At 46.4% G+C, this 268,500-nt stretch overlaps 3 protein-coding genes and 3 non-coding genes across 8 annotated transcripts; 4 read left to right on the forward strand and 2 right to left on the reverse strand.

Moving 5' to 3' along the window:
* Positions 1 to 19,104: 19,104 nt before the first annotated feature.
* On the forward strand, positions 19,105 to 104,423 carry TOP1 (DNA topoisomerase I). Its single transcript, XM_068987842.1, has 21 exons — positions 19,105 to 19,337; positions 19,651 to 19,675; positions 49,537 to 49,639; positions 62,825 to 62,948; positions 64,089 to 64,144; positions 66,517 to 66,612; positions 67,556 to 67,631; positions 70,891 to 70,997; positions 77,572 to 77,687; positions 80,972 to 81,093; positions 82,002 to 82,124; positions 83,765 to 83,952; positions 84,212 to 84,356; positions 94,428 to 94,571; positions 95,644 to 95,829; positions 96,831 to 96,899; positions 97,417 to 97,531; positions 98,489 to 98,616; positions 101,743 to 101,837; positions 102,058 to 102,207; positions 103,161 to 104,423. The coding sequence occupies exons 1-21, from the start codon at positions 19,305 to 19,307 to the stop codon at positions 103,261 to 103,263; spliced, it is 2,304 nt and encodes a 767-aa protein (XP_068843943.1). The 5' UTR covers positions 19,105 to 19,304; the 3' UTR covers positions 103,264 to 104,423.
* Positions 50,423 to 50,529, forward strand: LOC138091956 (U6 spliceosomal RNA). Its single transcript, XR_011145981.1, has one exon. It is a non-coding gene; the product is annotated as a U6 spliceosomal RNA (small nuclear RNA).
* LOC138091955 (U6 spliceosomal RNA) lies at positions 95,043 to 95,149 on the forward strand. Its single transcript, XR_011145980.1, has one exon. It is a non-coding gene; the product is annotated as a U6 spliceosomal RNA (small nuclear RNA).
* Positions 104,424 to 107,843: 3,420 nt separating the features above from the next.
* On the reverse strand, positions 107,844 to 107,947 carry LOC138091967 (U6 spliceosomal RNA). The gene has a single exon (XR_011145991.1). It is a non-coding gene; the product is annotated as a U6 spliceosomal RNA (small nuclear RNA).
* Positions 107,948 to 115,808: 7,861 nt separating this feature from the next.
* PLCG1 (phospholipase C gamma 1) lies at positions 115,809 to 148,691 on the forward strand. 2 transcript variants are annotated; one of them, XM_068987580.1, is made up of 32 exons: positions 115,809 to 116,040; positions 133,710 to 133,862; positions 133,945 to 134,038; positions 134,181 to 134,228; positions 136,330 to 136,414; positions 136,507 to 136,590; positions 136,888 to 136,922; positions 137,112 to 137,184; positions 137,275 to 137,376; positions 137,481 to 137,599; positions 137,680 to 137,765; positions 137,862 to 137,982; positions 138,650 to 138,818; positions 138,924 to 139,046; positions 139,127 to 139,228; positions 139,308 to 139,495; positions 139,713 to 139,913; positions 140,267 to 140,386; positions 140,478 to 140,658; positions 141,438 to 141,515; positions 142,219 to 142,322; positions 142,494 to 142,590; positions 142,849 to 142,918; positions 143,330 to 143,487; positions 144,687 to 144,783; positions 144,871 to 145,095; positions 145,167 to 145,315; positions 146,000 to 146,114; positions 146,217 to 146,378; positions 146,481 to 146,569; positions 146,645 to 146,826; positions 146,963 to 148,691. In XM_068987580.1, the coding sequence occupies exons 1-32, from the start codon at positions 115,824 to 115,826 to the stop codon at positions 147,003 to 147,005; spliced, it is 3,870 nt and encodes a 1,289-aa protein (XP_068843681.1). In that variant the 5' UTR covers positions 115,809 to 115,823; the 3' UTR covers positions 147,006 to 148,691. The 2 variants fall into 2 exon arrangements, with proteins under 2 accessions (XP_068843681.1, XP_068843680.1); XM_068987579.1 differs by having other exon boundaries at positions 115,824 to 116,040; positions 146,642 to 146,826.
* Positions 148,692 to 154,419: 5,728 nt separating this feature from the next.
* ZHX3 (zinc fingers and homeoboxes 3) lies at positions 154,420 to 218,339 on the reverse strand. 2 transcript variants are annotated; one of them, XM_068987054.1, is made up of 3 exons: positions 218,241 to 218,339; positions 159,553 to 162,525; positions 154,420 to 157,359 (listed from the first exon to the last, which is right to left on the reverse strand). In XM_068987054.1, exons 2-3 carry the CDS (start codon positions 162,374 to 162,376, stop codon positions 157,349 to 157,351), a joined length of 2,835 nt encoding a protein of 944 aa, XP_068843155.1. In that variant the 5' UTR covers positions 162,377 to 162,525; positions 218,241 to 218,339; the 3' UTR covers positions 154,420 to 157,348. The 2 variants fall into 2 exon arrangements, with proteins under 2 accessions (XP_068843155.1, XP_068843154.1); XM_068987053.1 differs by lacking the exon at positions 218,241 to 218,339 and adding an exon at positions 194,897 to 194,963.
* Between the last annotated feature and the right edge of the window lie 50,161 nt (positions 218,340 to 268,500).

The following is a 268,500-nucleotide window of genomic DNA, read 5'->3' on the forward strand; positions in this document are numbered from 1 at the left end:
TTCTCCAGGGAATCTTCCTGACCCAGGGCTTACCAGGCCCCCAAAAATCTTGACCCTGGCTGCCCTCTCTGGTCTCATGTTGGGTCACTACCTACCCTCTCTTCCCCACCTCCCACATCAGACATTCTGGAATACTCACAGTTTGTCTTTGTCTTCCAGGGCTGGGCTTACGCTATTTTCTCTGCCTTCCCCTGTCTAACTCCTGTTCATCTTTCACGTCTCAGTTTAGTCACCACTTCCTGACCAGCCTGTCTTGAAGCTTTGTGAGCTGCCCCTTCAGTGAATTCCCAGGGTCCCCCTGTACTTCGTCCACTGGGCTGCAAACCCTCTCCCTGTCCCATGCCCCTCTTTCAGCCCACAGAGCCTGCACAGCATGGCAGGATGTTGAAGTAGCACCTGCAATGGAAACATAATGCATGCCACATGCATAACTCGGTATTTTCTAATAGTCACGTTTTAAAAAGTGAAATAGAAAAAGATGAAATTAATTTTTTAAAGAGTTTTTTTCTTGATGAGGACCATTTTTTAAATCTTTCTTGAATTTGTTACCAAACTATTTCTGTTTTATGTTTTGTTTCTCTGGCCACGAGGCATGTGGGAATCTTAGCTCCCTGACCGGGAATCAAACTGGCATTGCCTGAATTGGAAGGTGAAGCTTTTACCACTGGACCACCAGGGAAGTCCCTGATGAAGTTAATTTTAACGGTACGTTTTAACCCAATATTTCAAAAATTGTCTTATTTCAACATATAAGCCAGATACAAACTTTTAACCTTTGATTTTCTTCTAGGATTTTGAAATCTGGTGTGTGTTTTACACTCACAGTGCAGCGTCTCTGTGCTCAGTCGTGTCCGACTCTTTGCCACCCTGTGCACTGTAGTCCGCCAGTCTCCTCTGATCATGGCCCATGGGATTTCTCAGGCAAGAATACTGGAATGCGTTGTCATTTCCTTCACTAGGGGATCTTCCCGACTCAGGGTTTGAACCCGCGTCTCTTGCATCTCCTGCTTTGGCAGGCAGGTTCTTTACCAACTGCGACACCTCGGAAATGCCTTTACACACAGCACATCTCAGTTTGGAGCGGCCACATTTCAAGGGCTCAGTTTCACCATGGGCTAGTGCAGTTTGGGAGGATGCTTAAAGTTACTTGGTCTGTATCCTGCCCTGAGGACACTAATTCTGAGAAGTACTCACAGGCCTTCTATAGGAAAAGGAATTCTAAGTCATGTAAGTCTTCAAAACACTGGCAAAGTGAATCAGTTTTTATGCTTCCAGATCTCCCAGAGTCTTATCTGTGCTAGTATAAGACATGATATGAGAAAGAGACCAGAGAGCAGGGAGCATTTGCTCAACTCCTTTGAGCTCCAAGCTCTATTTTCACAAAGCATTTCTGGGGATTAGTGTTCAGTGGAATGTTCTGTAGTAAGTGTTGGTTTAGCCACATCCCTGAATCAGTCAATCCCAGGATCTCCATAAGAAGAATTCAGAGTTCAGAAAGCCCCACCTCATGTGCCTCTGAGCCTGGCACTCAGGAAAACACCCAAAACTTGAATATTGAATTGACAGTTAATTCAGGGAGATTGCAGAGGGCAGGGCTAGAATCAGTAAGCAAAAGCTGCAGCATATCTGAGCACAAACAGGACAGCTTTGGGGGGTTTGAGTTGTGTGTTTAACAGTTTAAAGCTAACTTGCCACATCTTCTTGGAAAATGCAGTAGGTAGCCTTATGAGATGATTTCTCCATCTAGGAGTGATCAAAGCTAGAATTGTGGGGAGGTGGGGGAGGCGGAATTCCCCCTAGCATCTCTAATTTCCCTCCTTCAGAACTAAACGAATAAAATAAAATCAAGAGGAAAGAAAGCAAAAAAAAAAAAAAAAAAACAACCCAGTGAGATAAGCACTTGAACTTTAGAGGAAGTGATCAGATGGGCTTGCGTGTTCTGGGCCCTTTATGAAGGATACACTTTGGGATTCTGCAGGCTCAGTGAAGGGTCAGTTTACAGCCAAAGACCCTTTGAGGCCACAGGTTCTTGGTTTTTGCTTTTTGGGGGTTTCGGCCATCCCCCACAGCATATGGGATCTTAGTTTCCTGACCAGGGATGGAACCTGCAACCTTTGCCTTGGAAGTGTGGAGTCTTAACCATTGGACTGCCAAGGAAGTCCCAGAATTTTTTGTTTTAATTCAGATTTTTGATCCACTTTATACACAGTCAACATCTGGTCAATGATGAATTGAATCAATCAATCAATTAAAATATGTGTCTAGGGGTGTGGATAAGAGAATGATCTTGTTCTCTTAAAATTGTTTTTGTGGGACAAAACCAAGCAGGACCAATCTGCGCTGTTAAAGGTCATCAGGATAGTGGTTACGCTGAGGGCAAGGAGAGGAAGAAAGCACACAGGCCAGTGGTGTTGCAGGGTGCTGACCAATTCTGTTTCTTGACTGGGTGCAGGTTATACAGATGGGTTAAGGTTCATCAAGTTGCCAACTTTTGATATGTGTGCTTTTCTATGTCTATGTTACACTTTGGTAAGCAGTTTTATAAACTGCTTTTGTAATGACCGACTATTTTATCACACTAGGAGCAAAAGTGTGATTGTGATTAACCTGACTAAAATGAGCAGGCCGGTCTGAGATTTGAGCTGAAGAGGAAGAGGTTAACCAACAGCCAGGTGTTTCTCATGGAGGCGCTGAGCAGTAGTTTTGCTGGCTCAGGGGGCAGTTAAAGTTTAGCCAAGCTGCAGAGGGGCCCTTAGCCATTGGCAGACAGGCAGCAGATGGATTCAGACCAATCATCTTAGAGCCTCCAGGTGCCTGTCAGTAGAATGGAAGAATCTGGAAGTTGGAGGCTTTAAAGGTTGGAGTCTGGGCCCCCAGGTCATGCATGAAGCCTGACCCAAAGTGCCCGTCAGTAGTGGAAGAATCTGGAAGTTGGAGGCTTTAAAGGTTGGAGTCTGAGCCCCCAGGCCATGCATGAAGCCTGACCCAAAGTAGGTCCTCAACAGTGTGTCCCGTTCCTTCCTCTTACCTGGATTTCTGGTATGGCAATCCTAGAAGTGCCAAAGCCTTCGGCCAGAAGGGGTTGGAGTGCCAGCAAGGATCCCAGAGGCGGGCACAGCTGGGCTGAGTGGAAGGGGAAATGAAACCAACCCTTGCATGGCTCACATGTGCTCAAGCAACTGCAAAGAAGCCACCTGTGGTCAGTTGAAGGCATGGATGGGGGAGAAGGAGGGAGCTTCAGAGAAGTGGGGGAGGTGATGTGCCTTTCAGGTGACAGGGAGAGAGGAGGTTAAAAAAAAGAAAAGCAGCAGTTGAGAATAACAGGCACCACACCATGGGGTGTGGGTAGGGGGCAGAGGTAGGTTTCACGCGGTGGAGATAAAAGGGTCAAAGGAAACAGCAGTTTATAATGGGCAACACAATGCGGTGCAGAGGAAAGACAGCCTGGACTTAGAGTGGTGTTGGCAAAACACATAACCATGGAGTTCGCTCAGCTGTGAAAATGGGACAATAATAGTTCCTTCCTCTTGGGGTCGTTAAGAGCACAAAATCAGCTGATGCGTGAAAAGGGGTTGTGCAAATCTTGTGGCTGCTGTTCACAACAATAAGGGTATTGGTGATAATATGGTAGGGAGACACTTCTGATTCTAAAGACACTTCTGATTGACTGGAGAGCCAACAACAATGGAAACCTCGAGGGGAGGGGAGAAGCAGAGAGACCCTCTTGCAGAGCGGCTCTTAACTGGGGCGAATTTGAACTTCTATGCAAAATCCTGTATTCAAGAGCATCTGTGAATCCTTCATATGTTATTTGATGCTTATAAATGGAGCATAGCCTTTAAAAATTGTGAATCACTATACGGTAAACTTGTAACTTAATATTGTATAGCAATTATACATTTTGAAGAAATTTTAGATAAAAAATGAAACACTGAAAAAAAAAGAGAGCATATGTGAACTATTATATTTAGAATGGATAAACAACCAGGTCCTAAGGGATAGCATGGGGAATTATAACCAATCTCCTGGGATAAACCATAATAGAAAAGAATATTTAAAAAGAATGTATGCATGTGTATAACTGAGTTATTCTCTATACAGCAGAAATTAGAACATTATAAATCAACTATACTTCCATTTAAAAAATATAAAAAGTTTCTTTAAAAAAGAGTATATGTGGGTTTTTTTGGAGGGAGAGGGCCCATAGACCACATTCTCAAAGGGGTGTAGGACCCCTCCCTGTAGTTTAAGGATTACTGATCTAGAGAACTGAAGGCTCAGGAGAGAGAAGCACATGATAAGTGGGCCACCATCATCCATGGATGGAGTGAGCCATCTCCATGACCTAAGACAGGGATTTAGGGGAAACCATACTCACAGAAAACTAGTCAATCTAATCACACTAGGACCACAGCCTTGTCTAACTCAAAGAAACCAAGCCATGCCCGCGGGGCAACCCAAGACGGGCGGGTCGTGGTGGAGAGGTCTGACAGAATGTGGTCCACCGGAGAAGGGAATGGCAAGCCACTTCAGTATTCTTTCCTTGAGAATCTCATGAACAATATGAAAAGGCAAAATTATAGGATACCAAAAGAGGAACTCCCCAGGTCATTAGGTGCCCAATATGCTACTGGAGATCAGTGGAGAAATAACTCCAGAAAGAATCAAGGGATGGAGCCTAAGCAAAAACAATACCCAGTTGTGGATGTGACTGGTGATAGAAGCACGGACTCGATGGACGTTGAGTCTGAGTGAACTCCCGGAGATGGTGATGGACAGGGAGGCCTGGCATGCTGCGATTCATGGGGTCGCAAAGAGTCGGACACGACTGAGAGACTTAACTGAACTGAACTGAACTGGACTGGAGATCTAAAAAGAGACAGAATTTCCCAGATGGTTCTTTGGTGGTTAAGACTCAAGCTTCCACTGCTGGAGGGCATGGGTTTGATCCCTGGTTGGGGAAGTTCTGCATGCCAGAAGACACAGCTAAAAAGAAGTAATGATTATACAAGCCACCTTTCCTGATCATGGCACGTTAAAATTAAAGACTAACAATAATTTTAAAATAAATAAATGAAATAAAAAGAAGAGGCAAAGGAGAGTGAGTTTGTTGGAATGAAGACTCAGGAAAAAGCCAACTCACAGTGGGGATGGAAAGGCGGGGAGGGGAAACTCAGTTTTCAGTGTGGCCCAGGGAAGGCAGCAGAGACTGCTGGCTGAAGGCTGAGTGAGTGGGTGATGGGCAAGCCGTCCAACCCAGCAGCTGAAGATTGGGAAAATTAGTGGGGCAGAATGCAGATGAGGGCAAGATCCTGATCACAGATATGAACTTAGATCTTCTCAGTATGTAATTGGTGTTTAAACCTGCAAGAGTAGATGAGACAGTGAGTCAGGAGAACACAGAGGAGAGGTCTGAAGATTAACCTTGACTGTGTGTCTGGGAACTGTGAAAGGACTGAGTGGAGAAATTCTTTCCGTTTGCCTGGTGTGTGATGGGAAAGAACTGTCAGCCAGTGGACACTGTTCTCCATCGGAAATACTTCTGGCTCTCAAGAAGGGTACTCTGCCGAGGGGAGGGACTCTTAACTATTGGCTCCATGGCTGTTTTAGGGACCCCCCCTCACGGTGGGGTATTCTTCTATTTTTCTGAAAACAGCCTAAAGCTATGGCTGTAACGGAGAAGGCAATGGCAACCCACTCCAGTACTCTTGCCTGGAAAATCGCATGGACAGAGGAGCCTGGTAGGCTGCAGTCCATGGGGTCGCTAAGAGCTGGACACTGAGCGACTTCACTTTTATTTTTCACTTTCATGCATTGGAGACGGCAATGGCAACCCACTCCAGCTCTGTTGCCTGGAGAATCCCAGAGACAGCAGAGCCTGGTGGGCTGCCATCTATGGGTTCGCACAGAGTCGGACACGACTGAAGCGACTTAGCAGCAGCTTAGCAGCCACCCCTGTAGAGTGGGGTGAGTTGAGACTTTGCTATCTGACAGCTGGGGGTTTATATCCTGATTTGGCCATTTCATTCATTCATTCACACAAAAAATATCTCTTAGCATTCTCTACATGCCCAACTTTCTACCAGGTACTTTTAAGCAACAGAGTAAGAGATGACCCTTGGGCTCAAAATTCTTATGTCTAGTTAGGCAAATGGACAATGACAGAAGCAAATGATAGGTGCTGGGGACACGTTGCTATGAGAACAGACAGGAAAGGTGCTCATACTTCTCCAAGCTTTAGTCTCCTTATCTGCAAAATGGGAATTGTGTTACTACTCTAGGGAGTTTTCTGGCACATCCCAGGCCCCCACTTGATACATGTAGGAGCTCACTGCAGCCCATGACTAATTAATTTATTCAACAAATATTAATTGAGCATTCATAGGTGCCAGGCACTGCTGTAGATGCTAAAAATTTGGCATTAAACTAAACAGATAAATAGAGTAGTCAAGAAATCTCACTGAAAAGGAGATATTTTAGTAAGGATCTGAAAGAAGTGAGTAAGTAGGCCATGGAGATATTTGGGGGAAGGATGTCCCAGGCAGAAAGATCTACAAGTGTAAGAGTGCTAAGGCTGGAGGGTGAGTGATAGGGAGACCAGTGAGGCTGGGGTGGGATGATGAAGTCAAGGGACCAGGCAGGGGGAGACCTTGGGGGCCATGGTAAGGACTTTGACTCTTATCCTGAGTGAGATGGGAGCCACTGGAGGCGTTTGAGCAGAGAAGTGACAGAATTTCACATTTTTCAAAGGATCACAATTTTAAAAGACTCCTTGTTCTGAGGATGTCCTACAGGAAGACAAACACAGAAGCAGGGAGATGATGGAGGCTAAGCCAGACGGAGACGATGGAGTCTTGGGCTAAAATGGGAGCCAAGGGAATGGGGAGAGAAGTTTAGCCTCTGGATATTTAACGTCGTGTCCATGGGATTTGCTGACAGGTTGGATATGGGTGGTGTGGGGGAGGCAGGTGAACAAGAGAAAGAGCCAAGGACATGGACTTCCCTAGTGGAACAGTGATTAAGAATTTGTCTTTCAATACAAGGTACTTGGGTTTGATCCCTGATCAGGAAAATAACATACTGCATGCTGCGGGGCAGCTAAACCCAAGGGGCCACGGCTACAAAAACCAGCAGGCTTTTTGGACCCAGAGCAGCCAAAAGGGAAAAAAAGAAAAGGTAGAAAGCCAAGAGCTAAGATTGACTCAGAAGTTTGACCTGAGCCATTGACTGTGATGAGGAAGACCAAGGGAGCGGCGGGTTCAAGGTTGAGGGAGAAAGAAATTTGGTTAGAGGTGTGTTTAAGAAGCCCATTGGAAGGAATTCCCTAGTAGTCCAGTGGTTAGCACTCTGCGCTCTCACTGACAAGGGTATGGATTCGATCTCTGATCAGGGATAGTGGATAGGCAGCTGGATATATAAATGTGAGGCCAGGGCAGTGGTGTGGGTTGGCCAAGGCCCTGACTACCGATATGAACTCAATATGAACAGGACTTGTCAGTATGTAACTAGTATTTAGCCACAAGTTGGATGAGATAGGAAGAAAGGAGGTCTGAGGACAGAGTCCAGGAATTCTCTAACATCCAGCAATGACAGCTTCACCTGCTTTTCATTTGGGGTTTCCAAGGCTCAACTTGGATATTCTGTAAGGTTTTGTGCAAATATTTTCTGTCTCCCAGTTCTCAATACTCACACACAATAGGAGGGGAGACATTCCCCCAGAGGAACAAAAAGTCAGTTTGAAATAGGTTGTGGTGCCATTTCCCCCAAAATAACAGAAGAGCCAAGCTCTGGGTCTGATGGGAAATTTGGAGTCTTTGTTGTTGCTCATTGCTAAGTTATGTCTGGCTCTTTGCCACCCCATGGACATCAGCATGCCAAACTTTCCTGTCCTTCACCATCTCCCCAAGTTTTTGCTCAAACTCATGTCCATTGAGTCAGTGATGCTATCCCTCATCATTGGAGTCTTTAGCTTTCTGCCATCAAACCCTCTGGGCTTCCAAAGAAGAGCCTGCCTGGCTTCCTAGCCCTGCGGCCTCTCTCACGAGGTTCCTAGACCACTGTCTTGTAACTGATGGTTTACTTGTCTAGCTCCCCTTCTGGACTGTGGGGTCCTCCAGGTGAAGGCCCTGTCTCATTCATCCCAAGACTACTACCAGAACCTGGCACTAAGCATGCATCAGGAAATGTTAGCAGACCCTAACCATATTGCAGAAAGCAAGGAGGATAATCCAGCTCCCAGGCTCTGGGTGTCTTTCACCCCAGTCGGAGTCTGTTCTGTCAAACCCCTGCTCTGACACCTGCAGCTGAGTCCTGGAAAGGCAGCGATAGATCCTGCAGGGCTGGACTTGACCTTTTGGGAAGAGACTATTCCCTGGGGGCCTGGATAAGCCATCCTGAAAAACAAGTTCTCTGAGTCAATCCTTCTGCGAGTTGTGGTGGGAAAGTCCCCAGAGCCCTGGAGGGGAGGTCGAAGCAGCCCGTGTTATTTGAGAAGCAAAGAGGGGTCTCTGCTCCAAAGGGACCTGCTTCTTTACCTGATCCAGAATTCCTGGTGAAAGTGTTCAGCCACTCAGTCGTGTCTGGCTCTTTGTCACCGCACGGACTGTAACCCGTCAGGTTCTTCTGTCCTTGGAATTCTCTAGGCAAGGATGCTGGAGTGAGTTGCCATTCCTTTCTCCACGGGATCTTCCCAACCCAGGGATCAAACCCAGATCTCCTGCATTACAGGCAGATTCCTTACCATTTGAGCCACAATTCCTGGTATATCAACTCAATTATGCCATCACTTTGTCCAAGGAATGGAATGATCCAAAGGCCCTCTTCTAGACTAGATATAAGTGTGTCTTCTCCATCATAAAACAGACACACACACACAAACCCTCTTAACCCCAGGTTACTCTGGTTCCTGCACTGCATTCCTCCTCTTGTATATAACTAAACCTCTTCAACAACTTGCCTAAACTTGTTATCCTTTACTTCCTCTCTCAGGCCCATCCCTAAAATAAGACGTTCCTTCCAGACCCTCCCAAATGACCTCATCTAGTCTAGTCACTTCAGGTACCACTTCCAGTCCCTCTTCTGAGCTCCAAACCCAGGTATCCAACTGTCTACCAGATATCTTGACCAGGCTACCCCACAGGCACTTCAAATTTGAATGTACAGGACGGGAATTCATCATCTTTCCCTCAAACTAGGTTATTCCCCAGTGTTCCCCAGCCTTTGTGAATGGCACGCATTCCTCCCCTCTCCCTTTCTCTGACACCTGATACATCAACCCTCTGTCATGAATATCTTCAAATGCATATCCACTCCTTTCCACCCTCATGGCTCGCCTGCTGATTAAGGCCAGCATCGCTGTCATTTTTTTCCTAGATGATGGCATCAGCCTTCTTAACTGTGGCCTAACAAGCCTCTCCTCTTGACACTTTCAAATCCATTTTCTATATTGTAGGTAGCCTTTACTAAAATAGATATGACTAGACCCCTGGCGGTCCACTAGGTAAGATTCCGTGCGTCCACTGTAGGGGGCTCGGGTTGAGTCCCTGGTCAGGGAACTACAATCCAAGAGGCCACATGGCACGGGCTCAAAAAAATTAAAAAAAAATTTTTTTAATGTATATGATTATGTTCTCCCACTGCTTACAACTCATCAGTGGCTCCCCATTGCTCTCAGGATAAATTGTAAACTTCTTAACCAACAAAAAACATCCTGCATGAGGTAGGCCTTGCTTACCCCTTCAGTCTCACCTCTCACTACCCTTTCTCTCAGTCTACCCCTCAGCCACACTAGTGTAAATCAGGGGTCTTACCAACCCCACTCTGGAATTCCCAAGTCTTTATTTCATCTGTTCTCTGGGCCTCTAGTGGTCATCTCCCTCACTTGTGTTCCCTGTCTTCCCTAACTTTCCCTGGCTAGCTTCTGCTCCCACTTGTAAGGCAGGCCTCATGTTTGAATGTCATTTATTTACAGAAGCCTTTGTCTGACTCCTCAATTCCAGCATGCCAGCGTCCCTAAAGGGGTCCTGTAGCAAACATGCTGTGTATTATCCCCAGAGCATTGAACAGAGTAAGTGGCAACGACTTGTTCTCTTGTCTGTCCCACCTAACAGGCCTGAGCTCCTTGAGGGAAGGGACCTTGTCGGTCTAATTTGTGGCTGAATCCTTGGCACCAGGCACCTGGTTCATAGGTGCTGTGACATTTATGTGTATGTGTGTGTTATGCAGAAAAGCCAGGGAAGGGGCAGATGCCACACGTACCTGGGGGAAGAAGGACAGATAATCACAGAAGCAGGTCTTGGCAGACTCCAGAGAGATAGCCACTAATGGGATGGGGAGGAAGGGATCAATTCAAGAGGCTCCAGGGATTTGAGCTGCTTGACTAGGAAGCAGGTGGATAGACCTATTTACCAAGCAGAGACCACATAAAGGAAGGGTAGATCCAGGGGAAAATTTGAACCCAGGAGCCTAGAGGACTGAGGGGACCATCAAGGGGACACAAGCAGTAGTTTGTGTGTGTTAGTCACTTGGTTGTGTCTAACTCTTTGCAACCCCCATGGATTGTCACCTGCCAGGCTCCTCTGTCCATGGGATTCTCCACGCAAGAATACTAAAGTGGGTTGCCATTCCCTTCACCAGGGGATCTTCCCAACCTGGGTCTCCTGCTTTGTGGGCAGATTCTTTACTCTCTGAGCCACCAGGGAAGGGCAGATGGGTAAATGTTTCTGTATCTCCAAAAAGAAATCAAGCCTCGAGATATCCATTGGAGAGGCTCTCTGTAAGAGTCAGCATAGAGTCCGTAAGGCTTCCAGGAGGAGGGTGGGTACAGAGAAAAGAAGATTGAGGACAGAAGTTTTGGGCATGCTGACATTGTGCTGGGAGAAGAGGAGGAGGCAGAAATAATGGCATTTGCAGAGGTAGGAGGAAAACCAAGAGAATTCATGGTCACTGGAGCCAAATGGAAAGGACCCAAAGAATATGCCCAGCATCACTGAGTATTGCGGGAAGGTGGAGGAGAATAAGGCTAATCTATTTGCAAACTAGGAAGTCTCTGATTAGAATGGAAGTCACATCAACACCATTTAAGGGGTTGGATTATAAGGCAGAAAAGGCAGCAAGCAAGGACTATCCTTTCCAAATATTTCAAGCATGCCAAGAGAAACAGTGACCTAAGGACCTTCAGAGGCAGCACAGGAATTAAGAGACTGTGGGCTCTATAGTAACATCGCTTGGGTTCAAATCATTGCCCCATGACTTAATAACTGTGTGACTAAGTTAACTTAATCTTCCTAAGCCTCAGTTTCCTGGTTTGCAAAATGATTAAACTAGTAGTACCCATTTGATAAAGGTTATTGTGAGGATTAAGTAAGATAATGTATAGGAAGCAGTTAGTCCAGGCGAGAGCAAGTGGGAAGTAATTGATTAATGTGAGAGATTATTTTCAACAAGGTCAAGAGAGAAAGCTGAAAGGGGGGAATAAGTGGAGAAGTTGCCAGGCAGGACGGAGAGAAGATGCTGGAGGTGGAAGAGATGGGATGTAGGAGTCAAAAACTTTGTTGGGGGCACGGGCAGGTATATCTCTTTTGAACTTGATCTTGGCAAAGCTGTTCCCTGCTGGTTATTTTACTATTATTATTTTAAATATTTTGTCCACACCGTGTAGCCTGTGGGATCTTACTTCTCCCATCAGGGATCGAACCCAAGTCCCCTGCACTGGGAGCTCAGAGTCTTAACCACTGGACCACCAAGGAAGTCCCGTTTCTGTTTCTTTGTGTCAATAAACCCCTGCTGGTTATTGAGCGGGGCTGTCATCTCTGTTCCATTTTCTTGGGAGAGTCATGCTGAGTCAGCTTGGGGTTGTACTCACTCCCAGAATTATCCAAGATTTCCTGGAGCCCCAGTTTCTGCCTCTTTGCTGCCCCCAGCCTGCTGGTGCTCCATGTGGAGGTGACTGGACCCGAGGGGCAGCAGGATGTCCCAGCAGCATATCTGGTGAGAAGAAGATTCAGGGAAAGCTGCTGTCCTAAGTTCTCCTGGGGCAGTACCCTGGTCCCAGGTCAGTATCCTGATGTCCCCTTCAAGGGCTGCCTCTTCACAGTTATTCCAAACGACCTCCCAACCCTGCGCTTATTGATGCTTCTGAGACACTTGCAGTGGTCTCCATGGGCCTCCTGGATAATTTGCCCATCTCCAGCATCAGCTCTGCCAAACTCTCCCCTCTGTGCTGCCCATGGTTTGTCTCACACCTCCTCAAAACCCCATTACGGCTTGTCCTGTGGGAGCTCCACTATCACCAAGGGAGGCGTCCCCACCTGCCTAGCCTTCTTCTCTGGTTTATCTTCACAGGTATTCTCTGCTCCATCCTGACCAAAGCTGTCCCTGCCCAGGATGCTCTGTCTTGGCCCAGGTGGCTCTTCTTCCTGCAATACCTTCCTTTCTCTTCCACAGGCCACCTCCACATCTTTAGAGAACGGCATCTGACCAGAAGTCTCTCATATTGCCCCCTCTGCCACCACTGGTGAGTTGAACACCTCCTTCCCAGTGTTCCCATAGCAACTGGTAGCTGGCCACCTCTGCCATGTTATTCTTCATACCTTATGGTAGCAGTTGGGGAATATGTTTATCTTGTTATCAGACTAGGAACTTCTCCAACAAAAGGATTTGGTCTTATTAATATCTGTGTCCCCAGGGCGTAGCATAGTACCTATCTATCATATAGCCCGTGTGTGTGTGTGTGTGTGTGTGTGTGTGTGTGTCCTTAGTCAGTCAGCTGTGTCTGACTCTGTGCAACCCCATGGACTATATAGACTGTTAGGCTCCTCTATTCACGGGATTCTCCAGGCAAGAGTATTGGAGTGGGTTGCCATTTCCTCCTCCAGGAGATCTTCCCAACCCAGAGACTGAATCTGCGTCTCCTGCATCTCCCGTATTGGCAGGCGGATTCTTTACCACTGAGCCACCTGGGAAGCCCCCACATATAACCAATATACTCCCTCATTTCTTGGGAAATAGTGGTGGAATCAATACATGTCCTCATCACAGAAAAGATTTCTTCTGGCAGGAAGACAAGGTAAGAATGTGAAAATAGACTCCCCACGTGACCAGGCTCCTAAATCTTTATCATCTGTCCTCTCGTGGCTCATCTGGTAAAGAATCCGTCTGCAGTGTTGGAGACCTGGGTTCAATCCCTGGGTTGGACAGTGCGGGAGACCTGGGTTTGATCCCTGGGTTGGGAAGATCCCCTGTAGAAGGGAAAGGCTGCCCACTCCAGTATTCTGGCCTGAAGAAGTCCATGGGGTCACAAACAGCTGGACACAACGAAGTGCCTTTCACTTCTCATTCCATGACTCCAGGGCTGCCAGCTTTTCTGTTGTTCCGCTCCTTTTTTATTCCACAAAATTGAACCTTTGCTGGGCCATTACCAACAGGCAAAGGGTGTGTCTAGTTGTTACTTCGATGGCCAGCCTGGATCTCCTTTCTGAGGTATCAAGCAGGTTCTATTCTGAGCATCATCTAACTCTCGAAAGGGCAGCAGGTTCTCAGGCAAGGCACACATAGGAAAGGAGAATTAGAAGATGCTGCTGCCCAAGAATTGCCAGTCGAGGCTGTGCCAACATCCAAGATCAAAACTCTAGGGGGCATTCAGGTGCCATAACAAGAGGGGCCCAGGCCCAGGACCAAAAGAAAACAGAGGCCTTGAGAGTGCGTAGGAGTCGAGTGTAGACTAGGACTTGGTATAACGTAGAGTTCTTGGTCTTTAGTGACCCATCAGACCTCCATGAAGCAAAAAGGAGAATTTATTTAAAGGCACAGGATCCAGGGAAATAAAGCCTCAAAAGATACTAGGAACTGAGGACCCTGAACTCCATCAGGGCCTTCTCTTCTCTTCCTTCTTTCCTTCTTGCTCCCAGCTCTCTCGGGCCCTTTTGGCAGAAAGTACCAGCAGGGCAGCTTCCTGATTTACATACTACAGATCCATCTGCAGGAAGAGAGACCAAACCACCTTCTCTTTCCTGGTTCCAAAGTCTCAAGGAAGTTGATCTGAGTGGCTCAGCTTGGGTCACACAACTGTAGCCAGAGGGACAACATCATATTTGTACATTTGTGTACACTGTGCAGAAGCACAGGTTCCCTGAAAAGCAAAAGTTGTTCAGTCAACCCTAGACATGTTCAGTTCTGGGAGCCAAGACTTGGGTTAAGGCAATAAGAACACTCTCATGCAAGTCAGAAGCAAATGACTATGGGCTGTATCTTGGGTGACCATCTAGAACAAGAAGCCTGAGGGCTGGTCATTCCAAAGAGCCCAGTCTTAAGAAGAACTCTGGGGATAAAAAAAAAAGATTTCTGGGCTTACAAACATTTTGGAGATGCTTCCTGCCATGTGTATCAGCATATGGACAACTCTAGGAAGTCTCGTTGGAAAAGACCTGTTTAATTTTAAATCATAACGATGTATGTATTTGTATATGGAGCCCTTCTTTTAGTGGAATATTGATAAATCATCCACCTTTCACATTGGAAACAAGCCTACAACATCAGCTGTCATCTGCTAGTTATTTTTACAGGGGCTGGGATGGCCCATGAGTGAGCAGTCTTGATTTAAAAAGTAATGTTTCCCAAGCCTCATTTATTTCCCTCTAACCTTTTTGGAGTTTGTCTTATATGTTCTCTCTGTGCCATTCCTTCACATTTTTATTTAAATCAATCAACTTTTTAAAAAGCCTCATTCCAAACAGCTGCTGCTGCTGCTAAGTCACTTCAGTCGTGTCCGACTCTGTGCGACCCCAGAGACGGCAGCCCACCAGGCTCCCCCGTCCCTGGGATTCTCCAGGCAAGAACACTGGAGTGAGCTGCCATTTCCTTCTCCAATGCATGAAAGTGAAAAGTGAAAGTGAAGTCACTCAGTCGTGTCTGACTCCTACAACAGAGATATCCTTAAAACCAGGATTTGATGTGATGGTTAAAATTTTTTTCTCATACACATGGAAATATATACATAATCATTAAAATTAAGATGTCTATACAGGCATTATCTATAGTCTTCTCAAGTACTAGGGGTGGGTGGACCATATCGTGGGGACACCAGATTGAAGTATCAGGAATCAGAGAGGGGCCAGGTGGCCTTGAGTAAGACAGCCAGCCTCAAAGCACTGTCATCATGCATTCTGGCAGGGAAGTTCAGTCTATAACAAGGTGCCCAGATACCTGCGTGTTTGTGCATGGGAACTGTGCTTTGTGTGCCCTTTTGGAATGTGTGTTGTGTTTTCATGGCTACGCCAATCTTCCTTGGAGTTACCTGGGAAATAAATGCAGATTCTCCCTGGCTTTGGAGAGTGGTGGTGGAGAAGTGTTAGAAGGCACTGTCTGCCTTAAAGCACTCCTCAAATTTACTTTGGCCTTACTGCAGCAAACAAGTAGGAGTCACATACCTCACCTGGTTGCCTGCGATTGATCCCAAGATGGAAAGACTACGATGAAAGAATCCAAAAGCAAAGTGAAACTGGTTCTGGCAACTTGCTTGAAAGAAAGAACATAGCTTTGGAGGTAAGAGGACCTGAGTGTCAATGCAAAACTCACCACTTACTAGTTATGTTCTCCAACAGCTTAAAAAAAAAAATCTCTTAAAATTCTACACTTACGGTTCTTCCCTAGTGGTACAGTGGATAAGAATCCACCTGCCAATGCAGGGAACATGGGTGTCATCCTTGCTCCAGGAAGATTCCACATGCCATGAAGCAACTAAGCCGTGTGATCTAGGGCCTGAAAACCACAACCACTGAGCCCACGCACCACAACCAATGAAGCTCGTGAGCCCTAGAGCTTCTACTCCTCAAAAAGAGAAGCCACCACAATGAGAAGCCCTTGCACCACAATGAAGAGTAGCCCCTGCTTGCCACAACTAGAGAAAGCCCACGCGCAGCAACGAAGACCCAGCACAACCAGAAGTAAATAATTTTAAAAATTCCATCCTTATTATCATTGTCCAGATGAGGAAACTGGGACTCAAAGGAGTTAAGCAACTTGCCTGATGTCAAAGAGCTAATAAACAGGGAGTATATATAGATGACTATATGTGTGTGTGTGTGTGTGTGTGTGTGTGTGTGTGTGTATAATGAGATCTCTGCTAATTTCTCTCAAGAGATTCCTCCTTCCGAAGCTATATATAAACATATAATAATATATAACTATATGTTTATAAACATCAATATTATCGAGCAGAACTCAAAACTAGATTGGTTTGACTTTCGTGTGTGGTCCTAACCACTGTACTACCCTGCTTTCATTCCCTCATTGATCACATGCCTCTTCTGTAGGATCTCTGGCTGGGTGCTGGGGATCAAGTGCTAAGCAAGACAGAAAGGTCCCAGCCCTCACAGACCTGGCATTCTGTAGGGCAGCGAGACATAAAATCGCCAGTTACCACCATTACTAACTTAACGAAAGTTATAAGTGTCACAAAGGAGGGGGGCACTTGATCTTGGTCAGGAAGGAGGAGTCAGAGAGTGTGGAAGGGAGAAAATAGTATTAAGATTGAGCTTTGAAGCATTCACAAGCATTAATTTTTTTCAATGAATTAGAATTAAAGTGTTTGCCACTAGATATGATTTCAATGGTCCACGAATGAACACTTTTTGTAGTTTATTTGTAAATGATTTCATAAACATTATTATTTCATAGATATTATTACTTAGGATGAAACTGAAGAAAGAAGAGGAATGAATTAAAACATTAAGTACAGTTATTCCCCTATATTTGCATGACTTCTGTTCTGAGAGCACATTCGTGAGTCCAACAAAGTTAGCCTAGGTATCCAACTAACATCATTGGCTATATAGCACTGTCCTATTACAGGTTTATAATACTTTTCACACAGTAATACATAACAAACCAACACAAAAAATAAAACATTAAAACAAATTATTTATTTTGTTATTTTTGATTGCACTGGGTCTCTGTTGCTGCCTGCAGGCTTTCTCTAGATGCAGAGAGTGGAGGCTACTCTCCAGAAGTGGTACTCTCATTGTGGTGGCTTCTCTTATTGCACAGCACAGGCTCCAGGCATTCGGGCTTCAGTAGTTGTGGCACAAAGGCCCAGTGGCTCCACAGTATGTGGGAATGAACCTGTGCCCCCTGCACTGGCAGGTGGATTCCCATCCACTGCACCACCAGGGTACAGAAACATCCAAGAAAATGTTTCTTTTTTTAATCTTACAGTATAGCACCTTGAAAGGTACAGTAATACAGTACAATCGCTGGCATACAGGGGCACCTTTGCGTCTTTGAAAGTTCACAACTTGAAGGTTCATAAGTAGCAATAATAATAAAGGAAGTGGTAATAGATTTAGGAAAATTCACAAGGGTCACGCTTGAATTAAGCCAGTTATTCAGGATCTTGGCAGCTACTTTAAGAACTTTGAACTTTGTCCTAAGATGAGAGAAGTTGTGGGAACGGATAGTGGTTAGACCTGGTGTTGAAAGAGCACTTTGTCTACTGCTGCAGAGTAGCTGTGAGAGGGCCAGAAGGGAAGTAGGGATTCCTGTTAGAAATGTAAGAATTCAAGCAGGAGATAATGCACACTTCACAGGTGTGTGGGTGAGGGAGAGAGGCTTGAAGCAATGCAATCAGCTGGACTTCTGAGAAATGGAGAGGAAGGTGTGCAACGTGGAGCTTTTCTAGCTGGGGGGCTTACCAGGTGGCTCAGGAGTAAAGGATCCACCTGCCAAAAGCAGGAGATACAGGTTAGCTCCCTGGGTGGGGAAGATCCCTTGGGGGAGGAAATGGCAATTCACTCGAATATTCTTGCTTGAACACCTGGCAGGCTACAGTCCACGGGGTCACAGAGTGGGACAGGACTTAGCGATTCAGCTCGCAGGCATGGTGGAGGAAGAAGGCAAGATAAGCCTTGGAGAAACCAGTGAGGTATCCAAATGTAGATGTCAGGAAGGTTAGTAGGTTCTTATCTCTGACACTTGGACTTCCCTGGTGGCTCCGATGGTAAAGAATCTGCCTGCAATACAGGAGACCCAAGCTAGATCTCTGGGTCAGGAAGATACCCTGGAGAAGAGAAAGGCTATCCACTCCAGTACTCTTGCCTGGAGAATTTCATGGAAAGAGGAACCTGGTGGGCTACAGTCCATGCGGTTGTAGAGAGTCTGACAGGACGGACCGACTAACACATACTCTCTGACACAGTTTAACTTTAGCAAAATAGACGACCTCACGGAGCTATTGTGAGAAATGAGAGCGGAGAGCACAGTAGATACGCCATAAGCCGCGGTTCTTTCTCCAATTTCTCCCCGCTATGCTTCGCAGCGCGCTAAGGACACAGCGGGGTACACAGTCAGGTAGTGTTTACCCCGTGATTCGGTTCCATTCGGCTCCTACCCCACTTCTTTTCTTAGCACAATTCCTGGCTCAGGGATATTTGAAGTACGCACAAACGAAATCAGGCCTCCTGTTACTCGGGACTACACGTACGGGCAGAAAACTGGGGCTAAACCAGACCTTTGGCGGGTTGAACAATTTAAATACATTTTAAGAAGTGGGCGTGCTATCATCCAGAAGTTGGAAGGCCTGGACAAAGGCTCCCTCCAAGCAGCCTCGGGTTCTGGTTAGCGAGCGAAGAATAGCTGGTGAGAACTTGGGGACCCCGGCTGCCAAGGTATTTGCAGCTCCCGGAAGATGCAGAAGCGTCTGGGATGTCAGCTCGGCTGGGGTCTGACGCTGTCCCGCGGCGGCCTTTAAAGGCCCACCACGTGGCCGAGCTGCCTGCCCAGGCCGGGAGGCGGTGTCCCGGCTGCGCCTGCGCACTGCCCAGGGGAGGGATCTGGGTTCCGAGAAAAGGCGAGGGGAGTAGAAGAGAAGGTTGCTCTGGGTGGGCGGCCGTGGGAGGAGTCAGTTCCTTATGCAAATCACAGAGGCGCGCGAGGGCTAAAGGGGCGGGGCTTGCGATGCAAAGCCGGGTCCCCCCTGAGGAAGCGCGAGGGGGCGGGCCCCGCCACCGTCGGCCTCCTTCCGCGAGTCTCTGACGTCAGCGACGTCGCTTTTAAAAGCGGCCGCGCAGGCGCCGTGAGCCGAAATGCGAACTTAGGCTGTTACACAACTGCTGGGGTCTGCTCTCGCCGCCCGCCCGGCAGTCAGTCAGCCTCGCCGCCGCTGTCGCCGCCTCAGCGGTTCCGGTAGTCTTAAGCCCGCCCCACCACCTTTTCCCCGCGCCTCCCGGAGCCTCCGGGTGTCTCCTGTCCGCCCGCACAGGCCGGCCGCGACCGTCTGCGTCTTCTCGGCGCCCCTCGCCTCTCCGGCCGACATGAGTGGGGACCATCTCCACAACGATTCCCAGGTACGGCCCTGCCAGGCCCGCCCGGGCCCCCGGCCGTGCCTCGGCCCTCCACGACCCTCGACTCAGAGGCCCCGGCCTCGGCCCGGCTGCTTTGACAGGCCAGAGCCCCTGGCCAGGGGCGGCCAGCCGGCGGACGTCGGCTCCCCAGGACCTGGGCGGAAGCCGCCAACTTACAGTTTGGGGGTGCTGGCTGGCCCTTCAGGCCGTTCCCGGGGGGCGCAGGGTGGGCCCGGCTCCCGGCCGCGCGCGCTTGCCCGCCGCCCGCGGGGTGAATGTGCCTGTTGTTTCATGGTCCCTCCTTTTCTCTCCCCAGATCGAGGCGGATTTCCGACTGAATGGTGAGTGCGCCCCCCTTTCCGACCCCAGACTCCGCGGCCGCCGGCCCCGCGCCTGGCCCGAGCCGGGTAGAGGACAGACATGGCGTCCCAGAGACTAAGTCCCGGCTCCTCGCTCACCGGCCCCATTGTTCCCCTCGGGCCGCCTCTGGACCCCTTTTCCGGGGACCCCAGACCCCCCAGATCGCGGCCATCCCAAGAGGGGGCTACGGACACCCCGCGTCGCCCGCCGCCGGGCTTCGGGCAGCCTTTCCGGGCCCGGATTCCTCCCGGGAAAGTCGCCTTGTCGACAGTCGGGACTTAGTCTCTGCGCCATTTTCTTTTTCTCTCTCCTCTCCTTTCTGTGCCTGTGTGTCTTTCTCTCCCTCCCTCGGCTCCTTCCTTGAGCTGCCCAGAAAGAGCTTTCTGCGGAGCAAAGCCGTATAAATCACAGACTTCACCAGAGGGAAGGGTGCGAGCCTGAATTGTTACTATTTTTGCCCAAAGAGAACTTTATTTGGGGGGTTGTCCTGCTTACTGCTTCTCTTGTTTCCTTTTCTGCTTCCAGAATGAAAGCTGCCCTTCGGCAACTGTTGGTTTTTTTGTTGTTTTTTTTTTCTTTCCCCCTTCCAGAGTAAGATGTTTATGGTAGGAAATGGGGCTCTAAAACTAAAGCCCTCCTTGTGGAGTGCTTCGTATTTTGAGGTTGCTTTCCCCAAGTTGTGTTCTTTGCAAAGGTAGTGGTACCTCCCTTCAGAAAGTTTGCAAGTCCTCTATGGGCCATCCATTGTCAATGTTGGGCTCAGGCATATTGATTTCCTTTTTTTTTTTTTAAATTAAAGTATTACTGACCAGAACTTTTCAGTGGGGCTGAGGTTCCTAAGACAGTGTTTTTTTAGAAATGTAATTTAGTGTAGTTGTCAAGAGGAGAGGTTGTTGAACATCTCATCTGGCCTGATGTGTTAGCCATTTCTTGTGGGCTGTGGGGCAGGAAAAAAAAAGATTTTATTTATTGAAACAAAGAGTGGCCAGTACCCACCCCTGCTTCCTGTTCATTCTTTTTCAGAAGTGGCTGTTTTTCAGGAATTGAGAGCTAACTGACTTTTGCCAGATCTTTATGTTTTTGAACCCTTTTCAGCCAAATCAAGGCATTTATTCTTTGAGTATTTCTACTTCAGTTACCCTGTGAAGATTCCCCCACTAAAAAGCTCACCCTGTGAGCTTTTCAGCAGTCTTACTGAAGGAAAAGGTAACTTCTATGCTGGGAATTCCCACTGATTCTGATGGTACATAATCCTGCTCAGTTGAATGTGGGTTCCGGGAACCTCTCCAATGGGAGAAGCTGACTAGCTTTTCTGATGTTGTAATCAGCAGTCCATGGTGTTAGCCTACTCTACAGAGAGCAACCTTATGTTCAGATTTCCAAGTGGGGCATCCAGCAAGAGATGTAATCTGCAAGGAGAGAATCTGGGTAAAGTGTAGCATTTCTTGAGCACCTAGTATGTGCTAAAGCACTATGTTTAGTGCTGGAGCTGAACCCCTCGGCACCCACAGTGCTGCTCCTGCCTTCAGTCTGTTTGGGGAGACAGAATTAGTTAATTATAAGGTAGGTGCTGGGGCAAACCTGTACCCCAAATGCTGCGGGAGTGACGAGGGAATTTAACTTTGTCTGGGGGTGGGGAGATTTCTCAGAGGAGGGAGCTTCTGAGCTTGGTGTTGTGCAAGACTAGGTGCTGAGTGTCAGGGCTTGGGGTATTTCTTAACTATGTTTAGCCAACCTTATTTGAGTTTTAAAATAGGGAGGTGAGGCTCCTGCAGTTCAGCAAGCCACAGTGTGAGACAGGTTTCTTTGGGATGTAGGAGCAGAGAAAGGATGTGGCAGGTGAGGATAGAAGAAGTTCTTTTGACCTCTCTTGGAGGAAAGTAGGATCTTAATACATGAGAAGTGTTCTTTTTGACTCAGACTGGGCTGAGTAATCTATCCAGTAGTAAAACGAAGTGTAGTGTATAACCTCACCGCTATTGAATTTGTGAATGATTGTAGGCTGGGTAGATTTTTGCCATTTTTGTAGAGACCAAACTTTTAGAATGTGTTTTTTCACTTGTAACAGCAATAATTGCTAAATATTTATTGAATGTTTACTGTCTGCCAGGCAGGCATGAGTCTCATCAGTTCTTCCCATTGGATCATCTAGTTTAATTTCTTCCTTGGAATAACCCTTACGAATTAGGTACTGTTATCTCTATTTCCAGAGAAGAGGAAACTGAGACTTAGATCTATTTATTGACTTTCCCAAGGGAAGTGAGTTGGGCACTACAGAGCTCACAAGTTTAGCTGTCTGTATATGATTCTAGCATGAAAAAATTAAAAGCTGCACATCTCTACTTTCGTACAGAGCTGAAAAATGCGAGAGGGAAAGAGTTGATAGTTTGCTTACTTTTTATCTCAGCCTGCTCCTTCATGAGAAGAAGCACTGTAACTGCTTCCCCACCGCACTGAGAGTCTGACAGAGTATTATCTTTGTAAATATTGTCTAGAAGATGTGGTATTAGTAGCTGTGTGCTTGTTAAGTAATACACTGGTAACTAGTGATTGATTTATGTAAATATGGAAGACAGTTTTTAAAAATCAATGTTTAATTATGCTCAGAGAAGTTGTTACTGATTTTTGTATTAAGAGTTTGCTTAAGCATGATTTTAAGTGGACCTAACCCATCTTACAGATTGACTGTGCCAATTTCATACGTTGAAACAAAAATCCCTCATTTGCCTGCCCTCATCCTCTAAGATTTAAAGGATTTTTTGCCTTTGGAGTTCATTCTTTACAATAGTTGAAACTGTTGCTATTGTGTAGAATTTAGAACATTCTGGCCTATACTCAACTGCTGGGAATAAATCTGTTACTGAAACATACTTACATTTATGTTTAAAGTATTGCTGTGAGTTTGGGGAGCAGAAACCATGAAAGAAAAGACTACTTTTTGTCTAAGAGAAAAGACTTCCTTTCTAAGTGTTGGTAGCACTAGTTGAAGTGGGGCTGAGTCATTACTACAGTACTAAGCAGACTGCTAAACTGTCTTTAGAGTTGATAATGGTAACATCAGGTTGGGGGTCAGTGGTCCTTTTGCCATTTCAAGGGCTTGAAGTTTTTGCCCATGTACTCTGGAGTTGTAGGGTTCTTCCCTCTTTGGCATGAGTAGAGTATAATGCTTGGTTTCATCAGACATCAGTGATTATTCTCAGAAATGTCATATGGGATCATTGTTTGACATTATCTTGTGTTGATTCTAGTTAGTTTAGTGGATTCAAACTGGATGGTGGAATTAAATATAAATTGTTTTTGATGCTAATAGTTACACTTCTGTGCTGTTGGGCACTGGTTGGGGTAGCAGGTGGAAAGGCTAATGATGGGGCTATCTGAAAATTCCCATCACATTTTAAAAAAGCAAACTGATGGCACCATCAACTGAAATCTGGCACATCTTCTTACTCTGTCCGGAAACACTTAAGCAAAACGTTGTCTTTCCTGCCACTGCAGCCAGATTCCTTGGGGGCACCTTTTCAGAATTAGTGAGCTGCTGTAGAATCTTTATAGATGAAACAGAATTGCTTGTCAACACTGTGCTTCTTAGATTACCAACATGTCAGAACTCAGAAACATTTTAAATTCCAAAGTTACCGGTAAAATGATAATATCCAGGAGTTACTAAATCGGAAATAGCTCATGGTTTGAAAATTAAAAACTAGGTGATATTGCTTACTGTAATCAACCCATACTTGTTTTTGGTAAGTGTGTGTGTGTTAGTTGCTCATTCGTGTCCGACTCTTGGCGACCCCTTGGGCTGTAGCTCACCAGACTCCTCTGTCCATCTAATTCTCCAGGCAAGAATACTGGAGTGGGTTGCCATTCCCTTTCCAGGGGCTCTTCTAGACCTGGAGATCGAATCCGGTTCTCCTGCGTTGCAGGCAGATTCTTTACCAACTGAGCCACCACTGGATAAGTAAAATGGAAGATAGGAATTCAGGATCTGTTCCAGAATCTCATTTTAACCAATAGTAGCAAAACAAGAATCGAATCTGGGTCTTTTAACATCAGCGTAAAAATGGGAAATTGTGAGAATTTGAAGAGAAATCCATTAGTTTATTCTGGATCTCAGTGAGTTAGTAATCATTTATACAAATGCCAGAGATCCTTAACATGTCTTAAAGCTTATTTAAAATTAGGCCTTTGGGGTTTTTTGTTTATTTTCCACGTGTGTGAAGGAGTGGTGCAAAAAAAGTCTGACTTTTAAGTCTAAATATGTTTGTGTTGCATGTTAATGATAGTAGCAGTTATCTGTTGTTGCTAATCGTATGGCAAATGATTCTGTTGTGCTTTCTGGATGTATTTCTTTCAGGCATACTGTAGTTGGCTGTGAGTGCATATGTTCTGTTACGGATCTTTAGCAACTTTTGCCATCCTCAGCGCCGAATACTGATTTTCTTCAAATCCTAAGTTATTTCTTCGGAGGTGTTTTGTGAGGGATTGCATCTTTTCCGTATGAAACTATGTTGAACTCCAATAAAGTTTTTGGTTCACTTGGAGAAGTAGATTCGACTGTAATTATTTACTTTCGAATGAGGCAGTGGAAATGCTTGAAATGAGTATTTGATGTGGGATCCTGAAGTAAAAAACTGTCTTTGAAAGAAAGGTAGAATATGGTCCGTTCATTGTGTTTGGATAGGGAAGAGAGTCAGTTCACTTAACATTTTTGTATCTCATAGTTAAGATGATCTGACTGCCCCTTAATTATTTCTGAAATCATTACCTTTGCAAAATGAGGGCATTTGGGCAAGAAGTGGAGAATTTGGCTTCTTAAGGTAAAAAGTTTGGGATGGTCCTAATCTGGTCCTTTAGAAGTGAATGAGATATTGTGTTTAAAAGAAGCTTTTAGATTGTGTTTAAGCTTTGAGTAGTAATAGTTGAAAGAAGTCTTTAATATTTCCATGCCTTGTAAATTGAAGTTTGTGTAGCAGCTTTCCATCCCCATGGCTTCAGGCCAGTAGCTAAAGTAGGAAATCTAAAATAGAGGCCATCGGTATGGAAGAATAACATTTTGCCAACCTTTGCCCTCCCCCTACAACCTGCCTATCTAGGTGGGGGCAGTGTGCTCTGTGTTGATAGCGTAGGGCCTGGGTACCATGCAGGGGGATAAAGATGAGGGAGTGGTATGGTGACAGTGGGTGTAGCCTTGGTTTTATTAGGTGGGAAGAAGCTTATAGTGGAGTATCTGTTAGATATTAATGGTGTTTTGGTAGTGTTGTGGGAAATGACTAGTAGTTTGCTGTAATGATTTAGTAGCATGTAGATATTATTTAAAATGATACTTATTTTGTATGTTCAAAAAAAATTCAAAATATTTTTCACACTGGGAGAGAAGTGACTCAAGTGTATGTCTAGGGTACATAGATTGTAGTATCATCAAGCAAGACCACCTTTTATCAACTTTTGGATTGTGTCTTTATCTGTCATTTATGTTCTAAGTTTTAGTTAAAGATATTGGTAATGTAAGTTTTAAATTTCTTTTTGGTAGATACTAGTTTTGAATTTGTTGTCATATTTTTAGATCCACTCAGTTATCTCCCTGCCAACTTTACCTTTCTGGATGTTCTTGAGAGTTTTTCTGAAACGTATGGTAAATATTTTTATTTACAACTCCCTTTTGCCTTCTCCAATAGATTTGGGTAGAGGTGCATCTCTACCAGTCTGTTAAAATTCCTCTCTGAGCCTTTGAAATTAACGTTTCTGTGGATTTAAGGAACCAAAGAACTCAGTTCATTAGCATTCCTGAGACACTAGATAAGCTTCAACGAAAGGTGTTTAAGCAATCAGCATAATTGAGGATTTGTCTTTGCTGTTGAGAACAAGTTTAATAGATCCCTGGGCATGATGACATTTTCTTGTATTTTTCTCAGCACAGCCTAGGAAAGATAGAGGCCAGGAACCTTCCTTGGAGGAGATATTCTTGGCTATTTGGAGTTTACCAAAACAAACAAGCAAAAAAACAGTTTTTAAGGTTATTTCTACATTAGAATACACTGAAATATACCCTTTTGCCAGTTAGTAAAAGTCAGATTTTAAGCTTGCTACCAGATGTGACTGCTCAGATTTATAAAGCTTTGTAGGCGAAATGCTGGTCGGGCAGAAAACTGATCTAGCAGATTTCAAGATCAGTGGATTAGGAAATCTCATTGACTAGCTTTACCCAGCTCCTGTAAGGTAGCCCCGTTATTTCTTTGCAGTCAGCTGAGGGCAGCAGAAGGTAAGTGGTAGGAAGGGAACTAATTTTGAGAGTCTGGTAGACACTTTTTTGTATTCATTAAGTCTGAATTTAGTGAAAATAGTACTTGTTTGTGGGAGAACCAGAGGCCAAAAAAGGAAATTTTCTTTTCTTTTTACACCTTCTTATCTCCCCTTTTTGTTAGCATACTGTGTTGGCCCAGATTCCAGAAATCTCAGTCAGGTGGTAGTTGGTAAGCTTCTAATGAGGTATCATAGCCTGACCTTAATTATATGCTGGTAGAGATAGCTTAGACCTCTTACATCTTCAAGAGATGCTATGGTATTAAGACTGGAATCAGATTGCTACTGAAGTAGGGGTATAGGTGATGAAGAGGGAGCCTGTGGGGAAATACTATGCCCTTGAACAGCTGTGGTAAAATAGAAAGTTGGAATAGAAATCAGAGAAGTCTAGATAAGTCCCTGTTCTTACTATGAAACTTGCCCCACTGTCCCCTGTTTTCTCATCTATAAACAAGGATGGTATTTCTATGCTTCACAGACTTCTGAGATTTATATGAGTATATGATGGTGTCTCTGTGCCCACATTTTAAAGTTTAAACTTTGATCAAACATCATCTGCTCTGAGATGGAGCTTTATTTTGAATGTTAGGTTTGAAGTAGTGAGTTGGTGGCTCTTTCCTTCCTTCACTGATATTCTCTGTTAACATTTTAAATCTTCTGACATTTGCACAGTGAACAGTAAGTAGCATATGACTAGAGTTGGTAGAGTCTTTACCTAACCAAACTGCGTGGTGTATGCGACTCTCTTCTGACTATTAACCAATCCCGGTAAAATAAAAGTTGGTGTATCCATATCTAGGTTTAGACTAAGAGATCTTATACCATGGATCAGAAAGATTGTCAGGGAACTGTCACAACAGGAGCAGACTTCAAAATTAATGTTCAGTTAAAGATAGGCCAGAGAAAATAAATTTGTAGGGTCAAAATTATAGCATAGTGTCTAGTTTTAAAGAGTCTCAGAGATAAAGTCTTGTAAAGATAAACGTCTCAGCAATGTGTGGTTCTTAAAGTACATAGGAAAAAAGAAAAAAAAACCAGTGAGAAAGTGAATATAATACTGCATGGCTCTGTTGCCCTCAGTATGTCAACACGTCAAAGATAGGATTGGGTTTAAAAGTCTTCAGAGCTTTCACCTCTTTCTTTTATATAATTTTTCTCTGATTCAGAATTTGAATAGTCTTGGGTCAGGAGGGTCCCCCCCCACCCCTGGCCAAATCAGGTAGCCGTTAATATAGTGGAAAGGACATTTCAGTTTGAGCTCTTGCACTTCTGCTCAATAGTGTGGTCTTTGAACAAGTTAAATCTCTGAGTCTTAGTCCTTTTCCTGTAAACTGGGTCTATTAAATAGCATGTGAAGTTCACTTTAGGAAACGTAAAAACTTAAAACAGAATTTTGAGTTCCTTGACAGTCCTTAAAAACAAAAAACACCGAAGCACCTTTTCAAAGATTGCTTGAGTAGTCTTCCGAACAAAGGGAACGTCTTCACTTTCTTTAAATTTGGGTATTGTGAGGTTTTACCCAAGAGAAGAGTCACTTGGGCACCTTGAATATGATCATGTTGCTGTGAATCTGAGATGGGTAGGACTCAGGAGAGTACTGACTTCCCTTGGCTTTATGACTGTGCAGACCACTTTGTTTCTCATAAGATAAATTACAGTTTAAGAATCTTCACCAGCGAATAACTTTCACCTCTTTCCCGTTGGGATGGGGCAGTATTTAGAGATCTGAAACTAAAAGTTTTGTATTTAATTACAAATAGAAATTTTAATTTTCCGTATTCATTTATTCAAACATTTAGAAAGTAAATACCTGTAGTGACTAAATACAGATGAACTAGACAAACCCATAGAGTTCTCAGAAGAAATACTTTGAAGTTAGTAAATTGTACGCCTGTATACTTACTTCCTCTGTTGGGGTTCCATATTTTTCATTGGGCCTCTGTACAAAGGCTCCTGTTGTACCAGGGTAAGTGGGCATGGAAGGTGCTTTCTGGCAACTAATGCTTCATTGTCAGTGAAAAAGAGTGATGTCTCCATTTATTTCCAATCCTAGGAGATTTTTTTTTTCCCTCTCCCTAACAAAAAAAATGGGAAATTAGGACCTTAGATTTCCAAACGTGTCCAAACTTGTAACTGTTCCAGAAAAAAAAATTTTAGGATACCTATAAACTCATTATACCTTTCTCACCTGGAATAGAAAAATAAACTAGTTTTAAGTTTTGTGACTTTTCCGTTATATTTTTTTATCAGACACCTGTTTTGCATAAATTTTAGAAGATTAGTTTTCGGATTTCCCTGAACAGGTGGATTTGCCACAGTGACTGGAAACAGTCACATTCCGTGCTGGAGATTCATATGACAATGGCTAATCATATATTTGCCTGAAATAGTTTAAATCCTTGAGCTGCATTGCCTGAAATAAAGGCTGTGAAATCACCATCTTCTTAAATTTGGAGAACTGAAATCTTAGAGGTTAGACTCGGTACTTAAAGTCCTGGGAAACTGGGATGAGTTGCCATTTCTTCTTCCAGGGGCTCTTCCTGACCCAAGGATCAAATCCACTTCCCTGGCGTCTACCTGCATTGGCAGGCGGATTCTTTACCTCTGCGACATTATTATTGTTACTCCTTGTTAGTCCATGAAATGTCATGGGCAACACACGAAAGCTATTAAACTCCTTAGAGAAGGTTCAAAGTACGTAGTAGTGTTATGTATGGTGATTTGAACACTAGAAAAATGATTGAGACTAAAGGTTAGATTTACTCTGCCTTAGTCTTACAATCAGTGTGCTTTTGCAGGAATAGATGCAGCAACAGTAGTTCTTGCCATTTAACATCAAAATTTTCAGTTTTAGTTAACCAGGAAAGAAAACAAAAAAAGGGAGGAGAAGCCCAAGTTGTCTAGTCTTTATCTGCCGGCTTGTTACACTTCACTTTGAAACTGAAAGCTCTCTAAGGCCACACACCCCAGCTCTGAAAGGAAAGGTCTCCCAGTTAACTCCCTTAGCGTACAGAAGTCCAGGACAGATAGGGTGGCCTCATCAGAGATTCAGCTGGTGATGGTTTCAGTTCAGTTGGTCAGTCATGTATGACTCTCTGCTACCCCATGGACCGAAGCATGCCAGGCTTCCCTGTCCATCATCAACTCCCAGAGCTTGCTCAAACGCATGTCCATCGAGTCGCTGATGCCATCCCATCTCATCCTCTGTTGTCCCCTTCTCCTCCTGCCTTCAATCTTTCCCAGCATCAGGGAGTCAGTTCTTTGCATCAGGTGGCCATTGGAGCTTCAGCATCAGTCCTTCCAATGAATATTTAGGAGTGATTTCCTTTAGGATTGACTGGTTTGATCTCCTTGCAGGTGATGGTTTGACTGTAATTAATTAACTCTTTCCACCTAAAAATCAAATCACCTTCTTCCCTTAAGTACAGTGTGATATAAAAATCAGCACTTCCACAGAACTTTATAATCTTTTACAGATGTTAGCATCCTCCTAATCTCAGAATGTCAGGGAAGTTGTCTATTAGCAGAAATGTGCTTGTTTTCTCTATGGGGAAAGAGATTTTGGTTGGGTGAACAAGAGGCTAAAAATTTTCCTTGGATAGTCTGGAAAATGTTAAAGAGCTTATTTAGGACTGGAGCTAACTCCTGGTATTGAGATGTCAGGTAGTTTGTGTTGAGCTCAAGTTCTTAGGGGAATAGTTTAAAGTACAGTATGATGAAATATGTTTCTAAGTGATTGAAAACAGTGAGTGTTTGCATAAAAAAGACTAGAGGACTATCAAACAGAATCCATACTGATTGCACATGTGTAACTATGCACGCCTTTAGGTGTTGTTGTACAAAAACAAAGATAATTTTGCTCATGGACTTCCCTGGTGGTCCAGTGGGTTAAGACTCTGAACTTCTAATGCAGGGGCCTCTGGTTCAATCCCTGGTTGGGAATGCAGGCTGCACACTGCCTGACCTAAGACACGAAATAAATAGTAAAGTTTAAAAAAATTTTTGCTCAGTGTATTTATTGAAAACTTTATTTCTTTTCTTAAAGGCCTTCTGCAGCAACCTTATTTCCCAGAAAAAAGTTCAGTGTGTGTGTGTTCTTCTCCCACAAGTCTGTAATCATGTTTTGTTCTGTTAAAATGTTCCTTTTTACCCAGGAATACCTCTTTAGTCTTTAGAATTTGGTGTCTGTGCACGCTCAGTCACTACCCCATGGGCTGTGGCCCACCAGGCTCCTCTGTTCTTGGAATTTCCAGGCAGGAATATTGGAGTGGGTTGTCATTTCTTTCTCCAGGGCATCCATTTCCTGCATTGGCAGGTGGATTCTTTACTACTGTGCCACCTGGGAAAGCTAGAATTTGGTATTCCATCTCCATTTTCCTACCTGTTTTTAGGAAAGCATTAAGTATTGTAAACTCCTTGGGGGTTAGAAACATCTCAGAGCCTGTTTCAGTGTTGAAGACATAGCCTTAATACTCAGTTTCCTTTCCAGTGAAATCTGCCTGCAGTCAACACTTAAACCCAAGCCACAAGTAACCACTTTTCTGTGGCTTTCACTGAGCCCTTTATTGTTCTCTTCCAGTTTTTCATTCTGGAGGAATAGACATAGGCTGGAGAAATTTACATGGTTTGCCCATTACTTACAAGGAAGTGGGCAAGAGCACTGTCTCATTTTATATGGTCAATACAGATGGTTCTGACAGATGTTTAGTTGTGAAATGGGATCCTCCCTCTCTCCTCGTTCACCAACTAGTTGATGATCACCTGAGGAACACTGAGAGCTTTACACTTTTTTCATTGTTCTCAAGCTGATTTGCATAAGAATCACCTGGAGTGCTTAGTGAAACTACAGAATCCTGGTCCTTTGCCTTGAAATTGATTCTGTTGTGGTGCTACTGAGAAACCTGCATTTTTAATATACCTTTTAACAGTTCGAAATGATTTTAATACAGGTAACCCATAAATCACCTTTGGAGAAACTGATCTGTTTTATTTAGCTAAGGTCTCCTTTGTTTCATTTGATTAAGGTACTACTCCATTGGTCCAGCTGTTAAATTTATAGAATATTTAAAAAGGGACCAGAACAGTGTGTTCAAATCTGTTTATAAAAGCTTGTTACTTATCCCCATTCTAAATATCTTCTACCTTTCAACAAGCATTTAAATAAATAGCAGAGATAGTTAACTGACTTTGCAGCTGTTTAACTATGTGTCTCATCAAACTTCTGATCCTCCTGCTTCCATAGTTAACTAGCCTCTATTTGATCCTGATGTCATCTTTTAAGATTGGGTGACTAAGGGGGCGCTCAAAGAGGGAGGGGTGGTTTTCAGACTAACATTCCTAGGATGGTTAAGGCAGGCTTTAGAAGGTTAAGTGGAGAATAGTTCAGTGGAATGCTGGGGATCTAACCTGTGGAGTTCACTGTCTTCAGATTAAACTAGGGGTCTAGTTACTGATGGCACTGATTGAAGTAGCAGGATTTGAATAGAGCACTCGTTCTTAAAGTGCAGTTTCTTGATCAGCAGCAGCAGCATTGTCTGAGAATTTGCTGGAAATGTAAATTCTTGGCCTCATCCAGACTTACTGTCTCAAACTCCGGGAGCCAGGGCTCAACCATCTAGGTTTTACAAGTTAGCCAGGTGATTGATACACACTGAGGTTTTAGAATTGATGGAATAGAGTAAGATTTTAAGTTCACCTTCTCCCATTGTGCCTCACATTTTAAGAAGGAATGAAAGACAGTTGACGAAGTCCACATCCTTACCAGTGAAATACAGACTTTGGAGTTAGATAAACTTGGTTTCAACTGTCAGTAGTTGGGTGACCTTGAGCAGATGACGACTCTGATTCATATGAAGCCTATAATTAGTTTTGTAGTAATTCAGCCTCTTAAACAGTGTTCATTGTTTTTTCACAACGCCCATAGCTGAACCTTAATACTTACTCAATTTTTGTACTTTCATATACCTAGGAATTTGGAGTAATTCATAATGGGACCAAAAAAGGAGTCAATTACTTAGCACCAGGAAGGCTTCTAAAGAGCATATACATATTCAGGCTTACACTTTGACAATGCATTTCAAGCACAGTCAGTAGTGATATTCTAGACAAAAAGGCCCCTCGTTTGAATTAGTAATAGGATGTGTGACTACTGGATACCTTTGTGGTCAGGCAAGGTGTGGACTTGGGGCTCTTAGAGGCCCACACCCTTTGGAAACAAGGCAGCTTAGGCTGAGCTGGTGGGCCATTGTAGCATAGGAGGTTTAGAGTCACTTTCACTACTTCCCAGGTGTTCAGGGCCTACTTACTAGAAGCAAAGGAGGACAAGCTGCAGGAATGGGCCTGTCCTAATTGAGCTGGCCCAAGAAGGTACATTTTCAGGTTAGACAAGTCCTTTTTTCTTTTTAAGCTCTGCCCCCTGGGAAAGAAGCATTTTCACTACAGAGATGCCCTTGTGGAAATGTTACTCACTATTGAAGAGTATGTGAAATGGGAATCACCATCCTGAGGATCTTGTACTGGTTAATTACCTCTAGCTGCTGCTGCTGCTAAGTCACTTCAGTCGTGTCCAGCTCTGTGCGACCCCATCCCTGGGTTTCTCCAGGCAAGAACACTGGAGTGGGTTGCTATTTCCTTCTCCAATGCGTGAAAGTGAAGTTACTCAGTCGTGTCCAACTCTTAGTGACCCCATGGACTGCAGCCTACCAGGCTGCTCTGTCCATGGGATTTTCCAGGCAAGAGTACTGGAGTGGGGTGCCATTGCCTTCTCCGAATTACTTTTAGAGGCAAAGGTAAAAACTACCACTTTGTCTTGTATTTAGAGAACAAAGACAAGTTAGTAAAATGGGACTTCCTTGCCATTCTCCTGAAACTTAAAATCACTGATTTGACTGATGCGTTAGTGGACAAATACCTCAATTGAAATGCCCTCTGGGTGACCCTCACTGAGATTCTGATTCTCCAGGAGCTCTACAGAAGTGCCCTGCTTTTGAGGTGGCAGTTTAGCCAGGTAAACTTCTGCTGACCTTAAGGAACTACATAGCATAGTGTCTTGCTATGTAGGGCCAAGGCCCCCCACAGGGCTCCAGCAGAGGAGTCTCTGGTGGAGAGGAGAGTGCTAGGTAAGGAGTCAGGACAAAGGAAGTCTCAGTCCTGGTTTTGTCAGCTGTGATGAGCAAATCACACAGCGTGGTACCTCATGTTCTTTACTAGTGAAAGGAAGGTGTTGACCTGGATTCAGGATTTTCAGTTAGCACTGTCTAGTAGAATTTCTCTCATGATGGAAATTGTTCTCAATCTGTGCTCTTCCACATGGTAGCTGCTGGCCATATGAAGCTGTTGAGCCACATGTGGCTCATGTGGCCGAAGAACTTAATTTTCAAATTTTATTTAAATGTAGCTACGTGTGACTAGTGGCTTCATGCAGGACAGCACAACTCTAGATAAAATTTAGGTAAGAGTAAAGAGATTTGAATTTAGATTTTGCTTGGAATATGGGAGGCTGGGGCTCTTGGAACTTTAAAATCCAAAACAGGTATGAATTTGTGTTATGAGTTTGAATAATGAACTTCCTTCTGTATGTCTGCATTGCCTTATCCTGGGTGACATGCTAAGGGTATTTATGACTGGTAAGTAGAGTTTACCAGAGCAGTTGTAAAGGTCAGACAGCTTTCCATTTTACTTGACCCTTTTAGTGCTACACAGAGATGAACATTTAAGGTGCTTTGGACTGAATAAATTTTCATTTTATCTCAGCAACCCTGTGAGATAAGTCATGTCTGTTTTGTAGCTGACAAAACAGATTAACTTCATTTGCATGTGTGCACAGTCATATTTGACTCTTTGCAGCCCCATGGACTGTGGCCCGCCAGGCTCTGCTGTCCATGGGATTTTTCCAGGCAAGAATACTGGAGTGGATTGCCATTTCCTTCCCTAAGAGATCTTCTCAATCCAGTTATTGAATGCAAGTCTCCTGCATGTCCTGAATTTCAGGTGGGTCTTTACCTGCTGAGCCATCAGGGAAGCCCAACTTCAGTTCAGTTGCTCAGTCGTGTCCAATTCTGCGACCCCATGGACTGCAGCACGCCAGGCTTCCCCGTCCATCAACTCGCGGAGCTTGTTCAAACTCATGTCCATCGAGTCAGTGATGCCATCCAACCATCTCATCCTCTGTTGTGCCCTTCTCCTCCTGCCTTCAGTGTTTCCCAGCATCAGGGTCTTTTCCAAATGAGTCAGTTCTTCACATCAGGTGGCCAAAGTGTTGCCCAAAGTATAAGCCCAACTTATGTTTACATATATCTTTATGGATCACTGTACTTTAAAATGGTTAGTTTCAGCCTACAACGTCATTTGAAATTGCAAGTTTTTAGCGTGTTGCAATACCAAGATGTTGAAGCTGAAACTCCAAGATGTTGAAGCTGAAACTCCAGTACTTTGGCCACCTGATGTGAAGAGCTGACTCATTGGGAAAGACCCTGATGCTGGGAAAGATTGAGGGCAGAAGGAGAAGGGGACGCCAGAGGATGAGATGGTTGGATGGAATCATCGACTCAATGGACATGGGTTTGGGTGGACTCTGGAAGTTGATGATGGACAGGGAGGCCTCGCATGCTGTGGTTCATGGGGTCACAAAGAGTCGGAAACGACTGAGCAACTGAACTGAATTGAATACTAGGAAGTTAATTCATATTTGTTCAGTTGTAGTCAGTAATAAGTAAATATCTGACTGTAAGTGGTAGAGAATCTAAGATTGTCCAGGCAAGCAAATAGCACCCAAGATGTTAACTCACCCCACGTGTTGCTTATAGTAAAAGCAGATCAGAACAACTTCTACGCCCCACTTAGGGTCTTCCTGTTATTTGCGTGCTCACAGTGAACATGGCGAGTGAGTGTTGACTTACTTATAAGTAGGCCCATCGTTAGCCAGACAGCCTTAGCCTGATGGAACAAAGTGGGATTTTGTAGGCTTGACCACTGCCATATAGTAAACATGTGAGGTCTTAGGAAATAACTTGAGTAAACTGCTTAAAGACCAGGGACAGATCCAATTTCCTTCACCTTTAGCTTCAATTATGATGTTATTTTTGGTGTAGGATGATGAAATGGAATTGGTATGAAATAAATAGTTGAGTTTTGAACACTTTACTTTTGAAGAAACTGAGGCTCAAGGCTGTATAGTTATTAAGCGACACAACTGGGAGGCTCATCAAAACCTGTCTGATGCTACTGCTTGAGTTCTTAAATGTAACACAAAACAAGGTAAGGGGGAGCCTGGGTGACTCAGTTGCCTCCTAGGAATTCTGGGTTGTAATGGTACATGTGGTACCAGGCCAAGGAAATGCATTTTTTAGAGCACTTACCTTCATTTACAGTGGAGCCTTACCAGGCTAGTTTCATTGACTAGAAGGCTCTGTTGCACTTTAATGTATAATCCTTTTCCTATTAAAGAAAGCTTGCCTACTTGTGCAGCAAAGACCCCTGGATAATTTATTTTTTAGCAGTTCAGCTTGTGCTTGGAACCAGTTACTCCCAGAAATCAGTAAAACCTCTGTTTATCCGAGTACTCAAGGAAAAGGATCTTTTTTGTTAACCAGGGATTTACCACCCCCTTATTTTAAGAAGGCTCTCTGAAGTCTGCCTATTTACTAAGGAATCTTACTGGAGGTGGTTAGGAGTATGTAAACAAGTGTGATGTTGTTCTCACTTCAAGAGGAATAAATAACAAATTTAACTAGCTTGCTGCTTAAGAAGCAGAATTAGCAGTGGGCTAAGTCTTGGCCTCCTCTTCAAGAGTTTTCCTTTTTGTGACTAACTTTGTCTAGGTTTGCAAGAGCAAGTCGATTTTAACCACTTTTAAATCAAGTTGAATAATAGGCATTCATGGGCTGTTTGAAAGGAGGGAAGAAGTGGGAGCCAGGTTGAGCATGGATATCATTTAGGAAAAAGCCTTAGGTAAAGCTTGGAGGATTCTGTTCACTTACACACAGAACTTCAGAACAACAGCACTGTCTCTACCTGGGCATTGGGGATAGTTACTAGTCCCTGTTAAGTAGCTGCAGAGTTCTGCAAACTGTGCCTTCTGTTGTATGACCCATGAACTATGAATGGCTTTTATATTTGCCTTAACTAGTTGGGGAAAATTTATTACATACACCTAAAGCTAATATAATATTACATCAGTTACACTTCAATTTAGAAAAAGAATATTATTTACTATTTCATGACACAGAACAATTATATGAAATGCAAATTCCAGTGTCCATAAATAACGTTTTATTGGAATGTAGTCATGCTCACTCATTTACATATAATCTGTGGCTGCTTTAAGTCATTTTTTTGTAGTCATTCATCTTCACAACTGAGTCCCAGTGGCAGGACTTGAGTTACCTATCTGTAAGCATGACTCTGCCCTGATGTCCAAACAACAAAATTTCTAAAGAGTCTTGCTACCCTACTCCTTGTCTAAGTTACAGTAGCTGTGTCATCCCTTATGTAGCTCTTCCTTCTTCCTCTCAGGGTAGGGGCTAGGAAAGTAGCAGGTGAAAATCTCTCTCTTCCTCAATTGTAGAGACTCAATAGTCTCAGCTGTAAATTAAAAAAAAAATCCCCAGCAACTGACTCAGCACCTTGTGCCTGCCCTTTAAAGGAACAGAGAGATCTAATTAAAATAGAAACTGAAAATCAGTAGCCTGTCCATTATTGTAGGTGGCTGGTGTTTGGTATGAATCATTGTTCAAAGGACCAAGAAACGACAGTGCAGGGTTTTTCAAAATATGTTTCTAGATTATAGTTACCTAGAGACCTTGTGTTAAAATAGACGTATCTGAGGATGATCTTATTCCCAGGTCTCATAAACAGGAAAGTTTGAGAACTACTGCTCTCAAGCATTTATATATATATATATTTTAATATCCTAATCTCTTTAAACCAAAACAAATTTTAAAGGTCATAAAATTATTAAGACTGGAAGTGTAAGAGATCAGTAGAAGTTATTTTACAGATTAGAAACTTTGAGACCAGAGCAGAGAAATAAGTGTTACCTAGGACCCTGTCATGACATTGCAGGTTTTTTTTATTTTTATTGGAAGATAATTCCTTTACAGTAGTGTGTTGGTTTCTGCCATATATCAACATGAATCAGCCTCAGGTATACACATGTGTCCCCTCCCTCCTGAACCCTCCTTCCAGCTCCCTCCCTACTCCCACCCTTCTAGGTTGTCACAGAGCACTGGGTCGAGCTCCCCGCGTCACACAGCAAATTCCCACTTCCTGTCTCTCATATGGTAGTGTTATGTTTCCACGCTGTTCTCTCTGTTCGTCCCACCCGCTCCTTCCCCCGCCGTGTCCGCAAGTCTGTTCTCTGTCTGCATCTCCGTTGCTGCCCTGCCGCAATGGAGAGCAGTGTGGAGATTGCTTAAAAAGCTAGAATGACTGTGTGACCCAACAGTCCCAGTGCTGGGCATACACCATGAGAAAACCATAATCGAGAGACGCATGTACCCCAGTGTTCACCTTGCAGCACTTTTTCACAATAGCTGGGACATGGAGGAACCATGTTCATCAATAGATGAACAGCTACAGAAATTGTGGTACATATATACAATGGCGTATTACTCAGCTATTAAAAAAAAACACATTTGAGTCAGTCTTAATGAGGTGGATGAACCTGGAGCCTGATATACAGAGTGAAGTAAGTCAGAAAGAAAAAGATAGGTATTGTATATTAATGCGTGCATATGGAAGCTAGAAAGACGGTACTCATGTTTTATTTTTAATGTAATCAATTAATTGGTCCCTGGGAGTGGGAGCCAGAGGAAGAGAGGAGGATGAACTTGAAGGAGCATAATAGGAGTAGGATGGGAGAGGAGGTTATAAAACAAGTTAAAATAGGGTACAGAGACAGGAAGGGGCTGAAGAGACAGATTAAGGTAATTGTAGTGTTGTAAAAGCATAAAAGGAGTCCACTTTAAATGCGGAAGTGGACTGGAAGGAAAAACATCCTGTGACCTTAACCCTTTTTTTTGTATGAGATTGAAGCCTAAAGCAAACCTGTTGGCTGCTTCATGTTGTGTCTTCCGTGGCAAGGACATGAAAGAACAGCTGAACACTAATCTTAAGGGTTGCTGATGTTCCAGAACCAAGATAGGTTCACCTAAGTGTTTTTAAGTTAGTTTCTGGCATTTCTTCTAGATTATGTAGACATTTGAGAAAATGATCCATTTTTAAAATTTGAAATTGTGTTGCAGAACTGATAAAAACAAATGGGAAATGCTGTAGTTAAAAGACTCAGTCTTTTAATGCAGTGGACTACCAAGTTTCTGGTGATGGACTTTTGTGAAGTATTGAATATTGAGGACAAAAACTTAAGCACTTTGCAAAATACTTGGCAACTTCATCTGATTGTCTGACCCTTTCTTTGACTTGGCGTCCATAACATTTTTGTTTTTTATAATTTGTTGGATGGGTGGCATCACCAACTCAATGGACATAAGTTTGAGCTAACTCCGGGAGATAAGTGAAGAACAGGGAAGCCTGGTGTGGTGCAGTCTGTGGGTTCGCAGAGTTGGATGACAACAGCAGTTTGCCTCAGGTCTTAGTTGTGGCATGCAGAACCTTTTTAGTTGCAGCATGTGACATCTAGTTCCTAACCAGGAATCAAACTTAGGCCCTCTGAATTGGGAGCCTGGACCACTGGGGCAGGTCCCTTCATAACTTCTTACGAAGGTCTTTTCCAGTTGCAGAATTAAAGTCTGATGGTGGAACATCATGGGGGTGTATCCAAGGAAAACTTGGGCAGCTGTGGAGACCTCCCCCCTCCAACTTCCCGTTTTCAGAGTTACTTAACAGCTGCTGCTGCTGTTGGGAAGGGTTGGGGTGGTTATGATGCTTTTTATGGAGCTTCAGGGGAGACCAGAGACTTGGCACTGTTTCCTGCTGTACTGCCACACCTAAAACAATGCCTGACACAGAGTTGGTACTCAGTAAATATTTGAATGGATGAATATTGTAAACTCCAGTTTCGTAAAGGAGAGAAGAAGAAAAACTTTTTCCATCTGCTGTCTTCTCAGCTGGTGTTTTTTTAATTTGTGTTATTAGCTTAAGAGTACGAGGTCCCTAATGAAACCCCATTAGTTTCAGTAATGAACAAGTCTGTTCATGACAGAAGGTCTTGTTATATACAGTATACATCTGGGGAGAACAACTGATAATTTAGACTTTAAAAGTTGAAAATGTTACTAGTCCCTTCTCTCATTCTTGAGTTTTGAAGGATTTTCTTTAGAGCTGAATCCTCCTGACATTTTTCTCTTAAATCTGGAGCTCTTTGAATTTTTAGCCAGATCAGCCTCCGTCCTACATACTTTGAAAGGCTATTAACTCTGCACTGGAATTTTGGAAATGTTCTCAGTGAGAGTCAGTATAAAATATTGATAAGGTACATGTATTTGTATGGCTGAGTCCCTTTGCTGTCCACTTGAAATTATCACAACATTGTTAATCAGCTACATCCAATATAAAATTAAAAGTTTTCAAAAAACAGTAATAAAGACTCCTCCATGGACTACAAATTGAAATCAGCCACCCATTAAGGTGGATCACAGACTAGGTTTCCTGGACTGAAGCTGCATCAACATTGGTCAAGTCTGAATTTAGACAGCTGTGTTGGGGAGAGGGAAGGGTAGAATTCTTTTACCCCTCAACCCATACGCTCTTCAGTGACAGACTTTCAGCCTTCCTGACTCCTTTTAGTTCTGCATTAAGTTGCTGAGGAGATTCTCACACACCCCTGATACTGACCACACTCCGGATGTCAGTCTTTATCATTGAAACCAGCTTGTTATCTGTCCTAAGCAAAAACAGTCTTAAAATGTTAGAATGTACTAGATGTAGAGTGTGTGTAGAATAGAGATTTTGTTTGAACTCCAGCTTCTGAGAAAGTGGTATCCATGGATTTGAAGGTCAAGGAGGAAGAAGGTGCAAAGACTTATCCCAATAGAAGTGGCTTAATAAATGAGCATATGATAAATATCTCCTTTAGAAAATTAATTTTTTCACCAAGTATTTTCACCCAAATCGTTCCACTGTCTATTTTCTTAATGCACTGACTGTATTTTTGTGTTAGAGTTGAGCAAAGGTTGACTGTTGTTTCAGGGCTTCTTTGGGGAAGACATCTTTTGGTTGAATAAGCATTCCCACCTCCCGTCCTCTCCACATGACTATATTTGAAGGAAGAACCCATCATATTATACAGTTACTTCTTTAAGTCTCAAACCCTTTGTCAAAAGTCCATGTAAAGAGGTCTGCCTCAAAACATGGCAGTGAATCCTTCTCTGTACCAGAGAAACCTCTGCTTTTGTTTATAAGGAAGCAAAGGAGTCTCTCTCCTGCCCTGATCTGATTACCCTAATCATTTAGAAGAATGGTGAAGTGAAATCCTTAAAATCACTGTGTTAGTCTGACTGTTTGCAACTCCATGGACTGTAGCCCGCCAGGCTCCTCTGTCCGTGGAATTCCCCAGGCAAGAATACTGGAGTGGGTAGCTATTCCCTTCTCCAAGGAATCTTCCCAGCCCAGGGATTGAACCCTGGTGTCCTGTATTGCAGGCAGATTGTTGTCCTGTATTGCAGGCAGATTGTTTACCGTCTAAGCCACCAGGGAAGCCCATGATCATGGAATAGTTGCTAAAAGGGTCAGAAATGTTGCCAATTTCTTAGCATTTTTTCTCTCTTAACAAAGTGCTTGGGTTGGATTGTAGTTGCATTAGAGAACCTGGGTGGAAAAACTTGGCAACACTTTCAGCTGCCTGCTGATTGCTGCTAAACTCATGCAGATATTTCTACCTGGGGGTGTTAACTGGTGTTTCTTAAGTCCTTCTCTTTCCTGGATGCAGATAGCCTTTTAGTCATCATTGGCTGGTCAGACAAAGTGAATGGGCCTGGATTGCTGCCTTAAATGCGTGTATAAAACCTGAACCTTAAGTTATTTGGACTGATTGGGTAGGCTTATTTCAGTTTTATATAAATTAATCATGCAGAAGATTCAGTAATAATTGTACCTTGTTGACAGTTGTCAGTGTGCTTGGAATTTTGTAGAAATTAGCCAAGAATTCTGTTACAACCACACACAAAGAATTTTTTAAATTAATTAATTAATTTATATGCAGCATGTGAAATCTTAGTTCCCTGACCAGGGATTGAACCTGCACCCCTGCAGTGAAAGCACAGGTTCTTAACCATTGGACATCCAGGGAAGTCACAACCATATATAAAGAATTTGATTTAATTTGAAATAAAATTATTTAAGGTCACTTAAATTTTCTACATCTCAGTTTCTTCATCTATAAAAGAGGTAAATTTACCAAGATCACAGGTCTCAAGTCAATGAACATATTTGAAGCTCTTACTCATAGACTTATGCTGCATTCTTACAGACCCCGTAGTTAAGTGACTTTCCCCCAAGGTTATACAGTCACCAGTAGAACAAGGATTTGAATCAGATCTTCTCCACTCTGTTGAAACAGTCTGCTTCCTTCAGGGATTGCTTCCAACATGCTGTGCTTGTCTGTGATGTCTCTGATTGTCATTAGGGTTTAACCGTGATCTTTTGTTCTAACAGCATCGTTCTTGAACTTTTTTTTTTGGCCGTGCTGAGTGACTTGTGAGATCTTAGTTTCCTGACCAGGGATCAAACTCAGGTCCTTGGCAGGGGAAGTGTGAAGTCCTAACCACTGGACTGCTGCGGAATTCCCATTCTTGAACATATTTAACAAGGTGTTTTATTGGCTTGGCTTCCTTTTTCATGTAATTTGTATATGTGTCTGGTTTCCCTGTGAGGAGTGAACTCTTCATCTTACACCTCATTGGATGCTGTTCTAGCTACTTGGGTCTGGTTCTGTACCTGGTTTCCAAACCTGCAGTTTCACTGTTACCCGAGGATTAGGCCACCTTTCAAGTACTTTAAAACAGTTGTATCAAATTTTGCTGGATTTGTTTGATACTGAAGTTTCTTATTCCTAGGTATTTTGTAAGCAGAGGATTAGGACTGTAAAGCTACAAGCAGTAGGAGTGTTTCTGTATCTTTTTTAAGAAACTGCTTTTGGGACACATGGCTTTAGACAAATTAAATATAACTCTGGGATTTTAATTCTTATATATACGAATAAGAATCAACTCTAGCGTTTCCTAGCTGGCAGGAAGTATATCTCACTTGGTTTTGCTCAAACATGAGATCAGTTTTTCAACAACAACAACAATAATAATGACAATAATAGGTTGTCTGCTTTCACGGCTCATCTGCCAAGAATGCCCTTTGTCTGTCCTCAACCATGCTAACTCCCTCTTAGCCTTTAGTAAGACTTAGCTCAAACACTGCCTCCTCTGTGTGTGCTTAGTTGCTTAGTTGTGTTCAACTCATTGCCACCCCATGGACTGTACCCACCAGGCTCCTTTGTCTGTGGAATTTTCTAGGCAAGAATGCTGGAGTGGGTTGCCATTTCCTTCCCCAGGGGATCTTCCCGACCCAGGGGTTGAACCCACACCTCCTGCTTCAGCAGGCAGGTCTTTAACACTGAGCAACCTGGGAAGTCCTTCCTCCTCCAGAAAGTCTATGTTAAATACTTCTCTGCCCTCTTGGATCCTAAGCTTTTTATTTCTGTTCTCTAGTGGAATTGTTTCTCCTCAGTATATAACTTTTCACTTGGAAACAAAGGAGGCAGGTAACCCAGATTCATTATTTTTACTCTTAATACTATTTTTCAAAATACCCATAATCGTACTGCCACTACTCTTTCTGAGAAATAACAGCAGGGCAGAAAACTTGAAAATTCTGCCATCGTGTAAGAGCCAGAGGTAATGGCACATGTCTCATGTACAGACATTTAGGAAAATGTCTATTACCTTTTTAAATGTAGGAACATCATGATGCAGTATAAACACTGTTGCTTTAAGGTCGTTTGACATTTGAGATTTGGGGAGGAAGGAAAGGAATTTTAATCCATTCCAGCAAGTCTAAAATTAAAAATTTCTTCTCTACTGACCTAATTTGCTCTGCCTTCATATATACATAGACCAGCATAAATTTTCTACCTTCAAATTGTATCTTCAGGCTACATTCCTAGATATGGCTGGCTGGGTCAAAAGATGTATGTGTGCATGCTAAGTCACTTCAGGCATGTCTGACTCTTTGTGATCCTATACAGGACTGTAGCCCGCCAGGCTTCTCTGTCCATGGCGTTCTCCAGGCAAGAATACTGGATGGAGTGGGTTGCCATCCTCCTCCAGAGGATCTTTCTCACCCAGGGATTGAACCCACACCTTTTATGTCTCCTGCGCTGGGAGGCAGGTTCTTTACCACTTTACCACCTGGGAAGCCCAGGGTCAAAAGTTAGTATGTATTAATAGTTTAGTTCTGCTGAATATTACCAGATTCCCCCTCTATGGGGGTTATATGAACTATATGCACTTTCCAGAGATGTTAAGCAAAAATGTATATTAGATTTGGTAAAATCAGTACTGCTCAGAGTTGTGAAAACTGGAGATAATACATAAACATACTACCTTGTGCAGAATGTACCCTTAGAAAGAGATACTATTGGTCTTGTGTGAAATGGGAATTGTACTCCTTTCCTGATTTGGAAGCAGTCTGTTGTTCCATGTCCAGTTCTATCTGTTGCTTCCTGACCTGCATACAGATTTCTCAGGAGGCAGGTCAGGGGGTCTGGTATCCCCATCTCTTTAAGAATTTTCCACAGTTCATTGTGATCGGCACAGTCAAAGGCTTTGGCATAGTCAATAAAGTGGAAGTAGATGTTTTTCTGGAACATTCTTGCTTTTTCAATGATCCAGCGGATGTTGGGAATTTGATCTCTGGTTCCTCTGCCTTTTCTGAGTCCATCTTACACATCTGGAAGTTTGTAGTGATATCTAACAACTATTCTTGCAAGTGGGAAAGACACAGATACTTAACCTCTTTTGTCATTTGGAAGTCTCTTTAGATCCCCTGGAGAAGGAAATGGCAACCCACTCCAGTCCTTTTCCTGGAGAATCCCATGGAGGGAGGAGCCTGATAGGCTACCGTCCATGGGGTCGCAAAGAGTCGGACACGACTGAGCCACTTCACTTCACTTACCACAGAACATTGTTGACCTTAGGAACACCTTAGATAACTGTAACAAAAGATGTTGATTCCTGTTCTCTAGCTTTATTCATTTACATATCTATCCTTAAGTTAGAGTGAAAGGAATTAGTTGTTAATGTCTTCTGTCTTCTCAAGGATTTCAGTGGTCTTCCTCCTGTGTCTTCATCTTATTTATATATTTGAATTCTAGGATTTGAAACATTTGTTATCAGGAGGGTGAATGAGGTTTTCTAATGATTTAATATGCAATGATGAGATGGCTGGATGGCATCACGGACTCGATGGATGTGAGCCTGAGTGAACTCCGGGAGATGGTGATGAACAGGGATGCCTGGCTTGCTGCGATTCATGGGGTTGCAAAGAGTCAGACACGACTGAGTGACTGAACTGAACTGAACTGAATATGCAATGGCTTGTGCCTTTCATTTCTAATCTGTTAGTCAAAATCAACACAATTCTTGTTGCATTTAACAGGTGCATTAAGTGGCAAGATCCTTTCTACAAAACATTTTTAATAATATCTATTCTTAGATGAACTCCAGTTAAGGGAAAGAGTATGTACTAAAAGTAATCTTCAAATCCGTTAGTATGCTGTCTGCAAACATTTTCGCCATGGGGTACATACATCATTGTGCTCTTATTGGCTTCAGTTTCTACTTACTGACTTCTCTTCTGTCCACCATTTTTAAACGTCCCACTGTTACCTTAAATACAACAGGACTTGAGTTAGTTTCATCATTTCTTCAGTCTTTTTGTTTTCCTCATTTTTGTCCTGCACAGATTTCCTGTGTCTTCTTCTAAGGCACCTTGTTCTAGCCGCCTTGACCTAGAGTCTTTGAATCTTCTTTGACACTTCTGCGTTTATTGATCACACATCCCATGAGTTCCTAGAACTGGATTCTACTTCCATTTTTTTCAACATGTTTTTACATTTTTTTCTTAGTCTCTTTGCTATCACTTTTTTCTAGATTGATTCAAAAACACTAGCTAGTTATTTTGCTCCTACTTTTACCTTCTACCCACACTGCCCTTCAATTAATCTTCCTTAAGTATGGCTTTCATTTTGTTCCTTTTCTCCTTGAAGTGGCTCCTTGTCATCCTGAGAATAGGACACCCTGACTCTTAGGTTAATTTTATCAAGCTTTATCTCTTACTGCTCCTTAACACAAATCCTCTCTTGGACTAGGCTAGTCTTCTCCTTGCCGTACCCTTATATAATAAGAAAAAAATAGGGGATTGGAAGGGACAAAGCTTAAAAATAGGTGTTTAACTTTTTATTCTGAAGTTTCAAGCCTATTTAAATAGAGTAATAACAACGAACTCCCATGTGTCTTATCTGCCTCTTCAATAACTATTAATATCAACCTCATGCCAGTCTTGTTTTATCTATCCCCATATCCCCCCATTTTGCGGGGAGGGGGCGCTGACAATATTTTAAAGCTAATTGCAGACATCATTCACCTGGAAGTATGTCCGTATGCATCTATAAAAGCTATCCATCTGTTTACCTAGTGCAGATCTACTCTGATGGTTTCCCTTTCTGTTGGTTATTTAGCTTGTTTACACATTTTTGTTGTTCAGGAGATCAGCTAATTCCATTCTGCCCCCCTGTCATTTCTCCTCAGAAGGTCCAGCCTCCCCTGTAGAACTATACTACAGCTATTAGGATATTTAAAGTCATTGACATATGTTGGTTTTCTACCCATCTCAGCACACATAGCACAATTTGAACATGTAGTAGACATGTGGTAACTTTTAATAGGGACACTTGGGGTTCATATCTTTGACCTAGGTCTTATTTGCACTGGTGGAATTTTCAGCTACAGCTTTTAAGTTTCTTACCAGACATTTTGGTTTTATGTTTTTAGATTAGCAATAGCTTTGAAAGAATTGGGGATTTGGCTTTAAAAATCAACTTCGAGGTTTTGCACACTTAAAACAATAATGTTTTTGGCAGACTGGTTATCTAAAACCTACCTGGAATTATTTTCAATATATCTTTTACTTAGTTTTCTTTTTCTTTAAAGCTTTTTAGTGAGTTAATAATACTACTTTTTCCTAGTGTACACCAGTATTTGTTTTTGTCAACATAAAGTTTTATAGCCTGGTAATTTTTTTAACTTATGTTTTTTATTATGAAAGTGACTCATCTTGGGGAAAAAATTGGGGGAAAAAAAGGCAAAGTATACACACAAAAACTCAAGTTACTCATAAATTTACCACCCAGACTACTTTTAACATTTGGTGTCTGTCTTCTAGTCTTTTTCAGACATGTTTATGTGTTTGTATACACAGAATATTTTTTTTTAATTACATTACTGCCATAGCCTTGGGCCATAATAGCAGATGCTCCTGCTCTGTTGTTTGTTTGTTAAATCTGGCCTGTAAACAAAGTCAAACAACACAGGCTTCATTCTGGTTGTAGTGCTAGTGGCATGGTTTGCCATTTATTATGATTTTAACTGTAAGTACTTGGTGGGGGCAGAAGAAATCAGGGTATTAATTATTATCAGGTAAACAGGGGCTAACAGCTTTGTATCAGATTGACAGCATTTTAAAATTTTGGACTTGAGATTTTCAGAAGTTGATGGGTTCTCTATGCTATGTGAAAGATTGGGTTCTGATACCACATGCTTTTATTTTCCCATCTCAGTGAGATGAGTTTCTTATAGCTAGGGAAATGGTCATGCAAATTCTGTTTCTCTAGGGCCTGGCACAGAATAGATACTTAATGGATTATGCCAAATGTGATTTATTTTTGCGGTGAGCAAGAAGTAGTGTGGAACACACACGTTGTCTGTATATTATTGTTGTCTGTTGTTATTAAACATGTTATCTCAAAATTTGGCACCTTAAATAACAAACATTTGTTTTCTCATACAGTTCATGTGAACCAGGAATCCAGGAAGAGCTTAGCTGGGTGGTTGTGGCTCAGAGTCTGAGTTGGCAGTCATCTGAAGGCTTAACTAAGACTAGAGGACCCACTTCCAAGGTGGTTCATTCACACACATAACTATTAGCAGGAAGTTTCACTTCCTCACTAGATAGGCCTCTCCATAGGGCTGCTTGAGTGTCGTAACAGTGTGGCAACTGTCTTCGCCCAGGGCAAGGAGAAGATCTAATCCCTTTGATGGCCTGCCCACTGACATTTCCACTTTGTCCTGTTTTTAGGGGTGAGTCACTACGTCTAGCCCATACTTAAGGAGAAGGAAATTAGGCCATAACTTGAAAGGAAGAGTATCAAAGAATCTGTTGGACATATTTTAAAACCACCACATGCATTGAATACATGAACTTCCAGTTGATTCACAGTCAACGTTAAGGTGGCCTGACTCCAGTGAGCTGCATTTTTAATATGCCTTTGGGTTAATTCTGATACGCTAAAATTTGAGAGTCACTAACCTAAAAAAGTAGAAAGAGATACCATGTTCATGGATCAAAGGACACAATATTTTGATGTCACATCTCTGCAAATTGTCCTGTGAACACAAACTCCTAGCTGGCTTTTTTTTTCTTTAGGAAATCAACCAACTAAATCTAAAATTTATATGGAAATACAGAAGATAGAATAGCCAAAACAATTTTGTAAAGGTACAAAGTTAAAGTACCTATATTATCTGATCTCAAAATTACTATTGGAAAAAAGCTCTCCTCTGAAGCTTTAGGAGTTAATACACTCTGTGTTGGGGTCTAGTAACAGATCTACAATTTTATGGTCACTTCATTTCCAGTTAAGAGGCCCAAGGCAGTTCAGTGGGGAAAAGGCAGTCTTTTAAAACAACAACAAAAAATGGTGCTGTACATCATTATAGATTTTAAAAATGTTCCCTGCCTCTTACCTCTGTATAAAACTCCTAGAAGAAAGAATATTCACAATACTCATGTCTAACCAAAAAATTGTAATGCATGATATATAAAGAACTTGTGGTGGTGATGGTGTAGTTGATAAGTTGTGTCCAACTCTTTTGCAACCCCACGGACTGTAGCCCACCAGGCTCTTCTGTCCATGATACTTCCCAGGCAAGAATATTGGAGTGGATTGCCATTTCCTTCTCCAGGGGATTTTCCTGACCCAGGGATTGAGCCCTCATCTTCTGTATTGCAGGGGGATTCTTTACCGCTAAGCCACCAGGGATTCAAATAAAGAATGCAGTAATAAGGTAAACAAGTTTTTTTAAGTGGAGGAAAGACTTAAAGAGATACTTTACCACAGAAGATATGAGTGGCCAATCTGCATATGAAAAGACGCCCATCATTTTAATCAGTAAACTGGATTAAAACCACAGTGAGATACCACTACATACCTGCTAGAATAGCTAAAATTAGACTGATTTTATTAGATATTGGTGAGAATTTGTAGCAGTTGGAACTCTAATCCATTGTTGATGGGACTGTATAATGGTATAATCACTTTGCAGTACAGTTTGGCAGTTTCCTGTAAAGTAAAACATACATTTACAGGTGACCCTGTAACTTCATCATTAAGTATATACCCAAGAGAAATTAAAACATGTCTACACAAAGACTTGTATATGAAAGCTCATAGCAGATTTATTCATAAAAAAGCCAGTGCCTGAAAATAGCTCAAATGTCCATCAGCAGATGAATGGATAAATAAATTGCAGTGTATCCCAACAATGGATTACCATTCCAGTAAAATCTAATCAACTACTGATATATCCAACAACATGGTTGAATGACAAAAATATGTGGAGTGAAAGAAATCAGACTCAAAAGAGAATATCCTGTAGTTCCATTTATGTGAAACTAGAAATTTAGACAAGTCTAATCCATTGCGCTAGCGGATCAGTGGTTGCTTCAGGCTGGAGGTAAAAATGGGGATTGACTAGGAAATGGGCACAAGGGAGACTTCCAGGGATGATGGAAAAATTCTAAATTTTGATTGTGGTAGGGGTTATGTCTGGGCATATGTCTGCTGGACTTACTACTCTGTATCTTTGAAATGTATCTTACTGTGTAGAAATTAAACTTCATTAAAGTTGATTTAAAAACTCATGTCTCTTAAGGTTTGGATTTCCACAAGTTACATAGATAACCATCTGATCTTGAGATGTGGTGTTCAAGATTTATCCTTTGAATCGTTTATGGCCTAGTCTTCCTGGTACCAGGTCTAGGGAGAAGAACGCCAAACTGTTATCTTCTTTTACAGTAGAATTGGCTTCCCCTTCGCTTCTTGCTTATTTGTAACATACCTTGGTTTTAGACGTAGGGTGATGGGATACGTTGTCTGGGCTGGTTTGTGAAGTCTTTTTCTCCAGTGGAATAAGCTATTATAGATAGCTACCATGCCGTTTAAGTCCTGTCATTGTGCTTCTTGACCAGCTCATCAAGGTAGATGGGCTGGAGATAGCTCACGACTCCTCTATAACTGACCCGTCTCTTACGGTTGCAGATTCTCATAAACACAAGGATAAGCATAAAGATCGAGAACACCGGCACAGAGAGCACAAGAAGGACAAGGAGAAGGACCGAGAGAAGTCCAAGCACAGCAACAGGTAAGGGCTGGACCATCAGGCCCCTCCTCGTTCAGGTCCCTCATCATGCAAGTGGGCTTGGCTTACTTGGAGTGGACCTTAATTTGATTGATATTTTTCTTCTTTCTGTACTTTAAAGGGTTTAAGTTTAAAAATTATTAACTTAGCCTTCCATGGTCTATTAGTCCCTGAAATCATATACAAAAGGTTGGGTATATGAGATATTCCTGAAGTGAGCATTCCTAGCTTTCATCAGTTTACCAGAGGGGTTCAGTTCTCACAAAAGCCAGTGACCACCAGTGTAAATGAAACTCAGAGGTGTTGCTCTCAGGGATCCAAGAGGGATCAGAAAGGTGTTTTCTTGTTCATTTTTCCTCATTTTTTTGGTGTAGGTGGCAGGTGATTAAGCCCAAAGACATGGTATCTTTGGGTATAGGACTACTTATTGAAAATGAGGACTTAAACTTTCATTTTGAGTTAAAAGCAGTTGTTGGGGGAAAGCTGTATGATAGTCCCATAATGACCTAAATTTTGTGGGAGGGAACTTAAAGCGCAAGTGCCTTCAACCTAGAGTCTCTTAGAACTACTTCATTAGGGTGGCTTATTGTCTATAGACAAGATATTTTTAACATAAATATATGGTCAAAAGTTTTTATCCAGTGTATACAAAAATCTACAAGTAAATAAAAATGAGATAGATAATCCAGCAGAAAAATTCATGAGAGGATGGAGCAAGCTCTTCATAAAAGAAGATATCCAAATAACCAGTGAAAACACTAGGTGCTCAACAATGTTCATCAGGGAGTGCTCGCTTTGGCAGCACATACACTAAAACTGGAACGATGCAGAGGCAATTAGCATGGCCCCTGTACAAGGGTGACACACACATTTGTGAAGCATTCCATATTTTTATGCTGTATCAACCCAAATATTAACTGATAGCATTTCTAGTAAAATTTCAAAATATAAATAGGTTCACAAGAGTATGTGCTGTTGTACAAACACAAGACCAGTTTAAGAATTTAAGATAGAATAAAATATACCAACATATCAAAATTTAAAAAAAATTAGGAAAATACAATTTAATATTCTACACATTGTAATAATAACTAATTATTAAAATAATGCTAATACCAAGACCTTCAAATGATGTGGAGTAATCCTGTTTCTAGTGGGACTATAAATGGTTGAATCATTTTGGGGAAACTACTTAGCTGTGTCTTCTAAAATTACCATATGTATACCCTGTAACCTAAGAATTCCATTCCCGAGTATATTTGCAACAGAAATGTGTGTATATGGGTACCAAAGGGCAGATAAAAAGTTATTTAGAGCTGCATTATTTTTAATAACCCCAAAGTGAAAATCTCCCAAATGCCTGTTAGTAGTGAAATGGATAAAGTGTGGTATATTAGGATACTATATATAAATAAATATGAAAGTAATAAACATAGGTGACTTCCACAAACCTGTGTTGATTGAAGGAAACTAGTCAAAAAAATACATAATGTATGCTTCAATGTGTTTGAAATTCAGAAACAAAAATTAACCAAGACCTTTAGAATCCAGGGTCATGGTCATCTTTGGTGAGGAAGGAAAGGCAGCAGTTGTAGAATGGTGTGAGGGAACTTCTGGTGTGGCGTCAGTGGTATTTTTCTTGACTTTCGTAGTAATCACATTGTAGCTTTATTTTGTGATAACTCTTTGAACTCTGCATTTTATATATATGCTACTTTTATTTTTAAAAATTATTAAAAATGAGGCTTATGGAAGAGGCACAATAAAGTGAATTCTTTGTCTTTATAATCATTAAAATTTTTTAAATGAAAATTTTAAGGGAAGAAGTCTTTATGAATCATTAAAATAACCAGATTCATTTTCTGCAGTGAGGCTGTTTCTTCAGGAATCATCTACCACTCCTGTGGTCTTTCCCCACAACTTGCTCATTCCTTGTCACTTGATCATCTAGTTTGCGTTAGCCAGTAAATTGAGTCTTAGGTACTAATAGTTGAATCCAGTTCACATGCATCTTTTTTCCAGTTTGTAGTCATCTTCCTAATATTAATATCTGTAGATTTGAGAGCAGCGATTATTACCAAGAATAAAGAAGTTCATTTCATAATGATAAAAAAGGGGACTCATTAATCAAGAGGACATAACAGTTATGAAGCTTCCCTGGTGGCTCAGTGGTAAAGAATCAGCCTGCCAATGCAAGAGAGGCAGGTTCAATCCTTCGGTCAGGAAGATCCTTTGGAGTAGGAAATGGCAACCCACTCCAGTATTATTGTCTGGAAAATTCCATTAATAGAGGAGCCTGGCGGACTAAAGTCCATGGGTTCGCAAAGAGTTGGTCATGAGTGAACAGTAGCAAAGAGTATGAACAGTTATAAATGTTAATATAATCAGTTAGAGTCTCAAAATAGATGAAGTGAAAACTGTTAGAATTGCAAAGAGAAATAATATTTATAGTTAGATTTTACTACCTCTTTCTCAGTTGATGGGAGAATCATTACGGATATGGGAGACTTTAAATATTATCGACGAACCTGATCTAGTTGATATTTATAGACTGTTACACTCAGCAGTAAAATACACGTGGAACATTCGCCAAGATACACCATATTCTGGGCTGAGGCCTTCTTGAAACCAGCTTCCCCTGGCTTCCCACTTGCTGGCTACCTTTTTCATCTTCTCATTCCAGTTCGCAGAGTGATTCTCAGTCTGGTTGCCTTTCTCTGCTGCATCTCTTGTGATTCACCCTTCTCTCACCTTCCATTTCCAGTCTCCCTTAACTGCTTTTCTGTTCCTCAAACAGAGTGTCTTCTGAATATGTCTAGGTTTTCAAATATGCTGTTACTGGTTCTTAAAGACTGTTGCTCTCCTAATAACATTCTTTTAGTTGCAGCTTAGAGTTCTTCTTTCAGGTATCTTTTTCTGCCTGTCCCCCCCGCCCCCAACCCCCATATTAAAGTACCATTTTTATGTCTTCTCTGGCACCTTGAGTATATCCCTCTCACAGCCATTACCAAGTTGTCGTGGTGGTGTAATTGTCTCTCTACTTTTCTGTGTGACCTATTTATTGGACTCTTGATGGTCCCTGGGAAGAACATTGGCTTCTGTTGTATTCATGTATGTCCTCAGACTTAGTATAGTACCTGACAGACAGGTGATTCTTAGTAATATATATGTATTGAGTCAGTGAGTGGTTGACCTATGGTTACACCAGTTACCATCATCTCTCTCCTTTTCACATATTCTCATTATTCTGTAGCAGAGTTCCCTTTGGCCATCCCACATTTCAAACACCATTTTTTGTGTGTGTTTCTGTCTGAAATATGTATAACATAAAGTTTGTCATTTGGGGGAAGTGACATTCACTAGATTGTGCAACCATCCCTAGTATCCATCTTTAGAACTTCATCATTCCAGATAATCTCTGACTTCTTAAATAATCCCTCCTTATTGCCCCTTCTCCTACCCTTTAGCAGCATCTATTTTCGGTCTCTGAATTTTCCCATTCTAGCTACCTCAGGTAAGTGGAGTCATAAAGTACTTGTCCTTTTTATGTCTGGCTTATTTTCCTTGACATAATGTTTTCAAGGTTCATCCATTTTATTGAATATCAGAATTCCATTCTTATTTGTAGTTGAATAATATTTCATTGCATGCCTACCACATTTAAAAAAATTCTTTGATCTGTTGATGGATGCTTGGATTGTTTCCACCTTTTGGCTATTGTGTATAATGCTACTATGCACCTGGGTGTACAAGTGTCTGCTTGAGTCCCTGCTTTCAATTCTTTTGGGTATATACTTAGGAGTAGAATTGCTGATCACGTCAAACAAGAATTTTTATCTTTCTTCCCATATTTTTGATGTGCTAGTTAATGTGAAGGGCCAAAAATATATGAGATAGTCTTGACTATGAAGAACTTCATCATCTGAGGAAAATGGCTTACACATGGATCAGATGAAGAAAAACTAATTTTCATGTTACCTGAAATCTGTCCCAAAAAAGACTTTAAAAAGATAGAAGTTAATATTTAAACCATAAGCTTTTAAAAATGGATGTCTTATTCTCTGACACATCTTACTTCACCAACCATAATTTGCCATTTGTGATGGAAGAAAATAATTAGGTAGAAGTGGCCCTGTTTTACCAAAATCTTTTTTAAAATTTTAGGATGTAATTTTTTTTTTAAAGCTTTATTCATCTTATTTTTAAAAGTTTTTAATTATGGTGGTGCTGGGACTTGCATGGGCTTTTCTCTGTTTGTGGTACGCAGGCTCCTCATTGCAGTGGCTTCTCTTGTTGTGGAGCACAGGCTTTAGGGTGAGCGGGCTTCTGTAGTTGAGGGACGCACAGGCTTAGTTGCTCCGTGGCATGTGGGATCTTCCCGGATCAGGGATTGAACCCATGTCTCCTGCTTTGGCAGGCAGATTCTGTGCCACTGAGACACCAGGGAAACCCAAGGATGTAATTCTGACATCATTTTTTCTTGAAGTCCACAGTGGCTTTCTTATGTCTATCTAGAAGAAAGTCTCCTGGTTCTGGTCTCTCCACCTAAGTGCCTTGTGATGTTGACTAGTTTACTTAACCTTCCTCAACTGACTTTCTTGTCTTCCTTAAAAGCATACTTTTCCAAGATTATAGGATAGGCAAATTCACGAGTTTATTCTGTGCAGTTTTGTGCTTTTTAATATTTTCTTTATTTTCTAATCAGAATACTTGAAAAATAATAGCTTGTTTGCCAAAGGGCATTGAAAGAACCTGCCCCTAGGTTTTGTTTACACATGACTAAATCTAGCCCTGGATTTCTAATTCACATGTGAGTAAATTTAAGACAGTTTAACCAGATGATGTGTTGTAAGCAGACTTTTAAGTACTTCCTGTTTTGACCTCTGTTGACACACTGCCGCTTTGCAACAAAGCAAGTGTATTGGTTATGGTCCAGTAAAATCCTGTACACCGTGTTCCTTTTTAAATGATTTCTGATCTTTCTGGTAGGTTTGGGTTTCTTTTTCTTCTTCAGCACATTAAGGGATCCTTGAGGATTGTTCAATCACCTCTGAAGCCCAGAATAATTAAGATTTAGCATGTTCTGTTGCAAAATGCTCTATTTTAAAACTTTGCTCATCGACCCTGCCTACTTTTGTGGCCATCTATTATGAAGAAACAAGTTCTACAGTAATGTGTTTCTGTATTCCTTCCTTCTCTGCTAGATCCTAGCATCAGTGATTTTTCATTAGGTTACACTTAGGACCCAAGTCCAGGAGGCCTCTTTTTCCTGCATAGTTATATTGTACTGCATTCTTAGAGTGTCAGAGAATTGGAAACAAGCCTTTCTGAGACAGATGGGATTTAGACCTACCTCTCAGGAGATCCCATCTTATTCATGTACTTCCTTCTTTTATTATTCTCATCCAAGGTGCTCCATAGGGGAAGTGGGGTATTAAAGGTCATTCTGTCTCATGTCTTCTGTATGTGGACATGAGTCTGAGGTGATGGACCTCAGGTCACACAGTAGTGTGGTCACAGTGAGGCTGAGAAACCAGGGCTTCTGAGTCCTAGTGTGACTTTAAAGGATCTGATGTAAGTAAAGCAAATCTCTCTCCTTAAGGAACGTTAGTTGTGTAGCTAAACTGTCTGTGTTTAAATACCAGCACCTCTTTCTCATGCATATGGTAGGCAACTTAGGTTTTACAATGCCAGATCATTTCAGATGCTGCTTTTTTCTTTTTGGTCCCAGATCCCTAAACGTTTTGGCACTAGAAGTATTAACATTATTAAATTCTGATGCTGTGAAGACCCCATCTCTGACTATCTGGCCTATAGGAAATTTATACCAACATCAAATAAAAATAATTTCTTCTATTATTTGTCTCTGATACTGCTTTTTTCTGTTAGCATTGATATTTAGCACTTCCAGTCCTTTAAAGTGAAGTGAAGTCAAGTCGCTCAGTCGTGTCCGACTCTTCGCGACCCCATGGACTGCAGCCTACCAGGCTCCTCTGTCCATGGGATTTTCCAGGCAAGAGTACTGGAGTGGGGTGCCATTGCCTTAAAGCAATATATAAATCCTCTCTAAAGAAACAAAAGGAATGCTCTGACTAGATCCTAAAGAATCACTGAGCTTGTAGGATTTCACCCAGATACTTCTCTTGAAAGGTTGCATTCTTAGCATAAATTATCTTTAATACTAGACCTGTCATATATACAACATCATTAAAAGCAGTTGTGGGGGGGGGCTTATTTTAGAAAATAAAGGACTATCACATGTGAAACATAAAATTTCTTCTGCCAACTTTTGACTGTATGCATCTCTTGTCATTTTTAAACCTGACCCTCAGAGTGGAGTGAAAAATTTGTGGAAATCCAGGGAAGATAGAAAAGCAATGCTGTGAAATATAGTAAGGGAAGTGCTTTTTCAGCCCTGTTGGTAGTACTAATGTATACAGTCAGTGTGAGAATAAGGATGCTTTTGGTTTCTGCCTTCCCTTCAGTTCCAGATCCTACCTGAATTAAAGTTGAAAGAACATAGATTTTTAGGAAAATGCACGAATTAAGCAACTGGTTCTCAGATTAGGGAAATTTTTCTGAAAGTAATCGCATTTAAAAAGATGTGTTTACTGCTTTTCTTGGTGGGGGTTGGGGGGAGCTCTTGCTGAAGCCCTCTGTTTATCTACACGTTCTCATAGCAGCCTGTCTCGGGGAAATGGACAAGTTAACATAGGGAAGTGGAAGAGGTTGGGTAGTTAAGAAATGAGACTAGAGTATCACCGCCATTCACATGGGAGTCCATGTGATGTAGTGAAAAGCACACTGAAGTAGAAGTGCAGGGGCCTGGTCCTGTCGCTTACTAGCTGTGTGTCCTTATCCAAGGCGCTTAACTTCTGAGTCTTTTTCCACTTTAGTTGAATGTTAATAGCAACACTAGCCTGGTCAAGCTTTCAAGTGTGTAGGGGAGAATTCAATGTAAGTATGCATATAAAAGCTGTTTGGAAACTAACATACTCAGTAATTGAGATTATGATGAGTACCACAAAGCCTGATAGAATTGCCATTCTAATAAATTGAAGCTGTTGATTCTGGTAGTTGAATCTAATTTAATAGTTACTTATTGATAATAGCAAATTCGGTGCTCTAGTTTTCAATGATGCCTAGCCCTATTATAATGACCTGTAGTCTTTTTTTTTTTTTTTTTAGCCATTTCATGGTGGAAAGGGTATTTGAACTAGCCATGGAAAGATGGTTAAGATCTTGACAAGGGAAGGTGATGGCTAGAAAGAGTGACTTTCCAGTCAGTGAGAAAAGATAAACAAAATATGGAAGGGCTATCATGTACTTTGCTCTGGGGAAAATCCAGTTAGGTGGTTGCCTGGGTTAATAGGATGGATTAGAAAATGGGGCCTCCAAAAAGTTGCTTGATGCAGAACTATTAGATACTATTTCAAGAAGCTGAGATTTGATTCTGAAGGGAGCAAGAAAGAAGCCACTGAAAATAGTTGAGAACGAGAAATAGGACTTAGCCACAAGTGGCATGAGGGAGGGTGTCTAAGAAAAAAGGATTCCTAGCTTGAGTAACTGGGTGACTATTTACCTTGTTAATAGAGAGAAAAAACTTAGAGGAGAAATGGGAGTTCTGTAAGATTCCACTCAACTCCCAAGTTTTAATAATTACTGGGATTTTGTTTAGTAACCTATAATGGTGGATGAGCATTAAGAAATCTGGGAATTTCCTTGGTGGTCCAGTTACAAGTCTGTGCTTCCAATGCAGGGGACCTGGGTTTGATCCCTGGTAGGGGACTAAGATCCCATAGACCCCAAAAAAAGTAAATAAAGAAATCTTCACTTCTTAAAGCCTTTCAGAAACTAGTTTCTGTGTTTTTTTTCAGAGGCAACTTTAGAATTCACCTTAAGTAAAATTTTTGATTTAACAAACATTACTTAAGCTTTAATTACCTGCTTTCCTTTGAAGGGCCATAGATCTCTTCCTTTCACAGCTTAGAATTTTTCTAGGCTCTCCCAGAGGAATCCCCTATGACCCCATTGACTGCAGCCTGTGGGGGGCTGTTGCCTTGAGGAAGTGGGCAGGTTGCTGGAATGAGTTTGTTCTCTTAGCCTTTAGTGGCTAGGTCCTATTCTTAGAAGATAAAGAGGCTCCCCCTACTCTTCCCAGCAGTGTTTCCTTTTTGCCTTATTTGGGGAGTAAGGCACCAGAGTGGTCAAAGACATAACTTCCTGAGTTTAAATCCTAGTTACTGCTCATTAGATGGGTTTTCTTGGGTGAGTTACTTAACCTTCCCGTGTCTCAGTTTCCATATGTGTAAGATGAAGATACTTATCTCAGAGTTTTGTTATGGGGATTAAATTGCTTAGAAGAGTGCCTGGGCCTTTGTACTGTTTTAAATGTCTGCTAAATATTTTTATTAGTGATCGAGGACAGACCACTGTTTTAGTTTTCTTTAGCAGATTTAAATGGTTTCCCATAGCCAACATCCTAGCTTCCCAGAGGATCAGACCAGGGTTTTTTCCTAAAGAGGCAGCAAATGCCTTCTCGAGGCAGAAGAAGAATATTTTTCTGTCTTGGGCTTCCTGCTGCCACCCCTCTACTTCAACCGTCTCTCTCATCCTTCTTCGTAAATGCCTAGGGAAGCCTGAGTCAACTCTGTTTTGTCTGCACAGGTCCACCAAGAGTCGCACAAGAGGTGTGATGGATACAGTGAAATACAGCTGGATCTCTTTTGGAAGCAGCCAGAAGGGCAGTATAGTGGAGTGGTTAGATGCATGGGCTTCAGATGGCCTGGGTTCAAACTCTGGCCCCACTAGTTGCCAGTTGGACAAATAATTTAACTTGTGTCTCTTCCTGAATTTTTTGCTTTTGCTGTGCTGAATCTTCCCATTTATTCTCTTTGGCATTAACTTTTGCTTGTCCAGACTCTGATGTTTGGTAGATTTTATCTCCAAAAAGATATGAGCCCTGAGCCAAGGAGTCAGCTTCAGTGTATACCCAATAATTGGATGAGTTCCTGATGATGAAGTTTATATTTTATCTGAAAGTGTGACCATTTCAGATATTCTAGGAATGGCAGCTACTGTCTTTATTTTAGTGTTCACCGTACCCCAGACCAAACTCAAAGTGTATTTGTTCTTCACATCTCTGGGTTTCCTTATTATGATCATTATTAAGCTTTTCTAGTTTATTTTTCTTATTTAGCCACACTGAAATTTCTTCAGTATTGGAGTCACCTGTACTGCTGCCCCAAACTGGCCAGTATTCTAGTCCTCAGTTATATTTACAACCCATTTTGTGACTTTTACATACTGTGTGTATTGTGTCTGGAAAAGTAGCGGGATCAGTACATAGACATGGGTTAATATCTCTTAAAACAGATAGTCAATGTATGAACTTCTCTTCTGCAGTGGTCAAAATTTCCATCATCTCACTATCAACAGTGGAAAGGTAATGCCCTTTAAGCTGCTGTGAAAGTCAAGCCAGTTTTAAGTCTTTTGGAAAAAGAGGTACATGTTAGGAAATCCTGAATGATGATGAGTCAGCCTCACTGATCCCAGATCGGCTGCATTTCTACCACTGGCCAAATCCTGCTTCTGACTTGCATGGCATGGCCTTCAGCATGCTTCTGTGTCACAAGACTTTGATCTCCAAAAGCATCTGCTACTCACTTCCGGTAGATGCCTAGGAAAGACTGACACTGGGGTTTGGTCTTTGGCAGCCCTCTGGTCTGTGTCAGGTTATGGACGAGAGGGTAGGACTCCCAGTACTCTGTTCTGTTTCTGGAGGCAGGGACAGGAACAGCACACGACAAGTAGACAAGATGTTAGCATTGTGTTCAGAGACTTAATACAGCTTCATAAACCACATTTCTAACAGTCCCCAATGGAATGCCTTGTTACCACAAGATGTTCCTTAACTCTGAATCTTCTGAACTCAGTATAAAAATACAAACTTTTCTTCTATCTAAACAATTGGGAATAGAGGAGAGTGAGATGCCTTTGAAAAGTCAAGTTGGTAGTTTCATCTCTTTGTGGCTTTGTGATTAATTGTACCTACAAAGGGATTACTACACTAGCAGAAACTTTGAATTTCCTGGATAGATTTCCCTCTGGTTAGCAGGCAGAGGAAGTACTGACTTCTTTCACTTTCCTGGGGTTGGCCTGAGTGTCCGTGCCACTGCCATGTCATCTTTTGGCTTCTTTTCCGTGATCTCTGTGTGGCGTGATAATGAATAGCAAAGCTGAAAACTGGAGGCCTGTGCGTATACTCATGGTGCCCATGCTGTGATTGCCAGGAGACCAGAAAGCCAGTTTTCTAGTATAATAGAATCATGTTCTAAGAATTGCTTTCATTGAGAAAGAGAGCAAAGCAAGTAGGGGCAGTGGAGGCAAGGAGGTGGAACATAAAGGAATAAGGACTGTGGAGCATTTCTAAACTCAGATTCCTGAATCAGCCCTTTAGTTTCATGGGAAGACAATCAGAGGTAGCTATCCCAGAGTTTTATCATTTCCGGTGTCCTAGGTCTTATCTAGAAAGTTTTCACTTGATAGTAGAGAAAAATCTTTTAACTTTATACATTAAGTCTTAGAATGCCCATGCGTTTGTCTCTTAACACTAGGCTTCCCTTAAGTGGTGGCTGTCAGCTTCATGGAAATGTAATGATACTGATCTAGCGGAAAGTGCTCTGAACTTAGAGATGGAAATGCTGAGTTTAAATCCCAGCTGCCCTTCTTTCTGAATACTGTAACTTGGAATAAGACTTTGAACCACTGGCTCCTCTGTTTCTGAATCAGTAAGGGAATAATAAAGACTCCTTCACAGGGGTGTTGTGAGAACTGAGTGAAATAATGTACGTGAAAGCACTGAACATATTGCTTGCTTAAATTTGTCCTTTTTTCTTATTCTGGGGGGAAAGTATATCTTAACCATTAATACTATGGATGTCATTGTTTCAGATTTTTTGCTTTTAGGCAGGAACTTCTTTAGATGACCATTAATTCCTCTTAGAGTTAATGTTCAAAACAAACAAAAGCTGAAACTTCAGTACTTGTATATGAGTAAGCTCATATATTTTGCTGGTAGTATCAAAACCATGGGCCTGTGATTTCAGATATGTAAACTCCTGAAGAATCAGTTGCAATCTTGACAGCTACTTTTTCACCATTCTAAAGCTGAAAGAATTCAGGAGAACTAAAAGTAAGAGCATTATTGTAATTGGGAGCATTTTGTACAAAATAAAGAATAAGTTATTTCTAAAACACTGTGCTGTGGTGAAAACAGATTATGAGAGTACATTGAGTAGAGAGTGACTTCGTAATAATGCTAAGAATAACAAGCATGGTGGGAAAAATTGATCATCATGTGCTAGCACACTAGGATTTTTTTTTTTAAACTGTACTTACATAGAAATCTGTTATTTTCCAGTGTGTGGCACATCTAAATAACAACCTAATGAGAACAACACAGAGGGAGGAATATATAAACCAAGGAAAGTGGACATTGCTGTATTTTTCCTCTATTGATAGTTCTGGGTCTTCCCTAAACCTGTAGTCCTGTTTATACTCATTCCCCTGCCCTCCTGGCTGGATTTTATAGTTTTTGCTGATTAATTATCCAAACCCCCATCATTAGTTGGGGCTCCTTTTGTCTCCAGAGATGTGGTTGATACTACTTGCTGTCCTGCTCCAGGTTCTGGGGCTCTCACCTGACTGGTACCGTCATCTGTTTCTCCCTTTCTGGCCTTGGGTGTAGCTGAAAATGCTAGCCAGATCTCTTTAGGACAAACTTCATGGAAAGGTTGTAACCTAATGACCTCATTGCTGGTAAAATCTGTTTGTTTGTTTTTTTCCTGGGCTGAATGTGGTAAATGTGAGAGATGGGAAATACAGTCTATGGTAGGAAAGGCAAGAGCCTATGCTGCCTGTGGGATTGGCTGTCTGTCAGCTGGGGTGGTTGTCAGCTGTCCTGTTTCTAGGGATGACCCCCGATTCATAGCCCTTGAATTCACATTCTCTGTTGGTAACTTGTGGAATATGTTGGCTGCTGCAGTGAGCAGGGACCTACGCTGCCTGCCCAGTGCACGGAAGAAAATAGTCATCCACTGTCCTGCTACTTTAAAATACAGCTCCTGAATTTTGCTCTTTAGTTATTGTTCACTTGCATGTTTCTATGTAACTGCAGTTATTTTATATATTCCTTTTTTTTTTTTTTGCTTAAAGTTATCATGTATATTTACAGGACTCACAAATTATAGCACAACGGCTAAATAATGATAACTGTCATGTATAGCTTTGGTATATCACAGTTTCCCCCTCTGATTATTTACCAGGGCTCTATCTGGTTTCTTGGTGGTCTTTTATTTGTTTGTTCTTGTTTGTTTTTTCATTGTGGGAAGCATCAAAGTGAACGTCTTTCTGTAATGCTTTTCCCAGAGAGACACCTCCAGGAGCTAGACCCCAGGGTATGAATATTTGAATGGTTCTTGTTTTATAATGTCAAATTTTGTTTTCCTGAGGAGTGGCACTTTTTAAATTTTTTAAAATAGTATTACCAGTGTGATAAACGCCTTTAAAAGCAAGGCTTTGAAAAACAGGCCCTCAAAGCACCCCCTTGCTTTGAGATAGGCCTTTTCTCATTGTGAGGAAAGGACCAAGCAGGATTTGTAAGCCCCTTGTAGAAGTGACTAGCTTTAGCTTTTCCTCGGCTGGCAGGGAAGTGTTGACTGTGTTGGGCTGCTCACTGCACAAAGCCCAGGCATGGCTACATCTGTGGTATGTCTCCAGTCTGGCACTGAGCCACTGAATGATTTTTGGCGAGTTGCTCTTAACCTCCTCATATCAGATGTGAGTGCTCAAGTTGGAGCTGTCATTATAGTTTTTTGCTGGTAGAATATTGTAGAAATACTATGGATTTGCTGTATCATAGACACTTTAAAAAAAATGTTCTGGTATGTTTAGAATAACTGTTTTTCCCTTTTGATTCCTTTGCTCTTTGAAAAGCTTAAGACATTAGGCAAGATAAAGTCTGATGTAGTGAAGAGCTTCTACTTGAACTTTCTGTCAGGACTGGTTATTTGAAGCATTGTAAGTTTCCATGGTTCATGTTATCTCAGGGTATCTTGTGAGTTAATCTTGTGAAATGAATCCTGTGGTCCCTACTCTGGGCTTACTGTTTGTGTCTTATTTTCACAGTGAACATAAAGATTCTGAAAAGAAACACAAAGAGAAGGAGAAAACCAAACACAAAGATGGAAGTTCAGAGAAGCATAAAGACAAGCACAAAGACAGAGACAAGGAAAAACGAAAGGAAGAAAAGGTACGGAACATCCTAGTGGAGAAGGAAGAGGCGTGGGGTGTATTTTTCATTTTGTTTACCTTTGAAAGCAAGTGATGAAAGTACCTTCATTGAGTAGTAAGATCCTCTGGCCTTTTTTTTTTGAAGGAAAATTGCTTTACAGAATGTTGTCATCCCCTGACCTTTGAGTGAAAAAGTCTGTGTCAAGAGATGTCAGAACCTACCAGAGTCTTAAAGGATAAAAACCAAACTTTACCACTGTTTTTCATGTACCAAATCTACCCATGTCATTATCTTACTTTGTATGGTAAATTAAGGGATATAGGATTTCTGGAAAAGTCAGTTTTCTTTCATGGGGAAAATTAGTTTTGTTTTTGAGAGAAGGCCTAATACCACACTGGTCCTCTGTTGAATGAAACTCCTTCCTGAGTGAAAATTTAGTGACACTGGTGCTCTTTGTGGCTTTTGGTTCCAGTATAACCAGCACAAGCCTTCTCAAAATAGGCTCATCTGGCTGTGAATGAGTAGTACTGTGCCTAGGCTTTTTAAAAAAGTTTTTTCGTTTCTCAGAAAGTAATGCTGGATGGACTTGGTAAATTCAGACAATATAGAATAGGGGACAGTAGTGAAAAATAATCTCCCTTTAACCCTCAACTCACTGTCCTCCATCTTTCCCTTTGTGGAGGCAGCCACTGTACTTTTTTTTTTTTTTTTGTATTCTTCCATTGGTACCCTGTGCGTGTGTCTTAGGTGTATATTTTTGTCTGAAAAATTGAAAGAGGGTGAACATTCACCTAAGTCAGTGAAGGTGGGAAATAAAGTATTCCTTTTCATTTGGGTTTGTTTTTTTATTTTCTGTCTGCACTGCCACGGGCAGATCTTTGAGAAGTGGAATGTATTTATTGAGGGAGGGGACCTACCCTCATTTAAAGGTAAAAAGCCACCATTTTGAAGGGAAACACTTCCCAGTAAAGAACTGTAAAAAAGGAGTCTTAGAAAAGTGTCAAGACCTTTGGTTCACCTGTTCGGTTTTGCTGATAAGAGTCAGTCTGGGATCAAGATTTCCCAGGAGTAGAGGCCAGATCGTCTCAAGTACGGTAGAGACTTCTTCAGCTTTAGTCCTTTAAGGCACTAATCAGTTACTGCTGTTTTACCTTTCAGATTAAAGCTTCTGGGGATGCAAAAGTTAAAAAAGAGAAGGAAAATGGCTTTTCGAGGTAAGACTGTGCTGCCTTGGCTTCTCTTTCTCTCTGTGTGTCCAGCAGGCCAGCTGCCCATGTTGCAGTGTTGTTGGAGTTCACCTAAAATGCACTGACCTGGCCATCTCCAGGTTTTCAAGGAAGTTGGCAGTGAAAGGACTTGGTCTTAGCCAGTGAGAGCATTTGTAGAGTGCCATTTAGCAAGACCGACCAGCACATTTTATAGAAGGCTATTTTGAGTGGAGAAGGTTGGCAGGAAGAAGTTTTTTTTTTTTTAATCGAGATATAATTTACACTTCCATAAGATACACCCCTTTAAAGTGTACAGATTATTGGTTTTTAGTTTTTCACAAGGTTATATAACCTCCCCCAATACCCTCTATCTAATTTCAAAACATGTTCATCACCCCTAAAAGAAAGTCTGTTCTTAGTCAATAGTAATTTTGGAGTTTCCTAAAAAAACCCTACTCTGAATTCCTTGGTATTATTCCTTGGTAGCTCATATATAGAAACTGATTTGACCTGCATTTTAGGGACAGGTGTAGATTTTACAGGGGCAGAAGTATTTCATCTCTTTTCCAGAGGAAAGGTCACTTTTCCTTTCCTTTGTGGGGCTGTTTAGATTCTGTTTTCCTCATCAACTGCAGCGCCCTAAAATAAATCCAAATGTTTCAAAAAAATAAATAAATAACATATTCTAATCTCCACTGAATGGCAGAATGGATTTACCAGGAGTTGTTGGGAGTGTTTGCCTTTTTATTCAGGGGAAAATGTTTTGAGAGTTTTGCTTTCTTGAAATTTTGAACTTTCAGTTTCATTTGAGAACAATTTTGAAATTTGTGCCATGTACTCTGGGTTTCTTACCCCAGGAGAAGCAAGTGCCCTCTTCAGGCATGTTCTGTAACCGTTCCAGGAATGCAGAATAATAAAATTCAAGAAGCGTTAGAACTGTAAGCTAGGCATTCTGATTCCTTCGATAACAGTGACTGAACACAGGGCAACTATTTTCTGCCAGGAGATGGCCTTGGACTTCTATTAAACTAAGATATGATTATAGACTCTCTGGACTTGGTATGGAGTCCTGGATTTGATTTCAGACTTTCTGGGTTAGATGATCAGAAGCACACCCTTTGAGGCCATGGTTGCTGTGTTTGCTTTGCTGGTCTGCTCGCCACCTTGCATCTTTGTCTTGGTAGAAAATCCACATGCCTCACTGAATTGGAACAGTTTTCTAGGGTTTTAAAATTTTTTTCTTCAGGCCTAGTAAGCCTTCCCGTGTGCCTTTAAAACCTCACTTATGATAGTACTAGGATCTAGCATTTACTTAACTAGTTGGGTAAATGACAGCGTTGCTTTCTTTCTGGTGCAAAGCTTTTGGAGATTTTGAACCCTTGGGTCAGTATCAGTGGTTTCTGTGGAGGGGAGAAGCAGCTATAGAGGTTGGCCTTTGGGGAGTGTGCATAAATAAGGAGAGAAAGTTAATCTCTTTAAATGCTCAAGTTCATTTGCAAGCAAGGGCATCCAGTATGCTTGTGGGGAAGGGAGAGGCAGGGGCAGCATTGAAACCCTGTGAATATGCTGACTTTATTTGACAACTAAATCTGGATGCTTATCCTTTGGCCCCCTTAGAGATGAGGTGACTTTCTTTGTGTCTGGAGGCCATTTCTTGTGCTGAGTGAGTTAGCCTTGTGGATGCTTCTGGCTGTGAGCAGTGAGGTTCTGACAATATGTGCCAGGCCTGGAAACACCTCAGGCTGTGGTGGTGGCTGGCCCCTTTGGTGTTTTAACTTGTCCTCTCCTCTTTTTTAGTTCAACATAGTCATCTAACAGAATCATCTTTTTATATTGAGAAGGCAAAATGCTAACAAAAATAGGACAAGGTACTCTTCTGTGTATAAAGTAAACCGAAGGAGGAAGTTGAACAGTGAATAGATTTGGCTTAGAATAACTTCAGTTTTTTTGTTCTGAGCCTCAAGTTTGGGGATTATATTTTTATTCCTTTTTTGGTGAAAGCTGTATTTTAGCTTTGGAGCACTAGAATAATCCACTCAGATCACTTGTAGGGTCAGATACACAGTAGATCCCTCAGATAAGGGGAAGAAACAGCTTAGGTTTGTTCCTACTGTAATGTGGGTTGTGTTGGCAAAGACAACCAAGAGGCCATGGATACTGACTGAGAATGAGGGGCTCTGATCCCTGACCTTGATCTCACCTCTTCATCTGTTGCGGTGAGAATTAAATGAGAAAAAAAGTGCTCATGGAGAACCTTTTAATATGTACACATGTATGTCATTTATCCTTCTGTTAAGCTTCTTCTCCCAATTCTGCATTACTTTTGTAATGTAGATTTTCCAACACTCACTGGCTAACAAATTTTTTTTTCTCTTCAGTCCACCACGGATTAAAGACGAACCTGAAGATGATGGCTATTTTGCTTCTCCTAAAGAGGATATAAAGCCATTAAAGAGACCTCGGGATGAGGATGAGTGAGTATTTCTTACTACTTTTGAGTTTTGAAAACAAAAAGGAGTTATTAGGAAAATAGTACACAGAACCTTCTGCATTAGTTGAGTTTTACTCTTTAGGAATTTGTGATTAATAGACTGGGTGACTGATTTCTCTTTGAATGTGTATTTATACTTTTCTCACATTTTTTCTTATTAATAAGGTAATGTATGTTTATTGTTGGAATTTCAAATAATCCAGAATTCATGAAAAATATTTAAATTATTAAGTTACTTTAAGTGTGTCATCACCTCCCACAGAAAAGTTTTCATTGTTAAAGCAGTTTTTCCTAGAATCTGTGCCCGTTAATACCTTCTTAGTGAAGTTTCCATGCATAGAAGTAATAAAATTGCTCTTACTTAAAACACGTATTTTGAGGCTTATATGTGCCTCTTAGGTTCAGTCAGTGAGGTTAAATCCTTTTCATTATTTTCAGCCTTGTGAAATTTATTATGTTTTGGGAATCTACAAAGGATTTATGGTAGAAAGTAGTTGGAAGGGGAGGAGGGAAATACTTAGCTCATTTGTGTGCGTTTAGAATTCATAAAGAATTTCTCTCTTCCCCTTCCCCGTCCAGTTATTACTTTGTGGTAGCCATTGTTGCACTGTGTGTTGGCCTCCCAGATTTCCACCTTCTAGTACTTTCTGTTTCTGTGCTTATACCCCTGCTCCACCTCCCTTCCAGGCCTGCATGCAGTATGAAGCTGTTTGTTTTGTTCTGCATAGGGTTATAACTATTGGTCCTTGGTCTGGCGTTCTTTACTTTCTCCATTCCTGTTCTTGACTGTAGAATGCCCAGCCAAGAATAATAGCAACCACGCCTGCCTTGGAGGCCGCCAAGAAGAGTTTGGAAGTCCTAATCCTACTGGTGAGAAGTACTGAGTCACAGTTGTGTTAACTGCATATTCATGTTCCCCTTTCTAGTGCTGATTTTAAACCTAAGAAAATTAAAACAGAAGATACCAAGAAAGAGAAGAAACGAAAACTAGAGGAAGAAGAGGTTAGTAAAGAGACTTAGGCCCTTTGGGACTTGAATTTGGAATAGGGAATTTTTTGATAAAATAACTTTCAAAGGCAAATGGCTTTTAGGAGTTTATTGCTCTGTTGTAGAGGAAACACTGGGAAAACTTACGTGTGCCACAGTGGCTATGGCACTGTTAGTTTTAAGGTATTAGCTTCCTGGGTGTCCACTCATAGCTGTGCTGCCACCTGACATGTTCTTAGAGAAACTACACCATCTTCATACATACAGAAAGAAATACTAGCAAGAAATCATATTTTGGCTTAAAACCAGGAAGAGTTTTCCCTAGGAATGTTTTTCAGCATTTTTTTTTTTTTTAATCTAGCAGAGCTTGCCTGTCACTCATTTTGGGTAACTCTCCCTATTTAAAGTCCTTTAATGGGTGTTGCTTGCACATAGCTTGAAATCCCAGTTCCTGACCACAGCTGCTCCCTGGGTCTTGTGCCTCTTTAATTTACCTAGTTCCAGCCTCACAGACCTTTGTTTCTTTCTCACACTAGATTCTTGTGTGTTTCAGGGCTTTTTGTAACACGTGCTGTGTTCCTCTTTTCTTCATCTCCTACCTTATAGCTTTCCTTAAAATCTCAGTTTCAATTCAAGTACTTTTCTAAGCATTTTATTTGATGCTTGTGGTAGATTTAACATATAGTAATATGGTTACTTCTTTTGACACTTTCGATAACTTGTACTAAAGAGTGTGGGCAATTAATTCAGAAAAAGATGTCAGAAATTCACAGGGGAATTCGTCTTGCACTCCTAAGGGAAGAAGTGGTTGAGTGAGTTCTTAGCTTTCATCCTTTATTTGAGGTTAGCCATTGTCTTGGGCAAAATGGATTCACAAATGTAAAGTCCACATGGAAGTATCGTCAGTAAAGATAGTGATCGTAAGGGGCAGTGAGTCTTTAAGAGTGTAAGCTATATCATAGTAGTAGCAGGATTGATAATTCAGATTTGGGGAGTTCCCTGGTAGCCTAGTGATTAAGATTCTTAACTTTCACTGCCATGACCTGGGTTCAATCCCTGGTCAGGAAACTGAGATTCCATGAGCAGTGCACACACCCCACCCCTTGCCAATCAAATAAAATGTGCCTACTGTGTGCCAGGCACTCTTCTTCATGCTTTATAGCTGTCATTTAATTTAATCCTTACAACAGCCCTTAGAGGAAGTATTGTTGTTATTATCTCCATTTTACACATGCAGAAACTGAGGTATGGCGAGGCGAAATCTTTTGCCTGAGGCCACACAGGTACTAAGTGGTAAAACTGGAATTTGATCCCACGTGGGTTGATTCTAAAGCCCACACACTAGATGCCATGTCCTCTTTCATGTGGGACTTTGCTGATCCTTTAATTTCACAAGGAGGGAGGAGGAGTGTCGAATGAAATCATATGAAACATGAATGAGTAGGTGAGAGATCAGGGCCTGGATTTAGGGAATTGTAGTTTTTCTGACAACTAACCTGCTCTAGACACAAGTTCAGGTTTATGAGAGATACCTCAAGGAACCGAGCATGAAATGTTGAGTAGTGATTATGGTAGTCACTCCACTCTCATGTAGACTGTTAGTACAGACTAGTCAATAAGAAATTCACTAAAACTTCAGCTTTCTATGTGTTCTCTATTGCCTTTATGCTTAGGTTGCATTTATATAATAATACCTTTCTCTGCATTTCGAAGAGATTAGTAATAACTGTTAAAGCCATTTGGGAAAAGAATGCTTAACTTCGTTTATTTATCTTAGCAAAACATCTCCCTAGAGGGGCAGGAAAAAAAGCAGGCTGAAAGACTGAATCAAGACTCAGTCTTACTGTGGTAGGGACCACAGATGGCAAGAGAAATCATTAAACCTCTCTGCTGGCCATGGAATTTTTCATTTCTGGGAATTGTTCTGTAGTCCCTTAGTGACTGATAATCTCATTTTGAGGCTTGAGGACATATGATGGAGCCAGTAGTTTCCTGATGGAACCATCTGAATGCCTGTCAGAAGCTGTTCAGAGAATGTCTTAACTGAAAAGCATTACCCTTTCCTGTGGGGTGTTTCAGCCTAAACAGCAAACATTATCTGAATTCATGCGATCCTCTAGTATTTTCTCCTCCCAGACATACTTACACATTTATATTCTCTAATTCTGTTTTAAAATATGTGTAGTACTGTAGTCTTTCCCCTTCTTTCTACACCAAAGGTCATTTTCTTTCCCTGAGTTTATCTTGATTGCCATCCTACCACGTATTCCTAGAATGTTTATATATTTCAGTCATTCCCATGAGTCACATTGTTATTTTTCTGGTAAACTTGGGCTCTCATCATGGTCAGTAGCAGCTTTTTGACCTTGACCAAGTGACAAAACATCTGTCTCAGAGTTTCCTTGTCTGTAACTGGAAGAGGTCAAACCAAACTGTCTACAAAGTTCTTTCAAGTTCTGTCATTCTGTAACTGATTTTAAGATGACTCAAGCCACCTTTCAAAACTATACAAATCTTGCTGAATAAAAGCTTAAATTATATTGAATAGTTAGGACAAAGGAAAATATTCTTCAGCAGAGTTCAGATTCTATAAGCAGGACTCCCTCACCTGGTAAATACCTCATTTTTATCTGTGTGTGTGTGTGTGTGTTGACATTTTTATATTGGTATATGTTCTTTTCCTGTGCCACTGTGACAGCTCATCTCAGGTTACAGTTCAAAGAAGTACTGTGGTAGGAATCGGTCATTGTTGTAGTACTTCCCAAGTACTTGCTTACTACTTCCTGAATTTGTGTATGCAAGCGGCATTAATAAAGTATTCCCCCCCAGACTTGGTCAGAAATTCCTTCCAAATTGTGTATTTAATACATAAAAAGTCTCCGTGCCGATGATTTGATGGTATTACAAGAGGTTTAAAGATGCGGAGATTTTAAAATAAGTGAGGATAGTACACTGGGCTTATTCTCCCTCTAGCAGTGCTGTTCCAAACTCCAGTGAGGCTAAAACAAAAACAATTTCCTAGGCTCTTCCCTTGCAGAATGAGTGTTTTTAACTGCTTCCTCAGATAATCACATGTCTGGGAGTTTTAGGAAATATTGCCTTAGAAAAAAGTACCAGTAAATTTTTATTCATTTACCTCATTGAATATTAGACTTACCCTCTCCAGTTTTAATATTCCATGATTCCAGTTTTTCTCCCTAATGGGCCCCCAGAACTACTTTGAGAAGTGTGATTGGTCCTTAGTTAAGTGCTCTCTCACCATGTTTCTTTGTAGGATGGTAAATTGAAAAAAACCAAGAATAAAGATAAAGATAAGAAAGTTCCTGAGCCAGATAGCAAGAAAAAGAAGCCGAAGAAGGAAGAGGAGCAGAAATGGAAATGGTAATATCTCAGCCCTGGGTTAAAATGGTAGCTCTTTGATTCTACAACCTAATGAAACAAGAATGTTGAGTTAGTAAAGTTAATAGCCTGATATTTTGGGGAGGAGGGAAGTACTTGAATGAATCTCTGTGGGCTAACATTCTGAAATAAGTCTTGCAAGTCCCAGTAAGACCATTAACTAGCTCTTTCCCTATTGGATCTAAAAACTGGATCCCACTCTGTTGAACAGAGTGAGCTGTAGAGGAGCTATTTTTTTCGTGTTAGGAACCCTAGCCCATTGTATTGCAAACATTTTCCCTTAGGGTTGTTTTCTTTTCTTTCTTCTTTTTTTTTTTTTAATGACATGAGTGTATTTGCCATATAGAAGGTTTGAATTTTGATTTATCAGATTTACAAATATTTTCCTTATGTTTTGTTTCAAAAGGTCTTTATTATCCTACAGTTATAAAAATATCCACCCAGGTTTTCTTGTGGAGGTTTTTTTTTTTAACAAATTAGGCAATTTCCCCCATGTGATTTATAGAATAATCCATCTTTTTCCTCTCATTTTAAATGCAGCTTTATTCATATGCATGTTTCCATACACACATAGGATTTCTGTAGTTTACTCTTGTCTTTTAAAACAAGTAGTGAAAGGAACAGTCTGATAGAAAAATGAGGAAAAGACAGTTCATTAAAGAAAATACATAGCAAGCATCTTAAAATATGATCAACCTCACAAGGAGCAAAGAAATGCAAAGAAAAATAATAAATAATACATCCTTTTGTTTAACATCTCTCAGATTAGGAACAATTAATAAGTATCAAAATACGTGAAAACAGCCATTCTTCAGTATGGGAAATGAAGATTCAGACAGTGAAGACTATCTTCAATCGAGGACAGTTTAGCGGTAACAGATTACTTCTAGGTGTTTAGAGTTTTGAAATACATCTGTATCTTTAATACTGGCTTTTCTTAAAATTTTAGCTACTACATCTATATTATACATGATTTGTATTTATGCTGAAAAAATTCCAATGATTCAGAGGTATATGAGTTAAGAAAAAAAGACAGTTCCCTTTCCTTCTTTCTCCCATTCCCATTTTTCTTTTCTAGCTTTGAGGGAACCACTGTTTGTAGTTTGGTATGTAGAGTTCCAGACCCACTGGTATGCATTTACTCTGTGGCTTTTGTAATAGAGAGCAGTGATCTTGCCAGTCCCTCTGAGGAATGAGGAAACATCCATGACCAGGGAGGTGGCTGAGAGGAGCAGAGCTGCAATGACGGAAAAGCTCAGCACAGCTGTATGATCAGCATTGTTGGTGTGACCTACATGGTGAAATGAAGTGCAGAAAAGGAAAAATACAGAGCAAAGGCAATCTGGGCTTCCCTGGGGTCAGAAAACTAAAGAACGTGTGTTTTCATTTTGTCATTTTTATTTCTTTTTCCTTTGAAACTAATCGAAGTTTTTACTGATAGGATATTGAAAGGTTTTTATGACCTCTAATAAAAGAATTCTTTTTAAGATGAGATGAAATTATTATATAAGTCAGGGGCTGTTATTGGGAGTGGTGAGTTAGTGATTCATCATCTGTTATATCTCTTTGGGTTCTGTGGTTGGGTGCTCAGTAAGTTTGTTGAGTGAACAAGTTCATTTCTTTGTCATCACGTGCTGTCTCCCCCTTCCTTTGGAGCCCTGGCTCTTTTTGGGCCTGGAGGCAGATATACTTTTGTTCTGGTCCAGCCTTGTGTGTGTGAAAATAAGTATCCTTGAGGGGTCTAATAGCCTAATTTTGGCTCTGTGGTTGAAATTCTTATCACTGTTAACACATGTTAATTCTGAGAGACTGTGACCTATGGTTTTCATTCTTGTTTTGGTTCAAGTGGAATCACTGAAGATGGTAGGTTTGGGGCTGAGCAGTCTTTGCTGCAATCTCCAGTGCATGTGTTTCTCAAGTCTAGTTGTTAAATTGTGCACATTCTCAAGCACAATGCTTGAACGTACCACTGTAAGTTTTTAAAGGTGGATAACAGGAATGATTGGCCTCTTACTGATTGCTTGTGTTTTCTTGCTGCCACTGTAGGCTTGCTTCTTAGACTCTGAAGTCGGTGGTCCAGTCCTCAGTGACTGTCCCTGACAGCCTAGTCAGGGAACTTAAATGGCAGGTGCTCTCATTTTTAGTACTCCTTTTGCTGTCTCACTACAAGAGTTACACCGTTTACCAGTTTGGCAAACGTACAGGTCTTTTGCTTCAGGGCAAAAGAAGACTTGTTCATCCCACCACACATACAGCCAACTGTGAGCCTTTACCCCCTCTCCTTGGTGATTGTGGGGATGGGAAAATGGTCAGGATCCCTGTGGGTTTCTTCACTGTTGGCAAAATAATATCTCTGCTTTTGAATATGCTATCTAGTTTGGTCATAACTTTCCTTCCAAGGAGTAAGCGTCTTTTAATTTCATGGCTGCAATCACCATCTGCAGTGATTTTGGAGCCCAAAACAATGAAGTCTGACACTGCTTCCACCGTTTCCCCATCTGTTTCCCATGAAGTGATGGGACCAGATGCCATTATCTTCGTTTTCTGAATGTTGAGCTTTAAGCCAACTTTTTCACTCTCCACTTTCACTTTTATCAAGAGGCCTTTTAGTTCCTCTTCATTTTCTGCCATAAGGGTGGTGTCATCTGCATATCTGAGGTTATTGATATTTCTCCTGGCAGTCTTGATTCCAGCTTGTGCTTCATCCAGCCCAGTGTTTCTCATGATGTTCTCTGCATATAAGTTAAATAAGCAGGGTGACAATATACAGCCTTGACGGACTCCTTTACCTATTTGGAACCAGTCAGTTGTTCCATGTCCAGTTCTAACTGTTGCTTGCTGACCTGCATATAGGTTTCTCAAGAGGCAGGTCAGATGGTCTGTTATTCCCATCTCTTTCAGAATTTTCCACAGTTTCTTGTGATCCACACAGTCAAAGGCTTTGGCATAGTTAATAAAGCAGAAATAGATGTTTTTCTGGAACTCTCTTGCTTTTTCCATGATCCAGCAGATATTGGCAATTTGATCTCTGGTTCCTCTGCCTTTTCTAAAACCAGCTTGAACATCAGGAAGTTCACGGTTCACGTATTGCTGAAGCCTGGCTTGGAGAATTTTGAGCTTAGCTTTACTAGCGTGTGAGATGAGTGCAAGTGTGTGGTAGTTTGAGCATTCTTTGGCATTGCCTTTCTTAGGGATTGGAATGAAAACTGACCTTTTCCAGTCCTGTGGCCACTGCTGAGTTTTCCAAATTTGCTGGCATATTGAGTGTAGCACTTTCATAGCATCATCTTTGAGGATTTGAAAGAGCTCAACTGGAATTCATCACCTCCACTAGCTTTGTTTGTAGTGATGCTTTCTAAGGCCCACTTGACATCACATTGCAGGATGTCTGGCTCTAGGTGAGTGATCACATCATCATGATTATCTGGGTCATGAAGATCTTTTTTGTACAGTTCTTCTGTGTATTCTTGCCACCTCTTCTTAATATCTTGTGCTTCTGTTAGGTCCATACCATTTCTGTCCTTTATCGAGCCCATCTTTGCATGAAATGTTCCCTTGGTATCTCTAATTTTCTTGAAGAGATCTCTAGTCTTTCCCATTCTGTTGTTTTCCTCTATTTCTTTTCATTGACCACAGAGGAAGGCTTTCTTATCTCTTCTTGCTATTCTTTGGAACTCTGCATTCAAATGGGTATATCTTTCCTTTTCTCCTTTGCTTTTCACTTCCCTTCTTTTCACAGCTACTTGTAAGGCCTCCTCAGACAGCCATTTTGCTTTTTTTGCATTTCTTTTCCATGGGGATGGTCTTGATCCCTGTCTCCTATACAACGTCACGAACCTCTGTCCATAGTTCATCAGTCACTCTGTCTATCAGATCTAGTCCCTTAAATCTATGTCTCACTTCCACTGTATAATCATCAGGGATTTGATTTAGGTCATACATGAATGATCTAGTGGTTTCCCCCACTTTCTTCTATTTATGTCTGAGTTTGGCAATAAGGAGTTCATGATCTGAGCCACAGTCAGCTCCTGGTCTTGTTTTTGCTGACTAATAGAGCTTCTCCATCTTTCGCTGCAAAGAATATAATCAATCTGATGTCGGTGTTGACCATCTGGTGATGTCCATGTGTGGAGTCTTCTCTTGTGTTGTTGGAAGAGGGTGTTCGCTATGACCAGTGCGTTCTCTTGGCAAAACTCTATCAGCCATTGCCCTGCTTCATTCCATATTCCAAGGCCAAATTTGCCTGTTACTCCAGGTGTTTCTTGACTTCCTACTTTTGCATTCCAGTCCCCTATAATGAAAAGGACATCTTTTTTGGGTTGTTGACCATGATGGCTACTCCATTTCTTCTAAGGGATTCCTGCCCACAGTAGTAGATATAATGGTCATCTGAGTTAAATTCACCCATTCCGGTCCATTTTAGTTTGCTGATTCCTAGAATGTTGACTTGCACTCTTGCCATCTCCTGTTTGACCACTTCAGATTTGTCTTGATTCATGGACCTGACGTTCCAGGTTCCTATGCAATATTGCTCTTTACAGCATTGGACCTTGTATACGTATATTCCCTCCCTCTTAAACCTCTCTCCCGTCTCCCTCCCGACCCCACCCCTCTAGGTTGATACAGAGCCCCTCTTTGAGTTCCCTGAGACATACAGTGAATTCCTGTTGTCTATTTTACATATGGTAATAAAAGTTTCCATGTTATTATCTCCATGAATCATCTCACCCTCTGCTCCCCTCTCCCCATGGCCATAAGTCTGTTCTTTATGTCTGTTTCTCCATTGCTGCCCTGCAAATAAATTCTTCAGAACCATCTTTCTAGATTCCGGTATGTGTTAGTATATATTTATCTTTCTCTTTCTGACTTACATCATTCTGTATAATAATCTCTAGGTTCATCCACCTCATTAGAACTGACTGAAACATGTTGTTCCTTTTTATGGCTGAGTAATATTTCATTGTGTGTATGTACCACAACTACTTTTTCCATTCATCTGTCAGTGGACATCTAGGTTGCTTCCACGTTCCAATGAGTTCCTTTCTATGGCTGAGTAATACTTAAAAGCTTTTGCACAGCAAAGGAAACAGTCAACAAGATGAACCGACATCCCTCAGAATGGGAGAAAATAATTACAATTGAAACAACTGACAAAGGATTAACCTCCAGAATATACAAGCAGCTCATGCAGCTCAATACCAGAAAAATAAACAACCCAATCAGAAAATGGGCAGAAGACCTAAACAGACATTTTTCTAAAGAAGACTTGTAAATGGCCAACAAACATGAAACGATGCTCAGTGTCGCTCATTATTAGAAAAATGCAAATCAAAACTACAGTGAGGTATCACCTCATACTGGTCAGAATGGCCATCATCAAAAAATCTACAAACAATAAATGCGGGAGAGGGTGTGGAGAAAAAGGGAACCCTGTTGCACTTTTGGTGGGAATGCAAATAGATACGCATTCCATATTCCTACATCCACTATGGAGGGCAGTATGGAGATTCCTTAAAAAATGAAAAATATGACCCCAGTTTTAACTGTTACCCATCATAGCTTTAGAGGGTTTCAACTCTGCTTTGAACTGAGTGTACTTTCGTGTTAGGGTTGAGCCGTTGGAACATTTATCCCATATTTATTCTAAACAGATGATTCTTCATGAAAAGATCTAGAAACTGGGGAATTTGTTGATGGGGTTAAGTGTGATGAAGTACATGTTTTTCCTAACTTTTTTGATGAACTGTTGATGGGAGCCAAAAGGCCAACGACTGTTATTGTTATTTCTATACTAGTAGTTGTTGATCCAGTGATAGCAGCGTATGTCATAGGATACGTTCTTTCTCTTTAAACTGAGGTTTAGTGTTGAGTGAATCTCTTAATTTGCTTAAATGCTTAAGTTATCATGAGCCCTTCAGATGAACATGATGGAATTAGGAGGAATTATAAAAAGCTGGAATCTTAATTTTAAAACACTGGAGTTGGGAATTCCCTGGCAGTCCAGTAGTTAGGACTCCAAACTTTCACTGCCTGGGAAATCTCACGGACAGAGGAACCTGGTGGATTACAGTTCATGGGGTCACATCGGGTCAGACATGACTTAGTGACTAAAGCACCACCACCGCCACTTTCTCAAAGGGTGGTTTTCCCTGTACCTTCACCCAATATCTCCATTCCCAGGAGGCCTTTTCCTTTGTATCAGTATATAAAATAATGTCTCCTTCATGTACACGATTGTGGCTTACTTTTACACCATTGTGATAAAACAGCTGTGATCATTGCTAAATAATGAGCTCATATACTCAATTTCTTTGAACTAAACTGTTGAAATGTGTTTTCCTCCATTCACCTGAGTAATCCATCATCTTTGTTGTAAGCGTTGGCTTTTTCAAAGTGAAGGATGCTAGTTTTTTTGACACAGATCTTGAATGTGGTAACCAGAGTCATTCCAGAGCACCAATCAGTTGAGCAGATAATTATTTTGGTATTTAATCGGTGATAATCTCAATATCAGGTAAAGTGATCACTAAATGAGGTTGTACTTTGTCTTTTAAAGGTGGGAAGAAGAACGCTATCCTGAAGGCATCAAATGGAAATTCCTAGAACATAAAGGTCCTGTATTCGCTCCACCATATGAACCTCTTCCAGAGAATGTCAAGTTTTACTATGATGGTGAGTTGTTCCAAGGTTGTCCAGTTCTTGGCCAAGCAAAGAGTATGTTCTATTTAGGAATAGAAAGTGGGGAAGCATCTTGTTCTGTATTATCCTTTCTGTTTATTTCATTCTGTTCTCATGTCATTGTATGGTTTGGGGAAAGGGCCATCAGGCGTTAATCCTTAAAACCTCATTTGGTACAGGGAAAGTTCCGTGAGAAAGGAGCTGTCTTATCTCCCTTGTTTCCCTTTGAGTCGTGGTCTCAAAAAGGTCCAGCTACATAGGTCGCAGCCAGCCCTTGGTCCACAAGCTAAATGTTTTTATCTGAGGGACATTTCTAAGGAGCTACTCTTTATAAGAGTTCTTAGAAAAGGCTTACTTCAATGGTAGTATTGTATTTTAGTGATATAATGCAAGCTCACAAGCTACTCACTGCTAGAAATAGAATTAGTGCTTGGTTGAGCACTAATTAATTAGCCTGCCATCAACCTCTAGGTAGGGCTGGTAGGTGTCTATCACTCTATGGCATAACACTGTGCAGTTGTCCTTTGTGCAGTCAAGTGTGATGAGCTGCTCTGAGGAAATATTCTGCCTAGTTCTTTGAGAACACCCTTAGACCTCTGTGCTTGGGTTGAAAATTTTGAGAGTAGTCCTTGCTCCCTTATTGGCGTAAAGCAGTATGCAGATGGTAATTCTCAACTTATTTCCCTTATTCCAAGGGTTTTCTCCAGAAATACTCAACTGATTTCCCTCATTCCAAGGATTTTCTCCAGAAATAACCAGAGTATTATTCCTCAAACTCTCAGGTGCTTTAGATTTACCAGGTGGATCTGGGGTCATTTAATTGATATTGAGTGATCATGGGTGCTTCTGAACCAAGTGGTCTGCTGACCAAACTTTGAGAAACTAAGCCAGGAGAACTGCTGAAAAGCACGTCTCTGTCCACCAGCAGTGGTTTCGGGCCATGGATGCTTAAAGGTCAAGGGGTAGTAGTTTATACTGAAAGGCTGGGTCTTGCAAATGAAGAACATGTCAAACTTTTAAAACTGGAATTTGTTGTTTTAAACTGTATTTATTCAACGTGCTGTATTCAGACACCAAGACCCAGCAGTGGACAATACTGACGAATCTCTGGTCTCATGGAATGTGTGATCTCGCAGGATTTTATAGCCTCATTCTAACCTGTGTTGACTGGAGAGCATGGGACAGAATTCTACTGTTAGCCCTCATAGTGGTCATTCTGGAGACTCTGCAATGTAACTCAAAGCCAAAACTCCAATGATAAGATAGAGCCTTAGCTAATCATAAAAGCACAGATATTCTATAGCCCTAGTATAGGTTTACCTTTAGAGTTGAACTTTAGGAGACTCAATTGGTGAAGCCTAACTTTGAGGTCCAAAGTGATTTGAAGGAAAGCTGGGTTCCTTCCTTTAGCCTTTGGGTTTCCCTTACTTTCAGAAATGGGAAGCCAAGGCTTGAACTAATCATTACGGGTCACCCTGGTCCCTTCTACATTCTTGCCCTACCGGAGCTCCAGCTCCAGGGCTCTCACATTTTCTCATTTGGTCTTTCTCGAATTTCTTCCCTTTGATTAGGTAAACTCCCACACTGCAGTAAGTCAAAAAGTTGTATTTGACTTACTACCAAGTTGATAACTGTCAGTCCTGCCTACTCTCTAGGGAAGAGACTTCTCAGACTCCTTAAGTGCCTGCCAGGGAGGAGGGGCACAGGCTGGCCGAAGCAATGAATGACCTCTGAGAACCTCCAGTTTTCAGCTCTGACTCAGCAGTTTCTTATTCCTGGAACTCAGCCATTCCTACAAAGCACTACTCTTGCCAGGAACCTCTAAGTCATCCTCCTACTGTTCTACTGCTGGGAGCTGTCATTTCATCTTTTGGCAGCTCATCTAAACAGGAGGTGTCACAATTGCTTTCTCTATTGGGACAGAATTCAGCAGAATTTCCCAGAGTATACCAAATGTATGGGAGAATAGCTTACATTCTTTCTTGCCTTTTATTTCATTTGTATTATTCTTAGTGACTTACTGGTTTCCTTTATATCAGAAGCGTGTTACATCTTAACTGGCAACACTGGTTCAGACTTGAGTGAATTCTGAAGTGCAGGAACCTCTTGAAAAGCCAGCCTGTCCTTCCCAAGCTGTGTTGTCTTTGGAAGGAGCTGGAAGGTTTAGAGGGGAAGTGGTGCCACCTGTTGGCCTTCTAAAGTTATAGATTTCAAGCAGGTTCTTTCTGTCTACCCTGAAAATTTCAGTTTAGAGCTGCAGTTCCCTGTACCATCCCTGCAATCGGGGATGAAACTGTCTAACCATCATGAGATGAGATATCTTCTGAGTTTTGAAATACATGGAATTTAGGTTAAGTTTTCGTTTTCTGTAATAAATGTGAAAATCCTTGGTGAATTGCTAGTATCTATGTAACAGGTAAGGCAGTGGAAAAATGTGTATAATGCCACGAACCCCTGTCATCCCTGTGTTCTGGATGAGTCCTGTTTCCCTGAAAGAGGCAACTTTATAATAATGCCTGTGTTCCAGGGCATTTCAAACTCTGGTGTGTACACTAGCCACCTGGGGGTCTCATTAGAATGTATGTTCTTGGTTCAGTCGGTCTGGGGTGGGGCCTGAGATTCTGCATTTCTGCCAAACTCATGTGATGTCAGTACTGCTGGTCCATGAACCATACATTGAGAAGCAAAGTTGTAGAGGAAGGTCTTACGTAAATTTTTTCATATGGGATATCTGGGCTTGCCTGCTATGAATATATATATTTTTTAATTCATATTCCACCCACCTAACTTTGAAGAAGAAAGATGCCTATTTCTTTTCCCCACAATTCCTTTCTTCCACTCCCTGTCCTATCCCTTCCTCCCCTTCTTGAACAGAAGCTGTTTAGCTTAGCAGTGGCAGGAGTCCCTCTGAGGATTTGATTTTTAAAAACCATTGAAGAGGTGTAAAGGACCCTGCTTGCTGAAAGGAAAAGGAAGAGTGACTGGGCCTCCCCCAGGTCATCCCTGTCCTGAGCAGGCTCCTGGGAACAATTTACTGGCATAGTCTCCAGAGAATGACCCAGGTAAATATCTACTAAAGAGAAGGAAAATTCATACAAGTAGATGTTAATCGATAATACTGTTTTGTTGTTGTTGTTACCACGCGTCACCAGACCTTTATATATATACCTTCAGAAGGTAAATAAACCATTATGAAAGAAGATGTCTCCAGAACCTCAGTGTTTAACCTCAGAACATGAATACCTCACCTCATTTTTTGGAACCACTTTTGTCTCTAGGTAAAGTCATGAAGCTGAGCCCCAAAGCGGAAGAAGTAGCTACGTTCTTTGCAAAAATGCTCGACCATGAATATACTACTAAGGAAATATTTAGGAAAAATTTCTTTAAAGACTGGAGAAAGGTATTGTAGCCCATGTATTAATATCCTAGCCCCTTAACAAAAACACTGATCTCTACTACTAAGTAATAAATGATAATTTAACCAAAAGAATTCCCTGATATACAATTTGAGTTTTATGAATTTTATTATATTGAAAGTTGGGGTTCCCCCCCTGTTCATTTACTGTATTATATAGGTTTTCTTCCAATAAGAATAACTGTGTTTCTTTTCCTCTTGGCTCTCCTGCGGCTGTAGCCGGGAGAGTTTATCAGATAGGTCAAACAGAAACCTCAGCTCCAGTTGAGCAAAGGAAAGTTTGTCTCTCGGGACTGCCCACTGTCTGCTATTACAAAGAAACATACATTAGCATTGTCCTGTTCCCTTTTGATTCATGCTCTTTGGCTTTAGGTACTTTCTGCTCTTAACACCACATATCCTTTGTCTGCTGAGGTGATTTTAAACAATTTCCTTATTCTTAACTTGGAGAATGTGAACAGAGGCTGAGCTGAAGTTCACTTTCTGAATAGCTGTAAAAATAAGATTTAATAAGTGAATAGAGCAAGGATGTTTCTAAGAGAGAAGGAACGTGGAAATGTTTCATCACTAAATGATATATATATACTTGTGTTTCTCTAGCCGTGGTATTTATGCTTAGAAGATTGTGGCAATGTGCTAAGGAGTCTAAGAAATGACATGAGTGTTACCCTTTTCAATGTTGTTATCCTAAATATTTTTCTACCACATGCATATTTTATAATAGAACAAGGAAACAAAAGCTTCTTTTTCCCCCCAAAATTCTCAAGTTTAGATTGACTGCCTCAGATACTCTTGGACTGAGAACATGATACTTTGCTGTAATTGTGGAGAAACTTGAGGGCTTATTAGTTTATTTACTGTCTTTTTCTGTCTCCCCCTTTTCTTTTAACTAGGAAATGACCAATGAAGAGAAGAATATTATCACCAACCTCAGCAAATGTGATTTTACCCAGATGAGCCAGTATTTCAAAGCCCAGACAGAAGCTCGGAAGCAGATGAGCAAGGAAGAGAAACTGGTACTTCAGAATTTCTTAAACCTCTGGAGAATTTTGAAATAGTGATTAGTTTAATTTTCTGATTCCTACACTAAAGATTTAAGATTCTTGGCCTAGTAAAGTCTCGATTTTTTTAAGCGTTTCACGTAGACTAAAAAATGTGAATAGGCATTATGTTTAAATGGCTCAATATGAGCTGGTGTTCTGACCTAAAAACCAGCCAGTAACCTCCAGTAATACAGTGTTTAAGGAAGAGCATGTCTGACCTACAGTGGCTCCTAGATGTTAGGGACTTAAGACAGATAAAATCATATTGGCCACATCTGTGTACACACACAGACACAGACACACAGACACAGACACGCACACGCACACACGTTCTCTTTCTTTGACCTGTTTTTAGCCACACTCATCCAACTACATCTTCTAGCTGTGGCCAGCCTCATTTCTGAAGGATCTTTCTAGTATCTGAAAATGGATGTCACTTTGTAGGATGTCACTTTCCTCTAGAATATTGGTAGGCAAACTATAGATAGGCTGCTCGTTTTTGTACAAAAGTTTTGTTGAAACATGCCACATCTAACTTGTTTACCTATTATCTATGGTCGCTTTCAGCAGTGGCAAAGTTGAGTAATTACAACAGAAACCGTATGGCTCTCAAGCCTAAAACATTTTCTATCTAGAAAAAGCTTGCCATTCCCCGATCTAGAGACTCAAGGCTGGAGTTTGACTTTTTTGGCTCAAAGCTGGGATCAAAAAAATGGTTAGCGGAGGTCTGGAAGTTAAGTATTTGATATACCTGGCAGTTAAGTATTTTAAGGAATTCTTGGCACTTCGAAGCCTTAAATTTCAGTATCTTAGATTTACGTGTTTATATAATTTAGGCCATTGTCTCTATATAACTCACTGTTTGAGCGTACCTATTTGACCTTTAGTTTAAAAAATTAGTTACTACAGAGATGGTAAGAATGATACCTGCACCATGCTTTTCAGTCTCAGTTTAGTCATCTCAGTATTCCAAATTAGTGAAATTTATTTTATTTTTCACTTCAGGGGTGTTTTTCAAACTAAATCCATGTCAGGAGGTTTTATAAGTATCACCATGTCAGAGCCTTGCCAAGGATACCTGTCACCAGCAGGTGAATCTTTATCTATGCCCAAGGCAGCAGGACTTAGTTTCAATCTAATGGTTGAGTATAATATCAATATGGGGGAAGGGTTAGCACAGGCTAAGGAGGCTCCAAATCTTTCTGTCTTTTGGAGAAAGGATCGCAGTGTGAAATACATGTACCGATATACTAGTAAAGAATCAATAGCAAGTGTCTTTGTGCTGGAAACCCCGTGTGAAATAATGTTCATATGAGAATTTTAAACTTTTAAAAAACTCTGGTTTTCCAGAAATTCCTTGGTGGTCCAGTGGTTAGGACTCTGAGCTTCTACTGCAGGGTGCCTGGGTTCGATCCCTAGTCAGGGAACAAGGTCCCACAAGCCATGCAGTGAAAAAGAAAAGAATTTCATAGGTTTTCCTTTATCTGAATTTGTTTCTTAGTGATTTTTAGACTTTTCTCTACCTGGACCTGTTCTTGTACAAGAGCTAAGAAATGTGTAAGTAGAGAACAATAGATTGAATCCCCTTTGAGTACTTTTTGGCTGTCTTCCAGAAAATCAAAGAGGAGAATGAAAAATTACTGAAAGAATATGGCTTTTGTGTTATGGACAACCACAGAGAGAGGATCGCCAACTTCAAGATAGAACCTCCTGGGCTTTTCCGTGGCCGCGGCAACCACCCCAAGATGGGCATGCTGAAGAGACGAATCATGCCTGAGGATATAATCATCAACTGTAGCAAGTGAGCACAGTTCGTCCTTTGGCCAGAAGTGAAGTGGGTGGCTTCCTTTGTTCTCGGTAGTTTGGATTTTTCCCCCACATTACAGAAGACTGGGAGCAGCATGGTATTTCTGTGTATAGATCTTCAGGTGCTTATCATATATTGTCTGGTGAGGAGGAAGCTTGGAAATACACGCTCACAGATTCATCCACTTCCAGTGATGAAAAGTGAAATTGGTCACTACTTCCCACCTCACTGCTCTACTGCTTTATTTCCACAGAGATGCCAAGGTTCCTTCTCCTCCTCCAGGTCATAAGTGGAAAGAAGTCCGACACGATAACAAGGTTACTTGGCTAGTCTCCTGGACAGAGAATATCCAAGGTTCTATTAAATACATCATGCTGAACCCCAGCTCACGAATCAAGGTAAGTGGTAGCCAAGAGCTGCACCAGTTAGTGGGGCTGAAAATCTCGTCATTTTATTTGAAATCTAATGTCCTCAGCCTCTAGAATCACTTTGAGAAATTGAAAACCATCCCCACCCACAAAAAAGGGTACTTTTCATAATTAGCATTATCTGGTGACCTCCCTAAGATGTTCCCATTTTCTACATCACATTGTAATCTTATTTATTAATTTGCAGATACTAATTGAAATCCCTGTATGAGCCTGGCACAGTGTAGGCATGGTGCTTGGAATTACATTGGTAAATAAGACAGACACACAGTCCTTGCTTTTACATTGCTTACTGTCAAGTGGTCAGACTAATGAAAAATGTGGTAAATGTATATTGGTTTCTACAGCTAGTTATCTTCCTCTTCCTCACCTTTCTGGGCTCTGAAGAAAGGAATATAATTTCTCTGAATCCAGAAAGAGTTGTAAAATCTGGAGTCTTACATACTTTGTCTTCCTAAGTCTTCATCTGAGTAGATTCCACTAGGACTTAATGGGATAATGTTTGGGAAAGCATATCTTCAAACTGTTGTGTACATGTGTGTTACTGTTTATTGATACTGTTATTGAAAAGAGAAAACTCTCTTGGAAGGACTATCAGTTCTTATTAGCCTGCTGGGCATACCCTGCTTGAATGAATCCCTCAGATATACTGTGGAAATATGAATGTCAACTTAAGAGATGAGTTCCGCAAAAAAAAAAACAAAAAAAAACAGAATTAGTTCTGTATAGACTGACTGTTTATATTCAGGGCACTGAGAGTAAAGCCCCTCTTAATCTTGGTTTATAGTTTATTAAACACTTGTTAATACTTGAAAGCCACAGCTCAAAAGGCCATGTGTCTTTTCAAGACCAGACTGCACATTTTCTAGCTTATAGTCCTGTGTCCTAATGAAAAATGCCCCTGTGCATATGTTCTTCAGTGTAATTGGAAAATGACACTGTTCTTAGTTTAAAGTGAGCATGGAATCAGAAAGAGAACCCCCATGGCAAGTAAAAGTCAAAATCACTTTAAGAAACATGTTATATTCCTGTTCTGAAATACCACAGAGCTATAGGGTGACCAAGGTAGATAAAAAGTGGTTTTAGCCCTGAAAGAACTTACGGCCTGCTGGGCAAATTGGGTAAGAATTCAGTTGTATTAGAAAGGTAAATGTTAAATGCTAGATAAAGGGAGCAGTTAGAGAATAGGAACAACTTTTTAAAGGAAATTTGGTTGCAGTTAGGTCTCAAAAGAGAAGTATTTCAAAGAGCAGTGTGTCGTATGGACAGAGAGGAGGGGTATGAAAAAGGAGTAACAAAAGGAATGATCAAGTGATGGTTGGGTAACATTGTAAATACGCTAAATGTCGCTACTGTTGGGGTGAATTTTATATTATTCACACAGTAAAAAAAAATGATCAAAATGAAGGATACTGGATTACTGTTAAAAAGTATTTTCATGTAAGTTGACATTTGATTCTTTTAATAACCATGCCAGACATGTACTAATGCCACCATTTTACAGATGAATTTAGTCTCCGAGAGGCCAGATTGTGGCCAACCTTAAATGCCGCACTAAAGTGACTGGACTGTGTTCTGCATTTGATGGAGAACCGTTGACTTGGAACAGAGGAGTGTCTTGATCCGATATGCAGGCAGAATGCATAATCACATTAGTGAAAGTAAAGTGTTGTCAGTGCTGCAGAGGATACAGGGCACCATTTGAGAGTATACCAGAGCACCTGATCTGGCTTCCAGGGCCTAGGAAATGCCTTTTTAAGGAAGTAATGTTTAAAATGAGACTTGGGTGAGTAGGATTTATCCATGGACTTCCCTGGTGGCTCAGACAGTAAATTGTCTGTCTACAATGCAAGAGACCTGGATTCGATCCCTGGGTTGGGAAAATTCTCTGGAGAAGGAAATGGCAACCCACTCCAGTACTCTTGCCTTGAAAATCCCATGGATGGAGGAGCTTGGTGCAGGCTACTGTCCATGGGGTAGCAAAGAGTTGGGCACTTTTTCTCCAGGATTTATCCATGGAAAGGATAGGGGAATGGGCATTTCAGACAAATAAAGTAGCGTTTTGAAATCCCTGAAGAAAGAAAGAACTGGTGGTCTCAAGGACTGTAGTTTGAGTAAAATGATCAAGAGAGACAACGATGAGGAGGGGACTGGAGACAGGGATGCAGGCCAGATCTTAAAACGCTTCCTTCAGTTTTTTTTTATATTATCTAAATCCAGTAGGAAGCCACTGGGTTTTAAAGGGGAATGATGCCAGATTTGTGTTTTAGAAACCTGTGATATAATTGATCATTCCAACTACTGCTCTGTGGAGACTGGATTGGACCCAGGAAGTAGGGAGACCAAGAGGAGGCTGTTGCAGTACTCCAGCCAAGAAGTGGCAGTGACTTAGGATGATGGCAGCAGGGGTCAAGAGAGACGAACAGATGCCAAATACACAAGGACTGTGTGCTCTCATAGGCGGGATTCACACTGATTGTAGGAGTCTCTGGGGTTGAAAGCCTTGTTAGATAAGCTGAGTGGAGTTCCCTAAGGGCAGTTATAAGCTGAGTGGAGTTCCCTAAGGGCAGTTCAGTTCAGTCAGTCGCTCAGTCGTGTCCCACTCTTTGCGACCCCATGAATCACAGCATGCCAGGCCTCCCTGTCCATCACTAACTCCCAGAGTTCACCCAGACTCGTGTGCATTGAGTAGGTGATGCCATCCAGCCATCTCATCCTCTGTCATCCCCTTCTCCTCCTACCCCCAATCCCTCCCAGCATCAGAGTCTTTTCCAATGAATCAACTCTTCACATGAGGTGGCCAAAGTACTGGAGTTTCACCTTCAGCATCAGTCGTTCCAAAGAACACCCAGGGCTGATCTTCAGAATGAACCGGTTGGATCTCCTTGCAGTCCAAGGGACTCTCAAGAGTCTTCTCCAGCACCACAGTTCAAAAGCATCAATTCTTCGGTGCTCAGCTTTCTTCACAGTCCAACTCTCACAGCCATACATGACCACTGGAAAAACCATAGCCTTAACTAGACGGACCTTTGTTGGCAAAGTAATGTCTCTGCTTTTGAATATGCTATCTAGGTTGGTCATAACTTTTCTTCCAAGGAGTAAGCATCTTTTAATTTCATGGCTGCAATCACCATCTGCAGTGATTTTGGAGCCCAGAAAAATAGTCTGACACTGTTTCCACTGTTTGCCTATCTATTTCCCATGAAATGATGGGACCGGATGCCATGATCTTCATTTTCTGAATGTTGAGCTTTAAGCCAACTTTTTCACTCTACTCTTTTGCTTTCATCAAGAGGCTTTTTAGTTCCTCTTCACTTTCTGCTGTAAGGGTGATGTCATCTGCATATCTGAGGAGAGCCAGCCAATTCATTCAGACAACATCCAGACACCTCTTATGCACTGTAAGGACTTAAGCAGGTTTCTGAGTAATGGTTATGGTAGTAAACCTAGAAAGTCACATAGATGTAGGCCCTGCCTAGAACCTTATACCCAGTGCAGAGTGGCTCACTCCAGCAGCTGGGTTGCGAACCTGAGTCATGAAAAATTGTTAAAGGCTTGGAGAGTGGTACTGTTGAGGGGAAAATAAATGTGATTTCTTAAGCTTTCTGCCTGTCCTCAGTTATCTCCAACTCGGAATAGATCTTCAGAGGTTGAGGTTTTGACAGTGTGTTAAATAGTTTTTTTTTAAGTGCATTGCCAGCAGGAGATAAGAGTCTCTTTTTAGATAAAAGTAGAAAGATACAAGCAATAAGGATTTTATTTTCAATGATATATTTCCAATATACAAAAATAGATATAACAATCATTTATATAGCACCCTCCATCTGCCCGTGTCAAACCTTAACATTGTGTCCTATTTTTTCAACTACTTCATTTCATAAAAAGTATTGTGATAAACATAGCTGAAGCTCACTAGGTAACATTTACTCTTTCCCTGGAGAATACTAAAATGAATTTAATGTTTTCATTCTTGTGTGTATTTTTAGTACATTATGTGTCCATGAACACCATGTAGTATTGTTTTACAAGGTTTGATTTAAAGTTGGATATTTATTGAGATCATTTTGCAACTTATTTCACCACCCTTTGGTTTTGAGAGTTTATTATCTTGATACATATTTCTAATTTACCCATTTTTATTTGTTACATAATATTCTATTATATAAAAAGTCATCTGTTCTCTTGTCAACAAACATTTAATTAGTTTACAGTCATTTCCTAATATAAATAGTGCTGGAATAAACACATTTTCCTTAGGTATATAGATGAAAATTTTCTTTAAAGAGTCTTTATTAGATATTTCCAAATTGTTGTCTGAAGTACTGGAACCAGTTTACCTTACCACCATCCTCCCAACATTGTGCTCAAGTTTCTCTTTTTTCCATATCTCTGCCATCATTTCTGAAATTTTGCTCTTTAAAAGATGTTTGGATCTATGATCCATTAGAATGTATTTTTGTAGATGGTTTGAGGTTGAGATACACTGTATTTTTTCCAAATGCATAACCAGTTGTCCCAGAACAAGTTAATTGTGTTTACCCCTCTCTCATACATCACGTTTCTACAAGTATGTCATATTGTTTCTGGGCTCTCTGTCCTGTTGTCTGTTTTTTCATCAGTAGCACACTGTCTGACCTACTGTAGCTTTATGAAGTCTTACTATTGAGTAGGACAAGTTTTCTTTGTCTCATTCTTCAAAATTGTCTTGGCTCTCTGCTTTTTCACATTAATTTTGAGATAAGTTTGTCAAGTTCTAATGAAGGCTATTGAGATTTTTTTATAGGATTGCATTGAAATTATAGATTTTTTAAAAAATATGTACTTTGTTTATTTGGCTGCACCGGATCTTAATTGCAGCATGCTGAATCTTTTGTTGAGGCATGTGAACTCTTAGGTGCAACATGCGGGATCTAGTTCCCTCACCAAGGATTGAATCCAGGACCCCCTACATTCTGAGCACAGAGTCTTAGCCAGTGGACCACCAGGGGAGTCCTGAAATTATAGATTAACAGGGGGTAAATATTGAGATTATTTTATTGAATCTTCTCATCCATGAACCTGTTACATGCCTCACCATTAATTCATGTCTTTGAATGTATCCTTCAATATTATGTCCTAATTTTTTCCATAGAGGTTTTACACGTTTAAAATCTTTTCTAAGAGGCCTTATAGTTTCTTGTGCTATTGAATTTCAAGTATTTGTTGTTGTTACTACATTTTTGTTCGTTATTACTGGAGTAGTAATGCTGTTGATTTTTTAATATTGATCTTCTATCTAGCAACTTTGCTGAACTCTTATTCTAAAAGTGTCTGTGTCTTTTGGAGTTTCTATATAGACAGTTAAGTGACCTACAAATAGAGACAGAAATTTTTACTCTTCATTTCATATATATATATATATATATATATATATATTTTTTTTTTAAGTACAGATATAGTTTTAAATATACTCAGTCTAGACTGTCAATCCTAGGGCTTTATTTATTTTAGAAAACTCTCAGCCATCATTTCTTCCACGGTTTCTAGACCATTCCTTTGCATTTTATTTCTTTATCTTTTTAGGTCTGATCTTCATTTGGGGAGAGTTCCCAAGGACTTACTTCTACTCACTAATTCTCTATTTGATTATATCTAATCTAAAATTTACCCCTCCTGTAATTTGCTTCAATTATATTTTTTCAGGATTTCTAATTATTTTTATTTCAAATTTACTTGATTTCATTTCATTTAAGGCATGTGCTTATTTTATCACTTTTGGAGTCCTTTTTAGTAGATTTTTTTTTTCTCTCCTGAAAATCTTTGTTTTTTAAGTGTTACCTGAAGTGAATTCATGTACTAATTACTTTTGTTGACAGTTCTAACCCATTTCCTCATATATTTTGGAGTTAGTTTGTAAACCCTGTCGACTGGGAAGTAGTTCTTGTTTCTGTACCACTCCCTTTTCTTTCTCTTCGCTCTGTACTTCTCTGCTCACTCCTCTTGTCTTAGAGGGAGTCTAGCCCAGCTCAGCCCAAGTTGACACAGCCCCTGGCTTCAGGTTGCGTAAAAAACAATAAGGCCCCTTTTTGCATGAAGCACTTCCATTGCTGTGTGTTTGGAGGAAAGTGATGATTAAAGCATGAATTCACTGACCTGATCTGACCCAGAGGTCTATAAAGAGTACATTTTTGTCAAAGAGGGTGAAGGGTGGTAATTGGTAGTTTTACTTCATGGAAGACTTTGGGTCCAGTTTTATAGGAGGCTACCATCATGGGGCACACCTTTCTGCTGAGCCTCCTGAGATTTCTCCTAAGATTGTTTGCTTGTTTTTGTATCTATATTTTGTTCATTCATTTCTCCCATGTAATATTGCTAGACCTTTCTACTCCATCTCTGCTCCATCAAGGAATTTAACTCAAGTATGATGTGACTTATGGATTTTTGATAGTTGAAAACTTTCGGTTTGTGAAAGGTAAAAAGCACAGCTGAAATGTGTCCTTCTGATGTATCCTGTCTTTGCCCCTTTTTAGAAACTTGGATTGGTCTACTTGCAGTCATAACCAGGGTTACAGTACTTGCAGTCTCACAGGTCATTGAAAGGATCAAGACTTTTGAGAGTCACAGTAACACATGGTCCAGCTACTGATAAGATTGTCCTGAGCTCATTCACATCTGTGTGTGCTCATCTTGGTTTGTTCTGCTTTTTCTCCCAGGATTTCCATTAAACAGACATCTTCTTGCAAGTGTTTCCATTCCTTTCTTCTTCCACTCTGTACTTGGTACCCGTAGAATCTGAAATGGCAGGGGAAATGATAGCTCTCTGGAACCTGTGTTTTCAACAAAACTCTATGATCCCAGATAAACCATGGATATAGAGATTACAAAAGGATTGCTTATAGTAGGTATTCAACCACTAAGTCCAACCTCTGCCAAGCATTATCTGGTCTTACAACCTGAGGTTCAGCCTTAGTAAAATTAAGGCTCCTCAAACCAGTTTTAACTTTACAAATAAAATTCATAATTTTACTTGTAAATGAAGTATAGCAACCTTCAGGATCACTGTTGCTATCACACTGCATTCAGTCATACTAAAATATTCTCAGTGCCAAATACACATCTCTGCTTTTTCTCTTTAGAACCTATAATTCTGGGCTTTCAAAGATGTATGTATCTACAATCTTTTAAATGTAACCATCTGGGGATTACAGGCTGGAAGAAAAATGCCTTTATGAAACTTTATAGTCTTGGGAAGCTCTGATTTTGGTGTGTTTTATTAGAAGGAGAAAATAAGACATGCTTATTTTAAAAAATTATGTTCTGAACCTGACTTTTTAGTATACAGTTCTAAATTTTAAAGCATAAAAGAGCTAGAAGCTAGACCATTAAAGCTTCTAGATGATGTCATGGCAGAACATCTTCATGACCTTGGAGTAGATTTCTTGGACACAGAGTAAACAATAAACAGTTGAAACAGTGAACTTCATTTAAAAATTTTTGTTCAACAAAGGACACTACTAAGAAAACAAATACACAGGTAACAGGGAGAAAACATTTGCAACATGTATAGCTGACATAGGCTTGTATCCTGTATATACAGAGAATTCGTATCATTCAATAATAAAAAAGATAAACATCCTCATAATAAAAGAGCAAAAGTTGGATGCTTTAGAAGACAGAGGAACGGCCAATAACAAAGCACGTGAAAGAGCGCTACTCATCGTCACTATCTGTCAGTGGAATGCAAATTTAAGCCGCAGTAAACTACTGTTTCCAGTTCCAGGTATTTCTGCTGCAAATAAAATGAAAACATATGTCCGCAAAGACTGCACAGCAATGTTCATAATGCTATATTAATGTGAGTCTAAAACTGGAAACATCCCAGGAGTCCATTGTCAGAATAAATACAGTACAGTGTAGTCAGACACATTAGGGGTCACCATGGAATATACCATATATATACATATGAGGGGACTTTCTGGATTGACAGAAATATTCTCTTAACTTGATAGGGTGTGGGTTACATGTATTACGGATTGTCAAAACTGATCTAACTGTATACTTAAAAATGTGTAACATAAACTTTTTAGAAGATTTAGAGTGAAAGATTGAAAGGAAGTATTAGAAGAAAAAATACTACTTATATCTCAAAAGGATTTGAATCTATAAAGAACTCTGTAAATCAATAAGACCATGATATTTAAGAATGGACATGTATGGAAAGCTGGATAGATTTTATTTTTAAACATGGTATAAATACCTAGGGCCAGTTTATTGTCTTTTGTTTAAATTACTTGTGTTTGGGGTTCAGATTGCCATTCACTCTCTGAATTCTATTCAGGGAAGCTGAACACTGCAGGGATAAGCATACTTCCTAGAAGCCAGCCCTCTGCTGTTAGACCTAGTTCAGTTCAGTTCAGCTCAGTCGGGTAGCTTCTCCCATCACTCCCTTCTCTGTGTCCTTATTTGAGAGAATCCTGGATCCGTGTGCTAGGAGCCTAGCCAACCTGTGAAGAAAAGTTGGTCTGGTGGTTATGGCCTGTGACTGACTTGTTAGGTTTGTAAACTTTGCTTCAGTGGTGTGGCTAAGGAATGGGCAAATGAAGACACAGACTCAGGTTTTGGTAGGCCTGTGTGCATCAGAATGATGGGAAAGAGCCTGCTTCTGAACTGGCGACTGTGCTGTTGCAGATGAGCCTTTCGTGTGTGTAAGACGGGTTGTGAGGGAGATTCATTACTGTCTTGAGATTTATTACTTACAAGAGGAAAGCTTCTGTCACACCTTTTTCTTATTTGCCCTCTTCAGTGTCAAAGTAAACTTAGAAGAACCAGAGAGAAATTTTCAGCTTCCCATTGTCAGCATATAGAACTTGGATATTTCTCCTGTATCACTCAACCACTAAATCACCCACCCACAACAACAGGTAGTTAAGGAATCGCTTGTTTTGTAGCCAAACAAGCACACAGCACTATACCACACACAGTTGGGGGGAGAGTGCTGATGACTCATCAGAGTAGCTGGGTAAGCTTTCATTTGTGAATGTTTGGAACTAGAAGTAGCAGACATTTCTTGCTTTGTGTGTCCCACACTCCTGCATGCTCAGAAGGCCAGAGGCCTTGACCACAGGTCTTAGGCCTCAGAGACCACAGGTCTGTGTCATAGGTAGAAATCACTGTGGCTCTTCTCGGTTGTGGGCTGGGGGAATTAAGAGCAGAGATTCTTGAGTTCTTAAATTCTATCCCTGTGTCTATGTCATACAGTCTGTTTCTGGCCTTGTAATAATCCCTGGCCATTTTGGATTTCTCCGATTTTCTTTTCTTTTTTTCCCCTTTCCTTTCTCACTTGACATCATCAGTCCTTGCTTGTGACTTTTTCCATTTAACAAGGTCACAGAAATCTTCCCTTGTTGTTGATTAGACTGTCTTTTCACACCCTTTTAAAAACCTTACATTGGCTTTAGAATCAATTTTTAAACCTGCCACCAAAAGCTCTAATGTTAAAAAAAACCCATCTTCACAATAACAGTTTCCCTCAGTCTCATCAAGAATACTTTTAAATGCAGAAGTTAGAAAATGGTGAATAATTGTAGCTGTTCCTGGAAGTCATTGTGTTCCTTAGTAATTATAAGCTGTAATCTTTGGTTCTGCTTCCTTGACAGTTCCATCAAACTGTGAAGGATTATCTTGAATTTAATGAAGTTCAGTCCCAGCAAAAAACTGCTCTTGGGTCACAGATTCAGCAACAAGACTGTGATGCTGATGTGGGATTAGGGATGTTTATACCCTTTGTATTGACAGAAGTTAATTTGGGGGACATATCGTGGGCTTTCTTAAGAACATAAAACATTTCACAAAATGAAAGCCAGAGGCTTTTTTAGCAATCAGACAGGAACCAGTTCTGCCTGTCAGGGAATGGGACAGCGCACATCGTCACCCAGTAAATGCCTTGCTTCACTGAAGCTCGAGTTCCTTCTCTTTGGTTCAGAGCTCTGAAGTTGGATATTCAGTGTCTGTCTTTATTCCACTATCCCTAAGCAATCCGCCCTTGGGTCTGGGTCTTTGCAGGGTGAGAAAGACTGGCAGAAATATGAGACTGCTCGGAGGCTGAAGAAGTGTGTGGATAAGATCCGGAACCAATATCGGGAAGACTGGAAGTCCAAAGAGATGAAAGTCCGGCAGAGAGCTGTAGCCCTGTACTTCATTGATAAGGTGAGGGCATCTTCCTGTCACACTGCCTACCATGTTCATCTTCATGAAGATGGAGGAGGCATGTATTTCTCCAGGCCCTGTGCTTTAAGTACTGCTGGAGAGGCAGTGACAGCCCAGTAATCTGTCATCCTGCTCACCCAGTCTCTAGCCTAGTAAGGAAGGTAGAAGTGGCGAGACAGGTGTTCAGTGTCAGACTGACTGCTGCTGTCTCCAGTCTGTCTAATAGAAGGACTTCCATGAGTCTGAATGTGCCAGAAAGACTGACATTTGCAAACTCTTTGACCATGTGCCACCCCCCAAAATATTTTATATCACAACCCAATATATAAGTATATTTGTGTTTGTGTATAAGTGAAACATATGTCACACAAAACAGTGCTCAGCCTTTCTATGAGCAGCAGATTCTTACAGGTTTTCCTCTGTTCCTTATTTTTAAAAAGAATGGTTATAATCCTTAAAACTGGTTAAATAGTGCTTGCTTCGGCAGCACACAGAGTAAAATTGGAATGATACAGAGAAGATTAGCATGGCCCCTATGTAAGGATGGCACACAAATTCATGAAAATTAGTTAAATGATCGCCAATGTATCACAACTACAGTTTGGAAGACAGTGCTTTCGAGATCAGTTTCTCACACTGTTTCAGGAAAATAAGGTTTCATGTTTTCCCTTGGTTTTAGCACGGTTTATGTTTAACACAAGTTCTGAATTAAACATTAAGAAAAATTCAGAGACTAGCTTTTTGAGTCTGATTGCCCACAGTTTTAAATATCTTCTTTCCTCCATTCCCATTTGAGAGGACAGAGTAGAGAGATGTTTTTTGGGGAAGGTTAATAGCCCTTGATTCTCTCTCCACACTGTATTTGATCAGGGAAGAAGCAACAGTGCAGATTCAGAATTCCTGAGCCTTGCAGACTGATGCCCTGGCCCCAGAGAGACTCGGGATGCTTCTGATTTGGGTTTCCTAGACAGTGTATGATACTGAAGTTCTTCATTCGTGCTTATCTTCTCTCCGCACCCCACCCCACCCCCTCCCCCCCTCCACCCTGCCCCGCAATCTCCTCCCGGGACAGCTTGCTCTGCGAGCAGGCAACGAGAAGGAGGAAGGAGAAACAGCGGACACTGTAGGTTGCTGCTCGCTTCGTGTGGAGCACATCAATCTGCATCCGGAGCTGGATGGTCAGGAGTACGTGGTGGAGTTTGACTTCCTGGGAAAGGACTCAATCAGATACTATAACAAAGTCCCCGTGGAGAAGCGAGTAAGTTCATGTGGCCTGAGCTCCCTGGCCTGCTTTTGCTTTCATTCCTTGTTTAGTGCTTTTCCTGTGCTCTGTGTTTTGCTGAATACTAGAAAAGATGGTTTGAAAGAGTGAAGAGGTACTGTTTGGTGTCCTGTGTACCTCCTTTTAGCCCTTTACCCCTCACCTGTGCTACAGAGCATGCTGCAAAAGAGTTGGTCCTCACCACAGCTTGCACATTATGTTTATCCCAGTGTGTTGTTTTAATGATATAACCACTCTTTAGTATCCCTTGGTTGTATTGCAAATTTGTCACTTTTGTAGCTTTGCTCAACTTTCCCCCAGCTCCTGATTCAGCAAAAAGGTAGCCCTTGAGTCTCTGGATCCCTCAGCCCAGAGCTGAAGCGGGTGCTGCAGTGCCATGGCCCCCCGATGGGTTGTGCCTGACCCACAGAGTGCAGTACCCCTGCAGTCCAGCCCTTCAGCAGTCTGATATTTCATCAGTAACTGGGTTTTGCTGGCTGCAGAAATGTTCCAGATTAAATGAAGCTGAAGAGATCTGACAATTAATGTAATACCTGAGTTTAGGTTGGATTCTATACTGGGGAGGTGAGGAACATCAATGGGTCAACTGAAAAAATAGGAATATGAACAAGATTGGATTAAAATGTGTCCTTCTAATTGACAAAGCTGAGAAGTTGTGTGTGTATATAAGAAAATATCTCTGTTCTTAGGAAGTACACTGAAATACTCAAGGGTAAAGGGCATAATTATGTAAGTACCCGGAAATAGCTCTGAACAAATAATTGTACATATACACATATAGATGTAGAAAGGAAATGAGTGTACATGTACACTGCACAAATACGAAATGAGGTGAAATACTAATGGTAGGTGAATTTCGGTAAAGGATATGGATTTGGTTTTGTTTTTTGCTTTGTGGGGTTTTTCTTTTTTTGCAAGCTTTGTTGTAATTATTTTCAAAGTAAAGATAATAATTAGGCTCTGGTTATTTCTTTTAGGTTTTTAAGAACTTACAACTATTTATGGAAAACAAACAGCCTGAGGATGATCTTTTTGATAGACTCAATGTAAGTGGACAGAGCCCACTGGGTTGAAGAGGGGCCCAGCCAGAAGCTCCCAAGCTCCTGAAGGAGAGAGTTACCTGGGAGTGACTGGGGCTTTGCCCTTAGCCTGTCCCAGGGCACCCTGCATGCCCTCCCTTCCTCAGGCACACACAGATCCATGGCCAAAGCCCTGGGATGGGGTGGATGAACCCTGCCTTCTGTCCTCCTCTGGCTTCTGCATAGCCTTGGCTGGAAGCTCAGTCACCATTGCTAGAGACCCAACACCTGTCCCTGAAATCTTACTGGGGAAGATCTTAATAGGGAAGGATACATATGCTTTATTGGTCTGCTTAAGATCAAAGTGTTTCTTAGGGAGGTAGGTACATGCAACTCTGTATTCTGGAATTCTTCTCCCTTTTCCTATCCCACTGGCAGGACAGTTAACTTGTAATTGTATAAATGTCCTAGAGCTTGCCAGGAAGGCCTGGATGGTATGGCTTTTACCTAAATCCCATCCTTTTTGTTGCTTTGTCTCTTCCAGACTGGTATCCTAAATAAACATCTCCAGGATCTCATGGAAGGCTTGACAGCCAAGGTGTTCCGTACATATAATGCCTCCATCACGCTACAGCAGCAGTTAAAGGAACTCACAGCTCGTAAGTACTGCCTGGCCAGACAGGGACCACAGCCTTACTGCTGATGTCCACTATCCTTAGTTGGCTGAGTCCTAGATCTGTTCCACTTTTCCTTCTTAACATTGTGACTGGAGACTTTTCCCCTCCACACCTTGAATAGAGGGCTGAGGCTTATTTAGATGGCTTAACAGATCAGTTCTGTCTCCCTCATTCCTGTTCTTCTAGATTAGCTTTAAGGAATGCTGACAGGGGCTTTCTCTCTGCTCTGAAAGTGCCTGTATTTTGTTTATTGTATCTATGTTATATAAGAGCTCACCAAATGAAGATAAAGTGTTGTGATGTTCTATTAAATTGGAGAGAGTAAGGTTGTCATGGTTACTAAAACAGCATAGGAGCAGATCCTTTCCCTGAGGTTTCTTTTTGTCCCCCTTTAAGAGTAGATAGTATTCTCCTAAAAACTGGCTGCTGAAAGCATCACCAAGATCCACAAGCTTTTTTTCTCTGGAGTCTAATTCTGATGAATTTCCATTGTCCTCTAGAAACATGTCAAATGGTATTAGAAAACGGTGTGCAAAAAGTCAGAGGTGGGTGTGTTGAGGGTCAGTAGTTTAGGGTGTGGTGAAGAAGGCTACATGACACAAGTGAAAACATTTCTCAGGTGACACTTTATATTTTCCTTTCTGGAAGATACAGTACCTTGTGGTTTTAAAATGTAAAACTTATGGACCCTTCATTTTACCCACCTCTCTAGGCTATTTGTCCCAGTTCCATGCTATTTTGGGTGGTTAAATGGGGGAGGTGAGCACTGGGGAAAGCAGGTGATGCTGTTGACTCTCAGATTTTGACCTTGTGCCTTGGGGGAACCTGAACTAATCATCTGAATGAGATGAGGCCCAGTAAACCCTGAGGATGGAGCGCATGTGTGTTCTCTCTTGTTACACAAATTGACTCTTCATCACCATTTTTCTTTCTTTTCAGCTGACGAGAATATCCCAGCAAAGATACTGTCTTATAACCGTGCCAACCGAGCTGTTGCAATTCTTTGTAACCATCAGAGGGCTCCACCAAAAACCTTTGAGAAGTCCATGATGAACTTGCAGTCTAAGGTATTTTGGATCTGGATGGTGGGAGGTAGCAAAATCGAAAGAACCATGTCTGCTATGACGATTTACACTCCACCCTCTGGGCTGGGCTGGCAGGTGGACAGTCTTGGGTCTGTTCTGGAAGAAAGCTTCATACTAAAGATATGTGGAAATATGATTGTAGTTAGTCCTGGTCGAGATACTGAATATCGGGTATTCATTGTCCAGTGAGTATTCTGAGTTGAAAAGCTAAATTTAATGTAGCCTCTTTGAAATACTGCTAATTATTGTCCTTCTACATAAGGAAAATGGATACAAAGATAGTCTTCACGATTCCTTTCCACTGCCCAGAAATACAACTGTTTCCAAATTAGATTGTTTTAAATTGAAAGGATGATGAAACGATATTTAATTTCCCCTAATCCTAGCACAACTATTTTTATTTTTACACATTCCACATGAATCATATTTTTATATAGCTCATCGTCAAACATCTGTTGAATACTGGCCGTGTGCCAGAGCTGCTGCCCTAGAGGGATAGACTGACATGCAAACAACGAGATGCTGTTCCTCTCTCCTTCCTCCAGCTCTGCCTGGTACTGAGCTTTTAAGCTGCAAGGCACTCAGCATTTGATGATGATCATTTCTATGTTACCTGTGGGCACATAACTAATCCATTCTAATGTATTAACCCACCATGAGAATTTGTAGCTATTTCACTACAAAGTAGATACGTGGGTTACAAAGTAAACCAATCATCTTAAAATATATTTACCCCAAAGTCTGATATAGTAATAGTTTTACTAATAGGTGGGTCTAATAATTGTAAATGTCAAGGTAGTAATGAATATAAATACTTTGATTTCTGCAACAATTAAAATATGAAAATGTACATACTGTCTCGGTGATAAAGTCATAAGTATTACTGATAATACTATGTTTAGTTGCCCACATCCATAACTGAAGAAGAAATGATGAGTTTTAGCTGCTGCTGCTAAGTCACTTCAGTCATGTCTGACTCTCTGCAACCCCATAGACGGCAGCCCACCAGGCCCCCCCATCCCTGGGATTCTCCAGGCTAAGAACACTGGAGTGGGTTACCATTTCTTTCTGCAATGCATGAAAGTGGAAAGTGAAAGTGAAGTCGCTCAGTCGTGTCCGACTCCTAGTGACCCCATGGACTGCAGCCACCAGGCTCCTCCATCCATGGGATTTTCCAGGCAAGAGTACTGGAGTGGGTTGCCATTGCCTTCTCCGAGTTTCAGCTAGGGGTTAATTAAACTACAGATTGCTTCTTTTCCGTCTGTGTTCATGAATACTATACCTGGACAGCTGGAGTTCAAAAACTACTGCTGTGATGAGGCTGCATACATGTTTCCAGGCCCAGGGTGTTTTCCTTCTGTTGAAATTTCTTCCAGATACGTACCCAGGTGTGGGTCAAAAGACACATACAACCTGCAGTTCATGCTTCATATGCCACCTGGCTTTGCTGAAGGGGTGCACACATCCACAATACGTAAGAATGTGTCCACAGATGTCTCAGATCCTTGGACCATGTGACTGGCAGGCAGGGAGCCCATCCAGACCTCCCATCCTTGCACCTCTGTTAACAGTGGTCATGTGGTGCCATTTACTCTCCTCATGCTATCATTTCAAGCCAGAAATAAAAGCATGAATATTCAGGTGGTGTTTACCTAATTCAGGAGACCCATCCCTGGAGCATGAGGAGGCCTTTTGTTGGTCTCACTCTGGAACCACTGTTTGGGCAGTCCAGGCTGCCTGCCAGACGAGCCCTCTAAGCCCAGGAACCCTCTCCTGTGTGCCCAAGAAGCAAACACACACCCCTGTTTGCCAAGTGAATCAATGGGGTCTTTAATGCTTTGAGAGAATTTGACGTAGCCTGCCAATTTAGTATTCACAGAAATGGTTAAAAGATCGTGGTTTGTTGCATTTCTAGCCTAAGAATCTGGCTAGTGGTGTCTGTGACGCTTTTGTATAGAGTCAGTTCCTTCATTTTGACTTTGGACAACATAGATGTTGGAAGTAAGCCATTCGTAGTAAAATGCATTTAATGATTCTCTCACAATGCTGGCCTCTGTTTCCAGTCTTGGGCTGTGTGTGTAAATCTAACAGACAATGCCAGGCTGAGAGCAACAGCCCAGTGTATGTGAGTCGGGCGTGCATTTATTCTGCAGAAGTTCCCTTGATCTTAGGGTTAGCATGGTGATAGCAGGTCGGGGTTCGCCTGCCCCAGCTGTGAGCTCACCACTCTGGGGCCCCAGCCCCACGGTGTTGCCTGCTGCTGTCCTCAAGTGGGAACTGAGAATGCAGAACCGGTACTCTCAAGCAAGAGAGGCTGCAACTGTCTTTTTCTCCTCCTTTAACGACTGGGGCCCCAGGAGATTTCATTTGGAGAAAGAGCTCCATAGCTAAAAAGTTTTCATATCTGCTTTGAATGATAACTATTTGAATTTCCTTCCTGTCTCCGCTTTCTCACCTTTTAAAAACAGAATGCCAAAGCTAGGCCATGCCACGTATTGGCTTGGAACAGATGAGGCTAAGTGGTTTGGCTTCCTGGGTACCTTTTAATTGCCATTTTCTAGTCCCTTGGGTATTCTCTTCAGTGTGTCTTTTTTTTTTTTTTCTGGAGGAGTTAGCAGCTCTTCTCAGAGTGCTGGTAGAATCTGAGGAATGATCTGAAGTCAGTAGATGTAGGGACTCTTGTCTCAGCTTCATAAACAGTATCTCCTGCAGGATTCTTGGGATGGAGGTGACAACCTGGCACAGGATCCATTTGATAAACAGCTTTCACATGTCATCCTCTTCCCAGTATCTAAAACCAAAGTGTTCTCTGATTAGCACCCACACTCAGAGTCCCAATGGGTTCTTTCCCTGAGTTTCTGGATTAATGGGTCCCAGAGTCATTGCCATAAAACCTTCATTTCTTCAAGGGTGACTGAAGAATATAAACGGTCAAGTAGCACTGGAATTCAGCACCCGCTGCATATCCACTCTGTGCCGTCATAAAGCCACCCCTGGGCGTTTTAACAAGAACAGCCTACTTGGTGAAGACATCTTCTCTTAAGGAATCCTATTTTCTCTCTCAACTTATTTTATTCCTGAATCTTACTGTTGTTCTTCTCTACACAGATTGATGCGAAGAAGGAACAGCTAGCAGATGCCCGGAGAGACCTGAAAAGTGCTAAGGCTGATGCTAAAGTCCTGAAGGATGCAAAGACCAAGAAGTACGTGCCTGATGTGATGCAAAGCTGGGGGTTGGGTGAGAGAGGAAAAGGGTCCCAGCATCAACCAGAAGTCCTAGCTTTCCTAGGGTTTCTGAGTGACATTCTAGAAATGTCTGGGCCTGTGGCTTTTCTGCTTTTACCGCCCCTGGGTGGCAATGTGGGGATACGGTGCTCCTGTCCAGAGGCCAGGCCCAGTTCCTGATGACTTCCTCTCTTCCAGGGTTGTAGAGTCAAAGAAGAAGGCTGTTCAGAGGCTGGAGGAACAGCTGATGAAGCTTGAAGTTCAGGCCACAGACCGAGAAGAGAATAAACAGATTGCTTTGGGAACTTCTAAACTCAATTATTTGGACCCAAGGATCACCGTGGCTTGGTAAGCACCACGCCCTTCTTGAAGGCCACCTACTGGCTTGGGAAGGGTGATAGGGTTCCAAGAGCATTGTCAGCTCTCACACACAGTTCCTACACTGCACACTTGAGTGTCCTCTGTCTTCTGCTGTGCACACTGCAAATGCATTAGGACATCCTGGGTGGTCTGAAATGGTCAATACTGTTACACCACTTTGGAATGTTATTATGTCTGCTAAGGCAGGTATGGTCCCCACCCCTAGTGGAACTTTAGGACAAAAATGGAGACTCTTAGTCCTTATTGAAGGAAAAATAAAAATGAGCCCATCTACCTAAACTTTAACTTCTCAATAAAAAAAAATTAAGTGAAGGAAAGAAGGTACAAATAAGGAGAAAAGAAAAACAAAAAATGAGAATACAGATCTGAGCAACCTATGCAGACTTTGCACCATTGTTTGCTTGTTTCCCTGTAAACTACCCCCCCCAATAAAATAATATCCAAAATAAATGACTTTTGGGGGAAGATGCTTATCAGTTAACTTGAATTATTAGTTTCTGGGCTTAAGAGGAGCAACCATTCCCTGTGGGCCAAGGGTTCCAGCCAGCTCTTGTCCCCTTTCTTTTCTCTATGTCCTGTCTGGTGCTGGAGGTTTGGTTGGCTTTGAGAGGCAATAGAATATAATGGTGAAGAGTGTGGACTCTGGAGCCAATGTGCTTGGATTCACTTTTCAGCTCCATGCTCACTAGCTACATGAGAATGAAACCAAATCACCTAACTTCTCTTAGTTTTTCATCTGTACACCTGCAATCGTACCTACTTAGTCAAGCACATGAAGCCCTAAGAACATGTCTGGTACCTTATTAATTCTCCTTCTCACCAGATGGAACAGGAGAAGGCAGCACATCCAGGCCCCAGCCCGGGGCTGGCCCACATCTCCTGAGACACACTGACCCCCCTTCTCTCTCCCTTATCTGCAGGTGCAAGAAGTGGGGGGTCCCCATTGAGAAAATTTACAACAAAACCCAGCGGGAGAAGTTTGCCTGGGCCATCGACATGGCTGACGAGGACTACGAGTTCTAGCCAGTCTTGAGGAGCAAGAGTTCTGTGAAAAGGAACAGTGTGGTTTGGGAAAGATGGATAAACTGTGAGCCTTGCTTGCCCTCACACCTGAGGGAAAGAGGCAGCAAGTCTTAACTAACATCTTTGAGAAAAGATATTATAAGGGAGAGCTGAGCCAGTTGTCCTATGGACAACTTATTTAAAAATATTTCAGATATCAAAATTCTAGCTGTATGATTTGTTTTGAATTTTGTTTTTATTTTCAAGGGGTCAAGTGGATGGGAATTTGTCAGAGTTCTGCCAGGCAAATTCACTGTTTCACTGAAACATTTGGATTCTCTTAGCTACTGTATACGAAGTCCGATTATATTGGTGCGTTTTTACAGTTAGGGTTTTGCAATAACTTCTATATTTTAATAGAAATGAATTCCTAAACTCCCCTCTCCCCCATTTCAGGAATTTAAAATTAAGTAGAACAAAAACCCAACGCACCTGTTAGAGTTGTCACTATCTATTGTCATGGGAATCAATTTTCATTAAACTTGAAGCAGTCGTGACATCGGCAGTGTTTTGGTTCAGACACCTGTTCACAGAAAAGCATGATGGGAAAATATTTCCTGACTTGAGTGTTCCTTTTTAAATGTGAATTTTTATTTCTTTTTAATTATTTTAAAATATTTAAACCTTTTTCTTGATCTTAAAGATCGTGTAGATTGGGGCTGGGGAGGGATGAGGGGCGAGCGAGTCTAAGGATAATAAATAATCAGTGACTGAAACCATTTTCCCATCATCCTTTGTTCTGAGCATTCTCTATGCCCTTTCAGATACCCATCTTTTTCATTTAAAACCCCAATCTTTCACTTGAAAGATATTATTGTATAAAAGTTCCACAGGTAAAAAATTTAGAGGAAAATGAGTATTTGGTCAAAAAAAAAAAAGGAAAAATAATCAAGATTTTAGGGCTTTTATTTTTTCTTTTGTAATTGTGTAAAAAATGGAAAAAAAAAACACATAAAAAGCAGAATTTTAATGTGAAGACATTTTTTGCTATAATCATTAGTTTTAGAGGCATTGTTAGTTTAGCGTGTGTGCAGAGTCCATTTCCCACATCTTTCCTCAAGTATCTTCTATTTTTATCATGAATTCCCTTTTAATCAACTGTAGGTTATTTAAAATAAATTCCTACAACTTAACGGAAACTTGGTGTCTGCCTCTGTGTTAGCCCAGGGCCCCGGGCCAGAGTAGGGCTCCAGGGCTGGGCCTTGGTGTGGGATGTGGTCTGCCTGCTCCCGGCTGCAAGGGTGCCTCCCTCCCTGGGAGCTGGGGCTGCATCTGTCTTGCCACCGTGGGTGTGGGCTGAAGGGGAGGGAGCCAAAGTCCACATCCTTAGAAGGAGGCAGGGCCAGGAAGTGAGGGCGGGTACAGAAAAGCTAGAACAGGTGCGGTGCAAGAACTATATTTGGAGCCTAGGGTAGGTTTATTGAGCAAAGTGGAACAAGTGTATTTGGGAAGCAGATTTTAGAACATTTCTATGTGTGCTGGTGAGAAGCAGTAAGCAGCTTCTTTGGGCCTACTTACGTGGCTAAGTTACCGTCAGGATGGCAGGAATTACAGATACTAAGCCAGTTAAAACACTGAATCCCAGAAGCTCTCTCCAGACAGACAGAGATCCTGCTGACTGAGAGAGGGAGCAGTCTGGAACCACTTCTCAGTGCTCTAGTACCCGAGTCAGTCAGGATCCCTACAAAAATTGTTCCTCCTTTCATCCTAGGTTATAGCTAAGTCTCCGATGATGTTGAAAGATTTAAGTCTCCTGGTCAAAAGGAGCAGGCGACAGGAAGGCCAGAGTGGTCAGAACCGGTCATTTAGCTAGCCCTAAGTCCTCTAGCCTGCCAGCTAGGGGTGTATTCTGGGAGGACAGCCATCTCCCTGCTGGTCTCTGAACCTCTGGCCTAGGGCTGGGCCAACTGCAGAGAATCCTGAAGGGTCCTTGGCAGCCTTTATTTCATCACCCAGTGAGGGAGGCAGCATTCACCCCAGGGAATAAAGGAGGGTTTGGAGCCACTATTCCTTTGGAGCAAGAGACCAAAGCCAAGTATTTTGAGTTCAGTGGTTCTGAGGAAGCTACACCACAGAACGCCACAGAACGTAAGGAACAGCAATAGAGAGACTTGTCCATGAGCCCTATCGATGCCCTTGAGCAGGACCTGTCACAACCAGGGGACAACCTTGGGTCACCACTGGTAACAGGACAGGAGGCCCTTGCAGGCACATTTTACTGGTGAGAGAAACCTGTGCCTACCTTTCCTGGCAAGGACCATTCTTCTGAGGGCAGGTGCAAAGCAACTAGATGCTGGTCAGGAACGGCTGTAAAGGACGTCCTGGGTGGTTGCAGCAGGCCTGGGAGAGCAAGCCAGAGTTTGGGAGAAGCTGACCCGACAACCACTGCGACAAGGGAAGAGGCTAGACAGGTGAGGGCCAGGCATGCAGGGCCTCAAAGGACGCTTGAGCATGAAGTCAGGAGGACCACCCCCTGCTTCCTAGGCATCTGGCAGGTAGGTTCCCTCCTCCCACTTCAGCCCTTAGGTCTGAGTGCAGGGTCTGCCCCACCCTCTCCTGTCCGGCCCTTCTCTGATGCTGGGGTCCAGCTGTGGGCAGAGGGAGACCGCTTCCATATGCCACCCCAGCCAGAAAGCTGGTGCTGGCTTGGCCCCTTCCTCTCTCACCGCCACCCCCCACATCCTGTCAGCAGGTCCTGTCTGTTCTCCCTGTCAAGTCTACCTCAGGGCTCTGCCAGTTGTTTTTTTTTCTTAAAGAAACCACAGCTCCCAACCCTTTTCAGCCACCACCACCTCCCTCTCTCTCTTTCACAAACAAGCACCTGGAATGAGTCACCTCTACCACGCAGTCACTCTCCCACCCCCTGCATCTAGCTCCTGCCCCATCTTCCAGTGCCCCCTTCCACTCTGACCAGTCACCCAGGAATGAGCGACCAAACCACCAACCAGGCTCTGCTGCTTCTGCATCTCAAACTCGCTGTGGCACCAGACACTTTGCAAACATCGCTAGTGATACTTCACGTGTCATAAAGTTCACCCATTTCCAGTGTACAGTGACTTCTAGTAGCTACTGAGTAGTACAGCCATCAGCGTACATCAGTTTTAGAACTTCGTCCCCTCAGTAAGATCCCTCATGCCAGGGACAGTTCATCCCCATTCCTACCTCCAGCCTCCACGAATCTACCCTCTCTATATAGGTCTGTCTGTCCTGGACATCTCACATAACAGCATCATTCCCTTACTCTGGCTTCCATGGTGCCACCCTCTCCTGATTTCATCCCTTCGTCTCAGGCTGTGGCTTCTGTTACCTCCTCTATCAGGTCCTTAGCTGCTGCGGTTCTCTCCTCAGCCTAGCTGATTTCATTCACGCTTGAATGTGATGAGCCCCACATCTCTGCCTCCAGCCTAGACCCCTCTCCTGAGATCTAGACACACACTGCCAACTACACCTTGGCAGGGATGTCCATGGACTCTAGAACTGTGTTCGGGACCTACCACGACCAGTCCACTGGGCTTGGTTTAGCATCTCAGGGAAAGGCACCACCATCCACTCTGTCTCCCAACTGGAACCGAGGGCAGCCGTCATCCTTCACACCTTTCTCTCTCGTATCCGGTAAATCACCAATTCTGGTATCACCTTCTAAATACCACATACATTGAATACAGGTATTTCCTCCTTAGAAAACTTAAAAAAAATTTTTTTCCTTTTCTGAGAAAAGGAGTTTTACTTACATTTCAGTCTTTACAAAATCCCTCATATAATGGGTCATTCTCTCAACTTGTTTTGAACCAAAAAGCACTTTTTGGAGAAAACACATTATCCTGAAATGACCCCAGTCAAACTAGTTTTGGATGATTGTAAGTAGTCCCTTGACAAAACCAGTAAACAAGGAAGCAAAGAAATTTACCACAGACTGGGCAATTATTTCTCACAATCCCAAGCACTGCATTTGAACAGGTTTCTTCAAGGTCACTTTAAATAGCAATGCACTGCGGTTATGTATATATGTTTTTAAAGCGTCTTTTAGAAAAACACTGAAATATTTATAGATAACATTATAGAGCTAAGATTAGTGTCAAAATTATACGGAATGGGTTAGTGGGTCGAGTTTGACACGAAACAAGTGGCCAAGAGTTCATAATTAAACTGGCTGATGAGTCCATTTCACCATGCTATCCTGTCTCCATTTATATATATTTAAAATTTCTGTAATATCTTTAAAGCAATACAGTCTATGTGGGGATTATGTCAATCATTGATACGTGTCTACAGAAGAAATGAAAGCTATTTAATGTTATACAGAAAAGTCATTATGCTTAGGTTAAAATTTCCAGTTGACAGCATCACATACTGATTCAAAAAGTATTTTCTCTGCAGCAACAGGGATGAATCTCAAAAACATTATACTGAACAGATCCCAGGGTACACACTCTGTGATTCTACTTACATGAAATTTTAGACCAGGTAAAACTAACCTTTAGTGACAGAAAGTAGACTTCGTGGTTGCCCACTGGGGGCAGGGGAGATCAACTTTTTTCTTTTTTAATGTGGAACGCTTCATGAGTTTGCGTGTCATCCTTGTGCGGGGGTCATGCTAATCTTTGTATTGCTCCAATTGTACTGTATGTGTTGCTGAGTTGAGCAGGAAATGGACTCTTAAAGGGCACCCAGAACACTGGGGTGATGGAAATGTCCTGTGTCTTAACTGGGTGGGGGTTACAGGGGGGTATACATTTGCCAAAGCTTTCCACACTTTACACTTAAAATGGATGCATTTTCTGTAGGGTATTCCTCAATAAAGTTGATTTGTGACGGCGAATTCCCTGGTGATCCAGTGGGCCACAACTACTTGAGCCCACGTGCCCTGGAGTCTGTGCTCCGCAACAAGAGAAGCCACTGAAATGAGAAGCTCTCATACTGCAACCAGAGTGTAGCTCCTGTTCACCGCCAAGCAGAGAAAGCCCGCAGGCAGAAGTGAAGAGCCGGTGTAGCCGTAATTAATTAACTAACTTTAAAAAAGTTTGAACATCATTATTGAAAAGGCCAGTGTGGGAAAAAAATAAATACTCATAAATTAATATATCACTTTAAATAATGTGTGACTTTAAATGTGTAAAATATGTAACTAAATGAACTGCTATCCGTGGACATCTGAATCATGTATCCCTTAAAATATTTATGCTGTCATGAGAGGCCCGCATACCACAACAAAGAGTAGCCCCCACTCTCCTCAACAAGAGAAAGCCTAATGCAGCAAAGAAGACCCAGTGCAACTCAAAACAATAAATAAACAGATAATTTTAAGTTTTCTGCTATAGTTGCAAAAATGGCCACAAAACACAAGTGGTGACCTTATTTTGAAAACAAGTGATTGACAGTCTTGTATCTGGAGCAGAATACCTCTCACTGGACTGTGCCCACAGCCACCGGCAGGTCTAATAAGGTCAGCTGTCCCTCCCCAGTGCTCCAGGGGCCCTTATCACACTGAAATGTCTTCTGCTGACAAACGACTGTTGGCATTTCTCTCTCCCCTCCTGGAGTGGGAACTTGGTCTGATTCCTTCTGCGGTCTAACTGCTACAGGGGTGGCATCGGGAATGTGTGCTGGAAGAAGGGCAGAAAAGGTGGAAAAATAGCGGGTCCGACCTGGCCAGGGCCACAGGGCCCCCTTCTCTGCCTGCAGAGAGGCAATTACAGTGTCCCTGGAGTCCAGCTCTCCTGTCTCGACATCTGGGTCCCGCGAGAGGGGCCATCAGCAGAGGGGAAGCAGGGTCTGCAGCGAGCACAGAGTCCTGGCCTGGTTTCCTTTCAAGCAACAGAAAACACGAGGCTCTCAAGGGGCTGAGAGTATATCGCGGGTGTGCAGGAGGATGAGACCTAAAAAGTGTGAGGCCTGGTGACCAAGGGGGAGCCATGGATGGATACTGGGGACCAAAGCTTTACAGCCAAGATGACAGGTTGAGGGATGGAGTTCAAGGTGCACCAAGGTGAGTACTTACTAAGCACCAGGTGACTAAGCACCAGGTGCAGGCCTAGGTGCAGGCTGACTGACTCAAACCCATGAGAAGGGCTGGTCAGCCACCTAACCTAAGATGCTACTAAGTAAAAATTAAAGAAAAGTTTAAAGAAGAGGGATAAAGTTTCATATGTGGATTAAATTAGACGCTCCAAGTATATAAATCTGCCTACCTTCAACTGTGGTAGGAGCTGCGCTTTACTTTTATACCTTCTATAGTCACTCAAGGTCATTACAAGGAAGAATGAAAACTGGGTGGGGATTTGCTGTTAATCTGCGGACAACATTCTCTACTATTTCAATCAAGTAAGTGTCCCCTTGAGAAACTTTCCTTATCATTTAACCCCAGGAAAATCTTTCCTCCCCAAGGAATCAGTTATCAGAATACAAAGTTTCTGCTTTGAATACCAGGAAGCTCAATTTGATTTTCAATCACTGCAGCTGTGCTAACCCATATTCACTGAATTACATTCTTCCTTCAGATAACAGCATATCCCATTTTTATGGTACCATATTTTTGAAAAAGGAGTACATCAAGGCTGTATACTGTCACCCTGCTTATTTAACTTATATGCAGAGTACATCATGAGAAACGCTGGACTGGAAGAAACACAAGCTGGAATCAAGATTGCTGGGAGAAATATCAATAACCTCAGATATGCAGATGACACCACCCTTATGGCAGAAAGTGAAGAGGAACTCAAAAGCCTCTTGATGAAAGTGAAAGAGGAGAGTGAAAAAGTTGGCTTAAAGCTCAACATTCAGAAAACGAAGATCATGGCATCTGGTCCCATCACTTCATGGGAAACAGATGGGGAAACAGTGGAAATAGTGTCAGACTTTATTTTTGGGGGCTCCAAAATCACTGCAGATGGTGATTGCAGCCATGAAATTAAAAGATGCTTACTCCTTGGAAGGAAAGTTATGACCAACCTAGACCACATATTCAAAAGCAGAGACATTACTTTGCCAACAAAGGTCCGTCTAGTCAAGGCTATGGTTTTTCCTGTGGTCATGTATGGATGTGAGAGTTGGACTGTGAAGAAAGCTGAGCACTGAAGAATTGATGCTTTTGAACTGTGGTGTTGGAGAAGCCTCTTGAGAGTCCCATGGACTGCAAGGAGATCCAACCAGTCCATCCTAAAGGAGATCAGGCCTGGGTGTTCACTGGAAGGACTGATGCTAAAGCTGAAACTCCAGTACTTTGGCCGCCTCATGCAAAGAGTTGACTCATTGAAAAAGACTCTGATGCTGGGAGGGTTTGTGGGTAGGAGGAAAAGGGGATGACAGAGGATGAGATGGCTGGATGGCATCACCGACTCAATGGATGTGAGTTTGGGTGAACTCCGGGAGTTGGTGATGGACAGGGAGGCCTGCCGTGCTCGAATTCATGGGGTCGCAAAGAGTCGGACACGACTGAGCGACTGAACTGAACTGAACTGAGGAAACGCTCGGAGTACTTAAGACTGAGAAAGAAGACATCTGTGGCACCCACAGGGATGTGCCACTCAGATTCCCCTTTGGGGAGTGCTTGTTGCCAGGAGACCATCAGCCCCCTAAGACCACCATGGTTGCAGACATCTGAGGCTGCGCTTGGCCCAGGACAGGCCACGTTCAGTGGCTGGTGGAGGGACTGCAACAAAGCTCCCTGGGGGCAGGCTGAAGCTGCCACCAGACGGGCATCACAGCTCAACTTCTCCCACTGCCCCCTCGCATTTCCTTCCCTCCCTTCCCCAGTGCTGATCCCAAGGACATGTGCTGAAAAAACACCCTGCACACTAACCTCCGTCACAGAGGCTTCCCAAAGAACCCAACCTGGAACAAGACGTAACCAAACAACTAAAAATAGAAAACACATCAGGTATGGGTACTACAGAAAGGGTAAGAAAATAGTGAAATGTTCATACCCAGGTGGAAGGCAACATCATGTGGACTCTGGATGGGCCTGAATCCCATCTCTGCTGCCTCTTAGCTTAATCTCTCTGGGCCTCAGTTTTTCCTTCTGTAAAATGAGGGTAATAGAGTACTTATCTCAGACTTCCCCGGTAGTCTAGTGGTTAAGAACCTGCCTGCCAATGCAGGGAACGCGGGTTCCGTTCCTGGTCCAGGAAGATTCCACATGCCACGGGGCAACTAGGCCCGTGAGCAGCACCCACTGAGTGTAAGTGCTAGAGCTCTGTGCAGGACAATGAGAGAAGCCAGCGCGATGAGAAGTCCGTGCACCGCAGCCAGAGAGTAGCCCCTGCTCTCCGTAGGTAGAGAAAGTTCACATGCAACAATGAAGACCCAGCCTGGCCATAAATAAATAAATAAGTTGTTTAAAGAAAAAAAAAAGTACTTATCTCAGGGCTGTCATGAAAAGTAAATGAGTCACCAGGGGTAAAGCAGTTCTATGGGGCTTACTATATGTCAAGTGACGCTCTAAGTGTTTGGTAAGTAAACACCCATGGGGTCAGGCTCACAGAGCCAGAGGGGCAGCTGGGCTGGGACTCCACCTCCCCCCCACTTCAGGCACAGGTACTGGTGTCACCAGAGCATGCTGAAGCATGAGTGTTGACAGAAATAGGCTCGAGTGAGGCGAGCCTGGGTGATGTCATGGGCGTGTGCCTGGTGTGGGTGCTGGGCTGTGCCTCCCAGCCAGCGCAGCTGCAGGCACTGCCAGTAACACCCACGTCCCCATATATATATGCTGAGCTGGGGGAAGCCCATACCGGTCACACCCTCGGCTCGCCCTGCTTTTCCTGAGTCTCCTTGGGTGGAGGCAGGCACCTGAGGCCTGGGATGCAGGCTCAGAAGTCCCAGGAGGAAATGGGGCCCTGTTTCCTGATTGAGGGCCTGACAGCAGGCTGAAAACATGAGCTCCTGTTGGCAGGGACTGCTGGAGCCCCTGGAGGCCCAGCCCCAGAGGCAAAAGCAGAAGCCAGGAAGCCTGGGCTACATGTCGGGAAGCTCTCAGAAAATGGAGATTTCTAAAAAGCATCACCGCCCACCAAGCTGTGAGGGCTACAGCACTTAGGAGGCCTCCTGGGAAAACGGATAAGATCAGATGAGCAAGCAGGGGCCCAGCCAGGCCCCCACTTGTCTTCCTGGCCTCACCAACCCCGCCCCCCACTCCACCTCCCCTCTCCATGCTCCCTCTTAGTAAATTCTAGCCTTCTTTCCATTCCTAAACTTAACTAAGTTCTTTCTGGCCTCAGGGCCTTTGTACATGCTGTTAACCTTGTCTAGAAAGGACTTTCCTCCAACCCACCCCTAATAATACAGCCAGCCATCTCCTCACATCCTTCCAGCCACTGCTGAGTCCCACAGAGGTCTTCCTTGTCTACTAGATCTGAAGCAGGTCTCCCTAATGTTTTAGCTCATAGCCCTCTGTTTTTTCCCTCCATCACAATTGTCCCTACACAACAGAGTGCTTGCCTGTCTTAAATCTGTGAGTTCCTGGGGACCCAGCGCTGAATTTCTCTTGTTCGCCCCATTCATGGCACTGACACTGAGCCTAGGGAAGCTCAAGGCTGCAGACAGGGACAAGCGCCCCAGCAAGCCCCAGCAAGCCCAAGCCACACACTATGAGCACTCAAGTTCTGCACTCAGGCTTCCCGTGCCCAGGGCCAGCCATGCCAAGGGCCTCCCCTCACCCGTGCTGAGTAGCCAGCTGTCCACCGGCACCTACTGAAGCCAGGGGCTCTCCTGTGAGGAAGAAAATGCATGGTATCAGACTGGGGTTCAAATCCTCACTGGTTAATTATGTGGCCTTAGGGCAAGCCGCAGAACTTCTCTGAATCTGTTTCTCATCAGTAAACTGGGAACAATGATCCCTAATTAGAGTAATTATAAGGATCAGGTGTGACCACATGTTGCAAAGCTTGTAACGCTGGGTCAGGCATTGGGTCAACTTTCATTCCCTCCCTCCTACTTTGAAGGTCTGTCACTAGGTGGCAGTCCATCTCAGCCACTCCACCTCCCCTTGGGTGACCACAGCCAACTAGCATAAACGACTGCCCCAACTTCAGGCTGAATTCTCAGGTCCTTGTGGGCTGCACTTGAGGGGATCAACACACATACACACGCTACCACTACAACAAGACAAGTCAAAGGCAGTCCCCAGACATTAGTCATCACCCAGCTGGGTGGCCTGCCTGAGCACATACTCTTATATACGTACTCACACATTCCTGGATGCCTGGATCTTTCCCTAATCTTTTTTTTTTCTTTATCATTTTTTGGAGGTCGCAAAGAATCGGATACGACTTAGTGATTAAACAACAACAGCACGTGGCATGTGGGATCTTAGTTCCCCGAACCAGGGATCAAATCTGTGCCTCCAGCATTGGAAGCATGGCGTCTTAACCACTGAAGTCACTTAACCAGGGAACTCCTTGGATCTTTCTCTAGCATCAGCCGGGTGCCCCGATGGGCCTCTTACCTGTAAAATGCAGTATGCTGTCCTGCTTTGTCTGGCTCAACATCCGTCAGACAGGCTCTACTGTGACTGAAGGTGTCTTTAGTTTGGGCGGTGTTCTGTGACAGGGCAATTAGACTGCCCGGGGTGCGTCTAGGGAGTGGCTGTAGCAACACAAAGAGTACAGATTAATCGAATAATCACCAAAAGAACTTGTGCCTGGAGAATGGAATGAAAGGGAGGTGGTGAGAGATGAAGTGGGATAGAAAGGGGCCAGACCATGCCGGACCTGCTGGGCCAGGTAGGGGATTTTGTGTGCCATGGGAAGTTCTGGATGATTTGAGCCTGGAGGTAGGGAGTCAGGATTTAATTTCATTTTGAAGACCAGAGCATAGGGCCTTCCCTAGTGGTCCAATGGCTAAGACTGCACTCCCAACAAAGGGGGCCTGGGTTGGATCCCTGGTCAGGGAACTAGATCCCACAGCCCCCAACTAAAAGATCCTGCATGCTGCAACTAGGACCCGGTACAGCCAAATTTAAAAAGAAACAAACAAACTAGAGCATAGGGAATACATGCAGGCAAAACCAAGGAGGGTAAATAGTCTGGATGAGAGAAGATGGGCCTTGAGGTTGTGGGCAGAGCGGAGACATGGGACGGCAGACGGAATGGGAGTTGACGGAGTGCTGTGGGGTTGAGGGAGAGAGAGGAACCAAGGCTGTCTCCATCGGTTTTAGCCCAGGCACCTTACCAGAGGCATGTTCTGAGAAACCGAAGACTGTGGGAGAAGCAATTTGAAGAGATGTGAGATGTCTGTGCTACGTGGGGTCGTGGAACAGGTAACGGGATGCAGGGAGGGATAGAGCTTCGGCGCTCGGGTGCCTGAATTTGGCAGAGGGCGGGGGGCAGTGACACCGAGAGAAGGGTCAGGCCGCCTTGGGAACTGACTCAGGACCCACCCCAGAGGAAGAGAAGTTGCTGAGGTGTCGAAAGGCAGCGGCCAGAGACCGAGGAGGAAAACAAGGATAGAGTCGGCCCGGGAAAACCAAAGCTCGGGAGAGCATTTGCAGGAATGGTGCGGAGCCGTAGGGCCTGAGTCCCCATCCTAGTCGCGTGGATACTCGCGGCGTGGGGGTGCGCAGTGTATGGCCAGGCCAAGATCACTAGAGGGCTCGCAGGGGATGCTCAGGCCTGTGGGCTACTCCGAATAACGGGACTCCCCACACACACCCGCGAGGCCACTTCGTTCGCAGGGCCGGGAAGATCGTGGGTCCGACGGTCGCAGGCGCTGCCGGCGGGGCCGCCCCCGGCTGCCCGGGGAAGGGAGGGGGGAGAGGCGGGACACGCAGACTGTCCGTCAGAGCCTGCCGACCAATCACCGGGTGGCCCCGCCCCCGCCCCGCCCTGGAGAGGGAGCGCGGAGGACTCGCCTCCTCCTCCGCCGCCGCCGCCGCCGCCGCCGCCGCCGCCGCCGCCGCCGCCGCCGCCGCCGCCGCCGGTCTAAGGCGGCCCGGCCTGGCCTGGTTCCCTCAGCCGGGCAGCCCTCCCAGGTACCGGGTTTGACCGGCGGGCCCCGGGAGGCGCCCCGGGCCTGCACTTCTTTTCCCGGTGGCCGCGCGGGCGTCGCCCCGCTAGCGGGCTTCGGAAGGAGCCGCCGCGGCCGGGCCTGTGCGGGACGGTGGGCTGGGCAGCCGCCTGTGCGCGCGCGACAGACGGCCGGGCCGGCGCGAGGCTGCCGCGCGTGACGGGACCGGCCGTGGCAGCCGGGCTGTGTCCGGGGCGGCGCGAAGAGACCCCGCGGGGCCGTGGGCCCGGCTGGCTGACTGCGGGCGGCGCGCGCGCGCGTGCCCTGACGCGGGGCCTGCCCGGGGGGGTCTCGGGGCGCAGGCGCGGCGGGCGGGGGTCCTCCCCACGGGCGCGCGGGCGCCTTTGTTCCCGGCGCGCGGGCCGGGGCGGGGCCTGCAGGGCCGCCCCGCCCCCGCTCAGGCCCCGCCCCGTCTCCGCCCGCAGGAGCCGCCGCCGCCGGGGTCCGCTCGCCCGCCGCCTGCGCCGCCGCCAGCTCGCTCCCGCCGGGCCTGCGCCGCCGCCGCCGCCCCCTGCACCCGAGCCATGGCGGGCGCCGCGTCCCCCTGCGCCAACGGCTGCGGGCCCGGCGCGCCCTCGGACGCCGAGGTGGTGCACCTCTGCCGCAGCCTCGAGGTGGGCACCGTCATGACTTTGTTCTACTCCAAGAAGTCGCAGCGGCCCGAGCGGAAGACCTTCCAGGTCAAGCTGGAGACGCGGCAGATCACGTGGAGCCGAGGCGCCGACAAGATCGAGGGGGCCAGTAAGTGCGCTCCCCCTCTCTGCACACCCCCGGCTCCCCGGGCCTGCTGCGCGGGCGCGCGCGCTCGGGCGGCGCGGGGTCTGCGCCCCGGCTCGCGCGCGCCCGGGGGCCGCCGCTGGAGAGACTCGGGCAAACTTTCGGGCCCCGCCCCCGCCTCGGCCAGGGTGGTCACTGGGGGCGGGGGGCATCCGGGTCCTCAGTCACCTGACAGGACACCCCCTCCCCTAGCAAGGGGGGGAGTGTTTCAGGCGCTTTGCCCGGAGGCCTAAAAATCCTAGCGAGTTGGAGACCAGCGGGGCCGGCGTCGGGTCCCCCGACACCCCGGGAGCGGTGTCGGCCGAGGCAGTGTCCTCTCCCCGGCAGCCGCGGAACCGGAGGCCAGACCAGATGCACCGTTTTTCCAAAAAGAGCAATCTGGTGCACCTCTGGGCCTCACGGCCGGGCTCCTACTTACAAAGGAACCTTTGCGTTCCCCAAGTAGAACTTAGGCAGCTGTTGGCGTAGGGCTGGTTTTGGAGCGGAGCCGGGCCTACTCATCTCTCTCTTGGGGCCAGGGAGGAAGGTGGTCTTGTTTGGTTTGGAAAAGCCCGAGAGGAGGCAGTGGATGTTTTTCCCGCCGCTTCTTTTGTCCTGAAGCTGAATTTTGGAGGTCTGTGTGCGTGGGCAGACTCCCAAAGCCAGGGCAGGGAAAGAGGCCAGCCTTCCCCTTGTCCTTTGGAAGCACATTCTCCAGAGCTTGGCCCCAGAAAGCCCAGCCTCGCTGCTTCGTGTCAGGTACTCTTCAAGAGGACGCAGCCAAATTTGGGGTCCAGCTCTTTGTGTCCTGCGTCCTGTGGCTGGAGGGAGCCAGGAGCGGCTACTATTTCCTGCCTCTTTGCTGTCCCAGACCTGACCTTGGCTGCTTCTGCGAAAGAGTGTGTTGGGGGATTTTGAAAAACCCCAGATCCTTCAGAGAGTGATTCCACTGAGTGCGTGCCTGTGCTGTGGCCGGATGGGCCCCCCAGCTCTGCCCTCCATTCTCCCGCCTCCAAGTGTGAGATGATGTGTCTGCAACCCCAGGCTGTGGGTTGCTTCCTGCAAGAACCCCCTCTACCCCACCCCCACCCCGAGACTGGAGTTAGAGCCAGGCTCAGAATTAGGACTGTGTAGAGGAAGAGGGTTCAGGAAGTGACACCCCCCAAGAGAAGGTCTTCCAGACCTTGGGTATGGCGTACCTGCGTGTAGATGACTGAGGAGACGGGGAGGAAGGAAGGTCTTGTGGTGAGACAGCCATCCTCAGCCACACACTCCAGATCTCACACAGCTGCTGAACTCCACACGACAGCCACCTTCCTCCGTGACCCCTCCTCGGGCCCTGGCAGCCTGCAGGAGAAAATGTTAGATGATTTGAGAGGCTGGATTCCAGAGTGGAGGAAGGACAGATCCTGCAGAGGACTGGAGGGACATCACCCCGGCATCAGACTCCAGGCATGGCCCTTCCATGTGTCTGTGGATTGCCCGGGCTCTCCTGAATTGGTAGCAGCTGGCTGAGGTTCCCAGGTAGACTTCTCCTGGCTGAGAGGCTGTGTTTCACACCGTGCATGGGACCAGCAGGCAGTTGAAGTGCAGCCCAGCGGTTGAAGGCAGGCAAGGTTGGGTTTGAAGCCCGTATGTATTAGTTGTGTATCGCCCCCAGCCAGCTAGTTCTCTGAGCCTTAGTGTCACCATCTGTGAAGTGGGAGTAATAATATCTCCACCAAATGGGGTTATTCTAGGGGGATAAAGGAGAGGATTAATGTAAAACAATATACGTGGGCTTCAAATCCAACCTTGTCTTCAACTCCTGTGCTGCTGGATACGTTCTAAATGTTTAATAAATGTAAGCTGTTTTTCATGACAACGGTAATAGACTATGACTGTCGCTCTTAGACTGGGACTGTGTGGCTGCCCAGAAGGGTGAGGGAGCAGGAAGGGAGGAGCACAGGGACCTAGCTCACATTTCACTGAGATCACTACCCGGAAAAGGGAGGAAATGGTTTTGTTTTGCCCCGACCCAACTACTAGTCGCCCCCCTACCACGTAGAGCAGGGTATGGAGTTGTCTTGAGGAGACTTGCACATCTATCTCCTGGGCGGGTGACTCTCTTGTTTGTAAGTTGGGGCCTGTACAGAAGGAAGGGGTGTGGAGAGGCAAGGGGCTAGTCCACCAGGTCTCAGGTCTTGGGGGCTAGAGGCAGGAATGCCAAGTACCTGATAACTGCAGACCCTGTGGGTGGGTCCGTCAGAGGGGTGCAAATTCAGTGACAGCTGGGATTTGAGAGGCCTGCCTGGAGCCTGGGCAGAGGAGGTAGAAGGGGCCCTGGCCCATTGATAAATTGGAGCCCAGGATTGAAGGAGTCTGGGTGAGAAGCCTGGTGGACACTGATGTGCAGTTCAGGCCTTGCTGACGGAGCCTTCCACTGAAGCTGCCCCAGAGCCGCCTGTTTGTGGGTGCACCTCATTGCTGGGTTCTGATCCCTGCAGCCGCCTCTAGGTTCTGAGGAAGTTTGGAGTGCCAGCAGGGCCCCTTGCCACCTGGCCTCTTGCCCAGGTGCCTCAGATGCCTGGCCTTTTCCTGCTGACCCTGCCAGGGTACCACACAGTGTCTGTAACCTGGCCAAAGAGCGAGACACTTGTGGGACTCTCAGGGTATCCGTGGCCCTGCAACGAGATGGGATTCAGTGAACGTGCACGGTGCTCACGGCGAGGACCTCATTCTGGCCTGACTCCGCGCCCTCTCTCTTTATCCTCCTCTTGTGAAATGGGGCCGGCAGGTGCTCACGTCGCGGGTGGGAGTTTGGTTTAAAAGGGGTGGGGTTGGTACTGGTTGTCATGGTGGTGTGACAGGAACCAGGTCTGTGTTTGGCTTTTTGTGTTACAGATACTGACATAAATGAGTACAAAGCAATTACAGACTTCCTGCTGAGTGCTACAGAGACTTGTCATCATGTTTTCTTGGCAGATCCGCTAAAGGGCCCCAGGGGGTGGTCTGGAGTGCCACCCCACTTCACAGACAAGGAAATGGAAATGCAGGGAGCGCACTGTGCTGCCATGTGACAGCCTCAGTGGGACCCAGCCCCCCGGCAGGTGCTGGCCGGCCAGTCCCAAGGGCACTCTATGCCCTGGGGTTGTGCTCTGAGTGGCCTCAGGCCCCAGTCGTGGGGTCTTCATTGATCTTCTGAAGAGAAACCTTCCTGTTCAGACTGTACCTGACGGACAGCCCCGGCCTTCCTCAGCTGTGGCTCCACACTTCTGGTGCCTTCCGGGTTGACATGTTCAGTCAGGGGTCACTGTGGGCACAGTGGCTCGGGTGGTGAATCCACGGGGGGCCAGCACGTCGGGAATTGCAGCCCTGGGTTTCCATCTTTGTTTCTGCAATCGATACCCTTTTAGACACCAGGCCTCTTTAGGTGGTGAATCAGAATAGGCCCTTGCCTTCAGGGAAACTGAAGTGTACAATGGTGGTGACAGTTCTGCTTCCTTTGATGCTAGGGGTGGCAGGGTGGCAGAAGAAAGCAAACTCCCCGGACAAGGCAGGCAGGCTCGTGGGGGAGGCAACATAGGGCCCCGCAGTCTGAGGCCTGGCCCCTGTGGCTGTCAGACCGTGCAGGAGACAGACCTCAGGGTCAGCTCTGAAGGCTGAGCCCAGGAAGGGCGGGCCTGTGTCGTCGGGGATTTTCCTTTGCTGCCTGCCGGGTTGGTCCCCGTGGGAGAGGGGTAAGAGCACGTGTCCGGATCTCCACAGCTCACCATCCTCGCCTGTGTGTTTCCTGTCTGACTATAGTTTTTCCAGGGGAAGTCAGAGCTCTCAGTGTTTCCTCAGCCCCCAAGGTTTGCCCTGATGTGTGGGTTTCCAGGCCAGCCTGGCCAGGCCCCCTGTGCAGCTGGGGCTTTGTCTTCCCTCTGAACTTAGGGATGGGGTTTGCTGTGCCTGGGAGAGCTGAACACACCACGCCGGGGCCCCCCAGCACCTCCAACTTCTCCCCTGTGTGTGCGCCGGGGCCCGCACATACGTACACAAATGCACAGGCTGGAGTCATCAGTTAGAGAGCTTGGCCGCTGGCTTGTTTTGGGTCGCCCCTTGGAATGAGGGGCATTTGCTTGCTCAGTAGATACTGTGTTGAACACCTCCTGTTTGCCCAGTACTAGGCACTGAGAGTTCCAAAGATGAACAAGACCTGGACTGGGCTGTTGAGGAACAACGCTTGGAAGAGGCAGCTGTGGGGACGTGTAATTATAACCCCACGTGTTCCGTACCATAATAAAGGTCCGTGCCCAGAGCTTCCTGTGTGCAGAGGAATGAGCTCTGCCCAGCAAGCGGGGGGTCTAGAGGAGAGAACCAGGAGGGCTTCGTAGGGGAGGTGGCTGGTGAATGGGCCTGAGTGGTTGGGGACCTTGCCTGTGCCCTGGGTGAAGCCCCGAGGACCACTGCACAGGGTGGGTTAGGGGGCAGCGTAGGGAGGGCCGTGGCGTGCCAAGCCTCGTGGGTCGTGCTCTGTCCTGGAGCAGAGCTGTCACCAGAGGCTGAAGCGGGATATTGAGGTTGAGAGGTTGAGGAGGGGGACCCGGGAGCCTCTGCGGGAGAGAGCCGATGAGCACGGCATGCCTTGTCTCCTAGCGGGCAGGCGGATGAGCGGTGCTGGAGGCGTGGGGTGGTGTCTGGAGGCAGAGGAGCCGTAGTGGCTGGGCACCGGGGCTCTGAGCGCTGCGCTGCCTGGGTTAAAATCCTGCTGTGCAACTCACTTGCTCTGTGACCTTGGGCATGTGACTTTCTCTCATCTCGAAAAGAGGGATAGTAACACACACATTTTTCTCGTAAGGGTTTTGTGAGGATTTGTTGAGAATGTGTAAGGTGCTGGGCATCGAGTGTAGCGTGTAAGTGCTTCACACGTGGGAACCCTGACGAGGAGGAAAGTGAAGGTTAAGTGGCGCAATAGGACCCGTTAGTGGCAGGGAGCAAATGTCCATGTGGTGTCGAGGGGGCTGGCTGCCACGCACTTGGATGTGGGGACCAGGAGGCCACTTAGCCCCTCTTTCTTGTCATCGGGGCTGTTTGCCACCCCTGGCTTTTGCAGGGTGTCAGGGCAGCTGACTAGGAGCAGCTGCTTCGGTATCACACGAACACATCAGATTAGTCTGTTTCTGAGAACTTCGCCCTGATAAATGGTATCCGAGTCCATTTTTGGGAGACCCCTGACTGCCAGGAAAGGCTTCAACGCCGGCACCTCATTGTGCTAGGGCCTGTTTTTGCCTCTCCTGTTACTATCCGTGTTGGTCTCTATTAACTCATGGTGTCTCTTCCTATTCTGCCCTTTTCTCTGATGTGGCTTCAAAGAGGTCAGTGAGAGCTAGCGCTGGAGGGAAGAGGTGAGGCCTGCTGTGGCAAAGGCCTGATTCTAGGGGACAGGAGACTTCCCCCACTGCCGGTCCTGCTCTTGGAACTGCAGAAGTCAGTGGGGACTTTGAGGGGAGTCCCAGGAGAAGTGGGGCGGGGAGTGCTCGAGCTTCCCCAGGGGGACATCTCTGAAAGCAGCCTGGTAACAGGTGAGAAGACTCCAGGCCTAGCCCAGGGTGAGGAGTGGTCCCCAGCAGCTGGGGCCAGAATCAGTGAGATTTGGGTGAGAGTCTCAGCCCTTCTGTGCCTTTGGATACCAGGCATCTGAAACTGATCTTCAGCTGTCCAAGTCATTTCCCCCTCACAGAGCCGCCTGCTGACAGTGGTCAGGTGAGGTCCGTCTGAGAGTGAGAGGTGGCACCTGCCAGTGAGTACAGCACGGGGCCCTCGTGGGTGCTTAACGGCTCTTGGTTTCCTTTGCTTTCACCGTAGCTAACCACAGAGCTCCGGTTCTTCCCACCACCACGCTGGCCTCAAGGCCACTCCGACAGCCAGGGGCTGGAAGTCTGTTTCTTACTTCTTTGTTCCCTCCCTGAGTCTGTTCACAGAGGTCACAGGCAGGAGAAAAATTGGGTATTTGAGTAGCGCATTGGTTCACGGAGCATTTTCTCATCCATGGGGTGTTAAAACTCCACCACACCTCCCGCAGAGAGGCAGGGATGCCAGGCTCCCCCTTCCAGAGGAGGAAACCGAGGCCCCAAGGCGAAGGTCACCCAGCACGTTCATGGTGGTGCTGAGACCAGGGCTGGAATTCCCGATTCCCTTTGCAGTGTTCAGTTGATCCCTCCACTCTGGGGCAGGTGACAGGTGGGTGTTGTAGAAGAACAGGGTTTTTATTTACCTGGATGGGGCTGTCTGATTTCTCTTCCGCCCCTTGGCCACATGCGCTGTTCGGGAGCCTGGGCTTTGGTCTGGAGTGCTGGACTCAGTGGTTCCCTTGAGAGACTCAGGCTCCCTCTGCAGTCCCCCCATCGAGACGCGGTCCCCTCTGCTGTGTGTGTGGGGTAACCGGAGACCTGTGCTCTGACTTGCTCTCCCTGGGTTATTGATGACAGCTGCCCTGAGCCCCTGCCGGAGAAGTGGGAGCCTGGGGCTTCGCGCTCGAGGTGCTCTGAGAAGGGCCTCTGTGGGACCCAACGACAAGCCGAAGCGTGTGCCCTCGTCCGCGGGTTCCTGTGCTCATCCCACGTTGAGCGTGGTCTTCGTTCCCATGTTCGGAGCACACCGAGCCGGACGTGGTCGCTCCCGCCTCTGACCTGTCCACTGAGGCTGCATCTCCAGCGTCGTGTGCTTTCCATGTCACCATAGCTACCCTTTCCTTTAAAAAAAAAAAGGCCCGAAAACAGCTTTCTTGGGCCCCTGTGGCACATGAGCAGGTGAGACGCTGCTTGTGCCCCCGACGGGACGCTGGCATTCACTGGTGTGCCATGTGCCGTGGAGGCTGACGGTAAACGTAGGGGATGAGGCTCCCACTGCCAGAAAGGAAAAATGACGAGAGGTCTGGGTGCTGAGAGGGACGCAAGCCAGGGCGGCTCTGTAGGTCTGCAGGGGCGGGTGTGCCGTGTCCATCCCCATGGCTGACAGCGGCCGTGGCTCTCCCCCGTGTAGGTCATGTGCGCCTGTGTTTGTGCAGAGGGTTCTCAGTGGTGCCGAGTCGGCCCCGGATGCAAAGCCAGAACACCTCGGGCACATGAGGCCCGAGGGGGTTGGAGAAGGAGGCCGGGGGGAGTTAACTCCTAACACATGGGCACGGGGCACAGGAAGGGTGGCCCCACGGTTGTGGCAGGTAGATTGCAGCCTGTGGGGGTCAAGAGGTGGCCTGCGCTGGGGTCTCAGAAACAGGGAACTTGGTGTTCCGGCTCCGAGACATTGCAGCTTTGCCCTCGCCTGATTGTATCTCCTCCTTCACCCCAACACACGTGTCCCTGCTCACGCCGCCACAGCTTCCTGCCATCGGCCCAGGGTTTTAGGGCCGCCCTTCACAGCTGAGTATGCTGGGTCTCCAGAGGGAGTGGGCCCGAGGCTGCCTAGAGACGGTGCCCTTGGCCCCAGAGGGGAGGAAAGACGTGGGAGGGGACCCGGCCGCGCGGATGCTGCAGGTGGTCGCTTTGGGGGAGGCCGAGGCCTCGGGGGTGTGGCTCAGAGGCCCTGCTCGCCTTCCTGCCTCTGCTCTAGATGGCCTCCCTCTTCTCGTGCACCCAGTGCCTTTCGAGGCGGTGCTCGGCTCGCCTTTGAGAGGCTGCAGTGGCTGAGTGCCCAGCACAAGTCCCAGCTCTCCCCGCCACCCCTCGGCACCCCCTGGAAGGGCCGTCCTGGGGGAAGCAGGGAGGGCTCCTTTTTATAGCCCACATGTAGGCTTTGTATAGGCTCTGCGCTTCCTTCCGGGCCCTTCCCGGTGTTGGCCGGTGGCCCTGGCTTCAGCAAGACTCAGGATGCAGAGTGAATGGGGCAAAGCTTTCTTTTGCAGGACTGGCATCTCCCTTGCGGAGCCAGGCCTGGCACCGAGCAGCCTGGGGTTAGGAGGCAAGGAGAGAAGGTGACCTGTTCCTTGATCCTGGGAAGCTTGCAGTTTGGAGCGTGCGGAAAACCATGAGAGCCCTGGGCCAGCAGGAGACGGTTGCACCCAGTGCTGTCGGCTGAGCCTGGGGCTCCAGACAGCATCAGCCTGCCCTTGTGGGTCGCTCCCCCTGCTGGCAGGCTGGCGTTGGCTGGAGGGTCAAGGCGTGGGCTCAGTGAGGAGTGGCTGTCTGACCGAAGCTCCACCCGACCAGACTGGTGAGGGCTTGGGCCTGGGCGCGTTTGACCACTTGTTTGTGTGAGATCTAATTCTAACTCAGCAAGGGCGGGCCATGCGTGTTGCGGCTGGCTTCCTGTTTTCCTGGACACCTGGGGATATGGCTGAGCTGAAATGTCCTGAGGGAAGTGGTGCTTTAAGAGGTGTGCCCCGCCCCCCCCACCGCCTGGTTCACAGTGTCCTTGGCGTGGCCTTGCCCGTGGGGGGAGTAGGGCATTGACCATCCTGGGCCTCTGGCTGTGGGTGTGTGGTGGGTGAATTCTAACGCCATGGGATGAGTGACTTCAGCCTCAGGCCTGGAGAGTGTGGGCCCGGGTTCCTGAGTGACTAACCCTAGGAAGGAGGGGAGGGGGGCTGGGCACAGGTCCCAGAGTCTTCTTCCCCGCCTACTCCAGGGCAGGAGGTCAGTTGGGAGGTTGGGGAGCGGCAGGGACAGGGGCTGACAAGAACCTCTGTGGGGCTCTGCAGACCACGTGCCCCCATTTGTCATCCAGCTGTTAGGTGGTAGCTCTCCTGTGCCAACCCTAACACAGTAAGAGGGTAACATGCCTGTGTTCGCTCGTCAGCTCCTAGCTGGGACTGTGGCCCTTCTTGGGAGCTCTGAGCATGTCCACGATGGAGGTTAGAACAGGTTGCATAGGTAGCTCTCTCAGGGGTCACTCGGGCCTGTTGAGGCCAGCAGTGAAATAGAGTTCCCTCCAGTGGGAACCCCTGACCCAGGCTTGTCCCTGATGGCGTCTGGGTCCTCGGCCTGAGGACTGGCCCCCGCTGGAAGGGTGCGGCTCTACAGGCCAGAGCAGGAGGCTGGGAGACAGCTGTCTGTGCTGAGGAGATGAGGCGGGAGCTGTCTTAAGAGGGTGGAAGTAGGGAATTAAAACCAGGAACGGGAGGTCCCAGAGTAGCCACCCCTCTCAGCAAGGGGGTTGATTTTGAAGAATCTGAGCGGGTCTTCCCAGGGCGACGGGGAGCGGGTGTTCCCTCTCACCTTGGAGGGGGCAGTGTCCTATGTGGTGTGACCTTGCAGGGCCTCAGCTCCCCCAGAAGCAAAGGGAGGACAGGTGAGTGGCCGGGCTTGGGCTGCTGTGGCCCAGAGGGAGTGGCCCAATCCTGAGGCGAGGCCGGGCCAGCGGGTCTGAACTGGGAGAGCGGGTCAGTGGGCAGAGGAGAGCGTCGGAGTGAGCGGGCCTGTGACGTAATGACCCTTTCCATTGTTCAGAGTGTCTCCAACCGGGACATTCAAGGTTGACCTTGTTGGGGATTTAAGGGCTGGCCCCACATTTCCCCCCGTGGAGAGAAGGGCCTGTGCTGGCAGTAATACAGAAACCAGAAAGGCGGGGAAGCAGCATGGGTCAATGAGCTCCACAGGGGAAGGCCTCCGCCATTCCCCGCCCTCACCGTAGCCCCTTTTCAGCCCCCAGCCAGAGGACCCTCTCACTTCCTTTTGGGGGTGGGGGGCAGGCCCCAGATTTTTTCTTTCTTCTCCTAACGCAGTCCATTCCCTGCTAGGCACTGGGGCATTTGGTTCACGGCGTCAAGGACCTTATGCTCCAATGGAGAAGGTAGTCAGAGCCATGGTTCTCACTCACCTAGGTCCTTGGTAAACGTGGTTGTTAATATAAATAAAGCCAGTAGGGCTTGTTCAAGGATTAGATTGGAGAGTGGTGAGAGTATACGGAGTCTAGTTTAGGCACCTCTTTGGAGGTGAAGCTGTTAACTGGCAAGAGGTGTGGCAGGAGGCCTGGTTTTGGTGAGGGGTTGACTGAGGTATGTGCTTCCCAGGTGGCGCTAGTGGTAAAGAGTCCCCCTGCAGGGCAGGAGACACAGGAGATGTGAGTTCGATCGCTGGGTCAGGAAGATCTGGAGAAGGAAATGGCAGTCCATGCCAGTACTCTTGCCTGGAGAATCTCATGGACAGATAGCCCATGGGCTCACAGAGTCGGACACGGCAGAGCGACAGAACACATACACGTGTGACTTTGAGGTGAACAAGCAGAGAAGGCAAGTAGGCAGTTGGCTTGAAGGGTCTGAAAGCTTACAGTCAGGGACTAGAGTAGGGCTGTGTCTGTGAGTTGCCTGTGATTGGCAGTGAAAGCTATGGGCCTGTGTGACGCTGACTGGGGAGCCTGGCAGACACAGGCCAGCTAGAAAGAACTTGGGCAGCATCAGCCTGTAGAGGGGACAGAGGTCAGCATGCAAGGGGCTGCCTGGGGAGTCCTGTGGGCCTGGGCAGAGAAGTTGAGGCAAGCCCCTGCTGCACTTGGCCCCCTGTGATGTTGCTGGCCAACCGTCCCTCCCCTCTCATCCACCAAACTCTGAATGTCCTTTTCCCCAAACATTTGATGCCTTGGCTTTCGTGCTGGAGAACCTGGGCGGGCTGGTCCTCCCAACCTGCCTTCTGTGGACAGAGTGGTCCGAGACTCCCGAGTCAAGCTGCTCACTTTCTCTGGCTCCCAGCGCCACCGACACCTCCCTGTTCCACCCTTTGTAGGCCCTCCTAGTTATCTGCTTCCCCATCTGTTTCCTCCACTGGGCAGGGGCTTTCTGACTTTTTCAGGGGCAGGAACTCCAGTGCCTTATTGATCTCTGTTTACCCAGGACCCACCCTGGGGCCTGACCTGGAGTTGGTGGAGGTTTGGTGCATGTTTGATCTGGGTGATGGAATGAGAGAATAAGCCCAGTAGATAGCTACTCACCTCTCTCCTGGCTTTGAGTTCCCTGGGTGGGGGCCCCTTGCCCTTCCTTCCTTTGGGGCCCAGGCGTGCTGTTCCCACCTCTGAGATGAGTGGGATTCATCTCTCATCCTAGGGAAGAGGGCTGCCTGCCTGGATAGTGTGAGGGCTTACTGGGATGGCCCTGCTTCTCCTCTGCAATCCCAGTGTCGGGGTGGCTGCTGCTAGGTAGAGGGTCCCCATTCTGCTGTGAACTACCACGTGACTGTGACAGGACTCCTGGGAGCCTCCCGTTTCCTCATTGCTCCAAAGAGGGGATTCACCTAGAATCTAGACTCCAGGCGTTTCCCAATCTGGCAAGGATCCTTTACAGCTGTGACTGAAGCAGTTGCATGGCGGGGGCAGGGTCCCATGTAGGAGGGTCCACAGACCTCCATTCGGCTCTCTGAATGGTCTTTTCCTGCTCTTATCTGTCAAGTGTCTGGGGAAGGATAATGGGCAAAACTCTGCCAGGAGCAGATGCCGAGCCCTGCCTAGGGTGGACCTTGCAGTCCAGGGTTCTGCTGGGGCTTCCCTGGCGTGCTGGTCCCACCTCTGAGATGAGTGGGGTCATCTCCTGAGCGGGGTCTAGTCCCCTCTCCCCTGCTGTCTGGTCTGCAGGTGCTGCTGTAGCAGGAAGGAAAGCGGATAAAGCCCAGCCACACCTTCCGTTTGCTGCCTGACCTGTGACCCTGGGTCTCCGAGTTTGGATCCTGGTCCTCTGTGAAATAGGCCGAGAGCTGCCCACCCCTCGGGCTCTCACCTTTCTCCCTGGGAGCTGCTCCTGACCCCTGCTGGAAAAGCAGGGGCCGGGGGCAGGGTGAGGACCCTCACTCCTGGTCCTTGGGCAGCAGGCAGCTGGTGTGGAAATTGCTGGCCGTCCCATCTGTGTCCTGGTTGTCTTGTCTTCTCTTTGGCCACCTCGGTCCTTCTCCTGAGCCGTGAAGCTCCAGGCGCCCTGGGGTGCAGAGCCCCTCTGTCGCTGGCTGCTTGGGGTGGGCAGCAGAGGTGCCGGCCGAAAATCAGCTGGCTGGCAGGGCGCTTCCCTTTCGTCCTCTGGGGAACAGAGCTCAACTCCATTTGTGCCCCCGCGCCCCCGGTGTGGTGTTCTTTGGAGGGGGGTGCAGGAGGCCACTGACTTGGGGGGTGGGGGCTGGGAACAACCTGGCCATGTATGTGGAGAAGGCGTGAGCGATGACAGGTCATTTCTGGGAAGATCTGTGCAACTCTCCTGGCACCTGGGACCCGCTCTTTTCAGTCTCCTGGTGGCCTTGGCATAGAGCCAAGCAGGGCATGGTGCTCAGGGAGCCCTGCCTGTTCTCTTTTGTTTTCCCCAAAGCACCATTAGCTTCCCAGGGCTCCCACCGCAGGAACCTTTGTACAGGAACCTCCCAGTGTTTGCAGATTGCTCTGGCCCCCAGGGGCAGGGTCCTACCCCCACTGGGGCTGTTCTTTCTCCTGTCTGCATGGTCACCTCACTGACCACTGCGCTTGCATATTTGTTGTAGCGCCTCAGCCTTTGTTACCCCACTGCAACACCTCTTCCAGGAAGTCATCCCTGATACCATCTTTGAGCATCTGTGGCCTCTTAGATAATTAGCTCTGGTGTCTAACTCTCGTGTTCATTCCCGCTTCTAAGCACTCACTCAGCATGTTGAGGCCTCCTCAGGGACCTGGGAATAGGCAAGTGTGGTTTTTTCCCTTGTGGAACTCAACAGATCAATGACCTTGACACCAAGGAGGCACCAGACAGTGTGACCAGAATAGGGAGAACCAAATATGCTGCTGGACCAGGCATGATGGAAACTTAGGTGAAAAGGTGGGCCTGGCACGTGCAGGGTCTCAGAGGTCAGAGGTGTGCTCGGAGCTGAGGTGCGATGGGGGTCTCTGGGTCTCGTGACCTTGACCCGACTTGGGCCCTGTTGAGGGGTGCTGCTGGGCCTTGCACACCTTCCTCAGGTGCCTGTGGGGCTGAGCATCCACATCCCACAGGCAGGGGCAGTGCCAACCCCAGGGGGAGGGACCTGTCCTGGTAATGCTCACCTCTGTCAAGTTTTCTAGATTAAAAAAAACTTCATGTTTATCATGACTTTGTTATTTTAAGTTGTAAAATATATTCACATGCATTTTTTAAAAATTGGTATTATTTACTCATTGGCTGTGCTGGGTCTTCGTTGCCGCTCGGGCTTTCTCTAGTTGTGACGAGCAGCGGTTTCTCCAGGTGCAGAGCACGCGGGCTTGTTGCTCCATGCCGTATCTTCCCAGACCAGCAATTGAACCGGTATCCCCTGCGTTGGCAGGTGGCTTCTTAACCACTTGACCACCAGGGAAGTCCTACATGAATTTTTTCTACACTTAGTGTCTTTTGCAGTTTCTACCAATTTACTTACGTACTTTTCAAACGGAAAATGCTCTTAAGAGAAATGTTTCAGTGAATGCATCTTTCATGTCCAGAAATTTCCGTTTTTGTTCTGTGGTGGTGGCTTTCTTGACCAGATCGTCGTCATTTGGGGGTTTAGTTTTCAGCGTGTCCTCATGTCCCTTCCTAGCGAACTCACCTTCCTGTTTGTGTAGTCCTCTGTCTGCATGTGAAGGGTTTGCGGCAGGCCCACCCCTCACTGAGGCCTTCAGTTTATCCCCACGCCACCCGAGAAGAGGCAGACTCGCTCTAGGCCCGAGCTGTATGCTTGGAAACAGGATTTGAAACTTGGCCTTTGTGATTTCAGACCTGTCAGTGTCCTGTTCTGGTCCCTCACCATAGGCACGGTGGGGGTGGTGTGGGGCTGTGGCTGCAGCCGGCCGGGCACGCGTTCTCTGGCTTAGAACATGTGCCCAGATGTGAACTCGGAGGCTCCACGAGTCCCTGTCTTCCCTCACGGTGCCCCATCCCTGTGAGACCGCATTCGGAGCTGGGAAATGGCTGTTGGATTCTGTTCCTTGGGCCCAGGCAGTGGTGGGCCAGCTTCACCCTGCCCAGGCTCGGGTTCACTGCCAGCGCTTTGTCTCCCCTGCCGCTGACTCACGTGGGCCCCGTGTCGGTGACCCTAGGCACATAGGAGGGGCTGTCAGACTTCCCAGGACTGGTGGCTCCTGGCAGGGCCCTTGTGCAACCCTGTGAGGTGGGAGGAATCCCCAGTTCACCAGTGAGGAAACTGAGGGCAGAAGAGCGTCTACTGCCTGGGGCCACACAGCTCGAGGGCAAGCCCTGTGTGGTTCTCCTCTGCCAGGCCCGGGCAGCCTTCAGAGAGGGTGGTCAGAGCAGGCTGGCTGAAGGAGTCGGGGGAGGTGGCCTGGCATGTGAGGCCAGTCCTTGGCCCGGGCGCGGGTGATCCCGCATTAGCCCAGAGCCTCTCAAGGAGGGCTGCTCTTATTTCTTCATGAGAGTTTGTGGGCGGTTAAATGCCAGGGACCAAGCCCCCCTCCCTGCCCAGGCAGCTAATCTTGTCACTGTCTACCATGGCCTTGCTTGGAATGGTGAGGCCCACACTGTTCCTGAAGCCTGGGAGCCTCTGCGTGGGCCTCGGACACCTGGTCCCCAGAGGAGCGCTCGCTGTGGCTTCTGACGGGCTGAGGTGGTTGGGTTGTGCCGGTGCAGCTCCAGGCCCCTCTTGGGGGTGGGTGAGCTTGGGGGTGGGTCTTCGTCATAAATGAAAGCCGCGCTCCCTCCTGCGGGACGCCAGCCCAGCCTGGCTTCAGGCCCTGGGTGTGGGAGCCTGCCCTTATCCTCAGAGTCCCCATCTCCAGCCTGGCCAGGACCTCCCGGCGCGGCCAGGCTTTCTTCTCCCCACGTTCCTTGAATGTTGTTCACTGAGGTTGTGTGAGGGGTGAGTGCTGGGTCCTGGGTCTCCTGCCTCCCCACCTGCCCTCCCTGCCCCCAGCTCCCAAGTCCTGGGAGAGTCTCTTCCTGCTGTCCTGTCCCGCTTCAGGTCTTACCCAGACTGTGTCGGGGTGGGGGGGGGAGGCTCCTATCCCCTCCCTGAGACTAGGACAGAGGCCACGCATGTCCCAGGGAGTCACACCCCCCACCCCGGGCTTGGTGGCCGTCCCTGGCTCTCAGGGAGAGGACCCTGCTGTATTTATTCTGGGAGGCAGAGGGCAGGGGTGAGGCAGAGGGTGGGGGTTGGGGGTGAGGCCAGAGGTCACACAGGATGCAGCTTTTAAGAACCTGGTAGAGCCTCTCCCCCATGTCTCGTCCTTGCAGTCTGCGGTTGGCTTGATGGCTTTGAAGGGCATCGGGCCCAGGCCGACAGCTCCAGTGAGGGCAAGTGCAGGGTGTGGGCAGTGGGAGCCTGGGAGACGCGGGCACCTGGCCTGGGGCTGCGCTCTGCCTGCCTGGTCCCGTCCCGGGCGGGAGCGTTCTCTGCTGCCAGTCTGTCACAGTGGATGTATCCTGGAGCACGGGGCAGGCCGCAGAGTCACCCAGGACCCTCTGGCAGTGTGTCGTGTGGGGGCACCGCGGCGGCCGCCCAGCTGCAGGCCCTGTGGTTGCCCGCTGGGCGGTAGCCACGTCGTAGACTGACTGCCTCTAGTGACTGGTGGGCAGCTGCGCAGAAGGGCCCAGACTGTGGGCCGCGAGGCCTTGTTGGCCTGTGTGCGCTGCGTGTGAGGTTGTGTGCCTGTGTGAGGGGTGGGGAGCATGGCAGCAGCCCTGCACCGGAAAGGCACGCTGGCTTCTGTCTCAGGGCAGGGTTTGTGGTTATTCTGTAGTTTCTGATCTGGGCATTTCCCGTGTTCAGCTCTTCCTCCCGTCCTGGGAGCCCTGTCTCCTCAGGCTGGGTCTCTGACTCAGTCTCCCTCCCTGCCCCCTGTTTTCACCTGAGCATAACTCTTTATTTTAAGAACTCCACTCCCGTTTTTGCTGCCCCTCCCCGTTGGGGGTGCCTGCTTTTCCCTTGTTTGTTCAGTCGTTCAGCAAGCTCTGGATGGCCTTGCCGGCCCTGGGAAAGATGAAGCACACACATAAGCGCCCTTAACGGTTACTGCAGGGGCTGTTTCCAGAGTGGATCTCTGGTGGCAGAGAATGGCGTCTGGGAGGTGGACCGTCCCTGGCTGGGGACCAAGGTGAAGGGACGGACAGGAAACGTGACTGCCCTTGGCCCCAGTCCAGCTGGGTTGGGATGGAGCAGAGAAGGTGGGCGAGCGGTAGGGCACTGAGCCCCGTCACAAAGTCCCTGAGGGCCGAAGGGGCAGTGGGCCCTCCCTCATGAGCCACCTTGGGAGGATCAGAATAACGTCTACACAGATGCAGGGGCTCGGGAAGGATGGCTGGGTGGTGAGAACTGGAGGGCCGACAGGAAAGCAGGGGCTTCCAGCTGGAGGACCAGGCCCCGGGGTTGCTGAGGGCGTGGAGTAGGGGTTGGACCAGCAGTGCTATAGCGGGGGCTGGGCACGGGCCAGAGTGAGGCCACCGTCTGAGGTGAGGGGATAGATGGGGCACGGGTGTGGCTAGAGGGACTGGGCGTCTCAGAACTTTCCAGCCAGGGTGGTGTGTGCTTGGGCCAGGAGGGCTCGTGGGAGAGGTGGGCCCGGCAGCGTGCTGGCAACGCTTCTGGCTCCAGGTCTTCCGGGCCAGTCTGGGTCGAGAGCATCTGAAGAGGCTCCGGAGCCAAGGGAGCACGCAGACATTTCTGGCGGCTACGCCAGTCTTCCCTCTTTTGACCTCCCTGAGTCTGTGTCTTCATCTGGCCTGGGAAGTCTGTCCTCTGCTTAGGGTCCCAGCCTGGGGACTGTGCAGCTGTGCCCTCTCCAGGCCTGGGGTCACCGCCTTTGCACCTGCTCCAACCGCAGACCCCCAAGACCCATCAGGGAGCTGGAGGGAGGCTTGAGTGAGCGCCCACCACATGCCACCTACAGGGCTGGGCTCTCCGGGCTATTGGACTTGGGAACTCAGCAACCCCTCCTGGTGCCGCCGTCCACCACCTGCCTTCACGGGGACACAGAGGGGTCAGAGTGGTTGTCCCTGTGCCGAGGTCACGCAGCTAAGGTGAGCTGGAGCTGGGAGTCTAGTCCTGGCAGGCCCACCCCCGAGTCCACACAGGTTTCTTCTACCACCCTGCCTTCTGGAGGTATTCAGTCAAGCTCTTTGCTCTAGAGATAGTAAAACCCAGTTGGAGGGAAGTTAAAGGAGGCACTCGGCATGGTCTGAGTTAGTGGCTGAGGCGGTTTGTCTGCTGCTCGGATTTGGTGCTTCTCTGGTCTGAGCTGGGTGGCCAGGGTGGGAGCCATCTGTGGGCAGCCCTGCTCTTGCTGGGACTTGCTCGGGGATGTTTGGGAGGGGGGTCATTGGGGTTGCACCAGGTCTGTTGGCCCAGTGCCTGCTCCCCGCCTTGGATTCTGAGACTCGTTTGGGCTTGCCCCTCCCCAGCAGGAACCTTGGGACTTCACGATTCAGTTGGTGCACTTTTGTGTCAGGAAATGGTCCTCACAGACTTGCGGCCGCAGGTCCCCGTTTCTTGTTCTCGAGTCCGGCTTTCTCCAGGTCAGAGTGACCCGCCTGTGTTGTCAGGGAGGCAGCGTGCACAGCACAGAGCTCCCTGTTCCCCCAGACCCCCAGCTTTTAGCAGAGCTCTGCCTGTAGACTCAGCGTAGCTCTCTTCCCTCCCCGAGTGGGCCTGAGTGGTCTTGAGTGCCCCCGAGGGGCCGTCTCTCTCGGTGGTCTTCTCTGAAGAGAGTGTGGGAACGAGCAGGGAGCCCAGGCAGCCCTGCTCACCTTGGGAGGCCTGAGCCTGACCTTGGCCTCTCCCCTGCCCTTCCAGTTGACATTCGTGAGATCAAGGAGATCCGCCCAGGGAAGACCTCACGGGACTTCGATCGCTACCAAGAGGACCCTGCTTTTCGGCCAGACCAGTCCCACTGCTTCGTCATCCTGTACGGGATGGAATTCCGCCTGAAGACCCTGAGCCTCCAAGGTGCAGCTGAGGGGCCAGCGGGGGTGGGAGGCTGGGGGGCGCAGCCCAGCCCCAGGCTCAGCCCTTCACCCCCTGCTCACAGCCACGTCTGAGGACGAAGTGAACATGTGGATCAAGGGCCTGACTTGGCTGATGGAGGACACGTTGCAGGCAGCCACACCCCTGCAGATTGAGAGGTGAGAACCCCCTCCTGACGGGTGAGGTCAGGGCGCCGGGCCCTCGGGAGCAGGGCAGGGACTCCCGGGCCTCTGCGCCCGAGCTGCCTGCTGGTCTCCTCCCCAGGCCTGGCCTCACTTCAGGCTCCTTCTCTCCCACCAGGTGGCTGCGGAAGCAGTTCTACTCCGTGGACCGGAACCGTGAGGACCGGTAGGTGCTGAGCTGGGGGCCCTATCCCGGCAGGGTGGGTTGGGGCGACCAGAACAGTGGCCCCACTTCAAGAACCGGAGGACCTGTCTCAGCATGGCCAGGGGTGGGCAGGCCTCTGGTACAGGCACTTTCTGCAGTCAGCTGTCCGAGGGCCTGTGCCAGCTGGTGGGGAGGCCAGCGACGATAAGCCAAGTGCACCGCCACTGTGGGCAGAGGCAGGTGTGCAGAACCAGCTCTGGGTGTGCTGTAGTGTGTTTGAGGGGTGCCTTGGAGCTCACTCAGGACTTCTCTGGCGGCTCAGACAATAAAGCATCTGCCTACAATGCAGGAGACCTGGGTTCAATCCCTGGGTCGGGAAGATCTCCTGGGGAAGGAAATGGCTACCCACTCCAGTATCTTGTCTGGAAAATCCCATGGACAGAGGAGTCTGGGAGGCTACAGTCCATGGGGTCACAAAGAGTCAGATACGACTGAGCGACTTCACTTTCCTTTTCCTTTTGGAGCTCGTGGCTTTGAGGCCACGGTGTAACAGCCAGAGGGGCTACAGAAGTGTGGGACAAAGGCCAGGTGGTGGATGAGGAGGACCGCTGACGGGGGGAGAGGCGGGCACCCCGGAAGGTTTTGAAGAGAAGTGTGACGTGACCTGAGGTCAAGTGCACAGGGCGGCGGGTGGGTGGAGAGCTCACTTACTAGGAAGTGGCTCCAATGCTCCCAGTGAAGACGATGGTTAGTGGGGGTGTTAGGAAGGGGTTGGATTTCGGCGGGGCTATATTTTGAAGATAGAGCTCAATGGAATTTGCTAACATCAGTTCTGGAGCATGAAGGAGAGTTGAGGATTATATTAAGCTTTTTGGTCTGCGCATCTAGAAAGGTGGGGTTGCCGTTGACTGAGATTGGGAAGGCTATGAGAGGGACGCATTTGAGGGGGTGAGTCCCGTGATGCCCGTAGATGGTCAGGTAGAGGGGTTGAGCAGGCAGGTGGGTAGAACGAGCTTGGGAACAAAGTGGGCCAGAGATGCGACCTGAGGAGCACAGCACGCAGGGGGTTTGGGAGGCTGGAGGCGCCTGCAGGCAAACACAGCAAGGAAAGAGAAGAGGGCTGGTGGCCGATCCCAGCCTGGGCTGCTTGTCCACTGGGGCCTGGGGCAGTGAGGAGCCCAGGAAACCCGGAGGAGGCGGAGCCCTGGAAGCCCAGAGAGGAGGGACTGGTCAGCTGCGCCACGCCTTGTCACGTGGGGACGACTGAGAGCTGTCAGTGACCTCAAGGCTGACAGTGGAGGAGTGCACGTGGGGTCCGGGGAGTGAGAGGAGCCTGGATGGCTCCTTCAAAGCACTGCTGTGAGGAGGGGCAGAGAAGGGGCAGCTACTGGAGAGGAGGCAGGGCAGATCGGCGTTTTAGGGGGAGTGGTTTCAACCTGCGTGTGATGCTGGTGGCAAGGAGCCCACAGAAGGAAGGCTGGGTGAAGCAGATTTCCTAACCCACCCCAGGAGGGCCCTGCCAGCCCCCTCCTGGGTGACGGAGGCCAGGCGAGCGCTGGCTGGAAGAGAGCAGGACCGCCAGGGAGGGAGGGAGACATGCCCGCCTTCCCTTCCATGCCACCCCCTCCCAGGAGAGAAGGCCTCCCTGTCGCCATCTTTTTCTTCCTGTTGCCTGGCCGACCAAGCACGGTCCTCTGCCCCATCGTTAGGCAGGTTGCCTTGGAAGGCAGGGCACTTCTGTGAGACCCTGGGACCGTGCCTTCTCACCACTGCTGGTGCTTGGCTGAGACGGGTTTTCCTCTCCTCCCTGAGGAGGCCCCAAGTCCCTGGGCAGTGGGCGGGGAGTCCTGCGAGCTGCCTGCCCGTGATGGCACCCGGGTTTGAGAGTGAGGCTGAAGGGGCCCCGGGGAGCCACGCAGGGGCTGCCTCCCTCTGTGCCTGGAAGCCTGGGAGAAGAAGGGCCTTCCCTCAGTCACCTCTGGCTCTGAGCCAGGCTCACCATCAGAGCTGCAGGGCCCAGAGTGGTGGTGTTTACCTGCCCAGCCACAGGTGGACTCGGCCCACAGGTCAGAGGTCGTGAGAGGTGGGGCTGAGGCCGCTGGCGGGGTCCCTGTCTCCTCAGGATATCGGCCAAGGACCTGAAGAACATGCTGTCCCAGGTCAACTACCGGGTCCCCAACATGCGCTTCCTCCGGGAGCGGCTGACGGTGAGGGCCTGCGGGCTGGCTGCAGGCGGGCGGGGAGTGCAGCCGCCCCAAGCCCCGGCGGGCCCTGACCAGCAGTCCCACTCTGTCTCTAGGACCTGGAGCCGCGCGCCAGTGACATCACCTATGGGCAGTTTGCTCAGCTCTACCGCAGCCTCATGTACAGCGCCCAGAAGATGGTGCAGGAGCCCCCCCACCCCACTCCCGCCCTACCCTGCCCTGCCCCGCCCCCGCCCCGCTCTGCCACACTCCATGCTCACGCCCCGCTCCCGCGCCCCCACCTGTGCCTGCGCCCCCACCCCTGCCCGCGCCCCCCGCTTGCCTCAGCCTTGCTTGGGGGCGGTGGGGTGCCGTGCCTCCGGTGCTTCTCCCTGTGAGGCCTGCCCCTTTGAATTGCCCCAGCCTTTCTTCCCGAGAGCCCCTTGCCCACAGGGCCTCCCTGGGTTCTCGCGCTGACCTGGTTTTGTCTCCTGCAGATGGACCTTCCCTTTCTGGAAGACAGCGCCCTGAGGTTTGGTCTGAAGTGGGGAGGTGGGCTTCTCCCCAGGCCCCCACGTCCCTCCCCTGGTTGATTCCCCGTGGATGGTTGGGGGTGTGGGACCCTCCTGGACCGTTCTGGGTGCCGCCTTCTGAGGGCACCCCACTGTCCGTGGTCCGCGCTAGCCAGCCGGCCGCCGGGCGCTTCCTTTCTGTCCTGCAGGGCGGGCGAGCGGCCGGAGCTGTGCCGGGTGTCCCTTGCTGAGTTCCAACAGTTCCTCCTCGAGCACCAGGGGGTAGGACCCAGCTGGGCTGGGGTGCTGGTGGGGGTCCGGCTCCCCAGCGGCTGGAGGCCTCTCACGCATCCCCCTCTCCCACCCCATCAGGAGCTGTGGGCGGTGGACCGGCTCCAGGTGCAGGAGTTCATGCTCAGCTTCCTCCGAGACCCCTTGCGAGAGATTGAGGAGCCTTACTTCTTCCTGGATGAGGTCCGCGTGCCCTCCTTCTGGACTGACCCCCTACCTGTGCCAGCCGGTGCTGTGGTGCAAGGCAGGGGCTCATCTTCTGTTTCTCCACATTTGTTCCCGGATAGTTCGTCACCTTCCTGTTCTCCAAGGAGAACAGCATATGGAACTCACAGCTAGACGCGGTGTGCCCCGACACCATGAACAACCCCCTGTCGCACTACTGGATCTCCTCCTCGCACAACACGTGAGTGGCGCCCTCAGCCCCTGGCCCAACCCCAGGAGGTGGGGCTTGCCTGACTCCCCGCCCCCTGCCTCCCTGTCTAGGTACCTGACCGGGGACCAGTTCTCCAGCGAGTCATCCCTGGAAGCCTACGCTCGCTGCCTGCGGATGGGCTGCCGCTGCATCGAGTGTGCGTGGGGGCCTGGGGCGGGGCGCCTGGGGTGGGGTGGACGGGGAGATGGGGGGTGGAGCCTGCCCGCTTGACTGTTGTCGCCTTGCTCCCCAGTGGACTGCTGGGATGGCCCAGACGGGATGCCAGTCATTTACCACGGACACACTCTGACCACCAAGATCAAGTTCTCAGACGTCCTGCATACCATCAAGGAGCATGCCTTTGTGGCCTCAGAGTGAGCGGCCAGGGCTCGGCTCCACCTCTCCTGGGTCCCTGTGAAAGCCCCCCCAGGCCCCGGCCCTGCCTTCCACCTCCTGCCAGCTGCTGGAGCCCTTGCTGCCGGAGCTGCTCACTTCCTGCACCCTTGGCCCACCTGCCTGCTCCGTGGGCCCTGCTCCTCAGCCTGTGGAACACACTCAAGCTCTTCATCTTCAGAGATCAGTCCTGTAGCCCTGGGCCTGGGAGGTTGTTGTCCTGCCAGCTCCTTTCCTGTCAGAACCCAGAGAATCATCTGTGCTCCGCGTGTTTCACTCTGCAGTTCTTATTGTTTCCCCAAACCGTGGTCACTAGCCTCTCCCACCTCATTGAGGGGATCACCAGGGGCCCCCAGTAGCTAAACTTGGGGGCTGTTCGTCACCACTCCTGACCTGGGTGTAGGATGTCCCTCCTTGCTGCCGGGGCAGCTGCATGAAGGAACCAAGTCTAGGGATGCCTGTCTGTGGCAGTCCCAGTTGGCCTGGGTTTTTGCTGCACCCATAAGTCCGCCTCTTCTCTGGGGTAGCTCCCCTCTAGGGAGAACCTTGGGCCCTAGGCCCCTGACGCCTCACTCTGGGAGGGTCTGAGCCATGACCCCTGGGAATCACAGGGTCTCCTGTGTTACACGCTGTTCCCCTGCCCTGCAGGTACCCGGTCATCCTGTCTATCGAGGACCACTGCAGTATTGCCCAGCAGAGGAACATGGCCCAGTATTTCAAGAAGGTGCTCGGGGACACACTCCTCACCAAGCCTGTGGACATTGCGGCTGACGGGCTCCCCTCCCCCAACCAGCTCAAGAGGAAGATCCTTATCAAGGTAAGTCTTGGTGAGGGGGGCGTGCCTTTGCTTCAGTGGTGGGTCCTCCAGGACTGGAGGAGGAGGTGGGGGCCTGGGATGCCAGTCCTGGCCTGTCGCCCACAGCACAAGAAGTTGGCTGAGGGCAGTGCCTACGAGGAGGTGCCTACATCGGTGATGTACTCTGAGAACGACATCAGCAACTCCATCAAGAATGGCATCCTCTACCTGGAAGACCCAGTGAACCATGTGAGTGCTGGGCCAGGCTGGGCCTGCAGGGCAGCCACACAGAGGACTCTGTCACAGGCCCCCCCGCCCGTCTCTTCCAGGAGTGGTACCCCCACTACTTCGTCTTGACCAGCAGCAAGATCTACTACTCGGAGGAGACCAGCAGCGACCAGGGCAACGAGGATGAGGAGGAGCCCAAGGAGGTGAGGGCTGGCCCAGGGCCGGGGTCCGGGTTGGGGTCTGGGTCACCGAGCGTCTCTGCTGTCACCCTCCGCCTTGCAGGCCAGTGGCAGCACAGAGCTGCATTCCAACGAGAAGTGGTTCCACGGGAAGCTCGGGGCGGGCCGGGACGGGCGGCACATCGCCGAGCGCCTGCTCACAGAGTACTGCATTGAGACCGGGGCCCCGGACGGCTCCTTCCTCGTGCGCGAGAGCGAGACCTTCGTGGGCGACTACACTCTGTCCTTCTGGTAAACCTCCTGGCACGTGCACACGTGGATCTGACACCACCAGGGGCACCGTGGGTCCCGGGCACGCGCGCAGACACGTGCGGTCGGTGTGGAGCCTCTGCAGGGCCGCTCGCACCTGAGCCATCCTGAGTGCCTCCTGCGGGAGACCTGGTGCCCTCTGGTGGGTGGCGTGTGGGCTGCCGCCCCGCCTGCTGCTCACAGCCTCCTGTCCCCTCAGGCGGAATGGCAAAGTCCAGCACTGCCGGATCCACTCCCGGCAGGACGCGGGCACCCCCAAGTTCTTCCTGACGGACAACCTCGTCTTCGACTCCCTCTATGACCTCATCACGCACTACCAGCAGGTTCCCCTGCGCTGCAATGAATTTGAGATGCGCCTGTCAGAGCCGGTCCCGCAGACCAACGCGCACGAGAGCAAAGAGTGAGGGAGGGGCCTGGGGCTGCGGGGCGGGGGCGCGGACCTGGGGCGGGATGGGGGTATGGGCCTGGGGCAGGGTTGGGGCGCAGACCTGGGGTGGGATGGGGGTGTGGGCCTGGGGCAGGGTGGGGGCGCAGACCTGGGGCGGGATGGGGGTGTAGACCTGGGGCGGGGTGGGGGCGCAGACCTGGGGTGGGATGGGGGTGTGGGCCTGGGGCAGGGTTGGGGGTGTAGACCTGGGGCGGGGCGGGGGCATGAAACAGGGTTGGGGCGGGAGTGTGGGTCTGGGGCAGGGTGGAGTCGCGGACCTGGGGCTTTGGCGCTGGGCAGGGCTGACACAGATTGTCCATCCACAGGTGGTACCACGCCAGCCTGACCAGAGCGCAGGCCGAGCACATGCTGATGCGTGTCCCCCGGGACGGGGCCTTCCTGGTGCGGAAACGGAACGAGCCCAACTCCTACGCCATTTCCTTCCGGTGAGGGGGTAGCCCTAGGGGGCTGGAGGCCGTGCAGGGCACTCCTGGTCCCGGCCCACTGACCCCGTGTGGCTCCTCTGTCTCTGTCAAGGGCTGAGGGAAAGATCAAGCACTGCCGTGTCCAGCAGGAGGGCCAGACCGTGATGCTGGGCAACTCAGAGTTTGACAGCCTTGTTGACCTCGTCAGCTACTACGAGAAGCACCCACTGTACCGCAAGATGAAGTTGCGCTACCCCATCAACGAGGAGGCTCTGGAGAAGATTGGCACGGCTGTGAGCGCCTGGGGGCAGGGGGCAGGGCGCAGGAGACCTACCGGCCCTCCGGGAACTGCCAGGCTCACCGCAGGGCAGGCCAGCACCCAGCAGTCCCTGGGTGGATGCGAGGGACAGAGCGGCCCACGTGCTGCCGGGGGGCCAGCCAGCCCAGCGGAGACCCAGGGAGGCGTCCCGGAGGGAGGGCCTCTGTGTGTGTCTGTGAGGCTAGGACGGTTGTGTGGGTGGGGAGGTGGGGAACGGGTTTCAGCAGAACTGTCCCTATGGGCCAGGGGGTGGGGTGGGGAGGGGAGGTCCCAGAGTTCACCCAGGTAGGGGGTCCACCTGGGGGGTGGGAGCACGGCAGGGGCTCATAGGCTACAGAGATGTGTTTGAGAAGGGCAGGCCACGGGGAAGCCAGCGTGAAGGCAGGCTGTGGTGCAGGAGCCAGGATCACGGCCGCAGCGAGGACAGTGGGGCCCTGGCAGAACGTCCACTCCAGACTCTTGTCCTCAGTGGGCCCAGGTGGCCAGGGCGAGGGCCGCCCGCTGGGGCTGGGGTCTGAGAGGAGGTAGGGGTGGAGGCGGCTTCTGGAGCCGCCTGGTCTCAGAGTCGTGGACAGGGTGGCCAAGATAAGAGTGAGGAGAGAGGAGGGGTGTTCTAGGCCCCTGAGGTTGGGAACCCTGGCGGACCAGGTGTGTGAAAGGGGCGGACGGGCGGCTTGGTGAGGCGGGGACACGGAAGCCAGCAGCTGCTTTCACTTCTGGGCACTAACATGGCCTGACCTGTCCCATTTCCAGGAGCCTGACTACGGTGCGCTGTACGAGGGCCGCAACCCTGGCTTCTATGTGGAGGCGAACCCTATGCCCACATTCAAGGTATAGCCTTGGGCTCTGGGCGCAGGAAGCTGGGGAGGGTCCCCAGCTGTGGGGTGCAGGGCAGCCTGCGGTCTTTGTGCAGAAGTGGTATTTGTGGTTTTCCGAGGCCCAAGAGGTGTTGCGAAGTGTGTGGTTGGTGTGTGACCACAGCTCTCCTGGGGCTGGCCCCAGCCACTGTCCCAGGGGTCAGCACTGACCCGTCCAGACTCCTCCCCGGGGTGACCCCCGTTTCCTCCCTGGTGGCAGCAGGCGGGGGTGGGGCACACTGGCTGCTGCTGAGCTTCCTCAGATAGGCGGATCTTCCTCTTTGGGGCTTTGTTTCTAAGGGGTAAGGATCTGGGCTCTTTTCCTCATTTTTCCTTATCAGTAGGGAGCTTGGGACCAGATTCCTTCTCCTACTTTGAAGCTGCTGAATGGTGGAGTGCCAGCCACACCCCAAGCCATCCTGGTCTTAGAGGAGGCGCTCAGTACCTCCCATCCCAGCTTCCCGGTCTAACTCCTGGGGCCCAGGGTGGGGGCTTGCGAGGTCTCCCCGAACCCAAAGGAGCTTCCCTCCAGAAGCCCTGGCTCACCTGTCCCCTTTGCCCTGGTGCCTCCTGCAGGCCCCGGGGAGAGTGGTCACAAGGACTGGTGCACGTGCAGCCATGGGTGGGAGAGGAGGAGCGGGAGGCCTGTCTGCTGGACCAGGGCTTCTCTCCCGCAGTGTGCCGTCAAAGCTCTCTTCGACTACAAGGCTCAGCGGGAGGACGAGCTGACATTCACCAAGAGCGCCATCATCCAGAACGTGGAGAAGCAGGAGGGAGGCTGGTGAGCCCTCGAGAGCCCCTGGTGCAGGCCAGGCGTCCTGGGTACTGGCCGTGTACATGCGAGAGGGGCTTGGGAGGCAAGGACCGGTGTGGGCCCCGATGCACCCGCAGAGCTGCTTCCTCTCGGGAGTTTGGGGTGGTCCCTGGGGTCAGCACCCTGTGGCTTCCACAGGTGGCGGGGTGACTACGGTGGGAAGAAGCAGCTGTGGTTCCCTTCAAACTACGTGGAGGAAATGGTCAGCCCGGCGGCCCTGGAGCCCGAGAGGGAGGTGAGAGCAGGGCCTCGTCGGTGGGAGGGGATTCCCGTGTCCAGCCTCCTGCACGGCGTCCACCCCCCCGCACGCGCACAGCACCCCCGTGGTCCCATCACCACACGCAGGCCGCAGTCTGATGAACATGGGCCCCACGCGTGTGGTTTCATGTTCGTCTGTTGGGTGTATTTCTCACGTGCATGCAGGCATCCCCTCATGCACACATCCCCTCATGCACACAGCAGACTTGCTGACTCTGGGCTTTGCCTCCCTCAGCACTTGGACGAGAACAGCCCGCTCGGGGACTTGCTGCGGGGGGTCCTGGATGTGCCAGCTTGTCAGATAGGTGAGCCCCAGCCCTTTCTCTGCCCCTCAGGTTCAGGCTGTCCCTGGTGGCTCTCTCCATGCCCAGAGAGAGGAAGCTGAGGGTTGGACCCCACAGGCTGTCCTCGTTCTGAGCTCTCCCCACTCCTGGACGCCTCGGCACCCTCTGGCTCCCCATCCCCTGCCCCCCCAGCTCTGAGGCCTGCGTGCTCGCCCTGTGCAGACACTGGGGATGATGCTGCTGGCGAGCTGAAGTCCATGGTCTTGGAGGGCTGGTCCTTGGCTGAGACAGGCTTAGAGGTGGGGACAGGGGCTCGTCTCTGGGCTGCCCATCCTCCACCCTGAAGAGGAAGGGAGTGAGCTCTGCCCATGCCTGGGGTGGGGTGGGGGCTCAGCCCCATGTCCCCAGCTCTCCTCTCCTCCCTCCCTCCAGCCATCCGTCCCGAGGGCAAGAACAACCGGCTGTTCGTCTTCTCCATCAGCATGGCCTCAGTGGCACACTGGTCCCTGGACGTGGCTGCCGACTCACAGGAGGAGCTGCAGGACTGGGTGAAGAAGATCCGGGAGGTGGCGCAGACGGCGGACGCCAGGGTGAGAGCCTGTGCTGGTCCTCCAGCCGCGGGGCAGCCCCCGCTGCTTGGCAGGGGCTGGAGGGACACGCGTGCTCCACAGTGTGGCACGTTAGGGGTGTGTTGAGTTTGAGGTATACCCAAGACGTTCCTGAGTGGCTCTGCGTAGTGACCAGTTGGTATCAAGGGCAGAGGCGAGAGGCTAGGTCCTGGGCTGGAAGCAGGAGTAGGTGCCCAAGGTTTAGGGTGACGTGGTACAGGTTGGGAGCAGAGCGTGACCTCTGAGGACGCAGGTGTTGAGAAACGAGAGGCTGGGATGAGCAGGCCAGCGAGGCCGGGTGTCTGACTCGAGGCAGGCCACAGAGCAGACAACAGGGCCAGAAGCTCAAAGTGCTGGTTGTAGACGGCCGTGGCTGTGGGCGGTCACGGCTGGGTGGTATGGCAGTGGGCCTCGGCTGGTGGAAGGCAAGGGCGCCGCCTGTGCAGGGCAGGGCGGTGGAAGGACCAGCTTCTGGAGGTGAGAGGAGGGTGTGCTGGCCGGGGTGTGGGAATCCTGCAGTGGGGTGGAGGGGCTGCGGGACACACCGTGGCTGCCTTGGAGAAAGGACGCCCGCAGGCCAAGCCGAGAAGGCTGGGTGCGGAGGACTTAGAGTCAAGCAGGGCCTGGAAGGACCAGGCTGGAAGGATCTGGTGGTTGAAGGGATGCATCCTGGGGTCTGGGCTATGGAGGGAAGGAACAGCTTGAGAACAGGAGCTGCTTCTGGAAGGAAGCGGGCCTCCACGAGTTCGAGGGCCGCACAGGGTGCTAGTGAGGGATGTGCTGGGGCTGAAGTCTGGCCGTGGTGGGTAGGTGGTGGTTTTGAGAAAGGAGAACTGCGAGGTGAGGGGTGAGGCTTCTGGGCCGGGGCTGGAAGGATGGTCCCAAGGACCCAGAGGACTGCGCCCACGTTCCCAGTGCAGTCAGTGCCCGTGGCAGGCCCAGAGCTGAGGACCAAGCAGCCCTGAAGTGCAGCCGGCCCAGTGCCCTGAAGTGTCTCTGGGGCGCAGGTGGTGTGAGGATCCCGGCCTCTGAAGCTGGGAGGGTGTGTTGTCCTCAGGACGGTTTCTGGGGTGTGACTGAGGACAGCCGGGTCTGGAAGGTGCGAGTGGGCATGCCCAAGGTGGCCGGGGGCTCCTCTCCCTGGGGGCTCTAGCCTGGGCTCAGGACCCATGTGTCCCCAGCTCACCGAGGGCAAGATGATGGAGCGGAGGAAGAAGATCGCTCTGGAGCTCTCAGAGCTCGTCGTCTACTGCCGGCCTGTCCCCTTCGATGAAGAGAGTAAGGGTCCAGCCCGGGGTTGGGAGGGGGCTGGCCCCAGCAGCACCTGGATGGGCGGACTCTGAGCGCGCTCCCTGTTGGGCCCAGAGATTGGCACCGAACGCGCCTGCTACCGCGACATGTCGTCCTTCCCGGAGACCAAGGCCGAGAAATACGTAAACAAGGCCAAAGGTAAGAAGTTCCTCCAGTACAACCGCCTGCAGCTCTCCCGCATCTACCCTAAGGGTCAGCGGCTGGACTCCTCCAATTACGACCCCCTGCCCATGTGGATCTGCGGCAGCCAGCTTGTGGCCCTCAACTTCCAGACCCCAGGTGAGGCAGCGGCCGGGGGCAGGGTCCCGCCAGGCACTGGGGCTGGAGTCCACTGTAACCCACTCTTGCAGACAAGCCCATGCAGATGAACCAGGCCCTGTTCCTGGCTGGCGGGCACTGCGGCTACGTGCTGCAGCCCAGTGTCATGCGCGATGAGGCCTTCGATCCCTTTGACAAGAGCAGCCTCCGCGGGTTGGAGCCGTGCGCCATCTGCATCGAGGTGGGAAGGGGGCGCTCTGCTGGGCTGGTTCCAGGCGCCAGGGCCGGGGGGCTGGCTAACGTGACATGGGAGGGGTGCTGGACAATCCTGGAGCTTGAGGGAGACGAAGCCATTCTTTGAGGTGGGCGTGGGGCTTCAGGCCTGCACCAGAGGACTGGGCTCAGTGTGGCCAGTTCTTGGCTCTCAGGAGTCATGCGGTCCAGTAATAGCAAACCATGGATAGCCACTGCCTGGCAGGAGTGGGCAGAGACAGGCAGGGAACTGGTGCCCCTGCCACAGGAATCGGCTTGATGGTACTTGCTAGAATGGGGGCTTGAACAGCACTGAGCCCCCATGCCGCCCTCTGGAGGCCCCAGGGGAGCAGGTGTGATGCGGGCAGCTTGCTGCTGTGGGATGCAGGGGTTGTGGGCCCGAGTGGGTCTCAAAGGAGAAACGAGGACAGAGTGGGGGTGACCATGTCTTTTTTCCAGAGATTTCTACTTTTTTGTCCCGGGGGGAAGTAATTTAAACATTTTCGTGTTAAAATGCACATGGATTTAAGGTAGGTTAGAGTGCAAAAACTCACATGGGACTTCTGGGCAGTGTCCTGAGGGCCCAGCAGAGGGCGCACTGCCTCCGCCGCTCAGTGGGGACCGGGTGTGAGTTGGAAGGACCAGCCCAGGCCCATGCTTGCCTGCCTTACAGGTACTGGGGGCCCGGCACCTGCCGAAGAACGGCCGAGGCATCGTGTGTCCTTTTGTGGAGATCGAGGTGGCTGGAGCCGAGTATGACAGCATCAAGCAGAAGACGGAGTTTGTGGGTACGTCTCCCCTCCCCACACCCCCAGGCATGTCGGACCCCCTGTACCTGTGACTCCATCCTCCTGGCAGTGGCCTGAGGCCTTTTGCCCTTGCTTTTGCAGTGGACAATGGACTGAACCCTGTGTGGCCAGCCAAGCCCTTCCACTTCCAGATCAGTAACCCCGAGTTCGCCTTCCTGCGCTTCGTGGTCTATGAGGAGGACATGTTTAGTGACCAGAACTTTCTAGCTCAGGCTACCTTCCCAGTGAAGGGTCTGAAGACAGGTGAGGGCCCTTCCTCCACGCCATGCCCACCGTGATCCGGCTCAGGGGTGGGGCAGCTTGCCGGCGTCCCCCTGGGCTAAGGACCAAGCTTCCTCCCCGCAGGCTACAGAGCGGTGCCTCTGAAGAACAACTACAGTGAGGGCCTGGAGCTGGCCTCCCTGCTCGTCAAGATTGACGTCTTTCCCGCCAAGGTACCGGCGGGCGGGTGGGCGGAGGGGCGGTGCGGGGCCCGGCAGCCACTGAGCCCTGTGTCCCTGCCGAAGCAGGAGAACGGCGACCTCTGCCCCTTCGGGGGTGCGTCCCTGCGGGAGCGGAGCTGCGACTCAGGCCCGCTGTCCCACGGCCGAGCCCGGGAGGGCTCCTTCGAAGCTCGCTACCAGCAGCCCTTCGAGGACTTGCGCATCTCCCAGGAGCATCTCGCAGACCATTTTGACGGTCGGGATCGCAGGTGAGGGGTGGGGGCGAGGTGGCCTGGAGGAGGGGTCCTGAGAGGCTGAGGGGGTTGCTGGCTGCCCTCAGTTCCCCTCGCCCATCCCCCTGGGCTTCAGCCTGCCGCCCGTCAGGATGCTCTTCCTCCTGCCCAGGGCCCCGCGCAGGACTCGGGTCAACGGAGACAACCGCCTCTAGCTGTGCCCCAGCCTCGCAGAGAGCAGCAGGTGCCGTGCTGTGCACGGAGAGGGGGCCGTGGACTGGTTCCAGGGAAGCGGCCTATGGGGCCGCCCTTCCTGGCCTCACCGCCTAGAGCCCGGATTCCAGCCGTGGACGCTAGACGAAAAGCACGCCATTAATGAGATGTATTCCTATTCTGGGCCTCCACGTCCCAGCCTTGGGTGAAGGCAAAAAACTGTACTGTCTGGCCTTGAAGCACACACATCTGGCCCTGCCTTCTGGGGATGGAGCCTTCCGTCTTGGGACCACCACGGCCACTGCCTCTCGGAGAGAGAGGCTGCCTCAGCTGGCCGCACAGGAGGCTCAGGAGCCGCTGACATTCCTGAGAGGAGCGGAGCAGCAGCAGCCTCGCTGGGCTCTGGAGTCAACGTTTACACAGTCCTGCAGCTTTAAACCCCAGCCAGGCAGGGAGGGAGGGGAGGTGTCCTGGAGCCCGGGCGGAGGAGCACAGGGCCTGCCTGGAGAGCAGAGCACAGCACAAGGGCACGCTGCCCACGACCAGGAGCGCCACCCACCTGACTGACACAGAGCCTCGCGTGCAGGGCAGCAGTATTGGGCAGCCAGGCCGTGAGGGGCCTGTGGAGGAGGCTGAGGTGGCCCAGGGTGCCACCTGGGACAGGGAGAGCGATAGTGAGTTGCAGGGCCACAGCTGCAGCGCCTCGGGGCCGTGGGAGGACAGCGGCCCTGGGGCACCCACTGGGCCGCAGTGCCCCCTGCCTGCAGCCTGAGCGCAAGCCTGAAGGACCCGCTCACCAGGGGGCACATGTCTGTGGGCACTGGGCAGCAGGCGGCTCCTCCCACATCGTCAGTGAGGACGTGCCTGTGTTTGCGTCACGGCCCCCCAAGAGCCAGAGCAAGAAGCCAGCTGGGTCAGGACTGATGGGCACCTATGGGCCCAGAGTGGAAAGGCCAATCCCCACAGCAGAGGTCCAGCTGGGCACTGGCCGCCACGCGTTCAGGAAACGCCCTCTCAAAAGGGACATGTCCTCCCACAGCAGCTCAGCAGGCCAGCCGTGAGTCCCAAATCAGAGTGAAGACCATTTTCCCTGTCACACGACACCTTGGATCGGAGTCTGCCAGACGACCCTGCAAGAGGACGCTGTCTGGGTGATCTCGAGCGTTTGTGAAATCAATCAGGTCCTGACAATAGACGGACATGATGTTGGAGTATGGACTTGTAAAGTTTATTTTTGCACACTCTGTCTCTCACGACCTTCATTCCTTCACGTAGGATGTATGATTTTCTATGTCTTCCACTTCTGACCTGAAAGCTGCTTGGTGGGGGGATGGGACTGGGCAAGCAAAGTGAACGAACTTATCTGCGCACTGTGGCAGACCTGTTATTTTTACGGATTTACAGCTCAGTTAACAGTGTTACCTTTTTAAGATTTCTATATACTCTTCAGAAGAACCACTGAGCCATTCAAGCCTTGTTATTATCTGATCCCAATAGTGATTCCATTTTCTATAGCTTTTAGGATAGACAATAAATTATTTAACATTATATTAAAACTTTCCATATCGTGAACTGTAAACTGAAGGAAATCACAGTTTCTCAGAAAATGTATTGATTTATTTAAACTAATTCTGAAATGGTATTTCAAAGTACCACCTCCCAATCAGCTGTCCATAGCAAACATGTCTATATATGGTTGCCAGCGTTTCATTTATAATTTAAATGTTAATAAAAATTTTAAATTTTATTGAAAAAGCTTTCCTTCTGAAAAGGACTGTAAAAAGTGGAATTACTTCTCAATGGCACCATGACGATGTTCTGCTCTTCCTGCTGCTCAGCCTCGGCGGGCGAGGGGCGGGAGGCGAGGACGCGGAGCAAAGCCAGCCGATGACGCAGGTTTCTTTAAAGGCAAAGATGGCGCGGGATGCTGTCCCTCAGGAAGGAAGGAGGAATGAAGGAGCCGCTGGCTTTGCAGGGCACAGGCCGTTGGTTATTGATGGACCCTGCTGCACCCATGGCAGGTTCTGCCTGGCTGGTGGAGAGATCCAGGGCAGGTGTGGAAGGCTGGAGGGGCGCAGCCCCACTTCTAAGGACAGGGGCCAGAGACCCAACCTGTGGGCACGAAGGTGCCTCAGAACAGCCAGCCCTGAGCTCGCGCCAACCTGCCGCCGAACCCAGGCTTGAGGCTGGTCGTTCACTACGCTGCCCGCTTAAGATCTAACTGCCACACAAAGTTATTCTCATGTCTTTTTTCCTGTAACTTTTGAGTTCTTTCTGAGGCGCGGGAACACCTGCTCCTCTCCGGAGACGTGTTAACCAGGGCTGCTTGCCTGGTGGTTATTCTGCAATAGAAGCAGGTGAGGAGGTTTTTTACTTCCCAGGTCCAGCAGACCTTCCCTCTGAGCTGCAGCGCGGTGTGAGGCCACCCTCTCCCCCAGCTCACGTGCCGAGCGTGAGGCAGCGTAGAGTGCTGCCCGCCTGCAAGCAGCCAGAGTCCCTTCTCAGTTCCACAGAAACCGCTGCTTTAAAAACAAGGCCCACGCAGCATTCAAGTGTAGGTTTCTGGGATATACTCGGGTTGCCTCTAGAGCTTGGGGCCAAAGTCTTTGTGCCTAGAATATGGTTTAAAGGGCCCTGCTCTTCCCTTCCTGTGGCTGTTTTTGTAGTGGTCTGTGCTGGTGGATCAAGAATGATGCTGTACAGAGAAGAGAGCTGCCTCCCTGTTGGATGCATGGGTGGGGATGGGCGTAATATGCCAGCCCAGGAAGCCTGAGGGTGATCATTGAAGAGACACAGGTAAGTGTAATCAGTTGGTTCTTAAAATGGTCATCATGTGACATACGGCCCTGGTGTGTGCAAGTATGTAGGTATGCAAGTATGGTCCCTGGCTTTGGAGAGGCCCAAGGTTTTGAAGACGAGCTCAAGACAGGTTTTTTATAGAGTTGACAGTTCAGAGTATCCCTTTCCTATATGACAAGTCGGACCAAGACATGCATTTCCCAAGTTCTCAGATTTGGGGCCAGTCCTGGTCCATTGCAGGCCCCTCTGAGCACCACCCACTTGGAGAACTGGGATCGCAGTTTGAGATCCTTCCTGTTGTCCCTGAACTAGATGTAGCCAAAAGCCCTGCTCAGGTTCTCACTGTCGCCTCGGCTTTCTTGGCGCTTCATGGTCTGACTCGGAGGAGGATGTCTTCCCCCTCGGACAAGAAGGTGGTAGGCAGGGATTAACGCAGTCTTCCTGACCCGTGTGTTCCCAGATTCTCACAGGCAGGAGCGAGCTTTGCTGACCAGCGGTGGAAGGTGGAGGGGGGTGGGGGGGGGGACCTGGGCTGGGGCCCGGGCGCGCTGTCACGGGCCTGCCCACTTCGATTTTACCCAGCGGGCCTGCTCTTTCACTGGCTCTGCTGTTGGGCGGCCCCACTGACTGGAGGAGACACCTGCCTTCGCCCTTCCCTGTAAGTTTCTTGAGCCTTCTTCCTAGCAGAAAACTTGGCAGCAGATTCGCGCAGATTCACAGATTGAGCTTAACCCGAATTCCTCCAGACCTGACAATGGTTGAGTGACCAGGAGGCCCAGCATGGGTGTGGGGGCTGTGGGGGAGGCCCTCACTTCGGGTGGAAGTGTCCTGGCCTGCAGTGGGGAGTAGCCTGCTTCTCCACCTGCTCACACACAGCACCGACTGCAAGAGCAGGGGCTTTCTGCATCCAGAGCAACCCCCGACCCCTGCCCCCCCACCCCCACCTTTCCTGCCAGGAGGAGGCCTGAGTGGTTTCTGACCTCAGCCAGGGACACCACCCTTGACAAGGATCTGTGGTCTTGGTGCTGAGGGCAGGGCCTCCCTCCTGACCAGGCACATCCTGAACATCATTGCCCAAGGCTGGGCCTGGGGCTGGACACTCACTGGCCTTTCAGCTTGAGCTCATCCCCTCCCACCATTTCAGTTCTTGGGGGAAAAACAACTCTTAAGTGGCATTAGGTCACTGCACCAAAGGAGCTCGTAGAACAAAACAAGGTCACATCAGTTAAACTGATAAGTCTGGTCTCAGCCCGAGGGCCCTCAGTGGCCCTTCCGGGGCCTGACTGGGGTTCTGTTCCCTGCTGGAGGCCTCTGCAGCTGCCTCAGGACACCCGCAGTGACCCCTGGCCACCCCTGCTGTCTACTCCGTCCACATGAACGGCCGAGCCTGCAGCCACCGTGGGTCGGCTGTTCAGGTTCTACACTCAGCTGGTCTTCCTCCCGAAGACTTTTAGATTCCACACGAAGTTCCTTCCCTACTTAGGTCACCTCCAGAAGGGCCAGGTCAGGACCAGGACCTGGGATCCACCTGGGATCCCTATCTCTCTGCCCCTGGGGCTTTTTCAAGGGTCCTTTTTTCCTTTTGGCACAGGCCTTTAGGATCCCCCGTGAGATTCAATCACTGTGAACATTAGAGGCTGGGCTTTAATCCTGTTCCTTCAAGGCCCCAGGGCTTTAGGCTCATTTGCCAACCTCTCCTTAGCAAATGACAAGTTTCTCAGTATTCTCCTCCAGGAAGTGTCTTCTCACTGGATGCCTGACAGCTCTAGGTCTGACTCAGTTTCCCTCTGTTTAGCATCAGCCCATGGGTGCTGCAGTCCTTTATCTAGTGACCCAGCCGGCTGGACATGGCGAGCTGGAACTTACCCGGAGCGCCCGAGGGAAACTGCACTGCTCGTCCCTCCGAGTTGCTGGTCTTGCCTACAGAGTAAGTCCAGAGATGTCAGTGTTCTCAGCTTTTTTTCTGATTCCCCCACAAAACAGTCCACAGGTTTGAAATGTATTTACATTTTTATTTAGGAGCAATCAAAAGATTTAAAGTACCATTTCGGCCCATTTCAAATTGTACAAGCAGTTTGGCCCTGTTCCCCTCCCTTATCCAAATCCACAGATACAAAATCTAGGAAATGTGCAATTTGCATCTTAGAAATAGCAGCATCCCCACAGGGGACCTTGTGAGGCCTGGAGACTCAGCCCAGAGGGCAGCCCCCTCCTCCTGGCCCAGCACAGCCGCCGTCCAAAGGCAAGTTCCAACTTTCTGTTAAAAACACCTTCCTGGGGTGAGGACTGCGCTTCCGCCAGGCCTGGTGACAGCCCACGTGGGCCTGTGCCTCCCTCGCCGGAGGAGGAGGGCCCTGGACGGACAGAATAGGGCAGTGGCCTCTTAGCACCAAGATGATGGCTGCTGCGGCGGCTCCGGGGCAGGAAGCGCACCTCCAGCCAGCTGCCCCTGCCCTCCCGGCCTTCCTCCCGCAGCCGCCCTCGCCCGCCCTCAGGGAACAAAAGGTCTGTGCTGAAGACCAGCCCGTGAGTGGGCGGCAGAAAACCAGCCACCAGAGAGGCAGACAGACCCTGCTCGCCTCTGGCAACCTCTGGCCTGGCACAGAGGCTGCGCTCAGTGCACTTTCAGTCGACTGCGCAGACAGGGATGAGGGAGTCTCCAACAACGATGGCACAGTCCGGCCCCCTGGACACACTGAACAAAGTGGTGCTGGGGAGCTGGGCAGGAACCCACTGCTCAGGGGTGACCCCCTCTCCCCTCAGCATCACCCTACAGCCTGCGACCAGGCCGCATCCACCCAGGGGGGCGCTGGCTCTCCAGGCCACAGGGGCAGCAAACTGGACGGGAGAGCTGGTGGGGCAGGACCCAGGGTGAGGGACAGCGTCCCCGAACACGAATCGCAGGACAAGCAGGCACCCTGAAAGGGTCCTGACCGGGAAGGACCAGACTGTGGGCCTGCAGCTTCCTGTCCTCTGTGACTCCTGGACTGTCCACCTCCCGCTCCAGTCACATGGGGGCCTTCAGACCGTCCCCTCACCAAGGGGAGGGACAGACATCGTAAATTAGCCTCAGCTGAGAGATGCTTCGCACCTCCCCTGCCCAGGGGGGCAGAGCGGACTCCTGGAGGAAGACGCACTCTCCAGGTAAACGCCCAGACTACCCGCAAGAACCTGCCTGCCAGGAGACACAGCCAGAGAGGCTTGGCCGGGCGAGGACAGCAGGGGAGGGGCTGCACTGATGCCCCGCGTCCAGCAACCCAGGTAGGACTCAGCACCTGGGAGAGCTGGAGCCAGGCCCACCCTCATCCGCAGAGCCGCCAGCGCCAGGCGCCCACCTGCTCTGGCCTCTGCCCCACGCGGGCTCCCACTATCGGGCTCCAGTCTGGTGCTGGCCAGGGCCTCTGTGCAGAGGAGGCCAGGTTTGCATGCTGGTCACAGGTTTAAGAGCAGGCGGCCTGTCCTCTCCAAGCAAGCGCTCCTCTGCTCCTCCTCCCACCCAGATGCCAGGTCAGCCCTGAGGGGAAGCTGCGTCTGCCCTCACCTCCCTGCCCCCAAGTGTGACCAGAGCTGGGGACACAGATTCCAGCAGAAACGAATTGCACACGAGGCCCGTGGGTTCACCTAGACCTAGAGCCGGGCAGCAAGCTCCATGCTACACAATCACTTCATCCTCCACTCCACATCCGTTCCGTCTGTCGCGAGGTCGCCTGTAGCCACCCCAGCCCGTGTCACCCGGCCCGGCTGTTATTAATGGAGCCAGGAAAGGCACGGGGGGGACCCCAGACTGAAGCCCTGCTTGGGGAGGGGACTGTTGAGGAGAGAGGGGGCCCTGCTCACCCCACGTTTCCCGGTGTTGGTGCTTCTGTGCATGCAGATGCCCTCTAGCCCCCAGGCATGGGCAGGCGGGTGGGGAGGGTCTGTGCTCCTGGGAACAGAAGCAAAGGCAGCGGGTGTGGGAGCACAGGACGGGGGACCAGTGGCTGAGAAGAGGACACAGCCCGCGACTCTCCTGACCAGGGCAGCTGCTGGCTTCGGCCTGCAAGGGCTGCCCGCGTCCAGAGGCCTTTTCTCTAGCACACAGCTGAGCCTTGCACAGTTTAGTCATCACACAAAAGGTAAGACCGGCACCCCGGGTGAGTCTAAGCATAGAAAAGGGGGGAAGGAGCTTTAGGAGGAGCCCAAACTCCAGGTTTTATGATTTTTTCCTTGGCTGGCTTGTCTCTCCTGCAAAGTGCATTTATCCACTTGGGCTGCAATCTTTGAATGGACAAAAGCCGCTCCAGCTGGAGGAATTTGGTCCGAGAAGAGAACAGGGAGATGAGGCAGCAGGGCCCGGGACAGGGCAGCAGAAGCAGGGAGCTGTCAGCAAAGATGTGCACACAACGGCTGACGCTGTGCCTCTGCAGAAGGCAGCCTGGCACGCAGGGAGGGGACACAGGACCTGCCACGAGACCACAGACTGAGCTGGACAGAGCCCACGGCATCTGTGTCTTGGCCCGGACAACACGTGGGCCTTCAGGTGGCAAGGCCTCCCAGCCCGTGAGTGCCTGCAGGTGCCATCTACGCCACCCACCCTCGCCCACCTCCCACCTGTGCTCCCAACAGTCAGCCTTGAAAGGAGCTTGGGTCACACAGGGCCACCCTCCCCAGGTGCCACGAGTGCCCCAACCTGGCTTTCCACTTCAGGACCCCAGGGCTCCCGACAAAGAGAGCCCACTTTCCAAATCAAAAAGCTCAATAGTCAAGAACTAAAATCCATAATCAAAGTATGAAAGTATATGTAGCATAAATCCAGGTTTCCTCTATCAGAATGGCAATCTGGTCTCACCTGTTCAAACTGGATCTACAACCCCGTGTAAAAAATACAATAAACCAAACATGTACAAGACAGGCAACAAGAAACACTGACATGGTTCACCATCTCTGACGAGTCCAAGTGCAGACAGAGAAGAGGGGAGAGATTAGTCACCTTACAAAAATGGGCTTTTCTTCAGGAGAGACTAGCCCCAGCCTACTTCCCTGAACTCTGCAGCCCAGAGACTGCCTCCTACCAGAGGCGACATCACAGTCTACCCTCTGCTGGGGTGCAAACCCGCGGTGACCCGCCTGGCCACGGGGCCCTCCCTCTGCACCCCGGCTCTGGCTGCCATGGGTGCGTCTCTGCCCAGTTGGCTGTGTTCCTGCTTTTGCCCCCAGGGCCCCAGGTATCTTCAGACACCCATTCGATGACCCAACTATCTCTGTCTCCCTTAAGCAATGCAGCCGAGCCCCCACCTAAGTCACTCAGATCCAAGAGCACAGGAAGGAGGGTCTGGCCAGCTTGGGTGGTCTCACCGCTTGGGTCGGGGGGAGGTCGGGCAGGGCCCGCGTCTGTGAGAAGACCTGCCCGCAGGTAGCACTGTGACTTTCCCACCTTTTAAGGACCAGCTGGTGCTGAGGCAGGGTCACTGTGTCCTGCATGAACTTGTCCACCATGTGATTTATTTTCTGTGCTTTGCTGTTTGGGTTGTAAATGACATGTGAATACAAAAGAAGAAAAAAGAAGATCCTCTCTGAAGAGACAGCCCTCGGCTGGGGCACACAGGGCTCTGGGACGCAGCCATTGGAGCTGGCTTCGCACGGCGGCCCCGCCCACCCCCAGCACCCACGTGCCACCACGGTCTCGTGTGCACGCCAGGTGTACACGTCACCAGGAAAGCATCAACTGAGCATCCACTGCATATGGGTATATGTGAATTAATCTGCATGTACATAAACACTACAGGAAAAGTTCTAGGCGTCTGTTCTCTGATAGAAGGCAACCACTTGCCATTCTTGGCAATTCTCCACAGAGGCTTTGGGGCTAAGTAGCTTCACACCCAACATGAAAAGGACACAGAAACAGGTTGCAGAGCACGCCAAGCCCTCACATGCGACCTGTTTATCAAAGGAGAGGTGGTCCCTCATGGGACGGGCAAGTGGGAGAAGACGGGAGGAACAGTGGCTCTGGGGCTTTTGGTTTCCACAGAAAAGCCTCTCCCGGAGGCAGAAGGGGCGAGCACCACCTCCATGCTGGGAGCCACGCCCATGCGGTGCCTGCCTGGCCTGGTTCTGGGGGGCAGGTGGGGAGGAGGGCCGTGGAGAAATACCCCTAGTATTTCTCACCACAGCCCCTGCCATCCCTCTGGGGTCTCCTGATGCTGCCTACTGGCCTGGGCCCAGGAGGAGGACCCAGCCCAGCAGGGGGTTTCTGGGAGCTTCACTCTTTACCTGCTGCTTGCAGAGCGGCTGGTCTTGGGGATACAGGGATTTACTGCTGAGCACAGCTTTGTAAGCAAGTTTCTCAGGGTTACAGAGGCACCTCTTCCTGTGACTTTTCTCAATTAAAAAAGCGGGTATGATGGTTCGGCTAACATAGAGATCGTGTTTCCAAGTTCGGGGATATAAATACAGAACTTTAAAAACCTCACAAAGACCTGTCCAGCCAAGTCCAGCACACCAGCCAGGCCCCAGGTGTGGGGCCAGGACTCGGACTTTGTCGGGAACCCCACACACAGGTCTCTGTGCTGAGGACCACCCCGGCTCTGATGGTTCCGAGAGGTCCCCGAGCCCCGCCAGTTCTTGCTCTGACAGGTTGAGCCTGGGTCTTCCTTCCCAAACCAGAGGCGGCTGTGGAGTGAGTATCGACAGGGCTGTGGAAGGCCCCCAGCGGCTGTGGCCTTCACTCCCATCGCCCATCCCTGTTTCTCTTGTCATTTTTCCTCTCTAAAGATGTCTAGACTGAAAAAAAAGCGGCACATAGGTCAGGACATCAGGCTTGACCGGTGTTTCTTTAGTCGATCTGATCACTGAAGAGTTATGGTCCATGAGTCAAACTCTATGAAAAAGCAGAACTGCTGTAACAGCTTACGAGAGTGTGAGCATCAGACACTAACCACATATCCGCTCTGTTTATTAAACTGCCGGGAACACAGGCTCTGCAGTGATCATCCCAGGAGTCGAGGCGAGCCCACTGTGCGGTTTGCGGGTCACCGCTGAAAGGACCAAGGTCTCTTCAAAGGCACTGCCTTCCTCGAGGACCACAAAGGAGGCCCGCGGTTGCAGATGTGGTGACCCCAGCCCGACCGTGGAAGGTGTAGGCACGCGTGGCCCAGCGATCTTCAGAGAGCAGACACGGGGCGTTTCCAGAGATGATGTAAGAGACCATGGACTGCTAACCAGAGTTTCTATGTAATAAAAGTGTCTGCAATCTGACGTTTTACTAAACGTGTATAGGCAGATTTATATGTTAAAAACTTGATTCTGTGTCTATGAATATGAAATCTGAACTATTTATTCACTGGAAGGCAAAGGAGAAGTCCTACATTGTGGGCAGGAGAACTGGCAGATGCGTCTCCCCGCTCGCGGGCGGTGGCGGGCTGGGTGGTGGCAGGGTTGGCTGCATGGAGGCCTGTGCAGGCCAGGGGCTGGTGTGGCCTCGGCCTGCGGCAGCAGAGAGGGACTGGGCCCTTCCGAGCGGCGGCAGCCTCCCAAGGGTGGCCGGTCCTTCACAGCCATCAGTTCCCGTTCAGTCTGTTTCTGAGGAGAAAACACAGGCCTGTCACCTCCACGTGAAGCACCAGAACGGCCCGCCCTCCCACATCGGGGACTTCATCCAGAAGCTCGGCCTGCCCACCAGCCTCCCTGCCCTCCAGCCCGAAGGAAGATGGGGCAGAGGACAGGATGCTGGCCGCACCTAGCAGGGCCTGGAGCCTCCCTTCGGCAAACCTAGGCCTGAGGCTGGGCTGGGAGCCTGACTTTCGGGCCATAAACCCTTGCCACGCATCGCCTCCCCTTCCACCGCTCACTCGGCAGGGCTGCTTCCTGACATGTGTCCCACTGATGCCTTCATCTGTTGTGGGGCAGGGAGCGACTGCAGAGACCCTCACCCAGGATGCTTGCGGGAGGTGAGGGGGGGCAGTGTTGAGGATGGCTCAGAGGAACCAGCTACAGAGAGACCAGCCCTCCCTGTCCCCCTGGGTGCCTGTCTCGGCCAGAAGAGGACGATGCTACGAAGGCACGGCCAGCCTGGCCACCCCTGCTCTGACTCACCCAGGACACCAGCTCTTCACTCACAGTTGGAGTTACCTGCTGAGGGGAGCCAGGGCTGGTGATTCAAACCCATTTATCCCAAATCCAGGTTATCATTTTTAATTGTGGTCAAATACACATACCATAAAATCGACTGTTTCAACCATTTTAAAATGTACAGTTAGGTGGCATTGAGCACGTTTCATAATCGTTGTACAACAACTACCAGGCTATTTCCAGCCATAAGAATGTAATTCAGGGGAATAGCAATTAAAAAAAAAACCTAAATAAATTAGTGGGTTCTCATCTCAACAGTCTGCCATTTTGTTGGCAGAGCCAAAGCCAGGGGTGGGCAGGCATCATGCTGGAGAAGGTGCCTGAGGCAGCCAGGCCTGTGGGCCCATGCCTGTTCCCTGGTGCCCATGACACCCGCCGTGGTGACCCCAGACTCACGGGGGCCTGCAGAAAACAAGGCCGCGTCCAGAAAAACCCAGGCCTGGAACCAACTTCTGAAAGCCCACAAATTACAGAAGCTGAGAATTCAGATACTTCCTTGGTTTCCACAGCCTCCCACAAAGAGATGAGAGAGCTGGACCATAAAAAGGCTGAGCACTGAAGAGCTATGCTTTCCAATTGTGCTGGGGAAGACTCTTCAGAGTCCCTTGGACAGCAAGGAGACCAAACCAGTCAATCCCAAAGGAAGTCAACCCTCAATATTCACTGGAAGGGCTAAAGCTCCAATACTTCAGCCACCTGATACAAAAAGCCAACTGTGGAGAAGATTGAAGGCAGGAGGAGAAGGGCACCACAGAGGATGAGATGGTTGGATGGCATCACTGACTCAATGGATACAAGTCTGAGCAAACTGGGAGATGGTGAAGGACAGGGAAGCCTGGGGTGCTACAGTCCAAGGGGTCGCAAAGAGTTGGACACGGCTGAGCGACTGAACACCACCTTGCTCCTGGCCAGCCTGTGACAAGGCCACCTGTGAGGAGGGTGGGGAGAGGAGGGAGAGGCCAGGAACTCAGGGGTCAACACCTGAGAAAACCAACACCGGATAATGTGATGTGTCTGAGGTGTCAAACTGTCTTCAGTAAACAACCTTCTAAAGCTTTCTTTCAAGTACTAGTGTCCTGATCCAGAGAAGCTGAGAAACAAATTCAAGCTTTGGATTCTGTATATCTAAGACGGAAGAGGAGTCTCCATGTCCTCTACATCAGGAAGAAATACAGAAATGCAAGGTACAGGATTTTTCACCCTTTTAAAAAAAAAGCACTTCATGTATCTAAGGTCAGTGAAAGGCTCCCTCTGCTTTTGTTCCCCACTTTGGGTTGAATTTCCTCATCAGGAATAGACAGGCCTATTTTGTCTCCTGCCTGGTAGCTTGTCTGGCTCAGGTGATGCTCTAACTTATTCTCACCTTTGGCTAAGAAATGACTAGAGAAGTGTGGATTCTCTGTGCTCCTTCCTCTCCCTGCACATGTTTAACAAATGCAAAATGAAACAGACCCAATAGTCAACCCTTCATCACAGATGCTCCAATGGGTTCTGCTGCCTGGTGTCCCTGGAAGCAGCCAGACAAGGTGGTCCTGCTGTCAGAGAGCCTGAGAAATAGCAGCTACCCCAGCCCTAGACTCAGCTCCCCGCCACCCAGTGCCCTGGCACCCTCAGAGGATGGCACAGTCCTGGGGGGCTCCTTACCCAGCTGAGGTCCAGCCTGGGGACTCTGCGTGTCAAAGGGCTCTGCGCTGGCCTCAGGGGCGCTGGGCTCCCACGACTCACTGTTTTCAGACACCTCCACATAGGCGTCACCCAGCCCTTTGTGAAGGGCCGCAGGGTCACCGGCGCAGGGGCCCTGGCCCTCGCTGCCCGTGTCGGCCACAGCCCGGGTCTCCTCACCCATCTTCTCGGCAAACCACTGCTTGACCTGCTGGGCGCTCATCTGGGTCTTATCGCACAGGCTCTGCAGGTCCTGCTCATACAGCATCCTGTGGGTCACGTAGTAGTCCTGCAGCAGCTCCCGGCTGCCGGGCGCAATGATTAGCAGCCCGGGGGGGAAGTTGCCCCTCTTGTAGTCTTCGTACCACTTGAGCTGGCCGTTCTTCAGGGCGTACCGGCTGTCCCCAAACCAGCGCACCACCTCGGGCCGCGGCAGGCCCGTCTGGGCCATGATGGAGTCGTAGTCCTGGGTGCTGGGCCACTGCGTCTGCACGAAGAGCTGCCGCAGCAGGTGCCGCTGCTGGGCCGTCTTCTTGCAGCCCGCCTTGCCCGGTGGCTGCTCCGCCAGCTTGCCGGGCGCCTCGTCCTCAGGCTCGCAGACGCCCAGCCCCACAAGCTCGCCCTTGCCGTTGGCCTCTGTCACCCGCAGGTTCTTGAGGTTGATTTTGATGGGGCTGACTTTGCGTTCGGCCAGCAAGTGGCCACTGGGCGCTTCTGGGGAGCCATTTTCCCCGGCTAAGCCCTCCTCCCCCTCGGTCTCAGCGGCCTCCTCCTCCCCTGGAGAAGCCCCCTCCTCGGCCTTCTTGGCCTCCTCGGCACTCACTTTTTTCCGTCTCTCTGAAAACCAGCCATCAATCTCCCTGCGGGTCATTTTGGTCTCAGTCCTCAGGCGGTCCAGCTCCTCATCCAGGGGAAGGGGGTTTTGTGCAAAACTGCTCTCCAGGGCTCTGAGCTGCTCGGGGGCCCGCTCCTTGTATTTGGTTGGTGTGAAGTCGGGGGTCTGGTGCCAGGACTGTCGCTTGGCAGAAGGTGGGGTGGCCAGGGTGGCCGCTGTGGGGAGGCAGGTCACCTCGGGGGCCTTGCACGATGGGGAGAAGGGTGCCTCGGGCACAGGGTCGACGAGCAGGGTGCCGTGCTCTCCAGGCAGTCCAGCCCTGGAGCCCTTGAGGTTCCGGCAGTGGTACCTGCGGTCGCTGAACCACTTGCGCACCTCCCGGGTGCTGAGACCTGTCACTTTGGTCAGATGCTCCACTTCGCTCTGCCCTGGGAACTGGTTCCGACAGAAGCTCCCTTTCAGAGCTGACAGCTGTTCATGAGACTTCTTGTTCTTGTAGATGCTGGCATCGAGGAAGGCTTGGGAGGTGATGCTAGGGCAGGCTGTGAGGAGCGACTGGGCGGCATTTACCACCTTCACGGCCGATGTCGTATTTGAACACACGGTGTTAATGGGTGCGACAGCGGGCGGCTTGGGGACAGAGGTGACTGCCAGGGGGAGAGAGGAGCTAGGGGCCTGCAGCCCATTGGCCATCAGAGGCTGAGTGACCAGAAGTCCCCCCGCCGCGCCCTCCGGCTGCCCCACCACATGCCCGGGCAGAGCGGCTTGGATGAGGTGCTGGACGTTGCCACTGCTGGCAACCAGGGGGGTGTTGAGGACCGTGATGGTTGGCTGGGGCACTGACTGGATGACAGTGTTGAACATCTTTTTCCGAGCGTCCTCAATCTCCTCCGGGGACCAGCTGATGCCCTGCTTCAGCCTCTGGGCGGTGAACCAGATCTTGAGCTGTTCCTCCGGGTACTTGGTGACCACAGTCAAATAGCAGAGCTCGGCTTTGGTTGGGTAGGGGAACTTGTGGAAGGAGTTCTTCAGAAAGCTGTTGGAGTCCATGGCCGTGTTGTACGTGGGAATGCTGCTCAGCGGGATCATCACTTTGGGGAGGGACCTGGCGGTGGGCAGGGGCTGCTGGGCCTGTGGGGGTGGCTGCTGCAGGGAGAGGAGCTGGGCGATGCCCGCAGGCAGCACTGGCACCGTCCCCAGCAGGGGCCCGTTGGCTGAGTGGGGGGGCTTCGCGGGGTTGGTTGAGGCCTGGCTGGTGGGGGCCGCACCGTTGACAAAGGCGTGGTCCCCCTCTTTCACCTCCGTGTCCCCAGCTGGAGGGTTTGGTAAGGCCTCCCCGGTGGGCTGGCTGGGCACGTTCTCCTTGAGCGTGTGGATCTTCTTGGCTTCAGCTTTGCCTTTCATTATCTTCATGATTGGGGTCTTGGTGATGATGATTTCCACCTGTCCATCCGTCCCCTCCACGTTTGGCTCCCCTGACAGGTCAGGAGGGCTGGTGCCCTCGGGGACACTCTGCTCCACAACCATGTGATTGTCTGGCTTGGCCACATTCCACACAAAGCTGGCTTCCCCCGAGTGACACTTGGCGTTGTGCAGAGAAAGCCCCTCGGGAGTTTTTGCCAGAAAGCTGCATTCAGTGCATACAAAGCTTGGGTCTTTGTTAAAGTCTGTGTGCTCTGAGCTCAGATGTCCCACAAACTGGGTTATGTCCTGGGATCTGAAGTCACAGTATTTACAGGCATACGCATAGCCGTCCAAGGTGCTCCGGTGCCCGTTGGCAAGCGAGGGGACATCGGGACCACTGGCGCTCTGGGTGGCCTCGGTGCTGGTGGCAGGCGCTTCCGGGGGCGGCTCCTGGGGGGGCCCCTCGGGCCCGGGCTCTGCGGGCGGGGCCTCGGCACTGGAGCTGGGCAGCACCACGGTCTTCACAGGGATCATGCATGGGGTGGTGGACTTCCTCTTGCTGGCCATGACGACGGTCGTGCTGAGGGATCAGTGGGCGACAGCTCCTCCCGCTGGGGGTCTCACAGCACGGCTTCCAGCTGCTCCATGAGGCCCAAAGGAACAGCTTCCGAGGGCTTCTTCAGTTGTTGCCAGAAAACAGGTTTTCCCTGTTAAACCTGGGGAGGAAAAAAAGAGAGGTGAGGCTCTCCCGAGCTGTGTGTGTATCCCCGACTCCCAGACACTCTGCTGCTTGCCTCCGGTCACCGGGGCCTTCTCCCGAGGAAGGCAACAGCAACTTGGATGGAACATTCCAGTCGGGAGCCCCTTAAGCACAAAACAGTGCCCCGAAGAGTGATGTGGTTCACCCCGACACCACGGGACAGACTTCAGCCATGTGTTTCTGTTTTGTGTTTCCCTCTGTTTGCTCGCATAAAATAACTCAGATTTGAAAACGACAACAACAAAAATAATCCTCTTCTGGACCTTCAAATGAATTCTGGCCATGTCAGAGCGAGAACAAAAGATCCTAGTGTAATTCTTGTTTAAATGTTTGGGCCAATAAGGGTTTTCTTTTCATAGCCTTCCCACACGAGCGCAGGACGCCGCCTCTGCCTCTCCGGCGCCAAGCCCAGAGGCCGCGTCGTGGCGGCGCGTGTCCTGGGGAGAGGGCACTGCTGCCCGGGGCTGAGCTCTGGGGACCGGCCTGCCCTGCCCTGTCACCCCGGCTCCAGGCTGCGGGAGAGGGACAACCTTAGAGTTACTGCCTGTACCCCGGACTCCTGGTGCTCAGGTAAAGCCCAAGGTCGGAGGGTCAGAGAGTGCACAGACGCAGTTTGTGGCCCCGTGACTGTACCTCTCTCCCTGGGGCAGAAGCCCCTTGAGTGGCTTCACCTTGGGTGTGCGTGCGACCTGTGACCTTGTATTGGGCTTGCTTTTTATTTCTTCTGGTGCCTTTATTGTTTCTTTAAAAAAAAAAAACCAACCCTGAAAGCTTTGATCCATTTGAAATTTATTTCAAAAGCTGAGATGATTTATTTACATGTAAAGTACTACTAATTCTTTCATGAGATGCCAGGAGAAAACTTTCTGTGATGTCTATTATTGATATTAACATACTACCACAATCATCATTACCTTTCTTTCAGCAAATTGCAATGCTGATAATGACTAAAATAACGGTTACTCTAACGCCAGAATCATATTATCATCAGTGTTTAGATTTGATATAAAAGTGTAAAAAAAAGGTAAAATACCTCCATGTAAGTTCTTAATAAATAAACACAGCAAACTACTTTTTTTTTCCTTTAAGATCTGGTGATCATGATGATAAAAAATAATTGCTAGTAAAAAAAAAAAGTTAGTGTGAGATAAGGATAAACATACGCCCAGTGCACCCACTTGTCACCATTTCCTCCACTGAAATGTTATGCATCTTTTTTAAAATAACTTTCTGTGCCTTAAAGGCTGCCATCAACAAAGTGAAAAAGACAAACCACAGAATGGGAGAAAATATTTGCAGATCATATCAGATAAAAGGGCTTATAACTGAATAAGAAGAAGACAAAAATCCAATTAAGAGATAGGTAAAGAATTTGAATAGACATTTCTCCAAAGCAGGCCTACAAATGAACAATAAGCATATTTAAAATGAACTTGGGCTTCCCTGGTGGCTCAGTGGTAAAGAATCCGCCTGCTGATGCAGGAGACATGGTTTTGATCCCTGCTCTGGGAAGATCCCACATGCCGAGGGGCAGCTAAGCCCATGCACCACAACTCTCTACAGCCAAAAAGCCGAAACTGCTGAGCCCACATGTGGCAACTACTGGAGCCCACACCCTAGAGCCCAGGCTCCGCAACAAGAGAAGCCACCTCGATGAGAGGCCCATGCACCGCAGCTGAAGAGCAGTCCCCTCCTGTTGCAACCAGAGAAAGCCCCTGGAGCAACGGAAACCCAGCACAGCCAGCAATGAATGAACTGTTTAAAAACTGCTCAACATCATTAGTCATGCAGTTCAGTTCAGTTCAGTCGCTCAGTCGTGTCCGACTCTTTGTGACCCCATGAATCGCAGCACGCCTGGCCTCCCTGTCCATCACCAACTCCCGGAGTTCACTCAGATTCATGTCCATCGAGTTGGTGATGCCATCCAGCCATCTCATCCTCTGTCATCCCCTCTTTCTCCTGCGCCCAATCCCTCCCAGCATCAGAGTCTTTTCCAATGAGTCAACTCTTTGCATGAGGTGGCCAAAGTACTGGAGTTTCAGCTTTAGCATCATTCCTTCCAAAGAACACCTAGGACTGATCTTTAGAATAGACTGGTTGGATCTCCTTGCAGTCCATGGGACTCTCAAGAGGCTTCTCCAACACCACAGTTCAAAAGCATCAATTCTTCAGCGCTCAGCCTTCTTCACAGTCCAACTCTCACATCCATACATGACTACTGGAAAAACCATAGCCTTGACTAGACGGACCTTTGTTGGCAAAGTAATGTCTCTGCTTTTTAATATGCTATCTAGGTTGGTCATAACTTTCCTTCCAAGGAGTAAGCGTCTTTTAATTTCATGGCTGCAATCACCATCTGCAGTGATTTTGGAGCCCCCAAAAATAAAGTCTGACACTGTTTCCACTGTTTCCCCATCTATTTCCCATGAAGCGATGGGACCAAATGCCATGATCTTCGTTTTCTGAATGTTGAACTTTAAGCCAACTTTTTCACTCTACTCTTTCACTTTCATCAAGAGGCTTTTTAGTTCCTCTTCACTTTCTGCCATAAGGGTGGTATCATCTGCATATCTGAGGTTATTGATATTTCTCCCAGCAATCTTGATTAGGGAAATACAAATCAAAACCACAATGAGATGCCAATTTACTTCCACCAGGATGGCTATAATCACAATGACAGATGATAACACTACAGGTGAGGAAATGGGGAGACTAGAGCCCTCCAGCATCACTGTCTGGAAGGTGAAATGGTGCAGCCTTTGCTGCACTTGAGAAAATAGTTGGGCAGTTTCTCAGAAAATTAAATATAGAATTACCATAAGGCCCAATAATTCCACTCCTAGGGGTATACCAAATAGAAATGAAAATATGTCCACGCAAATATTCCTAATGATAGCCCTGAAGTAGAAGCAACCTCAATGGCCATCAACAGGTGAATGAATAAACACACCAGGCTTTGTCCATGTGACGCGTTAGTGTTCAGCCATAAAAAGGCATGAAGTACTGACGTGGGCTACAGCACGGATAGAAAGATCATGAAGGCAGACACACAATGCCACGTAGCACATGGCTGCATCTGTGTGAAACACTCAGAATAGGCACCTCCATAGTGACAGAAGGTAGAATAGTGTTTGCCACCGGCAGGGAGGGGAGGGGAGGGGAAAATAGGGACTGACTGACCGCTAATGGGGATGAGGTTTCTGTTTGGGGTGATGCATGAAACTGTGAATACGCTGAAGACCTCTGAAAGGACTTAAAAAACCCAAGACAGTGGAGGACGGCAGGTTACAGCCCTCAGTTCTGGAGAAGAGGGCCATCACTGTCACATCCCAGATCCATGCAGCTGGCCTCGCTGATTCATGGTACTTCCTGAGCTGCCTTCCTCTTCCTCACGACTGCCCTGGGGAAGGTGAAAGCAGTGGCTGCGAGCACCAGTCAAGGCAAGAAAGGGACGAGAACCAAAGGGACGAGAACCGCAGACCTGGCGGCTCAGGAAGCAAGCATGGCCACCGGGAGGCCCGCCTGCCCAGCCCAGACCCCGACACTCAGGCCGAACTGACCTTTGTGATGGCGACTGGGCTCCAGAAAGCAGTTACGGTATGTCCCTTGTGTTTATTTACTAAGGCTAAGCAGGGGAAAACACGAAATGGAATTGATTTTAGGAGATGGTCCTAATGTCTGAATTAACAATTCAGTCTCAAGGTAGCCCCCCAACTGTCTTCCAAATCAACGATCCGGGAGAGCATCACTGCCAACTGTTCTGAGTGGCTCGGTCACCTGTTACGAAGGAAGCTGATTAAACAGCAGGAGCGGGGGCGGGGTGAGGGGACAGCAATTGCCAAAGGTCCCTGAGAGTTGACTGTGGGTAGAGAGCGTTGTAACCCGCACTCTCATTTCACTCCCACAGCAAACCCCGGCTCAGAGCGGTGCAGGAACTGCCTGCAGGGCACACAGCTGGCAGGCAGAGGAGGCTGGCACGTGGGCTCCAGAGGCTGCCCTCCACCAGTGCACGCACCGAGCTCTCGAGCAAGCACAACACTGCTGGAAGGAGGCCTGAAGGACTTTCCCGAGCTGTACTTCCCCCCAATGTTTATCAGGAAAAATGCCAAACATACAAAAAGTTGAAAGCATTTTCCAGTGAATTCCCACATACTTACCACCTGGATGACATCATCCGGCTATTTTCAGTAATACCACCCATTTAGCTAAGAGGGGCTGAGTCTATTTGTCATACTTTTTCAAGGGTATCCAATAAAAGTGGTATTGAAAGAGTAAGGCCCTATCTAGAAAGCCCATCCAGAAGCGGCTCATGGACCCTGCCGGACATGTGGGGCAGCAGTTACCCTGAGGAAACAGACTGTTAGCCAAGTCAAGCCCTGAGTGAGGTGAGCTGATAAAAATGTGAAGTTTTATGCTGCCAAAGAGATCTGCAGACAAGCACCAGATGACAATCCCAGGTTCATCATCATTCTTTGCACAATCCTTTCTCCACCCTGTCTTGAAAGTTTGTCTTGTAAATGCATTGTTTTTCTTTAATGAGGAAATAAGACTCAATATACATAACTTTCCCCCAAAAATCTGTCTTTGGAAACCAGGAATTGCTCAGTTCCTTAAACTAACAAAGCTGCAGCTAAGTCACTGTACTTCAACACTGCAAATAATCACATTTGTGGGGCTGGAGAAAAAAAAAGTGTTTGTAGATCAAATTCTTAAAGTGTTTAGCTTTATAGATAAGTCAGGAACTTTCCACTGTTGTTTTAATTCTGAGGAAGGAACTGGAAGGACAATAGGAGTTCAACAAAAGATTTCGAATGTTGAAAAGGCGACTGTCAGCAGACGCTTTCCAAGTGTTACGGGGGCCAGGCTTCGGCCCTCCTTGACATGCGACACACAATTCACCGATAGAAACAGGAGTGACGGGAGAAGCTGACAGAGCTGCAGAAACATAGTCAGTGACGTTAATATGCTCTTCATGGTTCTGAAAGCTCAAGCAGACAAGAAAGGATGAGTCTAAGACTTCCATAATGAGGATGGCTTGACAGGTTCGGGTAGTCTTGAATATCCTACACTTCATATTCTTTTAAGAACATTTATGAGACAAAGTTTCTCTCAGAAATAATGAAGAAAAGTGAAAATCCTCCCTGTTTTCCCCAGACAGAGCCACTGTCCATTATTTCAGACATCTTTTAGAGGCATAAGCTACTATAGGCAGTGTTGTTAAAAACCTAAAATGGAGTTGTATTTTGTTCTGATCCTCTCTTTTCTTCCCACAATGATGTAGTTTCAACATCTTTTAATGTCAGAACCTACCGTTTATCTCACTCTTTTAAGCAGTGTTCTAATTTATACATCCACCAAAATTTACTTAACCAATCTACCTCTTAACAGACTTTTGCATTTCCCCAATTTTTTAAATTCTTACAAATAATGGTTCAATGGCTATCCCTGAGAATATTCTTGTGCATTTGAAAGCACCTGAAATTCTAAAGTTCTCTGAAGTAGAACTGCTGTGGTGCTGATTGCTTCTCTCTTTTATTCTTGGCCGCGCTGAGTCTGTGCTGTTGCGCACAGGCTTTCTCCAGGGCTCCTCCCCAGGGGTGGTGTGTTGGCTTCTCGCTGCCGTGGCTTCTCCTGCTGTGAAGAACAGGCTCTAGCTCTAGCTCAGGGGGCTTGGCTGCCCTGTGGCATGTGGGATCTTGCTGAAGCAGGGACTGAACGTGTGTCCCCTGCATCGTCAGGCAGATTCTCAACCAGTGGGCCACCAGGGAAGTCCTGCTGCAGCATTTAAAATATTGTCAGTAAAATACAACACTGCCCTCCACATAGGTGGTACTGACTTTCACGCCCATCGGCAGAGAGTGACGTGACCTCAGTGTCGCCACATGGCATCACGACTCCTAGTCTCTGCTCATACGTACATGAAAACTGGTCTCTATTGTTTTAACTTGCATTCTGTACAGCGAGGGCTGAAAATCTTTTCATGTTGTTGATACTTTTGATAAATTACTTTCGCCTGTTTTTTTCTGTAGATTTTTAAGAGTTCTCTACATATTAAGGAAATTGGCTCTTCATCATCTATCACAGAGGAAGCTGTGGTTTATACCAAGATTGCAAGGATGTTTTAATACTAGGACATTTCTAAAAATAATTAACATCATTGCTAAATTAAATGGGAGAAACCAAAATAGCATTTTAATAGAGTTATACTCTAATTTCTTCTTGTGGTTAAAAACAAAACAAAACAAAAACACATGACATAAAATTTCCTGTCTTAACTACTTTGAAGTATACAGTATCATTAACACACCCTCACTGTTGTTCAGCGGGTCTCCAGATCTCTTTTCACCCTGGAAAAACTGCAGCTCTAGACTCACTGAACAACAGTGGGTCCCCTTGCTCCCTCCTCAGCCCCTGAAAACCATCATTCTACTTTCTGCTTCTATGAGTTTGACAACTGTAGACACCCTGTGTAGGTGGGACTATGCAGAATTCGTGTTTCTGAGACTGGCTTCTTTCACTTAATGTCCTCAAGGTTCACCCATGCGGTGCCATGTGACATGCCCCCTCGGCGTCCTTGCTGAAGACCATTTGCCCACGTATGACGGAGTTTGTTTCTGGGTTCTGTATATTCTTCTCCATAGGTCTCTGTCTGTCTCCACGCCAGCACCATGCTGCTTTGATCGCTGTCACTTTGTAATATGTCTGAGATCAGGATGTGCAAGGCTTCTAGCTGTTTTTCTTTCTCGAGATTATCATGGCTATTCAGGGTCCTTTGAGATTCCAGATGGGTTTTAGAATTATTTTCTATTTCTGCAAGAAAACGTCATTGGGATTTTGATAGGGGTTGCACCAAACCTGGTTTCAAGGCAGTTGGGTTGAGTTTGTTCTTCTTTTTCTAGTTCCTTGAGGTATAAAGTTAGGCTGTTGATTTGAGATCTTGTGGGGTTTTTTTTTGACCACACCATGCAACTCAAGGATCTTAGTTCCCCAACCAGGGATTGAATCCACCCCCCCGCAATGGACCTCAAAACCCTAACCACTGGGCCCACAGGGAATCCCCTCTTTCTTCTTTCTTCTAATGAAAGTATTTATCACTATCAATGTCTCTTGTAGTACTGCTTTTGCTGCATATCAAAGTTTTGTTATGTTGTGTTTTTGTTTTCACTTGCTTCAAGGTATTTTCTAGTTTCCCTTGTGATTTCTCCCTTGACCCACCGGTTGTTCAAGAATGTGTTGTTTAATTTCTTCATATTTGTGAATTTTTCAGTTTTACTTCTGCTATTAGATTAAGACCTATATGTACTGATGTAAATATATCTCTTAAGACATTTAAATAATAAAATATGTAATATACTACATAATAAAATATATGATTTCATCGTATAATAATCTATCTAGACTTGTATTTGCTTGAATATGAAAAGAATTCAGGAGAACAATGGATAAATATTGATCCATTAAACAGTAATACCTTTATCAGAAAGGAGAAGAGAATTTACTTTTTTTAAACTTTATGCCCTCTATATTGTTTGAATTTGTATAGTCATATGTTGCTTTTAATTTTAAAAGTAGCAGTAAGGATGAAAATAAATAAAATAAATGGTGCCAGTAAGCGGCAAACTCTGCAAATACGGTCGCCAGCACACAGAACGGCTGTGAACTGCTCATGTCCAGCCAGGAGGTTTCACTGTCACATGACCATCCCGTGCACAAGAGGCACAAGAGAGGGGCTGAGGGAGGGGGTCCTGATGCCCCCGCAGATCCCAAGGCCGTGTCAAATGGAGCCCCTAATTTGCGTCACTACCTTATCATTTACTAGGCAAACTTGCCCTGCTTAAGTCATTCAACTGGAACAATAAATTACATCTGCCATGGATTTCCCTGTGTCAGAGAGACGGAAGGGATCTGACCACTCACTGTTTTCAAATATCTGTTTCCAGTCATCAATGCCTGTGGTCATTCTGTTGGACCCTTGACACTCTGCAATCCATTAGGGCACAATTTAATTGAGGCAGAGTCCTTGGAAGTGCAGTTTTTACCCTTGAAATTAACCCTAATCACAAGCATCCTAAAGATTACCTACTTGTGTGAAGTCCCACAGAATAGCTGCAAAACTGAATGAGCCCCACGTGCTAGAAGTGTCAAAAAGTTGTATGGGGGCCAGATGTGCAAGCAAAGTAAAACCAAACACCCAGCATGTTCTCAATGTGAAGTCAGTCTGGGCTGTAAGTGACAAACCTTTCAGTCGCTGTGTGGCACGAATCAGGTGATCCCCGTCACAGCAGTGGCTGGAACTGTGAACCTGTGAACCACTGCCATAAACTCTGGATTAAATCAATGGCTTCCATTGCCAGAGACTTCTGAAGTGTAAGATAATACCGCACACAAATGGATCAGTTTGCACGGATGGTGCTACTGCTATGCTAGAAAGAAAGTCACTTCTCTATCGCCAAGTGCTCGTGGCCTGCAAAGTGCGTTCATCGCTCTCAGTCCATCCCAGTGGCCTCCAGAGTCGGTTATTATCATTCCTGCAACCAGAGCACCGGAGAGCTATTGGGCAAGAAATGGGAGGGGACAGATTCATATATGAGCCCGATGTTCTGACTTTCTGTTCTTTTTTAGGCCACGTTCACTCTGAATACTAACTCACTACCTTTCATTAGTTTTACATTATCCACATTATTAATTACATAATTTTGAGCCTTCAAAGAGCCCTAGAGGGCTCAAAGATTTTTACAAGCGGAATTTGTTGGATGGTGTTATTTTTTGAGATAAATAACTTGACGAGGCATTCATGAGCCTTCACATGTATAACATTTTTAGAGTGTGAGAAGAGGGGAGGGATTGCTTCCTCCGGAGCATGACTAGAGAGCTCTGCTACGGTGGGGCCAAGTGATTAGACTGAGGTTAGTCAGCGGGAATCAACAACAAAAAGAACATGAGGGAGATGGTCTGGCCTCAGGAACGTGTGTGGGCAGGACCCTGGCAGCCCAGCAGATCTGCTGGCTGGAACTGTCAGATTTCTGCTGAAACAAAGAAAGGAGTTACAAAGGACTGGAGTCTGTCTCTGAGCCAAGGCCTCACGTGTCAAAGCCATGTCAAGCCCAGGGCTGGCCTCTCTGGATACCTGTGGGTCACAGTACTTTCTACACTTAGGAATCACCACCCAGCGGAGGGCTTGGGGCCAGCACTCTTTACTCATTTTTCCCCTTCAAACAGTTCTTGTTTCTGTCATGTCATCAATAGAAATAGCCTGCTCCAGTCAGATGTTGTCACCTCTATGGTGAATAGTAATTCACTCTTTCTCAAGCTCAGAAGAGTGATGAGAATAAAAACACAGCAGCCTCAGAATTAAAGGGACCCTGTGCTGTGTGCTCAGTTGCACAACTGTGTCCGACTCTTTGCAACTCTAAGGACTGTAGCTTGCCAGGCTCCTCTGTTCATGGGATTCACCAGGCAAGAATACTGGACTCGAGAGACCATGTATTTCAATCGTTCGACTTTACATGAATCATCTTGAAAGTGTCACTTCTGTGGTTAGGATGGCTAACCACCCAGTTCTACAAGGTGGTTAGGCTGGCCCAGGCTTGACTGTCTCCAGAGACGGGGAGCTCCGCATCTACGGGGTTTGAAAAGATGTTAGAAATGATTCCTTATAGCAAGCACCCCCAAAAGTACCTTCCTGGGGGTTTTAGTCACTAGGTTTAATTTTTCACTCAAAAATAGCTGAAGACTTCCTATGTGCTCAGTACTATGTGCTCAGTACTGGGTATAAAAGGACTTTAAAAAAGACGTCATTGCTGTACTGCAGAAGCTACTCAGTTACTGGAGTCTTCAGGCTCTTCACCAGCCATCTGGGGCGTGCTTTCCTTCTGCACACACTGGCTTCCCTTGCCCACCTGCAGCTGGGTGTAAACGGTGAAATGTAAGCAAATGTGTCATCTCCAGGGGAAAGCATTAGGAGAAAGTACACGCTTTGCTTCACTGCTTACTCTGGCAACTCGGAAATGTTTCAGATCGTAGCTATTCTGTTAGCGTGGGTCCTAAAGGGAGAACAAAAGTTGATCTGTAATGTACATGTAACATGAGCAAGAAATAACTTTTGTGGTTTTAAGTAGCTGAGGTTTTTGGAGTTGCTTGTTACTACAGCATAATCCAACCCATCCTGACGGATACACAGTATAAGCGAAGCCAGACAAACAAATCAAAACAAACCAAACAATAACCCAAGGGTTGCAGTGGAGGCACGCACGGGACTCGGTGAGGGTGCAGGAGAAGGTTTACCACCAGCTAAGCTTCCCAGAGGACGTGGGTAAGGCCTCGGAGAAGGGGCAGCCTTTCAACAGAGGCTGGAGGTCGAGTAGATACTGCCAAGCAGACATGTTAAGAAAAGGGAGTTCTAGACAGAACTTAATGAAAAGCCATGGAGGGAAGAGAGGACATGGTCTGGAGAGAGACCAAGGAGCTTGGTTTTGCTGGCATAGGAGACTGAATGTGGTGGATTTCCCAGGAGGCTGAAGAAGATGAAGTTTCCAGGACCCTCACTTGATGGGCTCCCTCTGAGGAATGTATCTATATTTTTGTAAATGTACGCTTATATTGGGCTTCCCAGGTGGTGACAGTGGTAAAGAATCCGCCTGCCAATGAGGGAGACACAGAGAGATGCAAGCTCAATCCCTGAGTTGGGAAGATCCCCTGGAGGAGGAAATGGCAGCCCACCCCAGTCTTCTTCCCTGGAGAATCCCATGGACAGAGGAGCCTGGTGGGCTACAGTCCATGGGGTCGCCACGAGTCGGACACAGCTGAGCACCACCACCATGCTTATATTTTTGATACCTTTCCCTCCTCAGGAGACCCTCCCTCCTAATGTTCAGGTTCCACCAAAGCTGGTCTGCTTTTGAGGGGGTGGAGGGGAGCAGGAGATGACCTGAAGCCTTATTAATCATCTGCATGACACCTTCTCCCATATTTGCAAGAAGGAATCCGGTTCCCCAAGAATCTTTTCCCACCCAAGCCAAGCACTCTCATTCCTGCACGTGGGGTCATGGCTGGAACGTCTGGCATTGTCTCAACTGCTCTTCTCTGAGAGTGCTCCTATTTCTCTAGAGCTCTCTTAAGGGCGGCACCTGAATCTAAACCTACTTCTCCAGATGGAGTCATGATGTATTTATCACTTTTCTTACTGGAGTTTCATGCATCATACTTTATCCTTCCATAAAAGCTGTGACCCAGCAATGCCAGACCGTTTACACTGTGAGATTCCCTAGAACAATATGGAGACGTGCTCTTGGATTTAATTCACACCCAGTACCAGTATCAAAATACAACACTGGACTTTTCCCCTTTAGGTCTGAGAGACTTAGAGGAACAAGTTTGATACAGAAAAGAAAGTTAACTCATTTTAGAACTGTTTACTAAGTACCTACACCCTGTGCCAGGCACTGTCCTAGATGCCAGAATATGCTAGAATAGAACAAAAGACAAAAAAAGAGATACAAAATTTTCTGCCACCCTGGAGTTCACATTCTCGTTTAGGGAGGAGACAATAGACCAAATAAATAAGTGAAACTGTGTGTTAAAGAATAGTAAGAGCAGGACTTCCTCAGTGGTCCAGTGGTTAAGAATCTGCCTTCCCATGTAGGGGAATGTGAGTTCAATCCCTGGTCGGGGAACTAAGATCCCACATGCCACAGGAAAACTAATGCCACGTGGCAACTAGAGAGCCTGGATGGAACAACTACGGAGCCTGCATGCTCCAGAGCTTGTGCTCCGCAACAAGAGAAGCCTCCAGCACGCCCGAACTGGAGAAAACCCGCACGCCACAGTGAAGACCCAACACAGCCAAAAAAAGCAAAAAATAAAATAAAAATAAAAACCACCTAATGGATGACCGAAGGCAGTGGGACGGCACGTCTCCAGTGCTGAGAGACAGTGAGAGAGAGCAGTAAGTGCAACGGAGAAAAGCAAAGCAAGGAAGCGGGACGAGGAGCGTCGTGGCTGGGGAGGTGATGGAAGGCCGCGGTTTTAAACATGGGGGCTGGATGGCTCTTCTAAGCGGTGACACTGGAGCAGGGACTCAGAGGTGAGGCAGTGAGCCATCCTGCAGTTGAAGAGCGTCCCAGGCAGAGGCATGGGCTGCTGCAAGGACCTGGAGGTGGCAATGTGCCTGTTTGTTCAGGACAGCTGAGCGGGAGCAGGCGGGGGTGAGCAGGAGAGGACGGGGCCCAAGAGGTGAGCAGCAGACGGTGCGGGCCATGGTGACAACCTGGGCTGCTCTGAGTTGGGCAGCCCCCGGGGTGGCGGGGGCTAGGAGCGGAGGGCTGACGAGGTCTGACGTGTGTCCCACAGGACGCAGCTGCTGACCGTGTCGAGAACAGACTGCAGGAAAAACAAGAGGAGGAGCAGGAAGCCTGTCAAGAGGGGATGGCAGTGATCCAGGCAGGAGACGACAACAGCCTGGGCCAGGATGGCTAGAGACGGACGGGAAGAGAAGTGTCTGGAGCCTGGGACCTTCTGACAGCAGAGCTGACAAGGTTTCCTAAGGGACTGGATGGAGCACGTGAAGGAATCGCATCCACAGGTTTCAAGGATGAGTCCAGGGTGTTTGCCCTAAGCCACTGGAAGGGTGGTGCTGCCATCAACCAAGACAGGTTTGAACCTGGAAGCTTCCTATCAAAAGCCAAAGCCAACGTGTGCCGAGACTGGAAGGTCCCTTTCTCGGTTGGAGACTAGACTGAGCTGGCTTGGTCATCAGCACTTCAGGGAGGCTGTGCAAGGCTAGTGACCCAGTGAAAAGACTCTGCTCTCTGCCCAAACCTTCTCGAACCCACAGAGAAACTACGGAAAGCGGGATGGGGACCCAGGGGATGAGGAGGTGGGGAGAGAGGGAGGGTGGGGACCAACAGAGGCTACCTTGAAAGGCAACTTGTCAGAACCTGCACCGTCCAAAGTCAGTCATGTTACATGAAAACGCACTTGAAGCCCACATGTTGTCTCAAGTTCAAAAAATAAATTACTTTATTAAATTTAAAAGTAAAAATTCAAAAAAGCAAAATAGTAAATGGTTTGCCCTGGATATGGTTTTATTTCAGAATTACATTGGCTTTGTTTAAATTGAATTTACCCAGTGTGGGACAGAGACGGCAGGCTAAACAGCTTGCAGGCCTAGTGGGCATGTCTGAGCCTCTCAGGACTAAACACTCCTCTACACTGAGCTCTCCGGCTCTCCCCTGGGAGGGGCGCTGTTCCTCGCCCCTCTCCCAGGCTTGGCCTACACTGCAGACTGATGTCAGCGGTCCCACGTCAGTGGCCATGAGTTTGAGCAAACTCTGGGAGATAGTGAAGGACAGGAAACCTGGAATGCTGCAGTTCACGGGGTTGCAAAGAGTCAGACAACTTAGCGACTGAACAACAGCAACAACAAGAAGTATATGAATGGAAAATGTAGCCCGTTTCCTTAACTATGTGAGTTGTTACAAAGAGCAGCAGGTGAACAAGTGAGTGGCTGGTGGAGTTGGGCCAGAGAGCTTTGAAGATTACGTGACTGGGGGACTTCCCTGGAGGTCCAGTGGTTAAGAACCTACCTGCCAATGCAGGGGGTACAGGTTCGATCCCTGGTCGAGAAACTAAGACCCTACATGCCAAAGGGCAACGCAGCCTGCACTGTGAACTAGAAAGTTGACAACAGTAGTTACAGAGTAGCCCATGTACCGCAACAAAGACCCAGAACAGCCAAAAAAAGGAAAGGAATATGTGACCAGGGTCAGACACCACGCAGAGCTCCTTTACCCTTCGAATTTCTGATTAGTACAGATGATCTTTTGGTTTCAGTTCTGTGGTGGTGCATGAGGACACGTCATCCACAACTAAATATAATACCTACTCCTAAACATATTCCATCTGCTCCCAGCCTAAAGCCATGGTCCTAACGTAACTTCAAAACATCCAGGATGGAGGCATGGGTCAGTGCGTGCAGAGCAAATTCTTTCTCAATCAAAACCCCTACAACAACCTGTTATCCACTCTCATTTGAGCACCTCCATGACCCAGGAGCTTATTATCACTTACAACAATTTATTAAAAAGCTCTTCTCCTAGCTGGACCTGGCGCCCGGGTTTCAGACCTGCCTTTTGAATGGACACCTAGCAGGTCAGCACTCATCACTGTGTGATCAGCCCGGTCCCTCTGCGCAGCAGCCTTTCACACGGTCGAAGGTCGTCGTTTCATACTCTAGTATTCACCTCCGCGGTGCCAAGTAAGCATCCTGAATTCAACCCTCTCTCTCTCTAGTGACCTGCTCTTTGAATACCCTCTCTTTTGTCTACGTCTCTCTCAAAATGGGGCTATTAGAACCAAATGAGCGTCAGGATTTAGCCCAACCGGAGGAGAGGTAAGCCAGGCAGTGTTTTAACCATCCTACGGCCACTGCTAGTGCTACCAGAAGTCAACCCAGGGAGAAGTTCTGGTTTCTTTTTCTCCCCACACAGATGAGAAATTCGAGGCGCAGAGGTGAGGTGACCCGGGGCCCAAGGGAACACTGCTGGAATTTGGCAGGCCTGGGATTCTTTCATCACGAGGCCGTCTGGGGACATGGTTTACAGTTCTGACGGAACAGTTCTTGGCTTTCTTCCCCTTTGACTTCTACCTTCTTGCCATTTATTTTTCTTCCAGTTTTATTGACATCATTGATATACAGCACTGAGTAACTCTAAGGTGTACAGTCTAATGATCTGACTTCCTTACAGCATGAAACGATGACCGCAGGAAGTTTAGTGAGCATTCATTATCTCATACAGATGCAACATTAAAGAAAAAAAACTTTTTTCCTTGGGATGAGAACTCAGGATTTTTTCTCTTAACTTTCATATATAACGCAGAGCAGTATGCGTTATATTTATCATGCTATACACTGCATCCCTAGTCCTTACTTCTCTCGTAACTAGAAGCTTGCCCCTTTTGACCGCCTTAATCCTGGTTCCCCTCCCCTCACAGCCCCACCCGCCCTTAAGGAGGGAATGTTTGGGTTTCTCGTCCTTTATTACAGCCATGCCAAGTGGATCACAGCCCTGTGAGGCTCCTGTAGGCTCCAGAGAGCCTGGGTGGGGACGGCACCTGGGGCCCCTCCCGGCTGCTAACATCTCCCTGCCCAGGGTCACAGTCCTGGTGAGATCGGCTCTGAACACCGCTTCTAAGCAACTAAGTCGTCCCCCAGTCTCCCCCATGATCAGTCCTCTATCACAGTGCTCTCACTGGCTCCTCTCGTACCACTTACCAAAATCTGTCATCGGCTCCTCACTCGTATCTCTTCTTGCTCACTGTCTCTCATCCCAGGTGGCAGTAAGCTTGACAAAGTTAGCACCGAAGCCCCCAGTGTCTTCAGCACCCAGCACAGTGCCTGGCACACAATCACGACTTTCAGTGAATGAATGGAAGAATCGATCCATTGCAAAGTCGTTCTCAGCAAATCCGGTCGCTGAGAATGGAGTTAACAACTCTAATTCAGACAAAGCTGGGTTTGCGTCCCACAGCCCTGCTACTGTGGACTGTGTATTCCTGGGTAAATGACTGGATTCCTCACTGGTAAAAGAGACAATCTTGCCTGCCTCACAGAGCCAACATGACGTTCTGAGAACCGGTAAGGAGTGCACAGAACAACTTAGCGTGCCGCCTCGTTCACAGTGACCCTCAATAACTGTAGCAAAGCGGCTGCCCTCATTCCACCGCCTTCCCCCGGAGGCTGGCCACTGGAGGCCGACAACTGAAACAGCAAAAGGTACCTTCGCTGCTTTACCCTGCTTGCTTTTTTTTAAAAAAAGAGTTGCGGTTAAAAAAAGCACATAATACAAAATAAACCAGCTTAATACTTTGAAGTATACAGGAGGATTAACTAGATGTGCATGGTTGGACATCACATCTCCAGCCCTCTTTTCACCTTGCAAAACTGAAACTCTACAGCCACTGAACAGCAGTGAGTCCCCTCTCTGCTTCCCCAGTCCCTGGCAACCACCCTTGTTTTCTAAGAGTCTGGCTGTTTTAGATGTGGACCTATGTGGTACCTGTGCTTCTGGCACTGGCTTATTTCACTTAGCATTGTGTTCTCACGGTTCACCCAAGCTGTACCATGTGACGGGATGCCCTTCCTTTTGTAAGGCTGAATAATACTCCACTGTGTGTGGAGACCAATTTTTATCCATTTATCTGTTGGCAGACGTTCGCACTGCCTTCACCTTCTAATACTGTGAAAATTCTGCTTCATATGAACATGGATGTGCAGATCTCTCTGTGGGACCTTGTTTTCAATTCTTTTGAAGAGAGACTGCTTTAAAAACAAACAAACACCCAAGCTCTTCACAGTCCAATCATGCCGGCGGAGCAGCACCAGAGTTGTCATATCTGCCTTCACGATTCAGCTCTTGCCACCAAATCACCTCTGTCCCAAGACTGTTCCCTAGGCCTTTCTAATGTCCTCCAGGCTGCTCTACTTTTCAGTGAGTTCAGGAGGTCAAAATTTGAATTTATATCTTTGTCAAGAAGACAAGGAAGCTATTAAGCTTTTCCTTCTCCCCTCTGTTGGGAAATCTTCAGATCCCTCTCTGGAGATAGGTCCTACCCCCGACCTGGCAGGACGGAGCCTCAGGATCCCAGGGCCAGGGCAGGGCTGTAGTGGAGCCTCAGCTGCTCCACTTTATGATTAAAGAGGGTTTTGTTTGTTTTTCTGCTGCACTGCATGCAGGATCTTAGTTCCCTGACCAGGGATAGAACTCAGGCCCTGTGAAGAAAGTGCCTAGTCCTAACCACTGGACTGTCGAAGAATTCCCTATGAGTGATGTTTTGAATGCTGTTACTATCTCATCAGGAAGCTTTTCATTTCCCTTGACAGGTAAGATTAAATAGCATTCATTGGGTTTAACAGCCTTGTGACTCAGAGCTGGGGTAATTCTATGCAAGCCCATTTCCAATCTTACAATGCCCAGTCAAAGGGACCAACTGGGTGTGATCAACAAAGTTCCACGCTTTGTCACACTCTTCCAGGTCACTTTCACAATTCTGTCCTAAGGGGCAGCAGAACAGAGGTGGTGCGAGCCAGATGGAAGGGCCTTCTAGGGGCACATGGCTCTGTTCTGAGGAACCTTAGAGAGCCAAGGTCACCCGGGGTGAGGAGCAGCGAAAGGCCTCGGCACTTGCGCCTTCTCTAGTCTGTAAAGCAGTCATGGAAGTCAGATGCTGTGACAGTGAAAAGCATAAGACTCCTACAACTATCTATTCACAACCACTGTCAAGCCAGGAATAACTCCCTCCATCTCAGCCCTCTTCCTATGACCCCTGAGTGTGGATACAACTTCACTACTGGTACACTCAGGGGAGTGTCTGGGCAGGTGTAACCTCTGTTGCGAGTTAGTAAACATTCATTTTCCTTCCATGAGATTTCAGGATCCTAAATCAAAAGTTTCTAAGAACTTCTCTTGATGGTGTACATGAGAAATGATGTGATGCGCCTGCCATCATAAATCTGGTAAAAGCTGTATTTGTTTATCTGTTTTTAAACAAAAGGCTGCTTTAATATTACATGGTGGTGGTATGTCTATGATAATCTTGCACAACAGAAGTTCGTCTGACTTGATTTAAAACACCATGTAACTCTCCTAAGAACAGCGGTCGCCCCCTAATGGGCCCTCTCCCACCCCCACCCCACACCCAGCTCCCACTGTCGCGCACGCAGCCCCCTCTGCCAATCAGTCTTCGGCCCACTGCAGGCCCACTCCCTCCTATTTGCTCGAACTGCAAGTCACCAGTCAAAAGGCTCTTTCTGACTCCCCCACAGGGAGTCTCAAGTCATTCAGGACCTCAAGGAGGTTAAAACCACACCTCCTCAAGCTCCCCACAAGGGAAAAAACTCAGCCCTATCTAGCACTCTGCAATCTCCAGCCCCCAGGTGACTTCCAGATGGCCCCTGCCAGCCTGTTTACTACTGGCCAAGCTCCAAATCTCTCACATCCAAGGCCACTGGTCCTCGAAGGTTCTGTAAAACTACAGTGTCTACCTCCCCTTACCTTCGCATTCATCCCTCAAAACCAAACAAGCAAAACGAAAGATTCAGCCACCGTGTGCTCCTGCCTCGACCTTCATCTCGCGTCTCATCATCTACCCAGACTTCCAAGCAATAGATCTGATCTCCAAGTCACTCTAGCGTCCTTCACGCAGCCCTCTCCCATCCTCCCCGTATCCAGCTGCCATCAAGCCCGATAATTGGGAGAATGTTTCAAAGCTGACCTCTGTCAGCACCCTCGTGAGCCACAGCTCAGCGGTCAAGTGCATGAGCTCTGGAGCGGGACAGGCCTGGTCATGTCCTGATGCTGCCTCCTGTGAGCTCAGGGTCACTAGGCAAGGTGCTCGCGCCTTCGACATCTCCCTTACTCCCTTGCAAGTGGACAGAGCAGTCTCCGCCTTCCAGAATTGTTACAAAATGAAGGCGCGGGTGGAAGGGGTGCAGCCCCACATGTGACACCTAGCAGGCGCCCCACCGACGACGGCTGCTGGCATCATCCTCATGTCCCCGTCTGCTCTGGCCTGGAGTCCCGCAGCCGCCCCTGGCTCCTTCCCTCTTCAGTCTGCATCTGACGCGGCCACCAGGCTCATCACCAAAACTCTCAGATCTGCTCATGCCACTCCTTGGTTTAGAGAATTTCTGTGGGCTCCTTACTTGCAATGAGAAGATTCTCCACGTATGCCGTTTGGCACTTTAGCTACCAGCCACATGGGGCTATTCAGCACTTCAACTGCGGTGTGTTCAAACTGAGATGCGTTGTTAGGGTAAAACACACACTAGATTTGAAGATTTTGTACAAAAACAAATGTAAAATAACTCATTAATAATTTTCTTTAATAGAACAGAGTTCTTTATTTGAAGCAGAGATGGAATAAATGCTGCTTTAGTATCTTTTAAATCACTTTTAAACTACCTTTTTATATCAACATGCTTACATTCTTTGGTTTCTTATTTGCCTTAGTCTCTAGACTTTTATCTCATTTTTGTTCTCTTTTCCCATCTGTAATGTCTATGGTCTCAGAAGTAATTACATCTTTTTTAGAAGAAGGATTTTTTTTTTAATATTATGGTAAAGTATGTGTTTACATATAAAATTTACAATCTTAACCATTTTAAGTATACCATTCAGGGGCTTTAAGTACATCATTAAGTACATCACATATGGATGTGAGAGTTGGACCATAAGGAAGGCTGAGTGCCAAAGAATTGATGCTTTCAAATTGTGGTGCTGAACTCTTGAGAGTCCCTTGGACAGCAAAGAGATCAAACCAGTCCATCCTAAAGAAAATCAACCCCAAATGTTCATTGGAAAGACTGATGCTTAGGCCACCTGATGCAAAGAGCCGACTCATTGGAAAAGAGCCTGATGCTGGGAAAGGTTGAGGGCAGGAGGAGGAGGCAGGTGACAGAGGATGAGTGGCTGGATGGCATCACCGACTCAACAGACGTGAGTTTGAGCAAGCTCCAGGAGACGGCGAAGGACAGGGAAGCCTGGCATGCTGCAGTCCATGGGGATGCGAAAAGTCGGACGTGACTTAGTGGCTGAACAAGTACATTCACACTGTTATGTAACCATCACCACCATCCACCTTCAGAATTCTTTCCACCTTGCAAAACAGAAATTCTGTCCCCACTAAACAGTAATTCTTAATTTCCTCTCCCCTTAGTCCCTAGAAACCACCATTCTACTTTATGTCTCCATGAATTTGACTTTTCTAGGTACCTCATGTAAGTTCACCCACATAGTATTTCTCCTTTTGTGACTGGCTTATTTCATTTAGCATCATGTCTTTAAGGTTCATCCATGGTTGGGCAGGTGTCAGAACTTCCTTCCTTTGTAAAATTGAATAATAGACGCTTGTATGTATATAAAACATTTCATTTATCCATTCAGCCTTCAATGAACACTTGAGATGCTTCCAACTTTTGGCTACTGTAAATAATGCTGCTATGAACTTGAGTGTACAAATATCTCTTTGGGTCCTTGTTTTCAACATTTGAGAGTATATTCCCAGAAGTAGAATCACTAAATCTTATGGTAATTATACATTCAGCTATTTGAGTAACTTTCATATTGTTTTCCATAGTACCTGCTCCATTTTCATTCCTACCAACAGTGACGAGAGTTCTAATTATTCTGGATCTATGCCAACAACAACAACAACAATGCCAACATTTGTTATTTTCTGGGTTTTTTGATAGTGGCTGTCCTGAAAGTGTGAGATGGTATCTTATTGTAGTTTTGGTTTGCATTTCCCTAATGATTAGTGATGCTGAACACCTTTCAGATGCTTATTAGCCATTTGTATAACTTCTTTGGAAAAATGTCTATTCAAGGCCTCTGCCCATTTTATTAAAAAAATCTTTTTTTTATTCTTAAATTGTGAAGGTATGATAACACATTTACAGGAGACTTGGAAAATACAGAATGAGGTTATATATAGTTCCACTATATATTACAATTATTTTTTAAAGTGACTAAATTAAGATTTTTAGTTGGAATTTCAATATCAAACTCTCAAAAATTAAGAGGATGATCCTCTGCCCATTTTTTAAAAATCAGGTTGTGTTTTGTTGTTGAGCTGCAGGAGTTCTTTATATATTCTGGATATTAACCCTGCATTAGATATATGACTTGCAAATATTTGCTTTTATTCCATAGGCTGGCCTCCCACCCTATTGAATGTGTCCTTTGAAGCACAGAAATTTTAAATTGTGATGTAGCACAATTTATTTTTATTTTCCTGCCTATGCTTTTGGTGTTATCTTCAGCAAATCTCTGCTAAATCCAGTGTCATGAAGCCTTTCCTCTATGTTTTCTCCTAAGAGTTCCATAGTTTCAGGTCTTAAAATTAGGTCTTCAGTGCATTATTAATTAATTTTTCTATATGGTAAAAAAAAGCAAGGGTCCAGCATCTCTCTTTTGCATGTGAACATCCAATTTCTCCAGCATCATATGTTGGAAAGTCTGCCCTTTCCCATTGAATATTTGGTCTTAGCACTCTTGTCAGAATCATTTGACCACGTGTGAGGGTTTATTTCTGGGCTTTCTATTCTCTTCCATTGGTCTCTATGTCTTTGTTAATAATGTTTAATATTAAATACACATTTGAAATAATACATATTTGAAATAAAGCTGAAATAATATTTTTGATATATTGGGTTAAATACAGTCTTAAAATCAATTTTATCTGCTGCTTCTTACTTCTTCAGTGTAGTTCCTCAAACATTTTAAATCACATGTGTGGCCTGCATTACGTTTTCTCTTAGACAGTGCAGCTCTGGATGCTCTGAACTCAGGCCACCAGGCAACAGCTGACACTGGGGATTCAGAGACAGTCTGTGAGCTCCCCTCCTTTTGTGTTTATCATTTGCACTCAGGGAGCAGGAGAGTAGTGTGGTTGAGAAGTCAGGTTTCTGAATCAGGGACACAGGTTTCAATCTTCAGTACCTGCTCTGCCAATACAACAGCCACCAGCCACAGATGCCCACTGAGTACTTGAAACATGGCTTGGTGCAAATGGAGGTGCACCAGAAATACACATTCAGACTCGATTTCAGAGACTTGGTACCAAAAAAAAGTGACATAAAGTATCTCAGTAATGACCTTTATATGAATTACATGTTGAAATATTAATATTTTTGATAGAGTGGTTTAAGAAAAATATATTATTAAAGTGAATTCAAGTTGTGGGTTCATTAATTTCTAATTGTTTTTAAGAGCAGTTTCAGGTTCACAAAAAAACTGAGTGGAAGGTATAGAGATTTCTGCATCCCCCTGCTCCTGCTAGCCCACTGTCAACACCCTCACCAGATGGTACCTTTGTTACAATTAATTAACGTACAAGGACATATCATTATCACCCAACGTCCACAGTCTACACTGCAGTTCACTCTTGATGTTGTACATTCTATGGGTTTGAACAATTTTATAACAACATGTATCTACCATTAGAGGAACCTACAGAAAAGTTCTGCTGCCCTAAAAATCCTCTATGCTCTACCTGTTTCTCCTACTTTCCCCAGCCCCCAGCAACCACTGATCATTTCACTATCTCCACAGTTTTGCCTTTTCTAGAATGTCATATGGAGAAGGCAATGGCACCCCACTCCAGTACTCTTGCCTGGAGTATCCCATGGACGGAGGAGCCTGGTAGGCTGCAGTCCATAGGGTCGCAAAGAGTCGGACACGACTGAGTGACTTCACTTTCATGCATTGGAGAAGGAAATGGCAACCCACTCCAGTGTTCTTGCCTGGAGAATCCCAGGGACAGGGGAGCCTGGTGGGCTGCCGTCTCTGGGGTCGCGCAGAGTCGGACACGACTGAAGCGACTGAGCAGCAGCAGCAGAATGTCAAAAGTCAGAATCATACACTGCGCAGCCTTTTTAGATGAGCTTCCTTCACCCAGTAATAACCATTTACAAGGTTCCTCCATGCGTTTTCAAGGCTTGATGGCTCATGTCTTGTTTATTTTTTTGAATGCTGCTCCTATCATTTTAAAATAATATTTGCAGCTCACATGATATTTCTGTTGGATACTTGTTGGCTTGGAATGGGCAGTTTTCAGAGTCTGGCATCTCCCTGCTTCTCAAGCCACTCAGGTTCAAGCCTGGTAAACACTTGTTCCCTACACCGCGACACGTCAGCCTCCTTACCTTCACATGCTAAACTCTCTTTACCTTCCTTTTCCCTGAAGACTAATTCATATGCAGACCCAGTTCAAACAAGACATGTTCAGTGATGCCTTCCTAAATTTCCACTGGACCTGAAGTCACCTTTTACAGCATTTTGTACTTTATATTGTAAATTTTTATGTGCCTGACTTCCCTTTTGGATTTGAGCTCCCTGAAGCTAGGAACTATATTTTGTTCATCTTTAGGTTATTGATCCCTCGTATAGAAACTGACATTCAGTAGGCACTCACAGATGCTGAGTGAGTAAATGAGAGAAGGAAACACAATAAAATTCAGATTATCCTCCAGTAGGAGACAACATATCCACTTAAACATCATTCAGCTCAGAAAAGTAACTTAAATGCAACAAACCAGGCTGCAAAAGTGTATCAACCAACAGCTAAAATTATTTACAGACTAAAATGGTTTTTTTTTTAAGTCAAATCAACACCATAATATTTATAAAGTGCGTCACAATTAAGAGACGGTAAACCAGTCCCAAATGGTTAGCAGATTCTGACTGGCCTGGAAGGGAGGGACCAGCTATGGAAACTGAATGGTTAAAACCACATTCCATATCCATTAGCTGAGAGCCCAGACCCCACCAGAATAGAGGCCCTGAAACTGAGCCTTTGATGTAGCTTCCAAAGAAAGCCACCAAGATGATTAAAGGGTTGGAAAATGAGATTTATGGGGAATGGCCACAGGAACAGAGACAATTTTGCCCAGACAAGAGAAAAGGCCGAAGGGCGACTTAATAAGCATTTTCAATCATTGTTACTACACAGACGATGGTGACCAGATGGTCTCCGGTTTCCACCAAAGAAAAGGATACTGAAATGGACATAAGCTGAAGCATGAGAAGTTGTCTAGTCTTAAAGAAAATTTAATGGCTAAGAACTAGCACACAGTGAAGCAGACCAGGGAGTGTGTGCTATTGTCTTTATTGTGCTAAGAAAGCACAAGTGGGTGGGGTTTGTTCAGGCCTTCACAATCCTTTGTGGAGGGCAAATTCTCAACTGGCTGATCATCAAACGAATCATGTCATGCACAACCACATGAAGAGAAAAGAAAGATGCGAAAATTGAAACACAGCACCCTCTGGTGTACACACTGTCCTTCAATCAAGGGAGATTCTTGACGTATGTCAGTATCTCCCAAAATATAGGGTCCAGACCATGACAGAGTCCAGAGAAACTTCTCCCAGGCTGGTCCTAGTGCTCTTTTAACAGCAACATCCAGCTGCATCAGCCACCTCTCTGCACCTCCCCCTTCCACACCAGGAATGCTATCACACAGGCAAACTCGCGTCTGTGAACGGCGAACACGGCTGTATCCCAACCATGCTTCAATGCCAAACTCAGACTCTGAGACATCAACTGCCACATGAACATCTTATGTTGAGGCATGACGATTCTGTCTACCACATCATTTGAGCTCTGCCCTACATCCAGGAATACATTAAACACGAAAGTTAGGAATCACCCAAATGGGGTGCTCTTCTGGTATGTCCCCCTGCTCTGCCACGGTGTACACGGCCCTTCCTTTCCAATCTCTCTTTGTCTGCTGAATGCCAACAGGCCACTTTTTATCTCTTCCTAGGCTATGTGCTCCAGAACTGCCTCCATATCCCTTCCTTTTATTGTTAAGTACTAAAGGCATTCTACACACTCAGAAAGTCTGAGAAATCAGTCAGGGATGTTTTACGGTCCTCCCCATGTCTCTAGCTATCTTGCGCTCCGTGGAACCTCATTACACGACATGGATACTTCATTCACGTGACTCACGATGGTGTGTCCTAGAGGAATACAGCACCGGCCTTGTATCCAAAAGCCACAGCCCAGTGTGGGGAGGTGGGTCAATACAGGTGTCAGTCGCTGAAGCTCAGAGCTGTAAGTGCCGATGGAGCAAATAAACCAAGCAATGGAAACACCAGAGAAGTACGACCTGGGCATTCCTCAGAGCAGGAGCGGAGAACTGACATCCTGTGGGAGAAAGCCCCGAAGGGCGAGAGGCGCTGTCCACCACAGGGGAGCCAGCAGCAAGTGTCAGTCTAGGTGTACGGATCTCGCGGTCCCCAGGCCTGTCACCACCGGGAGAACCGAGCCACGTGACACACTTCTCCTCCTGTCCCAGGGTCTCCGTGAGGACGGAGAACCTCAAGGCTGTGCCTGAACAACCTGACCTCTGTGCGTTACGCAAGGTGTGTACCTACGTGGCAACCAGCAGGAACAATGCAGGCCGGGCACTGGTCTGATGACGGCGTGAACGGGCTGGCGTGGGGAGCGCCGGGAGTCACGGCATCTGGCTGGAAAGTTCCCACAGGAACTCCCGACAGCCTCCTTGGCCACCACTGGCCCAGCGAGTCCCAGCCTTGCTCCGGGACCCTCCCTGACAGCACGGTGACAACACTGTGACCATGGATACAAGCCTCCCCTGAGACTGTGGGCTGAGGCAAGAGCAGCCATTGTGTTACCACTATGCCTCCACCACCCAGCACATCTGGAGCCTGAACAAACCGGCTAATAAACGAAGTCATCGGCTCGTGTGCACGACAAGAGGTAAAAGCGCAGAGCCGTGGGCCACAATCCCAACGCCTCCCCCACACGGTTCACCTCGCACTGTTCCTCCTCCTCGGTTCTCCATCCTGGCCTGGTTCAGGCTCTCCTGTTCTTTCATTTTATCCTCACAGACCAACCCTGAGCCTCTGGCTGAGGAAAAGGCGCACATATGTGTGCCCCACTTAAGAGCAACCTATGTCACATGGAAAAGCCACCAAGCCACAGGGGTGACAGGGGAGTGGCTTCCCCCGCACGCACAAGAACGTGAACTTACCTCCTCACAAGGGAAACGGAGAAACCCGACCCAAGTACAGTGTAAAAATAGGTCACTGCCTGAATACAGCCCTGTGGGTTACTGGCAGCCGGGCCACTTCTGCCTCTTGACTCCAGGGTCACAGGAGAGTGGCGGCAGCGTCTCAGAATGAGGGCTCCATGGCCAGCTGGCTGCCTCGGCCTGGCCTGCCCACTGGCATTCTAGAACTGTGGGCAGCTCAGCAAGCCTCTGGTGCTGCCGACATGGAACGGCCAGAGACGGTAAGTTGTGTTCTGAACAAACTAGGAGACAATTCAAGGTTGTCCTTAGGATAAGTCTCTTTCGCCTGTATCCGGTCATACTTCATTCAACGGGAAAAAAGAGAGGGCACTCGGTTAGCTTGCTTATGTCGATGTGGAGCCAGCAGCAGCCTCTTTTCCATGAGAGAGTCACAATTTTGAATTACTGTAATGCTTTATTTGCAGCAAATTCTCTGGGTGTACATGACTGGGAGGGGTGTCAACATTTTGGTTCTATGCAAAAAAAAAAAAAACCACACACACACAAACTGCTGTGGACTGCCTTTAACAAAAGGCTGAGGATTACTGATCAAGAATCAAAGGAAGAACAGAGAAGATGGGAGCTCCCTGGTGCCTGGTGGCTATGATGCAACGGTTTCAGTGCTGTGGGCTGGGTTCAGTTCCTGGCCAGGGAACTGAGATCCTGCCAGCTACACAGCTCCGCCCCCCTCTCCCCAAAAAAGAACACAGAAAGAAGGAGAAGGACATGTAAGCAAGACATTTTATTAGCAAACAGCATATTTCAAAATATCAGTGATTGACATTTATTAAACATGGGTTCAGAGGACTCTGTTGGTAGAATAATTGTAAAAAAGAGTTTCCATATAAAAACAGCCCTGGCTCAGACAGTGTCTGGTGCATATGACTTTTCTCTCTAAAGAACGGCAAGGTCTCCAAGGTAAGGGCTCCGCGCTAGGCCACTCAGCTTCAGAATGGTGGTGTGCACACGGTGGGCATCTATTAAACACATCTGTTGGAGGAGGGTCCACCTACAGGGTCCTGCTTTACCAGCAAAAAACGGGGGACTGTAATTACAAGTGTTCCCATTCGATAGCCAACTTGTTGCCTGGGATCAAACCTCAGTTTGGGTCCCTTGATACTAAAGGACTCAATATCCAGTCATCGCTTGTATCTATGGAGAACTCATAGCTACAGAGCCTTGAAAAGTCAAGCTAAATCTTAATGCTGACATCTAAATAACATTAATTCAAACGTACATCTCAACTGTTTCCAACAGAAACTGAGATAACTAGCAAGGCTGAACAGAAGGAAAACTGAGTGATAAAGGATTTAGAGAAAGAACTGAGAGAGAGGGAGTGACGGGGGGAAGGGTAAAGAGAAAGAGAAGGAAAAGAAGAAAAGGGAGAGAAGGAAGGAGGAAAACACCAAAGCAGTGGCTTCTTTACCAGAAAACATTTCCACAGAAATTTACATGATCGTTTAGTATCTATTCATGTGAAAACACGTCACAAAAACCTAGAAATTCAATAGCTCTATCTAAATTTGTATATCATTCATTAAAACCTTCTGATGAATTTGAAAAATACTAATATAGAGGCAAGGAACTTCTTTAATTTGCAGAAATACATAAGCAACTCACATTTTACCCAAATGGAGCCCTCTAAACCTGGCCCCCCTCCTCCAAGGTAGAGTCTTGGTTCACAGATTAGAATCACTAATACATGCAGAATAGAAGGAAATTTATCTACCAAGTACTATTTGGATTCCACAGCACAAGCAATAAAACTCCAGTTCACAGTGGCTTTCACAATAAGTGGGGCTCGCTGGTACTGCGAAGTGGACACTCTGGAGCGAGTCTGATTCAGTGACCCTGGGATGGAAGCCAGGGCCTGCTCTCTAACGAGCACATGTCAGCCGCATCCTCAGAACGGAGAGAGGGCTGGCTGTGGGAAGACCTCTCAGAACACTGAGGAGAGCCTTCTTCCCGAAGTTCTCAGCAAACGTTCAGAAGGCCTCCTGACCTGGGTCCCAAGCCTAGTACCGGACCAACCACCCCCCTTGGCCTCCCTGGGCACTGCCACTGGGTTAATCTCTGCGGTGACCTGCGAGCGGTTGGCTGATTGAGCTTAAACACTCAAGGGCCACCCCTGGGCTGAGGGGCCAATCCCTCTCAACCAGAGGACAAAACCAATGTGGTCTGCTATGAAGTGGGCAGGCAGAAGAGGGGGGGAGGAACGGGGACAATTACAAAGTCCTCCACACCTCACCCGGCGCGGAATTTGACTCAGACACCCAGGGTCGAGGGCAAACAGGGAAGTGCATTCTGGGTGATATTTTATAAAAACGAACACGTATTCCTAAACAGAGAGTAATTCCCGTGGAGGTAAACGCAAGAAGAAACATGTCTCCAAACTCCATGTAAGGGAAAACAGACAAAGGTGAGAGAGCAGTCTAAGTTTAGAAAGACACGGTGAAACCCCATCAAATAGGCCATTATTACACTGATTCTAGAGAAGGCAGAAGTAAATCGAAACCAAGTGAGGTCACTTCAGCAGAGGGCTGCAGTGAGATGGTCCAGATGCTTCTCTTCAAATGACTTAACTTACTCAAAGAACAGAGACTGGCTAGTCTTGGACTCTTTCTGATATAGTACATTTCTAAAAATTAGCTAAGTCTCTTTAAAAATATGATCTCTAGAGTTTCTCGAGTGATTGTCATTATCAGATCATCCTCTCAGAGTATGTGTGTATGCACCTGCGTGTACCTGTCACTTGTTTGGAATAAAACATCTGAGTGCTGCTGGGTGCTCAGTTCTGTGCTAAGAGACAGGGCGGGAATGAAAGGATTCAAGGCCACATCTCTGCCCCCAAGGAGCACAACCACCGCTCCCACCACTCGCTGAGTGTCTGTCAGGCACTGTGCCAACTGCTCTACGTTTATTTCCTCATTTAATTTAATCCTTAGAATAATCGCAGGAGCTAAGAATCATCAACGCATTTTCCAAATTGGGAAAACAAAGTTAACGGTTAAGTAACTTGATTCAGGTCACACAAGCAGCAGGCCACAGCTGGGATTCACACCTAGGGCTTCCTGATTCCACGACTGCACTCTTAACCCACAGCACAAACACCCCGGAAGCGTGAGTGCACTAGAGTGAGGAGCTCAGTTCTGGGATGGAGAGCTGAGCCCCCAGGATTCTGAGGAAGTCAGAGAAGGCACGTGGTGTCAGGATGAGCCATCGCGTGCTGCCATCAGTCGTGTGAGCTGACGCCCAGCTGCTAATACACCATCTGTCCCCTGCCCTCGGACCCATGGCCAGCTCCTGGAATGTCTCTTCACTGTCAGCCACTGATAAAAATGGAAGGCCAGTGACATCTGTGCAGGCCTTATGACGTTTCACAGCTATCTCCAAGGATGGAGTGAGTTCTGTCTTGCTGTGCAAAGATCTCCTCTCTGTTCCAGAGATAAGACCATACATTGAAGGAATTAGGGCTTCCCGGGTGGCTCAGAATCCGGCTGCAGTGTGGGAGACCTGGGTTCGATCTCTGGGTTAGGAAGATCCCCTGGAGGAGGGCATGACGACCTACTCCAGTATTCTTGCCTGGAGAATTCCATGGACAGAGGAGCCTGGCGGGCCACAGTCCACGGCATCGCAAAGAGTCAGGCACGACTGAGAGACTAAGCACATTGAGGAATTAAGTCTCAAACTCTTTGGGCAAATACTGCTGAATATCGACATGATTTTTATAACCCTAGCCCCAAGGAGTATGTGAAAATGGCCTTAAAAAAATTTTTTCCCTTTTATTTTTTTCTCTGGATAGGGGAACAAGTACACAGGATACAAGAATCCAAAGTACAGAAGGATATATGTGAAAACCACCTTTAAAACCCATGAGATCAATTGTCACTAACTTCTTAGCACTGTGACAAAGTAAATGTAACACCAGGTCTGAACAAAATGTAATACTACTTCCTCTGTGCTGGTCTCCGTGTACCGGAAAGTGATGAGAGTGGATGGAGGCAGTGTCCCTCTCACGCCTCAGCAGCCCCTTTACGAAGCAGCCGACTCTGGTTACCTCAGGACAGGGTGGACCTCCCAACCTTCAGGGTAAGTACCCTTGTTTCAAGGGCCCTGGAGTTTCAAGCAACAGAGCAATATCTCCTAATACAGCACAGGGTCAGAAGCCTATGGGACTCCTCTGCATTCACAGAATCGGAGAGGGTGGGCAGGCAAGGAGTATCAATCCTCTAGTCCTTTGCAGTGAACAGGATGTGCTGGCAGCGCGGCTCCTCGTTACCGTGTAAAGAGCAATGGTGAGGTATGATCTCAAATTAAGACTGATGCTGTCAGGTCGATGGGAAACTTCAGGGTCACGTCTGGGACCTGGAATCACTTTCAGTTTCAACCTACATTTGACTGATCCCTCTGCACCAGGTTCTGAGCTAACATCTGTTCACGGCCACAGACAGTCCTGGGAAACGGACTTTTTATCTCTACTTACTTGTGTGGACACCAGGGCTCAGGCGAGTCAGGTCTATGGTCACAGATCTGGAATGTTTAGAGTAGGGACCAGACCCAATCTCCTGAGGCCAAGTCCAGCATTCATTCCATGTTGTGCAAAATTTAGGGCCTTGGAATACTATTATATAAACTGGGGTTTGGATGGTCATCCTCATTATGACCTCAAGCTCTCACTCTACTTTCTAAAGCAGGAGAATAAATCATGTGAAGGGGGCTGTTTGAAGGCCAAGGGCAGTGAGTGTTGCAGGGAATGCACAAAGTCGTGTGGAAACCCTGGGGGGAGGATCAGCTCGGACTGAAGTAGGGATGGGAAGACCTCACACAGGTGAGACCACCCTTGGGCAGGGCCTTCGGGGGCTAACAAAAGCCCCTACAAGCGCAGACGTGGAGAGGAAAGCTCAGAGAAAGGGACCTGTGCAGGAAACATCGGCCAGCAGGGTTTCTCCACCTGGGAACTGACAGTGTAGACCAGGTAACTCTCTGTTCTGGGGGCTGCACTGCAGGACATTTAACCACATCCCTGACCTTTATCCACTAGGTGCCAGCGGCACTTCCCACCCTGCCCCCTTGTGACAATAAAAAAATCAAAAAAGTCTCCTGACATGGCCAAACATTCCCTGCTGGGAAGTACTGCCTACTTAGATGGTGATGTGCCAGCAGCTGGGGTCTGGCTGGCTAGGAGTCTGAGGAAGAGCAGAGAAAGAAGGGGCGGCCACAAACCAGACAGGAGAGGGAACAGGTGCGCGCCCCATGCATCCTCTCCTCGGCTCCGGCAGGGACGACAAACAGGGCCAAACGTGACCCCAGGAGGAGGTCCCTCTGAAGGATGCCCAGCAGGATCCTGGTTGGGAGAAGAATGCTTGCGGGAGGAGAGAAACTCTAGGCCAGGCAACTGGCAAAGGGCACCCTTACTCCCATGCTCTCTTTTCTCCTCTCAGAGGACTGCAGCAAGAGAGGAAGACACGGGGAATCTACGGGAACCTGGAATTCCCAAACCTGTTTGGGAGCCACGAGGGAACCTGGAGCAGGAGGAGGAGTGAGCCACGATTCACCTGGGACAGCAACATCATCCTGCCCCTTCAGGCCACCTGCCAATCCCACACCTCTCACCCCAGGACCACGGTCACCTGGGAAAAGCAGAAAGGGACTCGGATCCTTATCCTGGGAGCAGAAGGAGAAAGGAGATGGGGGTGAAGATGAAAGAATTCTGAAGTTCAAGAAATACGCACCGACAGAGTTCACAAAGGAGACAATGTTTTTCGGCCAAGTGACAACAAAGTAGAATGGGCCTGGGGGTTCGAGGAAAGGAGAGGCAGAGAACGGAAACACAGACAGCACGAGGACCCCCGGTGCCAGTTCTGGGTGAGGCCCACCACAGAAGGGGCCGTTCAAGTTTCATACCTCAAGCAACATCTGTGAAGGTGCCAGCAGCACCATCTTTTTCTAGCAGAGAGTTAGGTACCAGGAGGCAAGGAATTTCTCTTGGTTCCCAGTCGGAGGAACCTCCCTGGGTGACCAGAGGTCCCCGGCATGGTTGGTGAGTCCCTGGCGCTGCACCTCCCCTGGGCTCCAGGGCCCACGGCCTCCTGAGACCATCAGGGGCTGTGTTCTGGGCTCTGTGCGTCCAGCATCTCCTTACATCCACTGGGGAAGAAGCAAGAGTTAATGGGAGGCAAGCAGAGGGCCGCTGCGGCCCAGCTGTGAGCCGAGGGCAGAGGCCCTGGGCCCGCCACTTACGTAAGTGCTGCTCTGGCTCTGCTCGGGCCCTGGAGCGAAGCAGGGCTCTTGCCTCCCCTGTGCTGTGTATAATCTCCACTTTGGCAGAGGAGTCCGCCACAGTTTCACAGTTCAGTCACAACAGATACTTGCTTCCCCCCACCCCTTAAGAATTCAGCAAATTTTCTTTCACTAATGATGCCACGGAATAATACTACAGACTGTGGCGTAAGATTGAGATGCTTTCCCCACATTTCCAAGCATTTTTCTCTCTCAAAAACCACTTTATTTATTTCTGGTTCCACTTCAAGAAGAAGAAGAAGGGTGAAAATGAGATGGTGAAGAGACAGCTCAAAACATTCCATAATTACAGCCTTTGATCCTGGGATCTCAAGGCTCCAATCCCAGATGGGACAGGGTTGCCCTTTACTAACTCAACAGGGGCGGATCCATTAACCAAGAATATACCCCTCTCCTTTTTTTTGGGGGGGTGGGCAATTTTTTTAGCAATTACCTGGTGGCTCAGATGGTACAGTGTTGGCCTGCAATGTGGGAGAACCAGGTTCAATCTCTGGGTTGGGAAGATATCCTGCAGAAGGAAATGGCACCCCACTCCAGTATTCTTGCCTGGAAAATCCCATGGACGGAGGAGCCTGGCAGGCTACAGTCCATGGGGTTGCAAACAGTCAGACACGACTAAGCAATTTCACTTTTTTTTTTTTTTTGGCTGTGTGACTGAACTTAGTTTCCGGATCAGAGAGTGGAGTCCTAACCACTGGGCCTCCAGGGAAGTCAAAGAGCATGTGTTTTGATACAAAGTAGGCCACGTTTGCTGTTCATTCTTTCTCTTCTGGCCCCTTACCCCTTATCCTGGAATCTATGACCTCACGACTATAGAATGAATATCACTGAATCATTCATTTGTCCTGGGACTTCACTGAAGATAAGTTTTGCTTAGTAAACCGCTTCTTCAGCTGTAGTACACATCTGAAAAATATTTTCTGAGATCTTTAAAAGTATAAATTTATAAATATTATAAATATTAACTTCCTGTTAGTCCTAAAAGGTTCTCTAATTACTGAAAGCCATAGTTTGTTACTCTAATACAAGTTGTTATAACACATACTCACTTGAACATTAAAACGTTACATTTCTTTAAGTATACTCAGTCCTTTAACTTTTTACCAATTTGGTTGGGTCTTCCTCAATATCAGTTATTCCCAGATGGTGAGCTTTTAAGAAATAACATCAAATACCTGATGTTTTCATGAGATGACAGGTCAAGAAGAAAACTAGGTTTTAAAAATATTAATTGTACTAACACTAATACTGCAATCTAAGTATCAGCAGAGCTATTATCTATAGGCATAGCTCTCACAGAGAGCATGCAGATGTTTTGAGACTCGCTGACACTGGGCAGCTCAGTTCTAGCAGGTTCAATTCCAAGGTGGCCTGTCACTATGGTGGGAGTCAGATAAACCTAAGTCCCAACCCTGACTCAGCAACTTCCTAGGGCAGGTCACTTGGGTCTTGGGTGATGTATTTAACCTCCCAAACCTCAGTTTTCTTTTATAAAATGGGAATGGAATCAGTGCATACAGGGTAAGTTTCACTACAAAAATCAAACAAAGTTTATGGCAGGAGTCCCCAAGATCTAATGCTTGATGCTATGAGGTGGAGCTGATATAATAATAACAGAAATAAAAGCACACAATAAATGTAATGCACTTGAAACCATCTGCCGCCCCACACCGCAATAACTCACGGTCTGTGGAAAAACTGTCTTCCACAAAACCCATCCTCCATGCCAGAAAGGCTGGGACCGCTGCTCTGTGGGCAAGCACCCTTGACGGGCATGTGGGCGGTCAAGCAGAAGTCTCAGGCTTCCTGCCTCTGCCCTCTGTCCCTGAGCTCCCCTATCACCAAGGTGGCCCCTGGTTTCTGGGCACTGACCCTCTCGTCTGCAGCCGGTTGTGGGGACTTCAGCGACCTTTGCTGCCTGTACACACACAGGCCCCCTTCCCCCATTAGCCGTCAGACACACACAAATCACCGTCTTCAGTGCCTGGCGTCATGGTCCGTCCTTAGTGTGGCCCAACCTGCCCTTTCTGAGCTCCTTGCAAACTCAAGTCTTCTCATTCTAACTACCCAGGCTATCTCCCTGCTTCAAAGCCTTTACACAGCGCCCCCGGCCTACACTCTGAACTCCAAACTATCTCACGTGGCTTCTGAGTCCTTTCATCCGGTTCCCGACCACCGCCAGTTCGCCGGCCACCACTCCTTTCCATCTGCACACTCTACAGCCAAGCAATTCTACATAAGGTACCGGAACTTTGATGCTATCTTATCACTCAACTTTATACACACTTCTCTACCTAGAATACCCTCCTCCTCTCTTTTATTCGGCAAAGTCCTAGACAGTCTTCAAAATTCACTCAAAAGGCCCCCCACTTGGGTGACAGTCTGTCAAGTAAGTAGTGACTGTGTCTCGTACCTTTGTCTGTTGCTGCAAGTGCCATGCTGTAGTTATTTTTCATGTTTTCTTGTAATTCACTGCTGCTAAGTTGCTTCAGTCATGTCCGACTCTGTGCGACCCCATAGACGGCAGCCTACCAGGCTCCCCCGTCCCTGGGATTCTCCAGGCAAGAACACTGGAGTGGACTGCCATTTCCTTCTCCAATGCATGAAAGTGAAAAGTGAAAGGGGAGTCGCTCAGTCATGTTCGACTCTTAGCGACCCCATGGACTGCAGGCTCCTCTATCCATGGGATTTTCCAGGCAAGAGTACTGCAGTGAGGTGCCATTCACTAGACCACTGTAAATATCTTCTCTGGAAGGTGAACCCAGGACTCACTCTTACACTGAGTAGTTACTCAGGAAATGTTTATGGTGTTGAACCAAAGAAGCTGGTGGGAAGAGCCACTGAAAAGCAGGGGCTGCAAGCCACTGGGAGAGCAGGCAGCGGGGGAATTTGACAATATTCCCATTGAAAAAGGGAAAATGGTGGTGACTGCCAGAGTTCAGAAAAAGAAACCCTTTTTATGTGGTTACAACTCTAACACATCAATTATATTTACCTAAAGCCCGTGGAACTCCAAATTGTAGTTTCTCCCCAGCCTCATTATCTTATAAAGTTCCCGGCTCTGAGGAATGATCGTAGGCAATTATGTTTGCAGTTTTTGGCGATGCCAGTTCATGGCTATGTTTTTCTGTTCACTGAACTGGCTCATTTCTTCAGGAGAACAAACTGTTCCGCACTGAGGCAGGAATTGGCTGGGTTCTAACAAAAAGATTTTTCCCCCCTGACAGTGTTTTTGCAAAAGACCCAAGTCAATTTATAGCCAAGTAACAAAAGGTCAGAAAGGTTAGTCAAGCAATGGGCGTAATTCCTGTGTGTCACAGCCAATAAAGGAAATGGGTGGGAATAAATAGTATGCAATTTTAACCTGAACTTATTTGTGCAAAACTATTATTGTAAACTATACAAAGGGACCCATGGCTTCCAATACAAAGGATTTCCCACTCTGTTTTTTTTTTAAAGATACATTTACTGTGATGACCTCCAATTCTTCATTTTCAAGTAGAAAAATGTCAAAAACTTTTTCACACTAATTTTGAAAAAACTTGGTCATTGTTTTGCAGCCCTGAAACAGAAAAATAATCACATAAAAAAATTAAAAGTTTCCCAGTTAAATCGCAATACAATTTCCATGGCTGAATTTAATACAAAATCTTTGCCAAAAGAAAAACAAAATTAACCAAAAGACAAGGTGGAGAAAAAGGCACTACAAAGGCCAAAGTTTATCGGTTTTAATCATGCTAGAAGTGTGACAAACTACTGCATTATTCAACAAGCATAACAACAACAAGAAATGCCTGCCTTTAAAGCAGACACGAAGAGCTGACATCAGAGGCAAGTAAACGGAAGACAGATGAGTAACAGCCTGTACCGGGCGGCCAACCAGGCCCAGGCCCATGGGTCTGGGGAGTAAGGAAGCCTTTCAGATTTCAAGGCTGTTGGAACTTTCCACCCCAATTCCACCATCATGATGTCTATAGTAGTCACATTTAAAACAGCCTAATCATCCAAAATCACTGCTGCCATGAAATGAAAAGACGCTGGCTCCTTGGAAGAAAAGTTACGACCAACCTAGACAGAATATTAAAAAGCAGAGACATTACTGTGTTGACAAAGGTCTATCTAGTCAAAGCTATGGTTTTTCCAGTGGTCATGTATGGATGTGAGAGTTGGACCATAAAGAAGGCTGAGCACCGAAGAACTGATACTTTCCAACTGTGGTGTTGGAGAAGACTCTTAAGAGCCCTTGGACTGCAAGGAGATCCAACCAGTCAACCTAAAGGAAATCAACCCTGAATACTCACGGAAAGGACTGATGCTGAAGCTGAAACTCCAATATTTTGGCCACCTTATGTGAAGAGCTGACTCATTAGAAAAGACCCCGATGCCAGGAAAGATTGAGGGCAGGAAGAAAAGGGGAGGACAGAGGATAAGACGGTTGGAAGACATCACCGACTCAATTGACATGAGTTTCAGTAAGCTCCAGGAGATGGTGAAGGATGGTGCTGCAGTCCGTGAGGTCGCAAACAGTTGGACATGACTGAGCAACTGAACAATAACAACAATCATCTAAAAGTGTTGTTGTTGTTGTTTAGGTGCTAAGTTGTATCCATCTCTTTTGTAACCCCATGGACTGTAGTCCACCAGGCTCCTCAGTCCATGGGATTTTCCAGGAAGAATACTGGAGAGGAAGATGAACAGTTAAACAGAACACCATCATGGTCCTGGACAAGATGCTGTAAACCATTTCTCTCCCAGCCTCCTTGCTAAGCACAATTATAAATCCTGTAAATAACACAAGAGGCAACCAAAGGAGAAGTCTGAAAGGTTGGGAAAGGAAGGTAAACAGGTTAGGGACCCCAGGACTAAAGGAACAGTGCAGCAGCAGCAGGGCAGCTCGTGACTCCCCTATCCAACTGCAGAAGGAGGCCCGGGTCAAATATTTCCCAAGCCCCATCCAGACTAGCAATAGACGGCAACCCAGGAAAGCACATCCTTCCTATGATGGAATGGGAGTTCTGCTGACAACACCAGGCCAGCTGGGAGCACCAATAAGGAGGATAGGTCAGGAGCCCACTGATACGAAAACTATCTGGGAAAACACTCTCCCTCCCTGTAGGGCCCCCAGGAAATACCCTTTATCCCAGCGAGATGGAGGCTCCTGTCGCCTACGTGAAGGCACCAGGCATTGTGGCCTGGGAAAACTTCTTCCTTCCATCAGCTAGCACCAGCAAGGTCCAGTGGGAGCCCCAGCTGCACCAGATAAATCGAGCAGACCAAAACTGTAACAGCAAAGGCTCTGAAGAGTAAATTGTCAATGGAACCACAGCCCATAAAAGTAGGTCCCAATTTGTGTACTAATCTAAAGACAGTGACTTCCTGGTAAAATACAAGGTTTAAAAAGGACCCAGAGTTTCCTAACATAATAGACAAAATGTCTAGAACAGAATGGGAAACCTCCTTACCAAGAACCAGGAAAACCACACTTGAATGAGAAAAGACAATCAACTGACACCAACACCGAAGTAAATCTGATGTTGGAATCAGCTTACAAGAGATATTAAAGCAGCCCTCACAAAAATGCTGCAATAAGCAACTGCAAATTCTCTTGAAATAAACGAAAACATAGCAAATCGCATCAAAGAAACAGAAGTTATAAAAAGGACCAAATAAAAATCATAGCCCCGAAAGATGTAGTAATAAAAGTAAAAAGTTTCTAGATGGGTTTAATAATGGAGACGACAGAGGATAAAATAAATGAACTTGAAGATGGGCCAATAGAATTTACCCATTATGAACAAAAAAGACCAGCCTGAAAACAAATGAACAGAGCCTCAGGAACTTGTGAGACAAAAACGAAAGATCCAACGTTCATATCCCCAGGGTCCCGGAAGGAGAATAAAGAGATGGGCTGATAGTATTCAAAAAGATAATGGCTGAGAATTTCCCAAATGTGATGAAAGACATAAATCCACAGATTCAAGAAGCTGGGCAAGCCTCAAATAAGTAAATTCAAAGAAATTCATGACAAGACACATGATTAAGTTCCTGATCATCAAAGACAAAGAAAAACCCTTGAAAACTGAGAAAAACAACACAACGTCTAAGGGAAAACTGATTCAACAGACTGCTCTTCTGAAACCATGGAGGCCAAAAGGAAGCAGCACAATATTTTCTATGTTGAAGGAAAAGAACTGTCAACCATGAATTCTGTATTTGGGGAAACTACACCTCAAGATCAGAGGGGTAAAGACATTCTCAGACTAAGGAAAACTAAAAGATTGTGCAGCTAGAAGACCTACCCTTTAAAAATGGCTAAAGGAAGTTCTTCAAAGAGACAGGAAACGATTTTAAAACAAAACTTCTTGGAGCATTGGTTAGGAATAAAGAACAAAAAAAGGACATGAATATATATAATAGACTATCCTTCTCCTTGTGAATTCTATATCATATTTAGCGACTGAAACAAACATTATAATACCATCTGATGCTCAATATGATTATATATAAAAGGCAGGGTGGAAGTAAGGTTTTCACATTTCAAAGTGGTGAATTATTGATACCAGTAGACCGTTATAAGCCAAATATATATACTGTAATACTCAAAGCAGCCACAAAGAAAATGAATGATACAAGGAGATATACTCAAAAACACTACAAATACTATAAAATCCTTTAAAATGTTCAAGTAACCAAAGAAAGGCAAGAAAAGAGAAACTGGAGGGAAAACAAATAATAAAATGGCAGATTAAAACTCTAATGTAAAAATTTTTTGTTTTTGTTAAGTCATATCTGACTCTTTTGTGACCCCAGGGACTGTAGCCCACCAGGCTCCTTTGTCCATGCGATCCAGGCAAGAATACTGGACTGAGCTACCATTTCCTTCTCTAGGGGATCTTCCCAACCCAGGAATCGAACCTCTGTCTCCTGCCTGCACCTCCGGCACTGCAGGCAGATTCTTTACTGCTGAGCCACCAGGAAAGCCCTAATGTATAGATAATTACCTTAAATGTACACGCTCTGAACACACCAATTAAAAAGCACAAATTGTCAGACTGGATTAAAACCACAACCCAACTATATGCTGTTCACATGAAACTCACTTCAAATTCAATGAGATAAGTAGGCTGATGAGCCTCTTGATGAAAGTGAAAGAGGAGAGTGAAAAAGTTGACTTAAAACTCAACATTCAGAAAATGAAGATCATGGCATCCAGTTCCATCACTTCATGGCAAACAGACGGGGAAACAATGGAAACAGTGACAGACTTTATTTTGGGGGGCTCCAAAATCACTCCAGATGGTGACTGCAGCCATGAAATTAAAAGACGTTTGCTCCTCAGAAGAAAAGTTCTGACCAACCTAGACAGCATATTAAAAACCAGAGACATTATTTTGCTGACAAAGGTCCGTCTAGTCAAAGCTATGGTTTTTCCAGTACTCATGTATGGCTGTGAGAGTTGGACTATAAAGAAAGCTGAGCGCTGAAGAAATGATGCTTATAAACTGTGGTGTTGGAGGAAACTCTTGAGAGGCCCCAGGACTGCAAGGAGATCAAACCAGTCCATCCTAAAGGAAATCAGTCATGAATATTCATTTGAAAGGACTGATGCTGAAGCTGAAACTCCAATAATTTGGCCACCTGATGCAAAGAACTGACTCATTGGAAAAAGACCCTGATGCTGGGAAAGGTTTAAGGTGGGAGGAGAAGGAGACGACAGAGGATGAGATGGTTGGATGGGATCACCAACTCGATGGACATGAGTTTAAGTAAACTCTAGGAGGTGGTGATGGACAGGGAGGCCTGGTGTGCTGCAGTTCATGGGGTCACAGAGAGCTGGACACAACTGAGCGACTGAACTGAACTGAAGTAGACTGAAAATACAACAGACAGAATATCAGCAGCTCCTTTAAATTGTGCTTATGAATAATTTTTAATGATATGAGAGAATGCTAAGAATAAATCAGCAAATATTTTGAAAATAAGATACCAAATGTATATACAGCATGACTTCACACTGTATGTAAACAATTTATAAATGCCTAAAAAGAATTCATGTTAGGGTATCACCACTAGCAAGAATCTCAATTATCTTCATAATGTTTTCTTATATTTTTCAGATTTCTACCACAAGAATGAATGGCTTTTATAATCAGAAAACATTATTTTTTAAATTCTCTTCAATTCAAGCAGCCTATTAAAGATAACTGCTGCTGCCCAGGAAGTAAGACCTAATATTTATTATCAGTAGCCACCATTAATGTGGCTCTTTCTACTGTCATTAATGTGGTGATTTGGCTGTCTCTCCCTTTCCTGCTCCCCAGAGGACCAGAGGTACAAGGCAGATGGCCTGAAAGACTCAGAAAGTCTTCTCTCTGCAAGCTTCATGCATGAGATCCAGGAGATGGAGGTAGGGAGAGGAGGAAGCTGACGGATGGGGGCAGCAGAGCCGGTCTGCTGGAACCCTGCCTCATTCCCAGTGGTCTCCAGAGTCACTGCTCCAGGCCTCCACAGGCCTGACCACTGAGCGGGGAACCATGAATCTTCAGCCCATCACCCAAGGCCACACAAACACGTCTTGGTTCTCACAGCCCCACAGAGCCTAACAGGAGGACCCTCCCGCCACGCTGGAGGCCACAGTACAGAAGGGGAAACTCTTCTATTCGATACTGCCAAGCCCGTATCATTTTAACACCCTTGTCTTCCTTTCTTTCCCAAAATCTCTAACTTTATCCAGGATCCCAATGATAAGCGTCCTACTGTAACAGACCCAACTCTTTTTCTGGCATTTCAAGCAAGAAAACTCAGGTAATCTTCAATTCTTCCTTACCATTAATGTGTATATCCAATCTATTATCATAAGGAAGATTCAACACAAAATGCAGGAGGTAGCAAATGCAGCAGATTTTTAAGATTCCCTATCAGAAATCTGTTATTCTTTTACCAAAGATTACCTTTACCCTTAATTTTTTTAACAATTTTTTATTGAGCTCTGATAGTTATTTAGCCACACCATGTGTCACGGGGGATATTAATCCCCTGACCAGGAACCGAACCTACACCCCCTACATTGGAAGCTCAGAGTCTTAACCACTAGACTGCCAGGGCAGTCCCATCTCCACCCTTTCTTAACAGAATGAATACATGACCCTCTTGAAGTCAGAGCTGAAATCTCTGACCAAGGCTCCTTCATGTAAAAGATGCTTCTTTGTTGATATAGGGCTTGATTTAACAGTTAATGAGACTATTTTGAGACTTTCCACTGTTATGATCAATTCTGGAAAAGTTGCCTTTTTCTCTGAGGACATAGAATCCCATCTCTAAGGCCACAGGATAACTCAAAGCCAACCTTGACTTTTCAGCACTTTTGCAAATACTGTAGATCACTTAATGCCCCTACCCCTGCCATCTCCTGGAGCTAAACTTTGACAAACGTGATGAGGTAACACAATTTTAAAAATACATGAGCATGTATTGGAGACTCTGTTAACTTTTAAAATAAACTTTTCCTTTACCTGTTCTCTTGCTTTTTGGGGCTAGAGTGGAAAAAGCATGAACACTGGAGTTAAAGAGTGTCCCTGTTACTTATTAGCCACATAACTTTGCAGACTCTTCATCTATAAAATGGAAATAAGTACACATGCCTCTTGTGAGGATTAAGTAATATATTACTTATAAAAGTGCCTGGCGTATCAGAGGTGCTCTCTTGGATCCGTTTAACATTCCTCCTTTAGTTTCTTTTTTCCAACTACTTCTCATGTATGATTTATGGTTTATGTTTTTATGGAACTAAATGAGTCACCTGAAATTCTTTTGGAACAAAAAAAAAAGCATTTAAAAATATGACATAAAAATAGTAGACACTCTGCTGGGAAGTAGGGGTGGGCACTGACTGGGAAGGGATATGAGGCAACTTTCTGGGTAATGATATCTTTGTAGGAGTTTGTTACACAGGTGTATGCATGTGGCAAAACTCAGCAAATGTACTGTTAAAATTTAACTATAATGAAATGTACCAATCTTACCTCAGAAGAAAAAAAACTATCAACAAATAATGACCTCTTCCTTGGTGACATGCATGCCAAAGCACTGAGCGGGAATGGATAAAAAACAGGATGGACAGACGGACGGACAGAGCAATAGAAAGCACAGAATAAAATGCTAACGTTCAAACCTGGTGCTGGGTGTACGGCTGCTCAGTGTAAAAGCCTTTCCGTTTTGCATTATGTTTGAAATTTTTCTTAGTAAAGTGTTGGGAAAACAGACTCAGTGGAAAAGAATGGAAGGCATTCAGTACACATTAGCTCTCTTCCAGAACCTTCCCCCTGCTTTCATTCATCCATGTGCCTGCAAACACTTCCTAGGCACACGGTGTAGTATCGCCTAGTACAAACTGCTTAACTTCAAGTGCTCAGCATCTGTCCCCTCTTCTATGGAATAATAACTACATGTGCCTCATGGGGGTGTTGTGTGGATTGAGATGATAAACATATAACATTTAAGTTCAGTACTTGACATGGAGCTGGTGCTCGATAAATGTTAGCTACTATTATATAAAGAGCGAGGGCATTATAGTATCATGGGTATTCAGTATCAAGCAGTGGATAGAAGCCCTGACCCCTAACTGACTGCTAGGGTTCAAATCTCAACTTTACCACTTTGTAGCTCCGGGCAAAACCCTTAACCTTTCTGTGCTTCAATTTCCTGTTCTTGGAAAAAAGTGGTAACCGGGGGTTATTATGGGGTTATTGTGACAATTCAACATGATGTTACATACTAAGTGCTTAGACAGTGGCTGGAGCAGTGTAAACACTCGTCATTGTTAGCAAACTCACTGTGCTGGGTACCTAGAGAATATGAAGAAGAATGGAATGCGCAAGTCCCTGACACCTCAAGGAGTTGGTTATCCAGGAGAGGGGAGGGCCATGTCAACAGAAGCATCCCAAAGTGGCATGTGATGTGTGCCACAGGGGAGATGTACTCCTCTGGGTTTGGGATACCAGAAAACGGACTGATGATAATGACTGAGGGAGACAGAGCCCTCGAGTGAGCGGCACTGGGTGATCTGGGACTTGAAAGCTGAGAACAGGAAGGACAGGGCTGGCAATATGAAAGCACACGGTACAGAGAACCAACCAGAGCTTAATGAGAGATAGGCAAGGGCAGGTTAGAAGGTGTGAGGCTGGAAAGAGACTGGGATCCGACGGCAGAAAGCTTGCTTGATGAATGTGGACTTTGTTCTGTAAAAGTATTTTGAAAAAAATGACCATCCATTCATATATTCCATGTATGGAATGTGGAAGAGGTAGGTCTTCAAAATAAAACCTTTTTTAGAAAAAAGAAAAAAAGAGCCTTAATTTTTCTGATAAATAAATATTTATCCACTGCACTCTTTATATAGAATAACTAAAAATTCATTAGAATTACTATTTTACCAATTCAAGGCATCTCTACTCAATAAGAAGGCCCAGAGGTTCCAGGAGGGGCAGGAAGTGTGCAATCAAGTTAGTTAGCACCACTCATTGGTTCACTGCTTTCAGGCTTAGTTTGGAATCTGAGCCGAGATTAAATTCGGGAAGGGAGAAAGGTCCAGGCAGCAGAAGAGAAGGGCTGGCTCCCTTTGGATGCTGCCAGCTGGCCGTGCTGTGCCTCTCGGAGCTTGCTTGGCCTCGGTAAACACATTTCGTTTGATGGCTGTAGACACAGAGCAAACCCACGAAGCTCAAATTGTCTTCAACATCAGAGCCCTGAGGGGAGCGGTCCACAGATGGGAAAGCTTTTACAAATAAAGGCAGCAAATGCTGCTTCCAAATTATGTAAATTAAATATATGAACTACACATGAAAACACCTTTCCTTTCAAGTGCTATTGGAAGGAAATTAAACTAACATAAAAAGGTTTAAAAGTTAGAGGACTGTATATAGGGAAACTTCTATCTTGGTGTAAACCAAGCCCTTTTAGTGGAGGCACCTTTGAGTGAGTGGGTGGGCTGGCTGTTTCAGGCTCAGAGGAACAGACTCCTGGTCTGTAGGCTCAGAGTGGAGCATCGCTGTCTGGCTCACTGCTGTGTTCTCTGGGCCTAATACCGTGCCTGGCCCATAGTGGGTGCTCACAAAATATCTGTTAACTGAGTAAGGACATGATCTAGTCCCCAGCTTCGTAAATTCACTGGCATTATTAAATTCTTAATTGAGTGGGGTAGAACTGGTTTAATCCCAACTGAACTCAATAGAAATACATTAGATCCACCCCACCCCCATTTTAGCAGGGGTATAGCTTTCCAGGGGGCCTCCCTGGGGGCTCAGTGGTAAAGAACCCACCTGTCAATGCAGGAGACACAAGTTTGATCCTAGGTCAGGAAGAATTCCTGCAGAAGGAAATGACAACCTGCTCTAATATTCCTGCCTGGGAAATTCCAAGGACAGAGAAGTCTAACAGGCTACAGACCCTGGGGTCACAAAGAGTCAGACACAATTTAGTGACTGAACAACAACAACAACAGCTTTCCAGGAGCCCCACTATTTCTGAAATTTACCCAGAATTGTCTGTTTCTAGGTGGCTCAGTGTAAAGAATCCACCTGCCAAAGTGGAGTCACAAGAGACGTGGGTTTGATCCCTGAGTCAGGAAGATCCCCTGGAGAAGGAAATGGCAACCCACTCCAGTATTCTTGCCTGGAAAATCCCACGGACAGAGGAGCCTGACAGGCTATAGTCCACGGGGTTGCAAAGAGTCGGACACAACTGAGCGACTGAGCATGCACGTATGTCTGTTCCTAACATGAGAGCACCTGGGAAACAGAAGCCCCAGTCAGGTGGCCACCTGAGAAACAAAGTCAGACCTTCTAGAAAGGTCTTCCACCTACATATGTAGCGAGACCAGCTTTGCGGCAAGCACAATGCTCCCCCCAGGCCACTGTGGCATCTCGCTCTCGTGGACAAAGGGAAATGTATTCTGATGAAATCCAACCCTCCGGATCCTTCCCAGGCTCCATGCAGACTCCCAATCTGGTGTCCTTTTGCAGCATTCTTTACTTAAACAAGCCATAAACCCCTTGCTTTTAAGATTTTTCTGTTTATAGGGCTTTAATTTGACCTCTAATGACCAAAGAGGGACTTTCATCTCCATATGCCTCCAGAGGATCACTCGGTCTGGTCATCTCTGCACGGATGTGCACCAACTTTTCAGGCCATTTTGGCCTCAGCAGCAAATGCTGGACAGTATCTGCAGAGAACCCTAGAGTAGCCAGTGATACCCACTCATGGCTCTGTTTAACACTACTTTGATTTTTTTTTCCCCTTAAGTGCAGTATCTTGTATTGTCTAATTTTCTATCCACTTGGCCTCATAAAATTTTCAGGAAAATCTCCCATCCGCATAGCTTTTTACTACCATACCCTTTAGAAAGGTCTAGGAGATTCAACAGATCTGGAATGAGCCTAGAGTGAAAGGTCATTATTAGCATGCACCCACTTGGAGAAGAGACCTTAACTCTAAGCTTTCTTTCCTCTTCTGAAGCCAGTTTCTACCCAGGACCAGACAGTTTATCCCATGATGGCTTTTTACTTAAAAGAAAAATAAGACAGAGAAAAAAACAAAAAAACAAAAAGTTTTTAAAATTTGAGCTAATTTTAGACTTACAGAAAAGTTGCAAAAAATAGTACAGAGTTTCCTTATATCCCTGACCTCGTGTCCCCGACACACTGGAAAAGACCATGATGCTGGCAAAGATTGAGGGCAGCAGAGGATGAGATGGTTAGATGGCATCACCAACTCAAGGGATATGAATCTAAGCAAACTCCAGGATATAGTGAAGGACAGGGAAGGCTGGCGTGCTGCAGTCCATGGGGTTGAAGAGTCAGACATGATTTAGCAACTGAACAACAACAACAGTGTCCTCAAATCTTATATAACCCCAGTAACTGAACAGAGCCAGGGCGTTACCACTGGCACAATACTCTTAACTAAACCAAAGATCTTGTTCAAATTGCACCAGTTTTTTTCTATTTCTGTCCTTCTTCTGCCCCAGGATCTATCCAAGATCCCCACTGCATTTTGTCATTATTTCCTTAGGCTCCCCTAGTCTGTGACAGCTCCTCAGTCTTGTTATTTATGCCCTTGACACTAATTGGTCATTTTGCTGAATGTCCGTGATTTGGATCTGCCTGAGGTTTTCTCATGATTGTGTGCAGTTATGCATTTCTGGCCCAAAGGCCACAGCCACGATGCCGTGTTGTCCGTAGTGCATCATATCGTGGGGTTCATGACGTTGCTTGTCTTATTACTGGTGATGCTGACCCTGACCTCTTGGCTAAGGTGTTTTCTCCACCGTAAAGTTACTATCGTTTCTTTCCTTTATAGTTAATAAATATGTTGAAAGAGTTATCTGAGACTATGCAACTTCTGGGAAAGGTTTCTGAGTGGCTTACTGGCTCCCTCATTCACAAACCTGTTTGCTTTTCTTAAAAGCTCCAAGAGGTTAGTTGATAGTATTTCCCTTTATTATGCCTGCCCTGAAAGAACTTTGGTTTTTTGTTTATTCAATTATTTATTTTTTTAACATATTTATTTATTTGGCTGCACTGGGTCTTAGTTGCAGCATGCAGGATCTTTAGTTGTGGCATGTGGGATCTAGTGCCCTGACCAGGGATCAAACCCAGGCCTCTTGCATTGGGAGCATGGAGTCTTAGCCACTGGACCACCAGGGAAGTCCCGAGATTTGTTTCTTCTACTTGTAAAAAGACCACATCTTCATTGTCAAAAAAATATGTGTTTATAACCACACCTTTAGAGATTGGTACCTGTTGTGAACTAAACATTTGTGTCCCCCCTGCCACACACACAAATTCATGTTGAAATTCTAAGTCCTGATGTGATGGTATTAGGACATGGGGCCTTCAGGAGGTAGTTAGGTCATCACGGCAGAAATGCGTGAGTGGCATCAGTGTCCTTATAAAAGGGACCCTATAGAGCTCTCTCATCCCCTCCACCATACGAGAATACAGCAAGAAAAAGGTTGTCTGCAACCTGGAAAAGGCCCCTCACCAGAACCCAACCATGCTGGTACCCAGCCACCAGGACAGTGAGAAACAAATTGTTGTTTATAAGCCACCCCTATTTTGTTACAGAAGCCTAACTAAGACAGCACTCTAGAGAGTTTGAGCTACACACACATACACATACATATACACATATCTATCTGAATAAGATCTCTGGTTTAGTTAATTGTAGTGTGCATGTATATGTATATGCACAACACGTGTGTGTGTGTGTGTATTCATTCCCGTGAACCCTTTTTCCTCTTTTAACACCACTAGGGTCAGATACCATAGGCTTATTAAGTCCCAGTCCCACCATGGACTTTAGGAAAGTTACTTAATTCTGTACACCGATTTGGCCAGCATCTGTTATTTGTTAATGGGATAAGCAAAATTAAATAACATTTTTGGAAGAACTATTCACTAAGGTAGAAGTAAACATTTTATGGCCTGTATTTAAAGGAAACCAACTGAACGCGGCCGTGGGGCAGGAGAGGTCACACGGTGAACATCTGCAACTACAGACTCCACATCTGGACCATCGTTCAAAGTGTTCACTGCAGCACTCCTTAGCAACTGGAGGGAATGCTATCTGGTTTCCAGGATTTGTCTACTTCTAGTTTATCAAGTGAGGCTCCAACTGTGTGTAAATTTATCAAATAAGTGATAAATGTGTGGCCCAAAAGACAATTGGGAAAAGATTATTACCTCTCCCACTATTTTCCCCCAGAACAACAACAACAAGAGCTAACAATGGTGGAACACACAGCTTGCACTGGACCCTGTGCCTTCTAAGTATGTTCCAAGCACTAGTTCATTTAACTCTCATCGCAGCCCTTGCTGGGAGGTATTATTATTGCTTACAGTTTACAGTTACAAATTGGGGAAGCAGTACATCAAGGCTGTATATTGTCACCCTGCTTATTTAACTTACATGCAGAGCACATCGTGCAAAATGCTGGGCTGAATGAAGCAGAAGCTAGAATCAAAACTGCTGGAAGAAATATAAATAACCTCAGATACACAGATGATACTGCCCTTATGGCAGAAAGCAAAGAGGCACTAAAGAGCCTCTTGATGAAAGTGAAACAGGAGAGTGAAAAAGCTGGCTTAAACTCAACATTTAGAAAACTAAGATCATGGCATCCGGTCCCATCACTTCATGGCAAACAGATGGGGAAACAGTGGAAACAGTGAGAGACCTTATTTTCTTGGGCTCCAAAATCACTGCAGATGGTGAATGCAGCCATGAAACTTTTTGTTTGCAGCCATGAAATCAAAGACACTTACTCCTTGGAAGAAAAGTTATGACCAACCTAGACAGCATATTAAAAAGCAGAGACATTACTTTGCCGACAAAGGTCCATCTAGTCAAAGCCATGGTTTTTCCAGTGGTCGTGTATGGACATGAGAGTTGGACTATAAAGAAAGCTGAGCACCAAAGAAATGATGCTTTTGAACTGTGGTGTTGGAGGAGACTCTTGAGAGTCCCTTGGACTGCAAGGAGATCCAACCAGTCCATCCTAAAGGAAATCAGTCATGAATATTCATTGGAAGGACTGATGCTGAAGCTGAAACTCCAATACTTTGGCCACCTGATGCAAAGAACTGACTCATTGGAAAAGACCCTGATGCTGGGAAAGATTGGAGGCAGGAGAAGAAAGGGACAACAGAGGATGAGATGGTTGGATGGCATCACCGACTCAATGAACATGAGTTTGAGCAAGCTCCAGGAGTTGGTGATGGACAGGGAGGCCTGGCATGCTGCAGTCCATGGGGTTGCAAAAAGTCAGACACAACTGAACGACTGAACTGAACAGTTTACAGAAGGGCATCCCTGGTGGCTCAGTGGTAAAGAATCCACCTACCAATGTAGGCGACTCTAGTTCAATCCCTGGGTTAGGAAGATCCCTTGGGGAAGGAAATGGCAGCCCATTCCAGTATTCTTGCCTGGAGACCCCCATGGACAGAGGAGCCCGGTGGGCCGCAGTCGATGGGGTAACAAAGAGTCAGATACGACTTAGTGATTGAACAACAACAATGACAGTTTACAGATAAGGAAAATGAGGCACAAAGAAGTTACAAAAAGCAACGTGCTCAAGGTCACTCAGCTAGTGGCTGGCAGAGCCAGAATCTGAACCCAGGTAAGCCTAGTTCCTGAATGTAGGCTCTGAGCTCAACGCTCTCCTATTGTCACAGAAGGCACGAACACACTCTCATCTGGAAGACAGAGGCCGTCCATGAATTTGAATTCTGGAGGAAGCTGAACTGAATAAAACACTCAAATGACAGAAGAAAATCTCTTCCAGGATGGAAAGACCTGAGAGAAGAAACAAGAAGGGGCTCTCGGGATCTCATACATAACTAGCAATCAAAGCAGGTCACTAAGACAACAGCCTGGAAACATCTGAAAACAATGTGTAGGAAGGGACTCCAAGCTGACAAGTTAAACAAGCAGGTTATGTGAAAAGAGAATCCAGCAGTTACTTTTTTTTAAGTAACAGAAGCGCAGAGACAAGGCAATCTAAGATATAAGACCTCAAACGAAAAGAGATGAGTGAATCAGAATCCTTCGAGCAGTCATCTCTAAATAAACACAGTGATGCCAACCCCTAGCCACATGCTCTTGTCATTCCTCCACCACCAAGATGTCTCTAAGAGCTGCAGTCGACAGCGCTATCTGCACTTCTCCAGTGTGAGCTGACCTCCGTACTCTGTGGACTGAGCATGGCAGGGTTGCTGTCAGTTTTCTAACTGAGAAAATCAGTGGCTAAGCGTCTCCTTATCCTACCGAACCTCTGGGAGAACGGCCATTACTCCCATAGCAAATCGTGTCCTCCACACCACTCTTTTCTGCTTCTCCTGTATCTCTTCCCCTAGCATCAGTTTGGCATTCAGGCCTGGTTTGCAATCTCACTTACTAGCTTAGTAACAATGCCTTGGAGCCTTAGTTTCCTGGCCCATAATGTAGGGTGGTAATAATTTCCATACACAGGGCTATTAAGAAGATAAAGTAAGCCATCTGAAAAAGCTCTCAGCACCCCATGCAGGACATGTATTACAGTGCTCAGCACATTTTGATTTCCTGCACATAAAGACTGGTCTTGGCCAAGAGGCCAACCTAAGCCCTTTCTTCTATCTACAGGCTCTGCTTAGGGGAACTTTACATCTGTTCTATGGCTTGGACCTCCTCCTTGGGAGCACATATACCTTTATCTCTGGCCCCTGTATCTCAACTGAGTTTATAACCCATATTTCCAGTTGTTCTTAGATATGTTTTCTTGGATCTCTCAACGATTTTTAAAATTCAGAAAGTCCTCAAATGCTCTTTCTCCAAATTAGTCTCTGCAACCCCCTCCACAATCTACGCCATGACATACGGTAGTCAATATTTCCACCATCTATTATGACCTTCCCTAAAATAAATAAAGAAGAAAACCCTCTAAATTATCCTCTAATCCCAATCTCACCTGAGTCAGGAACAGGTATTTTTAGATTCTACCTCGAAACACCTCATCTTCTCTACCACCACTGCTACCGCCTTGTTCAGCTTCTCATCATCTCTTATCTGGATGACAGCCACAGTCACTTCACTAACTTCCTCCTTGCAGTCTGTGCTTCACACAACAGCCAGAGCTATTTTCCTAAAAACAAGCTAGAACAGAGTCTGCAGCCACAGGATACAAACTAAAACTTGTTGGCTAGGCTTCTCAGTCTGGCCCCAACATCCCTTTGTCCAGCCTCGTCTCCAGCCATCTGGGTACCTTCGGGCTTCTGCCCATTCGCTTTATCCTTTATCTTGAAGAGCCCTACTGGCAGAGTAACACCCAGCTCCCAAGATGTCCTCGCTGACTCAGCGGGACACCATTCCCGCCCTCTTGTGTCCCAGGACACCTGACACATGACATCTTTTGCCATGGTGGTTTGTATACATGCCACCTCCTCGACCAGAAAGAGACCTCGAAGCCAAGGATGGAACCACCTTTCCCTTTGTATCTCCTGCACCAAGCTAAGGGTCTGGCCAGCTCGGAGTGAGGCCTTGGTGGTTGTTACTTCATTTAATCAAGAATAAGAAAATACTTATAAGTATCAGGCTGAAGCCCAGAAGAACTGGTGCACTTCACAGAATAAATGTAAAATGTGAAGGATAAAAATAATGGAAGTAGATGGGGAGCAGGAAGAGAGGATGCCAAAACAGGGAGAGGCTGAGTTTCCTTATATGGAAGGAAAGCTCTAGCATTTGTTTTGATGATAGTAAATAAATATAGGAACAAGTGTTATTTTCAGCACTGAAAGAACTGTTCACCTTTAAATTTTGTCTTAATGTTGAAAAGAAAAGGACACTCCATAAAACAGAAGGCCTAACAGCAAAGAGACAACTAAGCAATATAAAAATTAAACAACAAATTATATGTAGAGAACATAACAAATGCAAAAGCAACCACAAATTAAAGAGGCTAAATGCACCCGTAAGTTATAGAATCTTTAAGACTGGATGAACAGAAGACAAAATCCAACAATATCCTACTTACAAAGCTCTGAAATACAATAATGAAATTAGAAAATGCAACAAAATCACTGCACATGAAACGAATCGCCAGTCCAGGGTCAATGCAGGATACAGGATGCTCGGGGCTGGTGCACTGGGATGACCCAGAGGGATGGTATGGGGAGGGAGGTGGGAGGGGGTCTCAGGATGGGGAACACATGTACACCCGTGTCGGATTCATGTTGATGTATGGCAAAACCAATGCAATATTGTAAAGTAATTAGCCTCCAATTAAAATAAATAAATTTATATTAAAAAAAGAAATTTATAGACTTTAAAAAAGAAAAAAATAAAATTAAAAAAAGAATCAAAGATAAGTATTGCTTTAACCATTGTAAAAAAAAAACTAAAAATGAAACTAATAATCTTGAGAAACAACCAAAAAAGCCTGATTCTTAAAAAAAAAAAAATTAGATATTTTGAAAGCAAAAAAATACTTTGGAAGGACCCACAATAAACTGGTAAGAAATGCCACCTTTAGGGAACTTAATACTTGAGGATCTGGAGTAAGGAGGAAACTGACTTTTCACTCTCATTTTGCATTTATTTATTTATTTATCTATTTATTGGCCACACCATGAAGCTTGTGGGATCTTAGTTCCCTGACCAGGGATTGAATCCAGGCTCACAGTGAAATCTCAAGAGTCCTCACCACTTGACTGCCATGGAACTCCTATGTTTTGTACTTCAAATATAAAACTATACAGTTTTGTACTTCAAATATAAAACTATTAAGTTTTATACTTCAGCTAAAATTTCTCTGAAGAGACTAAAAGTGATGCTGCTGCTGCTGCTAAGTCGCTTCAGTCGTGTCTGACTCTGCGCAACCCCATAGATGGCAGCCCACCAGGCTCCACTGTCCCTGGGATTCTCCAGGCAAGAACATTGGAGCGGGTTGTCATTTCCTTCTCCAATGCATGAAAGTGAAAAGTGAAAGTGAAGACGCTATGGACTGCAGCCTAACAGGCTCCTCCATCCATGGGATTTTCCAGGCAAGAGTACTGGAGTGGGATGCCATTGCCTTCTCCGGAACATAGTCCTACTTACTGTTATTTTCTTTTAAATTTTTGATCATAAATTTTAAGTAAGCTTCATCTAGTTTTCTCTTTTCATTTTTCTTTAACCAGTTTTAGAATACAGTTAGTAGAATGAACTAGGTAATCTGTATCTTGACTTTGGTTAGGTATGAGTTCTGTAATGTGTTTGTTTCTTGAGAGTTTTAAATGATCCGCTAATAAGCCATCAGGGACTAGTTGCTTTAGGGGTGGGGGTATAGTTATTTTTAAAGATGTTGGACAAATTAAGCATTTTATAGGTATTTAGAATTTTACATTTTTAATGAAAAATCCACCTGTTTAGTTTTACCCAAATTTATTAACACGTACGTAGTATTTCCCTACAATTTTATTGCTGCTTTTGTGTCCTATGTTTCTAGTTTCATGCATTTCCTTTTTGTAATTAACTTTACTAGTAGTACCACTGCAGTACTCTTGCCTGGAAAATCCCCTGGATGGAGGAGCCTGGTAGGCTGCAGTCCATGGGGTCGCTAAGAGTCGGACACGACTGAAGCGACTTAGCAGCAGCAGCAGCAGCAGCAGGACTACGTTAAACCTTCCAATTGTGTCATGTCATCTGATACCAAAAATTAACTTGTTAAATTCCAACAGATATTCTTAATTTTAAAATCCTAAAACTAATAACAAAGGTATACTTTCTTACCCTTTTTGAGGTATCTATAAAAATAAATGTCAACAGTACACTTCAAGGAAGAAATGAGACATGCAGTCAGTAAAAACAGGCACAAACTGAAGCAGCATTTTATCCCCGCCGCTAATTAATATAGGCTCAGAAGTTCTTTCCAATAAAAAGCAACATGAAAAAAAAAAAGAAATACAAATACAGTAAAGGCCGAGGCAAATTTTTTAAAATAAATAACATCACTGTAACTTACAAACCCAAAGGAATTACTTAAATGGTTACAAAGCTTAAAGTGACCAAAGTCATCATTGACACAGAAAATCAATACTATTTCTGGTCCTCAAACTTGACCATAGTGAAAATCACTCCAGGCAGCTTTTAAAAATGTCAGTGCCTACAACTCACCCCAGACCAATTGCCTCAGCATCTCTGGGGGTGGGACCGGACATTTGCAATTTATAATGCTTCTAAGGCGATTCTAATGTACAGCTAACTCAAGATACGACTACATTATATATAATTACCTAAATATGTAAGAAATGCAATGCAAAACCATCTGTGATATTCTCAAATGGGAAGGGAAAGACTGCTGTAGTGCAACAGGAGTACAGAAGAAGAAGTCTGAAAGGGGACAGTCAGCTGCAGGGCCAGTGTTTCCAGTCCACTGCAGTGCAGGCAAAGAGGCAGGCAGCTGCCTGAGTGAGTGCAGAGGGACATGAGCCACGGAACGGTGGCAACAACAGCTAATTAGTCTCAGTCCAGATGCTACTGGGATCAGACGCACACATGAAGATTTAACAGAGGCTGAGGAGGTACAAGATTACTTGCATATCTGTGGGAGGTTACCTGTGAGATAAATTCCTAGAAATGCAACTGCTGAGTCAAATGGTATGTGCCTTTAGAAGTGAAAGATCAGCTCTAAAAGATCTTAAAGGTGAACTTGAACAAGCATGGTGTACAGAATGAACAAGACACCACACCTGACAGGACGAGTGGAGTGAGAGAAAGAAGAGGTAAGCTAGAGCTGGGCGAGATGGCTCAGGGCGGTCAGGGAGCAGGTACGGAAATGGCGTCCCAGAAAATTCCTGGTCATTCCATCTGGCTCTACCCTTTGCATTCACTTTACCCCTGACTCCCACCCCCACCCCCACCCCTCATCCCCCCTCCAGCAGAAACCTGAAGGAGAAGGCGGGCAGGGGCCATGTGGCTGTCCAGGAGAAGACTGAAGACCGACTGGAGAACCGTAAGGAGATAGTGTAACTGACGCAGAGTCGGTGTGAAGGTGAGCACTAGAAAATGTGTGCATGAGTTCACTCACGATAAACTTGGCTTGGGGACTGGGCTGGGAGCCTGGTTGTTAGGACACAGTGCTTTCACTGCTATAGGCATGGGTTCGATCCCTGGCTGGGGAACTAAGTTCCCACAAGCTGTGTGGCCTGGCCAAACAAACAAACCTGCCTTATGCCACTTTCAGCTTAGAGGACTGATATACAAAGGCCACTGAACAGTTTTTACTCCATCTTGCAACTCAAAGCTAAAAAATGAGAAAACAGGACTGTATCTTCTAGCCAACAGCAGCCTGGCCACAATCCACCATGAGGCAGGAAGTTCCACAAGTAACAACTGTGGGGAAATTCCCATGGGCTGGGTGGCCCAGGCTGGTGGAGACGCAGCGATGCTCTCATGGGTTGTCCAAGCCCGGGTCCTGTGCATAGAGCCTCCATTACATACCAGCAATAACTCTGACTCCATTTCTTCTGCTTTCTTTCCAAAACACTCTAATCAGCAAACTGAAGAAAGGTTCTTTATAATCATAAATAATGTAATAAATTTGCTTTACTTAAAAAAACTTCAACAACAAAACCCCTCAATATCTAAGCTTGTGAGAGGCACGGTAACAATAAAATGAGTTCCCAACTCTCTCTCTCACACACACACACACACACACACATATAACTTTACTAGGGCACATCTATTTCATCAAGTGAAAGCTACGGCTATTTACATTAATTATTTGCCAGTCTGCTTCATCTTTAGTATTAAGATTCCTATTGCAGAGGGCACTGCCAAGAACATAGCTTGGATAACTTGGTATCCAAACCAGAGTTTTTCAAATCAGTCATTTAATAAAGCAGAAGTTTAAGTTTTGCACTCAGACCAAAAAGCTGACCTTGAACTAAACCTGTATGTTACAAGAGACACAGCACACAACTCTACTTTTATAATACCCAGTGGTCAACCTAAGATAGAATAGAACAGGCTCCTATCAAGTGACCTGTGAAGTCACTTCAACTATATATTCAATATATGTTTTTTAGATTAATCAATAAAAGAATCATTTGATCAAAGAGCTCAGCAATAAAAGTCAAGGAAGGAGAAAAAATGTTTAGCAGCAATAAATATTGGCTATAAAGACTTAGGCATGACAAATTGATGGTAACCGATATATGGCAAGAAACTTAACATTCAGAATTATACTATTTACCCAGGAAACATACTTTTTCCTCACTTCATTGGTCTCTCCAGTTTCTCTCTTCTCTTTGTGCAGCCCCGTATGCATCTTTAAAGGTTCAGCTGTTGTTGCCTCTGCAGTTGCAATCCAGTCCTGCAAAAGAAGTGGCACAGCTTCACTTCACGTGAAAAGAGAGAAAGTGGATTCTGGGAAACTGAGTGGCCCAATCCCATCAGTCTCCAGACTGTACACAAACAGAAACACCACAGGGTGGGGAGAGTAAAAGGGGTCATTGAAAGGCAAACCAGCAATTTAAAATGATCTCAAATGCTAGTAGTGACTGAAAAATACTAATGGAAAAAAGGCAAACTTGTCTCTGATAATAGATCAGAACAAGATGATTCATTAAAATCTCTTTCCACCAATGAGTTTCCAGCTCTCTCTCCTAGCTAAGTATGAGATGGCTTAGCAGAAATGATAAAATTAACTGAGGTGTGGCCTTACAGCTTCAAGGATACAGACCATTAAGGCTGTGCTATTTTCTGATGCTCTTTCAGTCAAAGCCTGGGTTTTTCTAACATGGATTCTAGAGGCACAAAAATGGTTTAGATTGTGAGTTCCAGGCTAAGCTCTGTGACCTTCCTCTTTGTCTCTGATCCTTATCCCTAGGTCAACCCATTCTACCCAGTGGCAATGATGTGCACACAGTAATTCCTGATGAATGAATGAGATAGTAACTATGTTTTCAACAAATGACCAGAAAATCTTCATATGATTTTAAGATTATTTGGGAAATAGCTGAAAAACCACTGCTTTTGAGTTCTTTATTTCCATCCCAAAGTGTTCTCTTTGGGTGAGACGCCCAGTAAAATGTTCTAAAGTGAGTATACCAGAGGGTCTCAGAACTTTGAACGGTGCCTGGGTACACAAGAGAGGGTTGGGACCATGGGTATCTGAATGGAAACAAGTTTACCCCCTCAAGAAAGCTCCCCCAGCCAGAGCAGGTCCAGTGATCGTTCCTGTCAAGCGTTTACTCTGTCAGGCACTGTTCTAAGAGCTTTAACTACATTAACTCATTCGATCTTTTATAATGACCCAACGAGGTAGATTCTATTATTCCAACTGTCCAGATGAGAAGACTAAGGCACAGAAAGGTTAAGAAAACTGTGCAAGGAAATGCACTCTTTACTGCCCTTCACAGGCAGTGGCTCCTGGACACATGTGATCCTGCAGGAAGCTGTCGCCTCCTCCACCCATCTCACTTTCTTTCATTGCTCTTACGGTATCGTAGTAGCTCAATGGCTAAACTAGCTCTTGCTGGAAAACTGTCCTAAAAAATAATTCATTAAAAACTTTAAAGTTCCCACAAATGAAAAAACCTGACCTTCTCTTAATTTAAAAAATTATCCAGTGAACATCACACAAAGGAACTCTCCCTAGTTTTGTGGAAAGCAGAAGCAATCAGGATTTTCAGCTGAATACTTAACATTTAGCCATGACTTCAGCTTGTTACACTTATTTCAGATATTCTGCCCTGCTTACCAGATCCTCACTCAAACAAGGCATTTATTCTTCTGATGTCTGGTTGAATTGATTGAGACCTGAAAGTAATGATACCAAAAGCTGTGGGTTCAATTCACGACAAACCACTTTGCTTTCTTTGCCTCACTAAGGGTCTGCAAACCCTTAGCCTGGATGGCATATTTTGCATAAGAGGAACCAGGTGGGAGCGTGCAAGACCACTAGCATAAATAACATCTGCTAGAGAAACAAGCCCACGTCCAATACAGGGGCAGCAGCAGGACTCTGGGGCAGAACCATCAACTCGATTCACAAAGGAAAACCTCATGATCACGGCAGAGCACCTCTACCTTTCTAGGTCAGATGCTCTTCTCAAGCTCAGATCTTTTGCCAGAATCTAACCCAAAGTGCCTCCTTCAAAAAACAAAACAGGTATAAGAATCAAATAAGAAACTAAGGTTTTTAATTTTTTCACAACATCTGCTCCCTTTGAAAACAGAAATTTCTTATTCCTGACACCAATTCCATGATCAAAAAAGCACTTGTGAAGCTTTTCGAAAGTGCCACAAAAATCTCTAGCAGTGCAACACAGCAAACCATCAGAAAAATCTTACTGCCCTCCCATAGGTTTATCTTACTTTCTTTAAAAATCACTCCTAATTTTCATAAAACCAAACTCTGCTTCATCTCCAAATAGTATGAAGTTACCTTAAACATGCTTTTTCAAATTAATAAATGAAGAAACCAATTCTGATCAGTACAGATCACACTTTAAAACAACCAAGGGTCCTCTCAAGGTAGAAGTTTTACCAGCGTCCACAAGTTAGAGAAAAAAAAAACACAACTCTATTCCTTAATCGGTATTCTAGGAGGACACCCACTTGGGATCATCTGTCTTCCAGTTTTCTTGCCCACGCCTGGAAAGAACCTTCCCGACATCCCAACGCCAAGAAGCACATGGATTCCAACAGTCATGAGGTAACTATGACAGCAAAGCCACAGTTACTTATGAGATCACAAAAACTAGATGATGTAATTTTTTAAATTAGAGGTGAAACCCACGTAACATAAAATTAACCATGTTGAGGTGTACAGTTCAATGGCATCCAGTATATTCACTATGTTGTACATCCATCACCTTTATCTAGCTCCAAAAGATTTTAGTTATCTATCCCCAAATGAAATCTGTATTCATTAAGTAGTCGCTACCATTATCCCTGTTCAGCCTGGCAACCATGAATATCCTTTCTGCTTTGATGAATGTATCTATTCTGGATATTTTATATAAATGCAATCACACAACATGTGACCTTTTGCATCTGCCTTCTTTCACCTGGCATCCTGTTCTGAGGTGCTTCCACACTGCAGCATGCATCAGCACTCTCTTTTCATGGCTGAAAAATATTCCATTGTATGGATACATCACATTTCATTCATCCATTCATCCACTGATGGACATTTGGGTTGTTTCTGTCTTTTGGCTACTGTGATTGGTGCCGCTGTGAACATCTGGGTACAAGTACTTGTCTGAACACCTGTCTTCAATCATTTAGGGTATATACTTAGAACTGCTGGCTCATATGTTAAGTCTATATTTAACTTTTTGAGGAACTGCCAAACTGTTTCCCATGGTGGCTACACCATTTTACATTCTCACCAGAAAAGCATGAGGGTTCCAACATCCTCACCAACACTTTCCTGTTCAGTGTGTTTTTAAATTATAGCCACTCTTGTGGATGTGAAGTAGTTATCTCATGGTGGTTTTGATTTGCGTTTCCCCAATGACCAGTGATGCTGAACATCTTTTCACATGATTGCTGGCCATTTGTATACCATCTTTGGATAAATGTTCAACCAAGTCTGTTTTCCATATTTTAATCGGGTTGTTTATCTTTTTGTTGCTGAGCTGTTACGAGTTTCTTATTTAAAAACATATTATGGCTACTAGGCCCTTCTCAGATTTGCGTATTTTCTCCCATTCTGTAGACTCTTCCCACTTTCTTACTAATGTCCTTTGATGCACAAAAGCTGTAAATTTTGGTGAAGTCCAACATACCCATTTCTTCTTCTTTTGTTGCTCACACCATTAAGAGTCATTTCTAAGAATCCAATACCAAATTCAAGGTCATGAAGATTCACCCTTATGGTTTTTCTAAGTGTTTTGGCTCTTCCAATTAGGTCTCTGACTCATTTTGAGTGAATTTTAGTATACGGCATGAGGTTGGAATCTAACTGCATTCTTTTGCATGTGGATATCCAGTTGTCCCAGCGCCATTTGTTGAAGAGAATGTCCTTCCCCTCACTGAATGGACTTGGTACCTTGGTCAAAAAACAATTGACTATAGATACATGGGTTTATCTCTGGACTTTTAAATTCCATTCCATTGACCTATTTTATCCATCCTTGTGCCAGTATCACATTGTTTTAATGACTGTAGCTTTTTTTAAAAAATTAAGAAATGGATTTAGAGAGATATACATTCCATAGACAGAATGTAGTCCATCTCAAAAGGTAAGAATAGCCCTGGGAGTAACACACTCCACAGAGTGTGGGCCATCTCAGAAAGCAAGAGGCCAACTGTAGTTGTTGTTGTTGTTTTTATTGGGAAGCATGAGTCCATCCTTCTCTTTCAAGATTGTTTTGACTATTTGGAGTCTCTGGCAATTTCATATGAATTTTAGCATCAATGTCTCCATTTCTGTAAAAGAGGCTGCCTGGATTTTGGTAGAGATTTCACTGAATCTATAAAGCACATTGGGTAGCACTGCCACCTTTATATCAAGTCTTCCAACCCATGGACGCGGACTATCTTTCCATTCTATAACATATTCATAACTTTAAGTTACCTTAAAATATCCTTGATAAGGTAATGTCATAAAGTAAATTCCTTTAGTTGTCTGTATCTCTAGGTAATCTACTAAGCATGTCCTGAAGGTAGTCACAAATATGAAGTTTATTTACCATGGGGAGCTCAGTATTCATATTCCAGAGAAGGAAGGCCAGTTATTCAGGGTCTGGCTATTTGCTTTTGTTTATGGGGAAGGTTAGAACTCAAGGATTTTCATTCCCTTGATTTAGTTAGTTTTAATTTTCATCTTCAGCTCCCAGTAGAGGAACTGATAGAATCTTATATGTTCCCTGATAAGAGTAAGTTTAACAGGCTTCACAGAATGGAACCATGAACTCTCTTTCCAAATAGTTCAAATTTTAAAAAACTGATGATGAAACATCATCATCAGTTAGCTACTTTGCCAAAGACTGCGTGCAAACGTGTGCTCAGACACCCTTGGTTGGGCTTCCCTAGAGGCTTAGTGGTAAAGCATCCACCTGCCACTGCAAGGGACACGGGTTCAATCCCTGATCTGGCAAGATCCCACATGCTGCAGAGCACTAAGCCCGGGCACCTCAACTACTGAGCCCAGATGCTCTACAGCCCATGCTCTGCAATGAGAAGCCAGCACAGTGAGACGCCTGCGCGCCACAACTAGAGAGCAGCCCCCACCACCTGCGGCAAGTGGAGAAAAGCCCGCACAGCAACGAAGACAGAGCACAGCCAAAAATTTTAAAAATTACCTTTTTAAAAAAAGAATTAAATCTTATTAAAAAAAAAAACACATACCCTTGGTTAGTTACAGCTTAAAGTATCAACTATAATCAGGAGGGAGAGGAGGAAGCCTTTAAAAGTCTTTTCTCTAAAAACGTTTTGGTAAAGACTCAGTTCAGTTCAGTTCAGTCGCTCAGTTGTGTCCGACTCTTTGCGACCCCATGAATCGCAGCACGCCAGGCCTCCCTGTCCATCACCAACTCCCGGAGTTCACTCAGACTCACGTCCATTGAGTCCGTGATGCCATCCAGCCATCTCATCCTCGGTCGTCCCCTTCTCCCCCTGCCCCCAATCCCTCCCAGCATCAAACTCTTTTCCAATGAGTCAACTCTTTGCATGACGTGGCCAAAGTACTGGAGTTTCAGCTTCAGCATCATTCCTTCCAAAGAAATCCCAGGGTTGATCTCCTTCAGAATGGACTGGTTGGATCTCCTTGCAGTCCAAGGGACTCTCAAGAGTCTTCTCCAACACCATAGTTCAAAAGCATCAATTCTTCAGCGCTCAGCCTTCTCCACAGTTCAACTCTCACGTCTATGCATGACCACAGGAAAAACCATAGCCTTGACTAGACGGACCTTAGTCGGCAAAGTAATGTCTCTGCTTTTGAATATGCTATCTAGGCTGGTCATAACTTTTCTTCCAAGGAGTAAGCGTCTTTTAATTTCATGGCTGCATTCACCATCTGCAGTGATTTTGGAGCCCCCCCCCAACCCCCGCAAAATAAAGTCTGACACTGCTTCCACTGTTTCCCCATCTATTTCCCATGAAGTAATAGGACCGGATGCCATGGTCTTTGTTTTCTGAATGTTGAGCTTTAAGCCAACTTTTTCACTCTCCACTTCAACTTTCATCAAGAGGCTTTTGAGTTCCTCTTCACTTTCTGCCATAAGGGTGGTATCATCTGCATATCTGAGGTTATTGATATTTCTCCCGGCAATCTTGATTCCAGCTATGAGGGGACAATTGTTTGAAGTTATAAACATAACTTGGGCTGGACACAATTTGTTCTTTGCACTCGTGTCAAAATTAGAACTGAAGACAATATAGTAACCCAGGAAAAATAACTGTGGCTTTTTCTGAGAATAGTGATTTCAAGGAATTTATAGGTTCCCCAAAAGAAAAGTCATCATAAAACCAGTAGATTATTAGTCGGAGGGGCAGTGATTGCTTCAGTTCCCATGTTCAGTGTCAACTTTTCAAAGCTTTGGTGTATCTCAATATATGGGTCACCTGGGACTCATGGTCCAAGGTGGTCCAGTAATATCAAAAAAGGCTTTACCACTATGGAGAACAGTATAGATTCCTTCAAAAACTAGGAATAAAACTACCATATGACCTAGCAATCCCATTACTGGGCATATACCCTAGAGAAACCAAAACTGAAAAAGGCATAGGTACCCTAGTGTCCACTGCAGCACTATTCACAATAGCTAGAACAGGGAAGCAACCTCATTGTTCATCAAAAGATGAATGGATAAAGAAGTTGTGGTACATAAACATGATGGAATATTACTCAGCCATAAAAAGTCATCTATTTGAGTCAGTTCTAATGAGGTGGATGAACCTAGAGGCTATGATACAGAATGAAATAAGTCAGAAAAATAAATATCATATGAAGACGCTTACTCCCTGGAAGGAAAGTTATGACCAACCTAGATAGCATATTCAAAAGCAGAGACATTACTTTGCCGACTAAGGTCCGTCTAGTCAAGGCTATGGTTTTTCCTGTGGTCATGTATGGATGTGAGAGTTGGACTGTGAAGAAGGCTGAGCACAGAAGAATTGATGCTTTTGAACTGTGGTGTTGGAGAAGACTCTTGAGAGTCCCTTGGACTGCAAGGAGAACCAACCAGTCCATTCTGAAGGAGATCAACCCTGGGATTTCTTTGGAAGGAATGATGCTAAAGCTGAAATTCCAGTATTTTGGCCACCTCATGCAAAGAGTTGACTCATCGGAAAAGAGTTTGATGCTGGGAGGGATTGGGGGTGGGAGAAGAAGGGGACGACAGAGGATGAGATGGCTGGATGGCATCACTGACTTGATGGACACGAGTCTGAGTGAACTCCGGGAGTTGGTGATGGACAGGGAGGCCTGGCGTGCTGCGATTCATGGGGTCGCAAAGAGTCGGACACAACTGAGTGACTGAACTGAACTGAACTGAATGCATATATATGGGACCTAGGAAGATGGTACTGGTATTTGCAAGGCAACAATGGAGAAACAGACAGAAAACAGACTTATGGACACAGGGAGAGGGGTGAAGGTGAGATGTATGGAGAGAGTAACACAGAGACTTACATTACCAGATGTAAAATAGATAGCCAATGGGAATTTGCTGTATGTCTCAGGGAACTCAAACAGGGGTTCTGAATCAACCTAGAGGGGTAAGATGGGGAGGGAGACGGGAGGGAGATTCAAGAGGGAGGGGCATATATACACCCATGGCTGATTCATGTTGACGTTTGACAGAAATAACAAAATCCTGTAGAGCAATTATCCTTAAATTAAAAAATAAAATAAATTTTAAAAAATACAATGTGGTAGTAAAAAAAAGGAAGAATGGACAAAGAAGTTGTGGTACATGTACAAGGTGGAATATTCAGTTCAGTTATAAAAAGGAATGCAACTGAATCCGTTCTAATGAGGAGGATGAACCTAGAGTCTATTATACAGAGTGAAGCAAGTCAGAAAAACAAAGACAAATATTGTATACTAATGCATATGTATGGAATCCAGAAAGATGGTACTGATGATCCTAATTGCAGGTCAGCACAGGAGACACAGATATATAGGACAGATTTTTGGATACAGTGGAAAAAGGGGGGGGTGAGATGATTTGAGAGAGTCGCATTGAAACACATACAGTATCATATGCAAAACAGTTAATGAGAATTTGCTGTATGAGGCAGGAAACCCAAAGATGGGTGTTCCGTGACAACCTAGAGCGGTGCGATGGGAGGGCGGTGGGAGGGAGGTTCAAGAGAGAGGGGACCTATGCATACCTAAGGCTGATTCATGCCAATGAGTGGCAGAAACCAACACAACACTGTAAAGCAATTACCCTCCAACTAAAAATAAAATAAAAATGTTTAAAGGCTTTAAGAATCAAACTGCTTATAAATAACTTCAATCAGAAAATACCATCTGGTCTTCAGATAAACAACTAGGAACCAAATCCTGGGAAAAAGAAATCCAATTCCACGTATTTTGTCATCTATAATGAAACCAAAGGCAATAAAAATATCTTCTGGCAGGTGCTCAGGGTCAGTGCCTTGGCAGGGAATGTTAGCCGAGGCAAAGTTAGAAGGTCTGATGTTTGTTTGGTTTATTTTTGTTTTTGACCAGAAAGTTTAAGTTGAAAAGGGCAAAAATAAGGAGACAAGGGGAAAAAAAGTAGACTTGGGCAAGAAATGGGAACCAGATAAGCAGGTAGCACCTGAGGCAGTACAGACAGGGAGGGGACAGCTGGCCGAGGGGGTACACAGAGTGGACAGCTTGCTGGCTGCAAGTACTGCCGAGATCAGAGGATCCTTTCAGCACAGTGGCAGCAAAGCTGGTCAATGTAACACCCACGGCAGGCTCATGCTCAGCCAATTCTTCAGGAACTAGAAAGCCCATATCACAGGACCGGAGGAGAGGGCACCCTCTGCTTTGGTCCTGCCACTGCCTCGCGGGGTCCCGTCTTTAGGACCCACACCATCTCCCACCCTCTTAGAGCAGGTTCCGCACTCTGACTAACAACCGCACTGCTCTCTCCACACTTTCTCAGCTCCGTCTGCACGCCGTTCATCTGACTCTGGGTCAAGAAGCAGGGGAAAGGCGGGAGAAAGTGGCAGGGCCCCATGAAATGGGGTAAAGGCCGTGTTCTCCTTGATGGGAGGCAGAGCAGATGGAAATGAACTCTAAAAGGAATGCAATGGGGGAAGGGGGTGCTGGGTCCTTTTCCAGCCCAGAGACAGACATCCTGGGCCTCTCAAACCTAGACTCATAATTGCTGCTCTTGGATAATAAAGCTGAATGCGTGACAGCCACTTGGGCCTGGGGGGAGTTTTTTTCTCAATTATCAAATCATGTGCCCCAGAGGCTGTGGGATTTCTTTTTCTGTAGCTCTCTTGGCAGAGCAGTCAGGGGCCACACACCAAGTGCTTCCATGCTCCCCTCACCCTAGAAACCCCGGCAGAAGGGAGCCCAGATGGGCACTTGGGCAACACCTGCTGTGGGGCCGGCTAGGGTGAGGAAGCCCCCACCCCACACTCGTGTAGTTAACACTCAGCGTCCTATGTCGCCTCAAACAAGGGCTGTGATTTGGATCTAATGTGGTAATGGCTCTCGTGGTCCCCAACCGGGTGCCCTGGGCTCTTTCACTGCTTGGCTCTTTCTCTTTTTTCTTTCTATAAAAGGAGCTTTCAGTTAATTGCAGGCCTGCCATTCTGTGCCCAAGAGCTAAACCCCAGAGGCATCTGCCCTGGCTTTGGCGGGCCCACTTCACTTTCGTTCTCTGATCTCTTTGTGGTGGTCTTAGTTACAAGCTCCTGGAAACCAGCCCTGACTTGCAAGCACTACTAGTCAGGAAAAGAAAAGCAGGAGAGGGGTGGGGGCGGGAGGGGGTGGGGGTGGGCGTGCGGTAAGGACACAGCTACAAACTCAGCATCCCTGGTTTAAAACGGCCCAAAGCGGGACACATCCTACACATCGGTCAACACGAGGATGGACAGACAAATGGCGGGATTGATACAATGGCGTACTACTCGGTGATTAAAAAGAAAAGGGCTTCTCTGGCCATCCAATGGCTAAGACTCCATGACTCCACTGCAGGGAGCACAGGTTCGATCCCTGGTCAGGGAATTAAGATCTTACATGCTGCATGGTCTGGCCAAAAAAGTTTCCAATACAGAAGACTCTCAAAATCACATTGAGCAAAAGAAGCTGCAGGCAAAATAAAATATACTGTATGATTCTATTTATGTGGAGTCCTAGAAGAAACATGATTAATGTACGGTGGTAAAAATCATGGTAGAGTTTATGTTCGGATGTGAAGCCTAACAAGAAGGGGCATGACAGGACTTCTCTGCGGCAACAAAAGTGTTCTATAGATTGTTGAGGAGGTATTTATATGGGTGTAAACATTTGCCAAAATTTATTAAACTATACAGTTAAAATCTGCACATTTTTGCTGTATATAAAATATATCTCAATTTTCAGAAAAAAAAAATTCCACAGTCTTTATTAAAAATGGCAAAAGACAGTTTCCTGTCATGTTGCACCTATGTGGCTACCATTCTGAGGAAGAGGCAGGATGTTCAAAGTATTCAAATATACTCCTAAAGACAAAACAAAGATAAGCCTCTTCAAAATAGGGTGAAATTTATCCCAGAGCATTTAAGTCTTAAGACTGAATTAGATAAAGAATTCCCTCAAATTTCTCTCACTCAAAATCCAAGTTAAATATTTTAAAAATGTTTTCAGGGCACAAAGTCTAGTGTAGAGGATGGGAAGACTAATTTGATATTACACGTATTAAAAATGTGTGAAAAAAACTTCCCGATTGTAAGAGCAATACACATTCAGCATAGGAAAACTGGAAAATACAGACGACTATAGGGGAAGAAAACTCACATACTCCAAGATCATAAGCATAAAGAGGAAAATTAAGAGTCATCTGAAAAATATTCCCTATCCAAAAATAAGTACTTGTCAACATTTTCATACACACACACTATTTTAACCAAATTGAGATTGTAATGTACATACTGTCACTATTTTTTTTTCACTTAAATTTATGTAACAAACATTTTCCATGTCATTGAGCATTCTTTGCATTTTTTGTTACTACTGAAATTAAATAGTTTTGTGTGATTATTGGCCATTCTTATTTCTCTGTGAGACAGCTTGGCAATTTAAAAAATAATATTGATTCTTTTTCCTGATTATTAGTTACTGCTGAAATGTGGAAAAATACAGAAAAGTATAAGACTATAAGGGGGAAAACTCACATAATTCAAACAAAAAAACAATCACTATTGTTAATTTTACTTTTCTTTGTGTGTATGTTTTTCTTATAGAGTTGATATTCTAGATAAGTCCATTTCAGAGTATGTCTTTTTTCACTTAGCATCACTAAAAACTACATAAGCATTTTCCCTATCTCCTTAAAGTCTATCTCAACTTGTATTTTGTTAGTTTTATTTTGCCCGTAGAATTTTGTTAGCTGCAGAGATGTAACAAAATTTAACAACTGCTCAGTGTCAGAAACTTGAATATGTACATTTGAGCTTTTTTTACTTTATAAAGTAGAGATAAACATTTCTGTACATAAATTATTGCCTTAACCTATGATTATTTCCTTGGGATAAACTGTCAGTATTTTAATCCCTGGGTCAAAGAGTAAGAACTTCTTTAAAGACTCATACTGCCAAAGTGCTTTAAATTCTCTCCAGATAATTTAATGCACCTCTGACCTGGATCCTTATTTAGAAATATGAACAGAAAACCAACTAAGAATAAAACTGTAAGAAAAACAATAGATGCCTGAAAACAGGCACCAAACTGAATAGAGGAACCAAGCCCAGAGGAAACGGCGTTATTAACAAAGGAAACAAAATCAGTTATGCATTCTTTGAAAGATCTGTGAAGATACCATTTCAAAGATCTGTAAGGATACTAAGGCGGAGAAAAGCAATACTGAAACTTACTACTGGAGAATAAAGAAATGGCACTAAAAAACAATTACGTTTTAAAGCCCTCCGCAGCAAATCTCTGTGTAGCAAAAGTGCTTGTGCGCCCGATGCTCAGTCATGTCTGACTCTTGGCAGCCCCATGGACTGTAGCCCATCAGGCACCTCTGTCCATGGGATTTTCCACAAAAGAATACTGGAGTGGGTTGCCATGTCCTCCGATTTTCCCTACCCAGGGATCAAACCTTCTCCCACATTTCCTGCACTGCAGGTAGACTGTCCCTGAACCATCAGGGAAGCCTGCACAGCAAAAGGAGCGTGATCAAAGGCAGAAGCAGTGATCTGGATGGCTGAACAGACAAATTCTCCCAAATCAAGCGATGAGAAACATGGGGTGGGGGGATGAATCCAGATGATCCAACGTGTGTCTAACACACATTTATTTTTTTTTAAGGTGAAGGGATGGAGAGGGGGAAACTGTCAAAGAAAACAACCAAATTTCTCTGAAGTTCTGAAGAGGGAATTGAGTGCTAGGTTGAAAGGGTCTGCCAATGGTTGATATCAACATTGAAAAAAGAAACACTTAAATATGACTTGGTGAAGATTTTTTAATTTCAAGAAAGAGACCCTGGCAATCTAAGGTGGGGGAGGATGGCACGGTGTAACCATAACAAAAGGAAAAGTGGGTTTGCACCAGACTTCACATCTGTAACACCAGATGCTAAAACACGAATGAAACATTTTCTACCAAGTTTTGCAGGAAAAAAAAAAAAAAAACATTTTAAACTTAGAATCCTATAGCCCCCTAAAACCATCATTTAAGTAGGAAGGCACAATGAAGATATTTGGGGGGTTTCTCCCAGGTTTCTAACTTTACCAACCACATCCACAAAGGTACTATTTCACCAAAATGGGGAAGATCAGAGATCAGCAAGTTGCCAAAAAAATACTCAGCACCCTTTCAGTGGTTTTGCTCTGGACTAATTTTTCATTGAAATATTAGATCCTGTGATAATGCTGCAAACACTAAGGGCAATCACAGAATTTCTCTTCTCGTCCTCCCTTCCTCAAGCACCTGCCTTTATGCATGTGTAACACTGTGGAGATGATGCTGCACAGGTCCATTAGACACACTTAGACTCTTAACTGCCTCTAACAAAGTCACCTCTAATGACAGTCAAATACCAACTCTAGAAACCTAGGTCCATTACCTGCAGAGAAACTGGGCAAATAAGGAACCTAATCAAACGTGCAGTGTCTCGTGACTACTTCTCACTAACATTCCCTAAAGATGACTATTTTGGTCAGCTAGAGACTGGTACAAGTAATAACACCTACGATTCAGTCCATCACCAAAGATAAGTCACAGCTCTTCAAGTATTCCATCTGGGTACGTACATGTGTGTACATGAGTGTGTGCACTTGTGCATATATGCATGTGTTCACACATCAAGAATGTTCTATACCTTGGAAATGAGATTTTCTCCCTAACCTGCATCTGTCTAGCTGTAGCAGAGCTTCTAAAAGTCTACAATATGGAGCTCCAGCTATCTACTGACCATGCAGTTGAATGAGGTCACCCACCACTAAGGGCAAAGGCAAGTACATCTCCTGGGGAGGTAGCAAATGAACATTAATATAACTCATCTACGGTCACTGTGGGTCTTCCCTGGTGGCTCAGATGGTAAAGAATCTGCCTGTAATGCGGGAGACCCAGGTTCGATCCCTGAGTTGGGAGGGTCCCCTGGAGAAGGGAACGGCTACCTACTCCAGTATTCTTGCCTAGAGAATCCCATGGACAGAGGAGCCTAGCAGGCTCTCATGGGGTCACAAAGAGTCAGATACAACCGAGCAACTAAAACACACACACAGAGTCACCGTGAGTCAAAGACACACGCAAGGAATTGTGTCCTCCAATCTCCAACCTAGACACTGTTCAGAACACAACTTCTCTCAGGAACAGAACATGGAAAGTCTCTGAAAAGTCTTGGATGGGAAGAGGGGAGGAGAGAGATAAAAGGGACAAACATTATTCTCTATACTTGTGTAATTTTTGGCTGCTAAAAGTTTGTGAATTATTTGCACAAATCTAAAAAGAGAAAAGAAAGAAAGGTTATTACACAAAAACTTCCATTTCTCCACCCTTTGTAATAGAAGAGTTTCCCTAAAGTAATAAGAAAATTGTTCATGCTTCATAATGTGACAATTACCAAAAACTGAATGCTTATTACATTATTACTTCAAAAGCAATACAACTGTTGACCAAATAAATGAGTTCATAAACATCTACTTTGTACCAATACTTTGCAAGGCCCCAAGCAGCCTGCCATCCCAGACTCTCTTCTCTCAGACCACTCACTTTCCCTGCTGATCTTCTCTCCTCTGATCGCTTCAAATCCCATCTTCTGTGCCAACAATCCCCAAGGCCAGCTTTCTCTCAACTACAGAGCTAGCTGCTACCAGATATCTGCTATCAGATGGTCCACTGCCTGCCATGCTCACTGTGTCCCAAGCCAGAATCATCATCTCTCTCAGAACTGATCCATCTGCTTTATTTAACATTCCATGGCAACTTTAGGGCTACTCATTCAGGAACTCTCCGTCTCCATGGAGGCAGCTGCTTTTGGCTTGGTGCCATCATATCTTTTGCCTAGAATAGTGATGGGTGCACAATAGTCACAGAATATATTAACTAATTGAATACATGGTTAAAACCATATACTACCATCAGTTCAGTTCAGTCATTCAGTTGTGTCCGTCTCTTTGAGACCCCATGGACTGCACCACACCAGGCCTCCGTGTCTATCACCAGCTCCCAGAGTTTACTCAAACTCATGTCCACTGAGTTGGTGATGCAATCCAACCATCTCATCCTCTGTCGTCCCCTTCTCCTCCTGCCTTCAATCTTTCCCAGCATCAGGGTCTTTTCCAGTAAGTTGGTTCTTTGCATCAGGTGGCCAAAGTATTGGAGTTTCAGCTTCAGCATCAGTCCTTCCAATGAATATTCAGGACTGATTTCCTTTAGGATGTACTACCATGGTAGTTACAAATTAAGAAAACTAAAAAGAGCCTGGGATGTTTCTCAAGCCCAATGTCAGAGTTTAGTGGAAGGGCTACAAACTGGAAGTCCACAGGCAGAACTGGGCTGTGGGAGAGAAGTCTTAAGTGGCCAGAATATTATTTGGGAAAAATAACATTAAAAATAACTGTACTTACAGATAGGGCCTAAAAGTTTCCCACAGATAACTACCATTTCTGTCTTTTAACAAATTCTGACCTTTCTGATATATGCCCATAGCCCCTACTCTATAGTTAAACATTTTCTATCACCAGAGGTGCTGGCCATAGGTTGAATGTATTTTTGCACTATAAGGGTGACAATACTAAATTATTTTTAAAGCTCTTTTGAATCTCGGGGCCCTATAATTATGTTTATCTATATATGATATTTAAAGCAAAGAGGAACTAAAAAGCCTCTTGATGAAGGTGAAAGAGGAGAGAGAAAAAGCTGGCTTAAAACTCAACATTAAGAAAAACTAAGATCATGGCATCTGGACTCATCACTTCATGGCAAAAAGGTGGGGGGAAAATGGAAACAGTGACAGATTTTATTTTCTTGGGCTCCAAAATTACTGCGGATGGTGACTGCAGCCATGAAATTAAAAGATGCTTGCTCCTTGGAAGAAAAGCTATGACAAACTTAGCGTATGAAAAACCAGAGACATTACTTAGCTAACAAAGGTCCGTCTAGTCAAAGCTATGGTTTTTCCAAGAGTCATATACAGATGTGAGAGTTGGACCACAAAGAAGGCTGAACACCAAATAATTGATGCTTTTGAACTGTGGTGCTGGAGAAGGCTCTTGAGAGTCCCCTGGACAGCAAGGAGATCAAGCCAGTCAATCCTAAAGGAAATCAACCCTAAATGTTCATTGGAAAGACTGATGCTGAAGCTCCAATACTTTGGTCACCTGATGCAAAGAGTCAACTCATTGCAAGAGACCCTGATGCTGGGAAAGATTGAGGGTAGGAGGGGAACAGGGCGACAGAGGATGAGATGGTTGGATGGTATCATCAACTCAATGAACATGAGTCTGAGCAAACTCTCAAAGATAGCGAAGGACAGGGAAGCCTGGCAGGCTGCAGCCCATGACGTTGCAAAGAACTGGACATGATTTAGCAACTGAACAACAAAATGTATTTATTTGCAATTATGTAACATTAAGATGTTAAAACTGAATAGAAATCCCAGAGATAAATCCACACACATATGGACACCTTATCTTTGACAAAGGAGGCAAGAATATACAATGGAGTAAAGACAGTCTCTTTAACAAGTGGTGCTGGGAAAACTTGTCAGCCACTTGTAAAAGAATGAAACTAGATCACTTTCTAACACCGCACACAAAAATAAACTCAAAATGGATTAAAGATCTAAATGTAAGACCAGAAACTATAAAACTCCTAGAGGAGAACATAGGCAAAACACTCTCCGACATAAATCACAGCAGGATCCTCTATGATCCACCTCCCAGAATTCCGGAAATGAAAGCAAAAATAAACAAATGGGATCTAATTAAAATTAAAAGCTTCTGCACAACAAAGGAAAATATAAGCAAGGTGAAAAGACAGCCTTCTGAATGGGAGAAAATAATAGCAAATGAAGCAACTGACAAACAACTAATATCAAAAATATACAAGCAACTTATGCAGCTCAATTCCAGAAAAATAAACGATCCAATCAAAAAATGGGCCAAAGAACTAAATAGACATTTCTCCAAAGAAGACATACGAATGGCTAACAAACACATGAAAAGATGCTCAACATCACTCATTATCAGAGAAATGCAAATCAAAACCACAATGAGGTACCACTTCACACCAGTCAGAATGTCTGCGATCCAAAAATCTGCAAGCAATAAATGCTGGAGAGGGTGTGGAGAAAAGGGAACCCTCCTACACTGTTGGTGGGAATGCAAACTAGTACAGCCACTTTAGAGAACAGTGTGGAGATTCCTTAAAAAATTGCAAATAGAACTGCCTTATGACCCAGCAATCCCACTGCTGGGCATACACACCGAGGAAACCAGAATTGAAAGAGACACATGTACCCCAATGTTCATCGCAGCACTGTTTATAATAGCCAGGACATGGAAACAACCTAGGTGTCCATCAGCGGATGAATGGATAAGAAAGCTGAGGTACATATACACAATGGAGTATTACTCAGCCATTAAAAAGAATACATTTGAATCAGTTCTGATGAGATGGATGAAACTGGAGCCGATTAACAGAGTGAAGTAAGCCAGAAAGAAAAACACCAATACAGTATACTAACACATATATATGGAATTTAGAAAGATGGCAATGATGACCCTGTATGCAAGACAGCAAAAAAGACACAGATGTGTATAACGGACTTTTGGACTCAGAGGGAGAGGGAGAGGGTGGGATGATTTGGGAGAATGGCATTGAAACATGTATACTATCATGTAAGAATCAAATTGCCAGTCTATGTCCGATGCAGGATACAGCATGCTTGGGGCTGGTGCACGGTGATGACCCAGAGAGATGTTATGGGGAGGGAGGTGGGAGGGGCGTTCATGTTTGGGAACGCATGTACACCCGTGGTGGATTCATGTCAATGTATGGCAAAACCAATAAATTATATTTATTTAAAAAAAAAAAAAACAAATATTTGGAAAGTTTTAAGATATCAACATACTTTTCAGACATGCTAATTAATGGAACCTACAGATGCTCTGTTTTGTTTTTTTTGGGGGGAGGGCAAAGGACCCAGCAACAACTGTAACACTAAACATATATTGAAACCACTGCAGGTGTCTAAATCCAAAAAATCCATCAGTCGCATGTGTCACCGCAACAAGCTTGGCTGGTTCTTTTTTAAAAATATATAATTTAATTAATGTATTTATTTTTGACTGTACTGGGTCTTCATTGCTATGCACAAACTCTCTCTAGCTGCAGCAAGCAGGGGCTCCTCTCTAGTTGCAGTACGCATGCTTCTCACTGCAGTAGCTTCTCGTTGCAGGGCGCAGGCTCTAGGGCACGCAGCTCACTGGCTCTAAAGCGCGGGCCCAATAGCTGTGGTGCACAGGCTTAGTTGCTCCACAGCATGTGGGATCTTCCTGGACCGGGGATCGAACCTGTGTCTCCTACACTGGCAGGCAGATTCTTGACTACTGAGCCACCAGGGAAGCCTTTCTTGGCAGGTTCTTTATAAATTTACCTACCATTCTTTAGAGATTAGGCTCCTTCTCCATTAACCTGAATCAGTCTCAGCCCTGGAAATCAGTCTGCCCATTCCAAGAGTTGTGTCTCATTTCAGGAGGCAGTAGAGTAAATGCCCCCTTGTTAGGTTTCTATGTGAGGTGAGTAATGGAGCAGTTAATAAGAGGCACTTTCAGTCCACCGGCCTGGTCTCGAAGTTGTTCAAGTGATGGTATCCTGGAGCATTCTTGCTTGTAGCTGGTTGTGAACACTTTCAGGGAAGAAGGAGGGGTAAAACGCAACTGCCCTCCTCTCCTGACCAAGCACTATAGACAGAGATCTGGGAGAGCTGACTTTGGTAGGAATTCTCATTTTTCACTGACTTTTGTCAGTTTTCACAAGGCCCCTTCTGCAGCTTCTGGAGCTAGTGAGTGTCCCAGCCATCCCCTCACAGTCACCAGAAACTGAAGAGGAGGAAAAAGCATCTTTTCCTCCACTCTTCTGCATTCTTAGCTGGTCTCCTTTCTCCCTGTTCTTAGGGTGGTGGGGCCAAGAGGTACCCTCTGAGGAGACAAGGGCCTGGGACTCTCCAGCTCCAATCCGGACCAGAGCTGGGCCAATACTCAAGTGCATAACCAAGAGTTATTTTCAATCATCACCAGGCCACTGCTGAATGGTAATTTAGCTTCAACTGTGTTAACGAAACCGCACTTCCGATTTCAAGTTCATGAACGAGTGACTCCAATGTCACAAACAGAGAAGAAATAAAGGAGCTCCTTGTTTTACTTCAAATCTGAATTTAAAGGGCTGGTTACATAATTGCATGGATACAGATCAGCATTTTCCTCAGGACATCTCATTTTATTCATAAAAAAGGCATCTGTCATCCTTTGGGTAACATGTCATAGATGTGACCTTGTACCAAAAAGTATTGGACATATCTATAAAATATTCCAAAACTTGCATTTTTTCTTTCAGTGGTTTTAACAATGTCATTTAGTGCTCTTTTTTTTTTTTTACCAAAATCCAAGGTGATGACAGCTTTTTGCCCCTTAGATGACAAATGCTGTAGGGAAACGATCCTGTCTTACTTGTTCACTGCTATTATCCTAGTGTCTAGCAGTAGGTGACACATAGTAGGTGGTCAATAAAAGTTTGTTGAATAGATTTAATTATGTAAGAATTCACTTTGATCTTAGTTATAGTTTTAGCAAAAAGACACCTATACACTAAAAATTATTAATAAGAAGTCCAAATACATTTTGAGGCACAGTCAACACTGGAGTAAGTAAGAGGGTTTCAAGATGACAAGTTTGAAAGGAAAGTACTTATACGAAAGGAAAGTACTTGACAAAGTTATGTTGTGATTGCTGAAAAATCTGCTAAATCTGTGGTCACAATTTTAAAATCATTAAGCTATTAAAAACTCCACAGCCTTCCTTTAAAAAGAGAGTTAAATCTAAAAAGAAGTAAAGGATAAATAGCACTTTGCTTTGCTGAACGCTGATTACATACAGGGACTGTGCTTGGCACACTACACACTAATTTCATCTAACCCTCACCAACACCCTATGAAACAGATGCTCATTACCTCCCTATTATTGACAAGGAATCAGACACAGAGAGGCCCAGGGACCTGCCTTAGGTCACAGAGGGGCACGGCAAGAATTTCAACCCAGACTATTGCTTTTAACCACTTGGCTACCTTGGCAGACACAGTGTTACACTGGTCATAAAATCACCAGGGCAGTCACGAGGTCCAAGTGAGCACATGGGAAAGCAATTATAGGCACTCAGTAAATACTGCTCACCATCTCCCTTCCTGGTTCTCCTCTCCCAACTTCGCATCTCGGGGCCTCCCACCCTGGCTCCCTAAGTTGTAATTTGGGAAGACAAGCAGTGACCCAATAATTTCCCTCCTCCCTGCTTACAAATTTGGGGAACTTTTGGATATTTTAAACAATTTGTGGTATTGTTTGATGCAGGCCACTGAAAAGGAATTTAACATGTTATAAATAATCGGGGAGGTTAAACACACAGCCTTGGGTCACACAGTATATGGGAGAACTGAGATTTCAACCCAGACATTTTTCTCCCTGCCATGCAGGGCTCCTTTCAGTAGTGGAAGGAGAATCACATAACCTCAAGGTAAGCTGTCTCCATGATAACGGGAAGAAAGGAGAGTAGAATTCACGTAAAACTTGAGAATGTATGGAAGTGAGATGAGATATGCTGCCAGGGAAGAGGCGAATCCAGAATAACACAGAAGACTTTGCAGAAGGAGGGCTACAGCAGTGTCTGTAAGTTGGCTGTTGCACTAAACCAAGGGAGTACAGGTTTGGAAAAGTTGGCTGGATTGATTTTTAAAATATCTTCTCCTCTAATCAAAGATTCAATAATTGTAACAGAAATGACATGTGGCTTTGTAATTAACTTGGCAAGCATAGAGCATAAGCACTCTGTGAGCAGTGGTTATACGAAAATGATAAAAGATAGATTAAGGGATCTATCTTCCAAATCTATAGTAATTTTTATATGGGCCATCAACCAAAGCATGAATCTAAAAAAACCATTTTTGAGCATTAAGGAAAATTTTAATATACTAAAAATGATATTAAAGAACTTACTACTAATTTTAGGTATGTTAATGGCACTATAGTCATAGGTTTTTTACAGTACTATTTTTCAATCATTGTTTTAAAACATTTAAGTCACTACTTTTCAACTTGGACTGAATATGGGCATTACTGCTTATTTTTCACTGAAAATAAAGTAGTCTGATCGTTTTCAATTTCGAAGCCTTATTTTTTGTTACTGTTGTCTTTCTCCTGTGATTAGGATTTCCTAATTTAATGTCTACTTAAAGGATTTAACTCTTAGGATATGTTTGGAAGACACTGTTTTTAGTATTTAGGAGTCAAAATTATCTAAACACATTCATCAAGAGTGGTGAAGTAATCAACTCATTGAGACTAATAATACTTTTTTTCTTTAAGCCAGAATTAGTCTAATTGTATTTTATGTATTGGAAAGAAAATTTACATTTACTTAAATTGAAGACATACCATAAAAGCTTCAATTATGCACTAAAATAGTTTCAGAATATTTAGTGAAGGACAAGTTGGATATTAACACTGAATTTATCCAGAAAAGACCAAAGTCCACAGCTCCGTAATGGTAATGTTCTGCTGCTTGACCTGGGTGCTCGTGACACAGGCCCATTCAGTTTATGAAAATTCACCAGCCTCTACACTTACGTTCATTTTTCTTTATGCATATTAGACTTGAATTAAAAAGTCTTCTCTGTCATGTTCCATACTTGAAGTGTTACGGATGAAACGACAGAGCATCTGGAATTTGCTTTCAAAGACCAGAAGACGGGGGGCCCGGGGAAAGACCATGTATGGTTGTGGGTAAAGAAGGGGATGAATAAGGGATGGGAAAGAAATGAAATAAGATTAGAAAGGTGCTGACACTGGGGAGGCTGCATGTGGGTTAGTGGAGGCTTGTAATACATATTAGAAAATTACTGTAATTAAAAAAAAAGTGTTAAAAGGAAAGCATAGTTATTGCTGTACCTGTGCGTGCATGTGAGCTGCTGAAAGAACAGGGCAACAACTGACTCATCTCGGAAAACCAGCACAGACAAGGAGGAGATTAATGGGTGAACTACGGGAGCAACACGTCGCTCTACGTCTGTCCCTCATTGGCTCAAGTGATGAAGGTTTAGGGGCTTTAAGAACCCAGGGAGAGAGGGGTTTCGATTTTTCAGTGGACGCACACCTTCCAGGGTGGTGGGCATACCTACTATTTTCAAAGAAAGGAAACGTGGAGGAGGGATAAATTGTAAATCTGGGATTAAAAGATTCACACTACCATATATAAAATAGATAAACAACAAGGACTTACTGTAAAGCACAGGGAAATATATATGTGTGTGTGAATATATATATATATATTCAGATTCTCATTATAGGTTACTACTAGATCTTGAATATAGTTCTCTGTGCTATACATATACACACACACATGCAGATACATTTATATAAGTGAGTCACTTTGCTGTATACCTGAAACACTGTAAATCAACTATTTTTCAAGTAAAAAAAAAACTCCTTCTGTTCCACTAGGGGGAAAAAAAAAAGGAAATGGTGCCCACACGGGTAACATTTAAGAGGCTGCAGGGCTCCACGTGTATGCATGCGTGTGTGCGGCAATAACTGCACCACCCAGTTTCTACACTGCCCACAACGAAGGCACTGGGTAGGCTGCATTCTGAAAGTGACTCTGATAAGCTCCCACATCAAGAGCACTGCATCCTAGAGGCCAGCTCAGTAAAGAAAAAAGCTGCTGCTGCTGCTGCTAAGTCGCTTCAGTCATGTCAGACTCTGTGCGACCCCATAGACAGAAGCCCACGAGGCTCCCCCGTCCCTGAGATTCTCCAGGCAAGAACACTGGAGTAGGTTGCCATTTCCTTCTCCCACATTAAGAACACTGCATCCTAGAGGCCTGCTCAGAAAAGAAAAAAGCTAGTCATGTTTTAAGCACAAACTCTGAGCTAGAAGCGCCCACCCTTTAAGGGATGCAGAATGTTTCAAAGCCAAACAAGAACATTAGCCGAATCCTCTGGCTTTGAGGAAACAGTTCATTTCACAAGGAGATAGAGAATCCCTACTGCTAAGACACAGCTTATTGATCAGGTCACAGTAAGCTCTACAAAATAAGTGTAAATAGTTTGTTTTTTTTTTCTCTGAATTCTGACATAATAATCATCCCCTGAAATGACCAAAAAAGTCTTGGCCACAGTGTTACCTGCTTGGAACAAAGAGTGAAAGAAATGTACCGGTTCCATGAGCTACGAGAGTAAAAGCTTGGAGAAAAGAGGGCTCAGGTGCTCATGACCTCCCCGCCAGGTGTTCTCCAGACTCACTTGCTAATCTGTTACTGAAATGCTGCCAGCTACACAAGGCTCTTCCAGCTTAGGAATGTGATTGCAACAATGCATCTATTTTCTCCAAATTCCAGTAGAGTAAAAAAAAAAAAATTGAGTGCTCCATAATATTTCTTATAAAAGAATTTTATCAGGAACACTTTATCTTATAACCAATGTTTTAAAAACTAAGTATCCAGTTAGTTTCTCTTTGGGTAACTTTCTGGTATATGAAGCTATACCATATTAATAAAAACTTTTTTTAAGTGCTCAGTTTCCATGAGCACATTATTAAATGTCCTGAAGATGAGAAACTTGAAGAGACACCAAATATGTTGGATAACAAATAGCCTGTCGGGCTGGACTAAAAAGTCCAACCAGGCATACACAGAGAGGTACATACCACTGGCAAGAGGGTGAAAGAGCGCCACTGTGGTTTTTTCTTCATTTACTTAGTGAGGTAGGAGAGGGACCTCTGAATAAGGGATCAAGGATCTGAAGCAGAGAATATCTTCCAGGGGATCTGATGGGCACAGCACAGCTATCCAAACATGGAAGAATTTTTCCTCATCAACAACTCTTCCCCAAAACCGGGCCCCACTAGTCAAAGTATGACCTGATGCAACCCGCAAGCATCAGCATCACCTGGCAACTTGTTAGGAAGATGGAATCTCAGGCTGCACTCAGAACACTGAATCAGAACCTGCATTTTAACCCAAGCCCCAGGTCATCTGTGTGCACGCCATAGTTCAAAGCAGCCTAGGATTAGGGGATTACTGTCCATGTGGAGGGAGGTTTCCACAGAGCTCTTCATGGGCCTCCCCTGTCTCTCACTTTTACTGATGACTCACGTGAAGATACTGAAGAGCCTTCTGCAAGTCCCAAGTGACACTCACCTAGAAGGAAACACTCAATTGCACAAGCACCTCTTGGAAGAGGCCAGGCCTGAGAGCAGATCACGTGCAAAGATGTAAGCAACCAGCAATTTGCTAATGAGAAAAAAAAAAGTAATGCACACTTGACTGTATGTCTGCACCCGGGACCCCTTCTGGAGAACAGGCTGCAGACCTGGCCATGTGTTCTAGCAGAGTGACAAACTGTGGCCACAGACCACAGTGAGAACCTGGGTGGAGAGAAAGGGACCCGGAGTCTTTCCTGCGGAATGGCTGACCTGGAGGACATTAAACCCGAAGAAGAAGCGACTAAGTGGGGACATCATGGTTGTAATCATACATCTGAAGGGCTGTCTCAAGACATTTCATTCTGCAAATGTGTTTCTGAGCATCTGCTATGTGCCAGGCACTATGCCAGGAACTAAGGACAGAGGGAAAACCAGAATCGCTAATTGTCTCATTTTCCTGACTAGTGGAAGAAACTTGTCTGTTGTCCCAGAAAGCGGAGCTGCGGTCGATGTAAGGCTAGCGGAGGACAAGGGCCCCAGACAAGGAAGCCCCTCTAGCTGAGGGGCTCCAGCTTTGTAAAGAGTGCACAGATGGAATGGCCAGCCCCCTAGGCTGAGCGGAATGGGTTAGGGAGGGGACACATGCCTCCCAGGGAGCAGCCTAGGGGACTCCCACGCCAGCACTATATTCCAGAGTTGCAGGATAATCAGGGCCAATATCATTAATCAAATAAAAAATCTGTTCAGAACTACACTATATTCAATTTAGCCAAGAACAAATTTTTTAAAACTTAATCACAATTTAGGGTTTCAGCTAAATTTTGTATGTAAATGTAAATGGTGTATAATTTCTCTTTTAGCAGTAGTTTTTTAAGCCAAGGATTTAATAAAAATCCTCCACATTAACATTTTAAGCAACAGCTCTGCTTAATGACTCATTTTAATTGTATACTTGCTTCTCTCAAAGACCCTTAAAACTACTATATTCAATGTTCCACGATATACCTTCAGAGTTGCTCATCCCATTCTGAGAAATTATTCTGAAAAAAATAACAATTCCTTTCCCTCTGCCAGAAAGAACAAAAGAGGGAGAGGGTGGGGAAGCTAAATGCAGGAGGAGTCAGATGAACAATGTTTATAAAGAAAACAGTAAGTAAACCACTTACATGCTCGACAAAACTGCCAATCTTTTTTGGCATGAAGCAGGGTAAATGATATCCAATAGGCAGGAGAATGTTTAAGGTAAATTAATAAACTATTTAAATAATCATGAAGGTCATTTAGCAACCTGTAAACATATGCATAATGACAACAATACAAACATGCACAATTTTAGCCATGTAAAATTTATGCATGCATGTAATAAAAATTAGAGGGAAAAAGTTTAAGGTTTGTTTTTTTGGCTGTTAGGATTCCTCTTTTTTTTATTTAAAATTTCTACTTTATTGTTGACTGTTCAATAAAAAATTTTACAATGAATGTACCAGGAACCAAAATAACTTTAACTTATAAGTGTAATAATTTGTACGTTAGCAAGAAATGAAATCACACAAAGGTGACACAGAGTTGAGCCTTAATGTTCAATTGGTTCTTTGTCTTTTATAAACCTATTTTTCATAAATCACCAAAAGTAAAATATAATGAGATTCACGTTATGAAAAGTGCTTAACATTTGTGGAAAGTAAGAAGGACTTTGTACAGCAGCCGCCCATAAACTTCGGGTAAAAGCAAAACTAAATTTCTGGATTCTATTTTGCTTTTCACCTTATTTGATCTCAGTTAACATCATTCATGCCAAGTCGAGTTTTTTCCCTCCTCTTTCCCCTTCTCTTCAAGTTCATAGACGTGAAGGGAAAAAAAAAAACACAGCAGCTCTTTTACAGTTTCCCCTGGTTCTTCCAATGACGCCATGAAGGGCAGCTTTCTGGAATGGGCTCAGAGAAAGTCAGGGCTTTCTGGCTACCAGAGGGCTACCTGGCTACCATCTGTCACCACAGGCATCACCAGACTGCGCTGACTTAGGGCCAAGAGACCTGGGTTCAAGTTTTCCACTTCTATAACACGGAAATACTCCTACTTACCCCGCAAGGTGACTGGGTCAGGAGAAAATCCCCAGTAAATGGTGATGCTCAAGAAATGCTTACCTTATCCTTTTTTCCCACCTTCCACTAAACACACACATTCTGTCTGAAGTCACACGGTCCTTCTGTCAAATATCTTCCTGTTGCTCTCCAGGTGCACTTTCTACCCACCCCTACCTTGCTCCTACCCCTACAGACCGATCTCTATGGATCCCATCCACAGGCCCCTGTGTGTGTCCAAGGCAGAGTCCCAGAGAGAGGTCAGAGATGGAAACAGAGCTGGGGGTGGAGGGTGGCGCGAGGAAAGGGTGAGGTTAGCGATTTGAATATCCTGCTTCTGCCAGCTGTACTCCTCAACCAGAGGCCACCGCTCTTCTCAAGGCGGCCTCTTCTGAACGACAAGCCCTTCTGGCTTCTGAAGACCACTCCATCCACTTCTCCCATTGCAGCTGGGGTGTTAATTTCACCATCTGAGTTCCTGCCCTGTCCCTGGAGATTTCCTCTACGTCCTATCCACAACACTTTAAGCGAACCTAGTTAGGATCCACAATGATTCTAAATGGAGAATAATCAGCTTTTCCTGTCGGGACTCTGACCGATAAAGTCCTATTGAAATCATTCCATCTACAGCATTTATACCTTGAATCACAGGGGCAGTGGGCAGTTCCAGAGTTCATCTGAGGCCAAGAGGCACACGCAGGCAGGACCTGATGATTCTACGAAACCAGACTGGCAAAGCCTAGCCTGTGCTCCCCCAACAACTGAGCCACTGTCCTCAGACCACAGGGGAATTAACATCAGTTCCTAAACTCTTGGGTCCTGTGAACTGGGGGGTGAGGGCCTGGGCAGACCAGTATTTTAATTCCTCAGTCCAGGCTCAGTTAGAGCTCTGGTTTTACCCCAAGTTTAGTATAATGGTGTACAACTCACCAATTCCTTAGGGACTGGGAGAGGAGAAACAGCAGCCTCCCAAAGTCCCGGAGTTCCCACTGTGTCAGTGTTTCAAGGGGAGAGTTGGGAAACAAGGCTTAAGAACTGACACTCCAACACCAAAAGGGCTCTTTTAACCTCCAAAAGAGCAGGGGGAAAACGTGAAGTAACCAACTCCCCACTCATACATTTCTCTCCCTCCCAATTCCTAGGAAAGGAGGGACCCTGAGGCTCACAGAAGGCGAGTGTGCAAGGAAGAACCAGGACTGATCCGACATCAGATCCCCGCATTCAGTCCCCACTGCTGGTCCAACCTTAACCACGACAGCCACGCTCATCCCTCTGGTCTGTGCTAGCCAGTTGCCCAGAGGCACACAAAGGGTCAGTCAGGCCTCGCCCACCAGGACGGCCTGGTTCAAGATGGGCTTGTGGGGACTGAAGTGGTCCCAGTCATCCCCAGACTAAAGGCCTCATAGAGTTTAGCCTCTTCTTCTTGGGCCTGGAGACACAGAACTAACCTGTCGGCACCCACCATGTACAGAGCACTCTTCAAGATGCCCTGGTGAGTTGCAAAGAACCATTCAATTCTTTCTTTTAAAAGTTTACCTTTTAATTAAGAAGATCAGAGAGCTGAGCATGCAGCACACGAGAAGGGCGTTGTACACAAAGCCTCGCCCAGCAGAAAGGTAGCAGAGAGCAGAAGAGCTCAAGGTCTGGGTCACACTTTGGACAAGACTGAGCGACTAAACACAGTATGTAAAACATGTGGCAAGTCCCTACCCCTTCTAAAACTCCATTGCTTCATCATGAAAATAAGGCCAACAACAGTATCTGCTAGTCATGATTTCATTATTATCTAGGGTCGTTGTATTAAACCAAATGATATGGGTAACAACTCTGGCCCAGTGGCAGGCATGCTGTGAGGGCACAGTCAATGCCAGCCTTTATCATCAGACCCAACTGAACTAGCTAAAGCCTCCTCTGGCGAAAAATCAAATTCCCTGGCCTTGCTGGCATTTTACCTGCACCCTAGGACTTAAAAGCCTTTGTCTTCTTTTAAAGGAAAGTATATTACAACATTATCAAGTGTAACAAAAAGCTTTACTATTACATAACACTACTGAGATTAAAAAAAAAAAATTCTGTTAAGTAGACATTTTAGAACCTTTACTCAGAGGTGGGTTCCACGAGGATGGGTTTCAGCTAAGATTCAGCTCAACAAGAGTTGGAGCCACCAGAAAAAGGTAACAAGACCTTGGGATGCCTCTATCAAGATCACAATATGGAGAATAAGGAAGGAGGTTATATCTGAAGAAACTAGGAATTCATAGTCTACAGAGAAAAGCTTGCTGTCTTCAAGTACCTAAAAGGTTGAATATGCTATATGTTGCGGAAAAAGACTAAGTAAATCCAGAGGGTCAGAGATTGTAGCCTCCTGTGAGGAAGAATGTTCTCAGGCTAACAGAGTGGTCCCGCACATAAGAGGGGGGTTTGGCCTGTGCGCCTGGAGCCTGTGCTGTGCAGCCAGAGAAGCCACGGCAATGAGAAGCCCATGCACCTCAACAAAGAGTAGACCCTGCTGGCCGCAACCAGAGAAAGTCTGCTGAGCAATGAAGACCCAGCACAGCCATAAAGAAATAAATAAAGTCATACGAAAGGAAAAAGAAAAGAAGGGGACTTGGCATCTCACTAGTAGACACGCTGGAAAACTCTGCATCCTTTCCTATCTGAGTATCTGTAACCCTATTGTCTTCTTTGGACACTAGAAATAAACATAAGTGGGAATCAACGGAGCACAAATGCTTGCCCATGTGTGCAAGCGTTTCTCATCCTGATGACAACGAAGTCTCGAGAGAGTCATCTGGGGGCCAAGACTCAGTCCATTACTACACACACTTAGGCAGTCTTACTTCATCCGAGAGGTGTCTACAATTAAAAATAAATAACGGTCTCATAGTTCTTTATTCTTTTAGAAAATAATCAGCCCAACACTACATTCAAAAAGACTAAGTAAAACCTGCAGCATTGTTTCGAGTAACAAAGCTAAGAGTTCCATTTAGTCAAAGGCATCTCTGCTTTTTGCTCTGTTAAGCTCAGGAAACTAAACATAGGGGGTAAAAAAAAAATCAAAAAAGATTCTAAAAACCAAGCCACTGAGAAGAAAGTGATTCAACATTTTCTTGTCTTTGTTTCACCTGCCAAAAAAGATAAAGTGGATTTGGAATTGAGAGAAAAGACAAAAAGAAAGAATTCAAAAGGGTAGAAAAAGACATCCGAAAGCGAAGCATGAGAGTCTGGTGACATGAATCACCCAAAACCTTGCTGAAACTCTAGATGCAAGCTGTGTATGCTTTGCTGTCTCTGCTGACCTCTTCTTTTTCACTCCAGGTCAGCAGGATAAAGGGCTCAGTGGCAGAGTTTGCAGGCTCAGTTTGACTGCAACAGAGGAGACGTGGGTTCAATCCTTGGGTTGGGAGATCCCCTGGAGAAGGAAAGGGCAGCCCACTCCAGTATTTTTGCCTGGGAAATCCCGTGGACAGAGGAGCCTGGCAGACTACAGTCCATGGGGTCACAAAAGAGTTGTACGTGACTTAGCGACTAAATAACAACAGCAGGAGAAAAGGATATAAAGGCAGAGGCTTGTCCTTCGTTCAGCCCACTTGCTGCCTCCATGGGCAAACACAGCTGAGCCCAGGAGAACGCTGGTGCTCCTCATCATGGAGGCAGTTGTAATGTCAAACCTGGAATTCTGGAATCACAAAATCTGAGGCCCAGGGAACAGGTTTGGGGGTGGGGACAAAGGAGTGGAGAACCAAGTTACCAGGCAATGCAGGTCTCCAGAAGCTCTTCTGAAGCAATTCATATTCTTAAGTTCTCAGATGTTTTCCTTTCAAAAGATGGAGACAATGACTAATTCTTTACAGTTAAAGGAATTCCTTCTGTTCACAGAAGACACTATACCAGACTTTACAGCCTTCAGACCCAGTGAGAAATGAATCATCTACTAAAGATCACAGTCAGGTGGAGGTACCTTCATTATGGAGTATGGCTTTCACCTGAACTGGAGAAAGCAATCTTTGTCCTAGATCACGGGGTCTTTTGTCATAACCCTACCCTTCCAGCACTGTTAGGCTGAGGAGACTGGTAAATACGCAGGGTGCTAAGTGCCCCCATACCCACATTAAGCTCCAGGAGAAATGGAGGAGAAGCAGAACCCAGTCTGAGGGGTCAGGGAAGGCTTCCTGGAGGAGGGGGTACCTGGAATGAACCGGAAAGGCAAGTATGCACTGTCTTGATGAAAGAGGGGAGGCCTCCTCCTTTTCTAAGAAACACAGAGGGAATCCAGGAAGACCAAGGTCAGAAGCCTGGGTAATGCTATCATTTCTGGACTGGCCTAAGGACTTGGGGACCACAGAGGGACCAGAGAGACAGGGGGCTAAGGAGCCATTAAAGGCAGGGATGGCTCACAGTGTGACTGGATGCAAGTCAAGCCAGGCAAGGGTCAAAGGCCTGGACTTGGCTAATCATAAAGGGCCTTGAGTGCCCTTTGCCCGAGACATTTCAGGGAAGTGGCAGGGACAGAGGCCAGAGCACAGAGGGTTGAGCTGAGGAGGTAAGGAAGTGGAGACTATGGATAAGGCTTCTCAGAGGAAGTTTGGCTGAGAATAGGGAGGGAGCCAACCGGAAATACAGCATCAAATTTTCTTTGCCAGCCTGAACCTCTCTCCTGAGCTCCAGACTCACTTCCGTCCTAAAGTCCTCCTTTTCCCTCACCCACCGCAGCCAGCATACACTGTGACCTCCCTTCCACCCATTCTCCATACAACAGCCTGAGGGGTCTTTTTAAACTATAAATCAGACCACTGTGATTCCTCACTCAAAGCCCTGAGAAGGAACCCTCGCCTCCCTGCCACCGCCTGTCCACGCTGTGTGGCCTGGGCCCTGCTTCCCTCCTCAGCATCTGCCCATGCCCTGGCCCTCCTGCAGGCCTCCTTTCAGTCCCTAAACCCTCTAAGCACTTCTCTGCCTCAGGAGCTATACTCAGGCAGCTCCCTCTGCCTGCACCACTCCTCTCTTGCCCTCCCTGCTCCAACCCAAGCAGCAAAGGGTGCATCACCTGTGAAGGAACCGCCACCGCAGAGGCCCTCTCCTCCCCTACCCCCCTTCACACCTCTAGCCATCTTCAGAGTCCAAATTCTCCAGTTCTCCAGGTGGGATATTTCCTGGCTCTCACCGCCAGGGTCCTGGACCTCAAAACCCTCAAGTCCTAGCTCACTTCTCTCCTGCATATTGATCGTCTCTGGTCAAGGCACCACCTCACCAGTTTCTCATCTTGAAAAGGATGAACAGGGTCTGCCTCCCCAGCTCTGGGAAGCTCGTCTCAGAAGGTGTGTGCACACCCTGGTTCTCACCTCCGTCTCCCCTGACCCAGGGGCCTCTGTCCTGCCTTCCTGGCGCCTCCCGTCACTGGGAACCAGTCCTGGGCCCCCGGGCCCTTCTCCCTTCCCAGGCTCTGTCCCTCGCGGCTGGAGGATGGGCCCGTCTGTTCCGGTCCAGGCTCCACTGGTCCTGCCTCCCTGTCTTCAGGCCCCACCACCCCACACACCCCACGTTTATCTCCCATCCAGTAAACGCCTCCTCTCAACCATCTCTCCTCTGGCCTTAGGCACCAGCCTCCATCCTAGGCTTGAAGCATCAAAGCCTCCCGATCATCAACTTTCTCCTTCCCCACCTTGCTGCCTGATGTCAACGCCCCCCAGGAACCATGCAAACCATGGTTTAAAGATGGCAGAGCATCAGTCTGGGTCCCCCCATCGCCATGGTTGACTGGATTTAAAATGAACATGCTGCTGCTGCTGCTGCTAAGTCACTTCAAAAATGTTTTAAGCCACTGAGATTTCAGCAGGGTTTATCTATTATAGGAACTAGCATTTCTTTAGATAATACGGGCTGAATTTAGAAAGCTGGAGAGTAAGGGGGAGGATTCTAGTGGTAAAGAAGAAAATTTATACAGAAGCCTGAATCTAGGATCACTTGTGGTCTGATGAAACCAGCTTCATTTACATACTCCTTATCCTCCTTGGGCTCCAAAATCACTGCAACCCATGAAAGTAAAAGATGCTTGCTCCTCAGAAGAAAAGCTAAGACAAACTTAGACAGCGTATGAAAAACCAGAGACATCACTTTGCTGACAAAGGTCCCTATAGTCAAGCTATGGGTTTTCCAGTAGTCATGTATGGATATGAGAGCTGGACCATAAAGAAGGCTGAACACCAAAGAATTGATGCTTTCGAGCTGTGGTGCTAGAGAAGAAGACTCTTGAGAGTCCCCGGAACAACAAAAAGATAAAACCAGTCAATCCTAAAGGAAATCAACACTGAATATTCATTGAAAAGACTCCGATACGCTGACCACCTGATGTGAAGAGCTGACTCACTGGAAAAGACCCTGATGCTGGGAAAGACTGAGGGCAGGAGGAGAAGAGGGCAACAGAGGATGAGATGGTTGGATGGCATCACTGACTCAATGGACATGAGTTTGAGGAAACTCCAGGAGATGGTGAAGGACAAGGAAGCTGGTGTGCTGTGATTCATGGGGTCGCAAAGAGTCGGACACAACTTAGTGACTGAACAACAACAATTCTCTTCAGACTACTTTGAAACATGTTTTCTCATCTGACACAACCATCACCATCATCACGTATCATCAGTGGTGTTATAATTAATAGTTTGCAAACAAAGAAACAGACTTAGAGAAGTTAAGGTGGGTCCGAGGTCCCACTGCTAGTAAATGGAGGAGCCTGGATTGGACCACAGGACTCCCGACTCACAGTCCACTGGCATCTCCCCTGCAGCATCCAGCCTCTCAGAGCCACACTCCAGGGCTACAACAGAGATACTCTCAGCTGGAGAGTACAAGGGTGTTGGAATAAAACAAAGGAAGATAGGGAGGGAGTCTGGCAGGATTGGCTAAAGGCAGACTGTGGAGGACTTTATAAACATCAGGCTGTGGAGTTTAACTTTCATACAATAGACAAGGGGGAACAATAATCAGCCTCCACTTTCACAAAGACCTTTCTGCACAAGCTGTCCCCTGGCTGTCACTTGTTGCCAGGGGTCCCCTTCACAAAGAAACTAGATGCTTTTATGAGGGCAGAACTTCCAGCCCGAAGCTCCTATAGACACACCTGTACCCTCACATGGCCATCCCCTTCCCAAACCAAATGCCAGAGGCAGCCCTCCTCTGGTAATGTTGTTGACCACCCTCTGTGCTTGTGCGTCCATCCACGGAGGACACCTTCATCAATCACTTGTCCTTTCTCTCCCCTGAATCCCTGCCTTCGTCCTTTCTTCGAGCTCTGTCTCTTCAGCCTCTGAAGATGCTAGAATCCCTCGCATCCTAAAATCACCCCTTCCTCAGGAAGCCCACAGCCCCTCTTCTCCTCATACTTCATCACTGATCTCCTTTAAGAGGTGGATCCAGATCTCCACTTCATCACCCGGTCCTCTATCCCAGCAGTCCCCCACCTTTTTGGCACCAGGGACCCGTTTTGTGGAGGACAGTCTTCCCACCAACTGGGGCAGGGGAAGAGTTTTGGGATGCTTCAAGGACATTACGTTTACTGTGCACTTTATTTCTGTTATTACTACATCAGCTCCACCCCAGATCACCAGGCATGAGATCCAGGAGGTTGGGGACCCCTGCTCTATTCCACCGGCTCTAATGAACTATGACACTGAAACGGTCACCTCTAATGATGCCTCCTAAGAGCTGGGCTCAGTGGAAGGACAGCAACATTTCCTTTGGCCTTTTCAGGGCGCCTGACAGTGCTGCACTCTTGACATTTCTCTGCCTTGATTTCCACAACCCACGCTCTCTGCACCTTCCTCGTCTGTCTGCTCCTCCTTGGTTCTGGCTTCTTTTCCTCTGCCTCTCCCCTGAATGTCCTTGTTCCCTATGGCTCCATTTTGATCCTCCTCTTACCTTACTCGGCTCTCTCTCTGAAATCACCCCACATACAGCTTCAACTGACAGCTACATACTTCAAATTGGTATGCAAGTATCTTCCGATCTTACATCTCTGCAGTCCAGACCTCTCGTGTGAGCTCTTCACATCCTGGCTACAATTCCCTGCTGGTATCTCCCTGGAGACTTCCCAGGTGGCACAGTTGGTAAAGAACCTGCCTGCCAATGCAGGAGACTCAAGAGACTCAGGTTTGATCCCTAGATCAGGAAGATCCCCTGGAGGAGGAAATGGCAACCCACTCCAGTATTCTTGCCTGGAGAATTCCATGGACTGAGAAGGATGGCAGGCCAGAGTCCACAGGGCTGCAGAGCTGGACATGACTGAGCACGCACGCATGCACATCTCCCTATGGACTCCACGGGCCCCTCAACCTCAACATGGCTACAACCACACTTAGCACCTTGCTTGCCACACTTGTTCCTACTCTTTCTGCATTGATAATGACAATACCTGTCGACTACTGTAGCAATCTGGGTTCTCCACAGACACAGAACCAACACAATACCTGTGTGTGCGTGTGGTGCATGTACACAATACATGTGTGTGTGTGTGTGTACACATACAAATTAAGAGATCTACTTGAAGGAGCCAGCTCATGTGATGGTAAGGGACTGACAAGTCTGAAATGTGCAGGGAAGACCAGCAGGCTGGAAATGCAGCCTGAACGGATGTGCAGTCCTGGACTCAAACAGGCTCTCTGGAGTCAGGGAAATGGCAACTCACTCCAGTATTCTCACCGGGATAATCCCATGGACAGAGGAGCCTGGCAGGCTACAGTCCACGGGGTCGCAAAGAGTCAGACACGACTAAGTGATCACACATGGAGGGGTGACTAAGTCAGTTCAGTCGCTCAGTCGTGTCCGACTCTTCGCAACCCCATGAATCGCAGCACGCCAGGCCTCCCTGTCCATCACCAACTCCCGGAGTTCACTCAGACTCACGTCCATCGAGTCAGTGATGCCATCCAGCCATCTCATCCGCGGTCGTCCCCTTCTCCTCCTGCCCCCAATCCCTCCCAGCATCAGAGTCTTTTCCAATGAGTCAACTCTTCGCATGAGGTGGCCAAAGTACTGGAGCTTCAGCTTTAGCATCATTCCTTCCAAAGAAATCCCAGGGTTGATCTCCTTCAGAATGGACTAGTTGGATCTCCTGCAGTCCAAGGGACTCTCAAGAGTCTTCTCCAACACCACAGTTCAAAAGCATCAATTCTTCGGCTCTCTGCCTTCTTCATAGTCCAACTCTCACATCCATACACGACCACAGGAAAAACCATAGCCTTGACTAGATGGACCTTAGTCGGCAAAGTAATGTCTCTGCTTTTAAATATACTATCTAGGTTGGTCACAACTTTTCTTCCAAGGAGTAAGCGTCTTTTAATTTCATGGCTGCAGTCACCATCTGCAGTGATTTTGGAGCCCCCCCCCCCCCCACGGCAAAATAAAGTCTGACACTGCTTCCACTGTTTCCCCATCTATTTCCCATGAGTGATGGGACCGGATGCCATGATCTTCGTTTTCTGAATGTTGAGCTTTAAGCCAACTTTTTCGCTCTCCTCTTTCACTTTCATCAAGAGGCTTTTGAGTTCCTCTTCACTTTCTGCCATAAGGGTGGTGTCATCTGCCTATCTGAGGTTATTGATATTTCTCCCGGCAATCTTGATTCCAGCTTGTGTTTCTTCCAGTCCAGCGTTTCTCATGATGTACTCTGCATGTAAGTTAAATAAGCAAGGTGACAATATGCAGCCTTGACGTACTCCTTTTCCTATTTGGAACCAGTCTGTTGCTCCATGTCCAGTTCTAACTGTTGCTTCCTGACCTGCATACAGATTTCTCAAGAGGCAGGTTAGGTGGTCTGGTATTCGTCCATGTTAACTTCAGGCACCAACAAATAGCTGGTTGTCTTGTTTGTTACTAATCAACATTAGAATTAGTGAAATATTAATAATATTTAGTCCAAATATTGTATTTGGTCATTTTCTGAAGCCAAGGAGTTGTGCAAACTCTCCATCAGCTATTCCTACTGAATAAGACAGAGGCTGATTTCCTCTACCTATATTTGCATATATGTAACTTGACCTTTTCAAATTCTTATTTATGTACTGTCATTTAAATTTTATAAGACTTTTATAAACCTTTTTAAAATGTGTTTTATTCTATCTGACAGGAAAGAGGGGCAAATGCCTAGGATCACGTAACTGGTAAAAGGCAAAAGTGAGACTAACCAGGCCTTTCTGCCCCCACCTATCGTTACTCCACAAACCTATCCTGGCTTCCTGGCCATGGGGCCTCCAGACTCTCAGTGGCATGAGGCCACAGAGAGACCACGTCTGACTTTTGCTCCCCCATGGGGTCTAGCACAGTACCTGACACACAGCAGACAAAAAGCACATCATTGGTGAACAACTGAATTTATTCTCTCAGAGCTGCTTTAGTCACCTTGATGGTAGGATGGGGCGTAGTGCACTGCCAAATCCCTTGGCTTTTAAAATGCTATTGGCATCACGAGGAATAAAGGAAAAAGAAAACAGCATCTTTTCAAAACCCAATGTGTTTATTCCCAAGGGGATCAGAATTCTGAGCCAGGGCCCCATTTCAGCACATAAAGTAGCAAGAAGTATGTTTTTCAGCTTCCTAGAAAATTCAGTGTTGGTCTGATGGAGCAAGCGGAAGACTGAAAATAGAGCCTTCACATGGGAAAGGAAAAATGGCAAGGTCTCTGGCATAGCAGAACCATTTGCACGGCTGGTACAATGATCCAGCTGTCACTAACTTACCATGGCAACAAATGGGCTTGCTCAAGGAGCAACAATTCATTCAGAGGGATGCACAGCAACATGACTGAATCTGTAGCACGAAGATGCAGGTCTGAGGCAGAACAAGCAACAGGGAACACAGAGGCTTGGGGCAGGAAGAGAAATTCTGGGCATGGCTTCACAGCCTTTCTATAAAACCCTGTGCTCAGTCCCATTAGATCAAGGGAGAACAAGAAGGAGCTGGCCACCTTCAGTTTATCAGGGTATTCAAGAGGCCTCGAGGGCTTCCCTGGTGGTCCAGACGTTAAGGGTCCACCTGTCAATGCAAGGGGCACACATTCAGTCCCTGATGCGGGAAGATCTAACATGCTGCGGGGCAACTAAGCCCATGCGCCACAACTACCGGAGCCCGCAGGTTCTAGAGCCTGTGCTCTGCAGCGAGAGAAGCCACCGCAGTGAGAAGCCTGAGCTCCGCAACGGAGAGTAGTCCCCGCTCTCTGCAACCAGAGCAAACCCGCACACAGCAAAGAAGACCCAGTGAGGACAAAAATGAAAAAATGAATGACTCTTTAAAAAGTCATTAAAACAAAAAGAGGCCTCCTAACCCAGCAGATATTCCTTCCCTATCGGGTCTTCACCAGCGTCCCCAAGACGTTCCCATCTTCCCCCAGTTCCTAAATGACACACCCAAACATGTGCCCTCCACTGCCTTCTGATTTCCTGCTCACCACCATGGCACAATGTTTCCGTTTCTTCAGGGATGTGAGATATCCACTATGATCCCAAGATTATCTTCAAGGGCTTCCATAAAAGCCTTTCGCCATCACACATTTCTTAATACTTCATATGTTACTTAGGGAGACAAGTTATGCAAAGTAATTAAGGCTTGAGGCATGTTGGATGAGTCATTTAGATAACTGAAAGCTAATTCATTAAGCACCAAAATATTTCTATAGTCTTGCTAAAATAAACGATGCCTGAGTAAACACAGAATATCAAGAAGCGTTCAAAATTCTCCCCAACCTTCAAGATCTAGTCTGATGACAAATATTCCCTGAAAGTATCCTGCAACTCCCTCTTGCCACCTCCACCCACTACCAGAAATAACCTCTCTGTTGTCTGGTAACCCACATTTTTATTATACCTTCTTTGCAGCACAGTGCACGATCTACTTTAGGTTAAGAGACTTAAATGCACCTTGCCTAACTTAAAAAAAAAAAAGTTCTTGGACACCAGAGACCTTTTTTTAACCCCAAAGTGCCTAGTTCAACAGGCATACAAACACTTCACAAACTGAAATACTCTTTAAGTGATTCAGATACTGTCAAGGGCACCATAACGCAGCAGAGCCTTCGGGGGTCCTGAGCTCTGGAGGACAGGAAAAGTGTGATATTAGAGACCACATTTAGTATCACTAACCCTCTTTGGCCTCTGCTCAGTATTTCTCAGCTTTAGAAGACAATGTTTTTCTACAAGGGAAAAATATTCTAAATTCCCGTTTGGTTTTTCTTTTCTTTTCTTTTCCCTAAAAGGGAATTACTTTTTAAAAATTTCAACTCGCAAACAGAAAATTCTGGCATGGCTGGCACTGTTAAGCCTCCATTGCCACATTTTCTGGGTCTCAAAATGTGCATGCAGATGGCTGCCGGCAGTTCAGCAGGGAAACGGAGCAGCACGTGGAAGGACGTGCAAAGTGACGGGAATATAGCCGAGACTCTGTGCCACATTTGGTGCCCAGTTCATCAAGTTTGAAAGCCAGGCCCCTCAGTACCGACAGCGCTACGAGGAAATAAGAAACAGAGCACGCGATCCGGCAAGTTAAGTTTCAAGCTCAAGGTCCAAAGCAACTACTTCTGTCTGGCAGGGCCAACAGCATTGTTTTCCCGAAGCTTTTAGTGTTTGGCCATGACGAACCAGGCGCTAAGTATAGTTTAATATTCTAAACACGCAGCTCAAACTCACACCCTCCTTACCAGCAGTAGGGGATTCTAAGCAGTCAGCCCAGGATGGTCAGAATCAACAGAATGATTATAAATCCCAAGCCAAAGAGTTAATTTCCTGATCATTTTTATAAACAAAACAGGAGTCAGTGAAACAAGCACCGTCAGTTATGGTCTTTCGCTCTTAACCAAACCCTAATTTGTTGACGGGGCTAAAAGTCTTCTCCTTTTTTTCTCCATATAACATTAATAGCTAACACTGGCTTTTTGAGTGCAGTTATGCTACTCACGGTGACCCTGTGAGGTAAGAAATGTTATCTTGGATGGGGAACCCCAAGTTCCCTCTCTAGCAGCTGTTCTCCTGTAGGAGTTCCTGTGCTTATCATGGAAACAAACAGAATTTTCTTCATAAAAGCTGGCATCAGGGGTGGCAGGCCTTCTGGTACCACGGTACCATCCAGTCATGTGCGCAGCCCCGTGGGGATAAGAACTGCTCTTGTCTTTGGCTTTTCACTGAGTAAAGGGTTTTTAATCCAGTGTCCTCAGAGGTAGAACTGTGTCACATAAGCTAATATTACTGGCAACTCAAGTACTAAAACATGCAAGATTAGAATGGAAGCTTTCTAAATTAAACTGCATTACTTCCTTCTCAACCTTTCTGAACTAATCAAACCATAATTTGACCTAATCCTGCTGAACAGGATAGCAATTATGATTGATTAATGTATTCAGAGACCACGGAGGCAAACAAGACTGCTTCCTCTCGGAGTGTCCCCAAACTGCTATCCTTTGGATGACTTTGTAGAGGGAGTTTTGTCTCTGTCATCACCAGCTGTCTCTTCTTGCTTTAGCCAGGGTGACAGACTCTAATGGAGGGTCTCTTAATTCAGAGCCTCTGCCATCAGCTAAACCTGGAAAGGCAAGCTATTAAGAGTCATGGGCTAAGGCTCGCCCTCACCTGCCTCACTTCAGACCCAAGCAGCTGGCCTCCCGTGTTCTTATCCACTACAGCCACCTTTCCCAACCCTGCCTAAGTATGAAGAATTACAAGAGGAGAGGCGGGACCAATTGAGAGAGCAGCACTAAGCTACATACGTTAGCATAAGTCACGTGCATGGCTAGCGGGAAGTTGCTGCATGGCACAGGGAGCTCAAGCCGGTGCTCCGTGACGACCCGGAGGGGCGGGATGGGGTGGGGAGGGGGAGGCAGGGTCAAGAAGGGGACATATGTATACTTATGGCTGATTCATGCCAATGTATGGCAGAAACCAACACAACACTGTCAAGCGACTATCCAATTAAATTAAAAAAAAAAAATTACCAGGTATGTGTGTGGAGAGTGGAGTGTTCAAATATACATTCTCAGTCCCCTCTCCTAGAAATTCCAATTCAGTGGGCCTGGAGTGGAGCCCCGGAAGCTGAATTTTTAACGCAGACCCTCAGATGATTTCCACGACCAGATATAGAAATACAATACTACGTGTCACCCATGCTGCTCACTTGGAATCGGGATGCCTTCAGAAGCACAATGACCCTGAGCCAAGGCTGACTGCTTCCAGAGACCCGTAACCAACAAAGCTTTCAGGTCACTGCTCTGCCACTGCTCTCAGGCAAAATGCCTCAGTCTTCTGAGGCTCCTCCAGGGTGGCCATCAACCCTCTTCTCCTTGCTGGTATGCCATTCACCCAAGACGTGGCATGCCTTCCTTCTCTGTGCCCCAAACGTCCTGCCATCCTTTTGATGGCTTGGATTACCACAGAGATGACGCAAACAACTCTCAAGCCTCAGTTACTTGGCCTCCTTCACTGAGTTCACTTCACTGGGCTATGTACGTCTGTGGCAAAACCCAGGCGCCTGTTCTGTCCGGTAATTAATTGCTCCTACTCTGAAATCTTCCACTCAAATGTCCCTCTCCACTCCAGGGCTCCAATACACCCAGTGCTTGGTTTCATCCATACCTCTGGCCCTTTTCTCCTCCATGTCCAGCTGGGACCCCCTTTCCTGCTTATGTTGATCACTCCCTGCTCGGAGGAATAGTTCCTCCACTACACTGTCCTGCTGCAGCTCACTGCAGCCAGCCTTAGCCCTGGCTCAGTCCAGCTAGATGTCTTATTTGCTCTGACACCAGCCAGCTGTAGGCTGCTGGTGCCTAACCCACAGCCTCCTACCTCAGCAGAGCCGTGCACACTGCCGAGAGGCCACAGGCATCGGCCCAAGTTCACTCTTCCTCTTCCTGACCTTGACTGTATGTCGTCTCCTTGCTTTTCCTCTGACTTCTTCCCACTTACTCGTAGCGAAACTCTATTTCACAGAAATGATGGAAGTCATCAGACTAGCACTTGCTCCTAAGCTGTCCCACCAGAAAACACAGCTATGCCCAGATATTCCATCGTAACGGCTGCCAAGCCCATCCGTGCCTGTGCTGGGCCTACTGTTTGCTTGGTTATTTAAAGCAAGCTCCCTGGTGATAATCATTACTGAAGTAAGCTGTAACAGTCGTGAATGGGGGAGAAAAATCCACCCTCTCAAAGGATACCTTTACCCTGAGAATCTTAAGATCAGGAGGCATCTAAAAAGAAAAAGAAGAAAACAAAACTCTCTTACCTACAAGCATTTAACTAAATACGAACAAAAGCTGCATACAGAATGACTATAAATTCTAAGCCAAAGAGTTAATTCCCTGATAATTTTTATAAACTCAAAACCAGAGTCAGTGAAACAATACTGTTAATTATGGTCTGTCTCCCACTCTTAACCCAACTCTAGTTTGTTAATGGGGCTAAAAGTCTTTTCCTAACTTTTTTCTCCATATAATATTAATAGCTAACATTAATTGCTTTTTGTGTATAATTGTGCTACTTATAATGACCCTGTGAGATAAGATATTATTTCACTCTATTTACAGCTGAAAAACAGAAAAACAGACTTAGGCTGTTAAGGAATTTGCCCAAGGGCTTCTAGCCAGTAAGTGGCAGAGGCAAAATTAAAACATGGAGCCTGGGACTTCCCTGGTGGTCCAGTGGCTAAGACTCTGCACTCCCAGCGCAGGGGTCTTGGGTCTGCTCCCTGGTCAGGGAATTAGATCCTGCATGATGCAACTAAGACCCAGCATGGCCAAATAAATAAATAAATATATTCAAAATCTGTATTAAAAAATAAAAAAGGCTGAACACAAACTATATGTTTCAGCATAGGGCTTGTTAACACAAAGTTTCCAGGAAATGCACAACCCTAACACAAGCATTGTTTTTTATGCTCCAATGTATGCTCAGAAACACAAACATGAAAAACCACCCAATATTAATCTCATAGAATGTTCAATGTTTATTTACTCATTCCTACAATCTTATCAGAGGGCAGCAAAGAATAAGAGGAAAGATTCTACAGTCAGACCATACAGATCCAAATTCTAGCTCCACCACTTTCTTAGCTTTGTAACTTCAAAAGTTACTTCTCTAAGATCAATTGTCTCAAAACAACGACAAAAAATGGTAAGTCATAACCATCACCACCTTAGTAGCTTCTCCCAGAGGTTGAGAGATAATGTGTGAACACACTTAACCATGGACCTGACAAGTAATTTCAAAAAAGGTTGGCTGTTACAATCATTTTATCGTTCAAAAGGTATCCGGGACCTGTAGCTAGTGGAATCTACACAGAGACGGGGCCAAGACTGGACCATAAATAAGCCAAGGCTGTCCCTGCCCTCTTGGTCTTGCAGTCTATTGGGGGAATGGACCATAAAGAAGGAAACAAACATCTGGGTGAAATACCTGGAATTCTGGTGACATGCTAAGCAGGAAATGCGTGTGTACTGAGAGGGGGACAATGAGGAGGAACCTGCTGTAAAGGGGTGATCAGGGAAGGGACCCCTCTGAGTGGGGACATTTTCGCTGAGCCCAGATGTCGGAGAAGGCCCTTCTCCTAGAAGAGTCTGGGGACCAGTGCCAGGCAGAGGGGAAGCGCTATACGGAAGAGAAGAACTTGGCTCTGAGCAGACCGACAGTACTTCCACCTTAAAGGAGCATGGAAAGCGAGGACTGGAGGGTGGAGAAGAGGCAGAGGCTGGCACCCAAGTGTGGACGTGGATCTCAGGGTGGTGAGAGGCCTCGAAATGGGCACAGGATGCTTGAGGGGACAAGGTCTGATAGGCTCGCTGGCTGCAGGGGGAGAAGGGTTAGAGAAGGCAGGAATGGAAGCTGGGAGACCAGGCGGCAGGCAGGGGCAGTCACCCAGCTGAGAGAGGACGGCAGCGGATGAGGAGGACGGCAGGGAGGGCAGGCAGGCCCACAGCCCACACTGATGTACTAGATGTCGGCTGAGAAATGGGGGAAAATCCAGGTCGACTTTCGGATCTCCAGCTAAACAATGAAGGGATGGACAGTGCTGACTAAAGGGAGGCTGGGGGCAGGAGAAGGCAGGAGAAGAGAGGGCAGAGGGATCGAGAATGAGGAATACAAATCTGGAAGCTTGAGAGGGAGAGACTGAGTGATCAATTGTGGGCATGTGAAGTTTGAGATCATTGTGAGTCTGCAAGGAGAGAGACAGAAGGGAGACAGGAGCTAAAACTGTAAATCTAGAACCAAAGAAAGGTCTGGGCGGGAGGTGTAACTGAGGCAGTCATCTGCATCCAGAGGGTAATAAAGTCCTGGGAACGGATGAGATCACTTAGGAAGAGAATCTGATGAGAGAAGGGAGGTAGCCAAGTGAAAGAAGGGAATAAATAATAACAAATCAGGCAGGGAATCTAAAACTAAACATACCAATGCAGCCCATACAATGTGCTTGTATGGCTGCCCCAACAACGTGCTTAGTAAACACCTGCGGAACAAATACAAATAAATTCTTAACACATTCCCTTTAGGCCTTCCTTTAAAAGAACAAGATTTTTCATTTACGATTTCTTCCCCCAAATATATCTGAAGCATCAGAAAAAAAAAACTTTCTGACGGTTTGGATTGTGTTCAAAGGAATTCTTTTCCTTTAGAGCAAAAGCAAGAATTCTTTTCAAAAACTCATTAAAATTAAAGATTGCCTGCTTGAAATTCAAAGCTTTAAAAACCTTACACTCACACTCTATTCTGTAAAAATTCTGCCTCAAGATACAAATTTCCCCTTCCTTATAATGCAAATGCAATTGTATATTTTACTACAGATGTCATTTTGTCCTGAAAGATGAAACTGTTACTTTCAAACAGTTCAAGAGTCAAATGAGAAATGTTAAAACGGTCAAGAGATCAAGGATTTATTTTTAAAATTTTTTTTTTAAAAAACAAAAACCTTAAGTTACCTGCTAGACCATCCAAAAACTGATAAGCAGGGAGGTGAAAAGGATAGAACTGCCAGGAAAATAAGTAAATATAACAGCTACTCCTCAGATGAAAATGCAATAAAGCTATAATCTCTGGGTATCTGTTGATACAAAAAACTCATTATGCTCTTGAGGCTAAAACTATCACTAAGAACCACCAAACCAAAATCATAGCTGTCAACACCACTGGAATACTTGAAATGTTTCAAAGATTTCCAGTGCATAAGAAGAAAACAGTGGCCAAAACTTTTCCTTCCCTCAATTGTGCAAGTTAAATCAAGACTGTGATTCTTTTTAAGACCATAAGCCTCACACCATGAAATTCTTCACCTCAGATATGTAAAGGAGAGGCCTATCCTAACTTTCAAAGGACTGCTATCCCACTTCATGATATGGCTATCTAAGAGCCTAGGAGGCTTCAGGAAGGTCTCATGAATGGATGGATAATGAGCATCCATTCATTCGTTCATTCAGCAAATACTGATTAAGCACCCTGTGTGGATCACAATAAACTGTGGAAAATTCTGAAAGAGAAGGGAATACCAGACCACCTAACCTGCCTCTTGAGGAATCTGTATGCAGGTCAGGAAGCAACAGTTAGAACTGGACATGGAACAACAGACTATTTGGTTCCAAATAGGAAAAGGAGTACATCAAGTATTGTCACCCTGCTTATTTAACTTATATGCAGAGTACATCATGAGAAATGCTGGACTGGAAGAAACACAAGCTGGAATCAAGATTGCCGGGAGAAATATCAATCACCTCAGATATGCAGATGACACCACCCTTATGGCAGAAAGTGAAGAGGCACTCAAAAGCCTCTTGATGAAAGTGAAAGAGGAGAGTGAAAAAGTTGGCTTAAAGCTCAACATTCGGAAAATGAAGATCATGGCATCCGGTCCCATCACTCCATGGGAAATAGATGGGGAAACAGTAGAAACAGTGTCAGACTTTATTTTGGGGGGCTCCAAAATCACTGCAGATGGTGACTGCAGCCATGAAATTAAAGACGCTTACTCCTTAGAAGAAAAGTTATGACCAACCTAGATAGTATATTCAAAAGCAGAGACATTACTTTGCCAACTAAGGTCTGTCTAGTCAAGGCTATGGTTTTTCCTGTAGTCATGTATGGATGTGAGAGTTGGACTGTGAAGAAGGCAGAGAGCCGAAGAATTGATGCTTTTGAACTGTGGTGTTGGAGAAGACTCTTGAGAGTCCCTTGGACTGCAAGGAGATCCAACTAGTCCATTCTGAAGGAGATCAACCCTGGGATTTCTTTGGAAGGAATGATGCTAAAGCTGAAACTCCAGTACTTTGGCCACCTCATGCGAAGAGTTGACTCATTGGAAAAGACTCTGATGCTGGGAGGGATTGGGGGCAGGAGGAGAAGGGGACGACCGCGGATGAGATGGCTGGATGGCATCACTGACTCGATGGGCTGAGTGAACTCCGGGAGTTGGTGATGGACCCGGAGGCCTGGAGTGTTGCGATTCATGGGGTTGCAAAGAGTCAGACACAACTGAGCGACTGAACTGAACTGATGTGTCAGGTTCTGGGCTCTGAAGATATATCAATGAATAAAACCTCATACTTACGGACTAATGGGGGGAAAGAGACAGTCGGGAAGATTCCCCTGGAGAAGGAAATGGCAACCCACTCCAGTGTTCTTGCCTGGAGAATCCCATGGAGAGAGGAGCCTGGTGGGCTACAGTCCATGGGGTCGCAAAGAGTCGGACACGACTGAGGGACTTCACAAGAGATAGTAAACCAACAAATAAATTGGTATTTACCAAGTAGTGTTAAGTATCATGAAAAAAAAGTAAGGTTGATTAAGGAGGACAGGGAGATGAGGTGGGTCTTCCACAGAGTGGTCAGGGAAACGCACTAAAAGGTTATATTGCAGCAGAGACCTGAGGCAAGAACCAGGGTATCCAGGGAACAGGGTTCCAAGCCGACACAACAGCAAATGCAAAGGCACTGAGGCTGGTGTTTGCTTGAAGTTTTTAGGCAATAGCAAAGAGATCTGTCCGGCAAGGCTGAAGTGAGGACAGGGAGGCAGCCTCAAAGGCCAAGGCAGGAACTTCAGCTTTTACTTTAAGATGGGAAGCTGCTGGAGCACTCTAAGCAAAGATTCTAATCTCTTTTTTAAAAGGATCAGAAAAGGAACAAGTTCTTACAAAGACAAGACATACTGCTCACAATCTATTTGTAAGTGCAAACAAGCAGATCATAACACAATTTTACAGTACAGTAGCATTTCTGTAAGAAAAAACATACTTACATATGGGAGCAAAAGACTAAAGAGATAAATAGGAAAAGGTGGTTTACTATGGCCTGTGGGATGATGACTTTTTTCTTAAGCTTTTTATTTTTTTTTCCCTTCTAGTTTTCTGCCTTAAACATGAGTTATTTCTGTAATTTTTTATGTCATCGTAGAAAATTTAAAAACTCACCTCCACCAGCAGAATGCCCTGGTCTGAAATCTTCTTAAATATGACCAAAAAAAAAAAAAAGAGGACCATTTTCTCCCCCAAATTACCCTGCTTCCCATGCAATGTTTCCCTGTTACAAAGCACTACACAAATCAAGCACCGGGCCACATATCAAGGTCACAAAACCAACTTGGTTAATATGTTTATCATTACATAGAAGCACTGTGCTCTACAGCAACTTTGATACCATCTTTCCAAGGCAGCAATAGAAGGGTTCTTTTCATTAATTTCCTAACACTCTTCTACTACTATGCCGCTTCTGGATTTTTCCACTGTGTGTCTCTTAGAAACAAATTAAGCCCGAATAAGTTGTTCCAGCTAATGAAGTGCGCTCTTGGCTCTTTCCCCGTGGTTGAGAATTATCCGGCAAAATACCAATTGTTTTAGGACGCGTTTTCTCTTAGTTTTGAAATATCGCAATACGAAGTTACTGCAAATAAAGCACATCAAAATAACAGCATACAAGAGAATCGGTAAATGGAAACTAGTGTAACCCTTTTTAAAACTGAGGCTGTACGAAGGTCTCATGAATAAATATACTATACGTCCACATGACACAGATAAAAACAGAAAGAAGTGTGCCCTCCCTCCTAGTCTACACGAGCCCGCCCCCCCCCCCGGCCCCCGCTCCAACCAACCCCTACATCACAGAACAGTTTCTCACAGGGCACTAGCCCAGGGCAATCACTGCTCAGAAATGCAAACCACGCAACTCAAAATGACTCAAGCTCTCAAAACACTTTCCACCTAAGCTCCACATCCCACCAACCCCTCAATCACTTCCGACAGGCGTCTCTGAATGGAAATCCCAAACCCGCAGGGTTTCACAAGCCCCCAAACTCCGCTCACGTGCCCCTCGCGGCATCCGGGGTGCCCGAGCCCAGCTCCGCTGCCTTCGCATGGGCAGGTCGGGGGTGGGGGGTCCCAGGAGGGAGGAGTCTACTGTAACCCCAAGTGGCTCGAGTCCCGGTCCAGCTGCCTCCCCGGCAGAGCGGACCAGAGGCCCGCGGTTGCCCCGTCCCCGCAGGACGCAGCAGGCCCGCGGGCGCTGGGGCAAGGGGCTCTCGGTCGCCTGGCATCTCCCGCCCCACGTCGGTCAAGCCGCCCCCCACCCACCCCGCCGCGCTCCCTTCCCGGCTCCAGGCGCTCCCCTCCACAGCGCTCACACCCGGCGCTCACACCGACACGCACCCTCGCATGGTCCGGCGGGTATCTGCGGACACCCCCACCGCCCTGCCGCGATCCTTCAGCTGCAGCCGTGTGGCCACGGGGGGCTGCTCGGACCCCCAGGGAGCAGCGGCACCCTCACGCCTGCAGGTCGACCCAGCTGGGAGCGAGGTGGGGCGGGGGGGGACGGGTGATGACAGATGGGGCGGGGCGGGGCCTCGGGGGGAAGGGGCGGAGCCTCCTGGCCAGGGGGTGCTGGCGGCTGACAGAAAGACCCGGGGCAGCGGGCGGGGGTGGCGACGCTGCGGGCCGGGCCGGGGGCCAGGCGTGGCGGGAGGAGCGCGCGCAGACACGGGGCGCTGACAGGCGGGGAGGCACACACACACACATACACGGGGGCTGACAGCCGCGGGGGCACACGGGGTCGCAGGGCCGAGGCGGGCGCTCACCTGGCAGCGGCGGCGGCGGCGGCGCCCGTGGCCGGGCCGCTCTCTGCGCGCTCCAGGCCTCCCTCCCGGCTGGCGGGCGGCCGGCCGCCCGGCCGGCGCAGACCGCGCGGAGGCGGAGGCGGCGGCGACGCCGGAGCCGCGGACGGCTGGGCGGCGGGGACGCAGCTGCACCAACCGACTCCGGGCCGCTCGGCTCGGCCCGGCCGCACTCGGAGGCGCTCGGTTCCGCTCGGCACCTCTCGGTTCGGCTGGGGGCGTGGCCCGAGGCCCCCCGCCCAGGTCGCTTCTGGCGCCTGGGGGGCGGGGCTTTCGTGCGGGCGCAAGCCCCCTGACGTCGCAGAGAGGACCTTACCGCGGGCGCATGCGCGGGCGTCGCTCCCGCTTTTCTCGCGCGGAGGCTGAACCCGGCAGGGAAGGAGGGGGGACTGGGGGCGGATGCTCCATCCCCGGAGGTTCCCGGCTTTTGTACTCCGTGTCTCGGGCTTTCTAGAGAACCACCAAAGAAAGGCCACGCCAGGCTGCACTTTCAGAAGGATGCTAGCTGGATTGGGAACCCTGACCCTTGCCCCGCCGCTCTCTTCTCAGTACAGTATTTCTCAACAAGCTTCGCCTGGGAGTTAGTTTTCCTTTTATCCCACCAAAACTTTACCGCAGTTTGTTTCCTCTCCTCTGTTTCTTAACAAGAAGGACTTCTGATGACTGCTTTCTGTTAAATCTTCAATTACTTGAGAACTTTCAAGCACAAGTTAGCCCCCTCAGGTACAGTAAATCTCTTTTTTCGCTGCTTCTGTTGTGTAACCTGTGACACCTGGTGTAAAGGTGACCCCTTTTCTGAGTTTTTGTCACACGTTCCAGCCACCTTTTTTGTTATGGAGTCCCAAGTCTGTAGCAAATATGCTCAGAAAATGGTCCCCACCTTTAGAATCTAGGGGTCAATAAACAGCGAGTACGCTCCAGTATGACATACCAGAGTTGGAATCTCACATCTGCCATATATGGCAGATTAATAATTGGTTGAGTGACTTTGCTATTTAATCTTTCATCCATAAAAGAGCAATGAAAATATCAATGATCAAGCCAGTAGAAATGACTGAAAGGGTTAAATGACAGCACACGGGCAGCTTTCTGCACAGTGCCTGGTGTTCAGTAAACAAAGCTGACAAACCACCTTATTACAGGATCCATGGCTGGTTGAATCCCAGGATGCAGAACCAGAGGTATGGAGGGCCAACTATGGGGCTTGAGCATCCATGGATATTGGTATCTGCAACAGATGCTGGAACCAGCCCCCCGCAGATACTGAGGGTGACTGTACGTGGGGTATGGTCCTCTCATTTAAAACTCCCATTTAGTCAACAAACTTTCCTGAGCGTCTATTCCAACCCAACACTGTGGGATGCAGATAAACAAGGCACTCTCCCAACCATACTTCTGGAGGAAAATATGTAACACTAGATGTATGTGTCAACTGCTTTGGAAAGCAAAGAGAAGAACATCATTTGTTCTATATAGGAGAACATGGAAAGGCTTCCCAGAGGAGGTGACATTGAGGCTGGGTCTACAGAGTTGAAGAGGACAGGACCTTAGGCAGAGGAAATAGTGTGCACTTAATATCTGTGTTGGGAGGTATGTGGCAAATAATGTTTACCCAAGGAGACACATCATTTTCCTTAAAAAAAAAACAACAAACTTTTAAGTGAATTCCATGTGATCCATATGATAATGTCACCTGCACTCACATTCGGATGAACTATCTCAAGCAGAAAAGTTGCCAGAAATACAGCTGATGCAATAGAACTACAACCTGACCTCTATTTTACTGGAATGGGCTATACCTGTGACTACTTCGTGTCTGGTTCCAGAGGCAAAGAACATGTATCGATTAGGAGTTTTCTGGCTACAAGTTACCAGTAACCCATGAACCCAGTTTAAGAAAAACAAGAGGGGAACTGATCTTAAAGCTTTTGGAAGTGGGGACAGGGGGAGGTGGGAATGGATTCTTAGGCCAGCAGCAAGAACCCAGCTAGGCTTTTGGATGAAATAGAAGTTGCCAGTAAGACTCTCCTCGAAAACTTGTTTACTCTGCTTCCAATGGGAAATCAATCTCCCAACCACTTCCAGTGATCCGGAGAGACATGAAAAATCCCTGATCATTCCAATTCCAAAATCGCAGAAGAGAGGCCCTAATTGGCCTAATTTGAGTTAGGTGTCCCCCTCCCCCAGAACAATCGGGGTCGACTTACAAGTCATGAGTTTCACTAGGAATCCACTTGTGTTGATCAAGACCACAAAAA

This window comes from Capricornis sumatraensis, chromosome 15, assembly GCF_032405125.1.
Source record: "Capricornis sumatraensis isolate serow.1 chromosome 15, serow.2, whole genome shotgun sequence".
In the NCBI taxonomy this organism is placed as follows: domain Eukaryota; kingdom Metazoa; phylum Chordata; class Mammalia; order Artiodactyla; family Bovidae; genus Capricornis; species Capricornis sumatraensis.

Coding starts and splice junctions, on each gene's coding strand:
- ZHX3 (XM_068987054.1), bottom strand. CDS start 162,376: ATGGCCAGCAAGAGGAAGTCCACCACCCCATGCATGATCCCTGTGAAG.
- PLCG1 (XM_068987579.1), top strand. CDS start 115,824: ATGGCGGGCGCCGCGTCCCCCTGCGCCAACGGCTGCGGGCCCGGCGCG. Junction 139,914..140,266: donor AACGCGCACGAGAGCAAAGA/GTGAGGGAGGGG, acceptor GTCCATCCACAG/GTGGTACCACGCCAGCCTGA. Junction 142,919..143,329: donor TGTGCCAGCTTGTCAGATAG/GTGAGCCCCAGC, acceptor CCCTCCCTCCAG/CCATCCGTCCCGAGGGCAAG.
- TOP1 (XM_068987842.1), top strand. CDS start 19,305: ATGAGTGGGGACCATCTCCACAACGATTCCCAG. Junction 19,676..49,536: donor GGCGGATTTCCGACTGAATG/GTGAGTGCGCCC, acceptor TTACGGTTGCAG/ATTCTCATAAACACAAGGAT. Junction 98,617..101,742: donor TGATGAACTTGCAGTCTAAG/GTATTTTGGATC, acceptor TTCTCTACACAG/ATTGATGCGAAGAAGGAACA.